Source organism: Cheilinus undulatus, linkage group 3, assembly GCF_018320785.1.
Source record: "Cheilinus undulatus linkage group 3, ASM1832078v1, whole genome shotgun sequence".
Classification (NCBI taxonomy): domain Eukaryota; kingdom Metazoa; phylum Chordata; class Actinopteri; order Labriformes; family Labridae; genus Cheilinus; species Cheilinus undulatus.
The window spans coordinates 25473419-25738404 of NC_054867.1; the positions used below are offsets into that span (position 1 = coordinate 25473419).

A 264986-nucleotide genomic window follows, 5' to 3' on the forward strand; every position below is an offset into this window, starting at 1 on the left:
ATTGCATGTAGTCTGTTCTCATGACAGACCAAATCATAGTTCTAAATAAAAATCTGAACAACTTACAAACATAACTCCACATACTGAGCTTTATGCTGCACCAGCAATACCTAAATGATCTTGAGAGATGATTAATCAACAATAACAAAAATGCTTTATTTTAAAAACCTAATATGGCCCTCGTTACCGTCATCAGGAACCACGACACAAGCCCAGTTCACCACCGGCCTGTGAGAATCTCTGTTGTCAGTGAGCGACATCAGGGTCAGCCTTCCCAGATTTGGCAATGCCTTCCTGGCAGTGTTTGGACTGATCTATGCACTACACCTCAGCTTTCCCAAAGCACTGACCAACACTTTTGAATTTTCTCAGAAGATTTTATTTGGTATGGAAGATGGTAAACTATTGCCAAGGTTGCAGACTCTCAAATGACTAGATGATACATGTGTAGAAAATAATCTGAAAGAAAGATGTGGGGTAGTTTAACGTTCTTTCTTTATGTCAAAATAATGCCTTAAAAAGTCGCTGGAACACTCTGCAGTTGTTTAGCCAATGTGACTTTGTTCTTGGTAATAAAATGTTAATGTACCACTTTTACTTAACCGTAAAAGGCTGCTTGAGATGCACCAAAGTACACTGTGCATTTAATACTCATTTACGTAATGCATTTACATTTTATATATTTAATCAAAGCAGTCAAAATTATTGTAATTTTATCCATGTTACTGTTATGTTGCCATTCTCAGGTCATAGCCAGAAAGCCAGAAATACGCACTGGCTTGGTATTTTATAGGTGCTTCAATCAAAGATTATTTAGTCCAATTATTTATTATGTATTTTCATTATTGTTTTTGAAATATATTCTTTATATTTATTTTCTTATTTAATCATTTATTCTTTTGATTAATTGGTTAGTTGTTTGGCCCATGATACAACAGAAAATGATGAAAAATGTCTTTTTCCCAGAGCTTAAAGACCAATGATCAAATGTGTAGTTTTATTCCACCAACATTTAAATCATAGCGGTCAAATAAAACTATTCATATTTGAGAGGCTAGAATCAGAGAATTTAGTTTTAATCTTAAAATGTCTCAAAACGATTAACTAAATATTTAGTTGGCAACTGGTCAAACAACTAATAGTTGCAGCCCTTCATTTTATGTAAAATTTTGAAGTTATTTTTAAATTCTATTTTAACTGTGAATAAATGCTTTTTATCATTTATGTTTTAATTTAAAAATAATATTACAATGTGTTTAAACAGGGTGGGCAAGAAATTGCTGTTCAATATAACACATTTGTGACTTTTAGCCATTTTAAGTAAGGTGTATTCAATGAATTTGAAGCAATCAATTGCCTCAAAAGTTTTAAGTTTTGAGTCTTATGTTTTTGAGTATTACTAACTCAACAATTTTGACTTGTGTGTACTGAAAAAATGACAACTGAAACAAATAAAAATTGAGTTTTGTTAACATAAAATTGTGTGGTTGTGTACTTATTTTTTCAAGTTCTGTTAGCTCATTCCCATGGATCGAAAACTGAAAACTTTAAGTCATATTAACACAAAATGTTGAGTCGATATAACTAAAAAAATCAAAGTCATATTAAATGAAAATATTTCAGTTGACTTAATAAACACTTTAACTGTAATCAAAAGATATAAGTAGCATGAAATCCAAACTTTTAAGTTCTGAAAACCTTTGACTTCTAAGTTTATAAACTTAAAAATTTTGAGGCTATCGATTGCCTCAAAATTTTTAAGTTCTGGTAACTTTTTCGGGTTTACAGTGTAGGTTTGTGTCAAAGGATAATGACTACTAAAATAAACTTTTATAATTGCTATGTGTATGTTTCTGTGAGAACTTACTGTAAATATGTGTGAGTGTGTTTTTTAGTGTGTATTTCAACATCCACATCTGGGTTGATGAAGAGGAGACATAATGGAAAGGCATAAAAGGGCGAAACAGCAATAGAGAGATCACAACACATCCCTTGACAGTAGGATGCAACCTCAGCTCTGTGGGGAAAACACACTAACACATACTCTTTCAAGTGCACAAGAGAGGCATCGCACTCTCAGTGGGGACTGAGAGGGACCCATGGAGAGCCTCTTCAAGCCTGATAGGTAACTACATGTTTGTGTTTTGGGGATTTATTGTGTGTGTGAGCCCCACAGCAAGGTAACCAATGCTTCCAGGTGCGATGAGGGTGCTGAAGGGCAGAGGAAGCAATGCTTCCCGCTGGCAGCGCTCTGGGAGGAACCCTAGGGCACTGCTTTGCAGGGGAGAGGACAGGTGACAGAGTCGAGGGAGAAAGAGAGAGAAAAACACAAAGAGAGGGGAAAAAATAGAATAAGTAAGCAAAGGAAAGGGAGGTGGTGCTAGGATCCTCCTCTCCTTTCCCTCACCTCTTTCCTCCACACATGGTCGCTCATGAAAGAAAAACAACTATGATGGAGAAAGGGAAAGAAAAAGGCAGGAAAGGCCTGAATGAAAGGAAAGAAAAACAAGGAAAGGTAAATCTAATTACAGAGGCCAGATATGGCAGCAACGTTAGTTAACACTGAGACAATAAACACCGCTCCCATGCAACCCAGCTGTGTCTTAGTGTGTGAGTGATAGGGACCAGAGGAGGGCAACAGGGAAAGACGAGCCGATGTTTGTTTGTACACGGCTGTTTCTCAGGCCCCTGACACTGGCATTCCTCAGCCACACACACACACATACATAGACACACACACACTGACATTTCATAACCAGTGGAGGTCAGATCCCAGGGCAGATCCCGTGGCTAACTTAAGTCCCTTCTGCACATAGGCCCCAAACACACAAATACACCAATAAAGCACAACGCACAGATGTGTTTCTCCTTCTATCACACAAAAGCTTTTATTTCTTCAATGACTGGATGGATTAGTAGCTCATTTAGAGTGAGAAACAACAAGAAGACCATCAGCAAAAAACAGGGGAGTGACAAGATTTTGAAAGACTAAAGGGTCATGTGATTTCTCATCAAAGTGAAAAATGTCTCCCAAGATTAACAGACTGCATAGATGCAGGGCAGCATAAGGTGGTGCAGTTGAAGTGGGAAGTGCCCTTCTATTGCTCCTGACACTTTAAAATTGCTAGTGTCGCAGCTAGTTAAGAAATTAAGCTGATCCTGTGTAATCTGTTTGAATCACTGCTGATGCTCCCTCCTCATGCACGCTCACCTGAGCCATGTGTTACAGGTGGACTGAAGATATTGAATCATCATGGTGGAAATTAGTCTGCCAGTACCAATACCTGTATGGAGTCACAATGAGAAGAATAAGCTGTTTAATTAGTGCACTGACCTATATACACAGATTCCTGCAGAGAGATGGCTTGCAAAGTCATGTTTGTTACTTTGTTCTTCAACTTTTGCTCCTCAACTCTCCTGCTACCTCAACTTTCCTCCGTTTATCTCCCTGCACATCTATCACACACCTATCAGCTGTTGGTTGCTTGTCCCATCAATCAGAAAAAGTGATTACTGTAACAGTGCATTGTATACTGCAGCTGTAAACTTAGTAAAACAAACTGCCATAGAGTGCTTTATTTGCTAAAAAAGGAAAAAAACTGTGCTATAATTGCCAATAAACACACAGAGCAGACACAAACACTCACCGCTCAATTAACAAGGTGTGTGGTGTGTTTTATGAGTCCAACACTGTCAAAGCCTGCATGATAATAACTTAGACCGCAACACATAAAGGAGTGCACAGATTTACCAATTTAACATCAGTATCGGCAATATCTGCCTTTTTGACAAACACTGGCCATCAGCAGATAATGTGGTCATGAACACGTCAGTATGTGGGATGCAACTAATCGATACTGTCAACAAAATTTGACAATTATCGCTGACAGATCTAATTGTGGATTCACTGGAAAGTCTTTGCTGATGCAATTCAGCGACCGTGACACAACACAAAAACAAAAACACATTGTTATGGTGGGAAGCTTAACAACATTGTTGCGTCTCAAAATGTATGAACTCAGGAGCACTTCCACTCAACACTGCAAATACAATGCTGTGAAAAGTATTTGCCCCCTTTCTGATTCCTGGGGATTTTTTGCATATTTATCACACTTTAATGTTTCGGATCATCAAACCAATTTTAATATCTCACAAAGACAACCCAAGTAAATACAAAATGCAGTTTCTAAATGATGTTTTTATTTATTAAGGAAAAAAAAATCCAAACCTATCTGGCCCCATGTGAAAAAGTAATTGCCCTCTGAACCTAATAACTGGTTGTGCCACCCTTGGCAGCAATAACTGAAATCAAGCGTTTGTGATAACTGGTGATGAGTCTTTTGCATTGCTGTGGAGGAATTTTGACCGACTCTTCTTTGCAGAATTGTTTTAACTCAGCCATATTGGAGGGTTTTCCAGCATGAACTGCCCATTTAGGGTCACACTATAGCATCTCAATTGGATTTAAGTCCAAACTTTGACTTGGCCACCCCAAAACCTTAATTTTGGGGGGTTTTTTTTAAGCTATTCAGAGGTGGACTTGCTGGTATGTTTCGGGTCGTTGTCCTGCTGCATAACCTAAGAGCGTTTGAGCTTGAGGGCAGGAACTGATGGCTGGACGTTGTCCTTCAGGATTTTCAGGTAGACAGCAGAATTCATTGTTCCATCAATCACAGCAAGTGGTCCAGGTCCTGAAGCAGCAAAGCAGCCCCAGACCATCACACTGCCACCACCATATTTGACTGTTGGCATGATGTTCTTTTTATCAAATGCTGTGTTATTTTTACTCCAGATGTAACAGGCCGCACACCTTCTAAAAAGTTCAACTTTTGTCTCGTCAGTCCACAGAATATTTCTCCAAAAGTCTTGGGGATCATCAAGACTTTTCTTGACAAATGTGAGACGAGCCTATATGCTTTTTCTTGTCAACAGTGGTTTTGGCCTTGGAGCTCTCCCATGATGCCATTTTTGCCCCGTGTCTTTCCTATGGTTTAGTCAGGAACACTGAGCTTAACTGAGGCCAGTGGGGCCTGCAGTTCTTTGGATGTGGTTCTGGGTTCTTTGTGACCTCCTGGATGAGTTGTTGTTGCACTCTCTGAGTAATTTTGGTTGGCCAACCACTCCTGGGAAGGTTCACCACCATTAACACATGATTCAACAAGGGGGGGAAATTACTTTTTCCACATAAGGCCAGTTGGTTTGGATTTCTTTTTCCCCTTAATCAATAAAATCCTCATTTAGAAACTACATTTCAGATTTACTCGGGTTGTCTTTGTCAGATATCAAAATTGGTTTGATGATCCGAAACATTTAAGTGAGATAAGTATGCAAAAAAGTCAGAAATCAGAAAGGGGGCAAATACTTTTCTCAGCACTGCAGAAGTGGTAAACTTCTGCTGCAGACTCCTGACCCAACCCAGGAAGCTAATGGGAGACTTGTCTGCTGCAGCACCAAAGATAACTTAGGGGCTAACACCTCTATTTATAACTCAATAGCAGCAAGCAACAAATAGACACCTGCTTGAGTTTTGAGGATTTGAGATGTTTGTAGATCTCACAGCTGATCATAACAGCAGTCATGAAACCGCTTTTTCCCTCTCTCACACTGCAAGTGTCAGTATGTGTATATGCATGAGTGTGACACATTTGCTCCTTGCTCGTTCTCAGCTGATCACAAACTGAACCATGGTTCTATAACGTAGAGATTATTATTATATTTGTAAAGTGGGCCTTGCTTGTCATGGGAGCATGACGGCAGTGTGCGAGCATTTGAAGACATGTTAGATGTCTCTTTTTCCCATATCTGAAGAGTTTAAAGAAAAAGCCACACAGTTTTTCCCATATTTGAATCCTCTCACACACCCTTTAACTAATATATTGCATTTTTTCTCAATTTAATTTTTAATTCATTTGATTTCTTTCAGGTCTGAATAAAGCAATATGGTGAAGGTCACACTGGTCACTCACAGAGGGAATCATCTCAGTGTAGTGTCAGGTTTAGGTGTGACTAGGGGTGGGAATTGATAAGATTTTATCGATATCGATGCCGTTATCAATTCTTCTTATCAATTCGATTCTTTATCAATTCCCTTATCGATTCCTTCCTGTGAATTTTCTTTTTGGATTGCTAAAAATGTCAAACATCAAGTGTTTGGGAGGAGAACGTTCTATAATATACAAAAAAATCTCTTTTTTTTGTTGGATATGTCTCGGTTAAGACAAACTGCTCTCTGGATTTTAAATCCGTGAACTTGAATTAGAATACAGTACTACTGCTCATTTTCTTTAAAAGATAAAACCTTAAAATAAATACAAAACTAATCTCTGGATTCCAGATCTCCGGAGGTATCAAAATAAATTCAACTTGTGCAAAATTAACAATTCTTGGGCAAAAAGATGCATGTCATGCATTAGACATCACTGTTTGATGTTTCACATTGCCCTGTGTGTGTCATTTTTGGAGTAATGAAGCCACACTTATGACCACTTTAGTCTGTTTTTCTGACAGTTCACTAGAAATGGGTGGTAATAAGGTAATAATGTATCCTAAGGGAATTAAAATTAGCCACAGTGTTGCTTTGATTAACATCATGAAGATTTCTTTCATTTTCGTTTTCTAAAAGCCTAACTAGGGACAGGAGATGGAAACTAGCAATAGCTGTGATCTCTATATGTAAAACATCAGTTATTTTTAGCTTGTTTGTAACAGGCTGAAGTTTTACTATGTAATTTGCATTGTCCCTATCAAATAAACTTTTTAAATAAATAAAAAATGCTGTGGGATTAGCACATATTAATAATAAATTCCTCGAGAATATGTGTATTTTTCCACCCAAAGCACCTGTGCCTGCGTATGAACGCACTTTAAAAGTGATGACTGGGGAGCAGGTGGCCCAGTGGTTAAAGTCACTCCCCATGTACGCAGGCGGCCTGGGTTCAAGCCCAAAAATAAATCTTTAAAAAAAAAAAAAAAAGTGATGACTGAACTCCTGTTAATGATGTCAGGACAGTTTTGCAAAAGACGAACACTCACGCACTGATACTCGCGCACTATGGCTTGGCAAAGCACGGACACAGCTCTGACACCACAGTATGGTCTTCTCTAAAGTCAAACTGTTAGATGTGCACTGCTGCTCTTAATGTGATCTCAGACAACAGGAGTTTAAAAACCCTCTAACTCTTCTTTCTGGGTATAAATCAGTGATGAGAAATTATTACGCACACTCACAGGTGCTGCGTTCTGCTGCACCCATGACAGGTACATTCAAAACCCCTGAAGGATTTTAAAAACATTTAAACAATTCTTTACCAGTTCAATGTGAAATGTAAATGAAATTATTCACTGCTTGTTGGTCATTTTATGCGCTTGAGTATTCTGTAACTTTTAATAAGATCGTGTAAACACTCGGCAGGACAGAGCTCACCATTGAAGCACAACGCGGACATTAATTATAAAGTCCAATCTTTATCTGTTTAAAATCACACAGAACATTACTTCACATTCAAAGATTCTCATATTAGATAAGGATTATCAATTCTCATCTTACGTCTGAGAGAAGAGGAGGGAGGAAAAAGAGCGCACAAAAACGACAAAAGAGAAACTTCATTTGATCCCCTGCCCCGATTTAACCTGTTGTACTTAAATTATTCACTTCTACCGCTAGGGTTGCCAACCATCCCTTGAAATATGGAAATGTCCCGTATTTGACAGTTAAATGATGTGTCCCGTTTTTAATCAATACGGGACGCAATTTGTTCCATTTTTTTCCATCTACATCCTACTCTGCCACTGGTTGGTTAATACCTGCTACATTCGTCAGTTGGATTGGTCAGCTAAGACATAGAGTCAATCAGAGGCAGAGGAAGGCAGGTCTTCTCTTTGCAAAATGCGGAATGGGAAAGATAGAGAGGGAGGGAGGAAGGTGCTTCAAACATCGCACAGCTGGAGTGCTTCAAGATACACAGAAGTGAGCAGGAGAAAGAAACATTTGGTCAGACAGCAACAGTGAGTAAAAATTCAAATGCAGTATGTGCTTTCAAGTGTTTTCCGTGGATCACAGTGGGCTGGCAGACATAAACATTTCAGCTAAGAACGACACAGGACTCCTAAGAGCCAAACTGTGGTGTTGCAGTTCGTTATTATCCAAACATCTCCTGAGACTGTTACAGTATTAACAGTCTTTTAAGCCTGTTTTGATGGGAGTTCCATTCATGGGGCATCATGAATCTCCTTAAACTTCATCATCAGGAGGTTTTTCTGTCTGTCAGTCTGAGATCCTCTCAGCTTGGAGAAGAAGCAACGCAGCAGCGGGGTGTGGCTTCAGATGGCATGTGACCACATGTGAAGATAACAACTGTGAAATAAGTTTAGCCAAGCTGAAAAAAACCCCAGCATTTATTATTAATTAATCAAACAGTCCTTAGAGAAAAATATTTACCTAATGAGTTTTGCCCAGATTAGAAACAGTTAGAGATTCCTGTGTATTTTTCAATATAATGTAGAAGCTTCTAAGTACTGATCCCTACATTCACATTTTAAAACATGATTATTATCTATCTTATGGACATATGGCAAATATTTAAGTCCAAACTGTGCTAACATTGCTGTTTAAGTTATGATTTAAAGGGGAGGAAAGACTGAAAGAATAATGTAAGCTACTAAAGTGTAAGTGTAGTGTTTTTGAATACAATTCACTTAAGTAGAAATAATATAGCTGGTCTGTAAATCTACTCAAGCAAACATAAAGGAGTGATAAATAGTTACTTTTGATATGGGGGGGGGGGTTGATGGCAAATATGATTTTTCAAAACAACAAACAAAACAAATATTTTTCAAAACAACAAGGGAATATGACTTTTCAACCAGGTTGTTTAATTAAATTTACAGCTTCAAAATTAAATTGCAGTGTAACTGCAAATGTGAATGTTTTCAGAAGGCATTCTCTATCTGATACTTGACTGTCTGGCGACAGCATAGGTCAAATAGCTGGCTACTTTCACATAACTGATGGAAAGCTTGGACCACCATTCTTTTGTTTCTTTGTTTTTGTTAGATGCTGTGTAATATGGCAAACGTATGATAATTTTCCCCAAAACAACCTTATTAAAATAAGAGTTTTTAAAAACACTGAAAAAGTACTCGTAGACCCACACAAAAAGCTAAAATGAGTAGTAATAGTAGACGTGGCACTGGCCCACGGCAGCTGAGGACCCAAGGGGTGTGGGGCATCTCTTATTTTTATACACACAAGTTGGTAACCCTATCTACCGCTCCTGTAAATGTCTCCTTATAAACCTGATTTATTTTAGACTCGAAGCATTTTGATAAAGGAATAGATGAAGCACCGCAGAGGCACGTGCTTCACTCGTTATGCGTATGCATGCACGCCGACATGAGCTTGTATGTGTTTTTTAAACACCTTGCGGAGATACTGTATAGTCCTGTAAATGTTTATTTCCTCAGCTTCTCTGTTCATGTTTGCTGACTGCCTCATGTGAGGCCTGTATTTTATGGCAACCGGGAGTGAGGCATCGATAAGGGAATCATTAAGATAAAATGTAAATGATGTCGATGGATCAACATCCCATCTCAATGGGAACCGGTTCTCAATGGGAACCGGTTCTCGGCACCCACCCCTAGGTGTGACAGATTGGCCCTGTTTGGGCCCTGATTAGTCCCAGGTGTGTTAAGCTTGTATACCCTTGGGCCTCAACACTGATATGTTTTCACACAGATTCAATCCCATATCAGCATCAGGCTGTGATAAAGGTTAAACACTGTATAGAAAACAATAGATAGGCACTACCTTATTCCCACTTGTGCCATACCAGCTTGGTAGTCTTACACTGATTTGTCTCTATGAACAGATATCTGCATAAAAATGAAGCTAGCAATTGAACATTAAAACCTCAGCCACAAATCTGCTTGACTTCTTTTTGGAGAAAGCCAATCAGTGTTTAAATTCCCTCAGTACCTGAAACACATCAGAAATGATCAAACAAACCTCCATTTGAAAAAAAACCAAATGCTTTTAAAAGTTGTTGTCTCTTCTAGAGTACAGACCTGACAGAGCTTTACTTTTAACTCTTAAAATTTCAGCATCATGATGTTATTTTAGGGTAAGACCAGGGACAGCTGGTGATGCAAACGGTCTACTGTACAAAAAAACTGTCTCATTTCGGATCTGCTTAAGTGGGTTACATGGCAATGGAGGATGGGTCCTTTGGTCCTTGGTTGCCTGTATCTTTAAAGACGGAAGCACTATTCTCAAACCAACAGCCTGCACCCCTGACCAATGGGTCTGTTTCTGAAGCGGGATAGAGTGACTGGATCAAAGGTAATGCTGGAGTTAAAGGTAAAACACAAACAGAATGCTACTTTGCTTGTTGCTTGGTTTTATGTTCATTTGTTTCCTAATAGGTTGTTGTTTAGAGATGGAATAAACCATCTGTTGTTTGTACATGGTGCTTTATTTTGAAACTGACCAGATGCTCTGTATGTACCCATGTCTGACTTCCTTTTCAAAGTTTGATTGCTAAGAGTGACTCTACTAAAAAAAACCTAGCAAGTGTACATCAGAGCACTGTGGCACTTCTTGCACACACTGGAGACAGACCGAGGCCGTGGAAATCAAAGATTGTAACACTGCACATACAGACAATGTGGAAGCAGTGGCTAAAAATGTAGTTTGGTGCTGGATGACCTAACCAAGATTTTTCCTTCTCTTTTACCACAGGTCTAGTGAACTTTGTGTCTTATTTAAAGAGTGTTGTCAATGTCTCCACAAAGTTAAGTTTATAGTCAGTTGTATAGCAGCAGTTTCTAAGTTTCCCTTAACCACAGTAATATAATAAATAGGCACTTATTGGTTTAGCTTGCTACCATTTTGTTTTGTCTTTTTTTCCCCCCTATTTTATCATTGATTCTGATTAGCTGAGGGGTGTCGACTGATTCTCAGTAATAAGCTTTTATGACTGAATTACATCGAAATTGACTTTACAGTTCCAAATCAATGTGTTTGCTCTAAACTATTATGTACACAATGTTAACAACAAGATATATAATATCCTATTCACTGTATTTGCTACAAATAGTATCCGGTGTTGTGGATGTTTTTTTATTATTACAATCTTGTTTCAGGTATTTGTCATTTGTGTTAAAATAAGGAGCAAAATGATAACATACACACAAATATGCAATCAATATCCACACCAACTCTAAGTTTCTGTTTTAAGGGAAACATAAATATGCTGACACAAAAAGCAGATTCAAGGGATCTCTGAATTTTGAAATCACAGCATTTCCTGTCTAGACTTACTTTGCCTGAACAATGTTGCAAGTCAACTCTTGCTCTCCTGCTTTGACTCATTCCTCACTTTAAAATCTTTGGATACATTCACAGCAGGACTTAATCAGTAGCACCTTCCTGCTTTAGGTGAGTGTGAGTGTTGGTGTGTGTGTGTGTGTGTGTGTGTGTGTGTGTGTGTGAGTGTGTGTACATGTATGAGACATAGGGACCCCCAGTCTAACCTAAACACTTGTGAGAAGAGATTTTATATCTCCAGACATTCAAAACAAACCTCAGCCTCAGCCTCTATCTGTCTCTGCAGACAAGTGAGACGTTTTAAAAAGGTGCACTTACCGCACATCAGAAACTGAACGCCTCACAGTCATGGTAATCCAGTCTCTACCACACACACAAAAACACACACAGTCCACCCATCCATGGCACTGTATCCAGGAGGTCAGGACCAGGAGGGGGAGGTGGGTAGCATACCGTTGTATTAGTGTACTTTTACCGTGAATAAAGAATGGCCATAAAAGGTAAAACCATCCTGCCTGGACCTGCTTACTGTAAACAAGCACAGAGTAAAGTGGAGCGGGTGAGAGATGCCGTCTGGAGAGGTGCAGAAAACGAAGAAAGCAGGGAGCGGAGACCGGGGAGGGAGGGTGAAGGGTGGCAAAGGATTGGACAAGCTGGAGTTTCATATATTTGGACACAGATGTGTAAGTGGTCAGGAAGCCCCCTTTCTCTTAGCAAAGAAGTGCTATGTCTTATAATAAGTTGACTGTGAGGAAAAATAGATTTAAAACAGGGAAAAAGAGAAAATTAAACCTTTAATCTAATGCAAGGTGCACCATGCATTTAAAAGTCATACTTAATCACAAGCTCCCTAGATGTTAATATTCCTCTTAGTTCTATTTGTGAAAAAATGAATAGGTTAATTCTGGATGCATGCAATAAATCCTTTGAAAGTGATTTACATTTATCGCAATCAAGTTTCCAGAGAGGATTTACAGACTAAAGGTCAATGGTCAGGAAAACTATGCCATAAGACTGACATTCTTAAATCATCAAAACATGTACAGTACAAAGGACATGGGAGTCACGCTCTCTTACCTCAAAGAATACAGTTTTCTCCTGAGAGTTTCTGAATAAACCAACTTCAAAGGCCAAAGATGACCTTTGACTTCTTAAAAGTTGTAATTTATGTGCATCTGCCCACTGCTTTTTACATTTTTTATTTTGTATAAACAGCAATAAAGACATCATGTATAGATTATACATGTTTTTTTCTATAAGAAGTTGTCTCGTCTATATGAACACGAGCACTTTCAGTGTCACCTCTCAGTACTTGATGTATCGAAAATCTTTTTTCTGAACATTCCTTTAAGGTTCCAATGTTCTGTGCAGGTAATGAGTGTGTGTGTGTGTTCGTAACTGCTGTTAAGATGTGTCGGGTGTGTTGGGCGTCAGCTGCTGTTTCAGATTACTACAACAACACTTTCACTATGTTTTCGGCTTGAAAAAAAAAGACAGTTCACTTGAGTCTGGATTAACATGATAGGGAATGAGGACACATCAGTAACCCAGTTAAATTTCTGTTTCATGAGGGGGGCCTCCAAAATGTCTGTGGTCCATGGGTTTAGAGTGGCATTGAGTCCCCAGTGTTCATAGAGATATGATTTCTCATGCATGCACACACAGAGTATTAAGGAGAGCCGTATCTGACCAAAAAAAAAAAAAGCCACAAAGTGAGTAAAATTGTTGTCATGTTGTCTGTATTTCTTCTTTGTGCCGATCTGCTTGTGTCATATTACAGTGTGATGACATATGGGTGCCTAGGCCTGACTGGGCTTTGAGCAATGTGAGTGCCAACCCCTTGGGGTCAGGGTACTGGGTGGCTTCAGTAAGTTTCAGGGCAACTGGGTCTAGTGTGAGTGTGCCCAAACACAATGCTTGCAACCACTGATAGTTTGTGCACTCTTGTTTTCTCTCTTGGACACACAAACTAAATTAAATTATAAATAATAATTGTATTATGTAAAAAATTTACATGTAGGCAGACAGAATTTAGAAGCAGAAGGTACACCTGATTAAGTGATTATCAACCTTCTGTAGTAGAAATTAAACATCCCATATAGCCCAATCCTGTACCATACATTTGTGTTTGTTTCAAAAAATGTGTTCATACTTGTATTAGATTATACCTCAGTATGTGTGGATAATTTTCACTAAAACTGATAGACAGGCTAACTATGGGGCTGTGGCGTATTAGACTGTGCCTATATACAGCCATGTCTTCCTCTTCAAATTCACTTTCAAGGCACAATGTCACCAATGTCCCTGCTTTTAATACAAAAATAAAAAAAACTCTCACTTAATAGTTAAATTGCATTGACCAAAACATTACATTTAAGAGGAGTAATAGCTTTTAGGGGTTTTTGCATTTAAAAAGGTCTGGGCAGGATATTTGTATATAGGCAGACAAACACACACACACAAAATACACACAGGTTGGCGAGGGGCAGCCTAACAATGCAAAGTGGAAAAACATGAGTCGGGCTGTTGAGCATGAAAAAAGATGTCTTCAAATGAATAGAGTAAACCGTGGCAAATGAAGAGATGCATCAAGGTGGAGGAGGCTGAATGAGAGATGAATGGAAGCAAAAGAGTGGAACAGGGAGAGGCTGATTTGCGTAATCCCATCGTGGAAATTGACTTTTAAATGCAATATTCAATTTCTGCACTCCTGAAAGCGAGGGACAGAGAGCGAGCAAGCCAGGCTTTTTTGCTTAATAATAATAACAAAATAATGTACTTGAGACATAAAAGCAAATAGAGAAATGAGAACAGGCAAGCTTTCGGAAGGTGGAGACACATCTCTGGAGCGCATAAACACAGAGTGTGACAGCTAACAAGCTGGGGAGAATTAGTTCCACCTTAGCCTTTCAGGTTTTACATTCATAAGCAGAAAAACACTGAGTTTCAATAGGAGCACACAAGTCACCAGAAATATGCAGAATGGACAGTAACCTTTGAATGTGACAAGTTTTTACAACAGCTTCTGTGTTTGACTGAGCAAACACAAAGATGAAGCTCTGCTATCATCAGAAAAAGGAGATGTGGTTGGGTTGGCAAACTTTAAAAGGACCTGAGTCAGGTCGACTTAATGCTTAAAGTGAGAGCATAATAATCTGAGTCCATGTAAACAGAAATGTACAGAGATTCAAAAGCTACTACGCCATAGATGTATCCATTTTCTGCATCACTGCTCTTAGCATATTCTGTATTTGAAAAGAAACATAAAATAAAATAACCACATTATTTAGGGGGAAAGGGCAAAAGCTCTGAGTTCAGAGATTCTCAGAGACTTTAGTAACTTTTTATTGTGTCTTGAAAGCTGACACACATGATGATCCTAACTAAAGTGTTGCCTTGAGGATTTTTGTGAAAATGAAGGTGAGAAAAGGGCTTTTATACAAGTTATAAAACTTAGAAGTATAAAACTTTTTATCATGCATATTGTGTAAATATATATTCTTTAACAAAATAATTTAAAAAAACCAAAAAAAAAAAAAACCTTGCTTTAAAATTTGGGTTTGACCATGGCTAAATTTAGCAGACAAAGTCATTGCTTTATGGTAAAGTATCATCAATGTCCAGTGAGATTCTGCTCTTTCCAAGTAAGGTGATGCTTGTGTTTTCATTAAACTTGAGGGATTAACTTGTTTTTTCTAGGTCTTTAAAATTCCCTCAACACTTAAGCACAAAGAAATCCCTTTAAAGCACGATGCATTATCACAAAAATGCTTTATTAAGTTTGAAACAAGCTTGTTTTCTTAGATCCTAAAAAGCTGATGAGTTATATATAATGGGTTTTCATTCGGGCACCTAAGCACCTAAGGTGATTATCTAAATACAGTTTTAGGTTGCCAGACAGCCTGTTTTTAAACAAGCCTTGATAAATGGGGTGTCTTTAACTCACAAAAATAATTTGTAAAGAATAAACAAAAGAGTCAAGAATGTATTTTGTACTTCTATGTTGAGTTACAATGAAATGTGTAACACCAAAGCATAAGGTGAATATTTGCACATTTCCTTTCTTGCTAGTTATTGCAGAATTCATAAAGCTTTTTCCTTACACCGATAGAAATATTAGATATACTTTAATATAATATTATTCTAGATCTAAATTGTTTCGTTCTTCTTCACAAGTACTGATATTTTCCTGCAACTTTGCTTCTGTTTCAGTTCTGTTTAAAGCAGAAACACAAAGAAAAATGTGTTTCTACAGATTTTGATTCTGTGATGGTTCTGGGTAAAATTCAGATAAAAACAAAAAAACAAAAACAAAAAACAAAAAAACAAGGAACCAGAAAGGTTTCTGTTCTAGGGTTGAGCTAAACAATTCTGATCAACTCTGTTTTAATTTGCTATTAGTTATAAAGCTGCTTTTAATCTGAGGGTTTCAGATAAAGTTTTGGTTGACATGTTAGTTTCATATGCAACCATTTTGTACGCTCTTCTGAAAGATAATTATAAAATAAAAGGGGGGTAAACTGGAACAAACATCAGGAATACTATTTGTGTTGCAGAATATAAGTAAATCACCACTCAGGTGAAATGTCTGTCTGTCTTTGTCTGACAGGAAACTGTCTCAGAGGAGCTTATCACTGTGGCTAGGCTTCCGAAAACAGAGACATTATCAGAGCCTCAATATTTTTAAGACTACACACACATATGCAGAACAGGACCCTACAAGTCCTTCACCTTGACTCTTCAAGTGTGTACTAAAAGTGCTCAAGCCTCGTTACAATGCCCCAACTTATGCAGACATAATCCAGTCCATGGTCTGTTAATGTTGGACAAAAGCAATGATTTAGCATGAATAACTGCAGCAGTCACAGCTCACTAACAACTATGTGCCTCCACACTTAATAAATCCTCAAAATTATATCTAAAGACACATGCTTTATATTTTGCATTAAATCTATTTTATATTTTAAAATCAGGAGATTTTATTAATCATCAAGATGCTTCACTTTCAGTTTTGTTTTCCAGTGGCCAGTCCAATGTCACCCAATGACTGCTGGAATTGGCTCCAGCCTCCAACGACCCTGGACTGGACATGTGATTTAAATAATGGATGGATGTTTTATTTCTCCCTCTTAATTGTTTAATGTTTCACACACTACAGTAAATACATAACCTCTGTGAACCATTTGACACCTATTGATAACAGCACTGAGCGAGGAAGCACTGGTGTATCCTCCACGGAAGTCTTTTTACCAAAGGTGCACATGATTGGTTTGGAGGCGCAGCATCTGCCAGAAAAGCCGCACTTCTGCACAGTTCAGAGCTCTGTGGTGGATTATTTATCAGATTACAGATTATGTGAAAGAGAGCCTCAGTTATCAGCTAATAAAAATGGATCTGTAGGCTAGATAGATGAGGATGTTAACAATGATTAAATGGTTACATTTTTAAACCAAAAACATTCTACTGATAATCAGATATGTAACATGAAATGAAGCCTGCCAGTTAGTTCTGCCAGAATCTCGAGTCAATCAATCACACCTGACATGCATCTTAATCAAATCACATGACCCACATCCTCCTAAACTAGTTGGCTATTTAAGCTGCGTGATTTCCTTTCTCTTCCTCTGCTGCAACCCTTCGCTTGGATTAAAGCTGTGCTCTTGCTTGCAACCCTCCTCCACTCCAGCATCCACCTGCTGGCTCCGACTGGGGGTTAAAGCTGTTATATTGTCACTCCTCAAATTTTGTATGTAAAATTTTTTTGGAGTGTTTTAGTCAGAGCCGGGCACCAAACATAATATGTTGCATAATAAATGGTTAAACAAACTTCTACGTGAGATTACTGGCTGAAATAAAGATTGCTTTTCTTAATACATTTCATTGCAGATTTTTTTTTCCATTTTTATTGTGAGTCATCATAAAGGTTTTTAAAGTTAATTTAAATACGGGTCTGCTAATGTTTGGGCTATGACGTGAATCAGCTGATCAGCTGATCATCAGTGCCTGACATCACTCAGACGCTGTGAAGTGAAGGATTTCTCATTCACCAAGTTGTGCCTCCTCTCTCCTCCTGTCTCTTCCTCACATCTCTCTTTCAATTCCTCGCTGGGTGGAGCTAAGAGGCGAGGAAACGACGCGAACGGAGGAAGGAGACCAAAATATAAAACGAGAAAGACCTTAAGTTTGTACCGTCTTTAATGTTTTGGAAACCAAAATAAGTCCACATATCCACTATGAATGCAGCAGAAGCTGCACTGCTGTGTAGGCATGAGCAACTGGCTCACTCAGACCGGAAGTCTCACGTGATCTCGTTGTCTAAGCAGAGGAGAAGAGGTAACAGTCAACTGCCTGCTGCCAGCTGGTGGCGCCTGCCGCCAACTAGTGGTCAGGGGGTGAAATTACATCACAAACCACCGCACCAACAAAGTGAAAATATCGATATTGCATTTTAAAATATCGATACAGTATTGCGCCGCGAAATATCGTGATATATCGTTTTTATTTTTCTTATTTTTCTTACACCCCTAGTTGTTTGAAATTAAAGAGATCTACCCTTAAAGCTAACAGACATTTCTTTATCCTGTTGATGCATTACAAACCAAATACAATACACAAGGACAACTCACTGAAGGAAATAACATACTTTATTTTAATCATTTTGCTGTTCATAAAGTGAAGTTGTTGCTCCTTAATTCAACCTCCATGCTGAGTTGAATGTGGATGTTATAATGTTTTTTTTCTTTATGATGTTTTATATATTCTACTTGTTTGACAATTAATCAATAAATGTGTTACTTTTTCTGTAAATAAAGGGTTCCCAACTTTATGTGTAGAAACAAAACAACCTACCAGTTTCTGATGAACCCTGCTTTTTCTTCTCTGATCACTTCCTCTCTGCATGGTTGTGGTGATGTAACAAGTTCCTGATGAGATTCTCAGCAGGTCCATCTTGCTCTTCTTCCTGTATCGAACTTAAGACAGAAAAAAAAAAACTATTCAATTCTTTGAAATTGTCAGTTAAGATCATCTAAAAACGATCAATCAGAATTGTTGCATCAGGAAGTACGACTTGCACGCTCTTTGGATTGATCAATAATTTTTTTTCATTCAATCTAAGTCACACACTTGGTAAAATCGAAACTAATGTGTCTCAAACTGTAACAAGAACGGTTTTCTTTAATGAATTGTCTAATCTGGCTTTGTTTGTTTTTGGCCTTTGTATTCAAATGGAAATGCATAAGACAACAGGAAACTTAATGTCCTCTAGACAATAAAACCAAAACAATATCAAATGCAATTTAATAAATCGTTTTAATTGGTACTGGAATTATTCAAACTTGAGAGAGGACTGCACTGCCACTTTGAGTAACAGAATACCAATCACATAATTCTTTGTCAAACCAAACAACTATATTGCACACTGAATTGGTGATTACAAACTGATTTGATTTTATCTGAATAAAGAGGCCAAAAATGTGCATAGTTCAGATAACATCCTCAGCTTGACATAGAAATCACCTTCTAAAGAAAAACATTCGATTCAAAAGGTGAAAGAATGTTTCAGCACGCTGTTAACCAATCCATGTACCAAGGGCAAGTCGTCAATTCAATCTTGACGGTAACAGATATCAAAGGGTTTTATATTGCTGGGTGCATTTTTGTAGCCTTAAAGTTAATTAGACATTCTTGGAATTTGACTCGGAATTTATGTATCCCTGCACATAAGCCTTTTTGAAACATATGTAACTGAAATGATGGCCTGTAGAAAGATGTTGCTGCTGGGGTAACCCTGAAACACAGGTGCACGCCAGGCATCAGTCACTCACACCTACACACACACAAACACACACTAGTCCCATAGCTCTAGCTGCAATCAGTGTGTTTATACAGAGTGTCAAAAAACCTGGGTTTCTGTGACAAAAAGCACTAGGTGAAAAGAGGAATGCCAAGACATCGCACTAAATGGTGTAGACCTTATCATCAGTCTCTAAACAAGCACACACACACAACTGCACGTGGAGTTGTCCGTTCTCGCTCACTGACGAGGACTGATGGCGTGAACGGAGATGAGGACAGAGGAGTCAAACAAAGGAGTGAAATATGAAGACGGGAGGAAACAGAGAGCCAAAATAAGAGAGGAGGAAGCAGAGGAATGGAGCACAGGATGAAGCTGACAGATATTAAAACAGCCAGAGCACAATGACGGAGCTCTCCCTTCCTGGGAGCTAATATGCAGAGATTAGTGGAAGGGTGGGAGAGAAGGAGAGACAGAGGGAGAACGCACACAAAATAGGAAAGTTTTTTAAACCCTTTTTAAACCAACCTGCCTTCTCAGGGAGTCTTTTTTCATCTTTCTTTAAAATTCAAATTCTGATATTAACAGAGTGCTCATGTAACATCCCGCCTATTAAAGTGGAATCCTATGTTCAGTGATGTTTTTCTTTAGTTTAGTACTTTTCAAGAAAGTATCATGATTATGACAATTTAGCAAGGCAAAAAGCACTCCTGTTGCTATAAAATCCCTGTTTAAAGTAGGGATGCACAATAATTATCAATACTGATAAATTATCCGCCGATATTGCATATATTTTATATATTTTTACCATCCCAATAAAAAAAAAAATTGACAAAAAAAAACAACCAATAATGAAGGCGTTTGTGTTCTTTCTCACAAGACAACATATTTCGAAACAGCAGGCGGCGCCGAAGGACATGACCCACTGTTAAACACCAGAGAAGAAGAGGAAGCAGCCTCAGTGCTAAGAGGCTAACAACATGGTGAAGTTATTGAGTATTTACAGGGAACACAGCATGACAATGTTTGTAAAATTTGCCCTGCAAAGATCCCGGAGAGTGTAAAAAGTCCTCAAGTTTTACACAACAGCTCTTATAAGTCACTGAAAAGTCAGCATCCTAATGTTGTTAAAACAAAGCGGCAATGGCCGCTAGCCTTAGCTGCAGGAATTAGGACCAAGCCAAAGGCTAATACCAGGCAGCGCTGATTCAGCAGGCACTGAAAACTGCAGAAAGTTTGCCAGAGCAAAAAGGCGCAACGATAATAATGACAAAATCAGTCTGACAGTCTCCTGATCCACTGCTCCTTTCAGAGACGTATCCCTGCCTGCTCTGTTTGATGTGGTTTCATTCAGTCTAATCAACATTAGGAACAGAAGTTTAGCCACAGACCATGGTGTACTTTACATTTTTAACCTATTTCTGATATGACTTATGTCAGTGCATATTTTTAATCTGTATGTAAAATAGCAGCTCTCTTCTTTTCTGACTTAAGCTGCAAAAAAAAAAAAAAAAAAATCTGACTCCCAAACATCTCTTTTTGTTAAGCATGACAGCCTGTTATCATTTGGTTTGATTTGACATATGTCAGCTGAATTCTTGTTTAGTTGATTGAAATATCAGACTTGACCCCTTGTCAAGAAATTCATTTCAGTTGTTTGTTGTACTTTGTTTGGTACACAAATGTTTAACTGAAAAAAGTCAGAATAGTTCTTTGTTTTTCTATGTAAACATGAGTGATGTCAGAATTAGTTAAAAATATCTTTGCTCACTTAATATTAACCCGTTCTTATCCCTATATGTGCATAAATATATTGAATGAACTTCTTTTTTAAATCAACAATTGAAAAAAAAATTTCAGTTCTTATTGGTTATCTGCTATCAGGAGTAGGGTATTATCAGCTATTGGTATCGGTTCAAAAAAATACATATCATGCATCACTAATTTCTATATGAAATGGCACTGCAGTGCTCTATATCTGTGCAACATCTGGCTTAATTGTTTACAACAAAGCATTATGTGCCGCTTATAATCTCCTGATCCCACTTAGAAGTTGAGGGAAATTTTTACTTCACAGCATCATTCAATGCCGGTTGTGATGACACTAACTAGCCCCCTGAGCCTAGCTGTTGTTGCTAACTGCTATTAAGTGGAGTGTCATGTGTTTGAAGACTGGTGTTGCTTCGGCATTTAATTATGTTTCATTGCACATCTTCCTGACTTTCTCGTGTTGGAAGAAACCAGAAATAATCCAGTGTGCTTGTTTTGGTGTGAGACGTGCGCTGCACCTGCAGTTTAGCGTCTGCTGCCATCTTCTGGCATTTTTTTTTTTTTGTTAACTGTGCCAAAGAGGATGTGTATTTTAAAACTGCCACCACAGAATTTACGGCCATTATCAATTCTGTAACACCTGTATCACATGTATTGGCAAAGAGTGTGGTGATATAGGCGATAAATTGTTGAGCACATGCCTGTTGTACCTTAAAAATGCTGTGAAAACAATGCCTCCTCCACCCTATCCACCTGAAAAACTGTGTATCTGATGTGTAGTGGGTGTCCAGTTAAATGTTGTTTTATGTCTTCACTGGATGGTAATGGCAGTCAAACCTCAACAACTAAACTATTTTGGGGAACTGTGTAAACCTCTCATTCTCATGAGACTTAAAGGAAGATTTTAGACAAGCTGAAAATGTATCTTTGTAACACACACATCCACAGATTGCACATAAACACACAAGTGCACAAACAGACATAACCACAGCCTCCTCCAGTATGTGTGGGAAGAGGGAAAAGGAAGGTGAGGGAAACTAATATTTCTCTTGAGAGAGATTGATGTGATCTGTTCAGCACTTCATTGTTTGAGGACGATTTGAGCGAACAGCCTTTTCTCAGCAGACCTGACTGTCTGCGTGTGTGTCTGTGAGTCAACAGCAGACCATGAGCATTAAGGAAAGAAATTGCTCTATTATTTTAGCGACTGCAACAAATCAGTTGGTTCACCTTTGTCCCTCTCAATTGTTGGAGCGAACACGGACAAACTCAGGCAGCACACGTGGGACTGCCTGCTTGTTCGTGCACTGCATAAGCTCAGCAGAGTGAATAGACCCTTTCACATCCACAGATAAAGGGATGAGGGGTAATAAAATGTGTGTACTTGATTCACTAATACACTTGAGCTGTCCTTTCATGCAATTCACCCAAGCCATCTCTAAGGGAAATAGCAACATACACACTCTCTCAGCGTACAGCCAGACTAAAGCCTACATATGAAAAAGAAACTTCACTCAGTGTGCAGCTTAAAATGTTATAACCCTCAAGACCCCCCAAATAAATCAAAAGTAGCTGAAGTTTACTTAAAATGCCATTCTGGACTCAATTCAAGCAAACATCAAACAAAAAACAGAAAAAAGACAGATAATGTCTGTAACTACTTGTTCAAAATTACTCCAGCTGGAAATGTGATACTTCGCATGAGAATTTAAGTCAAAGTATGTAAAAACATGCAAAAATAGCTCTAAATGGTAACTGACAGGTTTTCTTGATACTAAACAATGTCACATAATGATTCAATTCCATTTTTGACCCAAAACCTTGAATAACAATGCTAAAAACTTTGACTGTTTTCAAACCCTAACTCTACGCAGTGATTTCATAATTTCTATGCCTTTTTTTTTTTCCTTTCTTTTAAGATTTATGTTTGGGCATTTTTGTGCCTTTATTTGATAGATGAGGACAGTGGATAGAGTCGGAAACAGGGACGAAAGCAGGGGAGAGACATGCAGTAAATGGCCTCAGGCCGGATTCGAACCTGGGCCGTCCGTGAACATGGGGCGCGCCTTTAACCACTAGGCCACCTGCGCCCCTCTATGCCTTTTTTAAAGTCAACAGTCAGAGTCTGCCAACAAAACAGATCCTTCACTGAAAAATCTTTGGCCTCTAAAAATTAAAGACATTTGTGTAAAACTTTAACCCACATGTTATCAGGACAAACAAAAGCAATTTGGTTATTTAAAACACCTTTGGTAACTTGAATAGCTGTGCATGCTGTTTACAGAGGGTCAGTGGTTTGATGGGATTTTCTTTTACAAAACTTTCCATGAAAGGCTTTATTTGCTGTTCACAGTCACAGTTAGTCAAGACTGCAAGTGAAGAGTTTTCTTGAGTGAATAAAGGAGGGAACAAAAAGCTGGTAGATGCCTTTTTCTAAAATATATTTCTGTATTTTACAAAAGGGAAACCAGCAAGATTTAGAAAAAAACTGTGTTGCAATGGACATCTCTGGTCCAGTGACCCAGTTATTGACAAGAAACTCCATTTTAAAGTGTTAGCTTTATATTTGATGTGTTAAAATACTGATAATACTGATAGAGAAATGACAGGTGCCTCTAAGCACTAATTCTGGCACTTCAGGGTAAGGAGGGCTTTAGATTAAGAGGGCTGCCACTGTGGTCAAGTACAAGACATTCTCCATCATATCAGACCCCTCACAGAAGCACAGGGTTTAAGGAACATCACTTATGCTATAGAGCTTTCACGTTATGAGGAAGATAATCAGTGAGTGGGTAGTAACAATATCAAAAGTATAGACTTTGGTATGATTTTATAAATAAACCATACTGATACCCGTTTCGTTACCACAACGGCATAAATAGAGGTCATAGACACATAGACACAGAAAACTCCTTGAAGGTGTCTTAATTGCACAAATACATGCTATTGTATTGATATAATTTAGGCAGTGCCAGCTCCTTTACACTGCAAATTGCACAATCTCATGTTATGTTTTGGTTTGCTGAAATAACAAACATTGTATCATTTTTGTTAGGGATGCACGATATTATCGGCGGTATATCAGAATTGGTCGATAATAGCTAAAAAATGTTAATTATTGGTATCGGCCGACAGTAGAATTTACGCCGATCTGTATGGCCAATAATGTGACGTCATAATTAAGTGAACGTGATGATGCCGGATGTGCGCAAACAACAACCAACTCAACATGAGGGCTGTGTGGGATAAGTTTGAGGTGTGGAAACAAGACAGCAAAGTAGCTGCTTACATCACTTGTAAAGTACATGTGATGCGTGGAGGAGCTCGGAAACATGCCTTTAACACCACCAGTTTAATTTTGCATCTAAAAAACTGCCAACCTGATGACTACAAGGAGTTTCTTAAGATAAAGAATGACAAAACTTCGCACCAGGGAAAACTCGTCGGAGGCCTCTACTTCAGTCATTTGACAAAGCTAAAAAATACAGCAGTGACCATTGAATTTAGAGCTCTTGATAATCAGCCTTTCAGCGCTGTGGGCTATATGGGCTTCCGCAGGCTAATGATGCATTTATTTGAACTGCAAAACTTTGTTTCCAGTCACATAGAGAAGCTCCTTGTTAAAGCTAAACATATTAGCTTCACCACCGATATATGGACATCAAGTGTACATCCTTTTGGCATGTTGAGCCTCACTGCCTCAGTGGATAGATAAGAATTTCACTCTTAAAAAGTCTGTCCTGCATTCAAAGGAGTGCTCACTCAGCAGCTACAATTGCAGCTGCTTTGATAACAAGCTTCGGATATGGAAAATAGAGATAAAGAACGTGCATGTCGTCCAACGTGACATGCGCGAAACATGGCAAAAGCAATGATGGACTTCTGTGTGCCAAGTCTCCCATGCACACTCAAAGGTGCACGAAGGTGTCTCCCGCATTGGAGATGTGGGTGTCACTGTGTTGTTACAGGGCTGTTTACAGTGAAATGCCCATTAAACTTGGTTGTCTAATAGGGGTGCGCGATAAGACGATCTTAGATCGTAAAGAAAAAGAATGTATTGGCGATCTGCTTAGTCTGTTTTATTGTATGGTCGGCTCTACTACTTCTCGCTCTTTGCTCTTTATGTCACTGCTCATTTCAGCCTTATTCAGAGCAGTAAATCAACGTATACATGACCTTTTTTAAATAAAAATCAAAATTGCGTTAAAATAACATACAGTCACAACTTAACTGCATAACCACATGTCTCAAGAAATCGTCTATTGTGTGTCATATTTATATTTTCTTTATTTGGCAGTCTGTAAACAAGGCTGAAGTAAATGTGATGTTAAATTGCATACTGTATGAACAGGCTACTTGTTTAAATCTTCAGCTGTAGGAATTCTTTTTAAAGACCATATACTTTGAATGCAAATCAAAGTGTCAAAATGTGCTTAATAAAGTGTAAAGTAGATTTTAAAACACAGACGAAGACACACATAATAATTCTAAAGTGGTGCAGAAAATTTAGAAATTGGTTCCAGAAGACAGAATAGATCAGAATGCAAGAAAATAAATGTTTGTAACTTTAATAAATTGTGGGATAAGACCTCTACATATATACATATATATATATATATATATATATATATATATATATATATATATATATATATATATATACATACACACACATACATAAATATAATGTACTGGCCAACAGGATGGTGCAGAACAAATAGAGAAAAATCAGAGAAAATGTTGTTTTTTCTGGTCACTAACTTGCAAATTTGTCTTAGAAGTTTAATGAAAAAAATCATGATAAATTCGAGATCGTCATCTAGCCATTAAAAAAAATTCGCAATATGATTTTTTTTCCATATCGCCCACCCCCATTGCTCAGTTAGTTTGTGCTGTTTAAAGCAGATCAGGAGAAATACTTCAGATGAAGATTTTTCTGTTGTTCATATTGAGTCTCAAAAATTTAAAAGCATATTTAAGCTCTGAACTATAGCTAGATTTTTTGCATTTTTTGCATTTATTACAGATTTTTGTTGTTATTGTTATTTAAAGCACTCTGTCAGGAGGATCTCAGGGAACCATCCTGCAAACTGGCTGAGTAATAAGGAGAATCAATCTAAATGTATAAGCTATTTCATTTTTGCACTGTGGAGCTCAGTGTCAGCAGGTTATTTTGCTGCTGTTTATTTCCCTCAAAGATGGAGATGACTTTGGCTGTACTGTTAAAAATACATGTAAGCATGTGATGCACACAGGGCTTGACATTTACACCCGCCAACTACTCACACACATATACTGATACACACTCGCACTGACATGTTGGTAATGTAGACTGAAGGCTTCTCTCTGTTTAGGGAAAATGTTTCAGAATTTTGGAGGATAAACTCAGACCTGAACTTTCTCGTTCTGCTTTAAAGCTTCTCTCTGTCCATGGAGGATCAATGTGTCAGCGCCGTTTGTGTGTGTGCACTCCAGCTGTGTGTCTCTGTCGCTTGTGCAAGCCAGGGTGTGTAGTGAGTCTGAACATTGTTTGATTAATACTCCATCTATAGTCTTTGTTTGTTAAGGGCGATCTAAATGATAAAACCTTTGCAAATGCATGCATAATTTAAATGTTATTAAAACCTTTTAAACGTTTGTATAATTATTTGCCATATATCAATAACTGACAAGTATATAAGACGAGAGAAACTCCGAAACTTTAAATCAGTTCACTGAGGCAGTAAGAAACAGAGGCAGAAGGATAAAAGTCTGTAACGCATCACTTAGGAGTCAAAGAGAATTCAACAGGGATTTATTTATCTAATATCAAACAACAGACCGTCCAGTTGTTTAATGCTGTCCAAATGTGAGCTTCATGCACCAAATATAAGTCATCTATTATTTAAACATATATTTTGATTAATTTTAGACACACATATGAACACATTTCCACCATACAGTTTAAAGGAGTATAGAGCAGAGAACAGGAGAAGTGTGACACTCAAGATTCTCTGGTGGAAATTTGAAAATTAGAGATGTTCTTGTAATCTGCTGTAGCTTTTTCCAAATAAATAGCCAATTAACAGTATTTCAATATCAGCATAAACTTAACATCCATTGAAGAAAATAAAAATCTAAGAGTCTTGACTCTTAGATGACTATCTCTAACAGCGGAGTATGACATATCTCTGGAGTGTGCTGTGTACAGGGAGAGGTGCTTTATTAAGAGGAGAGCTGATATTGATCATACTGATGAGGGAGAGTAGAGCATGTGTGTCATGTCATACCCTTTGTACCAAATTTGGCATATATGTCATAGTTTCCAAACACCAAAATTGTGGCTAGTGGAAATATCGAGTGGCTAGTAAGTTTGGATATTGGCAAAAATCCAATATCGTGCATCCCTAATTTTTGTAAGAGAAAGTATTAAAACATTTGACTCCTTAATACCTTCTGACATTGTTATTCAATGTTGTAAAAAAGACATGAAGTGTAAAAAATAGGGTAAGTGTACCCATTAAGCCCACCAAAATCTAAGTTCACGTATTTTTCATAGATACTAAGATGGTTTATAAACATGATCATTTGTTAAAATGAAGGATTAATCTTCCATTTTAAAGTATATTTATTTACTTATGCATATTTTAAAGAACAAATTTAAAAAATTTTATGAATAAAGTCAAAAGTCTGGCATGGGCTTAATTGGTACCGAAGTACCATTTAAGCTAGTAAAGGTAAAAGTAAGGTAGTAAACACATATTAATTCAGTAACATGTTATACATGTTAAACGCAATTTATTTTTTTGAACTTGGATTTAATGTCTGGCTTGTAAAAATGGACCTCCACAAACATGACTAAGTAGGCCTTAAACTAATTTTCATTGGTTTCAGTATTTAACATTTCATTGAAAATTTTATTTAATATTGACAAAATTTGATTCAATATTGACAAAATAAAAAATGTATTTGTTTTTAAAAGTATTAAATGACATTACAGTGCATCAACAATATCCTATTGAACTTGGATTTAATGTTTGGCTTGTAACAATGATGATTTTAGGATAGATGCTGTAATTCTTCCCTTTTGTTGGCATTTTTCTCACTGTAAACAAATTATTATGCAAAATTAACTGACATAACAATTCTTCTGGGCAGTGTGTGATCTGTGATACTCGTGTTAGTGAGGTATAACAACATCCAACACAGGATTACAGTGAAAAGCTATCAAACCTCAAAATGTCATTATTTCCTATTGAAACACATAAGATGGGCTTAAATGGTTCCACAGTGACTACCAGGAAAATAAAGATAATATGTTCTCACCAAAATGAAACAAATGTATAAAGAAATGTCTGTAGCCTAAATATGCTGTAAAACTTGCCATCACAGTTATCCCTCTTTTGCCAAACTTTCTGAATTAGAAAGGAATTCTTGTTCAATGTTAGCTTACGCTAGCTGTTTTTTGGGTCACAGTACCATTTAAGCCCACCTTAGAAAAAAGACATTTTTTGAAAATATTTCACTCACCCAAACCTGATTTTTTGTGTCTTAATTTGAAGACAGTTTGTTTACTTATCATTTTTAATCCTTAAGCAGTGTATCTATCAGTAGGGCTACATGTATTGACTAGTGATCAGCTCACTACGCTAGCTAGCATGACTCATCTTTTCATATTAAACTAAACAGTAAGAAATGACAAAAAACTACTTGTTTATACTCAAAAAACATTGACTTCAAAGTCGCAAGTGGACTTAAAGGGGCAGTGTGTAGAAATTGAAATTTTAGTGACATCTAGAGCCCATCTGTTACCAAAACATCACATCACTAAGCGACGAGAGCCTGTGAAGACCAAAAAGGATCGTGAGCCGGACATCATTTACAGCAGTGACGAGGTGAGGGTTTATTTATTCATTTTTGTAACCATTATTTTTATAGATTATAGGTCAGTCTTCTTCTCTGCCTACCTTCCAGGTAGATTTCAGGACCGGCGGGCAGGTTCGTATTTAAAAATCGCGTTTCGCTCTTTCTGTCCCCAAAATGTTGCCATAGACAACATGGCAGTACGTTATGTCAGCCTCCGTGAGCGCGACCTGCAGTAATGTAAATTTAAAAAGCTTTTTTCTAATTTTGTAAAAAGAAAACGAAAGTTTTAAGGGGATGATTGTACTGTTATTTTAAAATACTTCACATAAATATATAAACATTATATCCCATTTACACAGTTTCTGTTTGGCAAAAATGCTGCCAACTTCCACACACTGCACCTTTAAATGGTGCCTGGGCTTAATGGGTACGCTTACCCTAAACAAAAACTAAAGAGTGCATATTGGCTAAAACTATTTTTGTTGGCCACATTACTCATTTCTGCCATATTTGAGTTTACTTGTTTATAACATATAACATATTTCTAATAGGTAAGTTTATGTACACTAAGTAACTTTGAAAACACACATTGAAATTCATGTATATATTACTTGTAATTCATGAACTATATTTCCAAATATAGTTATTGTTCTTATTGCATACATCTTGTGGGAGACATACACACAAAAATCAGGAATCAAGGAAACAGTTTATTCGATCACGCAATAAAAAGTTGACAGTACCACCCATTCTTACAAGTCCAAATTTCAATATCTGGTATGACCTCCATTTGCTCGCACCAAATCAGCCACTTTCCAAGGCATAGATGTTATGAGGCCATTAATCTGTCTCTGTTGGATCGCCTGCCATTCCTCCTGAAGAGCTGTACGCGCCTGTGCGTTTTTAGTCAACAATTTATCCCATCCCAATATTTCATTCACCTACCCAGTTTATACACTTGTGAGTACAACTCTCATGAATTGGTCTGTGGTTGAGAAAAGGCACAATCAGTCATGCAGAACAAAGGTATATTGTGTGTCTAAGAAGTTGTTTGAAGCATCTGAGTACATCTCATGACAATTCTAGCAAATTTTACAATGTGCGTTTTTAAAGTTACTTAGTGTATTCTGGTAAATGTGCTTTATGATGAAACTTGTTTGGACCCCACTGACTTTATGTACTCATCCTCTCTCTCTTCACAATTATTATCCCTAACATTGCATTTCTCTGTCTCCTCCTGTTGTCTCTATGCCTGTGTGATCTTTTGTCAACACTTCCACGTTTATAAAGGTTGAAGAGCTTCTGCTATAATCTGCATGTGGACGAGGTTTATTTAGGAGCATAAACAATGATCATAAATATCACCAATAGCGTCAGGTGCCATGACAAACGTGCAAGCAACGAATAAAAAGACGAAAGGAATCATCCACTAGTTTATTGATGCCAGAGGAATGAATTTTAAAATGATAAAATAGTCATAATGTGACCCACAGATGGGCCGCTCAGCCATCACAACATCACAGAAAACTGCCACAAACTTTATCCTAGTTAACATTCTTGTTGTTCTCCGCGTTGGCTTTAAGAACATATGGTGTATGTTATTCGCTGTGGTGATAAAGGAGCATACGGTTTTGCTGTAAAAGCCACAGTAAGCTCAGTAGCTTCTGCAGCACGAACACAGTCCTGTAAACCACCATTGTTGTTTTGGTTCAACATGCGCAAGAGGCGTAAGTGGGTTATGCTATGTGTGACGTAATCGTTTCAAGAATTGGCTGTCCACACGGAGACGAAACGGTAAGCATTTACAGATTTGTTCACTCTGGGATCCGGTTTCAAAAAGTAACATTTACGGCCTCCCAAAACGCTGTTTCCGTGTGGATGAAACATAGATATGACAAAAAACTTTTACATATACGACTGAATTCGTCTCCATGTGGACGGGGTCTGAGTCACAGCATCCCAGCACACATGTGAGCCCAGCTCTGACATGGGGAGGGGGGGGGAGGGGCTCTCTGGTAGTCAGCGTGTGGGTTTACTCAGCTCTGCTTATAAAGTCAGAAGGAACGAGCCGACAACAGGGACTCAGAAATTACATTAACAACATAAATAGCATAGGGCTATTTCGTATGTCTATTAAAGGGACAAGGTATAGACCTGCTCTGTAGGAAAGGTATCTTTAAAATGACTTCTGTTGTGATCTGGCGCTATATAGAAAATACATTGGAATAAAATTAACTCAACCTTCAAGGGGGGATGGGGGGTGCCTCTGTTTGTGTTTGTTGAACAATACATTAGATGAGGAACCTAAAAATAACTGCATTTTAAATCACAACTGCAATATTGGAAGGAATAAATCCCAATAGAATATTTTCATAAATTTCTGCCCTAGTTCCTATTAAACTGCCGCTTTTCTACAGCTTCATCCAAGCTAACAGCTACCTCTGCAGCAGCCATTGAATACACCGGCAAACCCCACCCAGACGATCGCAAACCTCTGCCGAAGCAGGCTGGTAGAAGAGCAAGAACATAATTTTTGTCATGAAAAGCTTGCAGTGTGGCTCCTTGCTTTTGTTTTAACAAAGAAATATGGTCCAGTTCTGATAAAAATGCCACTGTGGCTACATCTAAACAGATCACTCCACCAGCAGTTACCAGCTTAAAATACAACTAAACCCTGCCTGTAACTATTGTAAACTCATCAGCATGAGTTCAAAAACATCTTTTCTGTCATAAAAAGCTTTTACTGCTGTTCTTTGCTTTATTTTTCATAAAGAAATGAGGTGCAGTACTGATTAAACTGCCACTATATTACAGCTATATCTGAACTAATTGCTATACAAGCGGCAGCCGTTGCTATCAGCCGGCAGCACAACTTAACCTAGGCCATACCTACGGCCTCAGTCTCCTCAAATTAACCAACCATTGATCTAAAGCATTTTTGGTTCAGCATTAACATTGTAGATTTGAATTTTGCAGGATGGACTTGCCTGATAGAGTCTGGCAAATTCTGATTTGAACAGTTACACAATTTAAGCCTACAATGGCAGTAATAGCATACAAAATGTACAGAAATGTTATCATTGTATGGCTGAGATGAAAGATAGCGACCCTCTCTCCAGACACTGAAGTCCCTGGATAAAAAAAAGCACTGTTCGTTATAGAGGCTTTACTAGTTTTGTTGTTTCTTTTGTATTCAATCTTATTGTCTTTAGCTATGTCTTACATTTCATCTGAGCTAATTGTGTGTGATCACAGTGGCACAGCAGTCAGATTTGTTGCCACACTGTATGTAAGGAGAAAAAAAGCTCAGTGAAGTCCTCTCTGTTAATATTACATCAGTGGGCTCAGATGTATTGATGTCACCAAATCAATCATTCCCAACAACGCGCTACAGTTGTAAACCCCGGGAATAAAGGGGCTGTTGTTACAGTGATAACTGAAGACTTCTCCAAGTTTTTACTCAGAAAAGTGTTTGTGTTCGGGTCTATTTTTGCTGTGTTTAGCGTTAGCATCTTAGCTAAACATTAGCTCTGCCGTCTCAACAGGTGAGACAGCGGAGTTCTTAATCGCTTTTCTCCAAAGTGTGCAGATGGGCAGACATTTCAAAAGATATCCTTCCTTCATACAAAGTCCACATGACTTTTTCCTGAGGTGCAGAACTGGAACTGAAAAACATTTAGGCAACGACCAGTGAAACACATCCAGCTACCTAGCGAGCACCTACAGCAAACGTAACTCTCATTTGAAGGTAAAAGGTCGCTGGGGTCACGCAAGATTACAGAATGAACCAATCTCTAATGTTAAAACCGGTCCAAAGACCAGTTCGTGCCGCGTTTTTACCAATCCAGGGCTCCACAGCCCAATGCACTCGGACTGCTGATGTCAAGATCGGGTTATCTTTACACCACTAGTAAATACAATATTTTATTTTGAAAAATCTTGATCAAGTATTGAGAAAGGCATCCTTTCAGTCATACTTTGCTGAAGAGAAGAGCAGAGTGAGGTGGTGCAATTGTTTTCTACTCAGTCTTGACATTTATACAAGAGGTCAGTGATTTATATTTTATTTTAATTTGGCTGTTGCAAAATATTGTCAATAAATCAACAATGTATGTCTGAAATAATCTCTTTGTTTATGAATGCCTCTGCAGACATAAGCATCTGGTAACAATGTTTTGAAAGTCAAACTGAATAATTATTTTACCATCATCATTTAACTCTCATATCCTCAGTGCAGAGTCCAAAATGCAAAAGAAACATTATTTGTCTGCACTAAATAGAACTGACATTAGATTTGTTAGCACTTTGGAAGATTTTTTAAATGTGATGTGTCACTTTCTGTCAATGTCTTTTAAAAATGTGCTCCTGACACTTCCTAATGTCTTATGAGGAGCACTTCAGGCACAATGTTGGTACTTTGTTCTTTTCTCAGACACGTCACAATAATGAGACGCGTTAGTTTCCATCAAGCAGAAGAGGACAGGTCCACATTACAGATGCATACATCAGTGCTCTCATTTCTATGTAATAACACCTGTCTGGCCTGATGACGGAGGAACTGTGATGGCTTAGTCTGACAGCAACGGACACACACGCACATTCTCAAACACGTGATTACACACCAACCAAAAGTTATGAAATCAACAATACACGGGTAACTGGAGGCCACTGAGTAAATAACCCACAGTTACTGTTCCAGTTACTGAATGAGGTACAAAAATCCTTTTTTGTCAAAGATGGCTCCATTATGGGATGTGTGATTAATTACTGCATATTGGTTTAATACCCAAAAGAATCTTCCTCTCTAATTCCATACATCCTAAAGTTATCATAAGAAGCTCAAAACCTCTAAAAAAAAAAACCACATTTAACACAACTAAGAATACATTCTCAGTGATGCTTCACAAAACATCTATATTATCAGAATTATTCCACAAAAATTTTCTCACATTATACCCGACACTGTTAAAGAGACAGTGCGACATCATTTGTTTGTACCTGTCATATTTTATGAATTGTCTTAATTATTGACAAAATGGAATCAACTGCTCTCCTGTACAGGCAAAAAAGGCACTGAACTTCAAGTCCAATGTGGGAAAGATATTTTGTAGGGCAATACAGTATTTGTTTGAAGCGTAAGTAAACCCCCAGCTCAGAGCTAACTCCACACACTCCAGACTTTTAAAAAATGCACAAAAAATGGACAGTTTGGTACTGGATTGGGTTTCCTACATAAGGCTGGAGTGACAGTGACGTCCCCTTGACAGAAAGTGGCACAGAGTCCCACAGCACCGCTGCCTCAGAGCAATCTTTTGAGGTGGAGGATTTTCCCCTCGAGAGTCCCCTGAAACAGGCTATAGTGTGGTAATGGACCGTGGTGGTCCTGAGCACTACCTGTTTGGGCCATTGGCTCAAGCATCGGCGTTACTAAGGCCGGAGCTCTCAGAGCCGAGGCAGTGCAGGAGAGGATGGGAGTGGTCTCTGAATGGGAAAGTTGAGGTGGTAATGTCCTACTTTTACATTAAAGCAGGGTTTTTCCTGGCTTAAAATGAGGTGGTGGTACCTGATCGTGGGTTTAAAGGTGCACATGTACCGTGCCTTCAACTGGCTCAAACAAGTTTTTTACTAGCAGTCTATTTTAGGAGTTGTAATTACATGAATTAAAAAAAAAAGGTATTTATTATTATTATTATTAAGTATTATTTTAAAGCATATTCATTTATTTTTTATGTGCTTTGTTTAACATTTTAGTTTGGTTACATGGCAGCTTAACCACCATTTACTTGCACAAGGCACAGCCAGTGGCAGAACATTTGGCCCTCCTTGGCTTCATTTTGTAGAACCTCCTGAGACAGTCTTTTTATTCAAAGACTTCCTGGTTTGGACCATCAATGGCCACCTTACAGCATGTATCCAGGTGACTCTCCTTAAGTCTGTTGCGCAGGGGTGTTCTTATCTTAAAAAATAAAAAAGTTCATGCATTATAAACTTTGCAATATTCTGGTGTAGACATGAATTGTGATAGTGTCCTCAATCATATCTTACAATCTTGAGTGCAGAAAATAGCCCCTCAACATCTGCTGTCTGGACAGGTGCTGTTAGAGCTTTTGCAGCTGCAATCCTGAGAGCAGGATAAAGTAGAGAGGCACACCCAGGTGCCAAGGTGTCTGACTTTGACATTAAATTGGGAGATAAATATTAAAATGAGTTTTTACTGGTACATGTTCATCCTTCTGTACTTGGAAATTCCTTACCACTATTAATCCCAATAACAGTACAAACTAAATATCAAGTTTTCCTAGGAAGCACAAACTAAAACGAATTTAAAGTCACAAGGAGATTTGGATAGACAGAGCTCTGTGTGTCTGCTAGTACAGGAGAACAAGGCGTTAAAATAATATTGAAAACAGTCAAATTAAAACAGCTTTCTATACATTTTTTTTTTCCTTTCATAATTCCGCTTAATGTAAATATTCAGTCTACTTGTCGCAAAAACACGGTTATTTCCTTTCTCTGTGTGTCTGACCGTCCTTGATTGTTTTCATTCTTGAATTAATTCACAGGAGAACAGCTGATCTCCTGCTCAGTGAAGTCCTCTCTGTTTAATATCATATCAGTGGGCTCAGATGTATTGAATATGTCACCAAATCAATCACTCCCAACCACACATTACGGTTGTAAAGACCGGGAATAAAGGGGCTGTTGTGATAACTTTAGCCTTTTCTGAGTTTTAACTCAGAAAAGTGTTTGTGTTCGAGTCTGTTGTGCTACGTTTGGTGTTAGCATCTTAGCTAAACTTTAGCCCCACCATCTCAAAAGGTCAAATTTATGAGCTGCCGTAGTTCAATCACTTTTCTCCAAGGCGTACAGATGGGTAGACACTTCTAAAGTTATCCTTCCTTCATGACTTTTTCCTGAGGCACAGAACTGGAACTGAAGGACGTTTTGGCGACGACTGGTGAAACATCCATCTACCTAGCGAGCACCTACGGCGAACAGACCTCTCATTTAAAGGTAAAAGTTCATCACGGGTTGCGCGAGATTACAGTCGCTGAGCCAGAGCATGGCAGAGCAGGCTATGAAAACACGCAGCAGAGCCTAAATGAACCGATCCTTAACGTTAAAACTGGTCCAAGACCAGTTTGTGCTGCATTATTACCAATCCAGGGCTCCACGGACCAATGCACTCGGACCACTGTCGGCACTAGGACACTGTCAAGATCAGTTTACCGATCTATATCACTACTAGTAAATACACAATCAAAGATGCTTTGACAGGTCGGCCGGTGCTAATTTCGACTCAGCTCTACCTCCACTACTGATGGTTGCGTGCAACTGCAGTTACATATGACTGAAATGACAGATCCCAGAGAGGAAAACGCTTGGTGGAATTTCCGATTTAAAAAACTGAGCCATGAGCTGGTGGTGGCAAGGAATTTGGTGGTGGCGGCTGCCACCAAATTCTCTATGCAAGAAAAACCCTGAAAAAGTTTGTGACGTAGAAAACTTCCAACGGTAGGCTCTACATCACATAAGCCACACCTTTTCAGAAAAGATTTTTCAAAGCAGATGTCCATTTGAGCTAGTTTAAAGCCATTAAAAGTAGATTTTTTATAAATGTGGGTCAAATGTCAAAAGTAACACCAGCACTGATGTGTGTTATCATAGTTCAGTCAGATACTTCAGTGTAGAGTTGAAAAAAATGTTGAAGTGTTCACTACCTCTTTAAGAAATCTTGTCATTTTTGTTTCTGTATTATTAGACTGTCAATGATGACACTTTAAAATTCATGTGGGAGGGAAAAGCAGACATTTAGGCTGATCTTTAAATGTAAAAGGGTGAACTGGTTATTTTTTCCCTCCAGAACAGAGGGGAAAAAAATGTTATACATTTTCAGGGAGATGACTCCTAGACCGCCCTCTCAAAGATATGTCTACATTGAATTTGAAGCTAAACCGACACACCTGTGTGACTCATTTTGAAACCTAAATGCTGGCAGGTATGTTGTAACTAAATAATCTCTTACCACATCTAGCTCCTTGAGAGGTCTTTGTTGGTGTTCTTCTGCTCACACTGGTCAGTAATGGACTAAGTCCAGTTCACACCAAAATCTGATAAAAGCCATACTTATAAAGTAATGAGAATAGCCTAACAACAATAAATAAAAATAATGGGTGAATAAAATACACTTGAACAAAAAATGTTATTTCAGCATCAAGGCTTGCAGTTTGAACGCAGCCTAACCCTGCACCACTCCACTTTTCAAGTGGAGTTTCAATTACACGGCAGTTACAGACTTTTGAGTGTCTTAAACATTCAAGGAACAATTTAAAAAGACATATAGAAGAGAAAGTGACTGTGACTCACCCAATTTGATGTCCAGGTATATTCTGTTGACTTTCATGGAAAAAAAATAAGTCCTAATTTCTCTCTGCGCACTCTTGACTTTACTCCAATGCTGCTAGCATCGCGAAAAACAAGCTAGCAAGCTAACCCTTTCAGTCGCATTTTAACTTTCTTTTGCAGGGTCCATTAACGGCTGCCCGAATGCCCGGGGCAACTTCAAAGAGCCGACGGGCAAGCAAAACTTGTAAGGACTTGCCCAATCGGGGAAGGACGACTCTGAGCTTTTCTATTCCTTAATATTATTATTTTCTTCTCTCGTTTCTGTTACTACGGAGACCCCGAGTAGCCAGATGCAGTGTGTCGCTGCCGCCATTAGCTGAGCGTGTCTGCAGACGTGCTGACAGCTGCACAAACTTTAACTGAAAACCTTTATGAAGGTAAACACTGTCATCAGTAACGATTTATGGTGGGTCACATCAATAAATCTGTTACCCACATAAAGAATACAGGCTTTAACTTCCAAATTTCAACGTTTATTATTTTAAATCCGTATTTTATTACCGTCGGATGCGCTCGATGGAGGTGCATGTGTAAGAGAAGAGAGCAGAGGAAACCTGCCAGTGGTGCGTCTCTTCAGTTTGTTCTTTCATTAAGGTGTGCTGTCGTGTTTAATCTGAAGCTTCCCATTTCCTCGTTTTAACTTCTCTCCAGCCACATCCTGCCGATGCGCGTCATCCACGAGCATAACAAACACACACAGATCACACGTGGAGGTAACGTCATATCTAGTGAAATTTGTCCAAACATGGGTGTTTTATTTGATCTTTAATGCACTCATGATCATAAATATTGTCAAAAGAGCAGAAATATAAAACCAAAGCTCCAAAATGAGGCAGGGTGAAACGATGTGTCTGGAGAACTGCAGGTGTGACGCAGGGCTGGTTTTAGTCATTTGGAGGCCCAGGGCAAAGATCAATATGAGACCCCTCCCCCTTTAACTAAAGAATTAAAAATGAGCAGAAATTTTTTTTAAAGCATCTCTTTTATGTTAATAAAGCCACAGGACTACAGTAAATGCCCCAGTGTGAGATATAAATACCCAAATAGCCAACTATCATTCATCATTTTTTTTGAAAAGCATCTCAGAGCTCAAACTCAGCACATTCTAAGATCTTAAAAACTCTTTAGGCCAGGTGGAACTTTCATAACGCTGGTGTTGGACCAAAGACTGGTATCTCCAAAATGACCACTTTTCAAGGATTGAGAAGTTTTTAATTTATAAAAAATGATGCAAATATGATTTATAAAAACAAATTAAAATAATGAAAAACTGAGATACAAGATTTTAGCCTGAAGTCAGTGATAAATAAAATAAATATATGGTCATTATCAGTGACATATTGGTTCTTCTGACTCTACACAGACATTTGTATCCCATTTAACCTCATAATTATCCACCAATCTACTGTTTTATTTCATTACAACTACAGATTAACTGATCTGTTATCTACCTTACATTCCCGCTTTGTATTGTGGCTCTCACTAAAGTATTTTTTAGACAATGTGGCTCTTTGGTAGAATAAGGTTGAGTACCACTTGTGTAACTGTTACAGTTACAGGGTGGAACTGTGAAATAGCACTTTAAAGGGGCACTATGCAGTTTTGGGAAAGACATTTTTAATCAAACAAGAAAAATCTTAATTGGTTGTTTTTCACATGTCAGCAAAATTTCTTCAGTTTCATGATGAATAAACCAAATAAAAACAGAAGAAAAGCACCATTTCATACTTGGTGCATATGTAGCAAACCCCTCCACCTCTCTAGTGTCAGTGTTTTGCTGACTTCATTTTCCTCTGAGACTCTGAACAAAGTTAAATATAATTTTCAGTGGGCTAACACATAGTTCATAAATACAGTTTTCTTAAAAAAAAAGTGTTGTGTATTGCTTTCCACGGTCGACAGGCAATGGATTTTAGTTCTATGTTGTGAGCAAAATGTATGCACATGATAGCCAGAAAAAGTATCTCCTAGACAGGGCAAGTAGGAATTTAGATGGGGCAAGTAGATTTGGGAAGCACTTGCCCTGAAGGGCAAGCAGGAAAAAACCTTAACATCTGACCCTGTTTTGTTTATTAAAAGACGACCTCCTGTTTCATTAAAGCTGCTCGTTCATTTACCTCATAGTTTCACACTGACATCAAATTGCCTGAAATACAAAGAGAACTACTTCGTTTCAATCTAAAGTGGTCCACTTTCACCTCGCCTTACAAAAGGGACGAGAGCCCTGACGACGGTATCATGACAGACACCATGAACATGCTGAGATGTAACAGCATTTCAAACCTGCAGGGGCACTGTTGTACTCCAATGAGGAAACCTATATAAGATGTGGAAGAAATGGATGTGAAAACAAAGAAAGAGCTTTTTAAAATTAAACAGCACCTGCTCTCGTATTCTTTTTGTATTCTTTTCCCCTTTGAGATTGACATAGGAAGCATTATATTGTTTATCTGAGCATCCAGCTTTCATGAAGCAACATTGTGTATTCTGAGTTGCTATTTTCACTCCACGTTTTTCATTAATTTCATACACAAAAGCATGTAACATAAAATACATTTTTTTCTGAATGAATCAAGCTTTAAAAAAGCCAAATAAAGTAACGCTCTTTGATCATATTGTATGCAGTCTTTTTTTCAAATCTTAAAACATGTGGTTTAATTTATGTCTTATTTTGGAAAAAAAAAACAGTAAATGCAGTGAAGTCAGATTTAAAACCATTTTACAGAGTTAAAGAATGTACACGAGTTTCTAGTCGCAGCTTCTGTCTCCACCATGTGTTTTAAAATATCAAAGTCATAATCAGTGGAACAAACTTCTAAAAATGAACAAAAATGCTTCATTATACAGAGATCAGAGCTTGCTGTGTGGAAGTTAATGGAATAAAACAGAGTTGGTTGCTAATGGACTTTGTACTCTGGCACATTGGTTCATATCAGTCAGTCACCGCTGGCTGTGTCACAGGTTTGAAGCTTTTAACCAGGGTGGACGCACCAGGAAATAAAATATGTTTCTAGAAACAGCAGAGACCAGTAAAATGTGTGCTGTACTCTTTAGAGTTTTGATACTTGCACACTCACACCTTACACACATAAGCATCCACTCATGCACAACCACATGTACACACAGCAGAAGCAGTGGAACAAGGCATTACCATAAATTCATTAGAGTGGCTGGGCAGTATTTATAAACATGTAGAGATGTTGTTTACAATGTCTGACTGGATGGATTACACTTCTACACAGACAAGTGAAGGAAACACTCTCGATATACACACTGTTTACACTAGGAGAGAGAAGGAAGAGAGAGAGAGAGGAGTTTGAGTACATCGCTCCACGAGGTCCCTGAGTGGCGTGTTTTACAGAGTGAAATAAACATCCAATAAAATAAACACGGCTCGGCTGTGCTCTGCTGCGCTCTGCTGCCATGTTCTGTACCAGGACAGCAGCACAGAGACTTCTGTATGTGTCTGCCAGCACTGCATGAGTGGAGTAGATGTGTGTCCATGGGTGTGAAAGAAAAGGAAAGGAAACACATTCTTCAAAACTCCCTTTGGTAAAGATCAATGACAGCTGTTTTACCTTGTTTTTTTATCTCTTTTTTGTTACACTTACATTTGTAGAAGCTTAAAGAACACACAAACTCTTTTAAAATAGGGGGCGCCCTGTAGTGGTTAGGTTGCACGCCACATATGGAAACTAGTCTTTTAAGCGTGCAGCATAGGTTCAAAACTAGCCTGTGGCTCCTTTTCACATGTCACTCCCCTCTCTATCCATGATTTCCTACACCATCCACTTCTTGCCCTCTCAAAATAAAGGCAAAAGCCCACAAAATTAATCTTTAAAAAAAAAACTCTTAAAATAAAATTTGAACAAAAATTATGTTACAAACTTATTCATTAGATCTTCTTTTGCATGACAATCCCTGCAGGACTTTGTAGTAGTGTAAACATATCTGATTGTCTTAAGTCACTTCTAGCACATTTTAATGTTGAACAGAGATGAAAAATAATTTTATGATTTGATATTTATAATACATCCAAATTAGATAACTGCCTCTCTGTTCAAAAACATATCACTAACAATTCTCAATTGCAACTACTGTCAGAAGTGCAAAATTGAGGGGGGCTGTAATGGCACCATGCAAGAGGTGCAATATGTGAAAAATGATTGTCAGGGTAGCAAAAGAAAATAATGTGTTCAATAGCAGAGAAAAAATTTTAGGACTATATTTCGTGTTACATTCTTGTTTATAGCCCTGTTTTTTTCTACAGTTAACATTCCTTGTGTATTTTGGTAGTAACTTTATTTATATCATCGCTCTTTCATGTTTATATTGGTCTTATACTCTATATATTTTTATACTTTTACCATTTTTATACTTTTTTGTAAAGCTGACTCTTTGAGCACAGCACAAAAATTCCAATGTACCTGAACTGTCCTGTATAAATGGCTATAAACATCTATTCTATTCTATTCTATTCTATTCTATTCTATTTTATAATTTTTTTATCTGAAAAATAATTCAACACCAAATGCAGGGGCCTGTGACTGGAGCCTATTATGTAAGTATACTGACATAGTATACCTATAAAGTTAGTATACTGAACATTAAAGAAATAAGGTAGATCAGTGTGCTTTACAGGGTATAAAATATACATGAATCAAACATGAATGAATCGAAAACATGAATCAAAAGTCATAAAATAATATTGAAAGAAATGGTTAAATTAATTAAAATAGAAAACCACATTGTGTGGAAACACTGGTCTTATTAAAGGATCCAGGCCTTATTTTGGTATTGTTTTCTATTTGAAGTAGGACTGGGCTATGAATTGAAATTGAGATTAAAACACAATATGGCCTGCCACAATTTTCTAATTGCAAAAAAAGGAAATGTTCATTTAACCTGTAGTGTGTGAAAATGCCAGTCTTAAACTTGTTTGCAGCAGAGATGTTGTGCCCTCCTCTTCATGCAGTCATACAAGTGGCTTTTTTAGTATATATCTTTTAAAAAAATCATACTTTTGTCATTTTTGTTTTGTTTTTTTTCTATTTATCATTGTGAGAATTAAATAAAAAGACCCCTCCCTTCCATACAACAATCCATACTGAATTTGCAATACAAGTCAAAATTATCACAATAATATATCCTTTCAAAATCATTCAGCCTTAGTTGATATAGAACTAGAATAAAGAATAATTCATTGCTTGTGTTTGTAAAAAAAAAAATACATAAGATGAGGAAATACAAATAAAAGAATTCACACATCAAATCGCAATGTTGGAGGGAAAAAAATCACAATATGATTGTTTTCCCAAATTGTTCAGCCCCTTATTCAAAGATGTGCAATTTACAACATATTTTATTTTTAAAAAATGACATAGAATAAGGTTAAACATGATTTATCCCAAGGGAAGTCCTTCTGCTTGGTTATTGCTAGATTGAAATAAAAAAATAAACAGAGAACAAAAGAGAAATCAATCTGAGCCAAACATTTGAAATAAAGTGCTTTACACTGAATTAAGAGAAGAGCTTGAGTACAGGCAAAGAAACTGTGCCTAAATGTGTTTTATTTCTTAATGTTTATTTATTCATACATACATTTTTTGTCTTGTTAACAGAGTTCAACTTTGTTGTTTTTAAATGTACATTATAAATAAAGTGGATCAGACTGGATTTATCACCGAGAGAAAGCTTTCAAATCAGTCATTTATTGTTACACTGCTGCGAGTGGTAAAGTTGTTTTTATTTTCAACTAATTAATTAAGCCTTTATATTATTTTGATAAATCTTTAAGGGAATGCCATTATTGTCAAAAATCTTCAGCGTACATATAAAACATTTAGATGAAAATAATATGTAACTGGAAAATTAACAAACAGCAAAGGAAAGTGCGGTACCATGCTTGTACATGCATGTTAGGGTAATCATGGTTTGAATTGGGCTCATGGTAAGAATTGTATTAAGTTTTCATAAATTTTATGAGGTGTTTCAGGTGTGTTTCAGGAAGACCATTAAAGGATATTTCCCCAAATTTTACAGATTTTCTTTTCATACAATTTCCAGTCGCATTTATGCTGACAAATGAATCCATCCAAATCTTCATGAATAAAATTTAACTTCTGTGGTATTTCCTGTTTAAATCACATTGTTTTGCCAGGCAATTGTAAAATATGACTTTTTATTTGAATTACTGGTGGCCTTGACACAGGTCGTAATAAACCATAAGTGTGTGAAGGGGGGCAGAGAGGTTCTGGGAGAAAAAAGTGATAAGGGTGTTGATGGGGCAAAAAAAAGACAAAGAGATCTGGAGATTTAGAGAAGAGAGGATAAATTTATTGCTTTGTGGAAACGCGTATATGGAGGAGACATGAGGAGGAAGAGGTGGGGGGAGATGGAGGAGAGGGGGAGGAATCAGACAGGTTGGACTATGAGAGCACACACAGACGCACTCTGTTTAATGTCTTGCTGACATTTCTTCTCTCCATCTCCTCCCTGACGACCCTCGCTCGCTGGAGACGGATGGGCAGAGAGGAAAAAGCTAAGAGAGAGCGGGGCGAGAGAGTCTGGGAGGAGACGCAGTGCTCTTCACACAAGGTCACAAGCCCCAGACAAAGTCAAAGGGTAAGGTTCACGAGAGGGCCAGCCAATCAGGAGATGGGATGGGATCAGATTTCGCTGATGAGGACTCCACCCAGGTACAACTATGTTTAATGTTTATTTTTTTTCAACATCTCTCATGCTGTCTATTTTTTTTCTACTTTTCTCCCCTTCATTTCTATGCAGCCTCCATCTTCAAGCATGTCGTGCCCTTGTTAAGAAGTTATAAATGCGTAACAATGTAAAAAACTGAGCGGTTCTCTTGGAGTTTTTTTTTTCTACAGGGGCAGTTTAGAGGCTACCTAACAGTTCACTCCCCGAGTCCTTGAGTAAATTCTTTCTGGATACCGTCACTCCTTTAACCCGCACAGTCAGGGCTATATGTGTATGCATGCATGTGTGTATATGTGTGTGCATCATTGAGGCTTTCGTTCACTGTCACTGCTCTGTGTCTGGTGCTCATTTCATTGCTTTAAACCAAACCATCTGTGTGTTTAATGGCTGGAATGCTCTCTCCGCGCACACACGTATGCTGCTGGCTCCACACCTCCCATCCATTGACCCGGGCCTAAACGGTGGTGTCCATATCATCAGATGAAAGATGTTAGCTACTAGCTTCTTCTCTGACCCTCATATTTAGACATTAGCCCAGCAGGATACTTAGCTCGACTAAAGTAGCCAGAGAAGTGGTTTTCATCCAAGGTAGATCCAAACATCTGCAAAAACAGCAACAGAAAAGAATCATAATTCCTGCCCTGTGTTGGCCCTTTACTGACGATAGAGGATTTCTCCACTCTCACTGTAATGCTGTTTAGAAAGTCCCAGAGTGGTCTGACCGGGCCAGTTGGCTGGATCCATGCAGGGACAGCAGGCAGCAGTGTGTGTAGACTCCTGGCCCAGCCTGTGAACACTTCTCTAACCTGATCAGCACCAAGACAAATAGAGGGGTGATTGCTTCCCCGTGGCACATCTGGCTTCTCTTAAAGCGTCAGGAGGGGAGAAACAAGGGTGGGCGCATATGTGTGTGCTTTTAAAAGGCCGCCACTTTACATAGGGTATTTCAAACACACCACGGATTTGCCGACCAATTACAGCCAATCGGTGCTGTCGGCCCGACTGCTTTTCCCCGTCAATAAAAACATTTTGGTTGGGGCTCTGCACAGGCTTCTCTGGAGCGCGGCCCAGGCCTCGAACAAACGGCTCACTCCGAGGTCTGACATTTCCAAAACGGAAGCCACGGGGTTCCAGCACTGGGGAATAAAGATGTCTGTAATTTTAAGTGCTGAAACCGAGTCCTGGAAGAGGTGAAGAGGGAAACAGAGAGGTGTAGGTGAGTGGGTGTGTATGGTCACAGGTGGGCATGTGTTTTCATACAGTTGGTGCATAGCTGCCTTTAAGTGGAACCTTGAAGTGAGCCGTTTAAGATCACCTTAGCTCTAAGAGGACTGCACTATTAGAGCAAAATTCTTCAATGTCAAGGCCAAAGTTGGGTCAAAGTTTGGCTGTCTGCACACTGCCAACATCCCCACCTGCTGGCCAATAAAAGAACAGCCAAATAAGTACACCCCAAAATACATTATTCCAAGTAGTATGTCGTATCCGCTCTGACATGCATCTGCTGCTTGCTTTCTCTGTCTCTGCTTTCTGTCTCCTTCTCTCTGTTTCTTCTTCTTTGGTTTAATAGTAAGCAGAGATGCTGCAAGCTGGGAGCTGTCCAAACAGGAGGACAATAATAACTGTTTGTTGTCGCCACGGATGCACAGCAACACATACAGGAACATCTGGCTTGTGTTAACTGTATCCAAGCATCTCACAAGCATACATGTGTATGTGTGTGTGCAAATTTGTTGACACACTCAAATCTTAGAGTCTACCACCTCCCTAAAGTGCACACTCATACTCACACTGAGGTTTATATAGGGAGATGAATGGATGCACATCCTTTAGGGGAACTAGACAGGCCTTCATACACTGACCACCTGCAAATTACTACACAATATCAGAGTAACTAAACCACAAGACCAGTTTTTTTTAGCTGAAAAGAAATTTATATTGTTTTTTTTATTGGTTTATTTGATTATTCAGGTCTGATTCCCAGCACTTGAGGAAAAAGTATTTCAATTCTATATATTTTTTAAGCAATGTACACCTTTACTCTGGCTGCAGAATCAAAACAGTTTCACAGATGGTTCACTTCAGAACAGAAGTGCCATAATTTGCCTGTACAATGTTTTTGATTTTGGAGGGATTTGTACGGAGCCCGGGAGGTGACATGAACTGTTTTTTTTTTTAAATACGCACGTGCAATTTAGTATGTCCTACGTGCGATTTAGTATCTCGTACGTGCGTTTTATTATCTCACATGTGCGATTTAGTATCTCTTAAGTGCGTTTTATTATCTCGCATGTGCGTTTTATTCCTATTGTGTACGTGCGATTTCTCAGTATCTCACATGCGAACAAAACACACACGCAAGATACTGAGAAATCGCATGTACGAGATATGACTAAAACACACGCGCAAGATACTAAATCGCACGTGCGTATTAAAAAAAAAAAAAAAACACGGTCATGTCACCTCCAGGGCTTTGCAGGTTTGTTTATTCAGCTTTAGTCATAAACAAAGTCTGGCAGTTACATTCATGAAATAACTGAACTGCAAACATTACAGACTGAGAAACATTTCATTAAAAAATACAGAAAAAGGTCAGAGGTCGATTCTGGGATTAAATTATGTATAGACCCATTATAGAAGTAGTGCACAAACTGTAACTTGATTTTGCGTTGCCAGCTTTAGCTAAAGCTAATGTAGCTGTGCTAGCTACGTTATCAACATTTCTACATAAGCAAATGTAGCTAAGTTAGCATTAGCAACATGAGCTTTAGCAAACATAGCAAAAGCTACTTGTAAATCTAGCTTTAGCTATGTAGCTATTTTAGCTACTAAGCTTCCTTATCAAAGTTGCTTATGCAGCTAATGGAGCTACATAAGCTATGCTTGCTGATTACCTCCACCAAGGAGGTTATGTGATCGGGTGGGTTTGTTTGTTTGTTAGCAACATAACTCAAAAAGTCATGGACAGATTTTCATGAAATTTTCAAGAAATGTCAGAAATGGCATAATGAAGAACTGATTAGATTTTGGGACTGATCCGGATCACCGTCTGGATCCAGGAATTTTTTAAAGGATTCTTTACTATTGGAAAATAGGGCTAATAGTGGAGGTCTGCGCTCTTTGAGTGCTTTTCTAGTTTAGAATATTTTCACTCGGGAGAAACTTTTTTCCTGTAATCAGACTACATCACTTTCCACATTATTATGCAAATGACATTTTTCTCTTATTTTTCAAAATATTTATGCAAATGACAGTATTTTTCAAGTCATCAGCCATTAGAGCATAATTCAAATGTTTTCATTTCATTTGCAAACTTCATAATGATAACCGTTATTTTTTTTTTTAAATAAAAACCTCAAAATGCACTTTTCCACATTATTAAGCAGGCCACAGGTTTCAAGCAATATGGGAAAGAAAAAGGATCTCTCTGCTGCGGAAAAGTGTCAAAGAGTGTAATGCCTTGGACAAGGAATGAAAACATTAGATATTTAAAGAAAAATTAATTGTGATCAACGTACTGTGAAGAAATTTGTGGCTGATTCAGAGCACAGATGGGTTCGTGCAGATAAAGGCATAATGAGGAAGGTTTCTGCCAGACAAATTCATCAGATTAAAAGAGCAGATGCTAAAATGTCATTACAAAGCAGCAAACAGGTATTTGAAGCTGCTGGTGCCGCTGGAGTCCCACCAATCTCAAGGTGGCTTGCAGTCGTGTATAAACCTCACACTCAGCCGCCCTATCCAGTACTCACAAGCACAAATGGTTACAGTGGGCCCAGAAATACATGAAGACTCATTTTCAAACAGTCTTGCTGACTGATGAGTGCTGTGCAACCCTGGATGGTCCAGATGGAGGAGTAGTAGATGGTTGGTGGATGGTCACCATGTCCCAATAAGGCTGTGACGTCAGCAAGGAAGTGGCAGAATCATGTTTTGGGCCGGATTCATGAGGAGAGAGCTGCAGGCCCCTTAGGATCCCTGAAGGTGTGAAAATCACCTCGGCAAAGCATATAGAGTTTCTGACTGACCACTTTCTTCCATGGTAAAAAAGAAGAGCAGTGCTTTCTGTAGCAAAATTTTCTTCATGCATGACAATGAACCATCTCACGCTGCAAAGAATACCTCTGTGTCACTGGCTGCTAATGGCATAAAAGGAGAGAAACTCATGGTGTGGCCCCCATCCTCCCCTGACCTCAACCCTACTGAGAACCATTGGAGCATCCTCAAGCTAAAGATCTATGAGGGTGAGAGGCAGTTCATAACAAAAATGCCGTTCTGGGAGGCTATTCTGGTGTCCTGCAAAGAAATTCATGCAGAAACTCGCCAAAAACTCACAAGTTCAATGGATGCAAGAATTGTGAAGGTGATATCAAAGAAGTGGTCTTTATGTTAACATGGAACTTGGCCTGTTAAGATGTTTTTAATTGAAATAGCTTTTGATTTCAGTAAATATGACCTCCTAATGCTGCAAATTCAACAAATGACCATTTTCAGTTCTTTACAACCAAGAAAATGCTTTAAACTCTGTCATGCTTAATAATGTGGAAAAGTGCATTTTGGGGTTTTTATTTTTTTTAAAAATAACAGTTATCATTATGAAGTTTGTTCAAAAACATTTGAATTATGCTCTAATGGCTGATGACTTGAAAAATACTCTGACTGTCATTTGCATAAGTATTTTGGAAAATAAGAGAAAAATGTCATTTGCCAAATAATGAGGAAAGTGGTGTGTTTGCTCAGCTTTATTAAATGATTGCAGGTCAGGGTTTTAACTTTTGGTATTTTTAACCTTACCTTTACCACAAACAGAAGTTGAATCAGATTTTATTTCGAAAATGTTAGTGTGCATTTTTGTTCTCAAATAGATAGTGTCTTAGATCTCTTGTGAAACCCTGCTACTGCATGGAATTTTTCTATTGGCTGAGCTGGTACCATATGAGATCATAAATCCCTTTAATTATCAAGTCACCAAGTTAAAGGTACAGTGTCTAATATTTCTCCTTTTAGTATTTAGCAAAACAAACTTGGTAGAAATAAAACACAGTATTTATAAGTAGGTCTATCAAAATTTGTGTTTAATCACCAGAACACATATTTTTATGAATCCAGGATTAGCCTATTATTCATACATTGGGAGGTTCCCCTCCATCCTGGATTTTTGCATTTTTCATGTTTTTATGGTACCACATAAGAAACCAAATAACAGAAACACATTTTTTAAATTCCACCTGCTTCTACAAGAAGTGAGCATCACAATCTAGAATTGATTAGATGTTGCTGATATTCCTAATTTTACACTCTGTACCTCTGATGTTCATGTTTAAAGCTTCAGACCAAAGATTTGTGATGAGACATGTGCAAACACTGTAATGCTCTAAAAACTGACCAGCTAAAAGCTGCGACTTGAGGAGACCATGCATCATTCCCATAAAGACTCTCAAAGTTAATCAATTTAAAGCAATTTATCTCACAAGTTACTGCACAATGAATGTCTATCTACAGTAGAGACTGACTGTACCTTCACTGTCTTTACTTCAGTTTTTGTCATCATGATATAGCATAACATCTCTATCATATGCAGATGCATGGTGGTGATCCATCACTAATTCGGCCTTGTCATCACCATTGTAGGGTGGCAGGGCAATTTTAAGGCACATATATATATATACAGTATATATATATATATATAATGCTTTGATATGTCATTCGTCATTCTTGTTATTATGAATATACAGTATCTGCTTAAACAATTATTTTTCTGTGACCAAATTTAGCACCAACAGCTTAAAGTTCTCATGTAGCTCATATAGCGCTGCTCACCTGCTTACATGCACAGCTGATGGAGGAGACAGGAGTGTTTACAGGCTGAAGTTTCAGTGTAAAAAGCTAAAAAAAAAGAAAGACTGATGCCATCATTTCCATATTTCACAAAAAGGGCATTTAAAGCCTATCTGACTGAAATTTCCATTTCCCATTTCTCAGTTTGAAATGTTCCAAAACCAGCTGAATCAAATACAACATTATCAATTGGCTTGATTCAAGCTGTGACAGTTCAGTTCAGAGAGCTGTGACCGTCACCAGGTCTGGCAAATCTCTGGTCTGAGTTGGGCTTTACACAGTGATTTTAGTAAGCTGTTTCATTTAAATGCTTTGTTAAGGTGTAAAATATTCTAAAAGTGTTTCAGAGGCATTAAAAAAATTCCAGGGTGTGTACTTCAGCCAAAAGTCTGGAGTTTAGTTGCCCTTTAAAGAGTTAAGATCACAGTCCAGTGTGTGTGTGTGAGTGTGTGTGTGTGAGAGAGAGAGAGAGAGAGAGAGAGGCAGAGCAGTAGTTTGTGTACGCACATGCATGCTCATGGGCTGAGGAATGCCCTTCCCAGTTAGGGAGCAGGGGCCCAGGCTAGGGGCTTTAGTGAGGGGCCCTGTTTGTGTGTGCATGTTTGTGCATCAATGTGTGTGTGTGAGCCAGTGGGAGCTTAGCAAGGGGCCCTGTGTTTTGTTCTGTTCCACATCAATGGGACGTCAAGCCGGGTTTGGGCCTGACAGCACCCGGATTAAAGGTTTTCTACCAGACTCTCTCTACCCCTCCCCCGACACACCCACACCCTCACACCCCTACTCACAAACACACAAACACACACACACGCACACAATGGACTGAAAGTACACAGTCTTAACTCTTGGAGTACTAAATTGTAATTTGCAGGTGGTTACAGGCAGCAGGACAGGCCCTCCTAATAAGAAAAACATCAGTCTCTTTATGTTTGTGCACACTTACTGTATGTGTGTACTCTCAACGCAACAAAAATGCACAACTAATTCATAGAAGACATTAAAACACAGCAACATTTTGTTTAAACTGTTGTTAATAATATCCCAGCTGACTTCTCCCTGCCTCTGCTCATTCATACATAATTTGCTTTAAGATGCAGAAAGAATACATCCAAAGAAGAACTCTCATTAATATAACAAAGAGCAGGGAATTGAATCAGATAAACAGGGCCAGAAGAGGGAAACAAGCAATGCAATGAGTGCTAGTTTGTTTGAATATTTCTCTCACAGGAGCTGGTGTTGAATAGGATGACAGGTCAGGCCTTCTAATATGTTTTCAAAAGGCAGACAGTGAAACCATATGTACATAAGAATACATATAAATGATGCATATAAGAGCACATAAAGGCGTGAGTACAAATCACAAAACACCCCAGAAGACACCCTGAAAGAAAAAGCAAAGGAAGTTCAGGTTACTGTCATTTCATCAAAGATGCTTGCAAATATCCCATTCACTGGACATGCACACATATTGATGCATCCTTGGATCTCACTAACACACGCACACAATTTTTATACAAGTTCAACCAATTCATTTTTCACACTTTATCGAGCAAACAAAAGCAATGATCTTTCAGCAGAGCCCATTCAGCTCTGTTGTCCGAAAGTATGCAACAACTCCACTCCACACTTTGTATAATATTTGTAGAAATTGCCTTCTGGCGGCAATCATAAATTAACAATTGAGGAGGAAATAAAAAGAAAAAAAAGATATCTGGTATCTATGGATGTTGGCTGTGGCATTTTTCATTGTTGGAATATTTGAAAATACAGCAAACTTCTGCTGTTTTCTCCAGAGTCTCGCTTTTCACAGCATTCACTCTATTATAGCTCTTCTGGATTTTATTTGAAGATGGGACATAGCCTGACACTGACCTGAAAGACAGGGTTTGTTATCAGACAACTTGTCTGATTTTTAAAGAGGATTTTTTTAGACTAACAATTTTTATTTTCATATCTGAATTTCATAGCACTGTAGGAAATGTGAAAAAAGTCAAAGCAAAGGTTGAACTACTTCATAATGTTGAATTTCACATTTCCAATATGTTAGCATGTATTTAATTTTTGTTAAGACCTACTTAGGCTCACCTCTTAGAGATCACCACTTCATGGTTATACAACATAAAAACTGAAACACTCTGCTTTGTAACACCCCTGGTGTCTGTGTTTGCTTTGGACAATGACGGCAGTTGGAGCAACTTTGTAAGCTCTGCTGGGGGGCAGGGAGAAGGAGGGAGGAGGGGAAAAAAAGGGGCAAAGTCAGGCCTATCAGTGCTCAGACTTAAAGAGCTTCTGCTCTTTTCCCAGGTGGCTTTGCAGATCCAGAGGTTCATGCCTCAGCCGGACATGTAGCTGACAGTAAACACGTTTGATGCTGACTGCTGTTGGGCTGTAAAGTTCTCACTAAACCCCCACTGGTCTGGGTGTTGGGGAACAGAGCCATGCCGACCGCCTCGGATCCCCCCATGACTTAATTAGTGCTCTCTGATTCTCCGCATTAGTTTACTGTATAGGAACAACTTTTATCCTTAACTGTAATCAGCTTGCCCAGAAGAATAGTGCACAATAAGAAGCCTGTTTGAAGTTCTCTTTGTGTTATCCCGAGCACTTCAACAAAAGCCCACAGCAGCCAGCCTCAGAGTATAATGCTGGGTCGGTAGGCAGCCCCAATCTTTAAAAACCTGCACTGCTGCTGCGTATGGCACCTGCAGTTCTGTTTCCCCAGTGTAAGCGTGGAAAAGCAATTGTTTTTACTATCTCTTAATTATGAAGCTAATGCTCTCAAGCTTTTGGGCTCATCAGTTCCTAATGGACTTGTTGTTTTTGGTCTGTGAAATGATCATATTACATATAAAACTGATTTTGTACAATAAATGAAGATTTGAAGCGGCCCAGCCTAGCAGTCTCATGACAGCTTCCTCCTCGTGATTAAAGGGATTATGCCTAAAGTGAATAAATTCAGCCGTTTATTACCATTTGCCCTCCTCACCCACTGAAAAAAGATTTTGTGATGAATACTTGACGTGTCATTAATATGCATAATCAGGCAAAGCTGGACATTAGCCTAGCCTTTTAGGTCTATTATCAGGAGATGACCATGACAGACTGCAGAGCTTTTATGAACCTCCTTATATTTCTTATAAAATATTCGGTTCCCTCTCATGATCAAGGTGACCGCTAATTTCATGGCAATCCTCTTCATCTGTCCTGGTGAGTAAAATAAAGACCTGCTCTGAGTATTTAAATGCCAAATTATTTATTTAAAGTGTAGATAAATCTTTTAAATTGGCTGGCTTTTTTAATTTTGTTCGTTTGTTTTTGTTTTTGTGAAATCTTTTAACAGATTTACAGACCACACATCTGGTCCCCATCAGGAATTTAATTTACATCCTGTCACCTATTTCTTGTTATCTTAAAAATTTGCTCTACCAAGAGTGTAATAGCAATATGAATATTTATTTCTTCACATGGTAAATAAGTTGTCTTCTTTCTGATATGTATCTTAAACACTGAAGTGAGGTATCGCAGCATCAGTCTATCAGGACCGTGAAATGGTTGCCTCCATAAATGGAGCTACTGCACCATCTAGTGTCATAAAGACAAAGTCAGTCTGAATGTGCACTCTCAGTGGCAGGTAGAATTTTAAAAAAACAAGATCAAGACCTTCATTCAACCAGCTGTTTTTGGTTTGTGATGGTATTTGACTTGTTTGGAGACCTCACTATGAGACAAATGACCCTTAAAGTAAATTCTACAGTAAAATGGATTTTTTTATTTAATCCAAGGCCTTGAACAGACATCTGGTAATCTTTTTTTTAGAGGACTTGATGATTATTATCTGGACACAAAATGTTTTTTTTTTCATCTATGAGCCTATATTTCCCCACATATTTTGTAAATAAACCCAAAGTAACTTATTTGACCAAACATTTTGACCCCAAGGTAACAGCCATTTACAGTGCCTAAAAAGTATTCACCTCCTTGGATGTTTTATCCTTTTTTTGATTTTATAAATCAATCACGGCCTATATAATTCATCTTTTTTGACAAAAAACTCTTTAATGTCAAAGTGAAAACAGATTTCTAAAAAGTAATGTCAATTACACAAAAACAGGTCCAGCCAATTGGTGCTAGTAGTCTCACTATTCTTGAAAGAGGGATCAACTGAGTGCAGTGCAGTCAAGCAAGTGGATGTAGTATAAAGACATCTGTGTCTGAAAGGTCCAGTCACTGTTTAATCAGTATTCCTGGCTACCATTACACCATAAAGACAAAAGAACACTCCAAGCAACTCAGAGAAAAGTTTGTTAAAAAGTATCAGTCAGGGGATGGATACAAAAAAATTCAAAGGCACTGACCATCCCCTGGAGTTCAGTTAAATCCATCATCAAGAAATAGAGGATATATGGCACAAGTGTAAATCAGCCTAGATCAGACTGTCCTCACTAACTGAGTGACTGTGCTAGTAGGAGACTAGTGAGAGAGGCCACAAAGACAACTATGGCAACTCTGCAGGAGTTCCAAGCTTCAACAGCTGAGATGGGAGAGATTCTGCAGACAACAACAGTTGACCAGGAGTTCTTCATCAGTCAAAGCTTTATGAGAGAGTGGCAAAGAGAAAGGCACTGTTGAAGAAAACGTATTAAATCTTAACTAGAGTTCACCAGAAAGCATGTGGGAGACTCCATGGTCAAGTGGAAGAAAGTAATTTAGTCTGAAGAACCAAAATTAAGTGCTTTTTGCTCATCAGACAAGTCACTACGGTTGGCGCACACAAAACCCTGCACATCACCACAAACACACCATCCCTACTGTGAAGCACAGTGGTGGCAGCATCATGCTGTGGGGATGCTTCTTGGCATCTGGCCGTGGAAGGCTTGTAGGGGTAAACGGTGTAAAGAATGTGGCAGAATATACAAAATCCTGGAGGACAATCTAATCAGTCTGTGAGAGAGCTACAGCTTGGGAGATTTATTTTCCAGCAAGACAACGACCCAAGCATACAGCGAAAGCTACACAGAAATGGTTTGAAGACGACAAGGTGGATGTTCTGGAGTCACCTACTCAAAGCATAGACTTCAACCTAATAAAGAATTTGTGGCTGGACTTGAAAAAAGCTGTTTACGCCTGATGCCCAAACAACCTAATTGAGCTTGAGCAGTTTTTCAGAGAAGAGTGGAGTAAAATTGCAGTGGTGAAATGTGAAAGCCTGATTGAGACCTATCCACACAGACTCATCGCTGTGATTGCAGTCAAAGGGGAATCTACTAAAAAATGACTTTATGGTGATAAATATTTCTGCAGTCACTTTGAAATTTGAGAGTTTAAAAATTGTGAGAAAAAAGCCTAATCATTTTGATCATGATTGTATTAAAAATCAATAAAAGGATAAAACATCCAAGGGAGTAAATGCTTTTATGGGCACTCTATACCGGAGTTTTACTGTTTTTATGTTTAATTTGCAGAGAGGATTACCAAGACACTCTTGTAGCATTACAGCTTCTCATTAAAGGGTTGCACCTTTGATTTAATCTTAGGAATGCCGAACAGAACTTTGAGTTTGTAAAGAAAAAAAACAAAGGATCTAAACAAGATGGAATAGGACCGAAGTAATGCTGCATTTTCTCTGCATTTTTTGCACATCTATCCATCCATCCATTACCTACACCACTTGCCCAGGGTCATGGGGGGCTACAGCCAATTCCAGTTGTCATTGGTTGAGAGGCAGGGAACAGCCTGGACGGGTCATCAGTCATTAAATATCTTCAGCTTCAGCTTTATTGTTCCCTAAGGAAGATTTGATTTGCAGTCAGGCAAAAAATGTGAAATATGAGAAACACAATCACAAAGATTCAGACAACACATTGAAATGCATAAAAATACATCAAAGAACAACTGAAGTCAGCCTCATTAAAAGACATCTTCAGACATCTGTAGCAAAAGTAAAGTGCTTTTTATCTGTTAAGTTTTGAAATTTATATTTGTTTTGGCTTGATTAAGGACATGGTTTCCTCCTGTTGGATTTGGTAATCTGAATCTCCTGCCAGAGGGTAGGAGCTTAAATTCAGCATTAACAGGATGCTCAGGACACTGTATGATGTCCTAAAGGTTAGATACAGATCAGGTAATTTAATACCAATAATTTTACAGGCAACCTTAATATGTTCTAACCTCTTTTTATCTCCTAATGAGAGGCTCCCAAACCAGGAGATAATGACAAAGGTTAGGACAGATTCAGCCATGGAGTGATGAAACATTGTTATTAGTTGCTGCACTACCAAACAGGTTGAGCCTCCAGAGGAGGTTCAGTCGCTGCTGTGATCGTTCATCTACTACATCAGTATTTTTAGTAATAGTAGTAGCTGGGCTGTCAGACATTCAGAATCCATGATATTTGTCCACTGTGTGGATAAGATATGAGGTAAGCTGAATCTTCATCTATTATGAGTCCTCTTAAATGTTCTCTTCTTCATCCTTGCTCAAAGCAGCCATGGTTAACACACCCAAACTTTGTACCAAGTCCCATTAGTAAAAAATATTTATCTAATTTAGAAATCTGTTGTCTCCAAAAACAATTCAAGCAATAAATGCTGGAGGAACTGTGGTATGATTGGCGACCATACTCATATCTTTTGGGACAAACATTTTGGAGAAACGTCAAAGAAGAACTGGAAAAAAATGTTGTCAATAGATCTCCCTGTGGACTCTTTGTTGTTTTGTTTAGATGTGTTTCCCAACCACCAGTTTACCATAGATCAGTGTTATATACTGCATGCTTTGTTGATGATTGCAAGGAAAATGATTACTGTTAACTGGATGACGCCTAACCCTCCCACGATTGTCCAATGGTTGCAGAAGGTGAAGCATGTTTGCATGATGGGATACATGAATGCCCAGTTACAACTAAAAATGCCTTTCTCTTTGAGACAATGGACACCAGTTACTGAGTATCCTAAAATTATTGTACACTTATCAGTCACATTTTATTTAAATTATTAACATTATTATTTGATTTATAGGTGTTTTATTTATTTATGTACAATTCTGGAAGCTGTTTAGCTATGTGAATAGCATATATACTCTATCTTTATACAGTGTCATTGATACATGATGAATGAAGCCCAATCTCAAGATGTTTTTCTTGTCTTTTGTGGTGTTGGTTGCCTGTTAATACAAAAATAAAGGCAATTAAGTTAAAAAAAAAAAAAAAGAATCATTTTGCAATTTGTGTTGAAACCGGCAGGATAAAACTTCATTAGCTAACTATAGGTGACATGTTACATTATGATGCATTCAAGGATAGCTCATTAAAATGGAAAAGAAGACGTGATAAAATGTGGGAAATGTGGCCAGAATGGGCAAAGAGGGACACATGTCTGTGGAAAGAGGCAAAAATGGGCCAAAAGTGTCAAATGGACAAAAATTGGTAAAAATAAAAAAAGGGGGGGGGGGGCTGGGGAGGTGGCAACAAAAGGGCGCGCAGATGGTTGAGTGGTTTAAGGTGCAAGAAAGAAGTGGCAGAAATGGGCAACAAGTGGCTAAAAAGAACAAAAGGGACAGAAAATGGTTAAAAGTAGCAACAAAGACATGGCAGAAATGGGGGAAAAGCAGTAAAAAGGGTTAAAAGTGGCAAAAAAAAGTGGCAAATGGATGCAAAATTTAGTTAAATGGGTTAAAAAAAGAGAATAGGGTCACAAATTAATAATTTCAACATCAGCATCCAATAACAGTATAACACACTTTCCAGCTCTAAAATGAGTTAACTGTTTGCCAGGACGCTAACCCCAATGCTACGGATCCAACACAAATGCTTTATCATTAATAAATCACAACTATGGAGGGCCAATTCTCTGGGTTTTCCAGACAATTTTGTGGGCAGGCCTGCCCACGCGTGCATAGAAAGAACCAAAAAATCCACTCAACAAGGTCCTTCTCAATCAGGTTTAAATCAGGAACCTTCTTGCTGTGAAACTGTATTAATCACTACACCACTGTCCAGCCTCTTAGATGCATAATTTAGATAGAATTCCTTCAGTGGGATATGTTTTAATACTTTATCAGGCCACTTTTTTAAAAAACCCAGTCACATTTTACTGTGTTTATCTGATCACTAATATATTAATATTCATACTACAGTTTATGTTCGACATATAGCTTATCTTTTATGGTCTCCTGTCTCGAAGTGTGTTTCTTCATTTATTAATTATAGAGGAGGATCAGCTGTGTTTTCACAAAGGGGTCAAGTTTAGTTTAGTTTGGTTCAATGTGGTTCTGTTTTTGTATTTCCACTGTCAAAAGTTGGGAAAGGTGCCAGAATGACCAATCTGTACTTTTCTGGCAACCTTCTATCTGAGTATTAGACATAACAATTTGGCCCTAAATGGTGAAGCTACTGTGGATATTGCCATTGACTGGCCAAAAAAATCGTCACTTTCAGTGCAAAGTGACAACTAACAATGGACACCATAAAATGTGACATGTTTAAGTATCCTGTGGACTCTGAGAGGTTAAATTAATAGCTGTTTTTTGTTGTGATAAGCAGAAATTATTGAGAATGCTGGATGTCCTCCATTGTTGCCCTCTGTTTACTCCGTTACATTCTTCTTCTTCATCACATTTTCTGGCAGGCTTCATTGTGTTGTGTTGCTATTCTAATGCTATGACATAGCCAACACAGCTAATGCCATCAGGCTCACCCTCTACCAAGAAAGAATATACAGTTGTGGAAATACAAGCAAGGTTAAGCTTTATTTTGACAAAGAATTCTAAACCAAACCATGTATCTTGATAAAAATGCAACAAAGGAGTCCTAAGAGATTGTGTGTTTTCTTGTGGCACTAAAAGGTAGTAGAATGCTTGGGATATCTAGCATCATACTGTGTTAAAAAGTGGACATACTCTAAACCCAGTGGTCTGCTTTCAATAATGATATAGAGCAATTTTTAGGTAAAAAATAAATGATTTCCAGGCCAGGACTTCCTTTTTTATGAGCTAGCCATATTTACAGCCTGACTAGTTACTTCAGACTCAGAAACTAACATGGAGTCAAGAGATGATGTTCAAGAGTACACTGTTAGCTGCGCATACACTATATATGCATATTATAGCACCTTTAGAGCTACATTCATGGAGAGAAGCCAAAACGAGGGACTGCGGTGGAACTAGTGCTCTAAGCTGTTGGGATTCAGTGCCTTACTCAAGGGTACACGGACAATGATCACTAAGAGAACTGGCAACTCACAAACATCCAGTGTCACATTTCTTAACTTTGTCCTTACAGAGAAGCCCAAGCCATCTGAAATGAAACCAGACCTCTTTCATCACAAAAAATAATAATTTTCTTTTGGATTCAGCCTTTATGTTCACAAACAGTTGATAAAGGTAAGGTTGACTTTTTGCCTTAAGTAATATAAAGACACATCACCTCTGTGTTAATACTGCCACCAAGTGGTAGTAGGCATGACTCTTGAAGAGGACAGGCTCTCATGACTTCATTTAGGCAACTGTGAATATTCCATATTCAGTGAGCTTCCTCTCACAAGCTTCCCCATGTGTTCTCCTCAGTGTCCCTGTGTCAGCACACACATAAGCCTATGCTCTCTGCATGAGGAATGTTTGTTAGGAATCCATTCTGACATCCAGTTTCCTATCCTGGTGGAGACCAGAAATTATCCTGTTTGTGGGGGTGTAAGTGGCTTTTCCATTGCTGTGATCAGATCAGGTAATGATATCTGTAACTTTACTGACCTCTTGACTCAGTTGACTCAATTACTGCAATTACAGTTTTTATTCAAGACACCAGAGTTACCTGAATCAAGATGCATGTAACTGCACAGGTAGAAAACACAGGAGGGCAGAAGTTGAAGAATCAGAAGGTGAGTATCAGTAACCATGTGACGTGAAACAAAAGTGTAAATAAAACAAAATATGAAATCTACCAGGATTTGTGAGCAAGTGACAATGATATATTTTACAGTTTTAAAATGCCCCCATATTCTAAATCTACATGAAGGATCTAGCCATTAGCACACTGTTTTTTTTTTTGTTCATATACAGACAATGCCTTCCCCAACTGCACTATGAGGAACATTTTGGACATCTTTAGTCAGTTGTCAAACCTCAGATGAAAAAGCACCAGGTCTCAGAGAAATCTCTGTCATGTGTCAGACTTCCAATGAAAAGGACTTAAGAAAAAAGGTATCAGACTCTGACAGAAGAGTCTCATTAAAAAAAAACCCATCAAAATCAGATTAAAGGGCATCAGGAAAAAGGGCATCAGACTCAGATGAAAAGATATCAGGCAAAAACAAGATAGTGAAGCTTCAGACCAGACGTACTTGTCACTCTCACATACTGTTCATCTGGGATGCCATCTATTTCAGAATGGAAATACTTTAAAAAATCTGATTCAACTTTTGTTGAGGGTTAAGGTAAGGGTTAAAAGTATTTGTCAACCTTGTGATAGACTGGTCCCCAGTCCAGGGAGTGTGCTGCCTCTCGCCCAGTGACAGATTGGCTCTAGCCTCCTGCAACCTGAATGGGTTAGATAGTGGGTGGATGGATGTTCTCGAGGGGCCCAGGAGAGTCAATGGTCAAACTTTTCTTCATATTATGATTCTTTATGAGAGACTTTTAAACTTCATTTAAACTCTCTTGAAGTAGGATCCCATGTCTCATTACTGGTTAGCTCACAAACCTGCGCAGGCCTGCAGGTGACACATAGCAGTTACTAGCGTTTTATTTCTCACTTAAACTCTTTACCTTTTCTAACCCTACACTGTTCTCCTCTTAGGTTTTAATGTAACTTTGATTTGTTTTTCTTGCACTCTAACTTCTTCCATACTACCACTTTATTTTTTATCTTTTATAGAGTTCAGCCATGCCAGGCTCATGTTGCAATGCCGACCTCAGTTTCCATAATGATCACAATTCCTTGGATTACAAGGAAATCAAAGCAGGTAATTAGTAAATCCCACTATCTCAGCATGATTACATTAAAACATATTTTTCCTCTCCATGACATTGACAGAAGCTGAATGTGTGCTGTCTAAAAACAGCTTTTATCAACGTCAGACAACCCAAAAAATTGAAATTAGAATTAAATCACAGCAAATTAAATGGATTAGATACAGATCATTTAGATCAAGTTTTTTCTTTTAAATGAAAGGGAGCCCGTTGTGCTCTTTCTCTGAATATAAATACAGTAGATGGGAAATATTGAGTGAATTGATGAATAAATAAATTAGAAATGAAAATATCTTTTTTTTTTATGTTGAAGCCTAATTCTGCTTTCAGCATTTGTAACATTTAATGTTTTAATCTGATTTTAGAGGGTAATAGGCTTTACTAGGAGTTGTATTGTTGACAGGTTGTGTGTGCTGTTTCATGTTAAATCCAACAGAGTGTGCCAGAGTGCTCTTTTTGAGATTTGTCATCCAGGTTTTAGAAGTTGAGCTCTACATTGTGTGGTGGATATTACCCTTGTGCTCAGAATTATACATTGTTAAAGATGAACTCATTCTTATTACCTCCGCCACGGAGGTTATGTGATCTGGTGGATTTGTTCGTTTGTTTGTTCATTTGTTTGTTCATTTTTTTGTTTGTTTGTTAACAACATAACTCAAAAAGTCATGGACGGATTCTCAGGAAATTTTCAGGAAATGTCAGAAATGGCTTAAGGAAGAACTTATCAGATTATGGGGGTGATCCGGTTCACTGTCTGGACCCAGGAATATTTTCAAGGATTCTGTACTATTGGGAGATAGGGCTAACGGCAGAGGTCTCTGCGCTGTTACCACTTTACACCAGGAGATGGCGGACATGAGTAACTTATCCAAAGTTTTGGAGTTTATAGAGTTTGAAACACACACGCCCTGTCGAGGAGACAAGTCGGAGTGCAACAGAGAGAAAGACAGCAAATTGTAGCGAGAATACTCACAATGCTGGGGGGAATAGAGGAATATTCACCCTCTGCCATGACTTCCACATAGAGCGAAGCCAATGCATGGCCTCACCGTGCCGCCCCCCCCCCCCCCCGGGGAGGGAGTAATCAGCGAATTACATTTTGGGAGTGATCCAGATCACCGTCTGGATCCGGTATGTTTTTATAGGATTCTTTACTATTGGGAGATAGGGCTGATGGCGGATGTCTGCACTCTCTGAGTGCTTTTCTAGTTCAGGCAAGTCTTTTGAATATAGAATTTCAGCAAAGCTCGATAAACATTATTTTAAACTACAGTCTAATGAGCATACTATTCAAGAATATGTTGATAACATCTGTGTTGAATATGTTAAACAGCTGTAACCATCTTTGGGATTTTCTCCAGAGACCTTTCTGTCTTTTATCTTAAAAGGCTCAAAATATTTTGTGATAATTATGGGGCTATACTGTGGGTAGTGCTGGCATTTGCAGTAAGAAGGTTCCTGGTTTAAATCCACCTTTAAATCTGCTAAAAGCGCCTTTGTGGCACCCTATTTCAATTTGGTGCCCCCATCCCCAGCACTTCATCATCAAATCAGAGAAAGTGAATGAAGTTCACTCAATGATATTAGCACAGGACTTTTTTCCTGTAGTAAGAAACATTTTTCATATGATGCAATGTGAAATGTTAAAAGAGGAATTCAGTTAAGATGATTTGAGATAACTACTGGGGGATTTATCTCCAAGGATTTTTTTTAAATAAAAAGCTCTATTTTGATGGTATATTACGCACTCTGGGCCCTTTATTTGAGAGGACATACTGGAGGACATCTGCAGACCTCATACTGGTGGGTCAATTATAGTACAAATATGATATGATCTTTCAGGCCGGATATAATCGTTCCAAGGGCCGGATTTGGCCCCTGGGCCTTGAGTTTGACACCCCTGACGTAAGGAACAGAACAAGGCTGGATCGAGGTGCACAGAGGTTAAAGTATGAAGCTAAGTATTTGACAGTCTGCCATGTTGGTGTTTCAGCCAAAATATTCAAGGCTCACATTGGCGCCCCCTTCTGCTTGGCGCCCTACACAACAGCCTTTTAAGCAGCCCTGCATTTATGGGTTTTCTCTGAGCAGTGGTGGATTCATCGACTAAAACTATAACTAAAAATGTTCATTGGCTACTTTTTTCCCCTTAAGACTAGACTAAGAGTAGCTAAACATGGATTTTAATGACTAAAACTCTGATGAAATTGAGTTTAGTTTTTGTCAAGATGACTAAAAAGAAACTTAAACTCTTAATGCTTCAGATAGATAGATAGATAGATGTACTTTATTGATCCCAAACTGGGACGTTTTGGTGTTACAGCAGCTCAAAATCAACACGTAAGCAGCAGAAGAAAATATAATACACATTAAATGAACAGTAAATAAACATTCAAAACTTGACCTTAAATTACAAATTAAGTAACTAAGAGGTATAAACATATTTACAAGCAGTATATAAAATAGTGTCAGATAGGTGAAAAAGAATAATAAATGTAAGAATAACACTGCAAATCTGTGATCACTGGTTTTACTGCAACAGGTATAATGTATTGCTTGGAGATAGAGTCGAATGTGCAAAAGGTATGATTGTCATAGTTGTGCGGATAAGGAGTGCATTTAAAGTGCAAGTACAGTTATGAAACACAGAGCAAATTTTACAACCAGAAAGAGCACTGGCTAATAAGTGGAAAGACTGTGCAAGATGAAAATGTGCAATTAAAAACAGGGCGAGAAGATGGCAGCATTTAAGGAAGTGGACAGTCAGGGTGCCAGCTCTCTGTTTGACAGAGGTGAACTGTTATAGAGAGTTATTGCTTGGGGTAGGAAGGATTTTCTGTATCTGTCCTTGTGGCAGTCAGTCCCTCTCTGCCTTATTTAGATAGCCCAGTTACATCAATAATATCAATTACAGTTGATGCTGGCCTATAGATCACCTGCACAGGATTTTCATTAACCTCACCAGTTTCACCTGTGGTTCCTGCTCAAACTTTGAAATGTAAAGTTTGATATCTCTGTGCTAAACCAGATAAAGATTTTCAAACAATTATTTTACTCCTTCAGGAAAAGAATTAGTTAAAAAGAAACAGCTTTTTAGTTGTTGAAGTGAGCTCACTTCCTTGATATGTACTGACACACAAAAGGGCTGCCTTGTTTGTCCCTTACTAGAAAGCACCTTATCTTCACTTGCCTCTACTCACCTGGCAGCTGTTTATGTTGAACAGTTAAACACCTGCCCCCTTGTAGCTGCTATATGCTCCACAAACACCTGCCCTCCGCTTGCTCACAATTCAATCCAGCAGCTGCCAAATTAAATCCATGCCTGTCTGCCTGGTTTCCTGCTGAACTCAAAGACAACCCATTCTTCAGAAATTCTTTCAAGCTTGTGCTTTTATTTTGCAGAGATCAATCAGAAAAAAACTTGGTCTGAAAGAAGTTAAGAGATGAGAGATTTTTTGCTTTCAGTCTGCTACATTTAAAGTTTTTAATAGCATGAGAGAGGGAAGTAAGGAAGATTTTATAATGCCATAAAAAACAAGCATAAACGAAGCAAATTAGATCTAAACACTCAACCCTACCTGTCTGGAAACCACAGATTGGGGCATCTGTGGCATTTACTTTCAGTATGAAAACCAGTCATTTTAAGTTTAATTTGAGGTGATTTACAGTACAAACCAATGGGAGAAAAAGTTTCCCCTGTCGTCTAAGTTTTTGACACCAAGTGCCATACAATGACTGACCAAAGACTCGCATATTGTAGAGCAAATTGTGAATGTTGTTGTGCATTGTGAAAACAACAGGCTATTCAGTCATTTTTATCCATAGATGCATGATCACATTCCCCTGAGTTGTTTGTTTGTACGACCAAGGGCTGGTGTGACAGGATGTGATCTGTTAGACTTATATCAGCATGCTGTTCTATAAAAAGAGTCTCTGCCTGATTAAACAGCTCTCCCTAGAGAAGTTGCACTAAGTATTGGATTTATTTACCCTTTATTTCTCAAGAGAGAAAAACTGTGCACTGAGAACTAAACTTACCTCTGCCTGACATTTTAGATTCTAGCTCCTTTTTATAGAAGAAACTCATGTTGGAGTTATATTTGACTTTAAGTGAACCAGGGTTTTCCCTGACCCTGACCTTTGAATCCCTGTGGGGAAGTTATTAACTGCTCAGAAAACAACAAGCTGATACATCTCATCAGTTGTGTAGGATACTGCACATAGAGCTGTTGTCATGAGGACACTGTTTGTTATTTGGGTGGATACTTTAGAAACATGTAAAAACAGGATGAGCCACAACTATTTGCATCTGATTTTTCTTGCTATCTTCCCTTCAATTTCCAGGTACATGCCCTAACAGCAGCTGCAAGAGAGGAAGGAATGAAAAAATAATTACTTGAGTTCAAACAGATCATTCCAGACAAAAAGATTTGCTTTCTCGGGGTGGATTTGAAGATTGAAAACCCTCATACCGTTTTCTCCATAATTATTGACACAGCAATATAGTTTTGACTATTTTGCCTCTGCATAAAACAACTGTTGCCCGGTTCTTCCCCAGTCAAAGCTTTATGGGAGGGTGGCAGAGAGAAAGACACTGTTCTGGAAAACTCATTGTGGATTTTGGCAATGAATAAAATGGTCTCACCTACTCATTACATTCATCAACAATATTAACAGTTTTCAGTACCCAGTGAGTCATCACTGCATTTGATACTTTGGCACTTCTTGATACCAAATGTTGTAAAGATAGTTTCCATCGTCTTAACAACAGAGGAGTACTAACGCTTTAAATAATGTCATATTTTTAACCGAAAGCTGCCATGAGCAAAAGAGAAGACACCATCTTAATTGCACAAACACACTGGCAAGGTGCTGTTAATAGTGCAATTTAGAGAAAGGAGTTTGCCTGCTTTCTGGTATTAAGAAAAAAGAAACAACCAAAAATAGGGTTCTTAAAACTTGTTCTTTTATGCAATGGTATCCAAAAAGTACAGTGTACTGAAGTGTGTCCTGGGATTTAACTATTTAGGCCATCAAATTCAAATCTGGTCCATAATAACTACTCTTGGGAGGTCCAGAATAAGAAGCAGATAATAAAAATGACAGCAAAAGTCTGCATCATTTCAGATATCTTGGAAAAAAAAGTTTATTAATTTAACAAGCATACAAAACAACAAATGATCTTTTCAAACTACCAATGCAGTTTCAGTGCAATTCCAAAATATACATGTTTTTCAGCAGGGCATGTTAATCAAAGTTATTCACATCAGAAACAGCCATTTAAATAATTCTTTTGATTATCTTTTGACAATCGTCTTAGCCAGAGGAAGCTCGTAAGTGATACCTTCATGAGGTACAACTGTACACATCCAATCTTTAACATACAAAACAAAGCACTACATCACAAATGAAATATTAAATACATAACAAAAAACATAAGAGTACTGTAGCACATACAACCCAATGCATCTGTAAACAAAACTTGTAAACAAAAAGGAAGTATGTGGTTATAGATATTTGGTTTGTGGGTTTAATAAATACCTATGAACTGTTGTACTTTTTTAGCAGTTAAACCACAGCGACAGTATTTGGTGTGCAAGTGTAGCCAACTGTCAGTTATACGTTTAAAGGTGAGAACAATGAAAATCTGGACATATTTTCCCCCTCTTTATGTATTTTACAACACCTGAAAGCACTGAAAAATAAAGAGGCCGATTTAAGTTGAGAAAAAAACTTCTTCTCGTTTCCTTTTTATTCAGGAAAGAGGCGACATTCGACATTAGCTTCTTGAAGATTCGCCAACAATACAGGCCATCACTCTCTGAGAGAGACTGGTAATTTAAGACAGGTTCATAGTATTAGCAGGGCACAGCAGTGATACTAAAACTATGCAGGATCAACCCCAAAGTTAAAAAGGGGGTTCAGCTTGAAAGAAACGGGATTATGTAAGGCTAAAAAAATTACTGAGAATTGGGGAGTTTACAGAAATGCTATTCAATTACCTGTCTCATGGTGGCATAAATATCTGTTTAGAGGGGGACCCAGTCCATATATTTAATACTGACATGTCCCATGATTCTTTGGAGTTTAATCTATTTCTCTCTTCCGGTGCTACAATTATGCTGCTACATAAAACAGGACAGTAACAACGAGAGAACATGGACACTTTCCATTCAAGACTTTTCCATTTTTTGCTTCACAATAAAAAAGTTATGGGGTGTAACCTCAGTTCATCTAAAATCTATCCTTCCTATGTCCTCAATATGGAAATTCATTACTTGATTTTCATTTTAAAATTCAATTGCTTTAAGCCTTTAAGGAAGCATACCCAATATATAAGTTAGTTTGTTAGTCTTAGATACTGCTACAGTCAGATTTATCTGTGTGTTAAACACTGCTGCTGCTAGATGTGTAACAAACACGGTATTAGCATATTCAAAAGGTATCACTGATAGAACTCAAATCATAAGGTAACCTAAAACAAATATGCTCTTAAAAAGCAAGGTACTCGTAGATATATATCATTCAATATTTGTGCTATTCCTCCAACACATGGGCCTTTTAAAGCACTCCTACTTTTAGTCAGCACCCAGCCACGACAAGAGTATAAGCCTTTAAGACATGACTGTTAACAGGAGTGTTTGTTCACTACAGCATATTTAATGTACAGATTATAACGGCCATTGAGGAGATGGTTGATGGATTTTGGTTATTTCTTCTGAAAATGAACCATAAACAGCATGAAAACGCACAGCATTCACTGGAAGCTGTCACTGTCAGACTTCTAATTTCTTATTAGGCTGATCAAAATCAAGCAGAGTGCGGTAGTCGTACTTCATTTTCAGTCACAGCTCAAGAAAATGAACACAAGGATAGATTGTGTGTGACAGTGTGCATGTCTGTGCTTTTAACAGTGAAAAGTGGTGGGGAAAGGCATGGTGACATGTTAAAGGGTAATTCAACACTTAGTTACATGGGACAAAAAATTTTTGTACTGCTTCAGAGTTCAGACTTGGTGCATGCTGTGTTCCTGGCCATGTCCCAATCATTGATGTCACAGCAGGTGTTCTTCACCTGTTATCAGAGACAAATACCTGGTGTGGCATCACTAATTGCCAGACTTTTGTGACGTTTAAGTCTCGTGAGAAGCAATGAGGAATCATTTTCCATCCCATTAGATTCAGTATTTAATTACCCTTTGAGGCTTCATTTTTCTCTCTTATCTCAAAGCATGGTTTGTACACTCTTCTAGCTCCACCTCTCAAATGGTGGCATTCCTGGTCTGTCACATTGTCCATTCACCTCTCTACCTAATACACTCCTCCTCTGAGGGGCTTTCTGATTCTTCATTCTCACTGTCATCCAGCTCAGGAAGATCTCCCCACAGGAGCAGATTCAAACCTGAGAACACAGTGGGAGGGTTACAAAGCCTTGTTAAACAAAAACACATTTAACAGCAGAAAAAAACAAGGGGTGGGGCTAAACTGACCTGTTGCATCCAGTCTGTTGAGAGTAGAAACTGCATCACTGTTGAACATCCAGAAGTGGCCGTTGTTACAGGAAAGCAGGCAGGGTTTACAGGGGGCCACAACATGATAGCCCACAACGTTGCCACTGGGAGAGGGAGGGGGAGAGAATAAAGGAGAAAAGTGTGTCAGCATTTTACCGGGGCCATGTCAGAAAACTGCTAACTCCACTGGTGGGTGTCTATTATCTAACAGATGTTTGTTTTTACCCGGTGTACAACAATAAAGGCCTGGAAATAAAAAGGGTCTATGAGGCTTCACTCTAGCAACAAACTCTCTTGATATCAGGAATAAATTCCATATGAGAGAATGTAAATTCAGCTACAGATGTGTGGAAATAAACTTAAAAATCAAATCCTTTAGTGTAAAAGGTATTATTATCAACCCCTTAACAATAATACATATTCACTTTTTTGGTAATAGAGAGATATTATCAAATACAAACACCAAATGTTTGTGTTTTTCAGCATCCCAGGTGTAAGAATGCGTTCCCTTTTTGTTTAACATCATTATTTTTTAAACCATGTGGACTACTGAACAGACTTTATAACATCTGAGAATTTAATGAGGATTTTTCACCATGTTCTAGAGCTTAATGGACCAAGCAGCAGGTAATTGTCAGTGCAAAAGACAGCTTTTGTAGCTCTACTGATGTGTACTATAAATTACTATGGTGGTAAGACCTTCTTGTTTGCTGCACTAACTGGTGGCTGTGCATTTATTAACATCTCACATTAGCAGATGGTGTTCCTTAAGCAAACCCTGCAGGCTATGGAGGGGCTTTACATACCACTTGAGACAAGCAATGTCTCTCAGTTTGCATTTGCAGCTTTCAGTAGAGTAGCAGCTGGCCACAAAGTCAACAGTTCTTGGGGGAGGGTGCGTGTAATGAGAAACAAACAGGACCATTATTGGTTAAAACCAACGTTATTTACATGTTTTTATACAAAAAAAACACCACATAATCATTAATTTTACTTATTATTTTCTTATACCAAAGGAATGTTTACTTTGACAGTAGTTAGCACGCGGCAGTGCTGTACACCTTAACCTGTTAACAACAACAGACATAAACAATGGCTAGCAGCAATGCTAACTACGTTAGCACTTACCTATTTGGAGGTATATCAGTCGAAAAAAGCTCCACCTCGGTGTCTGCTAGAAGCACTGCTTTCATGCCTCTCGTGCAGAGAAGACTGCCACAGAATATACAGTTCACCTGGGTCACACACTTGTTTTTAAAATTAGCGTTGGATGTAGACATTGTTGTCCTGCTAAATGCACCAACTCTCTCGCTTGTTCTGCCTTTACAAAACAATCGCGGTAGAAAAACGCGGATCAGTTGCAATTGTAACTCACTATCCCTCCAAAGACCGTCAGTGGAGTTTATGTTAACTTCGCAATCGTTAACACCAACGATAATGTCCTTGTGCAAACGTTAGCCTTCCCCTTACCAGAAAACGGAAGGCAACGTTAGCTTGTAAACGAACACAATGATAAAATATACTTGCGCGGATAGATTTCAAATGAAATAAAACGATTCGCTGTATTAATTATAAATACACGGTACCGACGAGAAACTAGGCTGTTTTACACGACTGGCTTAGCATCCATCTAGATGTTGTTAACAGCTTACTAAATAGCTGTCAGCTTTGTTTACAACTTCCTGGTGTCTAACGGTACTTCCTGAAACTATCTTTAAAAGACCATACACCGGACTCTGATTGGATAAACTCCATAGTAACTAATGCCATTGGTCACCTTTTTACAAAGTCAGAATATAATTGGTTATAAATTAGAGAGAAAACGCCCGAATTAGACATTCCAGGAAAACGGTTGGTACAGAGAAATGTCAATCAAAAACTGTTTAACCAATAGGAGTGTGGGAAGTACGGCTCTTGTGCTATAAAATTAGGCGGGGCTTTCTATCTTGAGGAGTGTAAAAAGGTTGAGAACTATTTCCATTAAAGGAGGAGGATTCCTCTTTTAGTATACAGATATAGCTTAATTATTTTATGTCAGCTAAATACAAAAGAAGGTAAACACATTTCTACAATGTAAAACAATCTAACTATTGAGTACAGTCAGAGTTGTGCATTGCTTGATGGCAACAGAAAGACTTATTGGACAAATAGCTTAACACTATCCACTTTAATTCGTCAAAAGTTAGTTGACAATTAGCCTTTTGAGAAACAAAACACATTGTCTCACGTCGACAGTTTTTAATGAAACAACACATAAGGGGAGTTTGATTAACATTTTCACTTGACCATTCCTGGTCTTGAAACGTATCTTTAGGGATCTTTTCCCTCAGTTGTGCATCCACTACCGTTACTTTTATGAAACTTGAGACTGTAGAATATCACAGGTGAACAAATCTTGATAACTAGTCAACAAAAAGTGTAGCTTCTTGCTGAGCCCCCACGAATGCTAAACCATGTGTGCATCCACGCCTACCCTGCGCGCTGGGGCCAACTAGCCAGCCCCTCCATCTCCACTTGGTTCCTCCTCTCCCTCACTTCAGGGGTGAAGAGGAGGAGAGCAGTTAAGTTTAGCCTGGCAGCAACGAGACAGACCCCATTCTCAGGACAAATACTGAGGAAAAATAAAACTTTTAGCAGTGCTGACTGACTAGCTATCCATGTTTGTGTTTTAAGGGGGAATGAATCTGTTTCCACTTGAAGTTGTTTGCTCCATAACCGGTTTTGAGGAGGCGGTGAGGCGCGGCGACGGCGGCGGATGGGAACACACAGCAACAGCAGCAGCAGCGCCAAACTCACAATGCGCCCGGAGTGAACAGAGACAGGGAGACAATACGGATCCGCGGGCACACTGAGGAGCTGCAATCTCTCTACTGGACTCTCTTTTTAATTTCAAATCCTGTTCCAGGGTGGCGCTTCCTCCTTCTACATCTGATTTTTGATTGATTGAAACAAAACTGACTGCGCTGCGAGGGCAAGTGGTTTGATCTCCAAACTCAGCCATGACGTCTCCAGCGAAATTCCGAAAGGACAAGGAGATAGTGGCCGAATATGAAACTCAAGTTAAAGGTAAAACTTTTTTAAAAAAAAGCTTCTCGTGTGTTCATACAAACGCGAGCCTCGTGAATGTTCTGTAAATTTCTGTGGGTTTTGACCACATTGTGTGTTTTCCTTGACTTGGTTGATTGCAGGGTTTTCTGTGCCCTCACCTCTCCTATCAGGCGTAAAGGGTACGCTTGCCTATGCATTTCCCTGTCATTTATGGAGGTTAATTGTCATTATGCGAACTCATCAGATCAATAATAGCCTACATCAGTATCATACATTAAACCTGATGATCAGCGTTGCTTCAAGCGTGTGATCACTCGCGTTTTACGCGGCACTCATGTTTCCAATAAATACATAAAAAAAATCACAATCACAAATCAGTGTTGTAGCTCCTATGTAATCTCTATATGCTCCCTTTAGGGACGCTAACATAAAGGTGTAGAGTATGAATGTGTGTTGTAGACTACCCACAGGGCTGGGGTTTCGACATGGAACAAGGCAGGGCGTTTTCTCTCCCCCTCTGTCTCCTGCGTGTCTGTGCTGCTAGCTGCTGGTGTGCTGCAGAAATGCTGCAAATATGTGTGTGCGCTTGTCTTTCTCTGCGTGTATAGCTTTCACGTACATTACATTTAAGTGGTCAATTTATGCAGAAGCTTGTCCATTGATTACGGCTCATTGGCGTTCGCCTCTGCTGATGATCAAGGACATGGGAGAGTAGCAGCAGGGGTGGGAGAGTAGATTGTAGTGGTCAGAAGGGGCGTTTAGATGTTCACTGTTTACTGGTTTTGGTTGGTGTGTTTGTGTGGGTTCACAGTATTTATGTGACTGGTGTCAGTCAGCCAGGCAATAGTCTAATATTGGATCTATAGGTTAAGGTTAGCCTTGTAGTTAGGGGAGGAGAGGAGTGGTAGGAAAGGGGAGAGGGGTGTACAAAAGAAGGGGGGACAGGATATTGCCCTCATGAATAGCATGTTTCCATTTTTGTGTGCTAGATCATCAGATAAAACAGGGCTTTCTCATCACACATGCCTTTCATACCCATGTGAAACAGGCGTCCTCTTATTCCAGATCACACTGTTGGCCCTCCTAGCCTCCCGTAGATCTGCTGTAACCTGCACTTGGTAGAAAGTGGAGAGTGTAATCCTAAAATTAAACTCTGAATTTCTGTCATTCATAAATGCATTGAAGCCAAATTCTAGTAAAAACACACCATAATGTTGCCCTGCCAGAACAGCTGCTCTGATTCTATATTGAATGTACCCCATTGAACCAATGTGTGCCTTGCATTCAGTAGAAAGCTTTTTTTTTTTTTTTTTTTTTTTAACAAAGGCTGCAGCCAATGATAAAAGCAATAAGGGAAATGTTCATGTAAAAGTATAATGCATGTACATGTGCTAACATTTAACAAATCAAACTGACCCTAGCTGCATTCGGCCATGCTAAACAAATGAAGCCTTACTTAGCTGACCACTGACCTAATATTAAATGATACAAGCTTGTAGCAGCTGTGAGTTAAGCTAACATGATGGCTAGAAAACAAAAGATAAGTGAGGAACCTGCAGAACAACAATCATTAAACAGCAATGCATATTTATCAAAGGGTCATGACAGTGTTGAAAAATGTGAATGCACATTACTGTTTTGCAGCATGTCCTGCAGGCCTCATCTGACTATGCTGTGTTACATAACTTCATTCTGTTTTCCCCCTTTAATTTACCTTGTCTGTTTATGTTTACCACCTCCTTTTTGTCACCTCCTCTTGTTTACCTGCCTCTCTGCTAACTCCTTCAGCTGTCACCACAGTGACATTATCAGGGTTGTTGTTTTTCCCAGTAGAGCGCCTTTTGCTGCTTGGCAGCTCATGTAAAGGTTTTATGTCCGGGCAGCATTGTGAGGATGCCTGCTGTGTTTGTCAGCTTGTGGGCTTACTGTTTGTCCATCGATCCTGTGCATCGGTTTCTCCTGTCAGTTACCTCACTGCTCTCTGCTGAACAGCTGTCGAGCTGTCTCTTCTTTTCCCTCTTACTCTCTGTCCACGTTTTTTTTCCACATACCTTCCATACTCGTCCTGATCTTAACTTACCAGATGAAAGGGTAAACCTGTGCATCCACATAGCTGTTTGAGGTGTGTGTTTCTGTGTGTGTAAAAGCTCTCTCCAGGTGCTGTGGCATTCCCAGCAGTCTGTCTTCCCTGTGAGACACAGACAGTCTGTCATTACCCTGTGCACTGCTGTTAAGGATCTTCTAATGGAGGGTATTGAGCAGCAACACATGATCACCCACAGGTTACAAATCTGTCATTCTATATTAGCTAACATCCTCTGTATTTCAAAAAAACCCTTACTAGATCAGGGTTCATTCAGCTGAGGAATCAAACCGGTGAGTTCCTGCCACATTATGTACTTTGACTCTGCAACCATGCTGCAGCATCATGAGGGGGAAATAAATGTAAATCCCCCCCATGGCTTAAATTCAGAAACCTCTGCAGCAGCAGGAGAGGAAGATGCATGCACATTTTCACACTGCTTAGAAAAATAGCTACAGCACTTGATGAATGCATTTTTTTCCTAATTATTTTGAAAACTCCCTTGACATATTAACCAAAAATTTGCATTTTATTTGATGCCGATGGAGCTGTGGTGTAGCAGTACAGTTGCAGCATTGTACTACATTCAAATGGAGTGATATGTACGCTCATGCAATGTCAGACTAAACAACATGCACCACAACCACTGGCAAAAAAAATTGGCCGTTAACTTGGATATGTAGCTTTATTTCCTACTAGTATAACCTTATATTGGACAAAACTGCAGAGATGACGTGGTTACTAATAAATAGGGCAAAGCACTGATATGAACGCGTATCATTGTGCTGACTCAGGTGAAAAGTAATTCAGGTCCCTGGAGACAAATATATATATTGATCTCATAAGATGCATTAGTCCTATCCTATCCTATCCTATCCTATCCTATCCTATTCCATCCCATCATATGCTATCCTATCCTATCCTATCCCATCCCATCCTATGCTATTCTATCCTATCTTATCCTGTCCCATCCCTTCCCATCCTATCCTATCCTATCCTATCCTATCCTATCCTATCCTATCCTATTCCATCCCATCATATGCTATTCTATCCTATCCTATCCTGTCCCATCCTATCCTATCCTATCCCATCCCATCTCATCCCATCCTATCCTATCCCATCCTATCCTGTCCCATCCCATATGCTATTCTATCCCATCCTATCCTATGCTATCCTAACCTATCCTATCCTATCCTATCCTATCCTATACTATCCTATCCCATCCCATCCAATGCCATCCCATGCTATCCAATTGTGAATTCCCACCCCTGGTATAGACATGGGAATTTTGTGGACGCTTGTTTAAGCTGTTGGCATATAGCTCAAACATTATAAAGTAGCTCTTAAAAGGCACACACACATACATAGCCTCCCAGTGTGTATTATTTCACACTGCCAGAGTGCTGCTGATACTCTAATAAGGGATTCTGGCTGATGCAAGCAGGAATGTTCCTACAGCATCAGAAAGGGTGTGTATGAGAGGGAGTGTGTTTGACAGCCTAAATGTGTGTGTGAGAGAAACATGACAAACTGAGAGGCAGAAAGAGAAAGAAAGAGCTAGAAAAGTGAGTGAAACACATCAAAAGCAGGAGAGGAATGTTCAAACACAGATGTGTATGGTTAAACGCAGTGCCGAGATGGAGTTAAGGAATGAGCTTATCACCTACCACTCGTAGTTCACAGCACACTCCTTTGGAAAGCTACTTTACTCTAAGAACTTAGAGTTGCTCTGAGCTGTGTCATTATTACAGGCTCTGCTGGATTTATCCAGTCAACACGCATCTCGCTGCTAACGGTCCCTTAGTCAGAGAGGATGACATAATATTTAAATGGAAAGCTTTAATTCAGGCAAAAGGAAGCATTTCAGAGGAAAATTAGGGAATGCTGAGTTTTTAATATGCTTGACAGATGTTACATTTTTAAAGTACATTTTGGCTCAGAGAGTCAGGCATCTGCCATTGATTGACTTAGCTGGAATGTTTAGAAAGTGGCTACCACTGCTGCTACTGATTGAATGTATTGATTATTGTCTTGTTACAGAGGTGTTAATGTTTCTAAGGAAACCCTATCTGGACATGAATCATTACATTTTATTTACTCCATTTTCTTGTGATGACCAATAATTTTTGTGGTTGTTTTCCTTTGATCTGGACATATTTATCTTATGCCCCCAGAATTGATAAAGCTCAAAACCAACAAAGATTTCGTCTTATTTCATCTCAGTAGTGTGGGCAATAGCAGCACGGTATAGTGGTCAGGCTTATCACAGCAAACAGCCTACTTATAGCTTTCACATTACGTCATCCAGTCATGAAACCACCCCCTGGCAGACAAAAAAAGCTTCCTGTAACTGTACACTATGGAGAAGTTGACAGTCTTGGTGGCCACCTCCATGTTTTATTTGAATGAAAGCTGTTGATTAACTCTTTACTAGTTATACATCAACAGAACCCCATCTGAAGAAGAAAACCCAAAGAGAAGCAAAAAGTGGATTAAAACTGTTATTACATTTCCTTTGGTGAACAATAGTCAGACAGATGTATCCCAATAATGCAATCAAATAGTGTCAATCTTAACAGAATAACTGTCTTTTAACTAGCATCACAGCATCAGAACACTGATAGACAGCTGACAGTGATCCTCATTATAAAGTTATTTAAATAATGTGAACTAGCCCATTACTCATGTCAGGCAAAAATGTCATATCTCCATTTTATATAGTTTCTATGTTTTATTTTTTCATAAATAAGAGCTGTTGGTCATCTTTATATCTGTCAGTGGGTTTTACAAGTTTTACACCAATAAAAAGTGTCAAAAGATGCTGACTATCACCATTCAGTGTTAAAATTAATTGAAAAACAGTGTTGTTTTCATTCCCCTAAAAGTGGTGATTTTGGAGAAAAGAGGTTTTTGCTCGATGCCAGCACTTTTTTTTGACTAATTAGCACTCTTCTAGATAAAGAATTTCTTGTTCTTCACTTCCCAAGTGGCATCTTCATTGACCCAAACACATCATTAATACATGAAAGTGTCCAAACTTTTATCCTGGCAGCTGGTAAAGGAGATGGATTCTCTTCTACTGTGGATATACTGGTATATCCAGATGTTGTCCAATGTAAAAAAATGTTTATAGTTTGTCATTTTTAGTAACCTGACACGCCAGATGGATTTGTTTCACAAACCTATCTGGTAAACCTTCCATAGACGGCGTTTGGGAAAGGGCAGAGCCTTTGGAAAAAACTCAGAGGGTGATTGGATGAATGTTCTGTCTGTTACATCTTTACGGGCCAATCAGGACAACAAAACACGTGACGTAGCCGCTACCGAGCTGTGCCCTTACCGAGGAGCAAAAACCCATAGAGAACTGCATAACGCGAACCATGGTGACTATAGACATGTCAGTACACGACTTTTGTCGTTTTTGATAAGAAAACAACTCAGTGCTGTTCTTTGTTCTTCTTTTAACGAGGAAATGTTGTCAAGTTCTGATAAAACTGACGCTTTAGCAGCATCCACGCTAATGGCACCGGCCTCTAGTTGCTGCTTGCTTATGTCACGACTCTGCTGCGCCCAAAAGTACTGCCCCTTGTCGCTGATTGGTCCTGTCACTTTCTAACCAAGCACAAACGGTTCAGACGCGAGCTTTGCAAGATAGATTCGCCAGTGAGAAACACGGAAACAGGTGAATCCATCTGCTTTGCAAGGTTACATTTTTAGGCAGTGGAAAATAAAAATGCTAAGTGCTGCAACTCCACGTAGTGGTAAATTGTAGTTGCTACTGTTCCAAGCTCTTTTTTGCCCTCCACGCTGGTCACATTACTAAAAGCAAGGTTGCTTATTTTGGAATAGTTAAATTAATTAATTAATTAATATGGGAAACAGGTGTTGTTATCTGAAGGTATACATAAATGAAACGCACTCTTGAAAAAAGAGCTGAAATCAACAATCTCTCTCTGGAAAATGGAGTTTCTAAAATGTAAACACATGTCTGCTAAGGGTCTTTGTACCTCTACACTCTGATGATCTTAAAAAATTCTTTTTAAACACATGTAGACATTTTTAATTTTCCACACTGTTGTATAAACAGCATCAGCTTTTTAGATGTTTTGATCTGCCTCCATGAGGAGAGTTGATAAACGCCTGTGGCTGTGAACCTAAATGATGTGTCTGCCTGCCTACGTGTATGTTACTAAGCTGCCTGTTTACAACGAAGCCGGAGAAACATATGATTTAGGATAAATAGCTGCTTTCTCTTGCACACAATAGGAAAGGTGGTGAGGACGATGGGTTCATGTCTGTGTTTTTAGGGCTCTGAGCCTGGGCTGAAAACGTCTCCCTTTGTTGTGTTTGATATTTGATCAGCAGGAGCACAGGAGTTCTCTGACATAAATTTCATGGATTCTGTCTCATTTATTAACCACTATGAGACACTTTGAGGCAGGAGGAATAAGGAAAGGTGGGGGTAGAACAATTATTATGGCAGCTGCCCTCACATCAGCAAACATTCCATGTGGGTGGAGAAGGTTGTAGAAGACATCTTTAAGCCAATCAATTAGTGGTTAGCGGTGGCTAGTTTGAGTGCCTGATGTGTGATTTTTTTTAACATCGCCTTGTCAATTAGGGCTGGACTGTATCGACTGAGCCCAGTGGTGCATTTACTGACCACAAGTCAATCACACTACTCTTAAAAGTATTGGTCAAGACGTGCAGTATACAAGTGTTTAAATGCAGGGGCTCTCAACTGGTCAGACATCAGGACCCACCACAACCTCCATGTGAGAAATCACGACCCAGATTTTCAAAAATGCTAAACTGCTCATATTTATTTAATGAACAATGATGCACATGGAACAAAACATGATTGAACAAAGGATAAAACAAACATGTTCAAAAAGCACATTATTACAGAAGGACATGAATTCATTTTTTTTTTCCATGAGACAGCATAGAAATTTGGTAATTTATTAAGGGATTTCCTTATTATCTTGGGAAATCAGCTTTCTGTGATGGGAAAAGTTAAAAGCTGTTATGCCAAATCAGGACTTCAAGACTTCATCAACTCTTTGCATCATTTGTTTAGGGATACACCATGATAGATTTTTGCCGATATCAGAGTTGCCAGTATTTCAAAACTCATTTTAGCCAATAAAGACACTGATACTGATATGTTCACCTTTTTACTGTAAAGAACACCAAGTGTCTCCAGTTAAAGTGAGGCTGAGTCATACAGAGGAGCAGGGAAGTAGACAGTCTGCTTTTTAAATTTTACATTTAGGTCTATATTCAAAATGTTCAGAGCTCACAGTCATCCTCCTATACATGTGTGGCACCCTAGGCCAGGGGTTCCCCAACTTTTCTGTCTGTGACCCCTAAAATAAGGGTGACACAGGCAAGGGGCTCACACTGTCCCTAAGGGTGGTTGTAGCATAGTTGAACACAGCTGTGTGCAGACTTACATTTCAAGGTTTTTTTTAAACATGACTTTTATTTCAGCAAAAATCACACCAAATTACCATGTTTTTATGTAACCAATTTCAGACATATATTTTTAAAAAAATTGGTAAAATATAGGCTACAATTTTAATCAACTTAAAAATACTCTGTTTTTTAGAAGGCATCTTGCAACCCCCTTTGGGTGTCTATCTACCCCCAGGGGGGTCCTGACCCCTACTCTGAGAACCACTCACATAGGCAATCACTATATCTAATGGCACAGGTGTACATTTTTCTGATATACAAGGTTGATAAATATCAGAATCAGAATAATTTTTATTGTCGTTGTACAATGTACAACAAATTTTTCTTTTTCTTTTTTTTTTTGGCAGTTTCATTCAGTGCTCGAGCAGTTTCTCATTTAACATTGAAACTGCTCTGGGTTAGGTGCTGTTTTTCAGTCTGTTAGTTTTGGTTCTTATTGTCCTGAACCGTCTTCCTGAGGTTAGCAGCTGGAGCAGGTGATGTGCTGGGTGGGATGAGTCCTTCAGGGTGCCCAGGGCCTTCCTGTGACAGCGGGACCTGAACAGCTCCTCTAAGAAGAGGAGAGCACAGCCAGTGATTTTCTGTGCTGTGTTGATGACCCTCTGGAGAGCTGTCTTCTCCTGAGCAGTGCAACTGGAAAACCACACTGGGATATAGTATGCCAGTACCCTTTCAATGGAGCATCTGTAAAAGGACACAGCATATTAAAAAATAAATAAATGAATAAAATATATATATATATATATATATATATATATATATATATACCGATTATTGTGCAGATATGTACAGTACACATGATATATCTGCTACAGATATCGGCAGAAATTTTTATATCAGCGATATTTAACTCTGAATGGTATTGTTTGTTTTTTTTTCCAATACTGGTGCTAAATCAATACTATTTATACGGTGTCTAAACTGTGCCTTAATTGAGAAAAAAAAGTGTATTGAAGGTCTGTGGGAGATTAAAAGCTGTCTGGGTATAGTAACTCACAGAAATCAAATCAGAAATCATTTGCCGGTCAAATATGGCATAAGAAAAGGAAACTGGTGTAACTTCGCACATAAATCACAAAATTCTATAACAATTTTCTTGCCTTTTATTTGGGGTGGCGAGGTATCAAACTAAAGTATTGATTTCTGTGTTGTAATTTGGTAGGTATTGGATGTGTTGGTCCCAGTACCTGATTTCAATACTCATCCCTGTTTACCTTTTATAGCTAATATCTGCCGATAGTGATATCACGCCTATGATATTGTGCATCTCTCCCTTGCACACTTTTGCAACCCACTTGAAAAAAGCTTTACGACCAACTTTTGGGTCCCAACCCACCAGTTGAGAACCATTGTTTTATTTATTTAAGATGTGCAGGCATAATAAAGAACTGCACTAATTTATTGATGTGTTCTCAATAATTTCTGAGTATTTTGATTATCGTCCTTTGCAATTTTGTGATGGCAGTAAATTGAATTTGATTGACTCATGCAGAGAGAAACATATTTGTTGACCTCATCTTCGGCTTTAGGAAACAATCACCAAATTTTTTGCCATCCTGGCTCATTCTGTTTGTGAGTGTTTATTGTGAGCTAGAATAAAAATGCAAATGGAGCTGAAAATAATCAGCCAGGAAGGATGTTTGTGCAAGACTGAGGTTCAGGAGTCAGTCTGGGACACACACAGATCGTAGAGGGGAGTGTATGAAGCTTCCTGTTTGGGCCCATGGCTTTGTGTCTGAGCAAAGGAGTCGACTACCTTTCACCTTACACACACACACACCCACACCCACACACACACACACACCCACACCCCCACACACTATGCCTGGTGTGTGAAGATTTTTAGATTTGCAGTCAGCACTTCTTTGCCTCTCTGAATAGAAAGGAACTGAAGACATGCTGTAGGTAGAGAGTGAAAATTCTCTATTCCCTCTGATGAGTCACAATAGAACAGTGTGTTCCATATCTGAGTCCCACTGTCCCCTCAAAGTGTGTGTATTTGAGTGTGTGTTCAGTCTTTGCACAGTAGCAGTCGCCTTCTGCTGTGTCAGCACTAGACACGGCTCGGCTAAACACAGTCATTGATTTTCTGATTCCCTCTACCTATTTGCTTCCTTATTCCACAGAATTCAATATGACAATTTACTACAGGGCTGCTGCAAGAAAACACACAGCATTCAATTTACCGACATCGTCAGCAAACACACATCAACAGGCGCTGCTTACAAGTCAGTGGGTGTGTTATTGCAGCTTGAATTGAGATGACTTACCCATCCCTGCCTACTGTTCACCCACTGTCTGGACATAGTCAATAACTGAGAGATAAAAAAGAGGAACATTTGCTATCGTCATGAGCTGAGAGGTACAACACACAAAGTAAGAGGCTGGGGATGAAAGACTGAAAGACAAAAGTGAAGCCGAGTGGGTAAGGTTAGAGTTCAGCTGTGAGATGGCTGCTCTTCATTGCTGCCAGATGTTCCAAAAGCTCTGATTGGGCAACAGATGTTCTGTCTTCTCTGGTTGGCTAAGCCCAACACTTTAGAGGTTGCCACCCCTCTTTGTAGACCTTCTGTAGACCCAGAGGCATGTTGGGATTGGTTGGAGTCTCTCCTCCCTCTTTTCAGGTGTGTGCTGTGAGAAGGAGGATGTTATTTCTAAGTGCACCTATGTGAGCCTGACTGGTGCGCCCAATCAATGGGCTTCCTCTTACTGGGACAGTTTCAAATTAGGATGATGTCACATTCAGTCATGCAGAATGCGAACATTCACATATACACAAACCCCTCCAGGCTGGCAGACACTGTTGTAACACACAGTGGGTCTATTTGCATAATGTCAACTATATCACTCCACTCACACAGTTGGTTTCGCTCAGAGGAGGATGTTTAGCAGTGAAGTGGTGGAGCAGATGTAGAGACTTGCTTGTGTGTATGTGACGCCTGGCAGACACTTTAGAAAATCTGAACTAATTTAGAAAATGTGAGAGACCTGACATATGACATGAGGACAAATAATGACAGATTTACAATTTTGCTCTTGTAGTGTGTAGTGTGTAATAACATGACCATCACAGCACTAGCAGACTAACAGAATCATCAACAACCAGTCTTAACTGCCACAACTTAAAATCTCATACAGTCAAATGTGACTTAAGATTAGACAAGCTAAATGTGGCTAGCTGTTAGCTACCTGCTACATCTATTGTGGAAGCAATTTTAATCTAACTCCTCTCCTTGTCACTTTGATTGTGATAGGCAAGTGCAGAACCTTTGAAAAATTCGAGGAGGCTGATTGGATAAACATGTTGTCCGTCACATTCATTAGGGGCAGATCAGAATGATACAGTGGGCACCTGCAGCCTAGTGAGTAAACTACAAATGCTGCCATAGCTGCATTCAAGCTCCACTGGCAGCTTCCATTGTTAACCAGCTTGCAGAACATGCCCTTAGCTGCCACCTTATTCTCCTTAAATGATGCAGATTGGTCCATCCATTCCTAGACTGGGTTTCAGATTGCCCTTTGATTTTTATTAGCATCATATCTAAGTTGAAACTGTGGTGTGGTGACTGCTGTAGTCAGGTGGGGGTGTGGATCTCACTCCATATTAAATTTCAGTTTGTAATGTGTTACACTCTAAAAATGAAACTGAGAAAGAATCATACATTCCTTCTATTTTTTCTTACACAGAATTGATGACTGGATTTGTAACAGCCCAAAAACTTTGTATTTCAGTAAAATGATGTGACAATCCTTTAATCCAGTAAAACCACAGATATTAAAGGCATAGTTCTCTTTTCTTACACTCTGCCGCTTACAGTGGCTTCAAATATTTATTTGCTGCTTACTTTCTCATCCAAAGACTGGATGACTTTGTCTAAAAAAGAATAAAAATTTCCATAGTTTGCCTAAAAGCTGTTTTTTTCACTTTCTAAGCTGTAACCAGTCAATTAGTCTGTCTGAAGGGTAAATACATAGTTTATCAAAACTGTTTGGCATTACATTTTCTAATAGTTTCAGCGCTGAGGCTTGAAAGGCTACATTGATCCAGTCTTTGTGTGATGTGTTTGTGAGTGTGTGTGACCTGAGCAAAGAGTTGAAACAGAGGCCTTGACCCCCGCTTGGGTGCCTCATTTAAATTTCTTTATCCGACACACACAACTCACACACACGCACGGCAACAGCAGAGCAACCGGTGAAAGTGTTTAAAAATGTAGAAAGCAGAGCTGCACTCCGGCCAACCCCCTCTCTCTCTCTCTCACACACACACACACTCTTGCACACACTCACTCCGTCTGTCAATCCACTTCTCCTTCTTTTTCAGTCTTTTTCTTTCTGTCAGCCAATGAACAATCAGACCATTGTGAAAAGCACTCTCTTGTTTTTCTCCCTCCTTCTCTCTCTCCTGATGATGTTTGTCAGTCACGATGAAATGTGACACACTTTTTCGACACGCCTCTTACGGCCGCTCAGACCAATAACCATCACTTCATGATTTCAGCATATGTGACACATACTTTTCCTGCATGTGTGAGCGTCTTCTACACCGGACACTGACTCACAACCATCTGAGAGGATGTTTGGGTATGTGTGAGTGTTGGCTGGTTAAGAACAGAGGGATCTATATAAAGCCTCAACTGGGCAGAGACAAAGCCCACTCATATCCTCTGAAAAACAATCAATAGGTGGATAGACGTCCAGCTGTAAATAAATAGGAGAGAGGAAGAAAGGAGGGAAGGGGAGAAAACACAACAGTAGAAAGGTTGGATAACGCTCCCATGGGAGGCCAGAGGAAACAGGTTGTGTTTGAACAGCCTTCATACGTGGCCAGAGAGCAGGAGGAGGGAGAAAAGTGAGGGAAAGAGGAGGAGAAATCTGGGAAATGTGCAAAAGGATGTTGAATTAGGGATATGGAAGAGGGAAGAAACCCCACTCAAGGATCCATCTGCTCCATTCAGTATGAGTACAGTATGTTATCCTTTCTCCCTCCCCATCTTCTCCGTCTTCCTCTCTCCTTCCCCCTCCATCAGTAGCTTCTCCCTGCACGTAGGCAGACTTGGTTGCTAGGGTTACTGAATTGCCCCCATTTTTCTGGGTTTGTGAGGAGCAGAGGGAAAATGAGGAAGAATAATGTAGATTTGTCTCCCCTGTAGGGTCTGGCTAATCAGGTTACAACTACACACATACACTTGAATTCCATTTCGAACCTTCAGACCTTTTTCTTTTAAGGTTTTTTTTCCCCCACTCTTTCTTCTGTTCTCCTTATTTGCTCTCCTCCTCCTCTGCCTCCTTTATTTCTTCGTTTTTCATCGCCGGGTTTTTCCATGGTGTCACCGTTGTTTCCTCACCTCCCTCCGGCTGTGGGCTGGTGTTCTCTGTGTGAGATGAAGGGCGATACGGTTTTGATTAAAGGAAACTCTGAATCGTTGCTGTTGTCTCTTGAAAATAATTTGTCCCGTCACTGATGTTTTAAGCTTGATATTTATGAAAGCCTGAGGATGCGTTTTGAACTTGCGCTGACATCAAAACGTGAATGAGTTGCAGCGACTTCACTGAGTGCAGACACGGCTGGGTGGGTGGGTGGGTGGGAGGGATGCGCCACTGCTATCAAAGGGAGAAAATTCAGTGTTATGACAAGTTCATGTGTGTGTGTTGGAAAACGAGCAATTGCTGCACAATTGCATTCACTCACCACCGGGTTCACACCTCTGCTAATGCTGTTTTAATGAAGCCATTCATCACCTCTTCCCAGCTGAATCTGCAGCACTTAGACAAACACACATACATCCTACCCTCTTTTCTCCTGTCTGCATGTGAGTGAGGACACCATGTTCTTCCCCTCCTGGTTGCCATGTGGATGCACCAGTTTCTGTTCTAGTTCTTCCCAGCATCGGAGCTGCTCTGGTGGAGGTTTACGCTCTTTTTTACTGAGTTTTTGCAGCATATATGCCGGTTTAGGGAGGCTTTTAAAAGTGCTGAATCTTGGCTTTACTCTAAACCAACTCTGAGTGTGGGAATACAGTAGTTTACTTTCCCACAGCCATCCCATACTCACACTTTTCTGCAGAAAAAACTGCACACATTCCTTTGTTGGTAGGAAGCTAGAAAGTTGAAAAAGGAGCATCCTCCTCTCTGATCCTCCAAAAAAAGGAGAGTCAGGCCTTTTTTCTGCCTAAGGCTCCCTAAAACCAGATGCACAGCCACACACATCCATTTAACAGCATGCCGGCTCTGTTTGCTGTTCCCTGTTTGGGTGTGTGTACTGCTAGCATGTTGACCTCAGCTTGAGGTCACATCGAGGTCACTGTTCACCAGTTAGGAAGCAACAGGAAGTAGACGTCAAGATCAAACTTCCTCCAATCATTTCTCATCTACTCGTGATCAGAGGCGCATGCTGCGAAACAAACAAGGAAGCGAGAGCAGAGTCAGTCAGGCAGATGAAAAGGAAAGAGGCTAAATGTCACACCTGCTACCTGACTTTGTGACATGGGCCATCATTAGGTGATGCAACATTTATTTATTAATAGATGTTGGTCAAATTGTGTTTTGAACATGCACAAAACTCCAGAAAATGTTCTTGTTTTTGTGGGTTGGGCTGCATGTGTGAGTACAAATGACAGAACTTTTCACTGAAAATGTATTTGGGCGGTTTTCTGTTAGTGCCCTTGAAAGTTTTCTGTAGAAAGCTGGCGTGAGCAGATGTAAGAACACTGCAGGAAATACTGGCAGAATTTACAGTGAATGAGTGAGTAGAGGCTCCTTTTATTATTCAACCAGTCTGATTGTGTTGCATTTAGCAAAGCAGCTTCCATCTTTTGTCTATACTGTAAATCATCCATTTACATGCATCTCATTTTAGTGTAAGACTTTGATGCTTCATCCACTGTCTTTGATCCCAGCAATGCCCTTTTTGTGCCATGGCCTCCCTCCTGTGTGTATACTACAGTGGAGATTTCAAGCCCTAGCCCTAACCCTCTTTGGGTTTTTCTTAGTTTGGTGTGTGTTCAGTTTGTGTTTTCAGTTTGTGTTGTTCTCAGTGATTTTTTTTTAATCATAAAATTCTGCTGTTAAAAATAGCCACTGTAACCCCTGACAACGAGCTGAAAATATATGTTATTCAGTACGCCATTCTTGTTCCGGCTTGGGTAATTTATGTCACTTCCCACCCCACAGTCGAGTTCGCCCCATTGTAGAGGTCTGCAGCAAGATCCTGTTGGAGATTTCAGGGTCAGGCTGTCTTGGGATCTTACTGCTATAATTGGCAGTGTGTCTGTCTTGATTTGTGCACCACACTGTTGCTCCAGTACTCCTTGATTCCTCTCAGAACACTTCTTGGGTGTACTAGTTTAAATTGATGCTATGAAAACATCATAAAAATGTACAGATTATCTTTTAAATCCCAAAATGTAGTGCCGAGTAATCATTAAGAACGTTCTGCTATGCTCAGTTTGCCTGGGAAGTTGGATGTTGGAGCTGGGAATAACGTCACATCTGAGCTGAATAAGTTTCATATTCTACAAGCTCGTAAAGCCCATTTCTTACTGGATGTGTGAGAGGCTTGATTTTCAGTTTTCAATAAATTTTTAAGCGACCATGTGTGAAAACAGCTAAAAAGTACGGCTGTCAAAATTGATGCGTTAATGCGGATTAATCCATCATCATGATTAATCTGGTTAAAAACTTTAATGCAATTAACCCATCTACAGCGCAAAATGACTCAAGATCCCTGAAACGTCTCTGGCAATGCATTTTGGGCATTTTGTCCAAGTAGGGATACCGTCGAGTATGCCGCCGCGCATGCGCAAATGGGCCGATGATCCGGTAGTGACCAACCAACTCAGTATGGAAGATACTAAACAGCACTTTGGCCCTCTTGATGGGAGATTTGAGTACAACAAAAGCAAGACGGAACAGTCGACCGACGTAAAGTATTATGCACATTCTGCAGGAAGGAGTTTCTTTTTACAGAAGCACTTCCAGCTTAATGGAATAAGCATATATATGGCATATATATATTCCCTTCTTTCTTGAGTCTGTTTGCTTATGCAAACTAAAACATGATTAATATAGATTAAAAATGAATGATATTTAATAATGATTACTTGAAATTAATCCACAGCAACCCTGTGATTAATCTGATTAAAAATTTTAATTGTTTGACAGCACTACTAAAAAGTAATTCAATATGGTGTACCTCAAGTATCCATCTTAGGTCCTCGTTGATTTCTTATTTTCTTTACTTTCTGAAAATTGCATTTAAAAGTTTTCTTTGTATTTTTGTTTGGAAAAAGTAAACAACACTTTTGATATATGAAACTTTTGATGTGCAGGAAAAGAAAAATTGAGAGACAAGTGACAGCACTTTCATGTGAATTTAATCAAATATAGGGTCATGACACTGAAAACATTTCAGTAGAGGGGATGTACGTGACTCATTTACAGTGCTATGAAAAAGTATTTCCCCCCTTGTCATACTTAAATGTTTCAGGTCATTAAACAAATTTTAAAATAAAGATAACCCAAGTAAGTACAAATGCAATTTTTAAATGACGATTTAATTTATTAAGAGACAAAAGCCGTCCAAACCTACCTGGCCCTATGTGAAAAAGAATTCCCCCCTTTGTTCCATCATGAATTAACTGTAGAGGCTCATATCATTACAGGTTGAAGGGTGTGGTTGTGTGAGCATGTGTGATTGGTCACACCCTTGACTGCATGTCTGCATCAGTGTGTTTGTTTGGCTTACATGTGAGTGCTGGGATCATGCTGGGTGTGGATGAACTCCGCTCCAAAGTGGTGTTTACCTGCAGGAGAAAATGTGCTTCAGCTGCTGAGAGGCAGCAGCACATACCTGAGGCCTGATATGTATCTTGCTGTTTTTTGCAGGCGCCTGTTACTAAACTCTTTCTCTTGTTCTGTGTTTCACTGAGCGTGGCCAGGGGGCGTGTGTGTGTGTGTGAAGAACATGCTGACATGCCCCTCACTCATGCATGTTTAAGCGTGTCCTCAGGCTGTGGAATAGGAACTGTCAGAGTCTGTAAAGCTGTCATGTGCGAGCTCAAAAGACAGAAAATGTTTAGATCTTTGGTGTGCAATTTATCCTCTCAATGATCCATTGAAGTTTGATGGTACTTCTGACAGGGCTCAGTTTATGCAAAAGATAATCCCATTTACTGGGTGCAACCTAAACTCATGACATACAGAGTTATTTAGGCTGTCATTTCTTTGACACACTAGAGGAATTTCAAATCAGTGTAGTTACTGTAAATGAACAAACCACTACAAACTTTGTAGTTTTTTTCTTGAGGGCACAATATCGTCTCCATCTGTTAATGCACAGTAAATTCAGATGTTGCAAAACCATGAAAGAGCAGAGCACAGTGGGAGCTCCACATCTACACACAAGGCTATGCTGCCCTGCTGGCTCTGCTGATCCTGTTTTCTCCTCTGTAATGCATGTTGCTATCTCCAAAAAGGCATGGGGGGGGTATAAATAATATAATATAATATAATATAATTTAAATAAAGTTTACTTACTTACTTACTTACTTACTTACTAACTTACTAACTTACTTTGTTCCAAAGCGTTTTTTATCTCAGTACCTGTGAGAATCATATAAACACAGAAAAGTGTTAAATTTAACTCATGAGAGTTAAATTAACACTGATGATTTTGCTATGGAGCCTTCTGTCATTAGTATCTTTGCAGGTTGAGTTGTTTCAAATTTTGAGAAGCACACTTACAAGTTATGGAAATGCAATTGCAAATTATGTAACCAAAACAAACTATTTTTAGTGAGAAACTAACAGAATGTGATGGGTGTTTTCAGCAGCCTTGTTGAGGATGAAGCTGCTGCCAAAATGGTCAGAGGATTATATTTGAAACAGACGAAGCAAAGCAAAGTTTACAGCGTCATCATTCGGCTGCCCTCCCACCATCCTTGACACCAAATCTCAAACACGTGAGCTGACCCATTTCTTGAAAATCCTAACTGTACTATCACCAACCCCATTTAACACATCAAGCAGCGTATGCAGCTGAGGTTTAAAACAAGGGATGTGCGGATACCAGTCTCAGGGATCAGTGCCAATACTGAGCCCAGGTTCTTGCACTTTTACTCATAAAGAATCGCAGACTTTGTACTTGGTATCATTTTACAGCCTCCTGTTTACCTCTGATTATGTGAGTGGGTAGGCCAGGGTGAAGCATTTTTGATGATATTTTTACATGTAGATGCCCAGTGTGAGACTGCAAAATGTGCACTGCTGAAGTTTTAAAAGGAGAGGTAAGGAACATAAATGAAAATATAACTTTTAAAAATATTTTAAGAACCTATAAAGGTATTCTGAAGTAATCTTATGGACTCAGTGTCTGTGAGTACCCAGTTCTAAGTACTTGTTCCTGTTCTTAATCTGGAAAAATGTGCTATCAGTGCATCCATATTTAAAACTAAAAATTGCGCTACCACAGTGATCTATGGGATATTTCCTGGTTAGGGCCAGATAATTCCTAGTACATTGTAATTTTTATTGTGTACTTTTTTGTTGTTCAACTTCTTCCAGGCACTCTGTTCCTCTATTCAGGTTCTTGACTGAAGAGGAAATCTTATCTGTCAGTGTCTCTCTCCTTGTGCTCTGGGCCCACGGTTGAGTACAGACCATGTGCTGCTCTGCTCTGTGGGATACCCCTCTCAGATTACTGCCTACGCCTCTCCCCACCCCCACCCCCCCGCCACCAACGCCACATTCCGACTCAGTCCATGTGCTCCAAACAGAGTGGAAATGGGAACATCCCTCTCCTTATACATGCACACACACATATGCATTCCTTTTGTGCAATGGCCCATGCAGGACAGGGGTTGTTGTGGAGCTGATGGCTGCTTTCTCCATAGATTACCAACAGTGTGCTACACTCTGTCGAGTCACTTTGTTGGGAAGCAGACCTCTGCCTAGGCTTGTGCTGAGCTGGAAGCTGAGAAAGATCAAGTGGATTTTCTTGGAAGAAAACAGAGGTGGATTCTGGGTATTTCAGTGATGGAGAAGTTGACAAAGAAAAGAGACGAAAAAAAGGGAGGTGGGGGGGGGTCTGCCCTTCACCACAACGAAACTTCCCATCAATCACTTCATCACATTCGTGGAATAGCAGCCTGACACAAGCACATTCTAGTGCCCCCCATCACTCACTCTGTTTTTCTTTTCTCCCCCAAATCCCACCCCTCCAGCCCCCAATTTTCTCCATGATTCCTCTCTATCCGAGGGAAGTGTTGCGTGCTAGAGGTTGCTGTCTATAACACATAACCATATACACAGGCATTCTCTGTGTGGAAAGGTTGCAGTGGGAGGCAGCAGGCTAAGTGGCTGAGTGTGAGTGAGGCTCTTGTCATGTGCTGATGGTATTCCCTCTGAGGAATGTGGAGGAGAGAATTTTTCCCAGTCTGGAATGGTGGATTCCCACTGTGGGATGAATGTTGTGAATGTCTTAGGAATCATCTGTGGTTTGAGAGCTGCAGCTTATTCTCAGTATTTGATTTTCTTTATTTTAAAATGTCCCAGAAAAAAACCCAAATCACAATTTCCTTGAGTGGCGTCTTGAAATAGCTCTGTTGACCCACACAACAATGTTTCACACACGAAAAACTTTAAATTTACATAATAAATGACAATGCTGAAATCGGGGGTTTTCAGTGTGTTAGAGTGAACTTCCCCTTTCTTCTACATCTGTGTCTCATCTGTAAACATTTTTAAAAGACTTTTGACATTTCTGTTTGCATATTTTTTTAAACATCTGTCTTTCCAAGGCAATTAGTTTTTGGTGTCAGAAATTAACTAACTGCTTATAGTGCTATATCATTATGTGTGCATCTAATTTAGTGAGAACAATGAGCCTGTGTCCATGCTGTTGATGCAGGGTTGCGCTGTGCAAGAACTAAGTGCAGATCATCCTTCACCTTTTGCCTTGCCTGGTACTTTATTTTGATCGTTGCCAGTGCAAAAAGAAAAACACACTCACACAGGTTCCCTATGTTTTCACATGGCTAAATTTCTTTTAAACTTTTTCCCCCATGACCTCATTTCTATTGGTTCCTGTTAAAACCTCCTGTGACTTGGTCATCAGAATTGGAGCTTGATCGCAATATGACTTCAATCTACACATCCTCATATTGCCATTAGCTTGGACCTGTTTATGAATTACACTCTGTGACCAAGGAGCATCGTCAGGATTAATCCATTTGAATAGTCATGGTCCTATTTTCCTTTTCCTGCTCACTCTAGAATTTGTTTCCTCTCTCGGTAGTTACTAGTTTTCCATTTTGCTCCCTGCGCTGCAGAATACAGCTGCTCATTTATGGCAAAAATCAGAATCTTGATTACTTTGATTGCTAAAACAATCAGGATTATTAACCCTCTGAGACTGGCATTGTCATGTATGACAAGAAGAGACACCGGTTATTTAAAACTAAATAACTTTTGAACCATGAATCCCCACTTACTTTTTTACATCTTGTAGCCTTTCGTTGTGCCGTTCTAATGACGCTATCCATGCTGTCGTAGCCTTAATGGAAGCTTTTCTTGCAAGCCAGGAACTTTGGTACCTTTTCACAGCACTAAAAGATTAAATCCACACCAGTAACTGTGATACTTTTATCTAATTTTTAATCCATTTTCAATTGTTTCTGCTGTTAGCTTAACAGTCTCGTTAGCAACCATATTATTTTCCCACAATGCTTTGCGAAAAGCTGTGAAAACCAATGGCAGGCTGTTCTGTCATTGTGTCAGGCTTTGTGAAGCTGCACATGTCATTACACTCAGATCATGCAGGAGACAGCCTGAATGACTCATAATGGAGAGAAAGAGAGACAGAGAGCCTGTGATGTGTCCCTCTGTGTCACTGCAGACAGGAGCTGCTTGGAATAATGGCTCAAAACAGCCTATACAAAAAAGTGCAAGGACTTTTTTGTCAATATGTGAACATTTTGAAGACATTTTGTCACAGTGATTTAATTTTTTGGTCCCCAAGAGATGGGAAAACATGCTTGTGCATCATGTGGCACAGTAGTTGTTTACCCACAATTTTGTTTTCATGATTGTGGGAGGCTGAAATTTTGCTTGAAATTGAAACTTGATTAATTAGTTAGCATTATTGCAGACCACTTTTTTTCTGGTTTTTGGTTCTGTGCCTCCCCATAAGTCTGCTGGTGGCCTCCAGGGAAGGCTTGCCTCACACTTTTAAACATCTGACTTATAGAATTGCTAAAATGATGAAACATTTCTTTAAATAGTTGGCATTTCAATTGTGATTGGTTAATGGAATTTTCCCAGAATTTTTGTAACAAGATGTCATCACATGAAAATGCTGTAAAGGACAAAAATTGATCAACAACAAACATAGTGGTTTAAAATCTATTGATTGAGTCCCATAGATAAACCTTAGAATAAACCAATTAATTTTTTTAGTTTTACATGATACTGCAGAAAACATTTCCCATTGTAGGCTGAATAATTGTTCCATAATGAGAAAAATATTACAAGGTAGCTGTTTGCTCTTTTTAAGTTCTGCTAGTTTCACCTATTGCTTCAGTAACCAGCGAGCAAGCTTAACACTCACCAGAAACTCCTTGTAATCTTGATCTTTTCCTCTTTTATGTTTATGTTTGATTCTGCTTTGAGACCTGTCAAAGCAGCCACTGATACACTGACTGCACCAAAATGCAGTTTATTCTGTTCCCATCAATCAAAGAAATGTGGCGGCGCTGCTTCTGTGTGTGTTAGCTTTGGAAATGTATTTTTAAGAAGCTGACAGCGAGGACCAAAGACAGCGGGAACATCACCCGGCTAACCGGAGCAGGCATGCCATGTCTCTTTTTGACAAGCATGTCTGACCTAGCAACAGTAACTAAGTGGGGCAAGACTGTGGATTGGTCAATTTGAATCGTATGGGGAAAGGCAGATTCGTCAAGTAACCATGGAAACTACTTAAATGCACACACAATGTGTTGCTGCTAAAAAGTTGCAAAAAGAGCATTAATATGTCATTTACATCACATCTAAAATCAAAGTTTACCCTTGTATGTAGAATGTATGTTTGCACACTCAGTTTTAACTAGTGGCTTATCTGTAAGACTTTGGAGAATCTTTAAACAAACTGTGTGCCCTCGAAGTTTGCTTAAAGTGTTGCTGAATACTCACATACTGTATATGAGTTAATGTGCAATCAGGAGTGAAAGTGGCACTGAATTCCAGTAGAACTATGCAAAGCAATATTGCAGCAATGTTTTGGCACAAGTGCCTGGTATTAGAGTAGCTATTGTGTGCCTTTGCTGCACAGTGACACTTAATGCCCATTGTTTTCAGTGTCTTTGTTACCCATAATAACCAGGAAGGCTTACAGTATGTGTGAGTCAGGTCCCTGGCTGTATCCCTCTCCATTGTGTCCCACTCTCACTGGCATTGACAATGATGGCCACTGTTCACCGAGGGAGACATATCGCCGTCACAGCTTACGTTGTACGCCGTACATATGCACACAGCACAGCTGGGCCTGTGCCGCTGAGGCCATTTTGATTCATGAATTATTATGTTGTCTGTGGTACAATGGGCAGAATGTGTCTGATTTCTACCAGGGAAGGGAGGGGGTGATCTGCGATTTTCTTTCTTTCTTTTTTTGTGTGTGTAGAGAAGACAGAGGAAAAAAAAGGGAGGGACACAGAAGTGCACGTATGAAATCTGGGAGCTGAAGAGTCAGAACAGCAGGACTCTTCTACATGAAACAGGTTTCCTTTGCGGATAAGAAAGAGCGCCAGGCAGGGGGAGAGAAAAACAGGCAGGGGAGGGGAGAAAGCAAAGCAAGAAGAAGCCTCTTTGTAGTCTTCCAAACCAAGGAAAGACTACAAACTAATGACTGTCTTTGCTGTGCCTTTTGTCTGACAGTGTCTGTGTGAGTCTACTAAAGCAACACAAACAGGTGTGGACCACATGTCTCCCTCTGGTCTGCTCTGACCTCCCTGTTGACCACAGGCCTCTCTCAGGGGACCTGCTTGAGCCCCTCCAGCCAGGTTGATTGTGGTTCATATAATTCACGACAGCCAGACAGCTCTGCGTATGTGTGCGATGCATGTTTATGATACAGAGATTACACGGTGTGTGAAAGCATTCCCTCTTCTCGCCCTTCAACACTGAGTGAGCATCAATAATTCAGCAACACATTGCAGAACACAGCTCTGCACACTGCAATCCTTTCTCTCTCTTACCCTCCCTTTAGATTGCCTCAGTATTTATCTGTCTCCTGTTCAACTTTTTTTATTCCCCCTTTTTTGTTTCTTTTACCCCCTCCCCTGTCACTCACTTTGCCCACTTTCTCCCCCTCCTTTCTCTCGTCATGTTTCCCCTCTTAAAGCTGAGAAACTGTCAAACCGCTCACTTTTTCTTGCATTCATTAGTGTCTATTTTTCTTCCTCCACTCCTGTTTTCCTTACTCTCATACTTCTGTTGTATCAGGCGTTCCTAGTTTGCCTGTACGTCCACTCCCTCCCTTCCTCCCCCCTCTGTTCTTTTCTTTTTAAATCTTTACTTTTGAGGGCCCACAGAGGAGGCCGTGGAGGGGAGGAAAGGGTGTGGCCGCCCACACTGCAGCACTCTATTGTGTTGCACTGATTCTGACACGTCCACTGCTCTGACACACACTCGCACATCACAGGCAAAATAGGACGCACATGCTGTGTCGAGTCACTGACCCCGTGTTCACTTTCCTCTGATTGGAGAGGAGTGTTCTCCTGGTATCAGGGCTGTCCTGTCCTGAGTTCTGATAACTTTGTTTTCCATCATGTGTCTGAGGCTCTCAGGACGCCAGGCTCCCCTGGTGTCAAATGACAGGAAGACCGAGAGAGGGTGCCTGAACCACAGGGGGTATCAGGGATGATAGGAGTAAAGCTATTCTGATACTTAAACAATTCTAATCACTGAATATAGGGTATCATTACTACCCAACAATCCCAATACCATCATTTATTAGCCCTGAAAAAATCTACCACCGAATCAGGTGTATAACTTCTATTTTCATCAAAAGAGTTGAATGAGTTCTTTATACAGGTGCAAGTAGCTGAGACATCATTATTGCATGTCATCCACCACACCTTACACATGACCCGACACTATTAAAACTCACCTCTATTTATTGTGTATTTCTTGTGGTCGCTTCACAGCACAAATCCTGCTTGTCTTTCTTACTTCTGTCTCGTCTGTCTGTATTATTTCTTTCTGTTTTGTAGTAGAATTGCTTATTACCAATAAGTCTCTATGTTCTGCTTGTTAAAACAACATTTTTATCCACCCCATTCTGCTATGTGCTTGCCTGTTGGTGATTACCATTGGGTTTCTGTATTAATTATTATATGTTATTGTAATCAAGGCTGTCAGCATTACAGATTGACTGATTATCTGCTTGACAGATTATTGAGGCTGATATATTTTCCATTTGGCTGTTTATTGGTATTGGCATTTTATTTATTATTATAATCGTGTGCTTCTTTGGTTCCACTGTAAAGTTTACCAGCCAATCAATGCTTAAGCCTTGGTGCCACTGACACAGTGAGCATTTGGCATCACTTCTTCTTTTCCTGCATGTGTTGCTCTGTGCAGTTTCTCATACTGACAGACAGAGGGCTAAATTGTTTATTTTCCTTTTTTCCTTTGCTTATGCAATCTCACTTTTGCCACATTAAGTACATTAAGTACATCTAATGAACTAGTAAGAATCTGTATGTGTATCAGCCCTAAAAAACCAATATTGTTCAACCCCATGTCAGCATGCATGCATTGATTGTAGTGTTATCAAGCTTCATAGTGCATTCATTTTTATAAGTTGCATTAACTGCATTCTTTATAGTCCTTTTCAGCACTCTAAAGTTGCTAAAGTTACTATAATGTCTTCCTGCAGCCACAGTGATGCCAAATAAGTACATCACTGTGCTTTAATGTCTCAAGTCTAAAGTCATCTGCAGCATGTGTGAAATATTTACCTTATTACCAGGATGCACCAGTGTTTCTGATTAACATCAGTACCAGTGATATTAACCCTGTTGACATCAGTAAATGATGTGGTATAAACAGATGTCAGCAGATTTTTATCTGTTGAGTATTATCAGTTTAATGCTGGTTTCTACTACAGATACACCTAACTGCTGATTCAGAGTTGTTTTTTTTTTAATTTGGCAGAAAAAGTGACCTGTTGGACAAACTCTGATCTGTTTATGTGGTCAGTCATGAAAGAATGTCAGCATTTTGGGAGTCTTAAATAAGTAATGAAATATTCACTTTATCAGTAATGGCTGAAATATTTTAAACACTGGTATAAGTTTCTGTCATGATCTACTTTTGACAGTTGCCTTATTTTCTTTTCAATCCATAACAAGTTATTTTTTCTTAGTTGAGTTTATTTCATAATCTTTGTTCTACCTGAAGTTCCTTATTTCCTTTCTAAATAAAAGCAGGTTTGTGTCCTAGCAGGAAATCAGTAGCCCTTACTTCAAGGCAATACAACAATCAAAAAAGAGAAAAACACTGTTTGAAAGTTTGCTCTATTGATTATTAAGACATATCTTTTTTGTCTTATAGTACAAAATAAAATTGTCAGAATAATATTTGTAGAGGAACTGATTTAAGGCAATCTGCTTTTCATCAGTATATTTTGTCTTGTTTTCTAGAAAACAAGTACACCTCATTTGTTGATCTTATCAAATGTGATTTTTTTGTGTGTGTTACTTTGTAATTTAAATGGCATTTACTTACACACACTAGTCAAAGATGAATTTGTGCCTTTGCAAAGCAACAGTAGACCAAGTATTTTTTTTCTTTTCTGCACGGTTTTATTCTCCTCTAAAATACTGCATGAAAATTACAAACAGCAACAATGTGCCATCAGCAGTAAATGAAACACAAGTTAAAGCTGGCAACATTTCAGTACCATGGTGAAGTTTTCACTTGAAAATTCATCCTTTGCTATGGCTCAGAGAAAACTCTGGTCAGCGTTTTGCTTCTGCACATATCAAGAGACTCTCAGTTTGACAGCTGTTTGGAGTAAAGATGATCTAAAAGCATCTGCCTGATCACTTACTCGGCTCAAACTGTCAGTAGGACTTCATCAAATAAACTGAAGAGGGAGAGAGATTGTGCGGGTGTGAACATGTTGTTGCTGGTGCTGCAGAGAGGATGAAATACAGACCAGGAAGTCCAGTTTGAATAATACATCCATGAGTTTTTGGCTTATCACATGCCAAAACACTGCTCTTGCTCAGCAGGTTGTTCTCCCTTTTAAGGCAGGATTTAAAGCTGGAAATCAGTCATGACAGCATATTTCTTCTCTGTCCAAGCCAAGGAGGATAATGGCAGAATTGGCACACTGCTACGAGTTATAATAATTGAACTGTGCTGCTAAATTATGTTGGCCTGTACTTTGAGCCAGACTGTAGAAGCAGAGCTGACAGTCTGTCCTTAGCTGGCTGCAGTCATCATTAGACAGCAAAAATGCTTGTTAGCAACCATGAGATGGTGATATTTGAGCATAGGGACAGTCATGTGGCTAAGTAGACACTTATTTATGTTCAGGCAGAACAATTGCATGTATTTTTTTGTGTTTTGAGCAGCACAAAGGCTGTTTATTGCGAAAGTGCCCTCAAGCTGAACTCAGGTAACCCTCATGTTTAATAGTGTTTGCTCATTCAGGGCTGGTGCAAATGACATGTTTTCGTGGGAAATGCTGTTTTAAAATACATAAAAGGATTTGCAGGCATCTAATGGTGACATGTTGAAGCTGTCTAAACTTGTATAAATGTGGGAATCTTGTGACAGAAGCTTTTATTTAGCAAAGTAAATACGCCCGTTTTGCCTTGTAGGTGGGGGCGGGGCCTGACTGAACAGACTGTGTTGTCAGATATTTGCACTTCATCACAGCTTACTTAATCCTAAATATCTGCACATCTATACACTTACTACTGTGCCCATAAAAAGTATTCACTCGCTTGGATGAAACCAGATTTCTACAAACTATAAGTAGTTTGGTATAGTATAGTTTTAGTTATCTGCTTCAGGTCATTGTCTTGCTGGAAAATAAATCTTCTCCCAAGCCATAGTGCTCTAGCAGACTGAATAAGATTGTCCTCCAGGGTTTTCCTATATTTTGCCACATTCATTTTGCCCTCCCTTTACAAGCCTTCCATGAACAACTAGCGAGAAGCTTCCCCACATTATGATGCTGCCACCACCGTGCTTCACAGGTGTCTACCAAACCATTTTGGTCTTGTCAGACCAAAGAACTTTATTCCACTTGACCATGGAGTCTCTCACATGCCTTCTACTGAACTCTGGTTGAGATTTTATGAGTTTTCTTCAACAGAGGCTTCCTCTTTGCCACTCTCCCATAAAGCTGAACCAGGAACCAGGGTGAAGAACCAGGGCAACAATTGTATGCAGAGTCTCTCCCGTCTCAGCTTCTGAAGCTTGTAGCTCCTTCAGAGTAGTCATAGGTGTCTCACTAGTCTCCTTCTTGTGTTGTTTTCCTGGGTACAGCCTGATTTTGCCAGATTTACACATGTCTTATATTATTTTCATGTCTTGATGATAGATTTAACTGAACTCCATGGGCTGATCAGTGCCTTGGATTTTTTTGTATATATCCCCTGACTTAAACTTTTCAACAACCTTTTCTCTGAGTTGCTTGGAGTGTTCTTTTGTCTTCATTGTGTAATGGTAGCCTGGAAATACTGATTAACAGTGACTAGACCTTCGAGGTGTCTTTACACTACAGTCACTTCAGACACATTCACTGCACTCAGGTGGTTCCCACAAGTGTGACACTGTTAGCACCAACTCACCTCAAAGAGGGTGAAAATGTATGCAATCACTTATTTTAACTTGCATATTACATATACAACTTACATATTTTTACATGTTGGGAGAAGATCTGCTGTTTTTGTAGCCTCTTGCTTTTTCAGGATCAGGTTACTTTATTAGATTTGTTTTGCAGCCAGTGAGGTTGTAACAGGTTAATTGGTTTCTTGTGCCAAAACACAGAGTCCAATTCTTTGCAAATTCACCTGGTGATAAAACCCAAGTTTCTTAAATCAACAGCCCTTTCTGACATTTTGCATTTCTTCTAGTTGTATTAACCTTTGAAAGATGTGCCCAAGGCTTACTTGTGCTTTCAGCACTGCGGTTATGCAGCATTTACCACTCAGCTATTTAAAAACAAAGGGTTTAATTTTGGCACTGAATGCTGACCCTTTTTCACCCTGCAGCAGGAAGGAAGGTTAATTTAGTCTGATATAACTCAACCGCTAAATGAGTGTACACCTACAAGCTGTACAGGAAGCTCTCCAATTCCGGCTATAATGTGCACAGGTTCCCTTTTTACTAAAACACATACTTTGCAAAAATATATCAAAGTAGCTCTAATGCAGTTTGCCTTTGTGTTTCTATTTTACACTTTTCAGTCGTCTTGCCTTGTGAGGTCTTCAGACAGTTTTTTTGCCTTAAGCTGTGGCCTTTCATTTCTCTCAGTGGAAGACTAATGTGTGTCTGATACAGTCCTGTAAAGTTTAATAGAGTGTCTCAGTGCTGCAGTTCATCCTGTTAGAGGAATTAGAAAACACTGTGGGGCTTTAATATGAAACCCTGCTGCCCTCACACAGCTGCTGCATTAGCATCACTGCTATCACTGCTGGAAACTGTCAGCCCAATTCTGAACAATTTGCATGTTCACATTATTAACCAAGGTATGTTGTATTTCCAGTTTATTAAATTACATAAAAATCATTCGTGTTAATAATTAGTTTGTGGAAGCAGCATGCAGACTAGTATAATCTGTTTCACTCTCGTATTAAGCCTGCTGTAATATTTGACCTGCCTTATGCTTTTTCTATAAGCTTATTTCTCTAGAAGCTTAAAATATTCATTAAAGCGCCAAACCTCTTAGAACAGAGAGCAGGCTTTAACCAGGCTGTGTACTGAACAGAACAATCACCAGAGTCATCTGTTACACTCAGAATGTGTTTATCTCATATGAACCTGGCGGCACTTTGCACCACAATGTCACACGATGCCTTCATGACATGAGGATCAGTGAGAGTCTCACTTACCGTACAACACTATCTGTTATGAGTACACTGTCAGGTGTTTTTCAGAAAGTGTGTTACTTGCACTTTCTGAAGTAATTAATTTTATTTGAGGATTGCTGTGATCGTGTGTTGTTCCACAAGTGTTAGTTCAACTCTGTGAAGAGTCAGGTTATCCAAGCTCCTCCCACTGCAATTTGAAATCTGGGGGGATGTATGGGTGGCACTCCCCATCATGCCCTTGGGCAGAGTGTTTAGATTTAGATTAGTTGTGTTTGTGTGTTGCCTTTTGTACCCTGCTTGTGTTCTTGTGGTCATGTTTCTGGTAGATTGTTGTTTTTTTTATGTGAGACACATTTGCGCAATGAGTGAAGTTATCCACTGAGTTAGAGCTGGCACCTGTGACGTCAGGTACTCCTAAAGGATGCATAGTGCATATTCATCAGTATGAATTGCCTTGCTGTGAGGTCGACTCTCTGCCTTATTCTTTATTCCAACCTTGCTACAGATTTTCAAGGGTTACTGCAGCTCTGTCATATCGTAAAATATTTAACACTCTAAGAAGTGTAGTTTGACTATATGTAGTGTGGACCACTTTTAAAGTGTAAAGTTGAAAGTTCTAAATATTCATTATTGGTTTTTGTATTGGTGCTGCAAATCACATGTTTTGACCCCCTAACATGATATTGTGCACAATACTTGGCCCACAATATTTACATCATGATACAGCTGTGATAACTGACACATTGCCTGACAGTAATAATAATGAATCCAAATCTGGAACAAGAGTATTTTTATGCCAGAAAACGTCTCTTTGGTGTTTGGCCTGTATTGGTGAAAAGCTACCCACTACATGCTACATGCTTCTCATTATGCCTTCACATGACCACAGTGAGCAAAAACATGAAATTAATCATGTTTCCCACATACTTTTGCTTAACAGTAATTAATTTTTTAACAGGCTTTGCAGTGGAGTATGGCCTCTTTATTTCCTTTTACATCAGTGCACTCACCCTCATCTCAGCCTGCCGAGAGACACTGACAGAGGTCAATCCTTTTGGAAAATGCACAACATGAAATAGAAACCCTGATATCAAGAGAAACTTTGTTGGCCTCAACACGCAACCCTTGTTAGTCTCCCTCAAGAGAGTCGAGCTGTGCTGTTCTCATAAAAAAAACTACATGTAAAACATCTAAAGACCAAACAAAGCTTGAAAAAAAACAGAGTAGGAGAAGAAAAATAGAAGCCTTTTTCTCAGTTGAGTCCCTTGTGGCGCTCTTGTGCTGTTCGACTAAATTCTGCTGCGGTGGTTTGTTGTGCTGAGGTGTTGAGTTGTCCTCCTCCCTGGGAGCCTCTTCATGCAGCTTGGCCCACTTTCTCTCTCCCCCTACCCCCCTTAATGTCTCTGCAGCACTTAGACAAATGCTTGGGTGGGTACGACTTTAAGAGGGTGGGGATGTAAGGGAGGCAGAATTTAAGTAGCTGGCTGAGTGTGATCTTCACGGTGGAATTAAGTCAATGAGCAAACTGTACAGTAGCTATTAAATCTGTCCCATGGCTATAAGATGGGGTTATATATGACATACTGCAATGCTTTATTCTGCTTGTAGGGTGGGGCTCTGATCTGCACACATACTGCTCCCTACTGTATGCTCCCTGGCCTGATATCTGCAAAGAGTTTGTTGTGACAGATTCCCGCCTGGTAGAAATGGCAGCCATATTTCACTGCGCAGCCTGTCACTGCTGGCAACCCCGGCGCACTGAGCTATGCCTCTGCAGGAGTCATTACACAGCAAGGCCACTTTCCGACATACACATATATGCCCACATACACATAAGCGGGTGTGGAAATGAGTTATGTCTCTGATGGAGCAGCAGGTTGGAGAAAAGGGTGAAATCGATGCAGGAGAGAGGACAGGTTTGTGATTGCATTTGCCAAATAGGCTGATCGTGACTCAGCTTTTTCCACCTTAAGTGATTAAAGGATGAGGCCAACCGCTTTACCTCTCTGACTCAAACTGTGCTCTGAATGTGACCTACAGCTTTTACTTGAGAACAGAGGTAGGATTTACAGGGTGAGTCAAGACCATCATTATAAGTGTTGATTTTCCAATATTGGTTGTGAACTGTGGGACTGATATTAAGTCATGTTGTCCCCATAAATCAATAAGATAATCCTGCATTTCTGATGACCATCTAATTTTATACTTCATGTTTACTATCACCCCATCGGATGTGTTCGTTGTGCTTCTTTGGTGTGCTTGCTTCATGATATCCCCCCCCCCCCCGCCACCCTGCACACACATTAACATTTATGATTTTAAACTGGAGTAGCTCTGATCATCTCCTTAGCAGGGGGGTTGGGGTGGATCACAACTATCTTGTAGTGTGTGCAAGGGCTGGGAAGCACAGGGTGAATCATATGGAAAATTACATGATTACTTGCTTTTTTCACCAAGCATATTAGATAAGACAGTATTCCCAGAGATCGTATTTTGTCTAGCATCCACTTTGCAGTGATATAAAAATAGAGAAAAAAAAAATCTTCACATTTCAGAAGCTGCAACCAACAAAGAGCTGCCATTTTTCTGTAATAATGATTTGCACTAATAATCATCCAGCAAAAGTGGATTCAACTTGTTCCTCCATTATCTATTCATCCCTCCAATATCTTCCATAAGCCAGTGGTTACAACTGTTATGTTTTAAATGAGATATACAAAGCTATTAGTATACTGGATGGAATTTATGAGACTCAATGAAACAAACAGACTTTAAATGAAAGTGTGCTTGCACTCCTTCTGTTGCTTCACTTTATCTTGCATGTCTTCTCACTCTGCCCCGTCTTCTTTCATCTGTCTGGTGAGAAGGTTGTACCTGGCAGCAGTCAGCGCCGTGATATGACCTCAAGGTGGATGCTGTGATAATATCTCGTGTTATTGACTGTTCTTCTGGGTCTCATCCTTTGTCTGATGAAACATATTCCCCCTCGCTCTTTTGCCCTGCCTCCACTGGTACTCGGATAAGTATCAACAGCCATCAGCAGATACAGCCTTTAAACTCCCGGTGCCGCCGCCTGCCCTCTCCTCTCGACTCTCACTTTATCTCCCATCTCTACAATTTTCTCCTACAGCCATTTTCAGCGTGCCACTGATGTGGGTCTTGGAATGCAAGTGATAAGAGTTTGCTGCGTCAGGACATACGTACCCGTCACGTAAACATGGAGTGTCGTGCCACTTTCTCCCCTCTGGTGTTTTATTTTGTGTGTGTGTGTGACAGAGGCTGTGATGCACAACTATGAAGTGACAGAGGGAGGCTATTACACACTGTGTTAGGCTTCAAAGCGCTGATGCTTCCCTCAGGGGGCTGGTCCTTGAATGCATCGCACATGCACACAAAGCCGCCAAGGTCTCCGTGAATCACTGAGGTTGACCAGACTTACTCTGACAGAAGAGCTGAAGGAAGGTGAAGAAAGGTGACAGAACGATTGATGACAGTTTAATCTAGAAGGAAGGACTTATTACACAGTGTCACTCATTCACAGGAATTATGACGAGTGTTAACCTGCTAATAAAATGGGATTGAACCTTTTTTTTTTTTTTTTTGCCAGACGATAAGTCTGCACATGAAAGAGGTACACGCCCTACTATCGAAATTTAAAAGTAGTCCAACGACTTGGCTGATGATTGTAATGCTTAGAGAGAGAGAGGGACGTTTAAGATTGTCGAGGTTGATTGAAGCTGCTACACACAGTCGGATGGACCGTTCGCTTGCTCACGCAGACAGACACTCAGTAGGCTCCTTCCCATGCTTGTGTTGTGGATTAGTCAAATCCCCTGACTGGCTGTTAAGCTGATTAAGGGGGTGTTATGCACTGGTCATTTGGAAACACTGGAAAGAGTGAACACCACACACAAACACACATTAATAATACACACACACACGCAGGGACATCTCAGCTTTAAAATGTCTCTCCTGCTGGTTCAGGGATGGTAAAATATGTCTGTGTGGTTTCGTCTGATATCCATCCATACCACCTCAGACAGATGGCGGAGAACATTACACTCTCATGGTTTGCATCCCTACGGCGAAGGGTGTGTGTGTGTGCATGTTTGGGTGTGTGTGTGGCTGAGGGATGGAGAGAGTCAGGGAGATGGAGAGGGAGATGAAGGCTGCTGGAACAGACTGAAGCCCAGATGGCTGTGTCCGGCAGAGATAGGAAATAGAGGTGACACCAGGTGGATGCTACCCTTGAGGGTGAGCCATGCACGTACAAACGCGTCCACATAAAATTAGCCTAAAGGCCTGTCACAAATCATGTAAATTGATGGACTGTAAGATAATGTGACCTCTATTAGTGCTGTAGTGAGGCAATTAATTGATGAGCTGAGATTTAATCAGCAATCATGTTGGATTTAATTATTTTTGAATTGATTTGCAACAAACACTTGTTCCACAGGTTTGATACTTCTCAGATGTGAGCATGTGCAAATTTCTCACTTGTAATGTTGCAAATTCACCATTCTTTGACTCTTCAAGCCCTATTTAGAAATGGCCTTGGCCAATACCAAAAATTCCTTTCATTCTTTTTGACAATTTATCAGTTTTGTGTTTTTACTGTCAAGATAAGGAAAATGCTTGGAATACACAATACCATTGTATCTCAAAAAATTAGAATATCATAAAAAGGTTATTTTTTCCTGTGACTGAACTCAACAAGTAAAACTTACTAAAATTAAAAATCCACTATTTCAAAATATTAAAGCATTACACAACACCTGTCCAAGAAATACATTTTAATACAGAAATGTTTGGCTTCTGGAAAATTCCATCCATCCTCCCATCCATTTGGAGCCTATCCCAGCTGTAATTCGGCAAGAGGCGGGGTGTACCCTGGACTGGTCGCCAGTCAATCACAGGGCGGACATATAGAGACAGAAAACCAAGCACGCTCACATTCAGACCTACAGCTAATTTAGAGTGATCAATTAACCTAATGAGCATGTTTTTGGTGGTGTTAGGAAGTTGGAGTATCTGGAGAGAACCCAGGTGAGATGCTGATGATGACGGAGTGGCTTGACATGAAGAACACGACACTTGTCGCCCATTTCCAGGACCCGTGTCTCTCGATTCAGTGAATTCAGTGTCGGTCCACTCCCTGTGAAGTTCCCCTTAGTTCTTGAATCTGCTTTGTTTGACAATCCTCTGAAGGTTGAGCTCATCCCTGTTGCTTGCTGTGGCTTACCCTCCTCATTTAGGGTGTCAGTCATTGTTTTCTAGAGAAATGTCAAGTCAGCAGTCTTCCCCATGATTTCAGTTGTGTGTACTGAACCAGAGTGAGAGAATGAAGGCTAAGAAAACCTTTGCAAATTGGACTTTTCTACAATATTCTAATATTTTAAGATAGTGGATTTCCGATTTTGATGAGCTGTAGGCTGTAATCATCAACATTAAAACAAAAAAAAAAGTCTTCAGGTGTTTCACTTTGTATGAGATGAATCTAGAATATATGAGAGTTAAAAAGTTACTTTAAAGTATATTTAGAGGACTGAAGAGTTACATCTGAGCTACATTTATACATTGGTGTTGATATGGCTCAGATGAATTTGGAAGTTGACATATCTGATTTCAAAATCCTAAGTTCAGTTGTCTTAAAATGGCACATTTTGTTGGCCAAACAGCTAAGACCCAAACGATTTTCAGTTTGCTGTGAAAGAACGTCAAATGTTATGCTAATTTTCAATAAAGTGTTTTAAGAAAAAATGCATTCTCATTTTTAAACAAGCATAAGAATCATAAAGCAGCCTACCAAAGCTTTGAAAACCTCAAATCTTTATCCACACAGTATTATTAACCAGTTGCTGCTGTCAGTGAAAGAGAGAGAGAGAGCACTGTTGAAATAGCTCAAATGTGCTGGCGACATTTCAGTGCCAAAGCACTGCCAACGCATTTGTGCAATTAAGACTGTGCAGTGGTCTGTCTGCATTTTTTGGCTGTTAACAACAACAAATTACCCGAGTTACAGGAGTATTTTTGTTGCTTAAATGTCAAATAAGGTATCACATAAAGTGTGATATTAACTAGAATTGTGTCAGTGTGTTTAAAAATCTGGTATTGCTGCATTAAAAAAGCAATGACATGAAAAACAGCAACTTCTGATAGATGAAAAGCTGGATGCAGTAAATGTTCAACATTTTTAAAAATTTGACTTAAAAGAAAAAATGTATTTGAAAATCAAATCTGATTGACCATCTAATCATCTCACTGACTCAAGTATAAAACGCTACATCCTTCATCAAAGCATAGTCTGTAGATGAGCAAATTATGAAAATATTTGTGCAGCTCCAGTCTCATCTGAGGTTCCTTTATCTATTTTCAGTCCCTGCATCATTTTGAGACAAACCCCGACCCCCAGCCGCTCCCTCAGCTCACACAGTCTGTGTCTCAGACTGGGTTAGTAGAGCAAGCAGGGACTGTAAATGGGCAAGGAGCTGCTTAACTTTTGATAAGCAGCCCTTTTCATTATGCATAGAGACCCCCTTCCTCCAGTCTACAACCATGCAAGCCATTCTGCAGTCACAGGAAAGCATCACAGCATGTGGTGGCTGCAGAGGGCTGCAGGTGTCAGGAGGACCAAAATAAAAGACTACTCTAAAGATTAATCACATTTGTGGGCGTTTTGCCTTTACTGGACAGGAAAGCATTCTGCAGCCAGTGTGTTAAGGACTATAGCCTCAGTGCATGGTCGCCTGCTCTTCCAACTGGGCCAAACCAGCACTCTGATTGATCACATTTCCAAAAAAAAGAGAATAAGATGCATTCATCTTGTGCGTGATTACTTGAAGCTGCTTCACCTTTAGTGTGAGCTGAAACTGATAGCCGCAGCGATGTCTGTGTTTTCCACCAGTTGGTTGTTATGGGAGACTGACCTCCCTCCAGTAGGTTTGTGAGCTTTGACCCTCTGACCTATGCTCCCAGCTCACAGAGTGCAGGGAACCCTGACGGAAGCCCACATGGCTCAGGCCTGGGACCACAGATGTATCGACACACACACAAAGACACACACCTCTCATCTGCAATGGGAGTCTTCTTTCTTTCCCATCGCTGCAGATAAAGCATCTCAGTGCCCAGTAAAGAGTTAATGACTTCCTGATCTGAGTAGTAGTGCAGAGGAATTCACCCCCGCTGAGTACCAACCCCCCATCATAACTCCAATCTACCTCCCTGTCACCTACATTCCCTCCCCTCTAATGGAGCGTCTGCCCCTCACTACTCCCTCACAACCAACATGAGGGGTGCAGCATGAACAAGGAGAGGCCATTTCCCTACACGGTGTATGCTGACAGAGTTCCTTACCTTTTTGGGAAGCATATGATATGGATGATGAGGGTAATACAATAGTTGACCAAATAAGAAGATGAGAGCAGTATTACAACAAAAAGACTATGGGATAATTCATAGCTCTCATGTGACATCACGCACTCGAGCTTCCTGCTGCTGTACACTTTATGGAAGTTGATGGGCTCTGTTGCCTACTTTTTTAAGCCAGTTTTTTTTTTAATTTGCTTTGAATGATAGGAAGTTGTTCTATTTAAATGTGTTAACCAAGCCCAGGTTAAACATCTACAGAACCCTATCTCAGAGAGAAAACCCAGAGAGAAACAAATAGAGGGTTAATACTATTCAATGTGACACTGTCCCAGTAGGAAACAACAGAATAGTGCTGAAAACTCTGACTGACAGCTGACAGTTATCCTCATAAAACTGTGAAGTAACATTAAGTCGCTAATGTTAGTTAATTAGCAGTCACCTGTGGTTTAATGATGAAGAATTTCTTTCCCTTCACTTCCCAAATGGGAGCTTTATTGACCTCATTTATATCGTAAATAAATAAAACTATCCATACTTTTGTAGACTTTTGTCTTGGTGGATCTGTAAGTAGGATTCTCAGCTATGTTGGGTTTAACAGTGTTTTAAATATGTGCCATTTTGAAGGGAAAGGGAGAGCATTAAAATACCCTATAGCTCCATTTGACTTTCAGTGGTGGCTGCTTCTATCCTGAGCTTTTTGCCATTGATGCCTCCATGCTGCAGGTCATGTGACTAAAAACTACGACAGTGACAGCTGTGGAAAGAAGACATAATGTCTGATAAAGGGTAAAGCTGCCATCAAATTACAGCAAATATACAGTGATGTGCATATGTTCTAGGCATGTAGAGAGCTAAGGATTCATCAGGGGGCGATATGCCAAAACCCAGGGCTTGAGAGGTGGGGTGGCTAGAGTTAAGCTCGACACATGTCTACACACGTGTGTGACTCGGCAGCCAAAATTAAGCTCAACTGCGTCTGCTACTGGGCTATTCGCACCTGGTGATAGTTTGGAGACCGCCAGCAGTTTTTGGGCCCTTGGGACATCCACAGCACAACCACGGTCTCTTTGTAACCCAAACTTCCTGAATGGACTGTTCCCTAGGCCAGTGGTTTGGGTTTGACATCAGCAGCCACCACCACTTCCTTAAGTGAAATCACAACCAAAATTTATAAACATTTCCAACCACTCAAATTTATCGAATTAAAAATGATACAGTTTGGACCTGAAATGGAAACACACATAACTGGACAGAGACACAAGACAAAAGATGTTTTAAAAACAAATTATTATAAATTAACTAAGTACAATCATGCATACATCTAATTTTACTCTGTTTTGTGAAGACACCATGAAAATTTGGCAATTTCTCAAAGAATTTTCCCGTTATTTCAGGAAACAAACTTTGTTATCCGAAGAAAAGGAGATAAATAAGCTGAAATTTACTCATCATCATAGAAAAATTCAAAAATGCATGTATGATTTTACTGTATTTCCACTTAAAACTTCTGTACATAGACATTTTGCCACATTTTATTTCCTGGCACATGCCTGACCTTCTGGAAAGAGCTTCAATTTTGGGTCCTGACACACCACTTGAAAACCACTGCTCTAGGCCATGCTTACTCCCTACATCCACCCCTTACTCCGCTCTAAAGGTGTGTTCTTTGTTATTTTTCTCAACAGATGATTTTCTGCTGATAGAAAATAAGGACATCCAGAGCATGACCAGGGTTGTGTCAGTCCTTCTTCCTGCCTGATAGGCAGCTTATTCATCACGTCTATGGAGTCAATTTTTGGCCCAAACATGCCTTAAACTTATGCACAGCACTGTATTAAGTCTGTACTTTTTCTTTCTAAGAGCATGCTATATTCCTCAGGCCATCAGATATCATGATGACTTTATAACCGGGTTGATTGTCTTGCAGTGCATCAGTCATATAATATCGATCTGACTTCAGGAAAGACATTTAATGCAATTCACAAAGTTTAACTTTTCCTGATAACGTTCTCATTCGGTGTTTATGAAATGCTCACTAATGATGGCTGGAAATAAGCTCTTTTGTGTCAGCAAGTCCAACATTTATAATCCCCTTTTGCATTTCTTGAGTCATCAGGGTTTAATAACTGCATTCAGAGTGTTTGTTTGTGTCTTTATGTGTTTTTGTATGAAAGCGGAGAGGTCAGAGGATGTTTCTGTGCTCAGCTGAAAGCATCCCTCAGTTCTTTCAGGAAAAAAGTAGCATTTTTAAGCACCAAAGAGATACAAATAACTTTTTAACCTCTAAAATCTCCCGTTCGTTACTTATTTATACTCCCTCCTGGCTCAGAGTAGCTTTTACTTCTTGCTTCCCGTGCCTGGCTGTCTTTCTGCTTGTCTCTCTGCTTCCAGTCTCTCTCTTCCCCAGGCCGCTCAGAGCAGGTTTGCAGTGGTTTGGCTTCGGCCGTGTTTTCCATGTCTAAAAGTCACTAAGCTCGTTAACTTGCCTCCTTAAGACGACACTGCTTTTCCTAAAGGTTTCAAGAACCGTGTGAGAGAGGAAATGCCTATATAAGTTTTAGTGCGAGTGTGTCCGTGTGTGTGTGTGTGTGTTTGTTTTCACGGTAAAGTCCAGACCCAAGGAAAAGACATTGGCTGGAATCTTTCCATTCCTGCAATAGTTTTCCCTCCAACACTTACTGTACTGTCATTTTATCCTTTCCTCTACTCAGCCGTGCACGTCTGGTGTGTGTGCATGCATGTGTGTACAGTGAAGTAGTATTAGGCATGTCTGGAACTAATAGAGTCCACCCAGCTGAAGAATCTCATTAGGAAACACTACCTGCAACCTGAGGCTTCAGACTGCCTTCACATTCAGAGGCTGAAAAATCACAACCTATAGCTTTGCATTTTCACACACCCACACACTGCTGCCCCCTTTCAACCTGCAAACCGCTGGCCCCGTTTTTCTCTCCGCCAGTCTCTTTTCCTTCTTTTCCTGCTTGGTCTCAGGTTCGAAGGGTTATGTCGGTGAACTCCACAGCTGCCTGTTTTTCTTCAGGCCCTTTCATTGGAATAAACTCACACCTCAGTCCAACCCCCCATTCTGCTGCTCTCCGTCTTCACACACGTGCTTCCTGGGGTTGTTTTAGTACGACCCTCCCCTCCCGTGTGCTCCCTACTGGCAGTGAACCGGCCCGACTGACTTCCTGCCTCTCTGTCCTGTCTTCCTGTGAGTGTAGGGATGAATGGACATATTATTCACTGTGACGCAGTACCCCCCCTACACACACACACGCACCCCCCCCCCTCCTTTTCTAAAAACTGCTTTCTGTTCTTTCCTTTCTGCTTCTTTCTTCTTTCATTCTTCTGAGGACAATAGTATGAGCTCACAGTGGTACAACTCAAAACCATTACCCTCCACCCCCTCCTCTTCTCCTCCACTGCTCTGTGCTGCAGTATCAACCCCAGAGCAACAAAGACCAGGCCTCACTGCATAAACACAGTGTGCAGCATGCCTGCTCACACGCACACATAGAAACACAGACAGAACAGGTAATACTCAACCTTGCTGGTAGGCACTTCTACTGGTTGGGTGTCTAGGGTTTATCAGTACATGTTAACTGTTCAGAGAGGGTGTTTTGTGTGCACGTGTGTTCCCACTGTGTTCACTGATGACCTGGCACAGGCTTTGGGCACTCAAACCAAATGCTGGCACTGGGTCTTGCATTTAAAGGATCATCCTTTTTTTGCAACAGGGGTCTCAACTGCTTGATTTCCCTCTTTTCTATCACTTTTGATCTAACATGACTTGATAGGATGTTCAGATAAGTTTTTGCCTTTATTTCAGGGCTACAGTGTCTAACAAAAGGGTAAACATCCAAGGGGGTGAATATTTTTAATAGGCACTCAATGTGTATTTTGATGACTTCCCAATGAGGACAATAAGGAGCATACTGGCAAGCAGAATTTGAGTATAAAGCAGCTTCATTACATGCACAAGATCCCACCAGTTTCTTACCTGTCGCATGCAATAAACATCACCAACGCCCACTCGCTTGTACTGAATTTTCATGAATATTACCTGCTGCATTCTCACATCACCTAATCCCAACTTCATGTGGTTATTAAGAGCCTGGCAAGAAAAAGTTTGGTTAAAAGAGTAAATATTTAGCCATTCGCCTGCACAACTGCAGCTCATCCAGATAATTTTAGGATTTTTTTAGGATTGCTTGTGTGATGGGGGTTTAAAGTCAACAACTTAAATTAAGACCATGTAAAGCAGAATTAACTTTTACATTTATCTTATATACTAGCCATTTGTGTCCATGCTGCTGCTCTTTTGTTCATTCCCTTTCTTGCCCTCCTTCTCTAGCCAGTTCAAACCTTGTCTCTAACACCCATCACGTCTACTTGTGAACACTTACCATGTGCATGTGTAAGTTTGCGTGCATGTGTGTGACTCTGCAAGCGTGTCCAGTAATTGAGGAGGACGGATCTGGGGTGGGGCTTTTCAGGAGCGGTGCTGGATAGCTGCTGCCAAAACAGCTCAGAGTGACAGCTTGGACTCACAGTGTCACGCTGCCACGTTGTGCGTGTGTGTGTTTTGTCCATAGCCCAGGGTGTTTCCAGGTATAATGAGTGCTCGCAGCAGTATGTGGCTCATATATGTAGGCCAGCATCCAGGGCAAGCATCACTTCTGTCAGCTTCCAGCTACACAGACCAAAGCTGATGGTGTTTTTGTTGCATTTTTTATTTTCCTTTTCTAGTTGTCATCCCTTCTGAGCATGCATCCACACATTTGTATGCGCCAACACGTCTGAGTCCAACTGTGCCTTCAGCCTCTGCCTCAAGCAATATTAACTGCAGGCACTGATCATGGTGGTAATGCCATTCCAGTGGTTACACCGTCTCTATCCAACATCTCTCTTTGTTTTTGTCTTCCGTTTTCTGGGTCAGACTAAGCTAACCAATCAATAATTGATGCTGAGGAGGGGCAGGTATGGGTGAAGTGGTTGGAAGCAAAAAAGACATTGGGCGCCTTATTTATCCGGCATTTATTGCTCACATTTTCTGTCTTTAGAAAACCAACCATATACATAGTGGGTATACATGCACACAATTCCACCCACTCAAAACAGTGCAACTGGTGGCCCCCATGACTGGACAGAGCCAAAACAGGAGAAGATCAATCATCTAAAAGAAGAGAAGCAATCAGAATCAACAGTATACAGGTTATTATGCAGGGAAGAGACTGAGAGTGAAAAGTGTATGGGAAAGGCAGACAGAGCCAGACAGCCCTCAGCTCCTCAGACAGTGTAGGAGGAGGAGGAGGAAAGAGACAGGAGAGCATCAGTAAAGTAGAATCCCAGAGCCTGATTACAAGACCTGCCCTCGTTCGCCTGGAAAATGTGACTGGTCTGTACGGAGGGGTGGGTTTGGAGGCGTTACATTCCAGTTCACATCCTGTTAACAGAGAGATGAGGTTAAGAGAAGACCTGTGTCGATCTTTCTCAAAAGCATCTCCTCTTTGCTGTGCAAAGTTAGTTTCTTTTAACTCCCACTTCTCTTCTGTCTAGGACGATAACAGTGTCTTTATTTAAAGCTTCTATTTGAATATAGCAGCCAGTAGTTACAATATATAGAGATGAGGGCTGAGATGCTATTTGGAATAAACCTTCATCCTAGTTTGACTGTTGGTGTTCAAAGCAATTAATAGTACAGAAAACTGGTGGTCAGATTACCAAATAAACTACTCTCCATTACCAGTTAGTTATTGCTAAATAAGAGCTAAAAATCATCCACCTGCTAACTCACATTACCAGTTTTTTCCATATACATAGTTGTATGTTTTTACTTACATGGGTGTATTTGAAGGCGACATTAGTCTACTGAAGGTATTTATTTGTATCTATAACGCATACAAATTTGATAGTTTCCTTTATGTAATGTAGTTAACTGCACCTGCAATCATCTTTAAAGCTTAATGAAACTCCCCAATACTTTTTTTGCTTGTAAAACACTAGGTGGTTGTGTTTTTTAGCTGACCCTTTGGGCAAGCTATATTGTTAGCCTAGCCTAGCTAGTTGTAAAGCTGATATGATTCCCACCAGAAGCTGACACAAAGAAATGTTAGCTTTGTACGCCTAGCGTATTGTTTTATGTACAATTCACTGAACAGTAAAGTTATTATGTGAAATATCTGAAATGTAACAATACAGTTTTTGGTTCCTAGACGGTAGTCGATGGTCCCTCTTACCTTTAGCTTTTTGGTAAGCTATGTTGTTAGCATAGCCTAGCTAGTTAGGATCTTTATGTGTTAACCATTCTGAAGCTAACTTAGAGTAACTTCATATAGCACTTAAACATAATTTATTGTGTATTACCAATGAACACTAAAGTTAGCTAGGAAGTTGTTGGAAACATAACACTGTAAAAAATCAGGATGTTCCCAGGCTTCTATTTCCCATTTGGCTAAACACCCATCTAAATTGTGTTTAATCCACTTGTCTAAATAGAAAAAAAAATACTTAAAAAATAGTCAAATTCATCAGAGGGTCATTGTGTTAGCGGGTATGATGTGAGCTTAATATACTGTAGGCTAGCTATATAAACTACTAACTAAATAAAGTTGAGCCAACTGAACTATATATTTGATCTGGGAAAATTTTCTGTCAACTCAGCATTTTTAACTATGAGCATATTATGCCACATAAGTGGCAACATTAAGTATTAAGTTTGGCCCCTCAACCCAAAAATATTTGTGAAACCTGTTATTTAACTATTTCATGTTGGACCCTCCTATTCATTTTTATAGTGTAGCTGCTGTTTGAACAAACTGTTGCTAGCTAGCTGCTGCAAATTTGTTTTAGCCATCAGAACACATTTGTATGACAGAATTTCATTTTCACACCTTGAGCATTACTACAGAAAAAAGTAGCCATATGAGTGAACAGCCACTATATTCAATTACTGTATCGCCAATAAACCTGCTTTCTAAACATTTGTGTCATGAGAGGTGTCAAACTACCATCCTGCAGATTACCTCATGCATTCTGTCACCTTAGCCCCTCCTGGGTGGGAGCACATGAGGTTTTGTGCATGTGGTTCTTGTGATATTTCGACTAATTACAAGAGCTGCCATTGCAAAGTTTTATGTTGCAGTCTGGGGAGGCAGGACACTAACTCACTGCCTATCATTGAGGAGGATAAGACGCTCACACATTCAGACGTTCAGACCACGAGTCAATAACACATGTTGTCAAAGCAAGTGCTCACACTCGCTCATTAGTGCAGACACAGGCTGTGTGTGGATGCATTTATTTGTTGCGCATGTGAGTGTTTGCACCGTTGTGTCATACTGCCACAAAACTCCTCCTCTCTTCTGGCCTTTTAATTTGCGAAGAATGACTGTGAGCGCATGCAGCCGCCAGCTAGAGGCAAATTGTTTAGGTCTGTGTTTACGAGCAAAGCAGAGAGAAGTGTGAGACGACGGGGAGGAGGGGGTGGTCACAGACACATTTAGATATTCCACTTCTCTATGTGGTAAAAGAGAAACTGCACTCTCAGCTGTTGAACAACAAAGGCAGCATCAACAGTCGCTGTCAGCTGGCTCGATGGACGGACGGCTGACTCTGTCCGCCCGTGAAAGTGTGTGTGTTTGAATGAGTGTGTATGTCAAAGGCCAGGATGGAGGACAAAACTATCCGCTTTCTCTTCAGCCAGCGATGTAAAGGTAGGACAGAACTGTGTGTTGTTTGTTAACTGTCTAAAAGGATGCATGTGCAGTCTACTCAGCATTGGCAGACAGCTATGAGAGCATAGCATTAATCTGTCAGCTGTCAGCACTGATCCAGCTTATCATCATCATGTGTGTGTGCTTGGGTGGGTAAAGTGCACGCTCGTGTCGTTTGTGCATCCCAGTCCAGAGCAACTGCATCGGGCCGGGCTCTCCAGAGGACTTTCTTGTAACCAGTGATTGAATGTGGTTTCTGAGTGTGTGTCTGTGCTGAGTGCACTCTATTAATTTGAGGCCAGACTGGAGAGCAGTATGGAGGAGGGAGAGGGGAAGCAGGCAGAAGGAAAATGAAAAGTGATAAGCGGGGATAAATGACTGCCTCTGGAGATGTCTTTGGATGTGTGTGGAAGAGGAGAGCCAATCCGCATACGCACTATTGATGATGTTCACTCACACACGTACAGCAGTCTGTGCTTTTAGGACCGATGGGAGTGAGGGTGGATTTCGGCCAAACTCAGGCTGATGTGTTTTAGTTCTGCCAGGTGTTTCACTTGATTTGGACTCCTTCCACATCAGCTGTAAAGAGGAAACTGTTCTGAACTTTCTTAGGCTTTGCTATGGGACGTGTCTTAATGATAGCGCTGCATTGTCAACAAAGACTGTCACTTTAAGCTTTGTGATTTCTTATTGTGGAAACCAAAATTTGCAGGCATGCTCTCTCTCTTTTGCTTATGGAAGCTTTTGGGTCACTGATTTTTAAGCTTCAGCAATTTTTAAAAGGTTTGATCACTAAGATTGTTGAAATTGTGTTTTTTGGGGGGGATCAAAAGTGGCAAACTGTCTAGATTTTTGACAACCTTACTGTCAGCAGTTGATATATACAGCGTTAATTGCACAACATTCACGTTTTTTTCCTGGAAAGATCCATTTGATATCAAAGTGTAGGTGACAAAAAATTCACTCTAGATTCTCCTTTGCACCTCCCAAGTGTTAATTACTTTTGGCTTGTGTTCAGAATAATCAAGTTGGTTAAAATGATAACTCAATTCTCTCTTTTTTTTCGTTTCCTCCACAGAGATCCGTGCCCAGCTAGTGGAGCAGCTCAAGTGTCTGGACCAGCAGTGTGAGCTGAGGGTGCAGCTGCTGCAAGACCTGCAGGACTTCTTCAGGAAGAAGGCCGAGATCGAGGTGGACTACAGCCGCAACCTGGAGAAGCTGGCAGAGAGATTTCTCACCAAGACTCGCAGCACCAAGGACCATCTACTAAAGTATGTGACACACAGAGAAAGCACCACAACACTTGGTAGCATGCTGTTAGTATACTGCTGATTTTATTTGTGTGGGTCAAGCATCAAAAATTAGGGATCTTCTTCATCATTTAAGTTTATTTTGCAAATAAAAAAGGTAAAAATATACTTTTAGCACTTTGGAAAGGGCTCAGTGCTGTGAGATAGTTAACTTCCTTCTGAGAAAAGAGAAGTACAGACACGCAAAGAAGTGAAACAGAAGGATGGCTGAGAGCAATGGCAAGGGAATAGAGTGTGTCAGTCTTTAAGATACAAACTTACATCATCCAGTACTTCTCCTTTTGGTATATCAAAATGTCTACTTATTAATAGCTTGTACATTTCATAAGGATTGTAGTTCCAGTCACCAGGGACCTCCTGGGAGTCTATTCGTGTGTGTGTTTGTCTGTGTCTTTAAATCCTGCCAGGAGTGCCAGGTGGTGATTTTGTGCTCTGACTATTTTGCCGTGTCGTGCTGTGTGGATAACCTTGCCCAAGCGGGGATTCTCTCCATAAAGGAGGCCTATCTCACTCTCTGCTTTGCTCTCTCTCTCTCTCTCTCTCTTTTTTAATGATACACAACACACATATAACACATTGTAGCTCATCAGCTCTAGCAGCAGGGTGTGTTCTTGTATAATTTATCTGGCGTTTTTTACTGCAAGGGAGCAGTCTGTTTCTCTGTGGGTAAAGATTTGCTGAGCTGCCACCTAACTTAATCAAAAAAAGCACACACGCGACCACAAATTCAGTGCTTACAAAGGTAAATAAAGCATGGAGTAAATATACCTCCAATCTAGCCTGGGATCAAGATCTGCCATCTTGAGTAATGTTTAAAAAAACCTTGTAGAAATTCAGAATGAAGCATTTTTTGGAGGAGCTTTCAGCTTGGAAACACAGGTGTAACCATGTAGAGTAGAGTTTATACAGCTGGCAACACTCATTCGATGAAAATGTGTTTAGTGATTAATATGTTGTTCTGATCTAAGGGGACTGTAGAGCTCTCTGATCATTACTGCGGCATCATTAATACATCATTACCACAGCTCAAACAACCCAAGGGGACAGGGGTAGCTGCAGCAAGTGTGTCTGGATTTGTGGGACAGCTGTGTGTCAGTCATTACTTATTTTCTCAGAAGAGTGATTAAATGAAAATGACCCATTCTTGATATTTCATGCTGCTTCCAGAAATATGCAGGGATCCTATACAAGTGATGAAACTTGGAGAAATAGATACTAAATGTAAAACACTGTTTGGGCTGACTTCCAGCAAGTGTAGATTAAGATCCTCTGGAAAAAATATTATTTTACAAGCACAAACCAAAAGTTTTTCAGCATGTTGCTTTTTCATACCCACAGACATTAAACCAGTTTTGATGTTTGATGCAAAATAAGTCTTTTAAATGTTAAAAAGGATGTTTTGTACCGTGCCTGAGTACTGTCCTCTCCGTCGCTGCTCTGCTTTCATTTTAGCGTCTGTAAAGCCACATTATGTAATAACGGTGCATTATGTAATAACCTTAACCATAGGACTTAGTGTGGGCTCCAAGGTATGCCCTACCCAACTACCTTGCCCTAACCCTAACTGCCTAGTGGCTTAGAAAATGCGGCGTTATTACATGATGGATGGAAAATGCATTACATTATTACATAATGTGGCGTTATTACATAATGCGGCGCTACAGCGTCATTGCTCAGGGTTTTAAAGGCTTTTTATGGCTTTTGAATTTGAAACGTCCAATTTCAGACTTTGTAAGGATCTGCAGGAACCCGGTTTCTAACTCTGCTTGCTGTTGAATGTGCTGTGCTCGGGCATGGTTTTGTTCCCTTGTCCTGTGTAAACATGAATCATGCTGTTCACCCAGATTAGGGCACTGCCACACTACGATGGAAATGACAAGGAGGATTTAGTGAAGAACTACTCTCATGCACCCGTGTATGATAAAAAATGTTTCATATTATCTTGATGACAAAAACACATGTAAAACAGTGAACGTGCAGTACCGTCCTTGTTGTAGAGACAGATTTACTGTGCAGTAAATCACTTCACTACAGCATTTTTGGTGTTTCCTGCAGCCTCGTGTGCATGGAAATTGTATTCAAAATGTTGCCGTCTGAACGTGGAAAAACTTGAATTCGGAAAAAGGAGTAGAACAGTGTCGTGTAAACAAGGCCTGAGGAATTCTTTAAAAAAAGAAATATATATATATATAATATATATATACTTTTTTTAAATTATTGATGAGAAATAACAGAACAGACATGATATTCAAGTAGTAAATGAAAGAAATAATAAAATTAAAAAATAAAATAAAAAATACAAAATACAATGCTGAAAAATAGTAATAAAGACAAAAAATAATAGATAGGATTAGAGATTAAAAAAAAATTGGATGAAATTGGACAAAATTAAACAATGAAAAACACAAAATGCAAGTGGTCAAGAAATTCTTAATTGTTAAACTGCAAACATCTCGTCCCAGGACACTTAGGCTTCATTTCAAGATTGTATTTTTGTGGCACTTGTTTCAATGTTTATTCACAAACAATTCAGATTTTTTTCCCTGTGTCTTCAGGTTCTTGAAAAGTACTAAAAGCTGATAAAATCAAGTTAGCAAAATTTAAGCCTTTTAAAAAGTACGAAAGTCTTGAATAACAGACATTAAGGGTTTTCAATTTTGTCGCTGTTTTTATTTGACGAAAGATAATGTGGTCTAGGTTTTCTGCTTTTGTTTTTGAAATGCAGTTGTAAGCACGAGGGAGATTCTGATGGCTCCCCACCAGATCCAACCACATTTAGCATGCTTGTTTATACTATCAGTGCATCCTTAAAGCTCCACTGTGTCCCTAGCTAGCGAGTTAACTATGCGATTAAATATGTTAGCATGCAAGTAAAAGGCAAATGCAAGTTTTCTGAGAAGTGATTAGAGATAAAGGCTTTGGAGCTGACACTGAGGCATGTTAACATTTAACCGAATTTTCAATGGAGCTTCTGCCTAGTGTTATACCGGCACAGAGTCTGTTAATGTTAGCACTCCTGATATCTCCAAGAAAGCTTTATTTATGTACTGCAACAAACATTATCTGCGTTTTCTTGACTATGTTGTCACATTTTTATATATGTTTGGGGCTTTTATGCCTTAACTCAAAGAGGAGGACAGTGGATCGAGATGGAAACAGGGATGAGAGATAGGGAAGATACATGAGGGAAAGGAGCCACAGGCTAAGTAGGTATTAAATTTGATGTTAGATTTTCTGTATATACCCTGATATTGAAAGTTAAGGTTTATTACTATTTGTTACATAGCTTTATCACCACTATAGATGTTGTTTGGAAGCCCTCTGTTGTACAGGAAACCCTTGCTGACGTTATAATGCTCTGGATTTTCCGAAAAGATCAAAAACTTTCCTCTTCTGCTTATCTTCTTTCCCTTTCTAACTTCCTATGAACCATAACCTCTATTACAGCCACCTTCCTTTTTTCTCCCCTCTTGCTGTTCTTTTCTCTTTTGTTACGCATCACACTCTTGTACAAAAACATTTATTTCTCTGCTGTGGGGCAAACCCAAATCCATGCCCTTACACATAAACAGGGGCTCAGACTAAAAGAGATCGATAGGTGCTCTAAATGAAACCCAATTCCAACCTAGAGGACAGACCCCAAGCTCATACAACACACACACACACACAGACCCTCCAGCTCAGATCAATACTGAGACTGTAGCAGAGTGTATGCTGCATGTTGGGGGAGGGAAGACAAGTAAAGCAGAGGGGAGGGCAAAGGACAGAATAAAATATGGAGTTGAGCAGGTCGGCTACTGCAGCAGCTGCAGCAGGAATGCTCCTGTCATAACTTATCAAGATGTTATAAGGCCATAAAAATACATTTTACTGACTGACAAGAGTTAAAGCTTTACCTTTTATTGTTTATCTCTCTCTACCGTCCTCCCAGTTTCTCTGTATGCCTCTCTCCTTATCCAACATCTGTGTATCAAACAGTCTCTCCCTGCATCTGCTGCCGCTCAGCACGGGTGCCACGCTGGAATTTCAGCTATTTTCCGGTTATGTGTGTGTGTATTTTCGTGTGCCTGAATCTAGGTGTGTGTGTCTGTGGCTGGGCTCCGAGTATGCGGGATGTGAAGGTTGTGCAAGTGTGTGTGCATGTTGATCCCGTGGAGACCCCTGGTATTCCCGCTATTTGGCAGAGCGCGTATGGCATTGGTGGTGGGGGTTAGACGGTTTAACTGTATTGTGTGTGTTTGTGTGTGCCCTGAGGCTGAAAGGCCGATTGGTCACATGGAGAAGCCCTCACAAGTTGCACCCTGATTGAAAGCATAGCCTTATGCTAAATATCAGGCTAGAATCTCCACTAATATGCTGCAGTCTCTTTCAGGACACATTACTACAGCATTATGTTAGATGACATGGGCCTGTGACCACATGTCGCTGCTTTGCATCAGTCATGACTATATCACTCTTTCTGGTCTTCATTTTTCATTATCGAAAGCTTTAAAATTAACCAACACACCAAAGTAGTTTCACATTTAAAAGATTTAAACAGCCATACTGAAGAATTACTAAACAATCACTCAATAAATTCCATGTTGAAAAAGTCTGTACTGCATTTTGTGCTGCGTAGTAAATAAAATGACAAAAGAACACGATTTTGTTACCCCCATTAGTCACTATAATGGCTAAACCAGCTAAAGCTGTTATTACAAGCTCAAGTGAAAACAAGAGTTAACATTTATCTAAAGCAATGAAACATTGTAGTATCCTTTATAACCTGGATAAAAGAGCACATGATAAACTGCTGTTTCATGGCATCCTAAATCTAATAAGTCTGTTTTCTTTCAGCATGCTTTGGTCTCAATTATGATTATATAATGTGCCAGGAAGTGGAACCGAAACTCAATAAGAAGCAGAATGAAAGAGAATCATCACTTGAATTGAACTGAGCCGATAAAATCTCATTATAGGGCTGCTATTACTGAAAATGTCTGCCCGTATCACAGCTATTCTCCTGACTTTTCCCAGCAGGCATTTTTCTGTTTAGATGACATTTTCAAGAGATCTGTAACTACAGTTAAAAAGCCATTCAATGCTGGTTCAAAGAGAATGTTTTTTTTTTTAAAGGCTGTTTAAAGAAGTTTATTAAAAATTTTCTATGTTTGGAACACATTTCATTAGGAAATCTGCTTCTGTCTCAAATTTCATCATACATTTACACAAATTATACACAAATTTCAAGTTTCATACATGACGATGCAGTGATGAGTCCTCAAACCCAGAGGAGTGTCAGCATTTCAGCACATCTAGTTCCACTGTCTCACAGTACATGGGATTTTTGACCAAGTGAATTTTGAAACTATATCATATCTTATAAAGGAGGTTGCTAAAAGTTGCTAAAAGTCAAAGGTTCATTTTTCCCAGTGATTTAATTCAAGAAGTGAAACTTCCATATATTCTAATAAATCATAAATCTTGTACAAACTAAAATATTTCAGTACTTTTTTTGTTTAAATGTTGATGATTATGGCTTATAGCTCACAAAAATAAAAAATATTCACTATGTCAATATTAGAATATCACAAACACCAGTAAAATAACGGATTTATAATACAGACATGATGACCTTCAAGAAAATTCTGCTCATTTATGGACTCAGTAATCGTAACAGCCTTCAGTTCCTCTGTATCGTTGAGTCAGGTGTCTCTCATCTTCCTCTATACATTTCCTTAGAGTTCTCTATGGGGTTCAATCAAACACACTAATACCATGGTCAGCAAACCAGTTTCTGGTAGTTTTGGCTTCACTGTGGGTAGGTACGAAGTCCAGCTGGAGAAGGAATTCAGTGTCTCTGTAAAGTTTCTCAGCAGATGGAAGCATAAGGTGCTCTAAAATCTCCTGGTAGACGGCTGACAAGTGTTGACTCTTGGCTTGATAAAGCACAGTGGACAAACAGCAGCAGATGACATGGCACCTCAAACCATCATTGACTGTGGAAGGCAAAAACACTGGGCTTTAAGCACCTTGGATTCTGTGCTTCTGATCTTCCTCCATACTTGAAATGCAAAATTTAGTTTAATCTGAAAACAGGACTTTTAACTTGTTTTGGGGCCAGTTCTTCCTAATGCCATTTCAGACATTTCCTGAAAATTTCATCAAAATCCGCCTTTAACTTTTTTGAGTTATGTTGCTAACAAACCAACTAACAACAAACCCAGCCGATCACATAACCTCCTTGGCGGAGGTAAAAATGACATAAAGACAAACAGAAGTAACAAGACTTCGAGCTCTAACTGTTCTTCTTTTCCATTGTGAAGCCAGACCTGTTTCTAAATGCAGCTAAAAACAAAATCTTCAAACATCTGGCATATCTACAGCTTGTTGCCTCAAGCTCAGCTATCTCAAGTTTAGTCTCAGCTTCACACGTTCAGTCTGTCCCACTTAAAGAAAACCACCAGCAGTGATGCTCTGGTTAATGCTGTGTGTTTTGATCCTGAATGTAAAGGACCGTTTAGCATTTTCCCTCCACTGTGAGTCACCAGGCAGCACCCGACCCGAAGACAGACCTCGTATCAAGTGTGCACCGTGTGACCTTCAGAGGGCCGGCGACATTTCAATGTTTGCCATGTGATAGCTGAGGGTCAGAGGGATAGTCCGCTGATACTCCACTGGCCGCTGCAGAGCCATCACCATGGTGATCGCTGGTCGACTGAGGGTGACATGTCACATGGGGGGGAAGAGTTGCTTGAGCAAATAGAGGAACCGTGAAGCTGCTTTTGGTTGGACAGAAAATGTTGTGCAAGAGGTGAAGACAGACAAGAAGGAAAAGAGCAGACAGCAGAAAATGGTACAGACACATGATTGCCGGTTAACTTGAGCACAAAACATGACTGGAGTTTTCAAAATAAAACTGTAGGTGGATGCTTTTGTCTTTTCCTTGAAATCATTGTTATAACTCAGTTAGTCATCTGACCATCTGAGCAGTGACAGCCAGTACCAGCATATCACATCACTGTGGATGACTCATCTCATCAGACCATACTTTCCCACACAGACACCTCCCTGCAGACACCACCCCCACTTCATGCCCCTCGGTCAAAGACTTTCTCTGTCTGTCTGACCTTGTGTATGCTTGGGTCACTGTTCTACTTTTTCTGACCTCCATCTGCTTGTGTGTGCATGCTTGTGTGTGTGTTTGTGTGTGTGATGTAAATGCCTTGCAGTTCTTTGCTGTCTCTATCCAGTTAAAGCTGCTCTTAACAACACAAAGACAGTCTTTCATCCACTTACACTCACTCATAATCCATTTTACTCACTAGATCATCCATGGATCATCCATAACACATACTGTACTCACACACTCATTGTGGCTTGTGTTGTGGTTGTGAGCAGGGCATTGAGGGGGTATCTGTGGAGTGGCTCTATGGGCACTTGAAGCAAAGACAAAGAAACAGTATTGAGCTATTAGACTGTTATTGGAATCATTCCAGTCTTTAAATCTTCCTTTTTTCTGTCTTTTTTCACTTCTTTCTCCTTTTATTCCTCGTTCTATGACAGCTGTGCCTGTGGGGGAGTCTTACATCCTCCTGCTGGGTTTTGTACCCTGGCTGAATCCCCTGTTTGGGCTGGCTCGCTGACCCTGTGTGTGTCTGTGTGTCCGCATGTGAGTGTTAGCATAAATCTGTCTGGGCTTTAATCCCGCCTCTCCTCTTTTATCCCAAAGCCTTGTGTCATCTTCCTGAAAAGACAAAAGAGCGTGTTTTTTATTAAGTATGCTTATTTCTGTATTTAAATGAAGTAAGCATCTGGTTCCTTGTGTGTGCACATCTTTCAGCTGGATTAAAAGGGTAGATTAGAAGATGAAAGAGACTTAATGATGGGCATTTATCTAAAAAGATGCTTGAATACATTTTAAGACCCCTCTCTGTGCATGTGTGTTTGTAGGAAGGAGCAGAGTATTTTATCCCCTGTGAACTGCTGGAACCTGCTGCTGCTTCAGGTGAAGAGGGAGAGCCGCGACCACGCCACTCTGTCCGACCTCTACCTCAACAACATCATCCCCCGCTTTGCACAGATCAGCGAGGACACAGGACGCCTCTTTAAGAAGGTAGACACAAACTCAAACGAACAAAAAGGAATGCAAAGTGAAGGAACCTGCTTCTTAGGGTGGATTGGCAACCCCACTGATAATTGTGACTCATGTTTTTGTAAATACGGTCTAATGATATGAACTACTGCTCAATACTCAAAGCTGGTTTCTAAGCAACTGTTTCCAACTCATAATATGAAGTATGTAGCTGTTTAGCCAATCACAGAGCTGTTATTTTCCGCTGACATCCCCCCATGAGTGGGGAGCTCCTACAAAAATATTCCGCTTCATTTTAAGGGTTGCAAGTCCTTTGAATGAGGGGAATCTGACAAATTCTTACCATTTTCTGCTAACAGATTTACAGGTTGATTAACATCTGTAGTGCTGGTAAAATATTAAAAATCTAGACGTACGTGTGACCATTTTTCGAGATTAGCAGCATGCTGAGAGACTTATCAGCAACCATTAAAAAGAGCTGATGTTAGCTTTCTGCCTCTTCCTATGGGTTTTTCGCAAAGGACGCCACACAGCAGCAGAGATAACCCCTTGGGGGGGGGGCAATTAATGACTCCAAACACTACCAAAAAGACCATGCTTTGAGCTTTCTACAACTCTGCCAAGCATTCAAAGTGCAAAGACACAAACATTCTTAATTCCTAAGCTACCTCTGTGTCCCGGAAGTAGAGAAATAATCAGACATAAAATTTAAAAAACAGTTTTAAAAAACTTATGGAGAAATGGCAGTAGGCAGGAATGAAAAAAGCCTCTGTCTAAAGCCTGGACAAGTAGTGTAACAAACACTCATGTATTGGTCTGTTTCCACAGAGCGATCCGGTTTTGTTCAGTACAGTTTTGTCATGGTTTAGCACATTAAACTTTGATCTTACCCATGTTTCCTCAGCTGATGTCTGTTTTAGCAACATCCAGCCTCTCTCATTGTGACAGGAAATCCGTCTCTTTTAAGGGTGCACTCACACTAGGCCATCCATGCCATGCCTAGGCCCACCTCGTCCTTCCTGCCAGGGCTGCAAAGCGTGCTGCACCGAAGCACGGAACAATTGCACTCACACTGGCCAAACATACCTGACTTTAGGCTGAAACGGGCCCAGGCATGGTACGGATGGTCTAGTGTGAGTGCGCCCTTAAAAGAGAGCTGGTTGTTTGGTCCAAAACTGCTCTTCATTTGGTACTAGTTTGGCTTTTTAAATGTGGATTGAATAACAACAAAGGATAGAGGAAGGGAAACTCAAACAGGAGCTTACATAAAAAAGGCAGTTTTGTTGTGAAGGCTTGTTTGAGATTGGCTCACCATCTCTAGGTCACTCACCCCACTAGGTTTAATTGGATTATAGTCTATCACCATTTCAATTAAAGCATGTTTGACAAAATGAGTTTTTTTTATGTTAAAGGGGCTCAGCCAGCCACTTATCTCAGTACAAGATTCCTCTAGACACTTGTCTCCCTCCATCTGGCTAGATGACGCTAGGAGGCCGGCAGAACTGAGTATTTGTGATATTGATCACCTCTATGCCAGGTAAATCTGTTAAACTGTGGTAAAAATCACTTTTTGGATTGTTTTCAGTGTATGTAGAATTTTTCTGATTATAGGTGCATTGCAGCGATCCATTTACAGCTGTTAAGTACTAACTTTCCTCCATTCCTGATAGGCGTCCTCCACTTTCTGACCCAATGGACATTCAGGGTCAGGTGCAAACAACCTTTATAATTCCACCATTACTGAGGAAGTTGCTGAATGTTGGAACAACTGTTTGATAGTGTTGTAAGAAACAGTGAGAAAAGAATATAGACTGTATAAGCATGGATGTAGTTGCAATGATGTCACCCACTTGTTGAGGTTAAGGAGGGATGCCTTGAGCTATATAGCATGTCCTTGCCAGTCAAATCAGCATTCTACTTATTATGCCTAATTATGCGTGACTTTTAATCTGGATACAATCAAAATCAAATTAGGGGTAGACAGATTATCTGCCTGGCCTATTATTGATGCCGATATTCTGGATTTAGCCATTTATCGGAGAATACTGAAAACTGTGTTTGGCATTACATCCAGTACCAAGTATACTCTAAAAAGCTGAGTCCATGTCATGGTTTTTATCCTGTCCTGTCCATCCCTCTCTCCAGCATCTGTTTTCTGTCATGTCTGATTTATTGACTGACAGCGAGTCGGCTGAACCTCGGGGCCATGAGAGTTTATGTTATCTGTGGTTGATACAGAAGCTGAGTCGGGGCATACTCTGATCTCTGCCTTTCTAGTCTGGGGTAAAAGAGATGAGGCAGAGATGGCAAGAAAGAGGACATGTTGAGAAAAAGAAGAGATGTGAGGGTAGAAAGGAGGCAGCATGAGAGAAAAACATCACATTGAAATACAGGCAGAATGCCAGTCATTTTCTTCTCTGATCTTTGTAAGGAGGGTTTTGTATATATGGTTTGTTTAGTGTTAATTCCTTAATTTTCTATTTTTATTTTACTTGTGTATTTTTTTGTTCTGTTCTAGCAGAGAGTTTAAGGGAAAGATCAGGGACTGTAGGGATGTGGACAGGGTGTAAGAAAAGTATGTAGAAAGTGGGGAGTTCTCCCAGGTATAGTTAGTCCACATGTTCAAGTGAAAGTGAAGCAGTCTGTGCCTGGAATGTGACGGCAGAGGCTGCAGATTTAAAACCTGATAGTTTGTCTTTCAGCTTTTCCAATCTAATCTCATGTTGCGTGTACACACAATCTTCTAACAAACAAGAATTCTTTCTCACATTTTTCTCACTCTTTTTTGAGTCATAGGCATTGATTTCCATTTTTATCACACTGGATGTTCTTTGGCACGCAGGCAGCTTGCATCAAGTCTGGGTCATAAACAGTCTACACACATACACACAGAGAGCACTCTTATGGCTAATTAAGAGGATAATTAGTTCATTTATGACATTTCCAGTCAGTGCTAGTAGTGCCAGAGGCGATGAAACACACATACACAAACACACACGCACAGCTCATATTCAAGAAGTCAACGCATTCATCTCAGCGAGAGTGGAAATTCACAAAAAAATATTCTATTATGAGATTTTATCACTGAAATACTACAAGTGCCACTGAGTAAAAGTGCTCTAATTAGTCCACAGTCTTACATTGACCACAGACATCAGAGCCAACGAAGTGCACTAGTTACTCCTTCCTGTTGCGGTGAAGCCGAGCCAGGCAGGCGACCACAGGCAAGATGAGAAAGGCAAAGGTCAAGATCCTCTGTTGATAGATAGGAGGGCTAAACCGTGGCTGATTGCTTTTTGATTGGCTGCAGTCTGGATGGTTGTCACCTGATACGAGACTCCTACAGCACTTTAAAGAGCGAGGCGGGACGAACTCAGTTATCCTGTTACGTCTGTCTTATACTAGGCTACAGTAAATCTCTCCCTCTGACAACGCCTTCCTCCCTCTGCAGCTCTCACCTCTCTACTGCTGACCCTACCTCTCTGTAATTCTCCCTAATAGAGCAATAAACATGATGTCTGTTTCCCCTTTTTTACTGTGGCTTTAAAGCATGTTTTGCTACCTTGATTTTTTCTCAGTTCTTCACATTTACTAGGAGGAAGGGAAATAACAGGGGAAGTCACAAGATGATACAATGATCAGCAAAATGATGACAGTATCACTATACAGCTTCAATAATGGGAATATTGTAGGTTTAATGTATCAAATCACTGCAATTTGGTGTCTGTGTCCGCTCTTTTCAGGTTTTATACTCTATTCTTTTTTTTTACATCTGCCAACATTGAGCTGTCTTCGTCCTCTTCTTCTTTTTTTAATTTGTGGTCTTAATTTTTGTCTTCTCCTTGTTCTTCTTTTTCTTTGTCTTCTTCTTCTGCTAAACGTTTATCTGCTTCCTCTTGGGCCTATACGTAGCTGTTGACACATTCACCCTCTTTAAGTGCTAACACATTCAATTGATCCATAGTAGCATGAATCTGAATATGAGGGCGCAACAGCTATATGCTATAAAGGAGGAGGCTGGGGTGGAGGAGGTTAAGCTTTGCTAGCAGCAGCGTGGTGCATCAGCATTAATGCAAGTAGGAAATACTGAGAAGGGCGTCATAATTAAAAGGAACCCATGTGTTAAGAGAAAGAGCTGTGATTGGCTGTGGGAGCTGGGAGGTGATAATTGGGATCAGCTGGCTGTCAGCTGATCAGGGCTGGACGTATGACTTCTGTGTCCTGCTTGAACAAACTCAAAGCTTCATATTGTTGTATCAGTATTTCATATTGCCCCCAATGTAATATGTTTTTAAGCTGTAAAAAACTCATTTATAAAAATTACTGTTTCTTTTTTTTTTTTTAATTTATTTTTGGGCATGTTTGTGCCTTTATTAGATAGAGGGGGACAGTGGATAGAGTTGGAAACAGGGTCAAGAGTGGGGAAGAGACATGCGGTAAATGGCCCCAGGCAGGACTCGAACCTGGGCCGCCCGCGTACACGGGGAGCGCCTTTAACCACTAGGTCACCTGCTCCCCCCCAAAAATTACTGTTTTTTAACACATTTATTACCCCTTTAAGATCCAAATGTTCTAAACAAATAGACTAGGCATCCTGCATCACACAAGTCAGGACAACAATATATATCCAGATTGATATTTTATTCCACACCTATCTATTCCAGCTCTTAAACATCAACCTTTCTCCCATCACCTTTTTAACTATATTACTTATCTCTGCCCCCTCACAACACCCCAATCCTTTTCATTTTTCCTCCTCCTGTTGAAGACAGATGCTCAACATGCGTTAAAAAAAATCTGTTATTACTTTTATGCTGCATTCCTGGACTTTTTTTCATCTGACTTTCTTTGCTATTTTTATATCTTCTCTTTTATTTCCCCCTTTGGCATCTCCCTTCACTTTGTCCTACCTGTCTGCTTTTAAGTTGAACCAGTTCTTTTTCTGTGGAGCTCTGTGCACATATGTGGTTCTTTTGGAGCTTCTTTGTGCAGTATTACTAAAATCCTGGCTTAATTTTGTCCTATTAGGACTGAGGTTGATTGGCGAGAGAGCCTTAAAGTATTAAGTTTTCCATGTTTTTTATGCACACTAAAGTAAATGTTCATCTTGTTTAAGCTGTTAAGTCATCAGTCAGTGGATGCTCTCTGCAGTAATGTCTGGAGAATGGTAGAGCCTCTATTACTCCTTGTCCTCCCTCTTGTGTTTCCTTTCTGTCTTTTGCAGCTTCGTCATCCTGCCCTCTGTCTCCCCTCTGCCGCCCTCTGTCTCGCTCTTTTTTCCACCCTGCCAACACATAAAGATCTGTATCTTCCTCCTCAAACTCCAGATCAGTCGATTCCATTACTCCTGGCTCGTTTATCTGTGCCAGCAACTCCTCCACTGTTGCTAAGCCAGAAAATCTAGTATTGACTGATGATGGGGTAGTTGTTTGGCTACACAGCTGTCTTTACTTGAGAGAGAAAATCACTTAGATGGATGGATGACGGACCCTGAGAGTAACAACCTTCAGATAATGGTTGACTCTCTCATTCACTTGTATCTTTATTTCTGTCTGTGTTTTTAGAGCAAAGAGGTCGGTGTACAGCTGCAAGAGGACCTGATGAAAGTCCTAAATGAACTTTACACGGTAAGACAACCACTGACATTGCAACCATGAAATGTGTTTCCATGATTATGTGTTGTGATCTTTTGCACGTTTTAGGGCTCATTGGGGAGATAACTGCACTTGTAGTGTCCAGATTAGTAAGTCTGATAGTCAGGTCTGCTCACATGATTGGCTGGGCCCCTGATAAACCCAGTGAATGGGCCCTTAACAGTGTTGGATCAACAGCATTGGCCTTAGCGACCTGGCTAACAGTTACTTCATTGGAGCTGAAAGTGTGTCAAACTTATTGTGTTCTGATGTTAAACTGATTTATTTTTGCCAATTTTTTTCTTTTTTCATCATTTTGCCCATTTTACCATTTTGCCTGTTTTTTGGCTACATTGTAAACCCTTTTCACTACTTTTTCCCCAACCATTATGCCACTTTAAAGTACATTTTGCCACCTTTTAACCATATTTGCTACTTTCAAAATACCATTTTACTACCTTTTCCACCCATTTTGCTGCTGTAAACCCATTTGTAACCACTATTCACCACTTTTCTGCCTGTTGTTGTCACTTTAATTCTTTTTTACGCTCCCATTTCACAACATTTTCTGCCCATTTCTGCCCCTTTTAGCCATATTTTTGACTTTTAAACCCTTCTATCACTTCTTCCACTCGTTTTTGCAACTTTACAGCTATTGTTGCTTCTGTTTACCCCTTTTCACCACTCCTTTCACCAATTTTTGCCAACAAATGGCAGTTCACTATTCTTTATGGCCATTTTTGCCATGTTATACCCTGTTTTGTCATTTGTAACCCCTTTCCATCACTTTTCTACCTTTTTTTACCACTTAAACCCATTTTAGCAGCTTTCTACCTATTTTGCCTATGTTAATCTATTTCTGCTACTTTCAAGACGTTTTGCCACTTTTAACCCATTGATTCTGTTTTAAGAAAAAGTATTTTCATTTTTAAGAAGGCTGTAGTTTACAGCATCAATCATTTGCAATTTGTTGCTGTGAATGGAGTGGTTATTATTCAGGTAGAAAGGTAGAAATCAGATGATTTGATGACCTCCATGGGCCCCATGTTTGGCTGGGCCCTTTTATCCCCCTTGTGGGCAGCCATTAACAAAAACATTGACTTTCATATCAGTTTATCTGTTGGCTGTTTGAAATTAACTTAGCATCCGTGCTAAGGTTAAAACCTGTTCAAAGTCAGAATGTAAAAATGGTCCTGCTGCATCAGGCAAGGCCCCGAGATAATGGCTTATAAATATTGGCCATACAAACAAACAAGATTTTGGATTTTTTTCCACACCCTGATGAAGACCCTGTGTAGGTTGAAACCAGATTTTATTGTCTTTTATTAGATATGCCCTGAGCTATTAAAGCTTTTTTTTTTTAACTTAATCCTTGACTCGAGTGAGTGTGCCTGAAGATAGGCTGGGTGGCTTCTCCTTTTTTTATTGGATTTTTTGTAAGGATCAACAGATCTACTTCAACTAAAGTTTTTTCTTTATTCCTCACCTTTCCTTACACTTTAAAGTCTGTTTAAAGGACTGAGGTTGTAGGTCTGAATTACATTTGAATTTTGGTATTGGCTTCAATTGATTAGCTATTATCAGCATATTGTATATCAGCAAAAATCCAATGTTGTTCGTCCCTATCCAAATCCAGTAAGAGATTTAACCCAAAAAGTTTAAACATGAATAAAGATGCTTCAAATGCATGCGAATAATTGAATTTTTTAGATCTATATCCAATCTTTGCTCTAACTTGGTAATCTGGCACGCCAGATGGATGTGTTTCACACATCCATCTGGCAAAGCTTCAATAGGAAATGTTTGGGAAAAGGCAGAGGCTTTGAAAAAACACTTGGAGTATGATTGGGTGAACGTTATGTCTGTCACATCTCTATGGGCCAATCAGAGCAACAAAGCACGTAGCTGCTGGCGAGCTGCGCATGCGCAGCTACTGAGGAATAAACATGGCAACCATAGACATGTAAGTACTGGACTTTTGTCGTTTTTGAGAAGAAAACAGCTCACTGCTGTTCTTCGTTCTTCTTATAATGAAGAAATGTCATCAAGCTCTGATTAAACTGGCGCTTTAGCAGCATCCACACTAATCCTTTCCCTCCATAACTGCACCAGCCCTTACTGCTGCTTGTTTGCGTCACGACTCTGCTGTGCCTCAAAGTACTGCCCCTCGTCGCTGATTGGTCCTGTCACTTTCTAACAGGGCCCAAATGGTTCAGATGGGAGCGTTGCAACATGGATTCGCCAGTGAAAAACAAGGAAACAGGCGTATTCATCTGCTTTGCAAGGTTACTAACTTGGAGGAGCTCCAGAAATATTTTGCTTCATATAGCTGAAGCAGCATTTCATAGTAGAAGTGCTCCTCAAATAACAGGAGGTGTTATTGTCCTGCTTAGAAAATGCAGTTAATAGAAACTAAATTAAAAGGAAGTTAAAGGTATGATTACTCTAGTAATGGATTAACAGATATGTGCCAGACTCTGGTATCCAGTGCTTATCATGTTTCACATATTTTTTGAAATGTAATCTGATGAAAACTCAAGTAAAGAGCTTTGAGTGTGTGTCAGATTTGGCAGCCTCCAGAAACCTTGTCTAACACATACCAGCAGCGATCACATATATTAGAAAATACAAGGTAGAAGTAGCCAGTCATGACCCTGTTTGTCTTGTTTGCTTTAAGTTCATGGAGAGTCAAAGCTGTAAGTCTTTAAGCTGTTAAAAACTCCTCACTGTAACTTTAAGACTGTTGACAAAGTGTTGTAGACTTACACAAAAGCCTAACAGGGAGATTAAGGAGGCAATTTAGCACCAATCAGATGAGGATTAAGGATTTACGGCCACATCAGCAGCTTGGCACAATGTTATCTCTATGTACAGATTCTACATAGAATTGTAGAATTTGTATATGATGGGCTGGATTGTTAGCATGGGAAGTTTTCTGTTTTCTAGTGGAAGTAGATTCATAGTTCGAACTGTAATAACGATTTACATAGCAGCAGGCTTTGGTGGATAGAGGAGAAACTTCTGTGTGGACAGCAAAAACAAGGTAGAACAATATCCATTCTAATGACACAGTGGCTTCCATCAGCAGTAATTGAACAATGATTTATTGATCTATGTAAACAGATACGTGGATAAAAGTGCAGTTAACAATCAGCATTTAGATTTCCAGACAAGCCAAAACACGTCAGAGAAGATCAATCCAACCTCTGTTCAATAAACAAGCATTTTTAAGCTTGTTTCTCTTACTTACAAAGCATTTTAAAAACCTTCCCCCTGATGATATTTTGTCTAAATTAATCATTTTCGATTGCTAGTGAATCAGGAGAAAATTGTTTTCTTTTCTGGCTCATACCGCTGAAGTGAGCCAGAGTAAGGTCACTACTAACCAAGAAATGGCAACACATGAGAGGAAGCTTTGCCTGGAATTCATTCAACACTGATTACTGGCCTTACCAGAACTACAGAAAAATTAACTTTAATTCTGAGCTACGTATCATCAATTACACAGCAATGGACAATGGTTATCAATGGTTATCATTGAGATTGTGCTCAATGTAATATTGTTGTTTGGTCTGACCCTTACTTTGGTTTGAACATAGAAATATCAGCTTTTGGGTGGATTAACATAAACCTTGGACAAGAGAGATTGCTGTTGCCAAGAGGATAACTCTGATTATGATGAGCAGGTTCACGTTTAAGGTGTAAGTTTAATTCCCTTTAACTATGAAAGAGACGTTTAGGATCCTCTTGAGATTAAATCTGATATATTATGGTTTCATTTAAAGTTTCAGTACAACATGAAACTTTCAATGCACAATCTGCAACCACACTTTCCTAAGCCCCTCCCACCAAATGACACACCAAAGATACAAGTCAACTGTTGTCAATGAAAGCTGTCCGTTTCACTAAGCTTCTTACCTCTAACTCAGAGGGCAGAAACTCTGACAACCAATCAGTAGGTACCCCAAAGAGTAAAAAAATGACTAAAGTTAAAAAAAAGGTGTGCATTCCCCTTTCTGTTGTTTTTTGAGTCTCTCGGTACCAGGAGATGGAGGGAGTGTAATACGTAGAACTTAGTGTAGAACACTGGTTCCCAACCTGGGATCTGGGATTTGGGCCTCCCTAAGGGGGCGCTAAAGATTTCACAGGGGGCGCAAGGCTTTGTCTATTCTTAGATTGTCAAAATAAGTTTGCATATATGACTTAAATTAATCTAATACTGACTGGATGGTTCATTAAATGGTCTTATTGCACTTTTATTATTGAAAACAATTAAAGTTGATCCTTATCTTTGACAGCAAAGCATTATTTTTTCCATGTTGGTGGGGGTTGGGGGTCACCATTTATTACAACATACACTTTCAGTGTGGTACTTTTCTCCCCTTTTAAATAAAAAAAATGTTCAGTTTTATAAAACTAATGCTATTGCTACATCCGAGTTAATCCCTTCATCAGCAGCTGTAAACCACTCCTGTAGCTACTGTCTCCCTCTCCTCAAATGATGCTGACTGGTCCATCCATTCTCAGACCAGGATTAAAAAGGTTTCAGATTAGAGTTTTGAAAGATGGATCTGCCTGATGACAGAAATGGAATTTGGCCAATACACCAGCCAAAGCATCATTACGTCACACTTTTTGTGTCACCAATACTTTGATTTATGACCAAACATACGGCAGAAGTGACATTTCCATTAGCCATGGACATAAATGTATGAAGGCACACAAAAGATAGTTTTGCCTCATAGTGTAAGCACATTAGCATTGTTGTTATGAACCTCCTGGCTGACGCCAGTTTTTAGCTCAAAGTACTGCTATATCTTAGTTTGGCCTGACAGCACTGGACACTCTTGTTGACAAAAATAAATTTTACCAAGCAAAAGTGAATGTCACTTAAAATATCCTGCACACTCATGCTTATGTAAACCACTTTACCAAACAGACAGCCTCATTTGATCGCTCATATTTAGACGGTGTCTGTTGTTTTTGGTCTTCTCACGCTGTCAGGGGCATCACGGCGTCCGGTTACTCATTGCCATCGCTCTGGCAAATAGACTGAGGCAATCAGAGTGCATTTCAGTCTGTGTTTCTCTGCTTGTGTTTGTGTACGTGTGGGAAAAGTTTCCTCCCACAACACAGCTCTGACGGCAAGCAAGCTGCATGGCCTCAGCTCAGCCAGGCCCATAAAAGCAGGTCTAATTCTGTAATTATAGCATATAGTAAGAGACAGAAATAGATCTGGTTTGAGTGACGCGCACATGCTCACATGCATACTCATGCAGAGAGTGGTGTGTATGTGTCTGCTGTTTTTGTGAAGGGAATAGAGCGGTATAATAATGGCTTTGGTGGTGGTCAATGAAATAAGGCTGACACTGCACTAACTCAGTCGTTTCATGTGTTTAACTCTTCATGTCAAACTAATATGACCATGTAAAAACACCAGAGGGTAGTGTAGTAGAAGAGGCTGCTCCTGTGGCTCATTTGCTGCAATATTTCTTAAAACCCAGCACTGGAAGTTCTTTTCCAAAAAATTTGTCTACATATTGAGCCTCATTTTTCCTCTCTCATTAAACTGACGGGTGTAATCCCGCTTACGATTCAGAGCCAAGTAATTAAAGTTGGAGACACAATAGGAAGCAAGCGCTTCATTATTTCTGTCTATCTCATTCCCTGTTCCTAGGTGATGAAGACGTACCACATGTACAACACAGACAGCATCAATGCTGAGTCCAAACTGAAGGAGGCGGAGAAGCAGGAGGAGAAGCAGATGGGGCGCTCCGACCGCCAGACACCACGCTCCCCCGACACGTTGGCCAGCATCAAGACGGACGAGAAGCCCGTGCGACGCTCCAGTGTCAAAAAGATAGAGAAGATGAAGGAGAAGGTGAGGAGAAGGCGGAGGAGAGTGGGACAGGGAGAGAGAGGGGAAAAAGAGGGCAAAGAGTAGAGGGAGGAAAGCTGTTTCACCTGTTGTCACACTGACTTACAATGTGTTTCTCTCATGAATCATTTACGAGTGCATGGCTGGCTTATTGCTAACCTTGTCTGGCACAGCTGGGGTCTGTCACACAAACATGGTTCTCCACTTCGTATTATCCACAATCAATACTAAGGCTTTCCACTCTTACACCCATTTGTCTCTCTCTATCGTCCATCTCTCTACCTGATTCTCTTCTTTCCTCTTTCTTTCCTACTTTGAAATATGTTTCTTTCTGTCTGTATTTCCTCTATCAGAGACAAGCAAAGTACACAGAAAACAGACTGAAGGCCATTAAAGCCAGGAATGAGTACCTGCTCGCTCTGGAGGCTACCAACAGCTGTGTCTTCAAATATTACATCCATGACCTCTCTGACATCATTGATGTGAGTATGAGCACACTCTTTTGTAAGCTTACGTTTTCATGCATATTGTGTGTCTGTGAGTCCCTGTTAAGTTGCCAGTGGTAGCCCCTCTCTCAGTCTCTTCGCATTAGCATCAGTGCTCCTAATGAAGGCAGCAGAGTGGCCTCCCTCTCCACATGTGCTCTCTTCTTTGTGTCTTTGCCTCCTCTCATCAGACTGATGTTGTTGCTCTAAGAATCCACTTGTGTAACCTCTACACAGTTGTTGGTCTCAGGCCAGAGGGGTTATGGAGGGAATATCATCACTTTGAAACGTAAACAAGGTCTTTTACCCCCAGCTACAGCAGGAGTCCTGCACGGTAGGTTGTGGCTGTGCTGAGAAGCTTTTCAAGTGAAGAAAATCTAGCTTTTTTCTGATGCTCAAAATGTAAAAAAAAAAAAAAATCTGGTATTAAAATCACTGCTCTCTGGCATTCTATAGACTAAAGCATTTTGGGTCAAAATACTCAGCAGAAATTTTAACCTTAGTAACAAAAGGGCTGTATCAGTGAAATTTGAGCTTCTACTCTGCAACTGTACTTGGAAAAGTACTTAATATGGAGATGACCGATATTGATTTTTCCAGTCCAATTCCTTTAACCAATATTTGCAGCCAATATTCAGTCAAAATTAGCCATTAGTAAGTAAAATCAAATGTAAGATTCACAACATTTAAACCTGTCATCCAAAAGAACCAGGTTACTTCTTACTAATAACCATAGGTTGCTAAGAAACCCTTGCCTCCAAAGCTAGAAATAAACTACATTTGATACATCTACTTTTTGGTATAGTAGGATGAATAATATCTAAACATTTGGCACATCGAGTAGGAGAAGGGGAGTTAAAAAGGGAGACCATGAAGAAAGAAGCTGATCTTAAAGCCAAACTAATCTGTAGTTAGTAAGAAAATAATGTAGCAGATCAGCTGCTAAGGAGTGAGAGTGCTTGATGATAACTTGCATATACCTTGATGTGCAACAATCAAAAAGCCACAGGGATCAAAAACAGCGGCGCGTAACTAACAAATTGGCTCAAACTCTATAGATACCATAAACTTTGCAACAGAACTGGGCAACAGAAGCAGGAAAACAGGAAGAGATGGAACACGCCTACTGCGCCCATGGCACCCAGGCTTCAGTGTTGATTAGATATTAGTCATGTGACATCTAGTCCCTTGGTTCTAAACCTGGAGTTTTCTCTGAGGTCCCATAATCAGATTGCTTATGTTAAAAAATGACCTTAACAAAGAAGTTAAACAAAGGTGTTTTGGTAGGAAAACGTGTGTTTAGGCTTATTATATTGGGATTCAATGAAAACCGCTTAAATGGATGTGAATTATGACAGCAATGTGTCATGGTTTTCTGTGTGTGGATGGGTGGGGATTCAGCTTATCCTAGACGAGACGGGGGCTCCAAGGAAAGAACATTTAGAACCCGCTGGTCTAGTCTGTCAGATGTGTTGTGACTAGAGTTGTTCTGATTCCGATATCAGTATCAGAATATACCTGATACTCTTGAAAATGCAGGTGTTGGTATCAGAAAGTACAGTAGTTTATCACCAATTCAATACAGTTTTGTTAAACTTTATATTTTGCTTGATTTAGCTATGCTACATGTTGGCATTATATGCACAAGAGCTAGCATTTTTAGAGCAGAACGAAGAAGAACAAAACGAAGGAGAAAAAAAGGACCCACTGCAGCAGGAAAGCTTGGAGTTAGAATGGCATTCATTATTCTCTGTATTTATTTGTTAAACATTTACAGATGGGTGTTGTCATATACAACAAAAAATGACAGGTTATAAAAAGTAAAAAAAAACAAAAAAACAACTTTTTTTAAGATGATATTTTTGAGCATTTTGTCTTTATTTCATAGGACAGCAGAGTAGAGACAGGAAACATGGGGAGAGAGAATGGGGGAATGCATGCACCAAACATGTGGCACAATATCTGGAGCATTAAAGCTGAGCCTTTTGACTCATTCACAAAGCTTTAGTGCGTGCACTTTATTGTAGAGCTTTCAAACAGCATCACATCATTTGGCTACCCAGATTCTAACAGGTTTATGCAGCACTGGTGACTCAAATTGATAAATAACTGCAATTAAAGTGTGATTTCTGTCAGCAACATGTGTCACATCTTCTGTGTTATCTTGTTTAATCTAAGTATGGAGAGGTGCTTTTTCATTAAAAATTGCTCAGTCGGATCAGAGATGGTGAAGCTGCTGCATCATCATATCTGGGCGTGTCAAATCTGTTCTTTGTGGACGTTTCAACGGAGTCTAGTTGTTTTCTGACTTACCTTTTTGAAAAACTCATTCCCAGACTGGCATTTTTTTTGTAAAAGAATAGTGTAACTCCTCTTCTCCACATCATTTCTTTAGTTCCATCATAGTAAACATCTGCTTATATTTCTGGGACCCGCTTCCACCTGCAGTGGTGTCAAAACCACCCGCTCCCAGAAGATTCATTGGGTGCCTCGGGACCTATGGGATCCTGCTCCCAATGCAGCCCTCATTAGAGAGTCTGTGATGTGGCCCTCTGTGTCATTGTTATTTTAATATTTAGCAGTAAAACTCATAATTGCAGAAAAAATAACTTTAAATGTTACAGAGAGGCTGTACATTACGATTCTATTTGTATGTTTGGAGTTTGGAGGTCCAGAAAGTTTACACCTGTATCTGATTGGTACTCAGTAAAGGCTGATACCCAGTGGTCTGGTATTGGAATCACAGGGTGAGATATTAGAGCTGAAGTAGCTGAAGTATCAGTGATTGGAAAAATCAAATGATTATTGGTCAAGTGCTGAATATCAGCCAGGCTGATAATTAGTCGAAACCTACACTATCACTGTCAGTAGCACTGATAGTGTACGTCATCACAGAGTTACAATATCAAGAAGGATCAGTCTAGAGTTGTTCTGAACCTTGTAACAGTATTGGAGATATTCTCTCTTTCTCTCTGAAATAAAGGATTGGGTATAAACTGGATCACCTGCTTATATGTTATCTGGTACCATTAATCGGTGATTTAATTTCACCAGAAGTTTTGTCATCTTTGCCACACAAAACAGTATCTTGAAGAGCAAGCTGCCCAATGCTGCCCCCATTAATGTCATGACTGCCATTAGCAATAAGTGCTAAATAGTGGCAATAAAGCACTAATGGCTGGTAATTATTTTGAATAAGAGAAGCAAACAATAGTGCTAGATGAGGGAGCTATGAAATTGTTAATAAAAATGTAAAAACATTGAATAAAGCAATTTTTCATAAGAATATTCATCTATGGTAAGCTCATTAGATGACACAAGTGTGAGAAAGATTTATGCTCTGTATTCAAAAATGGTTTTCATCATCCATAGTATATAAAAGAGTAAGTTCTAAAGATTTAATTTTCATATTCTATACCTGAGCCAGGCCATATAACAATGATGGCACTCGCCCTTACACTTACAGGGTTCGTAGTATGAGCTGTAGTTTTATAGTAGTAATAATTTTAGCACTTTTTCTTTAAACCAGCTTTAGATCTGTGCCGTCCCTTGCAGGTTCAAAAACAGAACCGTAATGTAAAAAAATTACTATGACTTCACTGATTTAGTTACTGACCTATTTTTCCTCCTTGATTTCTTTTTAAAACATCTCCTGCCATGCCACATGTGTTCATGTGTTTGTTTTTTTATCTGCTTGTGCGTGCATGTGACAGTGCTGTGATCTAGGCTACCATGCCAGCCTGCACCGTGCCCTGAGGACCTACCTGTCTGCAGAGCAAAATGTGGAGGCATCCAAACACTCTGGCCTGGAGACACTGGAGGGAGCCGCAGAGAGTCTTGAGCCCAACGGGGACAAACAGAAGCTGATGGAGACCTACAATAACGTCTTCTGCCCTCCAGCTCGCTTTGACTTTCAGTCCCACATGGGAGACACGGTACACTTGTCACACTAAAGGCATTATTATGAGCTGTGTCTTGAAAAGAAATCTTTGTGAGCTGAAATCTTCCCATGGTGAAGTGCTGTATCATTTATTCTTGTTAAGTGTTTCACTTTCCTTTGTGTGTGTAAATGCGAGTGTAGATGGGTGTGATGTGTGCACAAGAGCCGGTGGAAGTCGAGCTACTCCAGAGATGTCAGCAGCTGCAGTCCCGCCTTTCCACACTCAAAATTGAGAATGAAGAGGTCTGACATCTTTCTTGTCCTTCTGATATTTTTCACTCATCTTGTTCATTGCCTGTTTCAGCTCTCTTGTGTTTTTGTTTTAAATCTTTTTGCTCAATAATGTTTTTATTTTCAGGTGAAGAAGACCATGGAGGCCACTCTGTCCACCATCCAGGACATGGTGACGGTTGAAGACTACGACGTCTCAGATTGCTTCCATCACAGCAACAGCATGGAGTCCGTCAAGTCCACCTTCAGCGAATCATATCTCAGTAAACCCAGCCTGGCCAAACGACGAGCCAATCAGCAGGAGACAGAGCAGTTTTACTTTACGGTGAGAACGAGTTCTGGCATTCAGCAACTTTTGAGGAGCAATCCTGTGACCTGCAAAGATATGCCTAAAACTCCTTTTAGGGGCTTTTGATTTGGACTGATTTTGACGCTCCCTGTGGACAGGATGGTACCTTTCATCTGTTCATTGTTTTTTCATTTCATAGATGTAGATCTATCCTGCTTTATTAATGTTTAACATAAACATTAATAAATGTTGCCATGGGAAATTTAACAAAGGTGATTGGAGCTTGCTGTTAACTACCTTTTCTAGGCTCATACCGGTTCACTAGTATTCATTTTAGTCTGCTTCCTGACTAGCTTGAACTCCTTACAAGAGCTATAATCTGTGCACTTCTGACTCGAGTATCGATGTACTTTGTATGTTGTAGAAGCTGAAGGAGTTTCTGGAAGGCAGGAACTTGATCACGAAACTGGAGGCCAAGCATGACTTGATCAAGAAGACACTGGGAGAAAGTAAGCGCCATGTTGTCCTTCATATGTTTGTATGCTGTGGATCAATACCATTTCTTAGTTTAACCCCTACTCATTATTTTGAGCGCCCCTTGCCCCTTGCTACAGAGTTACAAGAAGAAGTGGTGAGATTTTTGCCTGTGAAATGGGAAAACCCTTCAAACCCCTCATACATCATCAGTAGTCGTCAGCAGCGTTATAACAGAGACATGATGGGAACCCCTGGCATTTCCTCTACAGGCAGCTTTTTTAAATGTCCTTTCGAAATCAAGCGGACCATGATCCATTTATACAATGTTAGAATATAATCTTAGATTGTTATCATAATTTTCAAATCTTGCCCATGATTGAGAGGGGGTTGACTACAGACTGTACATTTTGAATGGCCACTCTCATTGACTGTTCATCTCAGACACAGTATATCTCAGAAAAGAAGTGCCATAATTAGCAGTAGTCTGGCAGTTACATTCATTAAACTAGAAAAGCACTCAGAGAGCACAGACCTCCGCCATTAGCCCTATCTCCCAAAAGTGAAGAATCCTTTAAAAAATTCCTGGATCCATCCCCATGTGCCCCCCACCAGGGCATTCTGCGATGACTTCCTCCCCCGGTGGGGTGGAAACACAGTGAGGCAAAGCACTGGCTTTGCTACGGGTGGACTGTCATGTCGGAAGCATTGCCTGCTGGTGCCAACAGAGGCACTGACAGTCTCACCCACGGTCTCACTGGACGACTGGAAGTCATGTTAGAGGGTGAATATTCCTCTGTTCCTCCCAACATTGTGAGTATTCTCGCTACAATTTGCTGTCTTTCTCTCTGTTACGCTTCGACTCGTCTCCTCAACCTGGCGTGCGTATTTCAAACTCTATAAACTCCAAAACTTTGAATGGAAATACAGTCAAAATGCTGCTGGGATTAAAGTTGCTCATGTCCGCCATCTCCTGGTGTTAAGTGGTAACAGCGCAGAGCTCTGCCATTAGCCCTACCTCCTAATAGTACAGAATCCTTTAAAAAATTCCTGGATCCAGACAGTGATCCGGATCAGTCCCAAAATCTAATCAGTTCTTCCTTATACCATTTCTGACATTTCCTGAAAATTTCATCAAAATCCGTACATAACTTTTTGAGTTATATTGCTAACAAACTCACAAACTAACTAACTAACCCACCCGATCACATAACCTCCTTGGCAGAGGTAATAACCACATAACAAACTATACAGACTAAGATCAGGGATAAAGTTATAAAGTTATGTATCAACACTAGCTATGCATTAATGTTACTAAACAAACCAATATAGCTATAAAGTAGCTTTAGCAAAGTGAAATGTAGCATGCCTAGCTCAAGCTAATGTGGCTACTTAGATGAAATACCTACATAGCTTACAAAGCTGCTTACTGAGTTTAGCGTTAGCTATGCTAGCTATGTAGCTAAATTTGCTAGATAGTCGCGTTTTCTATAGGTAAGCAATGTGAGCTTTATCAAATGTAGTTAAAGCCAGCTTCGCTATGTAGCTTATGCAGCGTATGTTGCTTATGTGGCTGCTTTGTGATCTTAGCTTTAGCTTCATTAGCTATGTAGCTTTTATCATGTAAACAGACTGTTTATAACCTGACACCAGATGGATTTGTTTCAGACATCCATCTGAAAATCCTCTAATACACAGCATTTGGGATAGGAAAGAACCTTGGACAAAAAAAAACTCAAGAGTGTGGTTGGATGAACGTTCTTTCTGTAACATTTTACGGGCCAGTCAGAGCAACAAAACACGTGACGTGGCCGCTAGCGAGGTGCGCCCCTATCGAAGAGTAAGTTCCATATAGAGCTGCATAGCGCGAACCATGGCGACTATAGACATGTCAGTATACAACTTTATTGTTTTTGAAGAGAAGAAAACTCAATGCTGTTCTTTGTTCTACTTTTAACGAAGAAATGTCATCAAGTTCTGATAAAACTGGCACTTTAGCAGCATCCACACTAATGTCTTCCGCCATAATTGCACCGGCCTCTTGTTGCTGCTTGCATATGTCACAACTCCGCCGTGCCCAAAGTACTGCCCCTTCTATTGGTCCTGTCACTTTCTAACCAGGCCCAAATGGTTCAGACTGGAGCTTTGTGAGATGGATTTGTCAGTGAGAAACAAGGAAACGTGCATATTCATCTGCTTTTGCAAGGTTGGACTGTTTACTCAGCTTCTTAAATGTTTTATCAGGTTTTAACTTTTCCTAACCATTATCATAGTCTTTTCACTAACCCTAAATGAAAGTTTAATCAGATTTTATTTTGAAAGTTTTAGCATGTATTTCTGTTCTGAGATATACGGCGACTCAGATGCTGCCAAACTGTCCTGGCGTGATTTGCAACATTCTGGAAGATTTCCTCTAACACTCAGTTTTGAGTATGCTACTGGAAAAATCCCTATTAAAAGGGCCATGTAGCCCTAGCACCTCACCCCAACCCTCCCTTCCAACAAGCAGGGACATCCTACCTTTTGGACGTGCACATGCAAAACATAGTGGTAGAGCCAAGTGTTGTGGACAAGGGGTGTATTGGGATCTAGCCAGGGTGCATCTTGTGCGTGTTTAGAGAGGGAGAGAAATGGGTGGCCCATGCAGGGAAGCAGAATAAGGTTAATACATAAAGCATGTGTTTATTTGTGTGTGTATAGAAGGCAAGGTCACCGTGACAATAAACACATGTGGATGCAGCTGTGTGTTACAGCGGGAGGAAGTGGTCAAATGTGTCTGCTTTTCCCAACCTGACGGGAAACGCTCTCCTTCATCGTGTGTGTGTGGCTTATGTGAGAAGTTTGTTTCTCCGTCCATCTGAAACTGCTTCCTCACGTGTTCTGTTGCTACTATAACCATCTATCTCTCTTTTTCTCCTCCCCTCCCCCTCTTCCTGTCTATCCCTCCTTTAGGTCAGAAGACTGACTGTTGCCTTGCCAGGTAGGTGTGGTGAAGGAAGGAAATATGCTCTTGCACACGCACGCACACATATATACCATAGCAAAGTTGAAGCTTGATTTCCTGGCAGCCTGGACTATTATTTTCCCCATGACTGTTTATAGATATTCTCAACACATGTGCATATGTGTCTGTGTATACAAATAGAGCGTTACCAGAGTTGTGAGTATAAATAGACTTTCTCCGGAGACATAATGACAGAGTGCTGTTTTACTTTCTCTCCCCTCTCTCCTCTTGGCGTAGTGGACGGAGGAACTCTTCAGTACGGAAGCAGGTAATTATCTGACATAAGTGCACGTGTTTGTCTTTGAGTGGCTATCAGCTCGTCATTAATGGCCTCAGAGCTTTGTAGTTTAACTCAAGCCATATGTTTTCTCACAGAATCCTCAATTTTAGCTCGTAAAAGGCTGACAGAGATTTGGTTGTGATCACTAGTACTGACACTCTAATTCAAACATTTATATCTACTGTTGAACATGTGCAGTTTGTTGTTGCACAGACATGAAGGCTAACACAACACAAAAGTGATCAAAAGAATCCCTCATTAGGGAACTCCATGATTGGAGCTCCCCCTTGTGGTCAAAGTGCAATATGACCATTTTCTCTCTTAAAAGCGTTTTCCAAATTCCTCGCTAAATTCTTGTTCATTTCTAATAAAAGCTGAAATATAAAAAAGATGTATCTTATTTCCAACCTGTTAAAGCCTCAGCTCCACAAAGTTAAGGATGCATGTTCTCTGACATCCACTCCCTGCCATACCTCCTGGTGATTTCTGGAAATCCCAAATAAACAAAGGAAAAGAAAAAAAAGGCACTGTCTCCTAGCAACTGCTGACTACTGCGCCCAATATCTACCCCATACACACAAACGTGTGCTCCAGTGCATGTGTTGGGAAATCCTCTTGACAAGAAGTGTGTATTAATTTCCAGCCTCTCATGTCGTCTTCCTCTATCGGGACTAATTCTTCTCCTTCCTCTATTTTAGGACTCGGGTGAAGCCATTCCTTTGATGGTGGAGAGCTGCATCCGCTTTATCAGTCGCCATGGTGAGGGAAATGTTCCTGTGGTTTACGATTTGCTTTTTCCCTACACTGATAAGATGAAATGTAACGTGACTGGACTTGTTGACATGTATTCTAATTCTTAATATACAAAACACACAATCTCTGGAGCTTTAAAATTGTTAGTATTAATAATTGCATGTTAATCTTTGTTTAGGTTTGCAGCATGAGGGCATTTTCAGAGTTTCAGGCTCTCAGGTTGAAGTCAATGACATCAAAAATGCTTTTGAGAGAGGTAAGACTAAGCTGAAAGGAGACAAACTTATCAAAACAAGCAAAGTTTTTCCAGCACTTTATTGTCTTTTTTCTCCCTCTCCTTCTTCCTCCCACTTCTCTGTATCTTCCTGTCCGGATGTAGGTGAGGACCCGCTGGCAGGGGACCAGAATGACCATGACATGGACTCCATCGCTGGCGTCCTAAAGCTCTACTTTAGAGGACTGGACCAAGCCCTTTTCCCTAAGGAAGTGTTCCATGATCTCATATCCTGTGTCTGTGAGTCCGTCATCCTTTTGTCTGTTTTGTGAGTGTATGTTTCTGTTCCTGACTGTGTGAGTAATCTCCTGGGTGTCATGGTTGCGTTTATTTTCCAGCGATGGAGAGTCTGCAGGAGCGAGCAGTCCACATCAAGAAAGGTCTGCAATCCCTGCCGAGCAAAACACTCATTGTTATGAGATACCTGTTTGCTTTCCTCAATCAGTGAGTAACCCTTACACATACACATGAACACAGTAAAAATCTGGTGTAAACCAGTAGATTCAGATAAAAAATATACATCTGCTTAATTTTAAAACGGTTAGTTTTGAACAAGATATTACTTCTAAGTAACAAAGTCAAGTCAGCAGTTTAACTGTAAAACAGGAGTAAACTCCCCATTGTTTAATATTTGAGTTTCACAGTACCTCAGACTGGAGGCAAACAGTCCAAATGTTTGTTTTTGTTTTTGTAGTTTCAGAAATTGTGAGCAAATAGACAACATATACAGTATCAGTGTAGTTTTAGTGGGCTGTGGAAATTTACAGTACCGATAAAAAGTATTCACCCCTTTGGTTGTTTTGCCCTTTTATTGATTTCATGAATCTTGGTCATTATAATTTGGCTTTTTTGGGGAAAAAAAAAAGTCTTTTATGTCAAAGGTCTGGGCTCTGGGGTTGGGGCTTTGACTCAGCCACTCCAGATCATTCACCTGTCATCTTTAAATCATCCTGTGTTGCTTTCACTGTATGCTCCAGGTCATTGTCTTGCTGGAAAATAAATCTTCTCCTAAGCTGTAGTAGTCTTGCAGACTGAATAAGATTGTCTTCTGGTATTGTCTTGTATTTTGCCGCATTTATTTTACCCTCTACCTTTACAACCCTTTGAGGGCTGGCAGCAGAGAAGCATCCACACAGCATGATGCTGCCACTACTGTGCTTCACATTTGGGATGGTGTGTTTGTGGTGATGTGCAGTGTTTTGTGTCTGCCAAACATAGTGTCTTGTCTGATGACAAAAAGCACCATTTTGGTCTCATCAGACCAAAGAACTTTATCCCACTTAACCATGGAGTCTCCCACATATCTTTTGGTGAACTCTCCTCCAGATTTAATACAAGTTTTCTTCAACAGTGGCTTTCTCTTTTCCACTCTCCCTTAAAGCTTTGACTGGTGAAGACCTGTGAAACAGTTGTTGTATGCAGAGTTTCCCATCTCAGCTGCTGAAGTTTGCAACTCCTTCAGAGTAGTCAAAGGTGTCAGATTTAAAAATGCACCATATTCCTTCCATTTCTGTGCCTTTGAAAATGTTTGGTATCCATCCCCTGACTTAAACTTTTTGACAATCTTTTCTCTGAGTTGCTTTAAGTGTTCTTTTGCTTTCATGATGAAATGGTAGCCAGGAATACTGTTTAACCAGTGACTGGACATTCCAGACACAGGTGTCTTAAGACTTCAGTCACTTGAGACACATTCACTGAACTCAAGTCATCCAAATTCCACTTAATGTGAGACGACTAGCACCGATTGGCTGGACACCGTTTAAATTAGGTCAATCACATTAAAGGGGCTGAATATTTATGCTGTCACTTATTTTATGTTACATATTTTTTATTTGATTGGCATTACTTTGTAGAAATCTGTTTTCACTTTAACATGAAAGAGTTTTTAATTTTTTTGTCAAAGAAAGCCAAATTATATTTATCATGATGGATTTATATAATAATTCAAAGGGTAAAACATACCCTTTTTATATGCACTGTCATAGGCTAATGTTTGAACATAGTTCCTGAACACAAGTATTCAAAGTATTCTTTTGATCAGAGACTAGAAGTACAAAAATATATTTTAAATACACTTGAATTCTGTATAAGTATGAAGAACTAAAAATGTGTTGTGAGTTTAAAGCACACTTGGGGTAACTATCCTTAAAATCAATCACTTTATCTGTAAAGATATACCAATATTCTTTAAGTAGCCTTGCACTTAATGACAAAATAGTAGATTATACCACTAAAACAATGACTAGAAAGAGATTTTCTTTTAAATGACATTACATATGATCTTAGGAAAATCAAATGCACCTTGAAAACAACTCTCTGTATCCTCCAATGTTACCCCATAAACACCAAGTGGTTTCATAAACATCAGACTGAGGTTAAGAGCCTTTCATTTGGCCTTCTCACACCATATCTAAACACCCTGTAACCTTTGCGGGATGTCAAGTGTTTTCCCTTATAAAAGCTCTCAGTGCAAACAGTATTTCTATTTCTTCATTACTCAGAAAACACTCTGGTGTCTCACATCCTTGAGAAATGATTCAATTTTCCACTTCAAGCTTAGTGTATTTTTATAGGTCATTATACAGACAGTTCCTCGCTAACATGAGTCACAAACCATGGCTGTGAAAGAAAACAAACAAAGATGAAGCCTTGCAAAGAGCACTGGCGGATAGGAGCTAATTTGAATAAGTGTCAGGAAAAAGAGTCAATATGGTTCATATGTCAAAAATGTTTTAGTGTAGTTTACTTTATACCAAGTTCTCATTAAACATCAGTATTGATCACATTCATATTTCTGCGTTGTGCGATTCATCTTTTGAATTTACATCAAACACTCGGTAGAGGAAGAAAGAGAGAAGGGAGAAATGAGACGTGAGAGATGTGATATTTGAGACTCCTGGGTAAAGCAAGCAGTCCCAGACAGAAGGGGAGCTTCTTCTTTACTTGAGTGATTTATAATCTCCCCAATGCTCCTGCTTCTTCTCACGAACTGACACTGACACATCATTAAAGCGTCCATCACTGGCACCACAGTGTACAAATGATGTATGGATGCAGGACTGGGGGTTGTTTACAGTTGGATATAAATGACAAGTCCTGGTTGTTGATGTGAACTATCAGGTTGGTATATATTATGTTGTTTAGAAATAAGAGTGATTTAATACCTTCTAAACAATTCTGCTGCCTCTCCTTTTCTCAGTCTGTCTCAGTACAGCGAGGAGAACATGATGGACCCCTACAACCTAGCCATCTGCTTCGGCCCCACCCTGATGTCTGTCCCTGAGGGCCATGACCAGGTCTCCTGCCAGGCCCACGTCAACGAGCTCATTAAAACCATCATCATCCACCATGACACCATCTTCCCTGGACCGCAGGACCTGCAGGGCCCCATCTACACAATCCCTGGCGCTGGAGATGACTTCTGGTGAGAGCCGGGGCTGTGATAGTTCATGTAGGGGTAGAATTTAAATTGCTAAAGCTGGTAGCACAGCAGGAAAAGTCTCGTCTAATTTTCATCTAACTACAAGGGGTTTGGAGATGATGAAGAGGCCAGAGAAAGGGGTTGGGGGTGGGGGTATCAGGGGGTTGATTTAGGGGCTGCTGTGGAGTGACAGGGGGGCCCGGGTTGTCTACTCCACTCAGGGCCAGGGGGCCACGAGGATCAGCTTTCCCTCCATCACACAGAGATTAAAGCACCGCCTGACCGCCTCAGCCTTGGGAGAGCACAGCGCACACAAACTCACACTCAACAATACACACAGGGGCCAGCTTTCAATTTTACTGTAATGACAAGCCTGGGCACCAGTTATTGTGATCACTGCCAGTCAGTGCAGTGTTTAGACTGGAGTAGTAGCTCTACGCTTCCCCTCCTAGACGGAAAATATGTCAGCTGGTCGTTTTGGTTTTATTGCTCTCTTTTTGTCTGTGCTCAATGCTGAAAGTACACATATTTAAAAAATTCTTCAGATGAACAACAACAAAAATGTATCCACAAATAGGAGAACAAAACAGCAGGACAGAGATAAAAAATATATACATATATAGCAGAACCCCAACAGTACAAGAACCTTACCAACCAATTTATAAGACTGCTAATAATAAAATACAATTCTAAAAGGAGTTTGCAAGTTATCAAATAATTTCTGTGGTTAACCATGATTAATCTCTGTTTTGAAATTCTACTATTTGTATATGAAACTGTATTTTATTATTGTTTTTATTTTGGATTGTTGTACTGTCTCAACCAAGGGTAATGCTCTAGGTGCTAGCATGCTTTTATTTTTAAGTAAAGGAACTGAAGATTGTGACATAAACTTAAGCACTGAAAAAAGGAACTTGTTATGGATTCAAAATAAAATAAGGAAATGATAGATAAAGTAAGTGTTTGATGCAGATTACTTTTGACTTGTCCATGGAGCTGTCTGTAAGTGTTTTTTAAGTGAAATTAGGCATTTCAAGTTGACAATGTGCAGTTGTACAACCAAAATATCAAACATGTCAGAAATCCATCCAACCAGTTGGGAGCAGCTGGCTGGGCAGTGTTCAGCCATCATGTCCTCCTGTACACTTCAAGAAAAACACTGTACAATCAGGCTGAAAGATGGCCAGACCAAAGTTATTATAGTTAAATTAACTAAATAACTAAAACAAAAATGTAAAAATCATTTTAGTGGCATACTAATTGCCATGTGCACTCAAGCCTGGAGGGTGTAAAATGGTCTGATTTCATTGGAGAAGACTTCAACCAACTAATATTTTAGGTCTTGAGTTGTACCTAAATAACATATTTAAATGAATAAAAAGTGAAAAGTGAAGAGTAACTTTTTGAATTTATTCTACATGATTGTATAATGCTCAATTTTTATGGGGCCTTTTGGGTCTCACCCCTGAAAAGTACGTCTTATTTTTGCAAAATTAAAACAAAAAGAAAATTCCAATTTCCTAATTCTAATCTAAAAATTCATTCTAATTTTTTGAGACACTGAATTTTGGGTTTTCTTATCTGTAAGCTATAATCATCAACATTTCAAGAAATAAAGGCTTGAAATATTTCACTCTATGTGTAACAAGTCTATATAATATATGAGTTTCACTTTCAGAAAAGAGTGACAAAAAATATTGAACTTTTTCATGGTATTCTAATTTTTTGAGACATACCTGTACTTTTACTCCTGAAACCAGTCAATCCTTTCCATAGCCCTGGATGCATCTAAGCTTAAGTCCAGGGGTCGTGGGTGCAAAAATCTAAAAGGGGACTGATATCAAATTTAGCAGAAATAAATAAGTAAATAATAAAAAATAGAAGTACTGTACGAGAGGCAGGGAAAACATTGCTGTCTTGTGGTGCCTAAAGTGTGAGCCTGTGTGATTTAATAGAATATGAGGTCAGGCAGTGAGTCAAAAACATATGAAGGTGGTTCTTTGACTTGACTTTGTTTTTGTGTCCTCTAACCATGTCTACTCTGTGTCTACTGTAGTGACAGCCCACACTGTGAGCCCCCCCTAGTGGAAGAGCCTGCACCTGACACCATCTCTGTCCGCAACAACAGTGAAGATGGTAAGAAAAACATGCAGACATGCATGCGCACACTTCTGGTATATACATATGCCGTAATTATGCAGAACTTACAGGCCAGTGTACTCCACCAGTTTTAAGAGATCCCACCCTTCCTTTCTCACCAGTAACCTTGTTTGGCTCTAACCTTTAAACACAGCTCACATCCTGCTTCCAGTAACCTGTTTATTATGCTGCTTTTGTCACTGCTCAGCACTTTAACATTTGTGCAGTCACCATTAACCCGCTTTGCACTAATATTGCTTCCCGTCTCTACAACTTTTCTCTCCTCTGCCTCTCTGTTTCTTCTTGTGTCTGTCCACCCTCCTCTGAATCTCAGGCTCCTTGGCTGTTTCAGAGTCCGATCCCATCGAAGCCATTGCTCGGTTCGACTACTCTGGCCGGACTCCTCGAGAGCTTTCATTCAAGAAGGGGGCTTCTCTGCTTCTGTACCAGAGAGCCTCTGATGACTGGTGGGAAGGACGACACAATGGAGTGGATGGACTTGTGCCACATCAGTACATCGTGGTCCAAGACATGTAAGATACACTACTGCATTACCACTGCTAGTTACAACCATATATGCATAAAGAACAGAAAATAAGAGCTGCTTTTTTTCACCTACTCTCATGATCTTCGGCAATAGCAAACACCTAGACAGGACACTTTGCACTTGTTTTACAACTTTGCCAAAAGTAAACACACAGAAAGTCTTTCACAGGAAATCCTTCTTACCAAGGAAGCTAATCTGATAACTTATGATAGCACATCTAGCACACAGCACACAGTTTGCTTTTTAGATAAAAGTGATATCTACACTTTTGTGCACGCAAACAACGTAAGCAAACACAAAAATAGGACTTATAAAAAAGTGAGCTCTGTCAAAGTAATCTGATTGAACGGATAGATATTCCATAAGTGCCACAAAATCACTGTGACTTTTACAATAAACACCAACTAATGTTAATTTACAATACATTGAACAATCTTATAAATCAATCTGATGCTTCATAATCACAAAACAGACCTCAGTGTCACCAGTTTATGATAAATAAAAAGTCCCAAATAAATTTGCATAAATCTGACTAGCTTGTGGTTTGCCATGGATACAAACAGAGCAGCAAGACTGCAGCAGGATGTTGAGGTAGCTTGGCAACAGTCCAGTTTCACTCAAGTTGTTGAACTTGTTAGGTTGGCTGGAAAAAAGGATCTGTTGTTGATTATTACCTTTATCATAGTAGCTTGTAGATAGGGATAACATTCTTAGACCTCCTATGAAAATTTCAGTATTTCCCAAGTTTTGTTAAACATAGAAAGGAATTTTTACCATAACTTTTCCAAAAATACTAGTTGTAGTTTATTTTGGATGCTTACATTTATTTTTTGCACATAGAAACATAGCCCCCTTTAGAACTAACCTTTTGTTGAGCCATAGCACAAACCACTGCTGTGTAATGATGTTACTTAACTTTGTAATGCTCAAAGCTTTTAAAATCAAGTTAAAAATGAGGGTTATCTTCCAGTTTACACACAGTACAAGAACTTCAATAAGGGTTTGAGCTGTCACTTGAGAAAGGAATTACATAAAGATGGAAGGAATCATTAAGATAGAAGGAATGTGTGAAGATTTTGAAAGAAAACCTCAAGCAGTCAGCAGCAAAACTGGGTCTGGGTCATCCCTTTGTCTTCCAACAACCCAAAACATACGTCACTCCTGGTGAAGAACTCCCTCCAGAAGACCAATTTGAATGTTACTGACTGGCCTTCATAAAGCCCTGACTTGAATGCTATTGAAAATCTGTGGGGTGAACTGAAGACTAAGGTCCGTGCCAGAAGACCATCAAATCTGGAGGCATTGGAGAGATCCACCAAAAAAGAATGGACTGGGATTCCTCAGGAAACGAATCTGAGACTTTTTGAAAACTACAACAAACAACTGCAGGCTGTTATCAAGCAAGAAGGAGACAAACTGACTGTTAGCATCAGGGGGGCTAATAATTTAAACCTTGGTCATTTTTTGGTTTTTGCAAAATAATGTTGTAATGTTTATGTGTGAAGAGTAAAATAATGTAAGCATCCAAAATTCAACTAGGATGTCTGGAAACGCTGTGTTAAAAATTCTTTGTTCTGTTTAACAGCACTTGGGAAATACTTAAAAATTGAAAATTTCATATAGGGGCTAATAATTTTGTCCTCACCTGTAACTTCAGTAAAAGTGCTGTCAGACTAAAGGTTGTGATTTTGTTATGAATATCAGCACTGCTGTCATATCTGTGGCCCTGCTATCTATGACCAAATCACCACAATGCAGATATTTAGTACAGCATCACAGTCTTGAGTGTAAAACTATCCTAAATACATGGTGGTAGTAAATCATTTGTAATGGTTCATAAAAACGGCTGTGAGAAAGAAAGCTGTGCTCACCTGTAGTCGTAGAAGACTTAATTATAAAGGCTGACAAATGCTTGACTTCCCCTTTAAGTTACTTTTTGGGTTTAACCCTTTGTTTTCTGAATAGATAAAAACCTTTTGCTGATCAGTGTTAGCAGTAGTTTTTATCATTGCTTATGCAGCTTTACATCTCTCTACTGTGGTCTGTTTGAATATGAGTCAAAGTCTGTGCTGTTACTGCTGATAAAAAGCTAAGCTGAACTTGGGTGAAGTTTCTCTGTCAGTAGTTGTGTATCAGCATGAGACACAGTTCCTCCTCTGCTGGTTTGATGTGGGATCAAGGCTCAGCAGTGATTCAACTGCTTTTGTTTGTTTGTTTCAGGTCTGACGGAGGAAGGGGAAGTCCAAAGCCTGATATGGACAGCAGGGACCTGCTGGAGGAGAGGGTGGCGACAAGAGGCAGTGCTGCTTCACCTACTGGAGCTCATGTGGCTGACATCTACCTGGCCAACCTGAACAAGTGAGTTCATGTTCACTAACAAACTATTTGAAGTATACTTTGTATAGCTATAGTAGATTTTCGTTTTCATCTTTAGTCTTTTTTATCACAGAAAATTGAAATGACAAAACTTTGTTGTTGACATTTCCTCTCTGTCAGGTTGAGGAAACGTCCCGAGTCCAGCGGCATCAGAAGAACTTTCCGTGGTTCTGAGAGCGAGAGCACCAGTCCGGGAACCAGCGCAGGAGGAAGTGGAGGTGTGAGAACAGCCTCTCTCCCTGTTGGAGGGGCTCTGGTTAAAGAAACAGGAGACAAACGGCCTGTAAGTGCTCACAGCATCCTCAACTCAGTCACCCGCCATTCCTCTCTAAAGACCAAGGTATAGTAACATTTGAAATTAAAAAAAATAAAGTGAATGGATGGTTTTGTCTAGTTTAGCAAGTATTTAATTCATAATGCTGTACAAAAATACAGGTGGAGAGTCCACAGTTACGCAAAACAACTACAGCAGGGCGCTCTAAGAGCTTCAGCAACCACAGACCCCTAGACCCTGAGGTCTTCTCTCAGGTGGAGCAGAGCTCACAGGTATGACCTCACTTAACAGATTAGACTCTCCTCCTGATACTTGAGCTGTTTTCTTTGCTAACATTATCTTTGTCTGCAGGACATGGAGGCTACTGGGCTGAGTGAGATCAGCAAGCTGGAGAGACAGGGCACCTCCAAACACACGCACACCCCTGACGTGGTCTTGGACACACTGGAGCAGCTGAAAAGCGTGGGTGGAGGAGGAGCATCAGAGCCCTCCAGCCCGCTCCACTCCCGTCTGCTGAGGGACGGCGAAGGAGGCCCCTCGCATGCCCATCCGCTTCAACGCAGCGCTTCCTCTGCCAGCGACGTGCCTTCCTCCTTCCGCCAATCAAAGAGCCAGCCGCGGAGCCCCCTGCCCTCTGCCACCTCCCCGTCCCTCTCCTCCTCCTCCCTGTCCTCCTCTGTACCTTCCTTTAGAGAGCTTCGACCCCCAGCAACAAGGCCCAAGCCGGTGGTGTTCCCAAAAGGTGGAGGAGGAAGCGGGAGCCCAGCTATGGGTTCCCCAACCTCCACGGTTCCCCCTACACCTCCCCCTCCTCCTGCAGGCCACACACACTCTCTCCCTCACACCCCTCCACCTCCACCTCCACCCCAATCTAATGACAAATCCTGCCCTGCTTAGGACCTCTAATTCTGATCTGAAAGTTACAAACACTTCGATTCTTACAGCTCTTTTATCAGGTGCAGAAAGCACTTCTTTTCTTTCTAACCCACTACTCATGTGTAGCATTCACTTCTTCATTTCCAGGAGGGGTCCTAAAGATTCCCTCTCCCTTCAGACTGTCAAGAGTTACTTCTGCCCTCTCCTGGCAGCTCTGCTATTACATGTAAACTATCAGAGGGTGTAGATCAGTGGAAACACCCTTCAAAGACTTGTTCTTTGCCACCACAGAGATTCCAGGCATCCCTGGATTTTCCAGTCTTTCGCAAGGGAACAGAACTTGGGATGAACACTTAAGAGAAAAACAACTTACATTCACTTGATTGTGATGTTTGAAATTGTATTTGAGTGGGCGTGCAAGTGTTACCTGCCTTTACACACAGATCTAAATGAGGAACAAAAAGCACTGTTTGATTTTTGTATAGTAGACATGACAGGTTTTCTTTTTTCTTTCTTTACTTTTTAATGACCCATGACTAGCGGACTGGAAGAAAGGAGCGTTTGATTCCTTGACAATAGACTGTGAAATGCTAAGCTCTCACTCTGTGTAGAAATGAAACTCACTGACTTGCTGCTTCAGAAGTGGAATAGGATGGGAGATAAAGGTGGACTTGTGGGATGATGAAAGGAAAGAAAACTGGGCCAAATATCAGTGTAAGTCGTGATCAAGAGCTTTATTTTTCTCTCTTCTTCCAGTGTTTGATATGTTGGTGTTTTTTTAATTTTTAAATATTGCTGTTCAGTACTAGCACCACAACAGGAGCATAGCAGGAAAGTTCTCCAACACCTAACAATGCTGACAGTCATTTTAAATCCAAAAATAGCAATAAAAATAATAATAAAGGCTGATAGTTTAAGGCATTAGGCTGCTTCTCTCCTGCAGCTCTATTACGTATGTAGAGGACCACTGAAACCCAGCATTTTTACGCTGGACTCTACTCACACATACACAAACGTCTCCTCCAAATGTATGTGTGATGGTGTTTTGTGGCAGCTAAACGCCGTTCAGGTTTTCCTTGCATGCTGGGGCCATAGACAGCAGCTAAAATGGCAAGCTTGCTGGTTGCAACAGTGTCTATATCTGCAGTATAACAAAAAAAGAACATCAAAAAGCTTGCTCCTTTAACTATACTCTTCAGACTTAACAGAAAAAAGGGTTTTATTATTCTAATGGTGTGTATGTATGTGTAATAATCATAATGATAACTGGAAGCATGGAGCTGGAGATCCTCCAGAGTGTGTTTAAATAGAAGCACAACCAACCACCTCATCCAATGCGTTCTTAAGCAAAGTTTGCTTTTATTTTTTGTAGTGGTTTATCAATACTCAGCATCCTTAATGGTTAAATGTCAAACTGTGTAGCTGTCGGGGTGTGTTCATGTGTGTGAGCATGCGTGGATGTTGAGTATGTGCACATTAACCCCGCCCTTTGCCACGCATCATAATAAAGGGATGCCACCCAACAGCAACAGTAAGGAGACATACAGGAAACTTTGTACCAGCAGCTTTTGTGCTGAATAAATATGCACTGTGTAAATGTGAGCAGATAAAAACACCTGCAGGGATACGTGAAACGTCTCTTCTTTGGTCACTGCTGTAACAACACCAGTGGCAGACCAGCTTTAAGAAAAGGGGTGAGACGCTCAAATCAAAGGACTTAAACTTTTGTCTTTCTATGAAACGTTTCGCCAAAATGTATCTTTGCAAAATTAAATCTGATGATGATTTTAGGAATATGTGAAAAGTTTTGCAAACACTGACACATGCAGTTCAGGGTGAACTGAATAAAGCCTTTTTTAAAAATGTATTTCTTGAGTATTGAACTCATTTTATCCTCATGTGGCCCTCTACCACGCTTTGCTCCTCCGCCCAGACATAACAGCACATACTGCATTCCTTTATGCTCTCTACCAGGTAATGAATCGTAATGATTATAAAATAAATCTCTGTATACTACCGTTTGTGTACTGCCTGGTGTATTTGCGTTTGCTCTTACCTCATTTTGACAACTGGAGGGAACACATAGTATACAGATATGCAGGGGGGTTGGTTGGTGTGTTTTGTTCTGAGGAGCTGGGACCCTCAAAAATCTCAAATCAATCATTGTGCACTTGACCAACTTGGCTTGGGTGTGGACTAACTGTGTGGGGATGATATGTTGGATTTGAATATTGTTAAATATGCATTTTTGTGTCGATTTGAAACAACAGCAGAACTAAAAAAAAGACTGTAATGTCAAATCTATTTATAGTTGTCTCTGTATTACTGGAGAATCCTGTGTTCAGATGTACTTTGTATATACAATGTTGTACATTACAGAGGTACACTCTTTTTTTGGTACAATATTGTACAGTAATAGCAATAGTAGTTTAATCAAATAGGCCTTATATAATTCTATGTGTAGTTCTTGTAGTAGATCTGTTTTTTAATAAACATTGCTTGCTATAAAAATCTTGAGTGTCTTGTTTATAATTATGAAATATCCTATATTCTTTGAACTGATAAGTGAATATACAGATGGATGACTATAGAACATACTGAAAACTGTATGGACCAACAATACTTAACACAAAAGCATTATCTAAGCCCAAGTTGATGCATTTTATCAACAAAGTAGCTATGTACGGAAGCCCAGAATGGCAAACCAGGAGGCAATACTAATCCATTTTGAAGTCTTGCTTTTATTTTTACCACTGTGTATTTGCTACAGTAGCTTGTCATCAATCGTTTTACATTTGATTTGTGAAATGGTTGGGAAAAGGATGAGACTGCATTTTTTTTTTTTTTTTTCATACAAGTGCATACATGTTGAATGTCATTTTGATCTAAAATTCACATAGATTAACCCCAAAAATGTGTATTTTTAACAGTTTTTTCCCACCTCCTTTAAAGACAATACAGGAATTTTCCTGGGAAGGTTTAAAAAAAATGGGGCACTGGTAGCCTTATAGTTGTGCCCGTGCACCCCATGTACAGAGGCTTGTTGTCCTGAAATTGGGTGGGCTCAGTAGCTACCATGTAAGCTTGGGCCGGCTGAAGTTCATTGACCACAAAATAATCTATATCAGTGTTGCGTCTAACGGGAAAAGAGCATTTTATTTTTCTCATTTTATTTAGGGAGCTTTCTTGGGTAATGTTACGTGTTTCCCCCTCAAACGTGTTGTTTATTTTCATATATTTTTCCGCTGGCCGTTCATAAGGTGAAAGTGTGACATTTGATCCACAAGGATTTGACTTGAAAAGTTATGCTTTTGTGATTTCTTTACAGATAAGAAAAATATCAAAATATATAGGCTATTGGGGATTGCAGTTAAGTTAAACAAAATTACCCATATGTGATTTTTCTTCCATGTAGGCCAAATTTGTCCTGTGATTGTGTGACACACTGACAACATGTTATTAAGGAGAGTACCTACACTTTTTTTTCCATTTAAAGCACTGTACACAAATGTGCACACAGGTCTGTGTACTAACACGTTTGCAAATAGTTATGCAACAATAATAGCTCCATATTGCAGCGCATTCTCTGCAGATTCGTCGGGGATGTTTAAAAAAAACCCGACGATTCCTGTTCAGTCTTCTCTCATAATTAAATGACAGTAACAGAGTCGGAAGTTCAGACAGACAAAAGTGCCTAGTGTGCACTTTGCGTTACTTCCGTCTCTATTTATGCGCTGAGTCCGCCCCGTGTTAACTGAAACTAACACTTCCCAAAACATTCACCGCATTGTGATGCTACCGGCTGCTGCCTGCCTTTGAGAACACCAATGGGTCCTCGATAGAAACAAGCGGAAGAAAGGAGTAACTTATTAACGAGCCTGCAGGCCCCCCTCCCTCCCTCCCCCCACTCTGGAAACAGACAGCACGCAGGTATGCTGCTGTTATTGTTGCTCACCACGGAAGAAGTTTCACATGTAGGCGTCTTTCCAGTCAAGTTACCGTAAAGCCACTCAATAACTGGAGCTGTAACCTACGACAGTATCCTGTTTTGACGCCATATATCCTGGGATAGACAGCCTGTAGCGACAACACCAGAAGAGACCAGTCTTCCTGGGACAGTTGTCAGAAACAGCACGGCTAACTGAAGCTGCTACCCAGGTAAGCTAACATTCCTGCTAAGTTTAAGCGAGTCGTTTAAACTTTATGAATATTTTAGTTTGGACTGGTTAATGAAGAACTCACGCGAGTTTGAACTGAGGTGTTTAAGTTATACAGTTAATACAAAAGCTGTCCGTCATGAGACAACATGATGCTTACTTAAATTAAAGCAAGCTGGCGATGTATTATTGAGTAGACGTATTGTACGGTGGCCCTGAAGTTCAAATGTTCAAATATCTCATGGAATTAAAAAAAAAAAAATCAATTAGTGCCACAAATATTTTGCCTTCTGTAGTAAATATGTGACCTTTTTTTATTAAAACAGTTCCCCTTCTGCAAAAATATAAATTAAAGGTGACAAAATACTTGTTGCAGGAGGAAATAAAAATTGTTTAGGAAGTCAATGTGTTGGTTTAATAAATTATGTGTATGGCTTACCTTAAAGGTAAATATAGTATTGTTCTAGCCTTTAACTCTGTTGAGCATTCAATAGCTAACTAGTATGTTGCTCTGTTATTTTGATATTTTACTTAATAGATGTTTTAAACCTGAATCGATGTGGTCTACCTCATCACTCTCTTTTCATGTCCTTGTAACTTTTGGTCTTATAATTATTGTCCATATTACTTTCATTCAGTATGTCAGGGATTACAGCCAGTACAGCAAACCACCTGTGGTCTATACAAGATGTCCTTGGTCAAGGGGCTACAGCCAGTGTCTACAAAGCACGCAACAAGGTGGCAAGAATATTATATGAAGCTGTTTTTTTTGTCTGTTTGCTTTCTTTGTTTTTTACTGAAAAGTTGTTTAACGTCACTGTTTCCATTACCTTAAATGTCATCCTACATTTTTACTTAAAGCAACACCAGGATGTGTGATAAGAAAAGGTTGTGGTTGCAGCGCTGATGACATGAAATGCTTTGATGAGTTTTGTTGATGTAAATGTGTTTGTGTGCGTGCGCAGAGATCAGGGGAACTTGTCGCTGTCAAGGTTTTTAATACGATGAGCTACAACCGTCCCCATGAGGTCCAGATGAGAGAGTTTGAGATGCTGAGAAAGCTGAACCATAGCAATATCGTCAGGCTTTTTGCTGTGGAAGAGGTAAGACTACCATGATTGATGTGAACTCAGAAAAGGAACCCAGATAGGGACAAGGAGAAACTTAGTACAGTATAGGTACTGAAATTCTGTAGCTAAGTAAAATAGGGCAGCAGCTTTATTTCCAAATATCATGAAAAGGAGAACATTAGCGCATAAGGGGATTACCTCAAGGTAAGTTTAGAATAAGTCTGAATCATTGATGACTGTGGTGTTAGTGATTTTCTGGCTCAGTTACCACAGAAAATTATATCACAGAGTTATCTGCTCATATAGCGAAGTGCAGTGGTGAAGTGATGCCTGGAGTAGTGGATACTCCTAATATATGTACCTTAACCATTTTTTCCCAAATCGACCTTTAGTATTTTCATGTTGTCACTTTTTAAACTTGGGTGATGAGACAGGCTAGACACTTACATAATCATCCATTTTCATTTGAAAATTCCTAAGCACTGTTGGGGTTAATTGTGTCAGTATATGTGTAGCTCAGATGGAGCAAACATACAGATTTATATTTGTAACTGCAGTTTTCATACTCATTACAATGGTAATGGTAGTTTTTATGGTGCAGTGTATTTAAGTTCTTAGAAAGAAATAAAATATGCTACAAAAATCAAAATATCCATATTGTTTGATAGATCAAGATCCAGTAGCTTTTATCATCACTTTTTTAACACTCAGATCAACTCAATGGTTCTGCTGTTTTCACAAATACAGTAAGTGTTTTTGTTTCTGTCATGATTATCCGTCAGGCATTTGTTTTTCTTCGTTGCCTTGATGACGAGTAATATGTCATAATTTTTTCCTGCAGCTGTAGCACCAGCACCTCACCAAACTTTACAGGCAAAACAAACACTCTCAGTACTCCTAAAAGACGCTGGGGTTTCTTTCTTGAAACCTAAACACTGCTGTGCTGACCTAAATCTCCTCAGTAGCATCAGGTCTGCAAAAAGTTATGTGAACTTACACTTTATTGCCAAAAGTATTCACTCACCTGCCTTAACTTGTATATGAACTTAAGTTATAATACCACTGACAGTTGACTGGGGAATATTTAGGAGCAAGGAAATTTCATGACTGGACTTTTTACACAGGTGGCATCCTATCACAGTACCATGCTGGAATTCACTGAGCTCCTGAGAGCGACCCATTCTTTCACAAATATTTGTAGAAACAGTCTATGCCTAGGTGAATGATTTTATCTGTGGCCATGGAAGTGATTGGAACACCTGATTTCAATTATTTGGATGGGTGAGTGAATACTTTTGGCAATATAGTGTATGTGAAAACTGATCTGACATAGCTAATGCTAGAGAGCTAACACTCATCGATCATAACTGGGATACCGAGGACAGAACAACAGATGGTGGTATTTACCCATTAAGAATTCTGTCTTCATTGATTAATATGACAGTTTATTCATGGAGTGACTAATGGGGGTTGGCACAGATTTATAGAGGGAATTTAGAAGTGGATGCACCATGGAGACTGACAAATACATGGGCATCCTCCATATGCCTATGTATACACTGCACCACACAACTACAGATAACTGAGTGTTAACGGAATATTGATTTTACTCTTGCATCACTTAATTTGTGTAAAAAAAAAAAAAAAAAAAAAACAACTTGATGTTCTGTCTTTATGATAGGAAGCTTGAATGGTCAGTATATCTTTGATTTAGTCTCTTCTTGTTGTTTTTTAATTTAGTTTCTCTTTAGATGTCATTATCCATTAAAAAGTCATGTCACATAAAAAAAATCTGTCTTTTTTTTAAGAAATACATTGCTTAAAGGTTGTTCTCCTAAATAAGTCCGTTCCATAACTTTGGACAAAAAGCAGATGTTGTCTAGCTTTTAAGGAAGCCACAGTCTTAATGAGCCCTGCTGCCTTTATATTATTTTATTAACTACTTCAAATCAACCAACAGGAAGACATTTAATAATTTGGTGTTGCCCTTTTGGTTATGGCAACTTATATAGTCTTGTATAAGCACAGTGCAAAGTTACTGCAGGGCGTTAGAGTTACAGTTGATCAGACAAAACCTTTTTTGTTCGTGGAAATGCTGAAGTATTAAGTAAAAGTTTGCATTGATTTAAACAGGGCTAATAAAGGTTAACACAATGTTTGTTGTAAAAACAATACAATAAGCAACAACAATCCTCAATAAACACTAAATCCACAAGTACATGAATAGCACATACCAAAAAAGAACACCTACAGATGAAAACAAACAACTTTCACACACCCATATTGCACAAGATAGCCTAGACGTATTAAAAGTAATAATGTTAAACACAGTGTGGCAGTAAAAGCTCCATAAGCTTGTCTTTATGTTGTTAGAGGTACGGCTCACCTCTCTTTTTCTCCCTCTTCTCTAGATGCCCTCCAAAAATAAAGTGCTGGTGATGGAGTATTGTTCAGGAGGAAGTCTGCTCAGTCTACTGGAGGAGCCAGAAAACGCCTTTGGCCTGCCTGAAACAGAGTTTCTGACAGTTTTACAGTGTGTTGGTGGGTTTATCGCTTGATATTTCCCTGTAATCTTACCATCATAAATTCAAACATATATGTTTTTCCTCTGTTCAGTTCAAGGTATGAACCACCTGAGAGAAAATGGAGTGGTACACCGGGACATAAAACCAGGAAACATCATGCGGCAGGTTGGCGAGGATGGCAAGTCTGTTTATAAGCTGACTGACTTTGGAGCAGCGAGAGAGCTGGAAGATGATGAGAAATTTGTGTCTATCTATGGAACTGAAGAGTATCTGGTAAGAAAACTTTTTTTGCTTTATGTAAATATGAGGATGCAAATGGCATTTTCTAAATCAAGTAACTATGAGAAGAAGTCTGCATTTTTCATATATTTTGTTTGGGGTTATGTAAATCGTATGTTTTCTTATTGTGTATCGTACCCGACTTAATAGAATTTATAAGGTATGTAGAGAAAATTGTGTTCAAAAGTGCCTTTATGTGCCACTTGAAGATTTTAAACAGTTTAAGATTCTTAACTTTTTCAAAATGTATTAGGGTACTCTTATTATAAGTCTGACTTGCTCAAAAGAAAACAGGGCTGTATATGCCTGTTGAACTTTATGATAGAAAAGATGAAAAATGAACAAACACTATTGAATATTACATTTTCATTACCACTTAGTTGTTATAGCATTTATTTTATGGTTATTTTCACTGAGCTGTGTTTACAAAGTTCTGTTCTGCTGTCATACTGACTGCGGTCAATGTTAAGATACCCTGTTGTATTTGAATTCCATTGCAGCACATTTGCCTTATAAAGCAGAAGTCAACTTTACGAGCAGAAAATCTTTTTACTGCCTCAGTGGAGGGGGACATGGAAAATAAGATGAGGCCAGTTAAATGTAATAGAATAAAAGTGCATCAGTAAAAAAGTATGTCCAAAGAGCCCCTTTTATGAACAGTGAAAAGATTACTGAACATTTTGTAACCTTCTCTTTTATGGCAGTTTTCCTCCAGGCTGGTTCTTCAGGCAAGGCAGCAGTGACAGAATTGCCTTCCACTTTTGAAATGAAAACTTGGAGAATGCATTATTGACGCGCTCACACTAGGTCATCCGTATTCGTACCGTGCTAAAGCCCATTTGACCCCCTCCCCTGTCCCACCTTTTGCCCGCACTCACACTGCTCAACGCATCCAGGCCTGGGCACAGATATGTAATGCACTGACGTCATCACACGAAGCATCCACTGTTGATGAATTTATATGTGTTGATAACTCAGTATACATAAGTATTGTTTTTCAGAGTGTAAAATAGCAACAGATTTATACGATATCTGATCTGACACCAGGGTTATTTCACCTGACCAGGGATCAGTTGGCCACATTCACTATACAGCGCCCAGTTTTACTAGAGAGTTTTAGGAGAAAGAGAGGGAGAGATTCATAGCGGAGTTATCCCTCACTACAGCATATAATCTGGAGCCTGATCATAGTTCCAAGCACTTCTCCTGCTGAATGAAACCCTGACTTTTGAACCTGTATGAGCCTCTACAGTCATTCTTCTGCGTGTCCGTATATTATCTGAATCCTCCTGGCGTTCCTTTATGCGCCATGAACTGTGCCATCTCTGCGTAATTTTTGATACCTTTCAGTGCTGCACCAAACACGCTCTCATGTCATAGGACAATCTGTGTCCAGAGCAGGAATAAATGTTCGATTAAAATAGTTTTTACCACGACGAGAGCAATTTGAACCATCTGATGAGAGCTGGAGGTGAAAATGCCATAGGATTAATAAACTATATGTAGTTCTCCCTCCATCTCTCAAGAAAAATCCTGCTGTCTCTATCGGCCTCTCTCTTTAGGACAGTATATCTGTTGAGCATGAAGCTGCTGCCTGCCGTGCTCCATGTGCTCTGAAGCAGGTCCTTTTGTTGTTACTTCATGTGACGTCACATTCCTGCACTAGGGCTCCTTCATTTGCATTCGTACCGTACCTAGGCCTACCTTGTCCTTCTGTGCCGGGGTCGTAAAGCGTGCAGCACCCAAGCCCGGAACAAATGTTCTGACACTGGTCAAACGTACTGGGCTTTAGGCTCAAACATGCCCAGGCACAGTAAGGATGGCCTGGTGTGAATGCGCCCTTAATGTATGCAGTTCATTAAAAAGTCAAGGATGACATCAATGTGGTTTCAATGTCTCCACTAATTCCTTTGATTTTAATACTTGAGTTTTTGCTAACCTGTTATTTTCCCTGCAATTTTTTTCCCAAACTACCTCTGCTCCAGAAGGAAGTCATCTAAACTATGAACTGAATCTCCATGTGATTCTGAAAATTGTTGTTTTTATTACCTCTCATATATTTAGATCTGCTCCAGGTAGCTATTTGTACCCAGTGTTTTTCTTGGCAAAGATGACAAAGATGTCAAACGAAATAGGTGGAAGCCAGATCTTAATACATCTAAGCAACTTTTAGCGTGGAGACTTTGTAGCCCTCTAGTGGGCAAATTTATATTAAAATACTGCAAGATTGTCCAGTTTTTAGTGGGTTGATCTACTTTGACATGACTTTCCTGTCCCTCTTGGGAAAGAAAAAACTACTTTATCTTGAAATTTGACAGTAAATGATAACTATGAATATATGATGATTATCACTCTGAGGAGATGTGCTTGTGCTCTCGTCCTACTGTGTTTAAGTGTAGCATCCAGACATGTATGAACGTGCCGTGTTGCGCAAGCCTCATCAGAAATCTTATGGAGTGAGTGTCGACCTGTGGAGTATCGGTGTTACATTTTACCATGCTGCTACTGGGAGTCTACCCTTCATACCGTATGGAGGGCCACGGAGAAACAAGCCCACCATGTAAGTCATTATATTACATCTCCAAACATTAACCACAGAGCAAATGCTTTTAACACAAACATTTGATCTATATCTACAGCCCTGGGGATTTGGTCAGAACGTGAAAACCTATCAGGGATTTATCAGTCTGTGTTTTTATTTGCAGGTTCAAAATAACTACAGAGAAGCCTATGGGAGCCATAGCTGGAATGCAGCGTGTGGCAGATGGACCTATAGAGTGGAGCTACAACCTACCTCACAGCTGCCAACTCTCACAGTATGTCACATCATAAAGAGCTCTTAGTATGCATTTAAGTAACTCTTTCATGAAAATATTTGATATCTCTTCATTGATTCCATCTCTTTCCCCCCTGTTCTGACTCTTTTGTACTGTCTGCAGAGGTCTGACAGTGCAGGTGGTGCCAGTACTGGCAGGCATACTGGAGGCTGATCAGGACAGGTGCTGGGGTTTTGATCAGTTCTTTACAGCGACCACAGACATCCTGCAGCGACAGCCGGTTCACCTCTTCTCTTTGCAGCAGGCCCAGGCACATTGCATCTACATACACCACTACAGCACGTAAGTATCTAGATAAGCATAACATCCCACACAAATCTAACACAAATGAAACAGAGTCATGCTTTTTCTCGCTTGGAGTGGATATCTGTAGGTTACTACAAACACAGTACACATGAAAGGTCGGCTAAAAATAATGCCAATGAAGCCTGTTTCTTGATTCGATTTTTGGGTTTTGTGTAAAATTATGTAAATTTTGGCTTTTTTCTTCTGTTTTTTGTTGTTCCAATGCACACACACTAAATGAATATATGTATACCAAAAACATTTGTAATTGCAACAATTTCTGGGAGAAATGGTGTATTTTCTGGAAAAATTCCAGGGATGCCAATACTTTTTGTCCATGACTTTACCTATAGCCTTTATCTATGCGCAACTCACTGTAATTCAGAGGTCTTAATTTTTTGGCTCTTTAAAATATTTCATCCAAAAATAAATAATAATTTTAAAAAAAGATGCATTATGTGTTGAATATATGTCTTTGTAATTCTAAAATTTATTGCCATTGTAGTAAAAATTTCAAGTCAGAATTTGCACATGAGCTAAGGTTTTCAAAACTTTCATTATTTTTGAAACTAAAGTTTTGTCTTCTAGCTGCCAGTCTCAACTGGGCCAGCCTCAGGACCCACAACCAACTCCTTAATAGGAATTGCAACCAAAATTTCCATAAAAATTTCAACCACCCAAATTTATTAAATGAAAGCATTGCTGTTTGCACCTTGGACGGGACAAAAACATATGACTGAACAAAGAGACAGAAAAAACATGGTTAAAAAAAATGAATTGCATCATTATAAAAGCTCAAGGAGGAAATTCGTGTTTCATGTAATTGTGAGAAATGTTTAAATGTTTTTAGAGAGCTTGAGTTCTAAACACATTATCATTGTAAAACCAAGCTTGTTATCTGAAGATAAGATAAAGTTGAAATCATGAGAAAAAAAATACTTATCATGGCAAAATGAAGTAAAACAAGATATATATAAGTGTATCACAGCTTTGGGCTTCCATACATCATAGACTTGTTTTTTCGCCCAGGCTCTCTTCATGACCCACTGAGACAGCTTTGCAGCCTACTCTTTGGTCCTGACCAACCAACTGAAAATCACTGCTCTAAAATCTTAGAAGACAAAGGGATGCACTGATGCATCACTTTAACATCAGTATCTGCCAATATCAGTCTAGCTGACAAATATCGGCCATCTGCAGATAATGTGGCATGAATGGATACTGGTAAGCAGTGATTGCTTCTGAATCTAATAAGGGGTTTTCTACTGGGCAGAAGAAGTCATCAGTTGAACAGACTGATCTGTTTTCATGGTCAAATGTTGCCTTTGTAGGAGGCTCACACTAAAAGAAGTAATGAAAAGACATCACTCTCAGTAATTGTCTTGTTTTTTTAGTATTAGCGAAGGCCCACATTTTCAGAATCTTTAAAAACATGTCAACATCTCCACACAAACATGTAGGAAGGTGCAAAATGTTATCTGATTGCCGCTGAAGTTGCGCTCCTTCTTGCCCTCTGTCACAGCTACAATAACACTAGCAGCTCTCAGTCACTGATTGGCAAATAAGTTTGGTAAAATCCTTTCAGAACTCAAAGATGCACTCCCTTAGTGTTAGTTTCTGTTTCAAACAGAGATAGCGGAGAAGATAAGTGAAATAATCGTTCAAATGGTGATACAAGCATGAAATTTGGTACATGTACTCTTCAAAGCCTACTTAAAAAAACAAAAACAAAAAAAACGCTGGCCACGCAAAAATCCATGGCGACCATTTTCCAAGATGGCCGACACATCACACTGAGCCCCATTGTAATGGGTTAAAAAATTGAAGGAAAAAAAACGCAATTATTGTCCAAGTCTAGGTTTTTAGATACTAAGATGGCAAGTGAAGATAATTTTGTCCATGGCAGTTGCATATTAAACTTTAACCAAGATGGCGTCCAAGATGGCTGCTTCAAAAGACAAATTTCGCAATATCTCAGCTACTTATAGAGATAGAAAAATGATTTTGTGTCTAATCCTATCTTTTTCAAGTCAGAGAATCTAATGGACTTGTTCCATTTGCCATAAAGGCTACCTGAACTGCTGCATCAAAAATGGCATTAAGGATGTCTGCCATCAAACATTTATTTTCATTTAAAATGTTGCTGGATGCGCCAGTAGTCGAGTGGTGAAGGTGCACACCATGTACGCGAGCAGCCCGGGTTCGAATCCGGCCTGAGGTCCTTTGCATGTCTCTCCCCCACTTTCGCCCCTGTTTCTGAGTTGATCCACTGTCCTCCCCTATCCAAATAAAGGCACAAAAAGGCCCAAAAACAAATATATATATATAGCCTATTTTGTTTGTTCCTGCCTTCCAAAGTTATTTATCCAAAAAAGGAAAAATACACAGATGTATGCATATCCTGGCTTAAAACCCATAATTTCAAGGTTAGGTAATTCAAAGGAAAACTTTATAAAAAACTTAAAGTTTTAAATTCATTCAAAGATTTTGTCAGCTGCCATGTTAGTTCCACAAGAAGGCCAAAGTTCAGCGATGCTACACTGTTCATTTCATTGTACTTCTAATGGATGTAAAAGTAATCAAGAATGTCTCAATCAGAACCAGCAACGATCTTTGTAGTCAAGAATGTGGCATCGATTTATCGGTTAATGTAACCCTTTACGAATAATGTAGGTCCCGAGAAAAAAAAAAAACCAGAGCCCTATAATAATTCTTACTCTTTCATCGTACTTGTTATGTATGTCAAAAGTAATCAAGAATGCTTCAGTAAGAACCAGCAGTGACCTTTGTAGTCAAGAATGTTGCATTTGCATCGATTTATTGGTTAATACAACCCTTTAGGGTGATGAAATAATTTTCACGTGAATTGAATAGTGCAGGTGCCAAGGAAAAAATAATAACACAGCCATATAGTAATGATTTTTATCTTTTTTTACCATCATAAATAACTACCAAGGTATAAACTCAAAGGTACATTTTGGTACCCAATGTGCGCTGACAATAGTGACTATTACACTATGGCGTTTAAAAATAAAAGATAAATAAAAACATTTCAAAAAGATGAATAAATAAACAAGTAATAAAAAGAGAATGAATTGAACTGACACATTTTTTTTATGTCACACTAACCCACAAAGGTCATACTGTAAATACTAAAACTTCTCGAAGTGACAGAAGTTCTTACTGATGGTGCATAGGAATGGTGCATAGGAAAAAAACACACGTGTATATATACATTCATGTTAGTACAAATAAGCACCATGATTAGAAATAAAGATAAAGAAGTTTTAAAAAGATGCCAGAGGAGTAAAGAGTCACACCTCACATTTGCAAGTGCACAGAGCTGTACAGGTGAGACCCAGCCTGTAGCACTTGCACCTGCCACGACAGCCTGATTTACAGCCGCATTTGGTCAGCTGTTGGCAGCTCTTGGCTATGGGGGAGTTGGCTGTCCAGAAGACCTGCCATTCTTCACCAACCCTCTGCCATCCCCAGTCAGCAGGACTCTCTGCTTCTGGCTGAGACCTGGTTGCCGGGCCCAAACATGGCCAGCCTGGTAGGCAGCACGCCTGGTGTGCTGGAGCAGAGCTGCTCTGGTTGGTGAAATTGCCTCGTAAGGCCTCTGCTTTCTGGCAAACATGTCAAGTCTGGCCTCGTCCACAGTGGCAGCAGTGCTGGACCTGTCATCCATCAGTATGACAAACTTCTCCAGTATCTCCAGGTCGCCATCTTCCACTGTGAGAGGGTACTGGCTCAGCTTGGAGAAGACAGGAGAGGCCTCCGGACAAATGTCCCATGTTTGCCAGGCAGTTTTCTTGCCCCTGTTGCGGAAGGCTGTCACTTAAGTCCTGTGTGATCTGTACACCATCCGGGTAACTACATGAGCAAGTCATGTAGAGCCCCCTTACCCTTGGCTCAGCTGTCCCACGCTGGCACGCCCTGTCAGTTCAGGTGCAGCTATCTAACACCTACCTATTTAATACCTACCAACTACTGTTTACTAGCTAATTGATTTGGGGCTGTTAGCATTTGGGGCACGAAACTAAACTATACTACAACTACTAGTCTAATACTACAGTATTAGTAAAACTAGATCAGCTGACACTGAACACCATGCTGACTTACACAGCAGCGATGTCACCAGTGTGCCCTGGTTGTTTCCTGACATTCACTCTATTGCATTTGTAAGCTCTCATCATTGACTCAGTTCTGTACTTAAAAAATGTGAAAATGGCTCCATTGGATTCTACGACCCAAAAAATGTATGTGCACACCAAAAAATCATGTATATATGTTCAGAAGTTGCCGAGGTATGAATACTTTAAATTAATGGCAGCCATCTTGGATGCCATCTTTGTAATCAAATTTTATATTATGACAATAATAATTTTATGTTATGACAATGATTAAAAAAACTCAAACATTTTTGTCTTCAAAAAAATCATTATGCAACAGTTTAAAAAATGAAATAAAGCAAAATGTGGTCAGGCAAGGCAGCCAGCTTGGAAAATGGTCACCATCTTGGATTTTTATGTGGCCAGCATTATTTTTGAAAAGAGTAGACCTCGAAGAGCACATGTACCAAATTTCATGCTTGTATCACTATTTGAACGATTCTTGTGAAATCTGCAATTATCCGCTGCACTAAGAGCAGAGACTCAGAGATGTCAACAGATCCTTCTGTTTTCTTTAAGTCATGACCTTCAGACTCAGACTGTTGAGTGTGCTTTTTAGACTGCTGCACAAATGCTGACACCAATAAATTGTCCTAAGTAAGAAATTTAGGTCATGTAGACAGAGAGAAAACCACTTCATAAACTTCTTTTGGATCACCAATGATGAATCAAGATGAAATATTTTAGCTTTGATATTCACTCTTTTTAGGGAAAATTACTACAAACACTTCAATTTTAAATAATAAAAAAACTACAGTTTTGGGTTCTGAGCTTATTTTCTGTTTTGGTGATATTGAAACAAGATCAATGTCTGATTTTTACTAGAATCACATCAAAAGTCAAATTCTGTTATTGCGACAACTACTATTAACAGAGAGAAAACTGCAGTTGTTAAGTGAGCCAGGTAGTACGACAAAAGGTTTACATAAGCATCTATAGAGGTACACAACATGTTATTTTAGAACTTTTCCTGCAGGAACTTTTCCTGTTTTAAAATTGTTACAGGTACTGCTCCCCTCAGACTGGCTAAAACATCAGCAGGGGGCGCCAAAAATCTTTGATATTCTTAAATGTCAAGAGCTGGAGTTTATTCGAAATGAAAATGGCTTTAACTGACCTTTGACAAGTTTATTTTCTAACCTGCAGGTGCAAAACACCTCCCTAAAACATGTAGGAAAGATGAAAAGCTTTTGATCTCCAAATTCAACCCTATTTTTTGGTTTCAATTTCAAAGGGCTTTGTGTTCATGGCTAGATGCATATACTGCTATGCAAATTGTATTCTCCTGAACTGACCTTTAGATGAATCATGCCTGCTCAGTCTGTGTTATTGTTTACTTCACAGCATGAGTCAAGAGTAGGAGAGGTCTGAAATGAAGTGAATTTAAAGGAGGTGGTACAAAGTGGGATGTTGGTATTTAGTTGAAAATTAGGGGAGTTATACAACATGACTCACTCAGTTGATGACACATCAGGAAGCTAAAATGTGAAACATAAAAAATTGGCAGAAAACAGGGTTTATTGTTTTTAAAGTGATATTGTGATACATTTCTAAAGCTGTTTAGATATCAACATGCTCTGTCTCCTTTCCATCCTCTCAGGGTGTCTGTATTCTTTGAGGAGGTGGCCTCTCAGACTGGTATCGGAGTTCAGATGCAGCATCTGCTCTACCTGGGTCACGACCTCCCTCTGGAAGGCAATATGAAGGTGGTCAACCTCCCGAGTACTTCACGAGCCCAGCCTCTGATTCTGCTCAGCTTTGGGCCTGAAGCAAACCCCAGTCTGCCCTTCAGAGAACGTAAGACAGTCAAAGACATGAATACCTTTGATATGTTTCTGTGAAGTCCTCAGGATATCTCGTCTTTGTTCTTTGCTTTTCCTGAGGGAGGCATGAAAGACTTTTGATAGAGGTGTAGTCTGGTATTAGACTGTCTCAAAAGAAATATCTTTGTGAGTCTGATTCTTTTATGCAATTCTGTTGATAGATGATTCTGTAAAACTCCCACTGTTTACTAAACTCTTTTATTTGTGGATTGTGTTTATTTTTTCTCTGCAGCAGAGACTCCAGTCATCCCATCCAAGTTTGATGTTGTGGCAGACTACAACTTCTCCAAGGTGCTGCAATGATGCTGATGTTTGCTTAATTTGTATTTTATGCATCCAGCACAATTTAAATTCCTCTTCTCTGTAGGTAATAGTGGGAATAGTTCACCAGTACCTCAGGATTGTACAGCTTCTGCATTCACACCGAGATCTGCTACTACAGGGATACTACAGCTACATGTGAGACTCATACTGTATTAACCAAGGATCATTTGTCTTACTGCACAGAGTAATGTGTCTATAGGTAATGATCTGTGTCAAATGTTTTCCCTGCATGCACTCCTCTCACACACTCCTCTTGTCCCTCAGGATGAGGTTACGCAGGGAGTGTGGAGAAGCGATGAACAGTATTGCGATGATTACCGTTAGACTGCAGTCTTGCCTCAACATGGAGCACAGGCTTCACACACTGTGAGTTTATTTACCGTGACAGGTGAATTGCACAGTTAGATGTTTCTTTTATGAAATACCTTATGATATGTACCAGGTTAAAAAATTGAGCTGTATTTCTTTTTAATGATGTGTTATGGATTTTACCCCTTGTATGATTGCCTCAGCTTATGAAAAATGGTCTTTCTGGTGACTTTATTCACTTGTATCCCTGTCTCTACTCCTATATATGTTGCGATTTCCTTTCTCAGAGGTCATCACACTTCAGAAAACCAAGGGTCAGGTGATGGCAATCAAAGGCTTCAGATGGTGAGTGACCATGCCAGGATGAAGCAGCACAGAAGAAAAATTGGCTAAGAATTGTGTCAGGATTTTGACTTTTTCTGTATTGTGGCATTTTTTTTAGTACAATTTGAAATAGTGAAGGAGTTCTGAATAAACTAATGAAACATAACTGGCTTAGAAACCATGAGCGGTGACTTGAGATTTGTTGAACAAGGTTTTAGTGTGCATGTCTTTCTTCTCTGCAGGTTCACCAGCATCTTCCTATATACACCACCGGCATCCAGGAGTTTCAGTACCGACTCGACCATCTGCATATAGAGCATGCTAAACTGGCAGAGACACTGGCCAGTGACAAGAGGTAAACTGGAATTCAAGCTTCATATCAGCCTCGTGGCTATGTGGTGTTTGACCTCTGACATCTTATCTTTCACAGCTGCCAAAAGATGGAGATGCTGCTGCAGAAAATAACAGCAATCCATCAGCACTATCGTAAAGACAGAATAAGTGGCAGTATGTATTTTTCCCATCATATTGTGCGATTATAAATCTTCCTGTTTATGGATTGGTTGACAGAACTATTTTCTGATTTTCACCTCAGAGCTGGCATATAATGATGAGCAAATCCACAAGTTTGAGAAGTGAGTATGGTTTTACATAGCCGCTTTCCTGCTCACCCAGTCTGTGAAGTTGTTATTCTGAGCTCTCCTGTAATCTGATTGTCACACTTTTTTCCCAGAATCCACCTGTCATCCCACATTAAGAGAGTGAAATCTCTCTTTAGAGAGGACTGTGTGCAGAGATACAAAGAGCTTCTCGCCTCTACCAGGACGTGGAGCAGGTCAGAACAGTATTCAAGATGCCATTCAACAAACTGGGAGTCTAATTTACAAAAGGATTGTGTGGCTGTTGTGCCCACTCAGTGCTCCTCAAACTGTTGAGCAAATAGCATATCTGTTCTCCAGTGCTATTGCATGTATATCAATGAGCCATTATGCATTCATTTAGGACAAAAACACCCTTTGCATGTCAATGCGCAACACTGCATAAAACATCTTATTCACAAGCTTTTAAAACTTATAGTGAGTTGGTGGATAAATTCAAATTAGAAGAAAAAAATCCTCTCCTGACAGATTGTAGCAATGGTAACTAACTTTTGAGTAACTCTCTATTGTGCTGTACTTTTTTAGTGTTCTACTTGAGATGCAGACTCGGCTGCAGGACTTTAGCTCTTTTTCCACGGGCTTGTTGGCGGACCTAGAGATGAGCAATCTGCGCCAAAATAAGGTCAGCATTTCACTTTCAGATCACAGATTGTTACATAACAGATGCTAGGTGCTGTTCCTGCTCATGATGTCATTCCTGTAGCATCTCAGCAATGTGATGATGTAACGTCTTCTTTGTCATTCTCAGGCCCTGGACAGAATTTTGTCCAGTCTGCAGTCTAGCAGAACTTCACAACAGCCTGGAGTCTCAGCCAGAGACAAAGACCAGATGGTCTCCAGGTGTGTGTCTTTGTGTGTGCTGGAGGATAGAGACAGTTTTCCTGTTGTTGTGATAACATGTCTTTCTTTGTTTCAGGATGCACCATCTGAAGGAGGAAATGGAGATTTTGGTGCGGGAACTACAGGTTAACAACAGTGTAATTGAGAGGTTAGTATCTCCCTGCTTGTACATCTCTGGCTGGTCTTGGAATATTGTGTAGTATAGTTAGGAAAATTGGATCAACAGTTGTGTTTTTTCTTGTTCTATAGTTTGGGAGCAGTGAACTCTACAGCAGCTTTGGATCCAAGCTTGGCCAGACCATCTACGCTGTGACAAAAGTGCAGCATCATGACATTATAAACAGAGCTGTCAGCATTGATCTTGCTGCGGTTAAGGGCCAAATTAGTGCTTTTGAATTTTTAAAACACCCTTTTGAACACACCATAGTTAAGCTACCATAGTTGAGCAGCAGCTGGATACTACTCACTGTAGTGTCTTCCTGCTCTCACAGTAATGTAAAATCAGGGCTTTGCTGGGCCTTTAAATGTCACAAAATGTCATTTATTCTGTGGTTAAATTTATGCCACCAGCAGTTCCTCATTTTCTTTCTGTATAAAAGAGAGATTTTATTCAAACAGGAAGTTAAGCACCCTTAGCTTAAGACAGTAGTTGCTAAGTAGAGTATAATAAAGAACAGGTTCTTGTGAAAATTTCCCATAGCTCAATTGTTAACCTAAACAGGATTTTTTACATAGAGGAAGCAACAACTGGGACTCCTAAAAGAAATGTCAATGCTGCTACTAAAGGCTGACTCAGACTACAAAATTGTTTTGGTCTTTCACAGCGGCATCATGTCAGACTATGCAATGACAAGAAGAAACACAAGAAACAGTTATGGACTCTCCCCAATGTAGTTGAGGAGGACAACATGGAATGGCTTCCTTTTAACAGAACTTGAGATATGAATGAGATAACATGCCAAGAAAATGTGTCCAGTTAACTTCCCCAATACACTCCAGCTTCACTGTATGTATACATAAATCCCAGACATAAATGACGATGCAAAGATAAGGAGCAAATGCTCTCCTCTTGTTAGGTGTTGACTACGAGTCAGGATGTGAAACTAAAGAATGACGCAAGAACAATTTTAACATGCTAGTCCTGTTGAATCGTGCTCTGGGGTGTCTCTGACATGTTGTCAATTATGCCCCACAACAAGCACACAATATAAGCATTTTTTGTTCTCAATGCTTATAATGGGGATTGACATTTAATGATGAGCTGCAATGATGCAATTGGGCCAAAGTCTGGCTTAATTTGCATAGTCTTAGGGGATCATTGAACATCAGTGATTCATTTTGTACATGCACTGCTGTATAGCTCTTTTTAGTGTTAAACACTGTAGTTCACAAGTTGGGTTTCCATCCACCAGTTTTAATGCCAATTTTCAATTGGTACACTAAAAACCTGGGAGGAAAAATGTTGCAATTAAAAAAAAAGTCTCAAAATATTTCTTAAAAGTTTTATATATTTGGAAGAATTTGAAATGTTAGCATATCGATAAAAGGAAAAACGTTTTTGCATCATAAACAATGAATATGGATAAATTAATAATGATGAACTCTCTCTGTCATTTTAGGATTAACATGAACAAGCAAGAATCCAGGGCTCTTAATAGAACCTTTGCAAGAGCGTTGTAGGCTTAGAAAAGATTACTTTAAACTGTCCATCTCTGCAGATAGATCATTTTTTATTTATTTTTCCAGAATGCATGTAGGCCTCGTCTTCTACAGTTTTTTTTTCTTTTTAACTTTTTCTACAGTATTTTTCTACCTTTTGCCTTTTTTAGATAGGACAGCTAAAGAGAGACAAGAGGTATGGGGAAGGGAGTGTGGGAAGACATGCATAGAACTCAGTCCTGTGACCAGTACATTGAGGACTTTTGCCTGCTGAGCCACACCTGTGCCCCACCTGTCAATTCCTAATACTAGTATCAATAATAGTAATGGCTTAGTAATAATAGTGGATTGAAACAGGCAATTTTTATTTATTTTTTCCTTTCTTGCAAAATTTCTTAAAATTCTGTAAAATTTTACAAAGCATTTAGATGGAAACCCCACTACTTTGAAGCTCTCTCATTCCTTTAAGTGATGGTTTCAGACCACACTTGTGGAGCAGCGCTGACTAATTTGAATAACAAATCTATAAGTCTGAAATGTAAAATGCAATTCTTTGCATTCATTTCATTCCCAACTCAAGACACCGCTAAGGATTATTTAAAATTATTGATATGGACAAGAAATTAGTGCTTTAAAATACAAAATAGTTTGAACATATGATTGACAACATAATTAATTGTGATTAACTATTGAAATTCACTGATTTATCAAGGTTTTTAAATTGTTTGACAGACCTCATTTTAACAGGTGGATGTAAGTTTATCTGACAAGCCTTTAACCATCCATCAGGAACACTTAAGGACATTGTGGATCCTCTTGGACCTGCTGCAGCCAGCGCTGCATGAGGAGGAAGCGACCAAGGACAATCAATTAAATGTGAATCTTAATTTAGACATGGCTGCACAGGACTTAGGAGCAGGAAATGCTACTAATGGATTTTTATCCAGTGCATGTTTGTGCAGCGACAAAGCAGAGCAGTTCAATATAAACCACATTAATGCTTTAAGTGTTCTTGTTTTTCTAATAGGCTGCAGCAGTGATGGACTGTCAGGATAAATGCCAAGTCAGCTGCTGTGTTTATCTGAGGCTGTGTTTCTTCTTCATCTGAAAGACGGGAAAAAAGCACTGTTAAGCTGGGCGAACTTTTAAATGATTAATTTAACAAGGCTTGATGGCATATTTGTGTTTGTACATCTGTCTGAGGAAGTTTAAGAGTCACCTGCTGTCTTTTTGATCATGGATGATTTGATGTGACTTCATATCTAAGTTGACTTGAAGTTTATCACTGTAAATAATTATTGATTGAATCATTGATTGCAGTTTGATGTCTTTTTTTCTGCCAATGTTTAACTCTCATGACAAGTAATTTCTTTGTTTTTTATCATAGGTTCCTCTGTAAGAAAGAGGTGACAAGCTCAGGGAAAGTCAGCAGCTGCTACAATGTCTCATTTTGAACAAAACAATATCTCAGTTCAGTGAAAGTAAGGCAAATGAACAGCATGAGATGACACTTGCTTGTTTGGTTTAGAGTGGGGAATCCCATGGGTTTTTTTATTTGTATACAAGGGGAACACAGGTGATGGGTGAAGTTAAAAAAGAATGTTTAGTGTGGTTTGAATCTGTGTTTTCTTCTGGCCATTTCCTAGATTTCTTTCAAGATCTCAGTTTCTGCCTTAAGAAATGATATTATCGTTGCTGAAGAATTATATAATAGCAAATCCTTGAAAGTGAAAGTAAAAGCCATTTAATGTCCTCTTTTCTACCTTTACAGCACAACCCCTGACAAGACCAAACACATTCCTAAAAGTGAAAAACTTCATGCATGACTTGTATGTCAACAGCAAACTCAAAGCATTATTCAAATCACTTTAACATTAAACTTGTGTGGGTGTGTTTGGGAACTTGAAAGGTTTCAAACAGCTCTTGAAAAGAACTGAGCTGATGTGACTGAACAAAGTACAGAAGTGAAATTTTCGCACTCAGACTGTAGGAGGGGTGTTGGTGTTCTCGGGGGCTTTCTTGGTTCAGTTTGGTGACGAATTCAGCTGCTTCAGTGGTTTTTGTCGATCATATGACGTGCTGTTAGCGAATTGGAAAATCTGTTGGTGGCCTACTCAAACCAGTGTGAAATGTTTTAGTCCCATGGTCTTTCTAAATACATTACTTAAGTACAGCCTACATGTCCATTTCACAGGTTTAGGTTTTCAGTAATTAAATTTACTACAACAAAAGTACTTACATTGCAGCTCTACCCAGCTCACAAACAAAAGAGCAACAAAGATGTGTAGCTAATGGATGGGGCCGAGCAATGTGTTGATAACATTTGTGTTATTTCGTCTGCAGGTTTAGTTAGTATTTAAACGATAGCTCAAGTAAAATAGGAGCCTAATCCTCGTCATTATTGGCTATTATTGGTTTCTGTGTCTTGATCCAGTCTTTAGCAGCGCCCCTAAAATATTTCCGGGTTGATATTAGCCTTTGTTTAAGGTAGCCTACTTTTTGTATCATACTTGTCATATAAAAGATGTTTTTGTGTACATAAATGTGATGTAAAGGTCTGTTAGAAACTGTACTAAACAAAACGGTACTACAAAAAATAAACATCAACTCAGCATGACTGTAAGAGTTGTTATTCCGAATATTAGAGTTTAATCAGTCATTAACGTCGAATCAAATCCATACTATGAAGAAGGGATTAGCGCGCGGCGCGCTCCCTGTCGCTTTAAAGCAGGCGCGCTCGCGACATTTAAACCCGTCTTGCGTCACTACTACACGATGTCGCGGGCGTGAGTTGAGTTTACATTCAGGGCACGGAGTGAAAACACGCACTATTACACACTCTTAACAACCAAACACACACGCATTAAAGGAGGACAGGATAATGGCGTCTGTGAGTGTGGTGGGGCAGCACCCGGGTCCACACAGGCTGGACTCGGAACCTCAGATGCTGCTCTTCAAGCTGCCCGGCAGAAAGAAAATCACTCTACCGAGGAAGTCGTCCTGGGAGAAGATGATGTTCAGGAGAAGCTCAGGGAACAGCGGAGAGTGTGGCTCTGTCTCTACTGAAAGGGAAGCGGGAATTCAAAGCTCGACTCCGGGGCTGGAGGGGGAAACGGCGGCAAGAGAAGGGAAGATGCCCGGTGAAGGATGCGGAGCTCCGGCCGCCCCTGCTGCGCCACGTAGCTCGGACCGGGACGGAGAGGAGGGCAGCACGGACTGTGACGGGCGGACAAGCCGAGAGAGTCGAACCGGAGACATCAGCACTGACTGCAACAGCAACGTCAGCTGTGACTCAAACCATAACACAGGTGGTCGCAGAGGGACCTCGCTCAAGAAGTCGTGCATCACTGTCATGCCAGCAGGATCTTGTACGAACGGACACAAAGGAGCGCACCGGCACAGAGACGCTCCACTCGGGAGACGGGACAGCGGATACCAGAGCATCTTATCCGGTGAGCTAGCACAAGAAGAGAGGAGCAGTCTCCCGCTGGAGAGGGTCACACAGGGCAAGACTGGGGTCGTCAGGCTGGCCCGTGCAGAGCCTCACCGAAGGGAGGCCTGGTCCATCTTCCCCCAGGGTTTGGACCCCAGAGTGGGGACGGAGAGAGGAGAGGGGCACCAGTTCGAGGCTAAGCCTGTTACACAGGACTGGTGTGACGCCTGTAGCCGACAGATTACTGCACAGGCTCTCAAGTGTCAAAGTAAGTCTTTGAGGTTTCCAATTAACCGATGCATCTGTCTAGAGCGTTCTTCATGCTTAGAGAAACTAAATCTAAGTAGCTGACACTATCATGCAAGTGAATCCAAAATGCCCACAAAACAGCACTCTTGTTTCAATTTTGTAATTTTGAGTAATTCCACAAAACTGACAAGAACATGCAAGGTGATAATTGTAGGATGTGTTACTTTTTGTCTGTCTCTCTTTGATGGTGTTATTTTAGTTTATTCTAGTAAGTGGCCCAGTGATTCACTCTGCCATACTGGTGGCAGTGTGTTGCTACACAAAAGAAAATGTGCTTCTGACTTTGTGAGTAGCCAGAATGACAGAGAAGGACATTTTCACACAGACAAGCCAAAAATCCTTTAATGGAAAGCCCATTATCTTGTCCTTCCAGCTTTGCCTCCCAGAGTTTCTCCCTCTTTGATTTGCAGCCACTACTGAGGGAGAGAGAGATGAATTCAATGGTGCATTGAGGAAAATCTGGAAAACTCACTTGATTGTGAGTCTATAAGGAGAAATGTTAGTGCTTCAGAATAGGAAGGAGTAATGTGTGCTAAGCGACAGTGACTGCAGTATTTTTGATTATTTATAGCGTACTTACAGCCCTTTTAATCTCTTTAGATTAATTGTACCTTGTATCCCTGGAGTCACATACCTGACTGTTCTGACTATAAATACTGGCCTGTGCTCATGACATCACTCCTACCTGCGCTGCTCTGGGACAAAGAGAGTTCAGACAAAGCCAATTTAACTTGGCAGTCAGGATATGTGTTTAATCTGGCACTCACGTTCACCAATCACACATCAGAGATTTGTGTGGTCATCAGTTTCTGCACACATACTGTACATGCATGCCTGCTGTATTAGTGCATGTGTGTGTGTCTGTGGTGCATGCTGAGCTGGCTTTGTGTCAGCAGAACTCTGGCTCTACTGCAGAGAGGTGTGAGATAAAGCAAATGAAGAGAAGTAAGGGGCAGATAAATGGGAAAGAGAGCAAATGGGAAGTGGAAAAAGAAAGGAACTGATGAAAAGTAGTTGGATTCGAGATGGCAAATATAATGGAAAGAGCCTGAGGAGAGTGGAGAGAGGCAGTGTGATAGGAATTAAAAGAGACGGAGGGCTAGAACAAGAGCGATGGGAAAGAGCCAGTGTGAGTGAGGGATAGGGGAGAAAAGAGCGAGAGTTTGTCCAGCACTGCAGAGCTGTCTGATTTAGTGTGCTATCAGCAAGAGCTCAATGGAGCGAGAGCAGAGATTACTGGAACACTATTCACACACACATACAGTGGAACACACGCACACCAGGTCATGAGTTTTTAAGTTTTTAGCCTCCATTATGGATCAAGCTAATTGGCTGTGGTTTCATCCTGTCCTCTGGAAGCCTTTTCTGCTTTTCTTTCCTCTAGAAACATCAGATGATCGTGGTATGCAGGCATGGGGGTCATTGGGACATTTATGACAAGCAATACAAATTTAGGTATGTCAGGGTATTTTTGCGGGAAGAAACAAAACCAAAACTGCCTAAATAGAAACAGCACACACACGCACACACATGCTCTTCTTTCAACTACACCCAGCAAATGACAGGGAGTGAGAGACGGAGGCCATGCAGCCATAAACAACCATCATCCTGCGTCTTTGTCTTGCCGTATGCCTTGCTCCCTCAGTCTGTCTTTAATTTATCACCCTGTATCTGTGTTTGCTTTGTTGCAAATGAATCTTCTAGAAACAGAGATGCAGCCCCCCCCTGGGAGGGTTGTGATGTGGCCTTGACCTACACTGGAATCTGTCAATCTTCAGCCAGAGCTCCCAGTCTCATAGTCTGCGTGTTATTGTGTAATCCTCTGAATTTATTCCCACTGCTGGCTTTTGGCCCTGCTGCTGCTTTTTCCAAAGTCTTTATTGCTTCTCATGGGAGTTTGATTTGAGGCATGTCACTGCTAGTATACAGCAACCCCCACTCCATTTATGCATAAATACACACAGATGAGAGCAATTTGTGGATTAAGGCCCTTAATGGTGCATAAAAATAAGCATATTAGCAACATGTCAACATGATAAGTGTCAGTCTAGAAAACTGTAATGTCTGTATGACATCTTTATTGACTAATCTGGCTTATTCAGGGAACTGTATTTCTACTGTATGCTTTCCTACGGCCAAATCCTTTTTGATGGGCGCACTGTCAACTCAGCTATTACAGACCAATATTCACAGAGAAAGTATGATAAACAAGTGTATAAAATGTTGGAAATCCAATGCATTACAGTTGTATGCATTTGTATAGTAGATCTGGGTTGCTGTTCACCTTTTCTTTTATGATCTTATTTGTCATCTCTCTGTACTCAACTGTTGGTCAGGGAATGCAAGCGAGAAGCAGGGAGTAATGGCAGCCCTCTTAATCCCAGCTCTGGGTGTCTCTGGTCTGGGATTATGTCTCGGGGATAGAGCAGTTGGGATTACAGACTAGCAGACGGAGTCAGACATCAGATTAATATTTAATTAAAGCTCTCAGGGAGTCATGCTGTTTCCAGTACCAGTGGTTCTTGTGCTCTAACACATCAGGTTCTCTTTATTCTTCATCTAATCTCTGCTAAACATGACATGAACATCTAACCGTATATAGACTAGTTTACATTTAAAGATTAGGTGTGGGAGCTGCAGAGTAACTCAGGACACGACACAACATGATATGATAGGATTAACCCTTTTTTTGTTAGTATGTATAGAGAAGTGAATAATTCATAACACACTATAATGTAGTTTTGAACACATTTCATACTGGATACTGGTGCTGTCCTCCAAAACTACAAAAAAACATCCACTTTTGGTTACAGCTATCATGCCATGCAATGCACCAATCTAAGACTATTTGACACAAAAAAGATTCTTGGTTAAAGGTACAAGCATGGAATTTTTGCACTGAAATGTCCGTCATAATTTAATAGGAACCTTACATTACAAGACAAGTTCATCTTAATGGAAAGACATGTTTTATCTAATATGTATATTGAACAGAAATTCACTAGATGTCTGCATTTTGAGAAAGTTTGAAATTATAAACTCACCAAGAGGCCCCCATGTTTTAGTCTGCTGGATAATGTGACATCACAGGGCTTCAGCAGTCTTCTGCCCGTACTATTTCTATGCATCAGTCACCCATCATTTTTTTTTTATTGTGAGCATGAGTGCACCTCATCATTTCCTAACACCTTCATCTGGACTGATTCTCATCATATCCCAATGTTTCAGTGATCACTTGAACTTTTCCTATTTTATATGCAAACATGGCACCCATTCACCATCAATAGCCTTTTAAAAAAAAGAAAAAATGGCAAGATTACGAACACGAGCAGCACATTGATTAAGTGGACCTTTACCCCCTTTTTTTATTTTTATGTATGCATAGACTCACGTCATTAAACACGATGTTAAGAATGTAAAAACAGAACATTGATGTTGAACCAGGTAATTTTGACTAAACTGTAATACTAAAGAGATAAGCCAGGCCACGTGGAGCCTAAAAGTAAACAATATTTCTGCATTTTGTTAATGACACCATCCATAGATATTAACAGTAAGCATTTATCTTGTAGTTTTCTTTATATGTACAGTGCTTAACAAATTTATTAGACCACCCTAACCCTAACCAAAGTAAGGTTTATGCCACAGCTGCCCTAAATTAACAGCATTGGTAATTACCAAAATGATTTTTTATGTGTCTACAGTGGTTAATACACCAATATGTAGAAGCTTTTTAACCCAAATGTTTTTAATGCTAAAATATAATTATTATTGTTATCCATGAATTTTCAAATTTACTGATTTACAAAAAAACTGAAAAAATAGTAAAGCACATTAATATTTCCTAAATAATATGTCAAATTATAGTTATTTACTTGCATTCCTGACCAGAAAAATGAGTTTTAGTGGTTGAATGTTATGCTTGATTCATTCATTTCAGCCCGGTCAGCCGGCTCAAATTTGGGTATAAAAAGGTGAATTCAGTTTGAAATTCCTCATTCCTGTTCAAAATGGTAAAACGTCGAGAGCTGACTGAAAATGAAAGAGTCCGCATTAAAGCACTTCATGATGCCGGATGGTCTCTGAGACAATTATGACAGGTGGTCTAATAAATTTGTTAAGCACTGTACATAGACTCACGAGCTAGATGCTTGCTATTGATATCTCTGGATGGCGGGAATCATACCAGTCCGTCTTTTTCAATACTGTCTCTAGATGATTAACACTGTTTTATAAGGTGAGTCTCTATACATTAAAAGAAAAACAAAACAAGAAAGAAACAGTTGATTAACACACTGCTTGTGTCTGCAGCATGTCTGCATTATTTCCTGTCTTCAAAGGCTACTGAAGGTGAATGAGTCTCCATGTTTATTTGCATATGAAGAGAGAAAGACTTCAGGTGATCACTGAGACATTGAGGAATGATAATGTTCAGACCAGGTGTGAACAGCAGTACTTAGAGCTGTATGGATGCTTACTGCTCACCCAGGTAGGCTCATTCTCTCCCTCTCTCTCTCAGCAGGCACTGATAAAATCAGCTCCACTAGCCATCTTTTTAACCCTTTGAGTGTTTCCACTTTGATTTACACTAAGAGTAAGGTCTTTATGATTTTCTCCTTACTAACAGTACGATTATGTTCCTAGTATAAAGATTTGATGGGTGACTAAGGCATAGAAATAGTACGGGCAGAGGACTGCTGAAGCCCTGTGACGTCACACTACCCTGAGTGCAGTGCAGACTAAAACACAGTGAGTTTAATTACATTTTTACTTTACACTTTCTCCAAATGCAGACCTATAGTGAGTTTTTTGTTCAAAATACATATGAGAGATACAAATATCTATCCCATATGGTGAATTTGTCTGATCATGTTCTTTTGAAAGAATGATTACTTCTGTGCTTTATGCGTATTTTTGTTGAGTTCTTTCATTGCCTTCATGTTATAAATTTCAGTCTACTTATCAAAGAAGATCCCCATCCAACAAGAAAAGGTAAAGCAAAAGAGTGAAATTTTAAAATGCAGTAAAAAGGGTGCGATTAATCGCAAGTAAATACAGATATCCAGAGATTAACGATGATTCAAAATGTTTATCTTTTGGCAGCCTTGTAAATACACCATATGGAGTGCAGTTTTTATTGAACAAAGTCTTCAAAGCAAGAAACAAGCAGTGGAGGTGAACAGAGCTGAGCGGCGCATCTCTGCCATCTTTTGTTTTTGTTTGATAGAGACCACTAGCACAAGGTGGTAAACAAGACAACGCCGGCGTTTTGATAAATGCTTAAGATAACTGCCTGTCCAAACACGTTCACCTTACCCAGAATTAAAGAAACCTGAAAAAACATTTTTGAGAGCTGACCTTTCAGTTTTCTTGTAAGTCTTTTGTTTTTGTACCTTAAGAAGTTGGATCATTCAAGTGTGCTAATATTTAGCCCTGTTTTGTACAATTACATATACCAACAGTGTGTGGATAGCAGTGTTTGACTTAAGTCAGAGCTGTCAAACTGTCAGAAATCCCTATTATTCCATAAATAATATGCATGTTCTTTGTAACACTTTGGAGAAATAATCAGTTTTCACCAGTAATTATGTCCTGAAATAAGCCTTGGCAAAACATCAGCAAAAACTGCTAGCTCCATTAATATTTATTCATCACATACAAATAACAGGTCATGTCACTAAGTTTTTAATTCAATAAACACCACTAAAAGTTCTGAAATTTTTAATACCAGCATTATTATCTTTTAAACCAGTGCTTCTCAACTGGTCCGACCTCAGGACCAATCGGTCTGTCTGACATCAGATTGCGACACAAGTTTCTAAACAGTTTTCAACAACACATGTTTAGTTAAATTAATATGTTGCAGTTTGGAGCAAAATACCTGATATAAAAAAAGGGACAAAACTGACAAATTATATACCATATTTCCCCATCATTATGTGTCAATTGTTGCCAGTTTTCCAGAGAACTTGTAAAATCACTTCATTATCATGGGAAAAGTAGCCATTTATTGCAAGAAGAGGAGCTAAATTAGTTGAACTACTGCTCAAACATTTAAATTTATCCTATTTCACAGTAAAACGGTAAAATAAAAGGTATCGATGCATGTCTAACAAGGAATTCATGACCTTTGTCACCATTTTTTTAAGACCCCTAGTCGTGTCCCACCAGTTGAGAACCACTGCTTGAAACAACTTAATTCATATACAAGAAGGCACTGTGTAGAGCATATTGAATTTTATTGCTTATATACGTTCTATAATTTTGTTTCCTTATTGCACTGTATTTTATTATCGGAATAGTGAACAATGTTATTGCACACTGCGTGTTTTTTCCATACAGTGCAGGCATATGCCTTTTATATAATGAATTTATTTCATAGTAGTTCTCCTAATAGGAACTGAAAACTCAAAGTGTTAGTGAGTAAAGTATCAGTTATAATATCCTGAAACCAAAGGGGATCCCCCAGTGGGCTATTCTGTCAAAATAACCATGTTGTAAAAAAAAAGTAATAGTTCCTCAAATTTTGCATGCTGGTATAAGGAAACCCCTGACATTCTGATTGAGGAATGCTTTAAAATGTTGATGAAATAGCCAAGATATTTTATCAACTACCCCCTGTCACCAGTTAATCACATTCAACAACTCTGCACTCTAGAGACTGTTTAAAATGGCTGTATTTGCAGAACACAAGGTGAACGCTCTGGAGACCAGAGCTCATTCAAACATGATTTCCCAACAGGAAAAGCAGCATTTTTGCATGTGAGCAACATCAGCTCTTGTAGTTCTCAGAATTTCATAAAACCCTTTTAACAGTATTTGGGTTTAAATATTTGCACGGGGAGAGGAGCCTGCTGTTGTTGCTAGAGCGCAGATGTGGGGGTCATGTGCTGGTCACTACAGGGACGAGGAGGGATACTCACATTGACACATGGCTGCCAGGGAGCTCCCCACACACAGAGATTTACCACAGACCTTCACTTTAACCCTCCAAGTGTGGTCTTTATGCCCCATGGCATTCCTTGTCTCTCTCTGGAGGATGTGCTTTTTCTCAAACCCCGTCTTTTCCTTATTTTACCTCCTCCCTTCATCAACACAGTGCAGACTTTGTCTCTGAAGCGCTTTCAGCCGTGTCACATTGGTGCTCTTAGAGCTTCATTCACTGTGGAAGAAGAAAACATGGACGGAGGGTTGTGTTAAATGGCTCATAACCTTCTTTTCCCGGCATACCAGAGCTGCTGCACTGCCAGCTCCTTATACTAGCCAAAACATTCCTTCAGAGCTCATATGTCTATGACTGAAAACAAATAGAACCTGAAAACAAGGCTTCATTGAAAACTATTGAGCACATGTTAAGCACAGTACTACTCTGTTCTTTTTATGTATTTTTGTGTCGTTTCCTAGAAGAAATAAAGCGACGCCCAGTCGCCCACTAATTGAGATATTTGACCTTGAAAATGGAAGTGACAGGATAATGGTTTTCTTTTCGCTGTAGTACCTGAAGGTGTTTTTTTGGTTTTCTTCGTGCCTTTATGCCTTGATGTTCGGCTGTATGTATGGCAGAACAGTAGGGATTTTCAACCAGGCTATATTTAGGTCGCCCTTGGCGGATAGTGTTAGGAGGACTGCATTGGCAGAGGTGGCTTGAGCAGAAAGGACACCACAAAGACACCCTTAAGCATTTAAAGAAAAGGATGTAGGAATTGTTAGATATAAAGAATACAATATGACTCTCAGTGTTGTGATGACACTAAAACAATGATATCAGAGCTGCATCATCTTATGTCATTGATTGTGATTATGTCACACTTGTGAGTAAAAATGGTGCGCACATCCTCTTCCTCCAAACTCTTCAGTTTTAGAAGTAGGGCAGAAGAACTCCCAGTAGCTCTCTTTCTCTCTGTCTCTCTCACAGTGCATATTAATAACAGCCGGACTGCGCATCACCTCAACCCACTCTTTCGAGGTGATGCAAGATATGCAACTGTTGTGAGGTTGGCTTGGATGGCTGACTCATTCCCCTAGATCGAGCTGAAGGGCTTCACACCAAGAGGGCGGAAGGGAATAAAGGGGGAGAAGAGAAGAGGCGGTAACCATCCCTGCAGCATGCTGATGCTTCTGCTCTATTGTTGGAGATCCCACCATGTTCTCTACTAATGAATGAAGTGCGTACAGTCAGCCACCGAGTGAGTAAAAGAGAGGAGAGGGGGGACTAGAGGGGTCTCTGTCTCTTTAAGCTGGCTGTTTGTTACTGCAGAGTGTGTGGGTGCTGCAGTAGAAACAGAGAGAGGGAGAGAGAGGATGAGGGTGCATTGATAACAGAGAGACGTTACAGGAGGAACAAGTAGTACAGCAGAGATTCAGGGGGCTCATGTCTGCACGCTGAGGTGTGAGGAGCAGTCGTCAGAGGAGAAAAGTGTGAGGCAAGTGGAGAGGTGCGCTAGGAGTACAGGTGGAGGGGTGGCAGAGCGATCGGAGAGGGGGCTGTTTATTCGGAGCGTGGCACCGGTGGCAGAGTGGCTGCGCTGGGATGGCAGAGGGGGGAACTGGGGGGGCTGGCGCTGGAGCAGCCCTCAGAGGGAGAGGGGCAGCCGGGGGCAGGAGAGGAGGGCCAGCGAGGGCTACGCTCACAGGACAGTGCCCACTGGATGGTGCCACCATGCTCCATCCATGGCACAGATAACACCGCTCGTCCCGGGACCGGAGGAAGCAGAGGAGGTGGCCGGGTCAGGGAGAGTTGAGGGCGTGGGGGTGGGCGGGACGTTCCTCGGTCAGGTCCAGCTGCGTCTGGAGGAGGTCAGGGGGGACTCTGAAGGGGAGGTGGGCAGTGCCTGCTTCGGACAGGTGTCACGGCGGCTGGGGCGGCTGCTGAAGAGGCTGCCCAAGTCTCGCTCCTGGAGTGACAGCCTGCGCATTCTCAGACGATCATCCTCCAACGGATCTCTGCTCACTTCAGGTATGGAAAAGAACAGGAGATTGAAAAAAATCTGATTTGAGAAAGTGAAGTTAAACTGTTTGTCCATTATAGAGGTTTGTATTTTGGAAAGAAAGGAAAAGGTGATGAGTCGACAGGTTGAGCTGGTTTGGCCTCAAAGGTCGGCTGTGGGCCAAAATATTTGGGTATTGTGTGCATCAGGCCGTCTATCTGTGAACGGTGGTGCCCTCATGCCTGGTTACTCTTTGTCTATAGTGGACCCCTCCTGTCTGACTGATGATCTATCCCTGTGGCTTTTGTTTTATGAGTCTATGTGTGTAAGACTATGAGGATACAGGCTGCAGATATGGTACAAACAACAGAATAGTCCAGTTAACAGGTCAGATTAAAGCAGCTGGATCTACAGTCCACTAAACGTAATGCTTTAGACTTATGCAGAAACAAATAAAATGTAGATCATTTCAAACAGTCTAGAAAATTCTACCTAACTGAATTATATCATTGACTTTTTCTTTGAAGCAGACATAAGAGGTAACAATGAGCCTGCTGGAGGCTGCATGGTATTGATTTTTCCCATATCCAAAAAGATGAATGGCTAATGCTCTATTTTTTCAGTGGAGTGATGTAAACATAATGTAACACTATCTCAAAGTGTGGCTGGGCTAAAAAAAAAAAAGCAAGACAGGGAGCAAAATGGCTGTGTGCTGCATAAGTATTGATCCATTCACAGCATTAGACTGACAGCTGAAAGAGAAAGATGTTACTTCAGCTCTTTTGTGAGCCTGTGTCTCTATGTGTGTTTCCTTCTGTGTAAGCTTGATAAGACACTGACCAAACATGACTCAGGGTGATGCTCGTCATTTACTTGGCCTTCCACCTGAGTGACGTCATGCTGCAGCCTCTTTAGAGGAAGTACCAACAGCTTGAGCCAGGGTAGGCAGAAAACGTGTATTTTTAGACGGTGCTCCCTGGAGGAAACCCCATTTAATCTTTGTTGGATGAAACTGCCTGAAACAGATTCCCTACATCCTCTTATTTTATCTATTTTTATCCTCCTTAAAAGTCCAAATCTTGGATGAGGCTGTCTGGAAAATCCTCTAGGTTTCTCTAAAATGCCAGAAAAGGAACATGATGTCTGTCACCCTATGATTGGAAGGCATGATTCATTAAAGGGACCATGGAGTTTATGTTTTCAGGGTCACTGTCTTGTGGTCAAAAATGACCCACCCCAATCTTAGTATGATGATATGATACAATACATTTTGTCCTCTTGTTGTCTGTGATTTCATTCTCAAGGACACAAGGTGGTTTTGAGGGAGTGTTAAAATTGGGAGATCTGTGTTTATTAGAGATGCACTGATTGTAAAAATCAGGACCTATGATGAGACCAATGTTTCAAATGAAAATTTAGCCGCTTGCCCATGTCAATTCAGATGCTTAATTTCATTACTTCTTTTGGTCTAAGACTCCCACAATACCACTGTTTTCTCTCTTGTTTGACCACAAAAACAGATCAGAGTTTGTCCAACAGGTCACATCTTCTGCCCAATAATAATTCTCCGACATTGGGTGTGCATGGCATCAGCATTAAATTGATACGAAAAAACAGATGCTATTGACATTTGTTATGCCCACATCATTCGTCAATGGCCAGTGTTTTTCAAAAGGGACAATATTAGCAGATACTGATACAGGTTCTTTGCAGATAATGTCACACACCAGCAGAGAACAACCACTGGGATGCAAATGTAAACATTCTTAAAAAGCTACCTTTGTGCCCTGACAGTAGTGAAATATTCTAGCAGATTGCTTTTTTTCTTAAGTTTTAAAAACCTATGGAGAAACATGGTGCGCAGGAATTTAAAAAGCCTCCTTCTAAAATCTGGTGTCACCTGGGTCTGTTTCCACATAGAGGTCCAGTTTGGTTTAGTACAGTTTTGCCATGGTTTAGCACAATAAACTATCATTTTACCTGTGTTTTTTCAGCTGATGTCTGTCTTACCAACCTCCAGCATCTCTCGTTGTGATGGGAAATCCATCTCTTTAAAGAGATCCAGATCAATTAGATCAGCTCATTGGAGCTGGTTACTTGGCTCCCAAATGGCTCTTCACTTGGTATCAGCTTCAATGAAGGATGGAGGAAAGAAAACTGGTACTCAAACTGGAGCTCACTACCATGGCTATCATAAAAGAGCTGTTTCATAGTACAGGATCATTTGTGAACGGCTCATCTCTCTGTGGCTAACCACACAAGGTTTATTTGGTTGACAGTCGATCCCTCTTTAACTTATAAGCATGTTTGTGACAAAATGATGATTTTTTATATGTGATACGGGCTCAGCAAGCCTTTTAGCTTAGTACTAGACTCCTCAAGTCTCCTCTCATCTGACTAGTCGATGCTAGACACTAGGAGGTCTGCAGGACTGAGTGGTTGTGATATTGATCGCCTCCACGCCAGGTAACTCAGTTAAACTGTGGTAAAAATCCCTTTTTTGTCATGTGTAAAGATCATACGCAATGTATGTAAAAATTTACTCATGATAATTGCAGCATAGAGGTCCATTTAGAACTTTAAGGTGCCAACTTTTCTCATTCCCATTCATTCCTTAACGCTGTCCCCCACTTCCTGACCCCCAACAGACATTCAGGATCACGTCATTGCAAACAACCTTTTGAACAAATCCATCTGTGCATGCTCTAGTGCTAAACACACAATATCATGTCTCTCAAAAACTTGTCCTTTTCCTTTAACAGAATGCAATCAGCGCTAATTTCTTCACCTTTTTTCTGTTTTGTTTTTCAGATTTTGGGTTTAAAAGTAAAATGAACTGCCTTTTTAAGAGTTCGGTAAAGCTGGGCCATTTTTGATAAGGATAAGGTGGTATATAATATATCAAGACTACATAAAGCTTAGATAAAATAGAACTATCTTCCTGTTTAGGCGTTTTTTGTTTGTTTGTTTGTTTTATTAAAAGTAATTCTCAGTCCTTAATAACAGCAGAATGTTTCAGTATTTTTTTAGTATCTGATAAAAAACAAACCCAGATGAACTTATCAGGATTTATCAGCTTGGGTGTAGCCTGAAACTTTCAATAGAGGTCTGTTAAAAATGTGGGCCACTGGGTTATAAAGAAATTAGCATTTATCAAGCATAAAGGGTCAGCTATTAGTGAGTTATTTATTTGGGTCATGGGAAATGTAATGTCTTATGTTTTTTTCTTTGCTTGACTTGTAAATTGGGACTAAGAGTGAGCTTTATGAAGCCACTGCTGCTTAGATTTTAGCCAGGTTACTTCATGCTCCTTAAGGATTATAAGGTCGGTGCTCCCTTCGGGAAAACACTTTGTCATAATGAAGGAAGTAACTCCTTTTGTGTTTTCATCTGCTGCTTTCAGCCACATCTTTTAGCCCTCTAGATTTTCTTGGTTGTCCTAGAGATATCTGAAAGAATAAGCCTTAAAAGCCTGAAAAGAAGTCTAACAGCCTGATTCTTCTCTTATTTGTTTGGTTAATTTAAGGAGCTTCTGGTAGCTTGACAGATGGAGGAACTGAGGGAGGGGAAGCTAGAGACACTGCGGTGATGGAGATAAACAAGATTCAGTATCAAATATGAAATTATGTTTGTGCACAAACACACACAGATGTCAAGGTGAGAAGGGACAGATTTTATTTATTTCTCTCATAGAGGTTTGTTTAGTCATGTCTTGTGTGTATCCTGGAAGCTTGCTAATTAATAGTGTTTGAGATTGTGAGAGTAGAAGTAGAATATTTTTATTTATAATGCTGGAATAGTAGATGTAAAGCAGGACTTTGAGTGGCATCGTTAGGGTCTGCACAGTAGGAGAGGATACATAGCTGCTCTAAATGAGCTATGATGGGATCAGACCGTCTAAAGCCCCTCAACAGACCCCAAAGCTGCTCCTAATTCCCTCATAAGACCTGCAGAGCTCTGTTTAGATTCATTAGCCAGTGTGTTAATATCCTCGCCCCTAATTTATAGCTACCTTAACCCTATTTACCTCCTCCCTCCCTCCTGTACCAGACAGGGAGTAAGTACAATATGCCCCTCCCTCTGTCTGTATCTGCTGCCATGCAGGCATCCTCCATGACCTGAGAAACATGGCTAATCTGTCTGTCCCACACCCACTGTCTCACAGGAAAAACAAGCACCCGCATCCCCTATCTTGCAGGAAGTTACTGGAGATGATGCAGAAAAAGGGCCAATTTTCCGGCTACTTGGTCTTCCAAGAAAGTTGGTAGTCAGAGGGTTGAGATTTTAGGAGAAACATGATCATGAATCATTGAGAGGGTGATATGAATGTCCTCTTTGAGAGCAGATTTCTCGTCCATTTAACATGCTGCGATCAAAGCTTCTTTTCTCCTCCTTTCCCTTGCTGTTATCAACCCAAGTGCAGCAGTGGAAGTTAACCCAGCCACTACATATAGATCCTTACATCTTGTATCTCTTTTCACTGTGCTAATGTATTTTCCCAGTGTTGTCTCTTCCTCCGTCTCTGTGTACATCATCATCATCGTCGTCATCCTGCTCTGTCCAGAGGCGGCGTAGGTTTAAAGCAGTCAGACTGGAATGAGGGGATGAGAGAGAAAGAGAAAGACTGCACACATCTAGCATGGTGACACATAACACCACAGCCCCTCTTCTTCATGTTGAAACAACACACACAGACTGTAGACTCCACGGCTCTGTGCAGGAGGAACAGATACTGATGAGTGTTTATGGCTGACATTCATTACAGTTATCTTTCAGTCCTTTTCCTACATGTTTCATGTTAGTGTGTGTTCACTGTAGTCAGGGGCAGATCCAGAGTTATTTGCCTCTGGTGACCCAACTGGGCACTGACTTATAAGGGAGTGGCATGATGTACATGCAAATGGAAAGCATTTATTAACTCTTTGCTGGAGCAGGGGGTTCATATTTGTCGAGTTACTGTCATCCAGGCGTGTGGTTAGGGTTCATAAATACAGCCAGGAACTTTGGCAATGTTTACAAATTGTTTATTTCTCAAAGTTTGGTCAAATAAGTTTGATAAAGGGGGAGCAGGTGGCCTACCAAAACATTTGAGAGACCTATTATGCTAATCAGTATTTTAACAGACATTGCATTGCACAATGTTGCATGCTTAAAGCGCACTGGGTCGTTAGATTCAGATCAAAAATTTTTGCATGTTAAAAAAGAAAAAACACATCATACTGTGTTGATCATGTTTTCACACTAATGCCAAAACTTTCATCTCATTATCTTTTTGCAGTCTTTTGGCATTAGTCCAAGCTATTTTAACAGATGATTAAGGGCCCAGAGCTGCGGCTGCCGCTCCCTTCTTACTCGCTCCCCCCCTCTCCCCTGCACTAAAACGTGATGGTGTGCCAAAATTGGTACTCATAGCTACGTAACAGAGACTGGATTCAAAAGTTGTTCTCCATCTCCCAAGTGTGTGCAGCATTTTATGAAGCATGAGCTGGGTGAAAAGGACCAACAAAAGACATGCCATTGAGCTTAACTCTCGCTACCTCCTCCCCTTTTCCAGCTCCGGGTTGTGAGTGTGACACAGCAGACCCTGTGATGAATCCTTAAAGGTCATATATTTTGCCCCTTTAAGACAAGTTTATATTGTTCTCAGAGGTCCCCAAAACATGCCCGTGAAGTTTGTTGCTGAAAAAACACTCCAGTATTGGATTTTTGAGTGTCTAAAAATCTAAATTTTTCTGATTCTTGGGGGGATTGTGTACAGGCCAGGGGCACATATTTTTGCTGGAAAAGCCTGAAAAAGGGTATTTTGCATAATATGTGACCTTTAACACCCTACATGCCTACAACATATGCATACGACTGCATGTTAACCCCTTGTTTTATGTAGATTCATCCTGACAAATTTGCGAGATTTGGCAAAACCTTACATCAGGTTGTATCCGAACTGCTGATTGCATTGACTCTCTGTCTACCCTCTGCCTGCCCCTAAGCAGTTAAGCCACGCCCACTAAACTCTCTCATGTGTTGATTGGCTCACTGCTCCACTACAGTTGAATTATTGTGCATAAACTAACAAATCGACGAGTAACAGATTGCGACAACCAATCAAAGAAAGGAGAGTAAAAGAGAAACCAGTTAGTGAACTGAGGGAAGGCAGGTGCGTGAGGAAAGAAAAAGATGACAAAATGGTAATCTTTGCTCCACTAACGCAACCAAGTAGAGCATGCAAATTCTCTAAGCTGGATTTGTTAAGGAGTCAATAAGTGCATGTGTCTTCAAAGTCACAATTTTAAGACCTAGAAACAAAGGGCATTTTGTTAGTGAGATGCAAAGATAGATACAGTTGACAGGTAGCTGGTCATAGTTTGGGATTTGAGGGCGGCTAATCGTAATTCAAGGATTGCCACCTGGTAATCAGAGCCTTTACTACAATTTTTGTTTTACACTAGAATATGCCTCTATGCACAAACACATCCATGTCACATTGTTCAGCTTTGATATTTTTCTGGATTTAAGTAGAACCACAATGGCATTTTGACCTGATGTTGATATGAAAAGACAGTTTCTAGTTAGGCTGACAAAGTATCTTATTGAAATACTCTCTGAGTGCTGACAGCTACATTAGAGCCCACTTAGATCACACGTACCGTTTCAAACAGTCTAGTAAGGTTATTGAAGTTTTTCCTACTGAAATATTTCAAAGCCAAAAGGAAACCGAGTACTAATAGGCATTTTCTCTTTATAAGCGCTGACTTTGACAAATGAAGGTTTGGTTTTGTGATCATGAGGTAGTTCCCAGACTATTTGCGTGTTTAAAAAAGTGTATAAATCAATGTTTGTGCAGATTCAACTGATAGCAGCTCCTTTAACAAAAGCTGATGTTGCATTCCTTGAAGTTTCACTAAACACAATTTCTCCTAAATGTCTCAAAAAGGGGAATCAACCTCTCTGATTTAATATCAAAACAACTTCTCCATTTCTGAGACTGCAACATTGTACTTTCCAATGACCAGTAAAAGGGAAACCCCTGCAAGTCTGAGCATAGAGGGGGTGTTTCTCTGGCATTTAATAGACCTAAAAATACAGTCAAACAATAAAAAGGCTGCTAACTGCTGACACCCCCTGTGCTTGCTTTCTTTTTCACTCTCATCCCTCATGCGTCTCTGTGATTGTGCCTGTGTCAGCATGCCTGCATAACCTTCACAGCCCTTCGGGGTCACTGCATGACTGCTGCAGTTTCTCCTGCTGCTCATTAGCGCTCATACATGCACAGTGCAGCATCACAAGGAGGTGCATCCATATTTACAAAACAAAACAAATGTAGTTTGTTGAGCAGACTGTTTTTAGTGGCCTCATAGGCTTTCTATCAACTGAAAGCAGATCATTGTGCCTTTTATAAACACCTTGATTAAATTATAGGATCGGTTTCATTTAAATCTTAACCTTGTGCTTGTTGTTGAAGGTAAGGAACAACAAAGTATCTCAGAACTGTTTTTAAGCATGTCTGCAATTTATATGATGCTTTTTTTTTTTTTTTTTGTTTACGTGGTGAAAATGTTGAAATCCTGATCTCCCAGTGTGTGTATATACACAGTAGCTGCATGTGAGTGAGAGACTAAGTGTCTTATCAGTGTGGGAATAATTTGGATCTTTAAGCTGCTGACAGGGGTCTGTGTTTTTGTAGGTTTAGGCCAGGAAAAGTTTCAATCTCTGAGTGTTCCTCCCTTTTTCCTTGTTGTCCACCCGACTTACATGAGAGAGACCAGGAACAGGGTCTTCTTCCACCAACACCCAATACAAACACTGATTTATCTTAAGCTTGAACCCATAGGAAGTTTAAATGATACATGTGGAGTTTTTCTCCACTCTGGAGCAATGAGAAGAAGGAGAATGTCAGAAAGGATAAATCTCCTTGTGGCATCTCTGAAAGAATGTTTAACCTTTGGTTGGAGAAGCTCACTCAGTTTCTTGGTGACGTTAGGTGTAGAGATTCATCATGTCTGCAAATAGACTGAAAATATAACCTTTTCTAGAAGTAGGATTTTGCAATTAAAATGACACGTCGCAGTGAGGAAATCCCTGTTTCCTATTATGGCCCCCTACTAACCTACTAACCGAGTTTAAACTGCAATAACATTTTTGGTTTCCCATGATCATTAAAACAAGATAATCAAGATTAAATGATTACAGTCTCACATGCTGTGTTGCACACTTTTGTCCAATTTGTTAATACATTCAGTGTTAGTCCAACTCTGTAGAGTCAGTTGAACGAAGCACTACCATTTCAAATCTGGGGGTCTGAGTTTTCCCATCATGTCTTTGTGCAAAGTGTTTAGATGTGTTTTAAGTGTTTTTAGATGTATATATATGTGATAAGATGTGTTTGGATGTTGTGTGTTGTACTGCTGCTGGGGTTTCTTTGCTCTTCTTTCTGATAGACTAATGTTGTTTTTGATGTTAGACACTTTTGCACTATAAGTGGAGTTATCCACCAAGTTAGTTTGTACCTGCCTGTGGTAAGGCTTTGTTGAAAGAAAAGGATGGTGAGCTGTTCTCATCAAAGGCTGCTTTCCAACTCTGTAGTTGTCCCTTTGCTCCATCCTTACTAGTAAACACTTGACTTTGCCACAGGTGTCCAATACAAAACAGCAATGGAGGATAACACTTGTACATATACATTTCTAATGCTACAAAGAGGTGTTGAGCTGACGCAAAAGAGTCCAATCAACACTCTGCTGGTTTTCCCAATTTAGACTCTGTAGAGGTATCAGTGTTAACTCTGACAGAGTTAATTTGACAACATAGATTTTGCTTCACATATAAATCAGGGTTGCCAGGTCCACAGTTTTCCTGCAGAATTGAGTTACTTTTTACATATTGCCATGGGTTGATTTTTTGGCTGTGGGTTGAGCTGACCCATTTTTTATGCCATGTGTATGAGTATTTAACATCCATAGCAGAACAAAGAAGTTTATTTACACTGAAATACAACTAAATCAACCAGCAGAGAAGCAGGAAAACATGGAACATGGCACTTAGACATGCACGCCGCACACAGAGAAGCAGCATGACTGTGTGCGCACAAGCAATATTTGTGGTGTGGCAAAGGTTTTTACTGGCTTATTTTGAATTTCAGCATTGGGCTTGGCTTTGGGCTGGTTTGGGCTAGTTTTGATTGACCATTGGGCTGGTTGTGTCACAGACCTGGCAACCCTGGTGTAAATATAATTTTTCATATTTACAGAAAGTGGTGCATACTTCTGTACTAAATACAACATATTTTGAGAACGTAAGTGCACAGAGTGCATTCACACAGAGAAGCATACCAAGTGGAACTATGAATACTTTGCACCTTCAATGGAGGCTGTATTTGTAATGTAGTGGATTTTGTACTGTTAGCATGCTAGTGCGCTAGCTGGCACTAGCATCCGCTAACTAGCTAACGTTAGCATCCACTAACTAGCTAACATGTCAACGGCAACAGTCAAGACAAAGGCCTCTAAGGTCAAATAAGTATCGAGAAAATGTAGTTAACATAAAATAAAAATTCCATTAATTTAATAGTGATTGAAAATAGCCATCAAATCTCATTTATAATGACCTAACGTCTTTACTGCATTTAAGTGTACTGTAATATAGTATAGTAACAAAAGTATGAGATTTGAGACACCCTACAAATGTGTTTTGCTAAACACTGTTAGACTAAATATAACACACTGTGCCTTTAATGTTGACCTTAATACCAACCATTTCCTACAGCAACAAAAGTGCTAATTTTATTTTCTGATGTTTTATTTAAATGTTGCCTGTTTCAAAATGTAAACCCTGTTTTCTTAAAATGGTATTAGCCTTTTTTATAGTGTTGATGTGAGGTGGCAAGACTGACTCAAACTACAGAAAGCTATTTCAGAACTTTCCTACATACAAAAAGAGAGAGAGATGGCCGGAAATAGAAGATGAAAGCAAGTAAGCTATTAGGGCATTGTATCCCACCAGTAACATGTTAAATTTCTGCCATAGAAACTTGAAAAAGTTAAAGTCAGACCAAGGGGCTGAATGTTTGCTGAAATCATACGTTAGCACTGCTGATCGAGCACATATGAGTTTATATTATTAAATCCTGTATAGGTACGACCCTTACTTGGTCTAAACATTTCTGTCCCTGTCTAGCCTATGGCCCCAAATTGCCCCTCAAACCAAACACAGCTGTTCTTGGGCCAACATTACCCATGAAATATCAAGGGTTTTTCTATGGATGCTATGCAGCTTTATCAGTGGTATGAATCCGCCATTGTTTTAAATCTTTGTGCTCAGCTGAGAAAGCTTATTAGTGCTGCAGACATTAGAGGGCTATCAGTCTTCTCATCTTAATCTTGACAAACAAATCAAAGAAGTGTATTTCCACTATATCCAATATGTAATAGAGTTATGTTCATCATTGATCTGAAGGCCTGGCACATTATCTAAAAAAATGCTGTATGGATCAAATGATGAAAAGCAGGAAAGGAAAGGAGTCTCTCTCCTCCCTTCCCCTGTGTGCTTCCTTTTTTTCTCTCTTTCTGCAGTGACCTCTAAACTGTCATCAGAGAGCATCGCTTATCTGAGCTTGACTCTTTCCTCATCACATCCCTCCTGTCAGCGAGGCACTGCAGTCCTTCCTCTCTTACCGTCCCTCTCTGCCAACCTCTCTGTGTCACACACGTAAATAGTTACGTCCATCCCTCCTCATACTGTGACCTGTAGGTGTCACAAGTTAAGTTTCCTTTATCTATTTTCCACACGTATCTCTCCTGCTAGTTAACACGGTCTTATTGTGCTTTTGTCCTTGGGAATTATGGAGCCTCATAGTTTCACAATTTGCACAAAGTATGTTTAACAAGTAATAAATTAAAATTCCTCTCTTGTTAAGATCAGTTTTAATAATTATCCCAGTATTCATAGCTTTTTTTTTATCAGTGACCTTAAGTAGAGCTTCTCTCTTTCTGCAATAATCATCAAGAGGCTTGTTGCCATAGTTACAGTGCTGATGCTGAGGGTTGCAGCCTCTGTGGTGTCCCGCTTTGAAAGGGACACGGATTAACATCAGTAGAGAGAAAAACCACCAGTCATGAAACAAAGACATCAACACTTTTATTAATAAAATATTTAGGTTATGTGTTCTATTAAAATATCTTTAATCCATTTGATGGTGAAAGCTCTTCTGCTTTAGGAAAAACGGGGACCTGACTCCGAGTTTCCCCAAAACTGTATTCCTCTCTCTGTCCATGTGGTTTTAAAATCTTATTTTTCTTTAGCATAGATTATTTCATGAGAAAAGAGAAGTTAGATGTGTGGCTGTGCATCTCAGGGGGAAAGCCTGCAGCCACAATAAAGTCCGCGCTGCATAAACAAGCTGAGACTGTCCAATCTGAAACCACATAAAAATGAGAGAACAGTGGACTATTTTGGGAAGTTTTTGGGGGAAGCACTGCAATCTGTCTTTTCTTGAATGAGAAGTTAGATGTCAGTTTAACAAACCAGAGTTTCTGTAGTGGTGTAGTTTGTTAGCTTTGGTGTGTTTCCACCAGTATAATAATGCTGTTTGTCTGTTTTACAGTATACAGTTGTTATTATCATGACATTGCAAAACATGGCCTTACATGTAAGAAATAGTGTAATATATGACAATAAATTTATTAAGTAGCAAACTCCTTTAGGTTGCTTTCCTCTCACTATCATTGCTGAAACAGATTTCGTCTTTTGGAGCATAAGAGAATCTGAATGTGTCTACACTAGAGAATAAAATCTATTTTATTGATTAATAACATTATAATCATGGGTCCTCTATGAAGGTTAGGTTTTAAGATTTGAAATATTTCTCTGTAAATTTGATCCATGATGACACTAACTTTGTAGGTGTATTGTCTGTGAAATTGCCTCTAGAATTACAATTACTCAAATTCATACTACAAATACTGGGATTTTTATTTCTTCTTCTTTTTTATCAATGAGTACCATAAGTTAGAGGCTGTGCATCCTACTATAGCCACTAGATGGTGCTAATATTCTATGTGAAGGCTGCATGGGGCTGGTTTGACTGATAGTTTCAAGCTCATACACCTACAGCTGCTCATCGCCACACTCTTTTATGGGAAATATCCAGAAAAATGTACGCACATGTTTTTGGCACGTTATTCTTTTCTTTTTAATGTTTGGTTCCTGTCTCTCTGTAATACTGTAAATTTTGGCAGCTACTTTAGATTCTGTCTTAGTTTCAGTCTCAGTCTCAGTCGCTTTTTAGTCATATTTTAGTCAAATTTAAAGTCTTATTTACATTTTGGCAGATAAAAATTCAAAACATTTTAATCCTGTTTTGGTTGAAACAAAGCATGACTTTTAATGAGAATATGTCATCACTTTAAACTTGGTTAGCCAAAATTATTTTAAATGTATGTTACTCATTTTAAGGCACTTTCAGAATTTTAACTAATGAGAAAAAAACATATTGTAAATGAAGGACTTTTTCTTTTAGTAGATTAAACTTTCACAGAAGGAGGGAGATCATTACTTTGATATAGATACCCTTATAAATACTCCTTAACAATCTCAGTCTTTATCAGTTCTGCAATCAATATTTTAGTTGCCTGGAGGAAAGATGAAAAAACATTACATTTGAATAGAACTAGTTTATTTGTTTAATATTGCTCAGGAAAAAACACTTTTTTCTATTTTTCCTCTAAACCAGTGGTTCCCAACTGATGAGTCAAGACCAAAAGTGGGTCGTGAAGCTCTTTCCAGTGGGTCACAAATATGTACCAGACAAAAAACTGGGGGGGGGGCAAAAAAAAATCTGTGTATGGAAGCCCTAAGTGGACTCTAAGTAAATTCATACATGTATTTTAAGGTTTTCCTATGATGATGTAATTTCTGTATTGGTCTCATGATTTCCACTCAGTAATCCCCTTTACTTTGGATAACAAAACTAGTTTTCCCAAAAAAAACAAAGGAATTTCACATCTTTTTTGAATGATGTGATCGTTAAGTATGTTTTATTGTCCAGTCTATTAGTTTAATTATGTTTTGTACCATTTGGGTCTACATTGCAGCATTTTTCATTAAACAGATTTGAGTGGTTGGAAATTCTTAAAATCTGGGTTGTGATTCTCTTAAGGGGGTGACGGTGCCTGACCTGTTGAGAATCACTGCTCTAAACAAATTTATCTATTCAAGTTTCTTGCCTAAACCTGATTTTTTATTTCTTTGTGTGACATTTAAACACATTAAGATTACTTTTTATAAACCTCTCCTAGCAGGCGTTTCAGCAAGGCTTACTTGAAGACATTACAGTGTTACTATGTATATTTAGTTTGCTGGCTATTGTTCAACTTGCCAGTTTCAAGGTGGATTTCAACATTGGATCTTTTGAGCTATGGACATATGACTGGCCGAAAGAGATTAGTTTAACTAACTTGTCTGTTTTTTAAATCTTACATCTCTTCCTAACTTAAATGTTTAGATATCTGATACTACTAAAACGATCTTACAACACTTCATATTGATGGATAAATCCTCACATATTTCACACCAAAGTGATTCATCTGGCTGCATATCAAGCTGATAAATATGAGACGTTGTAGCATGTTAGCTAGTTAGCAGCTTGGTCGGCTAGCACACTTTCATGGTCTCTCCGAAATCTTCTAATTTTTTCAACGTGCTCGTGGCGCATTCCGGACAAAAATATCACAGTGTGGAGCCCATCACTAACACTCTTTTGTCCCCATGAAGAAAATTAAACTTACTTTTTGTCATAGTTTTTTTAAATATAGAAGGTCTATTTCTAGCTTGTCGTAGTCTCATCTTCTCCTTGGAAAAAAGGTCATTAGTGAACATTTTCATCATATTTTTGTTGATGAAGTTATCACTGTTCTGTAAGTGTTTATGTTCCTGATTAGTGTGTTTCTGTGTCCATCAGACTGCAGCTACACCTGTCACCTGGAGTGTGAGAGCCACGTCCAGCTGGACTGCAACCAAAGGGACAGACCATCTAAAGAAACTCCACCTCCCAGAAGCCACATCTACTCCAGAGCCTCCCAGTACAAGGTAAACATTTAAAAATACATAATCACAAAGAGAAGAAAAAGGAGTTTTAAAATGCTGTGGAGAACTTTTGGTGGTATTTTTGGGCCTCTGCTGAACATGCTCATCCAACTGTAGTGCTCTTTATACGAGTCACTTTGCAGAGGTGTACATGAGTCGTGGGTAATGGCAGGGTTCATCTCTCCAAGCCTGAACTTTTACATAACCATCCTCCTCTTTCACAGCATGCTGTCCCTTCTCCTCCTCCTCCTCTGTGGTCTATTTATGACTTTATATTTGCTTTTTCTGGTCACTGAGTGTTCTCGGGACAGAATATGATACGTCATATTAGCATGTGATTAGCCTCTCTCTCTCCTGCCTGCTCTGCTTCTCTCAGGGCCTCCCTCATCATCCTCCTCCTGATGTCCTTACTCCCTCAGATGCTCTTATACGGATGAAAAATAATTAGGTTAATCCATGTTCTCAGCAGGGACCTCCACTACGGCAGAGCTGTGTTAGCTCACACATCTAGTGGAATATATTTCTCAAACATTTTAGTATTTCAACCCTAAAACTATCATCACAAAATTCATACTATATGTGCCACAAGCTGCACAGTGATACAGATATTATGTAAAATATATCCTCGAAATAGTGCTACACCCCCTCTTTGTGTCATCACATGTGTGATACAGGAACCGGAGAGAGTGTGAGCCTGCGTGCAGCTCTTGGCATCCAAGGCTGAGTCACCCACGCATTGCAGTCTACACTCACAAGAGAAAGCTGGATAACCCCTGTAGCTGAATGTTGGCTGCTACTGTACTCCCAGGGGGCAGATAACACAAAATTAGACCCCTGGTAGTGCGCCAGGTGGAGCTCTTCTTGTACAGAGCACAAAAATACACACAATCATGCTATTCTTGTATAGATGGGAGTGATGAGAAGTAGAGCGAACAAACAAGCCTGGGGAGTAAATGTGTACAGAAGTCCAGCAGCAAATGCTACAGTTTAGGCTGCATTTTCTTCTTCCACAAATTTTTCTACTGGAGCAAAATCGTGTCATTGCATTCATTCATTTAGTCATTTTTAGCTGTGACTTCCTGTCAGTTTAATGACTGTGCTGTTAGAGATAATGAGCTGAAAGTCAGAATTAAGTGAGCGTTGATGATGTCTGTCTTAGAGGTATGTGAACCCACTGACTAACACTGTTGTTTGTTTCATAGAGAGCACTAGTGGTGCAGACAAGAAGAGATATGACAGTTTATTTCCTGCAGCCCTCCTTCTCCCTCTCTGCTCTGCTTTATAGCCACAGCTGCGTGTGTCAGTGTGGCTTGTTGTGCCGTCATCGTCTCTGTCTTTACTGCTCCTCGTTGTGTATGCATCAGCAGAAATTGATCCCTTTTTACCCCCAATAAGCCCCATACATGCAACACAATGGCCAGGTTTTATTGACTTAGCAGGAGCATCGTTCAAGATGCAGTCGAATGTGTATGTGTGTGTGTGGAGTCTTTCTCCCGCAGTGATTAAACTGATGGAAGTGTGGAGCAGATCTGCAGGTAATCAGTCTTCTCCTAAATAAAAGCTGACAGATAGACACCAGATGAAATGGTAACACACTGCGCCTTTGTGCTGCAGCCCTCCAATATCATCTTATGTACCCATAATCATGTCTGAGTAGCTCTGAAAATCATATTACACACAGAGAAGCAGCATGTGCAGACAAGCCCGCATACACGCCATCAATCACAGCAGGGGCGGGAGACTTAGCTGCTTTTTAATGCAGGGGTCACTACCAGAGACAGAGGGCAGGTTGTAGGGTCAATGAGAGGTTAGAGATCGCTGTAATCTCAATGCTGAGGGCAATCACTCATTATTTCCCTAATCTCACCTCCAGCTTGGCAATACAGACCACAAGTCATATCTTCATGTTTTTCAGCTGCATAGCAACACATTTTTTTCTGTAAGAAATTAAAGAAATTAAAAAGAAATTAAAAATATATATATTGACTTTGATATGATTCTGGTTAAAGTCAAAACATATTGATACCTGTTTGATACCATGGCAACAAAACATACCCTAGACACTCAATTGGGCAATTTAGATTTTTCTTTTTTCAGATTATTTTTCGTGCTTTTTGCCATAATTTAGATAGGATAGCTGAAGACAGACAGGCAAATATGGGAAGACATGCACAAAAGACTAGGAATCATCCCACAGCAAGTGCATTGAGGACTATAGCCTCTGTATATGGATGCCTGCTCTCCCCACTGAGCTAAACCAGCATTGGACAACTTAGATTTTAATTGGTAAAAAAATTGCAAAGAAACTCCTTCACATTGTCTAAATTGTTCAAAGACAGTGGCAACATTTCAATACGTGGATGTGGTTAAAATATCATGTGTTTAAATTGATGAAATCTATGAATTGGTGGTATTTAAAAATAAGGGATGCACAATATTAGATTTTATGATGTATGCATTAGCAATGACTGCCTCCAGTGTGTGGTGGTTAATTCAGATGTAGCCATAGTATAGCAGCAGATTTTTCACAGCTGGACCAAATTTCTTTATCAAATAAAGCGCTAAGAAAAAAATGAAAGCTTTTTGTGGCAGAAAAGATGTCTTTGCCTTTTCAGCTCACCTACTTCGGCATGAGTTTGCAATTGTTATGAGTTTGTGATCGGATAGCTGTAGAAAAGCGCCAGAGCCATGCCAAAACCTCTCTTAGCAGAGCAGATGTTTTTGCACGCCTCCCAATAGGCTTTGACATTAATTTTAGCCACTGACATCCTTCGCCATTCAAACACCATGGTAGTGCTAGCCTGTACAGCTCAGGTTAGCACTAGAGCTGGGCATGTCTGCTACCTGGTTTTGTCTTGTTGCTCTGATTTTTCTGTCATGAATGTGACACACAGAACATATGATAATTCCCCATTTAGGTACTGTGTCCACAGTTGCCTTTTTTTGCTCTGGGAGAAGCCACAACCTCAGTTTCAGAGCTCATCTCACTAGTGTTTATAATTGCTAGGTAACAGCAGCTGACTTTTCCTTTCCTTGGTTATCTCCACCTTATTCCTGGGGCCGCTACTGTAAACGGGTGGTCTACTGTAACTATGAATGTGGGTGGAACTTCCTGTACGGTAACAATAATAGCAAAAACGCGATTCTTCCATGGGCTTACTAAAATGATTTAGTGTCAACAGTGGTTGTTTGGAAATAAATATTTGCTGCAATTAATACTGCTTCATTTTTGTTAATTTAATAAAGTTAAATGAGCCAAATGTTTAAATTAGCTATATTTTATGTGATACTCAGTACCTGTTGCTTCGGTCATGGTACTAATTACATGACAAAGTTAAATATATTTCTTTAACAACAGTGTTTTAAACATGCTGCTCACTGTTTAAATTCATTTGGGATGTAATTCTTTCAATATTAATTCATCATTAAACTTGACATTTACCAAACTGAAGAGCTGACAACATGAGCCATGGATAATTTTATCAATATAATTCCCACATTTCAAGAGGGATTAGTTGGTGGAATAAGAATTTCAGCAACCCCACAATCACGTTTTGTTATCTGAAGGTGGTGTCCAAACTCATTTAACAAAACGTGATTGTCTATCACCAGAGGTGTTGACTCGAGTCACGTGACTTGGACTCGACTTAGACTCGAGTCACAATTTTGATGACTTTGGACAATATCATCAAATACTTGTAACTCGACTTGGATTTTGACATCAATGACTCAGGACTTGACTCGGACTTTAGTCCGATGACTTGAAAATACTTGAGATTTTCAGTGAGTGTGTTGAGTAAAATGTGCCCCCATTCAAAGTATCCAACTAACGCAGTGACAGTCCACACAAAGAAGACAGACTTTAACTTCCAAATTAAAAAGAAAACTTGTATAATATTACCATTGGATGTGTGCTGGACGGAGGAACTTGCGTAAAAGAGCGCATAGGAAGTCCGCTGGTGGCACGTCTCTTTATTAAGTTAATTCATAGAGGTGTGCTGTCTTGTGTTCCAAGATAAGCTTCTAATGCCCTCGTTTTAACACATTTCTTCAGCCACACCCTGCTGAAGCTCTCCCATACTTGTATTTGATGATGACTTTTACGATGCGCATCATCAACAATGAGCCAAATACACACGGATCACATTTGAAATAATGTAAAATTGAGTAAAACTTGTCCAAACATGGGTGTTTTATTTGATCTTAAACGTACCAATGATAAATACTGTCAAAAGGGCAGAAACAGAAAAATGAAAGCAACAAACTGGCAGGACAGAACGATTTTTGAGGGGGGGCGCTGCAGGTGTGAGGCAGGGCCGGTTTAAGCCATTTGGAGGCCCAGGGCAAAGACCAATATGGGGACCCTCCCCCTTTAGCTAAAAGCAATAATAATGAGAGGGAAAAAAATAGAAAGCATCCCTTTAAGTTAACAGAGTCACAAAACTACAGTAAATGTCCAAATATTAAATATAAATACCCAAACAGACACCCATGATTCATCAGCTCTTTTTTTTGTTTATTCACTAGGAGGCAGTCATTGTGTTCACATAACTTGAGGTCTTATAACTTCACACATAACACATAACTTGAGGCAGGAACTGGTTATAACATCTTAAACCTAATGTTCACCAGTCAAACATGTTCACTTACAAACACACACAAACCCTATATGTATCCACTCACACACCTATACATATACATACACTCACCACACAGACACACACACACTCACATTAGATGAGTTAAAATGACTGTACAACGTCTTCAGAAGTTCATTTGTTGTTGCACTGCTTAGCACTGATTATATCCTGAATGCTATGTCAGCACTTTTTTCTATGTGATTAAGTCCTGTCACATTGGTCTTATTTTATTTAAAAAAATAAAACAATTCAAAATGCATTCATTGTATTTGTCAAATGTAATAGATTGTTACATTGTTAGAATGGCATTTTATTTGGTAAACAGTGCTTATGACTTGTAAGGACTCGAAGATTTCAAGCCTATGACTTTGGACTTGACTCGACTTGTCTTGTCTTTACTTGAGACTTGACTTGGACTTGCACGTCTTTACTTGAGACTTGACTCGAGACTTGGGATCAAAGTCTTGAGATTTACTTGAGACTTGCAAAACAATGATTTTCTCCCACCCCTGTCTATTACTATACTGATACAAAGCTACTAAAGTTAGCTAAATATGCTTGTCTAGGGAGGGCGGAGAAATAATAATACTGTCCCGTTTGAGGTGAAGCAGACGAACGTTATATATTTTAATGTCCAAATTGCTCTACTAATCACATTTCACATCTTGTTTCCATGCAAAGTCCCATTTAGACAGAAGGGACCAGAAGTTGCACCCATATTTCACGCAAAGAATCATGGGAACTAGGAATAAGGTGGATACATAACCTCATTTTTAAAAGATCAGGGTGCTAAGTATTTTTATTCAATGACATATCACTAAGAAAACATAATCCAATGTAAAGTAATCATTTCCTGGCATTAGCAGCATCTCTAGGCCGATAAAATTTACTCTTGAAAGGAAAAGTCAGATCTCTTTTGCCATTGTTGTTGACAAAGCTGAGATTGTATGTATGCCAGAGAGGAAGATACGACATTGATGAGCGTGGTGCTGTGCTGTTAGCTGAACATTTTTCAACTGAGAGTGCTGGTGTTGTTGTGCACATTTCTTTGAGTTCTGTACTTTTTGATTGGTTTCAGTCATTAAATACTTGTATTTTGTATGTTTTTCTTGTGTTCGCTGTTAGATGTGGTGTCTTAAGTGTGGTTGAAGCTGCTGTGACATTATAATATCATAAAAACCATCAATAATGTATCAATCAGCCATGAATTAAAAATGGCTTATGGTTAGAGCTCTGAGGGTTTGTGATTATAACCTGGCGTGTATCTCTCTAGGACTAGTTTAGAAACCTTTGCATCAGTTATGGTCCGGTTCTTCCTTAAATTCACTTTTATAGTGGTTTTGATTAAAAGGCTTTTAGTGCACTGTTAAAGCAGAAAAGCAGCCATCTTCCCCTACCTCTCTGCTGCTTCCTGTCACTGCTGCTCTCACGTATGTAAAACAGGAGCTGTGAGGCTTCATATCTCTCACTCATCAGCGTCTCTCACCCTCTCTCTCTCTCACTCATGTGTAACAGGAAGTGGCCATGCTCTGCAGGGTGCAGTGGCTTGCAGGAAGAGAGACAGAGAAAAAGAGAGAGAGTGGAGGGAGAAGGGGGAGGGTGCTCGCAGGCTGATAACCACAGATGGTTGAGCATGGCTGCGGGAGTGAGGGAGTGAAGACAGGCAGGGAGATAGTAAGGAACAGTGGAGAGAGACAGAGACGGAGAAGCTGAGTGGGAGGCATCCATCTCTCCTCTGGTTGTATCGCCAAAGCAGCTGAGGGAGAGGAGGACAGAGGAAGTAATGCAGGGTCTGTGAGCGTCTTGTTGCTGCTGCAGGAGATTTTCTGCTGCTGTTTACTCTGGACTCAAGGGACGGATGGATGCTGAAGCACTTAAACGCTGGCATAACTGAGCAGCTTTTGACTTGAATTGAACTGTTCCTTTTGTTTTTTTAGGACTGGAGTGGGATGTGATGTTGCATGCATGCCTGTATGAGCGTTTGGGTAACAGGGGCTCTCAGGTGAACAGGGTTAACTTGAAACCAACTTGTAAACTGACTCCATGACACCAGCATGTGCATGAGGGTCAAATGTACATGTGTGTATGTTCAGCTGCAAACACCTGGGTGCATATACTGTATGGCGAGTTTGTGACACTTGTGTCAGAGTCATAACGCACACACACGCGTCAGGAGGAAGTGACAAGTCTGCGCTCGCTCTCCGATTTCCTGGTCCCCTCTCCGGTGGCACGCAAAGCTGCTGAATCTGAGCCGAGTTCACCTGTCTCGCCCTCACAGGTGGGACTGAAACTCTCTGGATGCATCAGCAGAGGAGGGATGACTTTTTCTGGATGAGTTAAGGACAGTTAAAAGAGACGTTCAGACTCTGATTGTGGCTGAGCAGCAAGTCAGCCAAGCGTTTTTAAAACATACACGCACTTCCTCAAGCTGTCAGCTGCTCCTCTGGTGCCGGCAACCAACCCTGGACTTCTCCATGACTGTCAACACGGTGCTGACCCCCTCCATGACCAGCAGTAACAGCATGAGCAGTGGGTACTGCAGCCTGGATGATGAGAGCGAAGACTTCACTTTCTTCACAGCCAAGACTTCATTCTTTCGCAAGCCGAGACACACAGCTAAGGTACAAAACCAAAATCACTCTGATTGATGAAATTATGACAGAAACACAAATTACAACTGGTCCATGGTGGTTGTTCATGTTGGGCTGGGAAAAAGCTGCCATTTATTTCACAAACATGCAACCTAAAAGCAGAAGTATAGAGAGGAAGTGGTATGTGTGCACTCTTAGTTCAGGCTTCTAGGTAGGTAGGAAGGGACTAGTGACATACATCTGTTGTGTAACATTGATCTCCCAGCCTTGCACATCAACCTTGATGCTTTTTGGCTCATTTATCATGTGAGCTGCTCTCATAGATTTAACACCATAGTCAGGAGACATTGTTCAGTTAATGATTTCTCACAGAGATAATGTATTTTAGTCTAATGATACTAAACTAACAGATTCCACACACGCTTCATCTCTGAAGTGAGTGGGAGAGGTTTCCTTAGAAACACAGCTGATACGGCTGCACCACAGTCATCATAAGTGTGTATGTGGAGCAAATACTTCACTGTAGCAAACCACTTTCCCAGTTACCATAGCAACTCATGGTTTAGTTGGCACACTTTCTGAGGAATTGGTTTTGCTCTACTGTACATTCAACTACTCCCCACATAATCTTGTCATATACTATAACCACAGTTTAAACGACTCCACATGCACTGCAGGAGCTGATAGGAGCTACTTGATTGTTAGAGGGGATTTTCCCATGATGCACTGCAGGTAATGGATTATGTTTCTGCAGAAAAATAGGAGCAGACAGGGATTCTAGTTGTTCTCTGAAACATCAGAAACATTTGCATTCATGTAAAACAGCTCTCATCTTGCTGTCTTTGTCCTGGCAGGGCCTTTGGTGTCTGACTTGGAGAAGGTTTAATCTCTGAATAATTGACCAGCTGTGTTGTTGGCATGTGTGGAGTTAGGGTTGCTGCTTTACTGAGACAGAGGGGTATCAGGGTTGGCCTGTCTGAGCTGCCAGCTGATGGAGTCTGATGTCTCTGGCCATACAGCCAGAGAAAGTAGTTTGACATGAAAGCATTTGACATAAGTGTTTGACATGAAATGGTTTGACACTTTGCACAGCAGCATAGTCTGCTATACAACATAAGGGAGAGTCCTGTGGAAGAGAGTAGCCCTGCAGAGAAACAGAGACTCCTGTTCGCCTGTGTTTGAATATGAAAATAAGCCATGCAAAGACCCATGTTGCATCCTATTAATAGACAAATTTACCAATAAATGTGTGTGTTTAGGGATTTAAAAGGTGCCCCAGTGTTAATTCTGCCCTACTGTATGTGTGCACACGCAGGGTGACACTTCCATTTAAACAGTGAAGGAGGATGAGTTGGGATCCTCTTTTCTTTATGAATTATTTCCAGAGCTGAGCCTTTTGCTCCAGATTAGCCAGCCAGCTTTAATGTGTTGTGCATCAGTGTGTGTGTTTGTGTGTGTACTTCTGAGCTAAGCAGGGGGTATGCTCAGTTCATTCTGTTCTGCATTTTGATGCAATGAAAATGAATGAGCGTCACTGCTGTTGGTGATCTTCAACATTTCGAAACATTTTTTGGGTAGAGCAGAATTATTTAGAAGCAGAACCCCTGGCATGTGTAGAGGATTTTTATGGTTTCTGTAGATCTTTGAAAAGTATTATATTGCCTTAAATTGCACATTTGAAAATTTATGGCCATAAAAAGTCTTAAAAAGTCTAATTTTTACCAATGAGAGGTTTTAAAATTAAAAGGGCGTTTTGATTAAGACGTGTCCTTATCCAATCTTTGTTTTCTAGCCATGATTTTAATCATCTTCCCCTACAAGTTGTTGCATGAATATTCTCCATAATTCAGGGAATTCATTGTTGGATGCTCTAAATTTCCTGAAGGAGGACCCTTGACCTCTCTTAGATTTTTTGAGACTCACTCTGTTTTAGTAAACCCTATACTGTTGTGAACACTATAGTGCTCTAACATCTGGGCTAACAGGTTGCTCACTTTAAATCAGTGCAGCCAAACATTATTTTGACAGGTCTTCCCTTATAAAAAGCATTATTGTACTTTTCAATAGTTAAACTGCAAAAATGGGTTGTGATAAATATCACCATAAGACATATTGGTAAATGAGAGGCATTAAATATGCCAGAAATCTTCAAATGTGGATGTGTGTGACCCAAAAAAAAATTTCCCAATCGCATTTTACATTCCATAGACAGTTTATCAAATCAAAAAATTAATCCCAGGTCTAGTGCTCAGAGAAATCTAATACCCTTTCATCTTTGACAGCTTGCCTTGCAAAAAGTGGTATTAATTTTTCTCAGTTCATGTCTTTAAATGGTCTTGAATGTGATTTTTTTAAGTGTATAGGAACCCACACTGTGCTGAAATTCACATTTTTTCATTTTTATAGATTAATATCTATCTATCTATCTATCTATCTATCTATCTATCTATCTATCGATCTATCTATCTATCTATCATTCGATCAATCTATTGATGACCTACTAATCAATTGAAAAGCTGAACAGGTGGCACACCGAGCTGTAGAGGCAGGAGCAGACAGAGAAGCCAAGGCTAAGCTAGGCTAAGTTGTGGTAAAAGACGAAAGGGAGGCTAAGAGAAAAGCAGCTAAACTTCAAGAGTGCTTGTAGTTAACTATATGTACACCTAAACACACAAAAGCTATGAAACAGTAGTGATTAGTACAGAGCAACCACACAAACAGGCAGTGACACAGTATGCTCACCATACATCAGCACGTCAGCTGTATTGGTGGATGTGATGTGAGGGGGAGCAAACTTAAGCAAAAAACAGCTATTTAATTATGAATTTTATGAAACATCTATACATGTTTATGATTTTGTCAGTTCTAGTTTCAAACCAGTATACCCAAGAAGTCCTCTGAGAGGTATAAATGACAGTTGGAGCAGCAGGGAGGTTTGCAAGTCCAGACATCCAGACAGACAGCTCACCAATTATAGTAGTAAGATGCAAGTAACGATGTAATGTCATTACTATACAAGTATTAGCAGCAATAATGCATTACACTTCTGCGTTACAGGCAAATGTATTGGGATTGCTGTACCGCAATACTTTGTACCAGATTACATCCAACACCGAATATGAAGCAGTACATACTCAAGCCGATATATTACATTATCATTTAAAATGTAAACAAGTATAGAAAGATGGTTAAAAATTATGGTATAAAATTCACTGAGAGGAATCCCTGTAGATTGTGGGATATGTAGTTTCTTTGACCTTGTAGAAAAAAAAACTGTACACAGTCTTGTATCTTTACTTTTTCCTTTGCTTTTGAATGGATTTTTTTGTGTTGAATCAAATGTTTTATGGTCACATGTATTCTGGTAGCTGGTTGGCTTGGTTCCCCATCAAAAATGTTGATTTGAGGAGTTTTAGAAATGACAATGGAAAGGGGAATATACTATTGGAACCAGAGCTGTCCACATAGTGGATGGGAACCATTGAGTTGGATTAAATCTAGCTATAGTGATTTACAACATGCTTATTTTTTCACTACTAAATTGGCACCTGTTATCCTGAATGTAGCAGATTGAAGTGTCTGCCTTTTCTGACTGTATTAAAATGGTAAATGGTACAAGCTCATGGCCATAATGCACAAGCTTTCATTCAGCAGGTGAAGTGCACACATACTGAGCAGAGAGCACTTCTATGGTGCAGTTACTGCAAATTCTTATAATGTAGTAATGATAGAATTATTCTTTTTGCAGCCATACTCTCATAAAATACAAAAAATGTAGCACATGGATCTTGTCCCTCATATTCTTGTGTTTATAGTTATTTAAGATAAGATGAAAGTATAAGACCCCTTTGAATATCTTTTTGTCTGTGTGTGTGTATTCATATGTGCAGGTTTGTGTGTGTGTGATGCTTACTGTGCTGACACACAGTGATCTCTGAGCTGTGAAATAGAATCAGTATGCGTTCTCCATCTTGCTTCTCCACCCTGACACCTGACCCACTAAAGGTGTTCTTCTTCTAACATGTACTCTACAGTCATCCATCTGAGTAGATGTCAGCTCCTTTGTTGTGTACATTGTGTGCATGTTTGTGTATTTTTGTCCACATTTGTCACTATCATTTTAGAGCTATAGTTTGGTCACATTCACCATGGTCTCAGGCATGACTGTTTAAATCCATCCTAAGTTCTAGTGTTACCTAAAGATCACTTTGTTAACCGTGCATGCACAAACATGCCCACTTACGCAGAAATCAGGTTAAAACGACAAAGTTAAGAGTAGAGCTCACTTTAACAGTGGTCTGGTCATCCACACAGACAGGTTTGCTTTATTGTGGCTCCTTTGCAGCAGCAGATGACCTCTCTTGTCTGATCTCATCAGGGTGAGAGCATCAACACTTACTCATGTCATCCTGAGGCGAGTGGATGGGTGGGTCTGTGTGACCCTTATGTAACAGGCCTAGATAACTTACACACTTAAAGCTGCTTTGCATCTACCTGACTCAAACCAGCCAACCTGATGAGAATGTCTAGATGTGTCACCTGTAATACTGTTGTTGTTATTATGACAGCACTAGTTTAATCTCTGTGTTTACGTCTCTCCTAAAGGCTAGGGTTTATTTAATTCAACGGTAGTTGTCAAGTTTGATCACTTGAGTTGTCAGACTCATTCTTAGCTGCAGGCCTAGCTGCCTCTAGGATTGTAGGGTTAAAATAAAACAACTTAAAAATGAATTAAACCAGCAAATCTGGTATTAATCTGTATAAATACACTGCTTTCCACATTATTAAACAAATGACATTTTTCTCTTATTTTCCAAAATATTTATGCAAATGACAGAGTATTTTTAAAGTCATCAACCATTCGAGCATAATTCAAATGTTTTTGAACAAACTTCATAGTGATAACTGTTATTTTTTTTTTTTTAATAAAAACCCTAAAATGCACTTTTCCACATTATTAAGCACGACAGAGTTTAAAACATTTTTTTGGTTGTAAAGAACTGAAAATGGTCATTTGTTGAATTGCAGCATTAGGAGGTCATATTTACTGAAATCAAAAGCTATTTTAATTAACAGGCCAAGTTCCATGTTAACATAGGAGCCCTTCTTTGATATCACCTTCACTATTCTCCATTGAACTTGTGAGTTTTTTTTCGAGAGTTTCTGCATGAATTATTTTGCAGGATGCCAGAATAGCCTCCCAGAACTGCAGTTTTGATGTGAACTGCCTCCCACCCTCATAGCTCTTTAGCTTGAGGATGCTCCTAAGGTTCTCAGGGGAGGATGGGGGCCACACCATGAGTTTCTCTCCTTTCATGCCCATAGCAGCCAATGACTCAGAGGTATTCTTTGCAGCATGAAATGGTTCATTGTCATGCAGGCTTGAGCTCCTGCCCTGTTCCCCTCAAATTCAACTTTTACCCTCTGGCTTATATATTGGCCTGTTATTAATATTTCACAGTAAATATGGAGTGAACTAAGGACACCAGTATTAACAGAAGAAAACAACTCTTTAACTATGCTACTTGTTTACGCCCTTATTAAACTTTTAGGCTTTCCCTCTGGCTTTAGATCGTGTCAAAAATAAATATGTCAGGGTTGGTTGTGACCCATCTTTGTATTTTTTTAAGATCTATTCTTTGGGCTTTTTTTACATTATAGGACAGTGGATAGAGCCAGAAACTGGGGAGAGGGGGAGTGGTGGTGTGCATACAGGAAAGGAAGCAACAGGTTCAAATTTAACCCAAGTCACCACCTTCAGAAGCAACAATTAATGTACACTGTATGCATGGACATAATCTCCAGGCTGCCAGCCCCTCATCTTTATATGTTTTAAATGCATATCAGTGGATCTCAACAGTCTCTACACCACTCTTGGTTTGAGTTTGAAAGCACAACCAAAGTAGTTTTTTATAAAACAGTTATATATATATATATGTACACATATGTATATATGTACATATATAAAGTGGGGGATAGACATGAGGGAAAGGAGCCATAGGCCAGACGTGACCTGGGCCACTCTCATACTTGGGTGCAACCTAACGTCTAGGCTATCTGAGCGCCCCGTATTTTTGTAGAATTATGTGTATCAGTGCAAAATCATTTGATGATCCACATTGAAAATGCTTTTCATATCAAACCTGAAATCGACTTCAGTAATCTCAATCTCTAAATGAGTTGAATTGTTCCAAACTTAAATCAGGATAAATCTGCCTTAAAAAATGAAAAAAAAGACAGCTTTTCTGTCCTCAGTGCTTAATTGCTGCAGGGCACCTCTGGAAAAGAAACCTTGGTCTGTGACTGAACTAAATTTGTGTTACCTTCTGAACAGGGAGAAAAAATCAGAAAAATATATCACAGTACTGGTTTGTTGAAGTTTTTAAAAGAGAATTGTTTGAATGACCCCCTATGAACAGTGTCAAATTTCTTGAAGGTGGGTAGGAGTCCTTTTTCTTTTTTGCTTGGGCCTAAACAATTGTAACAATTACGTTTATGAAGATTCAGTCTATGAACAGCACATTCCATATGAACATAAATTCACAAAGACAAAACACTAATTCACTGTCTGTGGGCATTTTTCTACCATTTGCAAGGTAAAATGTCCTGAACAGGCAGAAACCTCAGACGAAACCAAATCATCAATGAACAGCTGTCTGCCTCCGGTCGTGCACCCTGTCAGACATAAACATAAACCTGGAAACACAACAAATATGCACTCATACAGTATAAACCCATTATCCTAATGCCCATCTTAATGGCAATGATAATAATAAAGGTTAGAATTTAACGTATATTATTTTAATATTAACTTGTTTAATATGAGCTCCAAATTTACTGTGGGAATGGGACTTTTGTTAGCATCTTACAAACTTGTCATCCATTGTCCTTTTCCTTCAAAATGTAAGTTGTTTTAATAATCATTATGGGGTAATTAACTGGCTTCCGATGGTCATAGAAAACAAGATATTCCAGATAAATGACACACACCCTCCTTTCCTTGCTCTGCCTTTCGCTAATAAACAGCTTAAATTTGAGGGAGGAGCAGATGAGCCTCCATACACGCAGTGCAGTGGATGGTATGAAAAGTGAGAGTGCTAAAGAAGATGACAGAAAGGGAGCTGTTAATTCACCATGTTACCACTCTGGTTTTGAGGAGGCGGACTTGGCAAAATAACAATGCAATACAGTGATTTGCAAATTAATTAAGTGTTTGTGGCTGCACCCTGTGGCAGTACAACAAGATTTATGACACACCCTGAGAACCTCATGGACTAACACTGACATGAAGATACTGAATCTTTTACAATGGACTCTTACTCTCATAAACGTCACAGCTGTTGGAATTTTCTTTTTAAATGCTGTGACTGATATGTAGTCCTTTCTGTGGTGCTGTAAAGTCTGTGACGGGTGCCCTCTTCAAATACTTATCTAAACATAGGCTTATAGATAGTATAAATGTTTCATTTTTACCAAGTTTGTTCTGCTAATGCTACTGAATATTGCATGCTCTACCTTAAATCCCTCTTTTGTTCATTTGAACTCTCTTCTCTTTCCCTTTGGCTTGTTAAAGAAATTAGAAGCTTTACTTACATAACACTTTCTTTTATGCAAAAACAAATATCAATAAAAATGAAGCTAAAAAGGTCTTATTAAATCAATAACTCTCTGTTTAATAATCATGATCTCAGTATCAATCAAAATAATTATAAAATAATTCAGAGTTTTTGCTACTCTTAAACATCCTCATTATTTACTAGAGTTTAAACTGTACAGACTCTTTCAGGGTTTACTCTACTCACTTCTGTGTTTTGCCAGTCATTGCCTCCCTGAAGACCTGGCCCACAGGGGCAGTTTGTGTCCCAGGACCGTGTGGAAATCTCAGGGGCGGATATCTCTCCATTGTCCCCTGACCACTCTCACTGGTATGCTGAAAGGGAGGGCAGGGCAATGTTTCTGATACATTTAGAAACTCGCATACAAACACAGGAATTCCTGCAAGTTCTTTTCACTTTGTTGCTTTTGACTGGGAGGAATTTCAGAGACAAATGAACTCCTCCAGACCCCACAGATTGTTCTTGTAACCCTGGTGTTTGAAGCACAGTCTGTTAATCCATCAGATTTTCAGTGCTTGTTTAAATGTATAGTCTCCTCCTATAAGAAGACTATATGGACTGGTAAAGCCGCAGATCCAGGGCTGTAAACTCTTTAAATTTAAATGTGTTTGTGCCCTAATTAAAAGGGTTTTGAATTATTAAATTACAACATGTAGTGACCATAGTAGCTTCATTTGATTTTGCTGCTGTTTCACAGTAGAATGGACACGAGCCATTATAACAGGAGCATCATTTCACAGAGGTAGAGGAGAAGAGACAAAGGCAGCAGTAAAAGAGTCAGCTTACCAAAATGGGAGAAAGAAACCCTGTACTCGCTGTGCCTTTTCACACATGGACTCACAAACACAGACACGCAAATCTGTTGGCATCTTACATCAGCCTTAAAAATGTTAATTGTTACAGTCTTACTAACTCTTCTCTGCTGAATGTCAGCCAGTGAGTGTTGTTTATTAACACTCAAGGTGGCTTAGTCCAGATGTGTGTGCTCACACACAGAAATGCATCTGTGCTGAATGGAAACAGTGACATCATCACACAACCTGAGGAGTCCCCTACAGAAAAGAGGCCTGCCCTGCATTCGCTCTCTCTCCTCATCTCTCTCTCTCTCTCTCTCTCTCTCATTCTCTCGTTGCCCCAGAAAATGCAAACGAACAGGAGAAGGAGGAGGAAAAAAAATCTATTGTGAGATGGAGAGGATGCATCCCACTGTACTATAAATAACCCAGTCAAACTCTGTGTTGCTAAGGCTGGCTCAGCAGCCGCTCTCTTCATCAGTGCTTACCCCTCACTCGTGTCTTCCACTGCCTCCCCCTTTTTTTCTCCCTCTCAAAGCATCTTCTCTATCTTTCTCTCTGTCATTCCTTATCTCTGCACAAGGAAATGAGTAAGAGTGAGGAGGAAGCAGCAGCACTGTCGATATTCTCATGCTTTGATGCTGAATACGTGTTTTTTTTTTTTTTACTCCATTCACAACATTTTCTGTCCCTGTGTCGAGCTGCAGGGTAGTTAAACCACGCTGAGGAGGAGGAGAAGGTGTGTGAGAATCCCTGCCAGCACCCAATCAGTGAAGCAGCTTCTCCTCCTTAAGGTTGACAAAGATAGAGGAAATTCTCACATTTAGACATTAACAAGAGGGAGGCTCCACCAGCCTAAATGCTGTCTTTTCATTTTTTTACACCTGGTATACCTGTAAATCAGTAAGCCCACTTCTTCAAATAATACAGGGTTTCTTAGGAAATCTATTCATAAAATGAGAAGTGAAAAACAGAGAAGGACTTGTATGGGGAGCAGCGCCATCTGCTGGTTAAAATGAAACCCAAGCACTACCAGAACTCTTCATATTTTGATATAAGCCCATTTGACTCTTTTTTCTTTTAGCAGAATGAAGCAAAGGAGGAGGAGGAGCGACGAACAAAGGACCTGTCAGAGGAAGAAGTGCGGACAAGGATAGAAGAATACAATGCTCAAGTGTCTGAAAATGGCATGAAGCTGGTGAGTCCTGAACATTAGTTGTTCATTTAAATGTTATCTATTAATTATAATGTCTAAACAACACTACTTTATAGAACTTCCTCTCTGGGACCACATGAACAATAGAAATAGGAAATGGAGCTGGGATTTATTGTGGTTAGTGATAATTCAAAAGTAGGAACAAAAAGTAGCATATCAGTGTGAAAGGTTTCACTTTAATCATCATTAGAATATAACATGTTTCAACTTTCTAAAGTTTAACATGTTTAGGATATCTATAAGACATGGAGAGGTGAATGTGCAAAAGGAAAAAGAATGCTCCTTGTTGTAACTTCAAATAAATGGTTTATCATTTGAGGAAATACACCTGTTTGCTTTCTTGATGAACTTGAGAAAAAACATTAATACGACATGAATGAGTAGCTGATCGGTACATTTGCGCTGTGATCAGGGAAACCCCCCTGATCCTAAAGGACCCCTCTCATCCACTCCACTACTTTCAGTTGCTGCTGTCAGGCAAACAATGTGAAGTCCCACTGGCCCAGAAAAATTCTTTCTGCAATTAAGGCCGCCTGTAAAGGGGAATTAAGGGGAGATCTTTCCAGGGCCCAGCCAAACTAGGGCCCATAGAGGCCAGCAAAATCATAGTTGTGATAACCTTATTTTATTTTTAACCTGAGTAATGACCACCAAAACAACCAAAAATAGTTTTATTTCTTTATGCTTTGGTACAATATTGCCTTCTTAAACATGTAAACACCTTAACCCGAGTTACCTTTTATTGGCAAAAGATTAGGAAAGTAATGTCAGTCGTTTGCTAGGCCATAATGTGCACAAACATAAGAGTGCCAGAAATTACAGTTGAAGAAAATAATTGAGTAATTGTGAAAAAGACAAAAAGTGGGTAAAATGTGGCAAAAATCCGTTAAAGGTGTTAAATGTGACAGAAAAGGGCAAAAGCAGCAAAAATGGGGGCAAAATATGTTGAAAAAAATAAAAAACAGGAAATTTGATTTAAAGTTTGCAAAGAAAGTTCCAAAAAGTGCAAAAAATGGGGGAAAAGCAGTATGTTGGCAGAAAAGGGAAAAACAAGAAAGAAAAAATAGGATACAAGTTACTTAAGTTTAATTGTTTTAATATTAGTACCCAGTAATAGTTTGACACTTTTTTCAGTTTCAGAATGAGGTAACTGTTTGCCAGGACGCTGGCACCAATGCTACTGATCCAACACTCGTGCATTGAAATCACAGATAAATTACAGTTAGGGAGAGTCTATTCTCTGGGCTTTTAGGGTCCCTGTCCATTCTGTAGGTGACCTGCCCATCCATCCATCTAGCCATCTAGCCATCCATCCATCCTTTCATCAACCCATCCATCCATCCATCCATCATCTCTTCTCTTGTTTTTATATTTGAAGTCTAAAGCTAGCAGTTGTTTAGCATAGCTTTAATTTGAAATAAAGACATTACTGATATGGCTATATATAAATATCAAATATTAAATTATTTGTGTCTAGTATCTATATTTTAATTTATTTTTAAAAATGCAGGACTTTAAACAAATTTCCCCACTGATCCAACACACCATGTAACTACCTCATGACTCCTCCCAGTAGTGTTTATGACATAAATGAGGGTAATTAGGGCACAGATGGCCTAGTGGTCAGAACACACCCACACACAGGCCCAAGTTCAAATCTAGCCTGTGGCTCTTATTCGCATATCATTGTCCATTATCTGTTGTCCTGTCTCTTAAATACAGGCAAAAGAGCCCAAAAAAGTGAAAAATAATAAGTGAGGCTAATAACAGAAGTTAACCGGCCAAAGAAAAAGATTATTGCAGGAGAAAAGGAGGTGAATATAGCTGCAGGATATTATTATCGCATCGTACCATATCCTGAGTTACCCTGTTATTTTCACCCTAATTTAGAATAAATACAGGGGAGAAACAACTTCCTAGGTTCTTACTTTCTCCTTTATTTTTCAGTGTGTTCTTCCTTTTCAAGTTTGTGTTTTATGAATGCAATTGAGACCAAAAATATGGACAAAAACAGCTTAATTTTCTCTACAGTCCTTAGACTTTTATGTAACTAAATCTGTATATTTTGAAAAAGATAACATGTCACCATTGAGAGACATCATTTGTTTCTGTATTTATCTCCATAAAATTTGTCCATATAGTGAAGATGGAAACAAATTCTCTTTGCATCATAGATATGTATTATTAGTCTACTTATGTACTGTGGGGAGAAGGGTCAACAAAGTGCACCTGGTGAGTGCTTTTTTTACCTCTTTGTGTGTTTTACAGGCCTCAGACGGATCGTACACAGGCTTCATAAAAGTCAATCTGAGGCTCAGCCGACCAGTTACAGTCCCAGCTGTGGAGACCGCGGCCTCAGAGGGACCATCCAGGCAGATGAACAACCGCAATCAGGAATTTCAGGATGGGATAGATGGCGGGCAGAGTGAGAAGAGAACGTCCTTCTACTTACCATGTGACTGTGTGAAGCAGCTCCACATCAGCTCTCTGACCACCACCAGAGAGGTGATCCAAGGCCTGCTGAAGAAGTTCATGGTGCTGGATAATCCTCAGAAGTTTGCATTGTACAGGCAGACGCACCGCGATGGACAAGGTCAATCAATCTTTATGTTTTTTAGTGCCAATTCATTGCCAGTGTTGTCTTTAGACACTTTACAAAGAGGGCGGGCATAGATCATGGCCTTTGTTTTAGTGCTGATGACCCAAAATTAAACCACCATAATTTGAGTATTAAGCAGCATTTAAAAAAGTTATAGTGGTATGGAAAAAAAAACTCCTTCTACCAGGCAGTAACCTTAAAACATGTTGAACAGCCATTTGCCAAAGCTGTGTGTGTTCTGTAAAGGGATAGATGGAGATGCAGAAAGAGAGAAGCGCAAGATGTAGAAGGAGATAACAGGGAAGTGCAGAGAAAAAGAGGAGGGGATGAAGGTTGAGAGAAGAGGAAGATACAAGACAGACAATGCAGACAAAGAAAAAGTGGGAGAGAAAAGGGAGATGCAGAAAAGGGGAAGAGGGAGGTGTTCATTATAGGCTTATTTTCTCAGATATGGCTAAAATATCCATAGGAATGGCAGCATTTTGTGCAGGATGAGCAGTAACAGCCATGATTGATAGAAGAATGAACATTACATTTTCTAATCCTTGCAAACTAATATGTAAAAAAAAAGTGTTTTTAAGTAAGGGGTGTAACATAACCTTTGTTCTTTATGAAATGTTCCTCCTTTAGATCTGTTCCAGAAGCTTCCTCTGTGTGAGCGTCCTCTTCTGCTGAGGTTGATAGCAGGGCCTGATCCCGAGCAGCTCAGCTTTGTTCTCAAGGAAAATGAGACTGGAGAGGTGGAGGTGAGAAAGCACACACTTTTTTGGTATTCAGTTTGCTTGAACCCTTAGAGGTCCACAGGCCATTTTGTCAATACTTGTCTTTTGACATAATAAAACACCCAGAAAATGTTTACCATGCTCATATTTTATATAATTTTTTCAGCACAACCTGATCTTTATGAAATGAAAACTATCTTTTACTGTAACTTATTGTATTAGGTATTGGACCTCCAGAAACACACAAAAAATAATATAATATATAATAAAAATCAATATCATATCAAAATATGATGAAGTTGTCTTTTCAAGAGTTAGAAATTTTAGAAAATGTTGTAAACTTACACCTAAAATTAGTAAAATCGTATATGTCAAGCTAAAAATGAATATTTTTGCACAGAATGGTATGTATCAATGGCAATTTTGTTCAAATACACGGACAACAACATTGCCCCGTTTGCACTGCAAGACTGTGAGAGATTCCCAACACTGCAAATTAAACGAAATTAAATTAAAAGATTCATAAGTAAGCCAAAAATTAAGCTAAAAGGATAAAAATACAATTTTATAAATAAGTCCATTTTTCAGTTTTAACTGCCCCACTGTAAAATATTTTATTAGTACATTTACAAGGAGAAATAAATAACATGAAAAAATGCCGAAATGTTTAAGTTTAAGGGGTCAGTTCTATCTTTTTAAACCTAATATATATCAGACTTGAGTTGCATAAGCTGCTGGGGTAGTTACCTTTACTGATAGATATTTCAAAAGGACAAGTTCCTAAAACTAACTTTTTCAGTGGTCTGATATTAACTTTCTCTTATTTTTCCTTTCTTCTAATAGTGGCATGCCTTTTCTGTCCCCGAGCTACAAAACTTCCTGGTAATCCTGGAGAAAGAGGAGGCGGAGCGTGTGCGGGCAGTGGAGCAAAAATACGCCATTTACCGACAAAAACTACAACAGGCCCTACAACAACATGATCCCTGACCCCGCCCCCTCTCTGCACCTGTTACCTTACAACCTTAGCCCAGGGAGAGACTGACCCTTTTAACGCTGACCACATCAACACCCTCCATCTGTTCAGAGGCTGGAGCTGGATTCAGATCCACAAATACACACCCAAACATACAGTACATCCACACATGTATACCCTTTCTCAGGACGACCCCCCCCTTAGACTCCCACCGTTCATACATCCACTTCCTGAGGAGAAGCGAAAGCAACATGAAAACCACAGGGTGTGTGGTCTGCTTGCTGATTGGACAAGTGTTTTCATTGCCAAGGACACACACAGGACGATCACCACGAGATCTGAAACTTGAAATCTCATTAGGGGATTGATAAGAACCACTAGTGTTTTTAAAGATTCCCTCTCCTTCTGCTACTGCTGCTGCTACTGCAAGTGTTACTTATGCATGAGTCTCTCAGCTCATCCCCCTGCACATAGTGAGAATTACAACAGAAGGCATGTTTCAATTTTTTCAACATCTCTTGGGGATGGAAGGACAATCATACTATTATTTTTCTTAGATTTGATGTACCATTTTTATGCTGGAACAGAAGACACAAGAAGGAGTGATCTAGGATCAGGGTTATGCTTTGAAGAATCTGTGGGACAAGAAAATGAGATATAGTCTTTGATTTTTATTTTCTCAGGGAGAATGCGTTTAAAGAGAAAACCATAAAATGGAAAGAAATCAATTTCACCAAATTCACCAAACTATTTAGAAGATTTTGTCCAAAATCAGCCTTTTTATTTTTTCCTATTTCCTACTTTTATTGCAGAGGGAAAATGATGGTGCAAATATACTATCAGGTGCTTCACTGATAGAAAGTTTCCCCGCTTAAACACAAATCTATCCTTAAATCTTACTGGTTATTTAATTTGCCCGCCACCCAAAAAAATGGAACCTTGCATGATCTGCACCGCCTGAGCGAGGTGATCCACACAACATTTTAAAAACGATCCTCATGCTGTTATTGTGCATAGGTTGCATTTGAATGTAAGAAGATTTTTACACCAAAGCATAGAGGGACAAATCTTTTGATGGGATTTTAAAGGGAAGAGAGGCATATGGAGGGATTGTCTAATTAAAGGTGGTGTATGTAAAAATTCAACCAGCTTTTGTTTTTTGCACATTTAGATGCAGGTGACTGAATGGCCCAAGACTCTAGGGCTGGACATGCATTTCTGCTTCTTGTTTCTTTAATCTTCCCACCTTCCATCCCCTTTATGAAATAAAAAATATATAAAATTCATATTAATGGCTAAGATGTACCAATGACGTGTTTGCAATGCATATGTATTATGTAGACACTGGAAAAAGAGTGACAAGGTTTAACTTTGTTTTTATTATGGTGAATATTCTTTTGTTTTCATTCCTATTGGTTGGTGTGTGTGATCGTGTGGCCTGTGTATGTGCGTGTATGTGCTAATCTAGGGCAGTAAGGACAGTGTGAATAGTTTTTTTCTAATGAGTGTCTGTCTGTGATCAGCACTCCCTCTTTGGGCCTTGCTTATTTAGTAAGAACACATATTAAAACCACTAGTTAGAAGATACTGTATCATACAAATTGAGTACTGATAAATGAGGCCCATTGTCCATAAGCACATACTCCTCCTCGGTAAATCCAATGTGCACATTTTTTCAATCACCACCACCCAAAGCCTGAGCCATTCCTGCTGGCAGTGCCTTTTGTTTCATGTGCCCCGCTGTTTGTCCGTCAGGTGTGTTTGAGCACACAGGTGCCTGAGTGGATGGATGAATGGGTGCTTTTGCATGTGTGCAAATCTGTGTGTATATATTTAATTTTTATGTTTTCTCCCTTTACACACATGTCCTTCCAGCCATCCCTGTGTGAGAGAGTGAGAGTGCGTGGTGTGTGTTATTTATTTCATGGTCCAGCTCATCCATATGATCTGATGTGGAAGATGATGAGACTTGATGCTTTTTATTTGCAATTTGTTTTGATTTATTCAAAGAATTGTGTATAAATATAAGAGTAGAACTGTACAGAATATTAAAATGAAATAAAAAGGTCATCCCTTTACTGAAATGTTTTCATTTCCTCATGTTTGTGGCTTCAGCGTGGGTTTACTGACTGTCAAAGAGCAGAAAAACAATACTTATGGAGTCTTCTTTTTAAGTTGTTTCATAATGAGGTACGTCTCTGTCTTTAAGTTTGAAATTTTGAAGGCCTTTATCACATCATGCCTAATTCTTTTCAAACCAGGGAGTGTCTTTATCTTTAACAGAGCAGTCTTGACTAGTGCGGATTACAAAAAGAGGTGATCCTTTTTGGTTTCACTTTTCCATGTGGCTATTTGGCAAATGTTAGAAAGGATGTAGATGTAATGTAGACTGCAAATGTAAGATTTAGTTGTATTAAATACTATTGTTATAGGTTTAGTTGTCTAGACTTGACCTGGCATGTCTGGGCAACGTGCAATGCCTAAAACCAACAGCAGGTGGCAATACTATATTTAGGCTGTAACCTATGCTCTCAACGTGCAGAGAGTAAGCTGTATGTACCTCATGCAGACTTCTTTGTGTCATGTATGTTTTTTAATATGCTTGAAACAATACATTTATTTTATCTTTATTTTTTTGTTCCTTAACCCATAACTTTCCCTTCTAAGGTAAATTCTCTTTTGAAATGGCATTCAAAAAGACCAATAAACAGGCAGGTGTCAGTGTCTGTCACAGGCCAGGAGACCAAAAACAGCCAGAACCCAGCCCCCATTAACACCTATAGGTAGCTGTGCACCTGGTCCCATCTCTTACTGTGCTTGTAAAGTCACTGGTTGTGATTAAACTTAAACCTTAAACCACTCTGAAAAGAAAGTGCAATAAGCAGATCAGTTTAAAGATATTGTCACCCTCTCTATACACCACCATCTAAGAATAATCAGCACAGCCAAGCTGGCCTTAAGGGTCGGCTGCTGCCCAGGGGGTCCACCCGAAACTGTGTCAGTATGCTTATTTATGGCAACAAATATAGACAGACCCCTCTTCTCACCTCTGAGAAAGAGCTAAGATTAGCATCACCCTCTGCCCAGTATGTATCACTGTCTGAATTTAGCCCTCCTCATGCCTGCCCGGTCTCCCTCTGTCTGTCCTCCAGCCTGCCCTGAGCTATATCTGTCCCCTTGCTTATATCTGCAGACCCTCTCCAGTTTCAGGCCACCTTTCAGCCTTCATGGTTTGCAAAGTGAATGACCACCAGCACTATGTGAGCTTGAGGATCTGAATGCTTATTAGCTTATGGGCTTCAGCTGGTCATTTGTTTCATTATTTATGCATTCATTGCTTACCCATGTGCTTTTAAAAAAGGAGAGTAAATGACATTAAAATGCACTTCACCACAAGAGACATTTATTTATTGTAACCTAACTAAAAATCAAGAAGGCTAAGAAACCAAGTGACTTTTCTATTAAAAAAAAAGAAAAAAAAAGAAAAGAAAAAAAAGGTGAATAAAATTCAAGTTTGTGAACTTGCCAGATCAGTTGAAAAAAAAATAAGTTAAAAGATCCAGTTGTACTTGGCTGACCATATAAACTGAAAATAATTTTCAAAGGCTTTGTGAAACATAATTAATAAGAATAGCAATTTATGTTATTTTAGGGCTGTCAAGATTAATCAAGTCAATTGAGATCAATTAAGGTCCACAATTAGTGCACAATTTTTTTTTTTAAATCACAATCAGTCACATCATTTATTGTCCCCACTCTTTGGTCTCTCTGCAGCTACAGTGATGTTAAATAAGTTCACTACTGCTCCTAAATGTCTGATTTCACTTTAAAAACCTCACAGACAGCTCAGTGGACAAGTCAGAAGTCACCTGCAACTTGTGTTATCAAACATTTACCTTGTTATTGTCCTATTATTTCCTTTTCAATTCATAACAAGTTCCTTTTTCTATAGTTAGATTCATATCAAAACTTAATCTCTGATCTACCTATAAGAGCAGGTCTGTATTCAAATGGGACACTATTTACATTTATTGAAACAGCTGAAAAAAAAATCTAAAATGACAGTTCAAACTGCATAATAGTAGAATCTTAAAATGTGATTAAAAAAGGGTGGGATTAATTGCAATTAACCACAGAAAGTCTGAGATAACTATGTAACTTTGATTTCTCTGTGCTCTTAATTTTCATAATGTTATGGATAAAGTCCTTTTAAATACAGATTAACACCATCCTGGATTGAGTAATTTGTCATAGCTATTTCAAATAACCTTTGGTGGCTAAAGAGCCAGAAAGACTTTTCACATCAGAAATTCGTTGACTACTTTTTAAATTTGGTGATTTTCAGTGCTAGTCAATACTTCCACCATGCAGTGTCTCATTTGGCCACTGTGTGGCGCCCCTCTGCCTGTTGTGTCTGTGCACGCTAAGCACCGCCCGGCTCCCTCCCCCCTAAGTGCTGCTGACTCCAGGCTCAGTGAAGACGCCCTTAGCAACAACACACAGCTGCGTCGAATAAGATACTCGGACCACAGAGGAGAAGGATTAAACACCGCCGCTTTGTTGCACTGAGTACAGGTGAAGCTTTTTCTGCGAAGGAGCTTTGTTTGCGCCGGAAACATGGGACTTGAACAAAGCTAGCGAGTTAGCCTATCTGGGCTAACCACCCCCGGAGAAGAGCGAAGCAGCCCCAAGCTGTCCCGAAGGAGGACACAATCCTGGGGGTTCAACGAGTGCTAGCATTGCTAACTACAAAGTCGGCTCTCAGGGACTAAGCACGGGAATGGTGCTCTGGATAAATTCACTGCACCGACAGAGAAAGGCGAGGGACACACGGGTCAGACCACCAACCTGTAATATTTGGACTCAAACTATTTTTAAAAGAGGGAGCGGCTCACGGTCGGGCGAGTGTTTTTGTGGCTGTGCAAGCTAGCTGGCTAGCTAGCTGAGGGAAACGACCCCCCACCGCCTGCTCAGGTTTTTCAAACAGCAGCCAAGGCTAATGTTAGCCAGGGCGAGTGAGAGAGCTGCACGCTGAATACACACAACTGTCTGGTTTTATCAAAAAAGGATAAATCACTGTTAAGTAAAGAGAAGCGCTAGCTAACCACAAGGAGAAAAACTTTGGTTTTGGTTTCTGGTTTTACCGAAATTCCATCTTCAGAGTTGTCGGACTGAACTTGTTTTTAATTTCGAAAAGTTTTAAATGCTTTTAGATAAGTTTGCTACGTGACTTTGTTTGTTTTCAATTTTTGAGGATTTTTTCACTTCGGATGCTGGCATCAAATATTAATCGCAATCATGATGATAATAAGCAGAAAACCAGAGGGCCCAATAGCAACAGGTAACTAAAAGTGTTGCAAACCTCTGTCTCTTCTTTGTTTCTTTAATGCAGTCATAATGTTTTTGGTGTATTTTGGTTTAAGTGCGTAGTCAGGGTTAAAGTGAAAAATGCCAACATGGCAGCCAGGCTAGTTTTCGAGGCATTGGTTTCATCCTCTTTCAACTGGTGGCATTTCCATAAATATCGTGTGTCTAAAATGTCTTTGACAAAGTCTTTCTCGGGTTGAATGTCACGTCGTGTCAGCCTGTGGACAGAAAATGGACAGATGTAGCTGCTTGGTTATTTCCCAAGATGCGGGTTGTAAACATGTTTTGTTTTGGTTTTAAAGTCCTTATCAATCACGAGTCTTGAGACTGTTCTCAAGAAAAAAAAGCAGGAAGCTCTGCTCTGTTTTTATGTCTATCTGTTAAGCATTTATTGTCTTATCACAGCCTGATAAGCCTCAATGTTTGTGCCAGGGAGTCTTCAAACTGCTGTTTATTCCATGATGTCATTGTTTTATAGTTTTGTGTATTTGCTCTAACTTCATCTCTGTTTTCACTTGTGTGTTGGTAAAATTAGTTTGATTTAAATACACATGTACAATAGGATTAAATGCATGGCCCTCAGTCATATGTTCCCTCTGCTGTACATTGGACTCACTGTAAGGGGACACTTTGTTCAGTATACCAGGAAGAGGAGGACAAAAAGTGGGTCTTTACTACACTCCCACTCACACGTTTTATGCCACATGATCAACTGTATTTCTGTTTGCTTGAACCTTGTCCTCTGCCCTTTGCTATGCAAAGGGGGGGGTTATCACAGTGTGGAGAGCTTTATGCCAGCAGGACATTTAGCCTTGATGTTTGGTTACGCTGAAGTTTGGGCTCTGTTTAATTTTCTGCCTGGGGAAGTTTGCTTGTACAACATTAATCAGATGCAGTACAGAGAGTGCAGAGCCCCCACTGAGTGACTAGAAGTTTGCAGCCAGACGACTAATGGGGTCTGTGCTTGCTAATATTGTGTGAGTGGAGACCTAATGCCTGTGTTTGCTGTGCTGTGCAGGTCTAATGCATCAGTATCCAGGCAGCAGGTCTAATCTGTCCCGGAGCTGCTCTGTTGACGAGCTGGGGACAAGGGCTCTGACGCACCTGCACATGGTTACACCATTCTCAAGGGCTGCTACAGTTCTAAGCTCTGTACTAATGAGCTATCCCAACACAATAGCTCTGTAAATGGCTTACGTTAACAGGCTACTACTCAGCCGCATTTCAGTCATTAATACAAGAGACCCACTTCTATGAACCGGCGACCTGTGGGTACGTTAAACGACTGTTGAGCTGAACAGCCGGCTGATGGAGGTTTGTCATTTGAGTAGCAGCCTTTCTCTTTCAGTCCCACATGCTCTGGTCCCCCCTACTCCTCTGCTATCATCTCGGTTTTAGGTGTGTGTGGCTTGATGCCATGGAGGTGAGCACCCACACACACACTTGGCACTATAAAATGACAAGCACCCACATCCGTCCACATGGGCTCTATTTCTGAGCACACCTGGTGTGTGCACTAAATGACCAGGGCAGAGTGGACAGATGGATAGACGGAAAGATGCTGTCGTCACAGAGGCATCTGTTACCCCTATTAGGCCAATAATACCACTTGCAGCGCTAGCGATCTGGGACCCTAAGCCCTATCTAAGCTGGTCAGGTTGGAGAGCTAGCCATGAATGCAAAGTCTTGGACACAATAGCTATAATTTATGCCTCTGCTTAAAAAAACATTTCATGGGAGTACAGCTGCGGAGTACTTGTATTTTGATGCTGTCCTGCTATAGTTTGTTTTGTGGATTTGCTTGACCATGCTAATTACGTTGAACATAGTCATCAGGACATCTGGGCTGATTGATGAAATAATCAATGGGACCTGGTACCAGGTTGGAACAAATAAAGGGATTGTCTGCCCCTGCATGAAGATTAAGTAGCATCCAGTGGACATTCCCTCCTGACGTCATCCTCTGCCTCTGTCCCTGGACACATCAGTGTTGCATTTTTGATGATTCCACAGTTTCACTGATTTATCTGTTCATCTCCTCTCCTTCAGCACGCCATGGAGACGGTCTGTATGACTCTTACATGAGGACGGACCACATCCTGAAAGACGAAGCAGATACAAACAGTCCGTCTGGGCTGCCCCCTATGCCCAAACACACAGTAAGTATTCACACACACACACATGCACAGAGTCAGTAAAGCTGTATTTCCTGTGCTGAAGCACGCTCTGTCTCCAGACATCCTGTTCCTCAGAGATATCCCACACTCAGCCTGTTCCCATTCATCCCCATCGTACCTTTCTTTTACTCCTTTGGTTTGGCTTTGCAGGTTTGGAGGCTTATCTCTTGTCTTATCTCCAACCTCTGTAAAACAGTCCTTTTGTTTATAACCCTCTATAAGAGCGACACGTGATCATGTGAGTAATATTGACCGATGGCCTAAGGGGCTATGAGGATGTGACTTCCAGCTCCTGACTGTAAAGCCATTTTATGTCGCCAGTTAGCACAAGTACAATGATCGGACAGAGATAAACTGCTTTTTGGCCTCTTGCAGTTTGCACATGGAAAAACTGTGAATTTCACTGATTGCAGTATGTAAATTAAGTGATTTCTAGGAATTTGACATGCTGTGTAGTCTTCATTTATTACTGTCCACGTCTGCAGAGACAAGAGGCTTGCCAGAAGAACCTTTCAGAAACAATTTTAGAAATGCAGGTCTCCATGAAGGTATATTTATAGAAAAAACAGTAACTCTGGATGACAGAACAGATTTCTTTGGTTTTAGCAGACTGACCCATATATAATTGTATGGTTGTGTTTGTTGTTGATGGTTAGCCAGAAAGAAAAAGCTTAATATAGGCTTTAAGATTAAGAAATATTTTAACATGTTAAGGAGTTAAAATCGACTTCTTAACACTTTAAAAATCCCGTTGTAGTTCTTGTGGGGTACCTTTCCGCTGGGTTGCCTCTTTGAAAAACGCCTTTGGCAGAAAATGCACATGCACAGACAATGCCACTCCACATCCTCCCACACATATACAGGAAAAAGACTGGTTTGATATATTCTAAAGATTTATTGGGCTTGAAAATGTGACCCACAAACAAAATCACCAATCAACATTCCCCTCTCTCCACTCCCCTTCTTCTATCCTGTGTAATCCACCATCACACAGAGGTTAGGCCTAGTTTTCTATTCTAGTCCTGCCTCTTTCCCTTTGTATTTTGTGTCACGCTCACAGAGGTAATATCCTCTGTTGAACGTGACAGACAGTAGCTTGCCCCAGTTCAGCTTGTCATAAAGTGCGAGCACATTTGCCTTGTGCTCTACTAAAGTGATAAACTGGGTGTCCCTGTTCTTTTTAGTGGAAGGGACAAACTAATAAAATAAATCACAGCAGCATTTTTTCTCTGTCACGATATAACCTTAATGAGTGAGGGAGGGGGCTGCTTTGCCCAAACTGCAAACATCAATTTTTTTGTTGTCTGCGACCCAGCTTTAATCTCTGAATGACCATGATTTGCTGATGTGTGCAAGTGGCAAAGGTCTACATGTGTTGCCTTGTGCAACTCTGTCAATGTGTGTTCCAAGCAAGGAGGAAAGCATACTTATGTGTTTCTCTGAACGCAAAGAGATTAGCTCTTCTCCATCTGTTGCACTACACAGATTTGCACCCAGAGGACTCTGCCCTCAGTATCACTTGGTGGTAAAAGATATTCACGTTCACATTGTAGTCACTGGTTACTTCTCTAATTGCTTTCCCCTGCCCTGTCAATCAGTAATCAATCACAGTTGGTGCTCCCTATGTAGAAAGCTTTGATTTTTATGAGCCTCTGTGGGTGAAGGGGCTCAATCAATGACATTCACTGTTTGTAGTGCAGCTTTGGTACAACAGCTGCACGGGACCCTGGGTCAGCAGTAGGGCTCCTCTAACAAGTTAAGACTATATGGTTACATGTATGGAAGCCTATCCTGCATTCCTGCTCTATTTTAGGATTCCCAACTTATAACGCAAACACACTCTGAGCAGAGTCCTCTTTCAGTGGAACATGTCAACACCCACTTTTGATACACTTTTCCTTGTTGTGTTGTCTTTATCAGCTGACCTGCTCAGCTGTGAGTCAACACTGTGAACAGGGTCAAAAGAAAACATTAGATCTAAAAGTCCTCCTTGCTCACATGGGTAAAACCACACTGCCTGTAAATTGTTCATGTAAAAAGACAGTAAATAGGCCTCCTCTGCTCTGTCTGTTTATAGCTGAGTTTATGTCAGTGTGTCTTATCAACAGCAGCACTGCCTGTATAGTTTAAGAGCATAATCTTACTTTAATGACTGTCATTTCCCTTGTGCTGATTATTCTGAGAAAGGTTCTTACCACTCATAAGTGAGAGAAAAGAGGAAGAGACAGAGATGAAGGAGGAATGAATTGCTGGGGTTGCTGAATTGAAACTGTCCTCTGGCCGCCGAGACTCAGGAGCTCTTATGAAACTCACCAAGGCTAAAATAGGTTACCTAATTGTGTAGGCAAATATGTAGAAAAATTTGCACCAAGTGTGCAGTGATTAGTCTGTGCAGGTACATATCAGGATATAATCCCTGTTCTGTGTGTTACGTTTGTGCTAATCTTCATTTGACAGAGACCAGCCACTGCTATCAGTTGTATTTAACCCCATTTGAAATGATCCTAGTCTTTCTAATGATGTTAAAAAACAGTGACAAAAACCTTCATTACTACTGCTTGACTCAACACCCAGATCCATTACTGAAATGATGAGGTTTTGTGACACCTATTACCTAAATGATAAAAGGTACCAAACAAAAAAGAAGGTTGCAATGTAGGTCATTTTGCATACGTTATGGTTGGGGGTGAGCCTTCTGTTATCTGTATTTCCAGTTAAACTGGTCTACCCGCTGCTTTCTGCATTACTGCAATGTCCTGCTGCTTAGAAATCTGAAGTCAGTTCTGAACAAAGAAAAAACATGTGCTGCATCTGATAACTAGTTAACTTTCTGCTCTTTATCATGTAATTAATTCCAAGATCTTCTTAAGTGTTTTCCAGGATAAATGCCCAAAGAGTTCCCTTACATATTTCCAAATTTGTGCCACTTCTTTACTTTACTTACCAAAAAATTACCCCAAAAATTTCATACCTGTATACAACCTGATTCATCTTTCTCTTGTGCCTTCAATCAACCTTCAAAAAGATTTGGAGACCAGCTCCTCCAGACAAAAGGTCTTGTAGCTGATTCAAGGCTGCAGGAGCAACATACCTGAAACCCCTTTTACCTGTTTCAAGATGCACTGTGGGAACAGATCGTAAAAGTATATTTTTTGACTGAATCACAGAGGGAAGACTAACTTCCAGCACTGAATATTAATCGCACAACTATGATAGAAACATATTTATTAAAAGCTCAAAAAGAAGGATATGCAAATGATTTAGCTGAGGAGCTGATGAAAACCAACATGCACACCCTGTTCTTACTAATGCATGAAGATTTTACTGAATGGGTTTTCTAAAAGTTTTCTTTGTGTCTCTTCTTCTGTGTCTCTTCTTCTTTAACAGGTTGTCAGTAACAAGGCAGTAATGAGGGATCAGGTAACTGTGCGAGGCAGCCAGCTGAAGGTCAAGTACCTATATGAAGACTCCACCAACAACCGAAAGATCAATGCCATAACAACAGCAACAACTCAGAACAGCGGGACCACTGATCAGACGCCCAGTAAACCCGCCCCCGTCTCCAGCCTGTCCAAGGAGCACAGTGTAGACAGGTGAGATGGACAAAGTCAGTTAAAGAACATCATATTAAGAGTCTGAAAGAACAATTTTTCACCATGTTTCTGTCCTCTTTGTTTCCCACAGCACTGAATCCAGTAAAGGCTCCAGTGAATCCTCAGGCCCACATGGAGTCAGTAACGGAGGGAATGGCGGGAAGCTGTGTGGCCCTCTCAGTCCTGACCAGGCACTCAGGTTGTATCGTTCTCAGCTGACCACCCTGGAGCACACAGAAATCCACTCCTATCCTGACGTCTACTTTGTGGGACCCAATGCCAAGAAGAGGCCTGCTGTCGTCGGGGGCAGCAATAACTGCGGCTATGATGATGAGCAGGGGGGATACATTCATGTCCCTCATGACCATCTGGCGTATCGCTACGAGTTCCTGAAGGTCAGACACTTGGCTAGTGATATTGTGAAGTTTTTCCAAGCTTGTCTTCTGTAGCTCACCCAGTTTTATTCTCCCTCTCTTTGCTCTCTTTAGATTATTGGTAAAGGGAGCTTCGGACAGGTGGCCAAGGTATATGACCACAAGCTACAGCAGCATCTGGCTCTAAAAATGGTGCGTAATGAGAAGCGATTCCACCGACAGGCACAGGAGGAGATCCGCATCCTAGAGCATCTGCGAAAGCAGGATCGTAATGGCACCATGAATGTCGTGCACATGCTTGAAAACTTCACCTTCCGAAACCACATCTGTATGACTTTTGAGCTTCTGAGCATGAACCTGTACGAGCTCATCAAGCGCAACAAGTTCCAGGGCTTCAGCTTGCCACTGGTCAGAAAGTTTGCACACTCCATCCTTCAGTGCCTGGAGGCCCTGAACCGGCACAGAATTATCCACTGTGACCTCAAGCCTGAGAACATCCTGCTCAAACAGCAGGGACGCAGTGGCATTAAGGTAAAGCACGTAGCACATTTGAGAGAAATCTGTGAAAAGTGATGAAGCTCTATGTAACAAGCTTTTTATATATGATGATGACTCTTTAAATTCTGTTCTCTGCTTTTCCTCTCAGGTGATTGACTTCGGCTCCAGTTGTTTTGAGCACCAGCGGGTCTACACCTACATCCAGTCTCGTTTCTATCGGGCCCCAGAGGTGATCCTTGGTTCACGTTATGGCCTTCCCATTGACATGTGGAGCTTCGGCTGCATCCTGGCTGAGCTGCTGACTGGCTACCCTCTGTTCCCTGGTGAGGATGAGGGTGATCAGCTGGCCTGTGTCATGGAGCTTCTTGGCATGCCTCCTCAGAAGGTTCTGGAGCAGGCCAAGAGGGCAAAGAACTTCATCAACTCCAAGGGCCATCCGCGCTACTGCGGTGCCAACACACTGCCCACGGGGGCCACTGTGCTGACGGGGTCTCGCTCCCGTCGCGGCAAGATGAGAGGTCCTCCAGGCAGCAAGGAGTGGAGCGCTGCGCTCAAGGGCTGCGAGGACCCCACCTTTACTGACTTCATTAAGAAGTGTTTGGACTGGGACCCCTCGTCTCGTCTCACACCCAGCCAGGCCCTCAGACACCCATGGCTGTACAGGCGCCTACCAAAGCCCCTACCTGGGACTGATAAGAGCCAAGGGGCCACAGTGAAACGGCTCCCAGAGCACCACAGTACCTCTTTCCCCTCTATCCTGGCCAAAGGGGGGCCGGGTCTAGGCACCACAGTGGCCAACAACAAACTGAGGAGCAACATGATGGGAAATTCTGAGGAGGCCATACCTCTGCGCACGGTCCTACCCAAACTTGTCTCTTAGAAAGAGGGAGAGAGAGACCTTTGAACTCCTCTCTTCTTCCACTTCCTCCTCCTCTGCACTCCTCAGGAGGAGTCAGCGCACAGGAGGAAGTGGAGCCTAGGTTTTAAATCTTGTTTGGTTGTTCTTTTATTTGTTTTCTACTGCGAGGTGTCGACACCCCCAGTTCCTGGTTTTTAATATTAGCTGAACAGAGAAAAAGAGAGAGACAATAAATGAAACAATCTAAAAAAAGTTTTTATACAGAGGATTTCCTTGAGCGGCTGTGGAGTTTCTGTATACAGCCATTGATACATTTGGTTTAGATAATGCTTTTCAAAACTTTCTTGTGTGAGTGGACAGCTTGATAAATGAGCAATGGTTTCTAACCTGCATTTGTTCTCACGTGTTTTAATAACACACACAAGCACACCTGCACTGTCACTTGCCTCACTTGACACTCTTTCTTAGGATGCTAACCTTCTTTTGGAGGCGTTTTTATGAGTGAAACTTGAAAAGGGCTACAGAGATTACTTTTATCAAGTCAGATAAAGCTTGCAAAGATTTTTCAGCCAACATAATTTAATACAAGAATCATGCTTTAGTTTTTTGGCCCTGCACGCACTGACACACTTGTTCCTCATATATACAGCAGAAATACCCTAACACAGGGATAGGCATTATGTAGTGAATTAGGACACTTTTAAGCAATAAGGTTCTACTTCTTTGTCTTTTTTAACTGCACCTGTTTTCTCTCTTTCCTAAACCCCTGGTGCTTGCATGTCAGCTCAATATGTGACGTTCATGTGTGTGCTTTAGCTTTCTGGTGCTGCTGTTGGAGACATCTAGAGGCAGCAGAACAGCCTATTTACAGCCTCCCAGTCCACCCAGCTCCACTGTTTGAGTGTAAAGGCCGGTGGTAGCACCACTTGAGCTGTCACTAAGGTGTCAACGTCACACTCAGTACTTTAGAGCCTGGACATGTCAATATGGAGCAAGCAATTGTGCACACACATGGGTTTGAAAGGTTTTTTTTTTGGAAGTTTAACTTTGTTTGTCACCTGCTCATGCCCCGTTTTGGCTGCTGTGAGTGTCCAATAATCCTAGATGAAGAACGGGAAGATTTAAGTGACAGGGAAAAAAAGGGCTCATAATGAGCCATGTTGAGTCGACAGGATGGGCCAGTGACAAAGGAGTTTTTTTTACGGTACTGAAGGAAGTGTTTCTCAGGGAGACATACTTGATACATCCCTAAATCTTCTATTAACTGTGTTCCACTTACTTTCCTGACAGTGGATGAACATGCATGCAGTTCTGTCCACGAACAGCGAGAGAATGCATGTACGAGTTCTCCTGCAAAGGGGGTCTGCATGCTCCACAATCTGACCTAGATTCTCTCTCCTCCCCCACCATCTCTTTCTCTCTCTCGTTCTTCTAACTCTCGTCTCATGTAGGGCAGGGAACCTCTTAATCTCACACATATAAAGTGAATTATGGTGCTGTCCATAGCCTACAAACCCACACAGTCTCACAGTCAGGTGCACGTTGTAAGGACCACACCGCTCAAAGAGTTCTTTCTGTCGTCCCTCGAAGTGAAAGTGTCAGGGATTTCTACTCTGTCTCCATTTTTTATAGAAGTGGTTTCTAATGCTACACAGTCCAGAATATCAGAGGATGTAAAATGCAAAAAAGAGGAGAAAGAGAAAGTTGTGTACTGTCAAGTTGTACTAGTGGTGTGCGTTATTAGGAGGGTGTTTGGTGTTCCAGCATGAAATCACAACCTGTTATCAGACCGAGTGACTATGAGAAGAGAAACTGTACAGTAACCAAATGAAGTTGTGATAGTTTCTTTTTCTAAAGAAAATAAAATGATTATCAACTGAAAGTGTGGCACTTTGGGTTGTTTTCTGCTTCCAAACCTGATATTTTACTGACAAAAACATGCAAGCTTAACAGTTGAAGTAGATTCCACCAGAGAGAAGCAAAATTCCTTTGCTTACGTCAAACTCATTCAGAATGTTTGGCCCACAGAGAGCTCGATAAGAGAATAATAAAAATTGCAGGGTATCTCTATGCTCTTCTCCTGTAACCAGCAGTTACAAGGTTGTTTTTGCAATTTGACACCGGAGGCCTGTGTTATGAAACAAAAGTGTGTCTCCAGACGGCCCTTGGTTCAGTCGCTGTGGTGAATCACCATAAAGTGAATTGAATTTCAGTCTGCGATTAGATTACAGATTCAGCGAACACTGGGACACTGATGAGTCAGTGGCCTGTGACACAACTTCAAGGCAGTGTGTGATACTGACACTGCCTTGTGATCGTGCCTTTAGAAGTCGTGAAAAATCGAGTAGACTGAAGAAAGCATGCAACATAGAAGTGAGGATTTGACATTACCAGGTCAGACTATACCTATACAGTCATGGACACAGTTCTTACTTTACTTACAGCAGTTCAAGATGGTGCAACATGAGATATTTATTGGTAATGATACTTAAACTTGCAAAGGTGTCACAGCAGTAGAAACAGCTGATAGAATCAATAATGTATACGGGTTTGTTTACTAGGAGCTAATGAACAGTTCTCTATTATTGTTAATTCATATCTCCTGCTGTAAAACAGCTCTGTTGGGTGTGTACTGTCATCACTACAGTTGCAGGTGTTCAGCATTGCCATCCTAGGAATGAGCCAGACACCTGTTCGGACAAAAGTTCAACCGTAAATTTTGGATGTGCTTCTTTCTACCAAAATCAAGTGTCATTAATGTTTTTCCATTTTATAATTTAAATGTCAGCCTGTTGAAAGTACTTTGACACCAAATCACAATATGCTGCTTCTTTGCTCCAGCTCATCATATCACCATCTCTATCCCATCTATATGCATAACAGAACAGATGCACATCTAGATGAGAACATTTACAGAAATCTGAGAAAAGAGTCGACTCTCAGGTAATGGCGACAGTAGAGTGCTCATCTCCTCTACACTGATGATTCATGGATGTTTACACACATAGGATGGTGCCTCCAGGGGAGAAAAAGTCAGGTACACACGTAACAGGAGCAAGAACCGGTTGATCAACATCATCCACAGAAGAAGGCATGAGCCAGAAAGAGAGACAGGGGAGGTGGTGATAGGTGTGTGGGTGGCTGTGTATTTGCTGGGGAATTTGTCCCAGGTGTTGTGTGACACATGATCATAAAAGTATGAGGGAAGATTTTAAGTAAAATGACGCAGGTATCATTTGTCATCAGACTGGGCGTGGCTCATTCTTTCCTTTACCATGTTTATTTATATTTAATAACACTGAACAAACAAATAAGCTGGCATATGAGAAGAAACAATTATCCCGTTCTTTGAGCTTAACAGAATTTAAGTTTGAAAGTACTGGTTTGGCTTTTATTTTGGTATATTAATCCATTTTCAGACCATGCAGCTGTAACAATTGCTCCTAGGCTGATGATATGGTATAAAACAATTCCATTTAATACAATAAAACCTTATATGATACTATACTATGTGATATAATGCAATACAATCTGATATAATCTAATACAATATGATACAGTCCATTGCAGTACAGTGTAATTCTAATCAGTTAAATACTAATGTGCTTATACAACACATAACTATATGTTACAATACATTAGGATGTGATACAATAAATGATATGGCTGAAAACCATATATTATATTGTGACTACAGTAATTTCTGTTCTGATACTTGTTGTCCATTCATCATCACCAAACATCTTCTGCTTATTGGGATCTGGGCTGTGGTGGTAGCAGGCCGAGCAAGTCAACCCAGACATCCTTTCCCCATCCACACATTCCAGCTCCTTCTTTGAAATCCTGAGGCATTCCCAGACCGGACAGGATATACAATCCCTCCAGCGCGTTCTGGGTCTTCCCCGAGGGCTCCTCCCAGCTGGACGTGCCCGGAAGACCTCCAAAAGAGAGATGCCTAGGAGGCATCCTGGGCAGATACCTGAACCACCTCACTCGACTCCTTTGAATGTGAAGGAGCAGCAGCTCTACTCCTAGTTCTTCGGATGTCTGAACTTCTCACCCTATCTCTAAGGCCGAGCCCTACCACCCTCTGGAAAAGACACATTTCGCCTACTTGTATCTGTGATCTTATTTCTTAAGTCATTACCCAGAGCTTATGACCATAGGTGAGGGTTGGGAGGTAGATTGACCAGTAAATCGAACGCTTTACCTTTTGGCTCAGCTGCCTCTTCGCCACAATGGTCCAGCACAATACCTGCAATACTGCTGATGCTGCACTGATCTGCCTGCCAACCTCATGCTCCTTTTTACCATCACTTATGAACAAGACCCCAAGATCTAATACTTTATATTCTGAACAAGTTTGATACAATATGATGTAAAACAAGATGAAACAATATGGTTTGACATGTTATATGATACAATACAAGTCAGTCAAAAAACATATGTTCTGAATATTACATTCTATATGCTGTAATACAATACGATATGGTAATACAAGATAGGATATGGTAGTATATGATATGAAACAATACAACATGACACAACACGATACGTTACGATTTGACACTATACAATGATATGAAACAACACAAGATATTATACCATACGATGTGATACAACACGATACGATGAGTAAAAGATGTGATAATTGGTCGTCTTCAGTGAACTGCATTTGAAATTAATTTATTGTATAAATCTAAAAAAAAATAAATAAATAAATAAGCAAGCAAACATTTTCATACCTAAAGACCTTTTTTTATAAGCTATTCATAAGTGTTTTATCATTATTTTAAATTGTGCAAATCTTATTTGAACTGCCTCAGAGGAGACAGAGCCTCACCCCCAACATTTATCTGCCAGGGCAGCAGTATTTATAAAGAAAAACAATGAAAAAAAATATAATCGATACAGAAACAAAGAACCAAATAACACCATTTACAACCAAAAGTACACACAATTCACGTGCTTCACATTGAAACACATGGATAAGTCTGAAATAAACGCACTGCCTCAAACATCACTGTTGTGAATACAGTGGTGTACTCTACATTCTTTTTCTTAGCTTCATTGTAAACAAAAAACACATTTTAATAAAGTTCAGTCATCCATTATTTTTTTGTTTTTGTTGCTTGTTCTCTACATTGAAATGACTGTGTCTTTCTCCTTCTCTTTCTATCAGTGTAAGCAGTTTAGTTTAATCCCATTAGAAACCAATCCAGTCACCTTCTGACCATATGGCACAAGTAAACCTCATATGTCCCAGCATTCCCTTTGGCATACTGACTTCTATTCTCTTGACCAAACACGTCAGGTGGTGTTTCCCTTCTCGTCCAAGCCTGAAGTCTATCCAGTCTAGTGGAGGCTTTTAGGCCACACAGAGCCTGGTATGATCTCTGATGCTGAGCGTGACCAGGGAGAGGCAGAGCGATGACAGCTCTCTGATGAACCACGCAGGTTAAGATATCTTGACCTTGCTTGTTGCTCAATGTTTGCAAAGCGTAAACATCCCTCTTTATCCACCCCTCTAATCCCTTCATGACGTTGTTTACTCCTTGTGGATAGCAGTGACTGAGGAGCTGCATTCAGCTGCTGTCATAACACTTCAAGGTGAATCATAGTGAGTATAAACATATGAAAAATAGAAACAGAACAGCCTTTCAACCAAAGCCTTTCAAAATGCACTTACAAGGGTGTCCAAACTAATTGATATCTCAATTACAAGGCCTTGATGAATCAAGACTAAAATTATCTCCATCTCTTACAAAGCATATCAGGGCAAATCAGGTTGTAGTTAGAGCCAACAACACCCTCCTGAAATCTGATCTGCCACCACAAAACCTTAAAGAGAAATGGCTATTTGCATTGTCAGCCAGAAATGAAAAACCCTGATGAAGGCTTTTTATTTCTGCTTTTCAAAACTAAACCTGTCATAAATGTACACTGGATTAGTTTTACTAACTTTAACACACTAAAGATGAGTGACATCAAAGTGGTCCCATCATACTCTCTTGTACATGACCCCAGGGGCCCCCATTAGGGAGGAGAAAGTTTTCTTGGGCCCACAAGCAAAAGAGGTCCCATGAAAGCTGGCAATAACTTTGTTAACTCTAATATGAATAATGCATAAACATACAGTACTGTACAGAACTTTTAGGCACGATTAGGTCGAAAACTGAGGCTGAATTAAGTTGTAAATGGGGTGAGTAAGCCACCTGAGTCAACCATTTGATGGGAAGGAAGATTAACACAACTGAGCCATGCTCTGGATGTCCTTACATATGGGCATTGGAAAATAGTCTGATGAAAAAATAACAAAATCCACGTAGTAGGGGGCGAATGTGACCTATGATAGTATGCAGGTAGTGGTGTTGCCACAAGGCCCTGATGATGCTGTGGATGTCTGGTGTGCCTTAAAACCGCCAGCAGTCTCCGTTGGCTCACCAGGTGTAAAAAGGCCTGGGCAGAAGAAGAAGTCTCAAACACATGATTTTTTCTGTTTTAGTTAGTCATCTGCTAGCTAACGTGTCAGACATTAGGTATTTAGCCTGATGCTAACGTATCTGCTCACACTCAGTCAACAAATGATATCATGAATGTAGCTTTCACAAGCACATTGTGGACAATTCTGACTCCTCTGAAACGAGCTATTTCTTTTTCATTTAAATTTTTTTTAATTCTGTAAACACGGCATCATTTCAAGAAATGTCTGCGTAGGCAGAAACCACTGAAAACCTGTAGTATAGTATGCCAGGCAAAAAAGCTGTGCTGTTACGCTGCTACAGATACAGACCAAAAACATAGAAGATGATTGTGGAGCAAAAGCAACCAAAACTTTTCTCCTACCCAAATCTTTCACCTGGCTGCCTATCTGGTTGCACTAAGTGTTGGATCTGCTGTTCTACGTGATTATTTGTTGCTCATGGTGGTAATAGAAGCACAGGAGATTCTGCCATAAGAGCCATTATATAAGTATCTTCTGCAGCATGAAGACAGTAATGTAATCTGACATTATTGTTGTCGTTGGTGGGGTTAGCATGTGGGTTTTAAGTGGGCTATGACATGATCATTTCGCAAGGGATGGCGCATACCCATTTGTTTGCTCTGGGGACCTGTTTTCAAAAAGCAGCGTTTACGGCTCCCAAAATGCCAGTTCGTGTGGATGAAATGCTGATATGTTTTTAAAAAAACAACACTTTTGCTGATACTCCTAAACTCATCTCCTTGTGGACTGAACCTTAAACACACCTGTTCTTCAGTTTTCATAAGGAAAAGACCAAAGGGAAAGGGTTTGAAGTGTTTAAATAAGCAAACTTTGTGTGCATATTTCCAACTTAAGTCAATAAAACTAAAGTGGCTGTAAAGCTGGGAACCTTGCAGAGTAAATAATTATGTTTGTGCCAACCAAAGAAAGCCTTAAATACTGTATGTTAATGTAAATCATCATACATGTATTTACATGCTTTTTAGAAAATATATATTTCATACACTTCTTTATATGTACTTGAGTTTTCCTGAATATTTTACAGGGTTTGATATGTGTCATGAAATGTTTGTATTTTTCACATTTTTGACACCAGTATCACAAAAGTACTGGCTGGTAGTTTTGTTTTGAATGTTAACTTGAATCCCTAAATATTTGTTACAACCTGAAATCAGCTTTTCTGTTTGTCTTTGTTCATTTCGAAAGTCCACCTTTGAGATAATTCAAGCAAAAACAAATTTATACCTCTATCAGTCTTCATTTTCTCCAGTTAAAGACAGCTTGATTGTTTTTATTGCTTCAGATTTGTAAGGGTGTATTTTTCTTGTGCCACAAAGTCTTCTGAAGTCTCAATTAAAAGCAAGCTAACTCAACTTTTGGACTTTTTGTCCTTTTCACATTTCCATGTGACAGCAGACTGACTCAACCTGTATTTAGGGATTTGACAAACTGACTGATGTGTCTTGAAGTATTTCCCTGAGGCCTGCCAGTGCTCATGTGCTGTTTTTGTTGTTCACATATTTTCAAGATTATAGAAATGTCTTCATGTGGTTTGTTTTCTATTTTGACTGACCTGAGGAACTCGACTGGTCTGGGCTGAAGCTTTGACCAGAGCAGTGACGCAGGCTCATCCGAACTTCTCTCCTTCATTTATGCGAGCCTTTTTCTTGGAAGGGACAATAAAGTCACACACTCATACAACTATAAACACACACAGTCGGGGGTCACCGAGTACAGACACACACCAGAGCTATGCGTGTTGTCTGGCCTGGGTCCACTGGGACAGCTGAGGAACGAAACCAGGCGATGGAAGCAGCAGGAGAATGCAGCATTAGTCCCCCCCTGTTGCACCAACAAACACACTAACGCACTGAAAAGTAGACAACACATGTCCCCACATGCACAAAGGCAGACTCCAGCCCTCTGTTCCTTACTCATATACCCACAATGACACACTCACAGCTGAGTGAACACCAGTCAGTCACACAAATGCACAGCTGAGCACATGTCTATACAGGCTGAACAGATGTAGATCGTTTGGAGAGGTGGGGCTGTGCTCGACATTTGCCCACCAAACCCACCAATCTACATTCTCCACTTACTGCACCAAGCATGCTCAAGTGTGAGGAAGATATTTTGCTGAGACCTTTAAATTCATCTCACTGGTGGAAACCTTGGCTGGCTGGCTGTTCCTACGGTTACTGTATTTATATTTATATATTTAGGTTTTCAGTTACCCAGTCTTGTTTACATGACCCGGCTGGGTCAGAGTTGGAGTTGGAATAGTGAAATGACTCATCCCCCTGTCTACAGAGATGAATCTGACTGTCTGTTTTTTCTCTCTGTGTATGTGTGTGTAGGTTGTGGGTGTTTTTATGGTTGTGTCTTTCTAGTTCTCTTATAGCCTCAAGGTAGCAGCTCTGCATAGCAACACTCTGAGAAGAAGCTTCAAGGGCGCATAAGAGCCCTCAGTTTTGCAATATCTGTGAACCCACCCACTCAAAAGCTCTACAGAGGCTATTTACCATTGCTTGTTCTTCTCCGGCTCTTCAAAATAGACAGGCGGATAAATGGTCATCATCAAAATTAACATTTTATTCTTGTTTTTGGTCAAAATATTATATCAGTTAGACATATGTTCGCCTTATAACCTGCATTAACTAGGAAAGCACTCAGAGAGCGCAGACCTCCGCCATTAGCCCTATCTCCCAATAGTAAAGAATCCTTTAAAAAATTCCTGGATCCAGACGGTGATCTAACCTGACACACCAGATGGATTTGTTTCATACATCCATCTGGGAAAGTTTCAATAGGAAATGTTAGCGAAAAGGCAGAGGCTTTGAAAAATCCTTGGAGTATGATTGGGTGAATGTTCTGTCTGTCAGCAACAAAGCACGTTACGTAGCCGCTAGCAAGCTGCGCATGGGCAGCTACTGAGGAATTATGCGAAACATGGCGACTATAGACATGTAAGTACTTGACTTTTGTCATTTTTGAAAAGAAAACAACTCACTGCTGTTCTTTGTTCTTCTTTTAACGAAGAAATGTCATCAAGTTCTGATAAAACTGCCACTTTAGCAGCATCCACGCTAATCTCTTCCTCCATAACTGCACCAGCTCTTGCTGCTGCTTGTATACGTCACGACTCTGCTGTGCCTGAAAGTACTGCCCCTCGTAGCTGATTGGTCCTGCCACTTTCTAACCAGGCCCAAACAGTTCAGATGGGAGCTTTTCAAGATGGATTCGCCAGTGAAAAACAAGGAAACGGGCATATCCATCTGCTTTGCAAGGTTAACGGTGATCCGGATCACTTCCAAAATCCAATAAGTTCTTTTTTATGCCATTTCTGACATTTCCTGAAAATTTCATCAAAATCTGTCCATAACTTTTTGAGTTATGTTGCTAACAAACTAACAAACAAACCCTGCCGATCACATAACCTCCTTGGCAGATGTAATTATTGTACTTTACAAATCTGATCTTCAATAATTTCTCTAGGTGTACAGAAACCTCAAAGACAGTCTGGCTGTAGACAGTACATCTCTGACTGCCATTCTCACAGACTGTTTATCAGAGACACCTTTATATTTCAGAGTGGAAATATACGCAAAAACTTTCAAAATAAAATTGACAGGTTAAGGGTAAAGGAAACAGGATACCAAAAGTTAAAAGTAAAAAGTTGACCTGCAAAACATGATTACAAAACGTTTAATGAAGCTGATTAAACGGTCTGCTTACAGGAAAAAGCTCATCCTCCATGAAAACATTCTAACACAGCAAGCATAGTTTACATAGCTCTGTTAGCTGCATAAGCTACATAGATAACAGAGCTATATAGCTGAGGAAGCTAAAGCTAAGTTCCCAAAGCAGCTACATTCTCTTCGTAGCTAAGGTAGCTTAAGCTATGTTTGCTAAAGGTCATGTTGGTAAAGCTTAGTTATCTATAGATAACAGAGCTACATAACTAGCATTGCTATGCAGTTAACAAAGCTAACATTGCTGAGGCTAAGCTCACAAAGCAGCTACATTGTCTGCATAGCTATGTTAGCTCTAGCTACGTTTGCTGAAGCTCTCGTTGGTAAAGCTAACTTAGCAATAGATAACAGTGCTATATAACTAGCTTTGCTATGCAGTTAACATAGCTAACATTGCTAAAGCTAAGCTCACAAAAAGGCTGTGTAAGTAGTTATATTATCTATGTAGCTACAGTTGCTTTAGCTATGTTTGCTCAAGCTCGGGTTGATGAAGCATACTTAGATATAGATAACCAAGCTACATAACTTACATAGCTATGCAGCTAACATAACAACATAATTGACATAGCTATTGTAGCTAAAGCTAAGCTCACAGAGCAGCTGTGTAAGCTACGTATCTACTTTGATGTAGCTACATCAGCTCTAGCTACATTTGCTAAAGCTCACATTGCTAAAATTGACTTAGCTACATTGGCTTATGTAGTAATATTACTTATGTAGCTAGTGTAACTATGTTAGCTTTAGCTAAAGCTACTAAAGCTAAAGTGGGCTACCATTCTGTAACTACTTCTAAAATGGGTCTATACATAATCTAATCCTGGATAAGACCTCAGACCATTTTTTTTTCTATTTTATTAATGAAATGTTTCATAGTCTGTAATGTTTGTGATGTGGTTATTTTGTGAATGTGACTGCCAGAATTTGTTTATGAAGAAAGTTTAATTTAAAAAATCTAAAACTGGAAATACGTACACTGTACCAGCATATTACTTTCTTTCTGAGATATACGGTGCCTTAGATGAACTGTTGGGGAAGTGGCGGTCAGAAATGTATGGTCTGTCGCAAGACCGCTCTCAAAAAAGAAAGGTAAAAACATATGACGCTTCACTTATTTTATAATTAGTTTTCTCTGCTTCCTTTATTGAATTATATGCAAGGTATGATTCTTTATTCTATGAAAGAAGTTAAATATAATGTGGAAAGGCTGGCACTAAAAGCTGCATCTGATATGGTTCAGTATGTAGGATGTTCAGTAAATTGAAAAGCTAGAGCTAAATTGCTAGTGCTGTTTGTTGATAAAAGTTAATTGGACTCCAATGGAAAAACCATTAAGGGGTTAGAACATGTACATTCAATTTTAAAGGATGACAGTGAAAAAAGTATGAATGATATGAAATTGTTAAATCATTCTGAAAAAGCCTAATGTGATGGGAACATTTTCAAAGTTGACTAGACTTTTGAGGTGAATATAAAATAAGTTATGACAGTTTTAATGAGATTGAAAAAATTGTTAAATTTAGATAATTTAATAATTTTCCATTCATTTTAGTGGGCCGAATTTCACACAAAACATTGAATATGTCTGAAACTCTGAATGATGTGAACTTTGAAAGTTAAAGCAATGATCTTCTGAATGAACTGAATGTTTGACTAACCTCTGAAGTTTCTAGGGTTAAAAGTTCAAATGAAAAATTGCAAGGGAATGATTATGATAAATAAATGCTTTGCAGCATTCACATTAATAAATATTTTTGATTTAGGACTTTAACTTTGTTGAATATTTATGGCAATTAGTATTTGTTTTCCAGTATTTCCATGCCAGTACTGATGTTCTCAGCATTTTGTCATGAAAGGACGTGTTTGTCCTTGTTTGGACCCAGCTGCTAAGCTGTTTCTTTTCTCAGTGGACTCCATAAAACACTGTAATACCAGCCTACCTTCTATTTCTCTTTTTCACACAATATAATCCCCCACCTTCTTCCTCAAACAGACATACATCCACTTCTACTCCTCCAAAAACAGTATGTTTGGATAAGTGTGCTGACCAAACCATGCATCTGCAAATATCACTGCAACTCCACTAGTGTTGATGATTTTTTCAACAAATGTGCGGATTGTGTATCTATCATCAACAGAATGAGTCTATCTAAGGTGAAGCTGTAGGCTAGCCCACAGGCGTATTGTCTGGTGAGGCACCTACAGTCAGGACAAGGATGTCCCAACCTTTCTGTTGCTGGGTAAATTGGATATTTATGGTTGGCTTCAGGTTTCAGGAAGAAAACAAGCCAACCTCTAGCTAGGAATTTTTGGACTTTGGGTGCCAGTAATCTGTCAGAGTGAACCTCCTTGTTGCTAAGCTAGCTTTAGCTTATCGCTTGTTGTTGGGGCTCAAGGCCATGTATTGACTCAGAGGAGAGTCCTCTCTCTGGGCGACTCCATGACTCCATGTCACACTATGCTTCAGATTTGTTGTTCTGCAAAACTTAAAAAAACCTTAAAATGTCATGATTTTTCAACTTCTAATGCACAGACAATTCAAATTTAGTAGACGACCTTATTTGTATCTCATCTGTGCTGATAAGAACACTAAAAGAAGATTTCAAGTTTCTCTTTTGTCATAAAAAAACCCTAAGACATAAAAATTGTTTGTTTCACATTGAGGCATGATAGAGGTCTCTTATATTCGTTTCTTTTTCAATCCATCATGTTAGCTTAAAGAAAATGTGATTACAATGGGATCTGAAATGGTCTCAGAATAAATGTTCAGCCATAGTCCAAGTTCTTTGAATGTCTCATTCATAGATTTGAGCTTTAAGTAAAATGAGACTACAGTGAGATCTCAGATTAGCTTCAGTAGGATCTTGAAAAGTATATATACTCTATGTGAGACTTTTATGGCTTTATTGTAGGAAGGACAGTGGAAAGAGTTAGAAACGAGAGAGTTATGGAGGGGGTAATGACTTTCATTAGAGGAGCCACAGGCCAGGTTTGACCTTGAGCCTCAAGCTTGCGTTGAAAACAACATCCTCATGGAGCACACAGACACAAACACACAACCTAACAACAGAAATAAATAGACAAAAATTCGAGAAATATCAGGAAAAAGTCGGTAAATTGATATCCTAGATAAATATCACGCTGAGCTATTTCATGCAAAAGAAATAGGTGCTAATAAATGAAACAACATGAAAATTTCATTCTTGTAGCTTTGAACTGATTAATTCAAACCAATTTTTTTACTTAAAATTGTGACATTTTTACAAGCTTTGTTGACATTTAAAATCTACATTTGTATTTAGGGTGATGTGGAAAGAAAGTGCATATAACTGCCTGCTCAGCGAAAAAAAAAAAAAAAAAATCCAGGTGTCTATGTGTCTGGACTGGTCTGGGCTAAGCCTAGGATGTTTGCCACATTAAGCTTTGCCCCTGACTGGCCCACACGTTGAAAGAACACCTGTAAGACGGGTAAGGGCAATAATGGAGATAAACATAAGAAACTAAATTGACAAGAATTCAAATTTGATTAGGGATTATTTATTTGTTGAATAAGTCTCATTAAATTCCTTTGAGACAGCTGGACATAAATGAGACAGAAAAGATGTCCCGGCTAATGCTTTGATAGTTTTCTAAATGTAGCCTTTCAATTTTTGTTCGATTCATTTTGCACCTGAGGTCCCTTTGGATCATGTGTCATCAACTACATTTGTAAGGGACCAGATTTTGGCTGGACAGATTTTTTTTGTAGATATTTCAAACAATTAGCATTTTATTGGGTCAGTGTTTGTATTGTCTTTCAAAACACAAGTCATTTTTTGGCATCAAAGGTAAGATCAGTCCCCAACACTTATACAGCACCCACCCATGAGGGAGGGATTTAAATATTTGAATTAGATATCGTTTGGTCTGTCAGGTTGTTCTTCACTGGATTATTTTAAGGTAGTATGATGTGCTCTTTATCCACCTCTGCTGACTACACAGTAGCACATAACGAGTATATGTCAGGGTTAAACATTTCAGAACTGATTATAACTCCCAGTGTAATTTTAACTCCACTTGTGAAATGGTATTCAGTGTTTTTCAGTGTGGGGTTCTTTTGCTCATGTTTCTGGTGGATTGTTGCTTTTGATGTGAGACACATTTGCACCATGAGTGAAGTTATCCACTGAGTTATATTATTAACCTTAGGTGTTCCAGTGGGAGCATTATAAACTTTAAATTAAACTTTGAATTAAATACTTAACTTTAACTTGAAAACAGTACCTGTGCACTTTTTCCGTCTCTGATCATAGCATTTAGTTTGTCCTCCTTAGCATGGTGTCAAAGTAAAAAAGTCCTCTGAGTAAAATGGTAATTCATATAACTTCACATCAATTGACAAATGACTCTTTTATGAATTTTTATGTATGAGAATATAGGCCTATCTGTAAAGTACAAAAACAGAAAAATATTATTCAAGTGTCTGCTATCCTGCCCCTTCTTGTTTATGTGCTGTCTGTGAGTGTTTCAGAGTAAACACAGACTCATCAGTTTCTGTCACATGCTTCATCTTGTTTTGACTTTTGCTGAAAGTGCTTTCCAAGTATAAAATTCAATTCAGGGCAGAGTTATACAACAAGAGCAAAGATTTCTGGGAAACTACCATTTTTGCTGCCCCTGTTGGTCAGCAGAAACAAGAATCTAGTGTGCCCCTGTCAGGCCATGTGTACTTTGAGCGCTTTCATAACAGCCAGCCCTTCAGCAGGCAGCAGTGTGTACTTGGTAAGTCAATTGAATGCTGATTATGGTTAATCTGGTTTGAAGACGACACGCTGCATTACTGTGTCAAAGGGGACAGAAGCAGCATTTAAATGTTCCCTGAAGAATTTAAACAGTAAATTATATGGTGATGTTTTCAGGACAGCACGGCACCAGCAGCATCCACAGAAGTAATCTATATTTATGTTTATATGTTTGTGTGTGGGGGGAGCCCCACTGGCCTCATTCTTTCTTATGCCCTCCTCATCTCTCATTCATCCTTCTCTCCTTTGTAGCAGCTGCTGGACCAATTGTAGTCCTAAGTGCTTTTTCCATGGCAGAGTTTGGATTGCCAGTTTCCGTCTGCTCCTGACAGGAAACAAAGTGACCCACTGAGGAGACGAGACGAGACGTACAGTAGGTTTCCTCTGGCAGCCAAAATCATGCTCACACTTTTGGGACTGATTCATTTTTTTTTCTCTATCTCCTTTTTGTCTGGCTTTCTGTCTGGCACCTTCACAAGCTCAGAGGGAGACTGAGGAAATGTTTGAACACAGACCATTAGCTGGGCATCAATAATTCAGTTATTCAGCCCTGTGCTAATGTCAGTATTTCACTGGTGGCTGAGCACCGAAGCTGTGCCAAATTAAGACCCAGAGCAGTTTGTAAAACAACACAGCGTTATTAAGAACCTTGTAGGGGAAAAAAACAACTATTTCCAAGTTTAACGTATCAAATGAAGCATAAAGAGATTTTTTCCCAGCTCTGATGTTGGAGGGATAACATGAAAATGTGGGAAATATGCTTGTTCCTATGGTTCAGTGTTGGAGGAAAAAACTGATATCCTTGGTATGGTTGTCTTTTCATTGCAAGTATGCAGCCAAGAAGCTAAATTTATCAAAGCTAGCCTATTGCCTGTTAATATGGTTTTATCCAACTGTTAAAACGCTAATACAACTAGCACCTCTTTTATAATACAACACATATGAAGCATATAAACAGACATGACCAATGTCTGTACTCTTGCATAAATAAACCCATATATAATGCAGCATGGATCAGGAAACTATTTGATAACATGATTTGGACTTAATAGCAAAAATGTATATAAAATGGCAGTCCTAAATAAACAAAACTATGTTTTCCTTTAAACTGGAGAATTCATGACTGTTTGTACCCAAACTTTTTGCTACGCTCATTTTGAAACCTTTGATTTTTTGGCTTTCACATTCATTGTTTCATCTCAAAAACTATGTATTAGCAAGGTAAAACAAGGCTGAATGGCGTGCACAGTCAATGTCAGAGTCAAGACTCTGCTGAGACACAAACACAGTTACACACTAACACACATGCACCCAAAAAAAAAAAGAAAGAAATACAAACAAAACCACATGAGGCCTGCTGGATTGAACATAGACAAACTTCCCTCATGTGGGTGCATTAAGTCGAGAGTTCAAGAGTTCAGGGCTTAATGTTACTAATCCTGTCAGTTGGTGAAATGCACACTGGAAACGTGAGGCTTGCAGTGCACTGTTGTGTATTTACTGTATGGGCAGTATAGACTTAAGGTCTATTATGACGTCTATTTTTGTCCCCTATGTGGAAATGGCACAAGTTCACGTCTTATATATGTAAAGCAGGTGTGTGCTACTTGTCCATGTGTATATACTGTACATGTATGTCATAGTAGGAGAGGTTGTAGGCAGAAGACGTGATAGGACACGATATTGGCAGAGGGTAATATATGTGTGAGTAGAGGGCTCCAGGAATGGAAATCCACACCGACGGGGCATGCTGGTCTGTGGGTCATACTACCGTACAAGGGCATAGTGAAGGCAGAGGACTGTCATACCAGCCTTGCACATGCACACACATCTATGTGGGTGTGTGCGAGGGTGCATCTGTGGCTGGTGGGTGGGGGGGAGAAGTGACCGGGTGGTAGTGCCAGCTGGGCAGCTTAAAAATAGTGAGGAGTGGAGCATTGCAACTGCACGGGACTCCAGGAACACATGACCCACAGTCCAATTGTAATTCAGAGTGGATTTCATCTAGGTTTTGTGATAACGGATGAGACAAGGGAGGAGGATGATTAAACTGAGGAGCAGTCTTATAGGGCCCTTATATGAGATATCTGTCTGATGACAGTGGATGCAAAGAGAGTGGGATATTTGCAGCTCTGGAGCAAAGTTACAGGTGTGTCAGGTGTGGATGTGTTACAGGTGTCACAGGGGTGCTGTAAGATGAGGAGTGTGGCGTCTGGGTTGGAGCGAGCCGAGCAGACGTGCAGGGGCAGTGGGGCAGTAGGCTGAGAGAAGGAGGTGAAACGTGATGGGGATCAGACTGGTAGGATTAAAGAGTACTGAACTGACCTCTGCTAATGCACTGAACAGAGGGAAGGGATGAAGAAAGCAAGGGGAGGAGCTTAGGAACAGCTGCTCATTAGAGAGCGTGCAGCACTCTCATACAGCCTCACAACATATACACATTAATACATTTATACTGATGCATGTAGACTTACTAAAACATGCTAATGCATATACACATACACAGGCCCTGAATATTGAGTGATTTAAATTGTGGGATAATCTCACGCACAAAGTGGCTCTTTCACCTCTTGTAATCTCAGTTTGGATTAAGATGGATTATTGGATTACAAGAGGCTGAGAGGGAGCGATAGACAGACAGAAACCAAAAATATGGATCACCTACATTTAGAAAACATAGGAACAATGTATATTTACCACTGCAGAACTATATTTTCACTAATACTTTTCATATGACTATTTTCTTTAATTTTCTCAAATAAGATTTTTGTAATCTCAGCACTGACTATACAGTGTCTATAAAAAGGATTAAAAACATGTTTTAGATGAGAATATGTAATGTAGAATAGGTTACTGCATAAGTACTCACCCCCTTTCAAGTCAGTATTTAGTAGATGCACCTTTGGCCGCAATCACAGCACTGAGTCTGTTGAGGTCTAAATCAAGCTTGCTCTCATCTGGACTCTGCCATTTTTTCCATTCTATTTCTTGTAGACTGAATAAGATTGTCCTCCATGATTTTCCTATATTTTGCCACATTCATTTACCCTCTACCTTTACAAGCCTTCCAGGGCTGGCTGCTGAGAAGCATCAAAAGTATGGTAACTCCCTTTTTTAAGTGACTGTGAAGTGCCTTGAACACTCCTGGAACCACTTTCATTTTTTTGATCCTGAGAGCTATTGCCCCCAACAATGTAGCCCCAGGGCCAGTAGTGGTTCTTGGAGGGACAACATCTTTGCATCTAAAGATACCGGTTTAATGTGTTTCTGAGTATGCATCCTTGGTTTCTTTATTGAAGGTTTAGGAGAATCCAGGGTAGACCCAGGATACACTAAAGGGATAATGTATACATTCTAGCAGTGTTCCTTGATTTCCCTTATCTGACACACCTGATAGACTGTTTCACTTCCATTGTGTGAGATAAATTTTACATCCTACATGGAAACAGTCCATAGTTGGTGGTTGGAAAGGGCAGAACCTTTAAAAAAAATCTTGAAGGATGATTAGATGAGCGTTCTGTTCTGTTGTCACATTCATTACAGGGAGCAGGCATGGGCAACCTCAGAGAATAAACTACATATTATAATATATATGTAATAATAATATGATTATAACAGGAAGGACGCTGTTATATTTTTCAATTAATAAATATTGTCCAGTTCTGTTAAAACTGCTGCTATAGCAGCATCTGAGCTAATCTCATCACCGGCAGCCATTGTTTACCAGCTTGCAGTACAACTAAACCTCTCCTGTAGCTACTGCCTCATTTTCCTCAAACAATGCTGATTGGTTAATTCATTCTCATATCAAGAACAAATGTTCCAGATTGGGGCTTTCCAAGATCTACCTGATGACAGAAATGGAATCTGCCACATCAGCTTTTGAAGTTTATCACTTCCTAAGAGGAAAGGGTTTCCGGGGCCTGCTCGACAAAAATGCACAAACTCTGAATGCATGCCTGATGATGTTCAATGATGTGTATTGATTGTTTACACCAAAGAAACAATGCCAACATGCAGATAACATAGATACATATCTTAAGCAGTTGTTTTGTGAGCTTAGCTTTATCTCTATTAACTATGTAGCTCCATTATCTACATAGCTTACAAGCTAACGGAGATATGTAAGCTACACTGGCTGTGTTAGAATGTTTTCATGGAGGACAAGCTTTTTTATGCAAGCAGGCTGTTTCTTGGCTTTATTCAACTTTTTTTTTTCAGGTTTTGCCGATTAGATTTTTAACTTTTAATGTTTGATATTGTAACCACCACCCTAACCCTACTCCGTAAAAATCATATACATAAATAATGCTAATACGCCAATGTAGCTAAGTTAGCATTAGCAACATGCTACTTAGCAAGCATGGCTAAAGAAAACGTAGCTATGTAGATAACAAACCTAAGTAGCTGACATGGCTGCTTTGTGAGCTGAGCTTTAGCTACGTAGCTATGTTTGCTTTGTAGCTCTGTTATCTATACCTCAGTTAGCTTTAGCAACATGAGCTTTAGCAACCTTAGCTTAAGCTGACTTAGCTAGGCAGATAATGTAGATACATACAGTATCTTAGGCTATGTAGCTCCATTATCTACATAGCTAACACAGCTAACAGAGATATGTAAGCTACGCTGGCTGTGTTAGAATGTTTTTTTTTGGGGGGGGGGCAAGCTTTTTTTTTCTTGCAAGCAGACTGTTTCTCGGCTTTATTCAGCTTTTATTTCAGGTTTTGCTGATTTGATTTTCAATTTTTAACATTTGGTTTCGTAACCATTACACTAACCCTACCCCATAAAGTAGCTTAGTCCGATTTTTTTTCTAAAGTTTTAGCGTGTATTTCCATACTGAGATATATGGCATTTCTCATGAGCGGTCATGAGAGTAGCAGTAAGAAGACTGTCTTGAGAAAATAGGTCTTTTGAAAAAGCCTGCTTGATAAGAAGAAAAAATATGTTTCCTACACAACCTTGTAACTAACAGGCTGCTGGGTACAGTCTCACATTTAGGAATGGGCATGATAGTATCAGTTACTGGCGTCAATTTTCTTATCCAACCCCAGAAGGGAGAAGGAAATTTACAGCAGGAAATCAAGAGCCTTCTCGTCATACTTGAGTGAAGAAGGCCAAGTATGGGGTTGTCACAGAGATTTCATAGATATAACACAGGTTAAGCAGAAGTGAATGCATAAATGCAAAAGTGCATGTCCAGTGTAGCATAAGTCAATCTATGACAGACAAATAAAGCTGCAGAAATATACACAAAAAATCAATGAATGGCGCTTTACAAGATCAATCATGTTCAAACAAAGAGGCCGTTTGACTCCACTCATGTTTGTTTCTGTTGTAGTACGAAAAACCGGCCCATTCAGGTGTTTGTAGGAGTGAGCGTGACTATGAGTCTTCTCTGACGAGGTCAGTGGCCTGGTGTGAATCATGGAGAGAAAAAGCAGCGTGACGTTGTGTCTGTGAGGAAGTTAGTGTTGTGCCAAAGCAGCAATAACTGCAGAGACTCTCTCTCTGTGTGGGAGAACTGGAGCATCCTCCTTCCTGTGTCACTGGGTCAGCAGAATCAGAGCTGTGTGTATGTGAGCGAATGTGAGACTGAAACTACAGATGAAGCGCTACAAGTAGACGAAAAAGAGAAGTGTGCATATGTAATATGTGTATGGTTGTTTGTTAGTGGGGTGGAAATTAAATTAGGGCATTCTTTACAGCTGAACAGGGCAGAAGACAAGCTGGCAGTAGAAGTAGGCTAAATAATTGGCCCCTGTCATCAAACGGTCTCTTGTTTATTGGGGGGTTAGAGGGGGACTAGGAATGTCCATGTGACCAAAACGTGAGAGCAATTGCTCACACAGAAGCTAACAAGTGGTTGTCCCACTAACCCTGAAAGAATGAACCAGTAAAGGGTCATTACTCACACTCTCTTTACATGCTTTTCTGTTGGCTTCAGTTCTACCTTTTATTTTATTTTGCTTTCAGGCTATCTAAACTTTTCAAGCTCCATGACAGGCCTGGGATCAGTTTGAAAAAAGGCGATCATACCTAACAAATGAGGGCCCTCATACCTCTGCAGAGACCTGCGTTGTTCAGGGCTCTGATCAGAGATGAAAGGGGGGATTCTGCTGTTGGTCACATGCTCCCCTGCAGGCCTATACAAAAAGGCCATCGGTTTCATGGATGGAGAGAGAGCCGTACACAGTTTCCTTTGTGTTGATGCATGTGCAGATTAGAAAAGCATTGTGCCGCTTTTCTTTTAAAGGCAACCTGTGCCTGACACGTGCCTTTTCATGTCTAGCTGCATATGTGCAGGTGCAGAAAATGACTCTTTTTCAGAGGCTTTTTTGAGTGAAATGTACATACAGGCAAAAAGAGGAAATAATGTGAATGAAACAGCTGAATTCATACTTAAATATATATAAGATCTATTAATAAATGATATTCAAGAGACTCTTGCAGCGCAAGCAGGCATCCACACATGGTCCATTTTCTCCTGCGGGTCCTGGTACACTTCCACCTCCAGGGCTCTGTGCTGCAGAGATTAAAACCTGCTTTGCTCACTTTGTATCTTCTCATCACTGGATTGCCTTGAAGCTCCTCACTGGGGGATTCATGGACTTGTGTATGTGTGAGAAAACAAGAAAGAGAGGAAGAGGGAGATTAGTCACTGGTGTAAAGAGCTGAATTCTCACAGGGACTTTACATCCATTTCCAATGCAACCAGATCGGGTGAGACACCTCTCTTCTCCTGTCCTCCTGTCTCCTCTGAGAGTTTTATCACGCTTCACTGAGGTTAACTAGGCCACAAGAAAATCACATTGCAAGTAGACGGACTAGTAAACAGGTTGACAGACAGGCAGACAGTCAGACTGAGAGACAAAGTTTCTAGTTTCTGCAGACTCTCTTTTTAAGGCTAAGGCCATGTGTAAACAAGCGGTGGTGAAGGGATGCAGATAAATTAGGTTAAAATGAGATCATGTGTAAATTTGGATTCTCTGTGCCGTATATAGAAATTAGAGTGAGATGGAGAGATAAAGGAGCAAGAGTGAGTGAGTGAGTGATAATTCAAGGGGATCATACAGGGTGGGTGTATGTGTGAGTCTGCGTGCATCAGAGGGGTGAGCAGGTTCAACAGGTCCCATGTTGGGGGGTGGCTTGCGAGCGCTCAGGTGTTAGAATCCTATATCAGAGCCAATGCTGACCGTGGGTCTATATCAAGAGCCGGCTAATGTTTCAGGCCCCGGGCGGCCATGAAGGATTATTCCGACAAAGACAGGTTCTGGCCAGCCTGAAAATAACTGATCCGACTTTTCGCACACTAATAAAGAACAGAAGGGGGGGGAGGTAGAGATGGAGGAGAGATGCACCTCTTGCCCCTGAGATTTCCCTCCTGTCAGGATGTTAAAAGCAATCCTGTGAAAGAAAAGAGAGTTTCGAGGGAGCTTTCTGGGAAGGAGCAGAACACGGAGAATGTAGCATGCCAGATTATACAGCTCTGTGCACAGGTCTTGCATTCCTGAAGTGTCCTGGGACATCATCTGTGACATTATCTAACAGAAAACCCTCCATATTTAGTTCAGTGTGAGCATTCTACAGTGATGAATGAAAGATAAAGCAATGGCACCTTCCCCGGGGAGAACACTACAATGTACAGGTCGTCCTGGGTGTCAGAAGAGGAGCTATAAGTGAGCCCGCAGCTATGCAAAGTGACTGTAACTGTGTAACTCATGTTAATTCATCAGCACAAAGCTGTCAGTGCTTAGGCAACAGGTTCACATTTCAGGCACCTCTCCTCCATGTATAGTCGATGTTTGTGCATGTATGTGTTAGTGTCTAGGTGCTTTGAAAGGTGTACTCTGGGCTGATATATGGGATCCATGAGGACATGTGATGCGAGTCCCTTACATAACTGAAGATAATGACAGTGAAATGTATCCAAGTGGATATATAGTAGTCTTCAGGACCGTATCGTTCCTCAGGGTTCTGCCGACTAATTTTCCATAGGTTTTCAAGTCTGGGAATCTTTTATAACACTGTTTAATAATTGCCCTTAAAACTGTCAGGGTGATGTGTCTGAGTTTTTAATTGAAGTGCACTTACACTAAATTAGTTGAAGACTTGCACATTTTTATGGATAATCAGATCATGCCTAGTTTTTGTGCATAATCATCATTATTAGCATAAAAGAAGCCTAATATGCAATGTAACGGGCCAACTGTATCAAAGATATCTTTGTTCTGATCAGATTTCTTGTTATTTAAGCTGCCAAGCATTTACAGTATTTCAGGAATACTTTTTAATTCTTTCTAAGTATGAGGCAGCTCACGTGTTGCTGCTGGAACATTTTTTTTTTTAACTCAGTAAGAAACAATTCTTTACAGTTCACACTGCAGTCATACATAAGATATCAAAGGTTTACAGTAATGAAAGGGGCATTCTACTAATTTTACAGGCCAAGATCTTTTTATCTGCTGAAATAGTTGTGTAATATCCTCTGTTTGGACCTACTGGAGCTTTATAAAGTAGGATTAGGTTACCAAGTTTTGCCTCACAGATGAGTGGCTCTGTGGGATTTTAGAATCCATTATTTTTAAACTATACTATAAACAACCAGAACTCATGCCTGGCAATTATTTGCCTCTGTAACATATACAGTTATAAGAACAGTGGTGGGAACAAAAGAGGGGCTAGGGTGGTTGCTATGGTAGTGTGATTGGTAGAAATCTTATATGAGGAATGAGGACAAATGACTTTGACCTCTAAAAAGTCAAAGTAAAAATTGATTCCAAGCTTGAATTTCTTCAAACTCCTTGTTAAGTATTTTAGATATAGCATTCACAAACAAGGAACATGAGACCAAATGACTTTGACCTTCAAATCTAATCAGTTCATCTTTGAATCAGAGTGGATGTTTATAGAAGGTTAGTATAAAAAGTTTTCTTGAGATGTCATGTTCACAAGCAAGGGATGAACATGAGGCTTCTTCTTCTGGTGAAACAAAACAATGCTTACTGTAGCACAGATACTTCACGTCATTAGCTGCATTTCCACTACCCTTAAATATGCGCAAAATCTAAATAGTGCAATAAAAAAACTGGTAATGGAAACACCTGAATTTTGAAAAACCTCTCGAATATCGCTAAAAAGTTTTTTCGCTCTCATGAGGAGGTTTTTCAGATGTTTTTTATCTAGAAATATACCGCAGTGCAATGGAAACACTTTTTCCACATATACATGTCACAGAGCGTAACGTATGAAGTCACATGACCAGTTCACACCGAGACAACATGGCGTGGTTTGTGTGGACAGAAGAGGAGACTGAGACTTCATCATATTTATACTCTTATAGTTAGCTTTTGCCATTCATACAGACTTTTCATCTGAACTACCATCTGTTGCCTTCGTCTTTTGTTCAAAATTGTCAAGGCAATGGCTGTAGATGTAATCATAACCGTACCAACACACAACAGGCTTTGAACATCCACCGCCCTTGCAGCGAAGCCCTGTGAGGTGAGATTTTATGAGAATTGTGAGGCTCATGTCCAAAACACCCTTCCAAGAAACACTCAAAGCGCAATTGTACTTTGTTAAAATTTTAGAAATATTGCTTTTATTTTGCGAAAACTGTAATGGAAACGCAGCTTATGACTCAAAACATTAGCTCTAGATGTGCCCCCTAACGGGTAGCTCGGTTGTGTTGGGAAAGCAAATCTGCAACTCCAACAGCTATGCTGGCCTAGAAAGAACTTTACTACAGGCCAGTGTGGCTAAGTTAGCTTTAGCAACATGAGCTTTCGTAACTTGAGCTTAAGCTCACTTAGCTATGTAGATAATGTAGGTATGTAGCTTGCGTAACTGTGTTGTGAGCTTAGCTTTAGCTATATTAGCTAACTAGCTTCAATATCTACGTATTTTAGGGCTACCTAAGCTACTCTAGCTGCGTTCAAATGTTTTCAAAGAGGAGAAGATTTTTTTCTTTTAAGTAGACTGTTTATTTGGCTTTATCAAAAGTTTTGTAATTAGTTTTGCAGGTCAGGTTTTTACCTTTTAACTTCTGGTATCCTAACCGTCACCTTAATCCTTAACCTATCCCTAAACTGAAGTTTAATCCAATTTTATTTCAACAGTTTTAGCATGAATTTCCATTCTGAGATATATAGCATCTTAAATGAATGGTCTGTGAGAAGGGCTTTCAGAGATGTATGGCCTGCAGCCAGACCCCTCTTGTGACCTTGACCTTTGACCTATAAACTCTAAAGTCAATTCAGTTCATCCTCTGATAGGGTACAATGTGTGAAGAAAACTCTGTGAATCTTTCTTGAGATACCCCATTCACAAGCAAGGGATTAACATGAAGCCCAGTGACCTTGACTGTTAATCCTCTATATCTAATCAGTTTTTCCTTGAGTAACAATAGGTATTTGTGTAAAGTTTGAAAAAAAAACAAAAAAAAACCTCTTGAAGTCTTGAGGTGTTCCTCACATTAATAAACGAAACATGGACATGAGCCCAGTTGCCATGATTTAAACTGCACACTCCAAAACCAGTTGAGTTAATCCATGAGTCAAAGTGAACATTTGTGCAAAGGTTTCTTGGCTTTCATTTTGACCACATATTTCTTAATACCAATGAACTTAATCCATTCTTAATACTCAATAAACAACACCATGCATGTATGCTGGTCATTCTCTAATTAACAGAAATGAATTTTGAAGTATTTTATTTAGTTGATATTGAAAGTCAATCGTATAATTGATTATGTGTTTTGGCTGCATTTTGTGCAGCAGTTAACTCAGTTACCTCAACAAGACGGGTGGATGCTTAATTTTTCTTCTGGACAGGGACCTCTGTGTGTGGAGTTGGCATGTTCTTACTGCACACGTTTGGATTTCCTCCCAGTAGTCTCTCTTCCCTTCAACAGTCCAAAGACATACTCCTCAGGTTTACTGGTTAGGCCTAATAATTTTTTCGTGTGAGTGTGACTGTCTGTCCTCACATGACAACCTTTAAGGTGCCTTGTGCTCTTCGCTGGTCTCCCTGATTTCCTCAGACTGTATTTCCTTCTTGTTTGGATCCAGACTCTTCCATTTGCTCTACAGTCACATCATTCCTCTCAAATGAGTGCTCTGGCAGTCTCCTCACCTCATCTCCTTCCCTCATCAGCCACTTACCTCATATGTCCACCCAAATCCGTGGTTTCCACTCCCAGCCGTCAATGATAAGAGTATCCTAGAAACAACCTTGTTACCTGCTGTCCAGAGTCTGCTGTCTGTCTGCTTGGTAATTCTGTGAGCTTTGAAACCTACTTTTTTGTAAATAAACTTTGATCTACATCATATCTATGATTATTTATCTGCACTTTGGTCCTTTTATGGCATTTTATCTAAGGCATAATAAATTCATTTTATTGATATTCATTTTAGTTCAAACATTCAAAACTTTAGAAAGTTAAAATGAACAATTATTCACCATATAAGAATCATGGAGTGATTTCTTTCAATATTTCCTTGTTCTTAAATGTCTTTTTTTCATTTCTGTATAATGTAGCTGAGCTTAAGCCCTTCAAATCCAATGTGATACACAAATAAAAGGTCAGAGAAGTGCATCGCTAAACTGAAAACCATCCAAGCTATACCTAAATTGTTGGGAAATGAGGGTGGCAGATATTTTCTATTTTCCCCCCAGCATTCAGCTGGCAACAGCTTGACTCACACAACTGTGGTATTAACCTACATACCCAGGCATACCAATTCTTTAAGCCACTGATGCAGAGAAGTTTCATCAGCACATGTCCCTCAGGGCTGAGAGCACTGTCAATCTGAGTCACTGTTTTCACTGACATTCATGTGTTTAGGGGGTACTCTAGCTGGACTATCAAATTTTGGCTCAGTGTCAGTCAAAATCACAAAACAATTTCCGACTTAAAGACGTAAAAACATTTTTTTCTTTTTGTGATTATGTGACTACATCTGTTCCCTGCATGGCTTACCCCTTTAATCTGTTTCATGCATATCCAAACGACATTAATGCAAACACTGAGTCCAACTTTGGTATCATTTAAGGTAATGCTTTCAATTTGATTAAAACTTTGACTGTTCTGCCCTCTAGTGGTTACAAGAAGAGCTGCATCTGTGTTGCTAGTGGTGCAAAGCCAATGAGTCTAAATAAGACCCCTTTAAATTCTTTACACTTAACTGTCAACATGTCCAACAAATAACATGCTTAAAATTTAAGGAGGTATTACTTTAAGATTTTTCCTAATGAAACATATGATCAAAGCTTATACTTAATTCAAATATTTCCAAGGTGCATCCACAAAAAACATGGTAAACATGGTAAACATTAGCACAATAATTAACTATGATAGTGTTTGGGTAAGGGTATCAATTAATTATTTTCAGTGGTTAATGAATATTCTTTACAATATTCAATTTAATCTGCTGACTTTATGGATTTATTTGAAAATAATTTAATCCTGTCTTTTAATACATTATTTAAATTCATACCATATATCAACTCTTTTTTGATAAGGCCATGTGAAAATCTTGGCTTTTTCAAGCTTAAACTATCATCAAAACTTAATTGAAGTACATTTATTTTGCAGGGACAGGATCATTTAATTAATTTGAGTTCAGGGCATGAAATGGAAGTACTGAACAGGGATTTAACGGCAATTGCTAATTTCCAACTTGTGTCCATTGTTGGGCCTTTGAGTTTACAGTATGCTACATTAA

At 39.8% G+C, this 264986-nt stretch overlaps 5 protein-coding genes and 1 long non-coding RNA gene across 10 annotated transcripts; 4 read left to right on the forward strand and 2 right to left on the reverse strand.

Moving 5' to 3' along the window:
• Window positions 1-3016: 3016 nt before the first annotated feature.
• LOC121528425 lies at window positions 3017-37238 on the reverse strand. Its single transcript, XR_005993483.1, has 3 exons — window positions 37101-37238; window positions 18173-18294; window positions 3017-3284 (listed from the first exon to the last, which is right to left on the reverse strand). It is a non-coding gene; the product is annotated as an uncharacterized LOC121528425 (long non-coding RNA).
• Window positions 37239-65826: 28588 nt separating this feature from the next.
• fam72a (family with sequence similarity 72 member A) lies at window positions 65827-69837 on the reverse strand. Its single transcript, XM_041783983.1, has 4 exons — window positions 69289-69837; window positions 68967-69044; window positions 68140-68264; window positions 65827-68051 (listed from the first exon to the last, which is right to left on the reverse strand). Exons 1-4 carry the CDS (start codon window positions 69438-69440, stop codon window positions 67957-67959), a joined length of 450 nt encoding a protein of 149 aa, XP_041639917.1. The 5' UTR covers window positions 69441-69837; the 3' UTR covers window positions 65827-67956.
• An 876-nt stretch (window positions 69838-70713) lies between these two features.
• Window positions 70714-157663, forward strand: srgap2 (SLIT-ROBO Rho GTPase activating protein 2). Of its 3 annotated transcripts, none has more exons than XM_041781622.1 (23): window positions 70714-71226; window positions 116035-116227; window positions 124199-124361; window positions 129905-129967; window positions 135651-135854; window positions 136205-136333; window positions 140050-140271; window positions 140418-140519; window positions 140635-140832; window positions 141221-141305; window positions 144223-144250; window positions 144512-144542; window positions 145253-145313; window positions 145486-145563; window positions 145687-145821; window positions 145920-146025; window positions 148781-149005; window positions 151059-151138; window positions 151476-151674; window positions 153909-154046; window positions 154185-154404; window positions 154500-154610; window positions 154690-157663. In XM_041781622.1, the coding sequence occupies exons 1-23, from the start codon at window positions 71160-71162 to the stop codon at window positions 155233-155235; spliced, it is 3384 nt and encodes a 1127-aa protein (XP_041637556.1). In that variant the 5' UTR covers window positions 70714-71159; the 3' UTR covers window positions 155236-157663. The 3 variants fall into 3 exon arrangements, with proteins under 3 accessions (XP_041637556.1, XP_041637573.1, XP_041637565.1); XM_041781639.1 differs by having other exon boundaries at window positions 151494-151674; XM_041781631.1 differs by lacking the exon at window positions 70714-71226 and adding an exon at window positions 114825-114956.
• Window positions 157664-159071: 1408 nt separating this feature from the next.
• ikbke (inhibitor of nuclear factor kappa B kinase subunit epsilon) lies at window positions 159072-179057 on the forward strand. Of its 2 annotated transcripts, XR_005991704.1 has the most exons (22): window positions 159072-159372; window positions 160010-160109; window positions 160337-160474; window positions 162853-162982; window positions 163058-163239; window positions 165645-165805; window positions 165951-166061; window positions 166185-166364; window positions 172143-172339; window positions 172598-172656; window positions 172733-172824; window positions 172954-173055; window positions 173286-173343; window positions 173565-173677; window positions 173753-173829; window positions 173918-173957; window positions 174056-174157; window positions 174507-174603; window positions 174730-174821; window positions 174898-174969; window positions 175071-177961; window positions 178252-179057. XR_005991704.1 is itself a non-coding variant. In XM_041783404.1 (21 exons), the coding sequence occupies exons 2-21, from the start codon at window positions 160011-160013 to the stop codon at window positions 175132-175134; spliced, it is 2166 nt and encodes a 721-aa protein (XP_041639338.1). In that variant the 5' UTR covers window positions 159072-159372; window position 160010; the 3' UTR covers window positions 175135-179057. The 2 variants fall into 2 exon arrangements, 1 of the variants encoding a protein (XP_041639338.1); XM_041783404.1 differs by having other exon boundaries at window positions 175071-179057.
• A 240-nt stretch (window positions 179058-179297) lies between these two features.
• Window positions 179298-226451, forward strand: rassf5 (Ras association domain family member 5). 2 transcript variants are annotated; one of them, XM_041783995.1, is made up of 6 exons: window positions 179298-180181; window positions 203098-203225; window positions 219948-220061; window positions 222348-222672; window positions 223309-223424; window positions 224244-226451. In XM_041783995.1, exons 1-6 carry the CDS (start codon window positions 179362-179364, stop codon window positions 224385-224387), a joined length of 1647 nt encoding a protein of 548 aa, XP_041639929.1. In that variant the 5' UTR covers window positions 179298-179361; the 3' UTR covers window positions 224388-226451. The 2 variants fall into 2 exon arrangements, with proteins under 2 accessions (XP_041639929.1, XP_041639930.1); XM_041783996.1 differs by having other exon boundaries at window positions 219951-220061.
• A 2372-nt stretch (window positions 226452-228823) lies between these two features.
• dyrk3 (dual specificity tyrosine phosphorylation regulated kinase 3) lies at window positions 228824-239123 on the forward strand. Its single transcript, XM_041782615.1, has 6 exons — window positions 228824-229714; window positions 231790-231899; window positions 235305-235510; window positions 235602-235905; window positions 235999-236415; window positions 236531-239123. The coding sequence occupies exons 1-6, from the start codon at window positions 229672-229674 to the stop codon at window positions 237260-237262; spliced, it is 1812 nt and encodes a 603-aa protein (XP_041638549.1). The 5' UTR covers window positions 228824-229671; the 3' UTR covers window positions 237263-239123.
• Window positions 239124-264986: the final 25863 nt, after the last annotated feature.

What these genes read in the sequence shown, in the direction of transcription:
- ikbke (XM_041783404.1), top strand. Translation starts at nt 160,011, where the DNA reads ATGTCAGGGATTACAGCCAGTACAGCAAACCACCTGTGGTCTATACAA. An exon ending in GAGCACAGGCTTCACACACT is followed by an intron (nt 173,056 to 173,285) that starts GTGAGTTTATTT and finishes TTCCTTTCTCAG; the next exon opens with AGGTCATCACACTTCAGAAA. An exon ending in ACACTGGCCAGTGACAAGAG is followed by an intron (nt 173,678 to 173,752) that starts GTAAACTGGAAT and finishes TATCTTTCACAG; the next exon opens with CTGCCAAAAGATGGAGATGC.
- dyrk3 (XM_041782615.1), top strand. Translation starts at nt 229,672, where the DNA reads ATGATGATAATAAGCAGAAAACCAGAGGGCCCAATAGCAACAG. An exon ending in AAGGAGCACAGTGTAGACAG is followed by an intron (nt 235,511 to 235,601) that starts GTGAGATGGACA and finishes TGTTTCCCACAG; the next exon opens with CACTGAATCCAGTAAAGGCT. An exon ending in AGGGACGCAGTGGCATTAAG is followed by an intron (nt 236,416 to 236,530) that starts GTAAAGCACGTA and finishes TTTTCCTCTCAG; the next exon opens with GTGATTGACTTCGGCTCCAG.
- srgap2 (XM_041781622.1), top strand. Translation starts at nt 71,160, where the DNA reads ATGACGTCTCCAGCGAAATTCCGAAAGGACAAGGAGATAGTGGCCGAA. An exon ending in ACTGACTGTTGCCTTGCCAG is followed by an intron (nt 144,251 to 144,511) that starts GTAGGTGTGGTG and finishes CTCTTGGCGTAG; the next exon opens with TGGACGGAGGAACTCTTCAG. An exon ending in TACCTGGCCAACCTGAACAA is followed by an intron (nt 154,047 to 154,184) that starts GTGAGTTCATGT and finishes CCTCTCTGTCAG; the next exon opens with GTTGAGGAAACGTCCCGAGT.
- fam72a (XM_041783983.1), bottom strand. Translation starts at nt 69,440, where the DNA reads ATGTCTACATCCAACGCTAATTTTAAAAACAAGTGTGTGACCCAGGTG. An exon ending in ACTGATATACCTCCAAATAG is followed by an intron (nt 69,045 to 69,288) that starts GTAAGTGCTAAC and finishes CCCTCCCCCAAG; the next exon opens with AACTGTTGACTTTGTGGCCA. An exon ending in GACATTGCTTGTCTCAAGTG is followed by an intron (nt 68,265 to 68,966) that starts GTATGTAAAGCC and finishes TCCCTCTCCCAG; the next exon opens with TGGCAACGTTGTGGGCTATC.
- rassf5 (XM_041783995.1), top strand. Translation starts at nt 179,362, where the DNA reads ATGGCGTCTGTGAGTGTGGTGGGGCAGCACCCGGGTCCACACAGGCTG. An exon ending in CCAGAGCCTCCCAGTACAAG is followed by an intron (nt 203,226 to 219,947) that starts GTAAACATTTAA and finishes TTTTTCTTTTAG; the next exon opens with CAGAATGAAGCAAAGGAGGA. An exon ending in CTGAAAATGGCATGAAGCTG is followed by an intron (nt 220,062 to 222,347) that starts GTGAGTCCTGAA and finishes TGTGTTTTACAG; the next exon opens with GCCTCAGACGGATCGTACAC.